Below are 242816 nucleotides of genomic sequence, written 5' to 3'. Positions count from 1 at the left end.
TCAATAACTCAACACACCAATTAGTAAGATTCAAATCAAAGCACATTTATTTACACACAGTCAAATCTACTCATGCATAAACGCTACTGTCTATGCTACTTCTACAACTAACAGGCCTATACTTAGCTTCGGACTGGTCCACCAGGTCAGGGGAACAAATGGCCTTTCGTTCGGGTTCTGAGTCTGCGGGATTCAAGAGCTGGTATGGACTGGTATCTAGGAGCGCCTATCTCGTAGTGAGCATTGACTTGAGACTTACGGTCTTTTGGCGGCAGCTTAACAGGTCACTATCAAGGGTTGGTTCGCGTTGCTGAGTGACCCGGTCAAGAAGGACGATTTGAACTTGGGGGCTTTACTTTATAGTCTCCAGGGGCTTCCCGCCTTTCGGGGCGGACCCCGTACCTGGTTTCAAGTGATTGGACTTTGTTCCAATCGCTTGTTTCGATTTCTCCAATACTGGAGCGGTTCCCTGATCGACGGGCAGTCTTGAGGTGTCCGTTAACCTCTTTTGTGTTGGCTCCTGCTGGCTTGGCCTTGTTTATCTCAAATGTTGCGATTGTTACCGGGGATCGCTCATTAGTATGTAGATGGCTGCTACATTATTGTGCAGATGGCTGCTTGTATCGATACTGTCTGAGCTTTTGCAGAGTCTAATACACAGTAACTTGCACCTGCTAATTTCTGCCTGTGTTGGCTGAATTTCCCTTCAGCCTTTGCTGTTCTCCATTTTACGTCAGGAGTTGGCCAACCCAGGTGGCTACAGAACAAATGCTGGAGTTGCTTCTGTTGTGTTTGGTCCTTTGTACTTTACGAAGGAATCCACCAAACAATTCGACTTGTCCAAACCAGAATTTTTTATTGGGTCTTAGCAATCTGATTGTGGTGAGCCACGTATGGCTGTTGTATATATTATTGTATTTCAAAATCAAAAACCAAAAGCCTGCCAAGCCCAGTCTGAGACTCACAGACCCCGCAGCGTGGCATCGTGCCTGCCCGGAGCGCCCTCTGCTGACGCGTCACTTGCCGTGTGCGATCCATGGGGGCCACCATCTTGTCTGACGTCATCGACGCCGAACGCCGCGAGCGATCCATGGGGGCCGTCATTTTGTCTGAATTTGTCGATGCCGCCATTTTGCGACCAGCACGGCACTCATCGCCATCAACCCAGCTCCATTCAACTTGACCAGCCCCGCCCTTGCCATCTTCAAAGCTCGATGATGGCCAACAGCCTCAACGGGCAGGAAACGTCCTGCCTCTTCGACTCCGGGAGCACGGATAGCTTCGTCCACCCGGACATGGTAAGGCGCTGTCCCTCCGGGTCCTCCCCGTCTTACAAGTCATATCCTTAGCCTCCGGATCACACTCTGTGCAGATCCGGGGGTACTGCACTGCCAACCTGGCAACACAGGGGGTCGAATACGCCAATTTCAAACTCTACGTCCTCCCCCATCTCTGCGCCCCTCTCCGACTGGGTTTAGACTTTCAGTGCAACCTCCGTGGTCTAACCCTGAAGTTCGGGGGAGCCCTGCCCCCTCTCACCATCTGCAGCCTCGCGATCCTGAAGGTCGCCCCTCCCTTGCTCTTCGCGAACCTCACCCCAGACTGTAAGCCCGTCGCCACCCTGAGCAGACGGTACAGTGCTCATGACAAGGCCTTCATCAGGTCAGAGGTCCAGCGATTCCTGAGGGAAGGGATCATTGAGGCCAGTAGTAGCCCCTGGAGAGAACAAGTTGTGGTCGTCAGGACCAGGGACAAACACCAGATGGTCATCGACTACAGTCAGACGATAAACCGGTACACGTAACTCGATGCGTACCCCCTCCCGCGCATATCTGACATGGTCAATCAGATTGCGCAGTATCGAGTCTTCTCTATGGTGGTCTTGAAGTCCGCATACCACCAGCTCCCTATCCGGAAGAGGACAGCCAATACACTGCCTTTGAGGCAGATGGCCATCTCTTCCATTTCCTCAGGGTCCCCTTCGGCGTCACCAACGGGGTTTTGGTCTTCCAACGAACGATGGACCGAATGGTAGACCAGTACAGGCTGCGAGCCACTTTCCCGTATTTGGATAATGTTACCATCTGCGGCCATGACCTGCAGGACCACAACACCAACCGTCAAAAATTCCTCTGACTCCTTAATTTGACATACAATAAGGAGAAATGCGTTTTCCGCACAACTCGGCTAGCCATCCTCGGCTATGTCGTGGAAAAAGGAGTCCTAGGGCCTAACCCCGAACACATGCGCCCCCTACTGCAACTCCCCCTTCCCCACAGCCCAAAGGCCCTGAAAAGGTGCTTGGGGTTTGTGGTAGTCGGTATTAGTGGTATACGGTACCCTGTAATGCTGTAAGACCATTGGTGTAGGAGGTACTGTTTTCATTAGTTAAGCCTTCCTGCTGGTTCCGCCCAGTAAGGCGGAGTATAAGAGCCCGTGTCTCCCCAGCAGCTGCCTTCTGTACCCGCACTGCTGGGGGAAACATCTAGTGTAATAAAGCCTTCAATTGTCTCCAATCTCGCTTCTGGAGTTATTGATCGAGCATCAATTTATTACACTAGATATTAAAGAATGGAGCTCGGAATCAAGCCGGAGTGTCTGCAACTCAGCCCTCACGCGGCAAACTCAGCGGCAACACTGGCTGGCGTGTTTCAATGGATATCTCAGGGCAGCCACAATTACACCCAGGGAGGATCAGAAAATGCAAGTTCTGCACTCGAGGGTGAGCCCAGAGATCTACACTCTCATCGAGGACGCGGACGATTTTGAGGCCGCAATGAATCTGCTGAAAGGACACTATATTCGCCCTGTAAACCAGGTCACCCGACATCTACTAGCGACGAGGTGACAAATCTCTGGGGAATCGCTGGAGGAGTTCTACCGTCTGCTCCTGGTGTTGGGGAGGAACTGTAACTGCCCGCAAGTTTCGGCCAGCGACCACACAGAACTTTTGATCCGGGACGCATTTGTTGCAGGTATGCTGTCCTCCCAAATCCACCAGCGATTGCTGGAGAAAGAGACACTAGGCCTCAAGGAGGCATGGGCCCTTGCTAGCTCCCTCGATTTGGCACCTGAAACGCCCACGCTTACGTCCCCGACCACGCAGCAGCCCCTTTGGCAGCGTGGAAATCCCCACAACCGACTCCGATGCATCCCCCATCCCCCCACAAGCTTGTGCTGCGAGACTGCCAGGCAACCCCGGGGGAACAGCGCTGCTATTTTTGCGGGCAAGCCAAGCACCCCCGACAGCCCTGTCCGGTCCGCTCATCCCTCTGCAAAGGATGCGGCAAAAAGGGCCACTTTGTGGCAGTATGCCAGGCCCGGGCGGTCGCTGCGGTCTCCAGAGGCAAATCGGGACCGCCACCACAACCCTCTACACGGGCCACGTGCGGCCAGCAGGCGCTGCCATCTTCCTCCTTCAGGGCCACATGTGGACTCCGGGCGCCGCCACCTTGTCTCTCGGACACCACGTGTGATGGATGGGCGCCGCCATCTTGTGCACCCCCAGCCATGTGCAACCAGTGGGCGCCGCCATCTTGGCTGCTCTCTCAGGACCCCAACTCGGATGACCACACACCGCCCGAGGCGAACATCCAACTTCTGCCACGACTAGCCTCGGTGACCCTGGACCAGTCTCGGCCCCGAACACTGTCGACTGCAACGACGACTGTGCTCATCAATGGGCATGAAACATCCTGTCAGATCGACTTTGGGAGCACGGAGAGCTTCATATCCCCCAACACGGTAGGGCGCTGTTCTCTCCCCGTTCACCCAGTTAACCAAAAATTCGCCCTGGCCTCCGGGTCTCATTCAGTGGAGATCAAGGGGTTCTGCATAGCAAACCTCACAGTCCAGCGAAGGGAGTTTAAAAATTACCGGCTCTGCGCTCCCACACGCCTAGGGTTAGATTTTCAATGCAACCTCCAAAGCTTAACCTTTAAATTCGGCAGCCCCATACCCCCCTCACTGTCAGCAGCCTCGCGACCCTCAAGGTCAATCCGCCTTCCCTGCTTGCGAACCTCACCCCGGATTGCAAACCCGTCGCCACCAGGAGCAGGCGGTACAGTGCCCAGGATCGGATCTTTATTAGGTCAGAGGTCCAGAGGCTACTGAGGGAAGGTGTCATTGAAGCCAGCAACAGCCCCTGGAGAGCTCAAGTAGTGGTTGCAAAGACCGGAGAGAAGCATAGGATGGTCATCGATTATAGCCAGAACATCAACAGGTATACGCAGCTTGACGCGTACCCTCCCCCCCCCCGCATATCCAATCTGGTCAACAGGATCACACAATACAAGGTCTTTTCCACAGTGGATCTAAAGTCCGCCTACCACCAGCTCCCAATCCACCCTAGTGACCGCAAATGCACTGCTTTCAAAGCAGATGGGCGGCTCTACCACTTCCTAAGGGTTCCCTTCGGTGTCTCGGTCTTCCATCGAGAGATGGACCGAATGGTTGACCGGTACGGTTTGCGGGCCACGTTTCCGTACCTCGATAATGTCACCATCTGCGGCCATGACCAGCAGGACCACGACACCAACCTCCGAAAATTCCTCCATACCGCAAAAATGCTTAATCTCACATATAACAAGGATAAATGCGTGTTCAGCACCGACCGTCTAGCCATCCTCGGCTACGTAGTGCGTGATGGAGTTATAGGCCCAGGCCCTGAATGCACGCGCCCCCTCAAAGAGTTCCCCCTCCCTCACTGCTCCAAGGCCCTGAAACCCTGCCTGGGATTTTTTTCATATTACGCCCAGTGGGTCCCCAACTCTGCGGACAAGGCCCGCCCGCTAATCCAATCCACGTTTTTCCCCCTGTCGACAGAGGCCCGCCAGGCCTTCAGCCGCATCAAAGCGGACATCGCAAAGGCCACGATGCACGCCATCGACGAGTCCCTCCCCTTTTAAGTCGAGACCGACGCGTCCGACGTAGCTCTGGCAGCCACCCTCAACCAAGCGGGCAGGCCCGTGGCCTCCTTCTCACGCACCCGCCATGCTTCAGAAATCCGCCATTCCTCAGTTGAAAAGGAGGCCCAGGCCATAGTAGAAGCTGTGCGGCATTGGAGGCATTTCCTGGCCGGCAGGAGATTCACTCTCTTCACTGACTAACAGTCGGTGGCCTTCATGTTCGATAATGCACAACGGGGCAAGATAAAGAACGACAAGATCTTACGGTGGAGGATCTAACTGTCCACCTCCAACTATGAGATCTTATATTGTCCCAGGAAGCTAAACAAGCCTCCTGATGCCCTATCCCGCGGCACATGTGCCAACGTACAAGTGGACCGCCTCCGAGCCCTCCACGAGGACCTCTGCCACCCGGGGGTCACTCAATTCTTCCATTTCATTAAAACCCGCAACCTGCCCTACTCCATCGAGGAGGTCAGGACAGCCCCCAGGAACTGCCAAATCTGCACAGAGTGCAAACCGCACTTCTACAGGCCAGAGAAAGCGCACCTGATAAAGGTTTCCCGTCCCTTTGAACACCTCAGTATGGACTTCAAAGGACCCCTCCCCTCCACCCACCGCAACACGTACTTCCTGAACGTGATTGACGAGTACTCCCGGTTCCCATTCGCCATCCCCTGCCCCGACATGACCGCAGCCACCGGCATAAAAGCCCTCCACAGTATCTTTGCGCTGTTCGGTTTCCCCGCCTACATAGCGATAGGGGGTCCTCCTTTATGAGCGACGAACTGTGTCAATTCCTGCTCAGCAAGGGCATCGCCTCGAGCAGGACGACCAGTTACAACCCCCGGGAAAACTGACAGGTAGAGAGGGAGAACGGAACGGTCTGGAAGACCGTCCTACTGGCCCTACGGTCCAGGAACCTCCCAGTCTCCCGCTGGCAGGAGGTCCTCCCGGATGCCCTCCACTCCATCCGGTCACTGATGTGTACCACGACCAACCAAACACCTCACGAACGTCTCGTTGTCTTCCCTAGGAAGTCCTCCTCCGGGACCTCGCTCCCAACCTGGCTGGCAGCTCCTGGACCCATCCTGCTCCGTAAACATGTGCGGGCGCACAAGTTGGACCCATTGGTCGAGAGGGTCCATCTCCTCCATGCTAGCCCTCAGTATGCCTACGTGGCGTACCCCGACGGTCGACAGGATACAGTCTCCCTACGGGACCTGGTGCCCGCTGGATCCCCACACACACCCCCACTACCAATCCCACCCGCCCTCCCACCGGCGCACCCCACAGCCGCCCTCTTCCCTGGTGGATCGGTCCTCCCACTGATCCCATCTAGGGATGATGAAGCTGCCGAAGAAGCCGAAGCCACGCTCCCGGAGCCACAGATGCCCGAGCCGGCGCCTGCATCACCACCGAAGCTACGACGATCGCAGAGGACAACCAGGGCCCACGATCGACGAATTGCTTCATTCTGAACTGTAAATAAATTTTGTAAATAGTTGTGATGTAACGAGGCATAACTACTGTACTGATGTATACTGGGTACCTCCATAACTTTAACCTCTACCACTGTGTAATGTGAGGCCACCCCCCCCCCCCCGCCGGACTCTTCTTTTAACAGGGGGTGAATATGGTAGTCGGTATTAGAGGTATTACGGTATCCTGTAATGCTGTAAGACCATTGGTGTAGGAGGTACTGTTTTCATTGGTTAAGCCTGCCTGCTGGTTCCGCCCAGTAAGGCGGAGTATAAGAGCCCGTGTCTCCCCAGCAGCTGCCTTCTGTACCTGCGCTGCTGGGAGAAACATCTAGTGTAATAAAGCCTTCAATTGTCTCCAATCTCGCTTCTGGTGTTATTGATCGAGCATTAGGGTTCTTCTCCTACTATGCCCAGTGGGTCCCCAACTACGCGGACAAAGCCCGCCCACTCACTAAGTCCACCACTTTTACCCTGACGGCTGAGGCCCTCCTGGCCTTCAATCCCATCAGATCCGAAATTGCCAAGGGCATGATGCATGCCGTGGACGAATCCATCCCATTCCAGGTTGAAAGCGATGCGTCTGACTTTGCCCTGGCAGCCACTCTTAACCAGGCAGCGAGGCCTGTCGCCTTTTTTTCCCGTACCCTCCATGCCTCCGAAATTCAACACACCTCTGTTGAAAAGGAGTCGCAAGCCATTGTGGAAGCTGTGCGGCACTGGAGGCATTACCTGGCCGGCAGGAGATTCACTCTCCTCACAGACCAACGGTCGGTTGCCTTCATGTTCAACAACACGCAGAGGGGCAAAATTAACAAGATTTTGCAGTGGAGGATCGAACTCTCCACCTATAACTACGACATCTTGTATCATCCTGGGAAGCTCAATGAGCTCCCAGATGCCCTGTCCCATGGCACCTGTGGCAACGCGCAGGGAGACCAGTTATGGGCTATCCACAACGACCTCTGTCACCCGGGGGTCACCCGGCTTCTCCACTTTGTCAAGGCCCGCAACCTGCCCTACTCCACTGAGGAGGTCAAGGCTATGACCAGGGACTGCCAAGTCTGTGCGGAGTGCAAACCGCACTTCTGTCGGCCAGTGAAGTTGTCTGCTCTCAAAGCAGGCTGCTGTTAACCCCTTGTGGGACTTCTCCGTTTCATTAAAAAGCCTCAGGCATTCTCAGTATTAATTTCATGTTTCAAAGGTCATATTCTTCCGAGTTTTCACAACAGGCCTCCAACCAGCAGGTGGACAGGGAAGAAAACAGATAGAAAAGACATTTGATAGACTTAAACTCTTAAAAGTATAAGGAAGGAAACGGTATTTCACAAATCTTTAAGCAATGAATTATTTTATTTAACAATTAAGAAAAGCAGCCAGAATCTAAAGTATAAGATAAAGAACAACTATTAAGTGTGAAAAGTATCGGACTTCCGGGTGCGGCGATGACCAGCTAAGTCGCACGTTTCGGCACCTCCCGTTTTAACGGACTTTTGGGCTCTTATCGGGAGCCCCAACGGCAATTTTCGAAGGCTAAACCCACTGTGAGGCGACATAGAAGGGAGTCCCCCCGGATGTGAATGGACAGAAGAGATAATAGTGGCCAGATTGCGGAGGATCCTCTGGAGCAGCGGCAAAGAAGGGAAGTGAGAAGCAAGATGGCGGCGGAGGGAGGCCAGTTGGTATGGGGCCTGGAACAGCAGGAGTTCCTCCGGCGATGTGTGGAGGAGCTCAAGAAGGAGGTGCTGGTGCCGATGCTGCAGGCGATTGAGGGGTTAAAGGAGGGGCAGAAGACCCAAGAGATGGAGCTCCGTGGAGTGAAGGCAAAAGCTGCCGAAAATGAGGACGAGATACAGGGCTTGGTGGTGAAGATGGAGACACACGAGGCACTGCATAAGAGGTGTATGGAGAGACTGGAAGCCCTGGAAAATAGCTCGAGGAGGAAGAACTTAAGAATCTTGGGTCTTCCCAAAGGGGCAGAGGGAGCGGACGTTGGGGCGTATGTGAGCACGATGCTCCATACCTTAATGGGAGCTGAGGCCCCAACGGGCCCCCTGGAAGTGGAGGGAGCGTATCGAGTCCTCGTGAGAAGACCAAAGGCAGGAGAAATACCTCGAGCAATAGTGGTGAGGTTCCACCGCTACAAGGACAGGGAGATGGTCCTGAGATGGGCGAAAAAGACACGGAGCAGCAGGTGGGAGAACGCGGTGATCCGCGTGTATCAGGATTGGAGTGCGGAGGTGGCGAGAAGGAGGGCGAGTTTCAATCGGGCCAAGGCGGTGCTCCACAAGAGGAAAGTGAAATTCGGAATGTTGCAGCCGGCAAGACTGTGGGTTACACACCAGGGTAAACACCACTACTTCGAGACGGCAGAAGAGGCGTGGACATTTATTGAAGAGGAGAAGTTGGACTAGATTGGAGAAAGAGTGTTTGAAATGAAGTAGTGAGGTGGTGGCAAGGGACTGTGAATCAGATGGGGGAAAATGTTCTTTCCCCTCGAAGGGGGGGGACACGAAGAAATGTGGGCGCCAATGGGGAAGGGGAGGGGGAAGGAGAGAGGGAGCTGCGCCATCAGGGGCGGGGCCGAGAGGGAAGCGCGGGCTTTGTTCCCGCGCTATGGAAATTGTGACGGGAAAAGGGGGCGCAGGAAGGAGGGGGCCTCACATAATGGGAGGCTAAGGATAAACGGGGGAAGCCGAGGTCAGCCAGAGTTTGCTGACTTCCGGAAGCAATATGGGGGGAGCAACTAAGCTGGAGAGGGATCTAGCAGGGGGAGAGGGTTAACTGGGTGGCTGCTGCTAAGGGGAAGGGGGAGCTGTTACGGGATGGGATGGTCGGGACGGGAGGGCGCCGTTGGGGGGATAAGCGGGTGCGTGGGAACCGGGTGAGGAGCTGGTCTAAAAAAGGGGATGGCTAGTCGACGATGGGGGGGGGGTAAAGAGCCCCCCAACCCGGTTGATCACGTGGAACGTGAGAGGGTTGAATGGGCCGATTAAGAGGGCAAGGGTACTTGCGCACCTAAAGAAGCTAAAGGCAGACGTGGTCATGCTTCAGGAGACGCACCTGAAACTGGCAGATCAGGTCAGATTAAGAAAAGGATGGGTGGGACAGGTATTCCACTCGGGCTTGGATGCGAAAAATAGAGGGGTGGCAATACTGGTGGGGAAACGGGTATTGTTAGAGGCGAAGACCATAGTGGCGGACAGTGGGGGTAGATACGTGATGGTGAGTGGCAGATTGCAAGGTGAGGCGGTGGTGCTGGTGAATGTATATGCCCCAAACTGGGATGACGCAAACTTTATGAAGCGTATGTTGGGTCGCATCCCAGACCTGGAGATGGGAAAGTTGGTAATGGGGGGGGGGGACTTCAACACGGTGCTGGACCCAGGGCTGGACCGGTCCAGATCTAGGACCGGGAGGAGGCCGGCAGCGGCCAAGGTGCTTAAGGGCTTTATGGAGCAGATGGGAGGAGTGGATCCCTGGAGATTTACTAGGCCAAGGAGTAAAGAGTTTTCCTTCTTCTCCCATGTCCACAAAGTGTACTCCCGGATAGACTTCTTTGACCTGGGAAGGGCGCTGATCCCGAAGGTGGCAGGAACGGAGTATTCGGCTACAGCCATTTCAGATCATGCCCCACATTGGGTAGATCTGGAAGTAGGAGAGGAAAAGGAACAGCGCCCACTCTGGAGATTAGATATGGGACTGTTGGCGGACGAGGGGGTATGTGTAAGGGTGAGGGGATGTATTGAAAGGTACCTAGAGATTAATGATGACGGAGAGGTCCAGGTGGGAGTGGTCTGGGAGGCGCTGAAGGCGGTGGTTAGAGGGGAGCTGATCTCCATAAGGGCCCATAAGGGGAAACAAGAGGGTAAAGAAAGGGAGAGATTGTTGAGGGAGATTTTGAGGGTGGATAGGCAATATGCGGAGGCTCCAGATGAAGGGCTATACAGGGAAAGACGGAGATTGCACACGGACTTTGACTTGTTGACCACGGATAAGGCGGAGGCACAATGGAGGAAGGCACAGGGAGTGCAGTATGAATATGGAGAGAAGGCGAGCCGGCTGCTGGCCCAACAACTTAGGAAGAGGGGGGCGGCGAGAGAGATCAGAGGGGTTAGAGACGAGGAGGGAAAGATGGAACGGGGAGCGGAGAGGGTGAACGGGGTGTTTAAGGTATTTTACGAGAAGCTATATAAGGCTCAACCCTCGGAAGGGAAAGAGGGAATGATGCGTTTCCTAGACAAGCTGGAGTTCCCGAAGGTTGAGGAACAGGAGATGACAAGACTGGGAGTGCAGATTGAGATGGAGGAGGTGGTAAAAGGAATTGGGAACATGCAGGCAGGGAAGGCCCCGGGACCGGATGGGTTCCCGGTGGAGTTCTATAGGAAATACGTGGACCTGCTGGCCCCATTTCTGACGAGAACCTTTAATGAGGCTAGGGAAAGGGGGACACTACCCCCGACGATGTCGGAGGCGACGATATCGCTGATCCTGAAAAGAGACAAAGACCCGCTGCAGTGCGGGTCATACAGGCCTATTTCCCTCTTGAACGTAGATGCCAAGCTTTTGGCCAAGGTGATGGCGATGAGGATAGAGGACTGTGTCCCGAGGGTGGTGCATGATGATCAAACAGGGTTTGTTAAAGGGAGGCAATTGAATGCTAATATACGGAGACTGCTGGGGGTGATGATGATGCCCCCGCCGGAGGGGGCGGCGGAGATAGCGGTGGCGATGGATGCAGAGAAAGCATTTGATAGGGTGGAGTGGGACTACCTGTGGGAAGTACTGAGGAGATTTGGATTTGGAGAGGGGTTCATTAGATGGGTTCAGCTCCTGTACAGGGCCCCGGTGGCAAGTGTGATTACAAATAGGCAACAATCTGACCACTTCCGACTATATAGGGGTACAAGACAGGGATGTCCCCTGTCCCCGTTACTGTTAGCATTGGCAATTGAGCCACTGGCCATAGCGCTGAGGGGCTCTAGGAAGTGGAGGGGGGTACTTAGAGGAGGAGAAGAGCATCGGGTGTCATTATACGCGGATGATTTGTTGTTGTATGTCGCAGACCCAGTGGCGGGGATGCCTGAGATAATGCAGACACTCAGGGAGTTTGGAGAATTTTCAGGATATAAATTGAATATGGGGAAGAGTGAACTGTTTGTGATGCACCCCGGGGAACAGGGCAGGGGAATAGATGATTTACCGTTGAGGAGGGTAACAAGGGATTTCCGGTATTTAGGGATCCAGGTGGCCAGGAACTGGGGAACCTTGCATAAGCTTAACTTGGCACGACTGGTAGAGCAAATGGAAGAGGACTTTAGGAGGTGGGACATGGCGCCCCTGTCATTGGCGGGCAGGGTGCAGGCGGTTAAAATGGTGGTCCTTCCGAGGTTTCTTTTTGTGTTCCAGTGCCTCCCTGTACTGATTACAAAGGCCTTTTTTAAGAAGGTGGACAAGAGTATTATGAGCTTTGTGTGGGCTGGAAAGACCCCAAGAGTAAAGAGGGGGTTCCTGCAGCGCAGTAGGGACAGAGGGGGACTGGCACTGCCGAGTCTAAGTGATTATTATTGGGCCGCCAACGTGTCAATGATATATAAGTGGATGAGGGAAGGGGAAGGAGCGGCGTGGAAAAGACTGGAGATGGCGTCCTATAGGGGAACCAGCCTAAAAGCACTGGCGACGGCGCCTTTACCGTTCTCCCCGAAAAGATACACCACAAACCCAGTGGTGGTGGCAACTCTGAACATTTGGGGGCAGTGGAGACGACATAAGGGAGTGACGGGTGCCTCAGTGTGGTCCCCGATAAGGAACAACCATAGGTTCGTCCCGGGAAGGATAGATGGGGGATTTAAATCTTGGCAGCGAGCAGGAATCGCGAAATTGAAGGACTTGTTCTTAGACGGGACGTTCGTGAGTCTGGGAGCACTGACAGAAAAATATGGGTTGCCACCTGGGAATGCATTTCGCTATATGCAAGTGCGGGCATTTGTGAGGCAACAGGTGAGGGAATTTCCGCAGCTCCCGGCGCAAGAGATCCAGGACAGAGTGATTTTGGGGGCATGGGTGGGTGATGGTAGGGTGTCAGATTATATATATAGGGAAATGAGAGACGAGGGGGAGACGATGGTAGAGGAGCTAAAGGGAAAATGGGAGGAGGAGCTGGGGGAAGAGATCGACGAGGGGCTGTGGGCAGATGCCCTAAGTAGGGTAAACTCTTCGTCCTCGTGTGCCAGGCTCAGCCTGATACAATTCAAGGTTCTACACAGGGCGCATATGACTGGAGCAAGGCTGAGTAGATTTTTTGGAGTGGAGGATAGGTGCGGGAGATGCGCGGGAAGCCGGCGAACCACACCCACATGTTTTGGTCATGTCCGGTATTGCATGGGTTCTGGGTGGGTGTGGCAAAAGTGATTTCAAAGGTGGTGGGGGTCCGGGTCGAACCAGGCTGGGGGTTGGCTATATTTGGGGTTGCAGATGAGCCGGGAGTGCAGGAGGCGAGAGAGGCCGATGTTTTGGCCTTTGCGTCCCTAGTAGCCCGGCGAAGGATTCTACTTATGTGGAAAGAAACTAAACCCCCGGGCGTGGAGGCCTGGATAAACAACATGGCAGGGTTCATAAAATTGGAGCGGATAAAGTACGCACTAAGAGGTTCGGCTCAAGGGTTCACCAGGCGGTGGCAATCGTTCCTCGACTATCTCGCAGAGCGATAAGGGAAAATAGGAAAGGTAGCAGCAGCAACCCAGGGGGGAAGGTGGGGGGCAGGACTCATTTGGGTCCTCAGGGGTTTTATGTGTGTGTTTATATATTAGTTATTTATATTAGATTTTACGAAGTTACTGTTTTAGTTACTATTTCTGTTGTTTCTTATTTTGTTGTTGGCAGTTGCCGTTAGTTAGCATATTATTTATTTTTAAAACGATCAATGTATATATTATTACAAAGTTGTAAAATGGGAAATTTTTGTTTTTGTTTGATCGAAAAACTTTAATAAAATATATATATTTTTTTTAAAGTGTGAAAAGTAGCTGACACTGGTAATAAAGTGAAACAACTGATTTACAAATTAAGGAAACTGGAAGATGACAAGGTTACACAATAATGAAATGAAAATCGCTTATTGTCACAAGTAGGCTTCAATGAAGTTACTGTGAAAAGCCCCTAGTCGCCACATTCCGGCGCCTGTTTGGGGAGGCTGGCACGGGAATTGAACCATGCTCCTGGCCTGCCTTGGTCTGCTTTAAAAGCCAACGATTTAGCCCAGTGAGCTAAACCAGCCCCTGGTTTATCACATTTGAAATTAAAACCTTTTAGAAGATGGCCAGAGCAGATAAAGTTAGAGTCAGGATAACCCTAACATGACATTAGCTTAACCTGAAGATGACCCGGGTCGAATCTGCGAAAACTCATTAAAAAAGACATAAATCCAAAAGAGTTCTAACTAAGACACAGACAAAGTTATTACATGTCAAGCAAAGCGAGAAAAGTCCAGTCAAGGATGGCGAGCGGGTGAGGATGAAGCTGCAATGTAGCTGTTGAAGCAGCGCCACGCTTCGAAACTTCTAAAACTTAGCTTTCGAACTGTCAAGCAGGCAGTCTGAAGGGTGCCAGGTGCAGAGGTTAAGGGGCCCCAAATGGCTATAAAAACTGGGGGAAATGAGCAGATAATCAGAGCATCTTCCTCGGTGATGGGACGAGCAGCATCTGAAGACCGAGCAGCCCAGAGAAGCGAACAGAAGACCAAAAGTTAAAGAAAACTGATTGTCAAGAGAGACTTGAAAGTCTGCAACTGGTCCGAACAAGAAAAGATCTTTTTACCTTTCTGTAAAAGTAGTTATTCACTTTTAACTTGAAAATAAAGTTAAGTTCAAATTGATAACCTGAAAGAGTGGTTATTATTATTTTCTTAAAAAAGTTTACTTTACTTCACTCAGCAAGCTGGACCCGTGTGTAAGTTACTAAGTGGGAAGTAAATAAAATTCTTCTATGAAGATACGGGTTATACCGGGGGATAACTTGAAACACTAGTTTGACCCGAATAGCGTCCGCCAAAGTCTGCGTAGGAGTCGGGGAATGAGAATCCCTGCTCACCATTTAGAGTAAATTGAACCTTTCTGGTATAGGGGGAATTCTAAGAATAGTGATGAGGTAAAAACTACAGGTCGCACACCTTCCAACTATGATATAGCCCATAGGCATATCACCCACAGCTTCCATCCCATGAAAGGATTTTTTAAAAAATATAAACGCAAAATACTGTGAGTACTGGAAATCTGAAATAAAAAGAAGTGCTGAGCGGCCTCAGCCTGTGGGGAGAACCAGGGTTAATGTCTCAGTTACAACAGAAAATGCTGGACAATCTCAGCAGGTCGGACAGCATCTGTGGAGAGAGAACGGTGCTTTGTCAGCTTTGACAAAGAGTCATCCAGACTTGAAACATTGGCTCCCTTCTCTCTCCACAGCTACTCCAGACCAGCATTTTCTGTTTTTGTTTCAGATTCCAGCATCCGCACTAATTTGCTTTTATCTTAATGTCCCGGGCGTTGCCTCAGCTGCTGACCATTTTGTGTTTTCATTGCACATTTTAACCTTAGAATCCCTACAGTGCAGGAGGCCATTCGGCCCATCGAGTCTGCATCGGCCCTTGGAAACTCCACCCTATCCCCGTAACTCCGCCTAACCTTTTTGGACACTAAGGGGCAATTTAGCACGGTCAATCCACCTAACCTGCACATCTTTGGACTGTGGGAGGAAACCAAAGCACCCGGAGGAAACCCGCGCAGACACGGGAGAAAGTGCAAACTCCATACAGATGGTCACCTGAGGCCGGAACTGAACCCAGGTCCCTGGAGCTGGAGGTTTAATTAGATGACATGCTCCACACTCCAGCCAAAAGATCCATCCTTGTGAAGTGCTGCTGTCCTACACCAATTGGTAAGCAAAAAGGCTCATTGTCCAATTGGCTGATGCTTGACAGTCAGCCAGACAGCCTTGTCTTTTTCCAATTTACTTCCCCATTTTCAATAATTTTACATCTGGTAAAGAGAAATGTTTCAAGAACATTTAAAAAAAATTTTTTTTTAAATGTCCCTCTGATTATTCCACAGGGTCGCACACAGCAGGATCCTCGAGACTCCAGGCCAATCCTGGAGGGTTGGCAACCCCCATCCCTAATGGATTCCCTAATAACTCTCTACCAAAAGCTAAGGTTCATTCCTGGCACTCTTAGTTCTGGGTTCAAATGATAGCTTAAGCACAAATCAAAACTCAAGGCTTGACACTCCAGTGCAGTACCGAGGGAGTGCCGCACGGTCAGAGGTGCCAACTTGCAGATGTGACGCTAAACCGAGGCCACATCTATCTGCTCAGGTGGATGTGTAAATTATCCCATGGTGCTATATTAAAGATGGGCTGTGTTGGACAGCCCCCCCCCCCCCCCGTATCCTGTTCAAGGGTCATCCCTCAATTATCACAAAAACAGATGACCTGGTCATCGCTGTTTGTGGCAGTGCAAATTGACTGGTGTATTCCCTACAACATTGCATCAGTGACTGGACTTCAAAAATATCTAGATTGGCTTTGAAGTGCTTTAAAAAGTGCTTGTAAATGTAAGTCCTTATTTTCTTTCTGGGTGAAGAGTCTCCTGAATTCACTAATGGGTTTATTCACGATTATATTTGTGACCTCTACTCTTGTCTCCCTCACAAGGGGAAACATCTCCAAGTCTCCCCTATCCTAATTTTAACGAGCTATATCACCCCTCAGCCTTCTCTTTTCTACAGAAAAGAGCCCCAAGAAGTTCAACCTTGAATATCCTCTAAGTTCTGGTGTCATTCTTGAATTTCATCTGTCTGTCCTCTCTATGACTCTATACCCTTTCCATAACACAGGCAAGAACTGCTTCAAAGTGCAGTCCAACCAAAACTTTGTACAAATTTAACATAAATTCCCTGCTTTTCCATTCTCTCTCTAGAAATAAATTCCGGTGTCAGATCAGCACCCTGGGGGTATGAACAAATTTAGTGGCAAATGGCCGGTGTCAGTAGCAGATTTTATTTAATCCAAACCATTAATCCTAACACAACGTCACGGAGTGTCAATAACAATATTGTGGGTTTGGGAATGCTATTTCAATAATACTGTGAACTGTATCAATGCTCACTTCGACTCAATATAGGACTCTTCTCCCTTCCTGTTCTAAACTGTTATATACTAATTAATGATTGCCAACTTCCTATAGTAAGCACTGTCAAAATAGAGAATACTGCAGATGAAAAGACACACCCATGTCTGAACATTCTTCTCTAATTTTTAAAGTACTCTTGATTGTTTTTTTTAAAAAAGCTGATGGTGTATTCATTGATCTGAATGTTACTTCATGGGGGAGTCACAAAGGGCCTTCTTCCACTAAGTACTGAGTTGTTCAAGTTTTACAGTCAGAATAAGGACTAAGGGAAGGAACATTGCCAAACGTAAGATACAATGAAGGTGTTCATACGAATAGACAAATGTGGAGCAGGATTAGGCCACTCGATCCTTTGGACCTGCTCCTCCATTCAATATGATCAATGCAGCATTTCCACATCAAAATAACTCAATCCCATAAAAAAAATTAAATCACACTTTGCTGTGGTTTCTAAAATAATCTTTAAGCATTTCTGCCAAATAACAGTAAAAACAGTGGAGAAATACCGTATTATTCTGATTATATTACAAGACTTTCAAGTATTGAAGATGGTTCAGTAGAGGGCAGCTAATTCATCTCAAAATTTGAACGAAGTCATTTAGGAGCAAACTCAGGAACAACCTTTTCCACACAAAGCATAGTGAAAATCTGGAGAACTCTCTCTTGCCCAAAAGGTCTTGAATGCTGGGTTAATTTAAACTTTTGAGAATAACATTGATGGATTTTTTGGGCTGGGGTATCATGAGATATAGGGAAAGGCAGGCAAATGAAACAGGTGCAATTCAGCAATGACGATATATAAATAGGCTGTTCCTTTCTAAACTAATAACCGGAGTTACAGTAGATTTATCAGGGCAGGTGATAGAAACTGGAAACCTTTAGACTGGAGGAGAATCAGGCATTTTATTTTAGCATGCAAAATCATTTACTGCAGAAAGGAGATAAGTATCCCAGGAAGGTGAGTTTGAATAATGGATCTCTAATGAGGGCCCAAGACGATAAGTATCTGAAGTCATCAGAAATAGATTCAGGTTGCTGATAAATGAGAATAAACAGAAATTAGTTCAAGTACAAGCATGGGTTTGGGGCGGTGGAATAGTTACATCAGGTAACGGGATGACATTACACATTAACCACAGTCAGAAGGTGCTTAAATAATCATCTCACACTTATAAAGGGTGTTCTGCAATTTAGGAACTTTATGTGGGCTTGCATAAGCCAGTGTGAACTCAAAATGACATTAATTATAGGGCTTGATGAGTCTGACGATCGTGGGTACCAGTGCTACTGATACCCTGCACACTTAGGGTTGCTGACCCTCCAGGATTGACCTCTGGCCTCTCCAGGAATTGGAGATCAATCTCAAGGGCACTACTTTATGCAACCCTGTAGGAAAACCATTGGGACATCGAGAAGGATTGTTTTTTTTCATTTACTTTGAACATTTCTACAGATACAAAAATATTGAAAATGGGAAAGACGACTATTTGGCTGACAATCAAGCATCATCCAATTGGCCGAGTCTTTTTGCTTTCCAATTGGTTTCGGACGGTAGTATGTCACAAGGCTGGATGTGTTGGCCGACTAGTGGCCGGAGCATGGGGGCAAGTCATGTGATTAATCCTTCAAAAAACATTAATCACATCTGGCATCTGTGTGCATTGCATGTAACGGGTGGTAATACATTCCTTAACTAACCATCTCTCTAACTCAAGTGTTCTTCAAACTCGGGAGAGCGAGGTGTCACGGGCGGGTGTCGGGAGGGTCACGGAGCCGTCCTTCGCGGCGCTCCCGATCACGCAAATTCCCGCGCAGCAGCCGGCTTTTAATAACGCCGGCTGCAAGCGGCCTTTAAAATGGCCGTGAACATGTAAAGAAAATTTGGCCGCATTGGCTATGCGCATGCGCAGTGCGGCCGCTATTTTTTTTAAACAGTCGGAGCTTTTTGTTTTAAAGTTCGGGGTTTTTTTTATTCATTTATTTTATTCATTTAATTTTTTTTTCATTTATTTTATTCATTTTTTTTTACAAGTTCGGGGGGGGGGGGGGGAGGGGGTTTATTTAATAAACTTTTACGGGGAAAAAATGCAGAACTTTGGACAGATGGAGACTTCATACTTTCCGACACCGGAAGGCTTCACCTTCATCCAACAGGTTCCATTGGAGGAGCGTGTACGAGGGCCAAAGGGACCCAAAACCATTTCCTCCATTTTTATCAGCAGCAAACAAGGTAAGAGAAAATGTTGGGTCGCTCAGGTCGGCCGGCGTGGGTCACGAAGGTCGGCCGGGTTGGGTCCTGAAGGTTGGCCGGTTGATAAAAATGGGTCCCCGGAAAAAAGGTTTGAAGAACACTGCTCTAACTAAAGTCAGTGTACAGAGATAAGGATTCTCCAGGAATGCAACATTTAACAGAGTAGATTTGTTTTGCCTTTTATGTACAAAACATACCTGGACATTTTCTCGCATCTATCAGGTAGATGCTAGTACAGTAGCTGTATGGCTAGATTGGTTCTGGAATGTTATTAGGGCCTGTGCGCCCATTTTACTCAGCCATTGAAGCTAGAGATTTCTGATTATGAATAATGAATATTCTTCAACCCACAACATGCATTGCTAATGAGATCAGCATCACTGATATTCATGGTGAGCATACTTCCTGTGTCCTGTAAACAACATCCTCTGAACGTTCAAGCCAGATCCAAGCTGTTTCTTGGTATCATGAGGAATGAATTGTATTGGCTGAAGACTGGCAACTGTGATGTGGAAGACGGCAGAAGACCCAGAATGATCACTGCTAATCTACTCCAGCTGATGACTATTGCAAACACTATTACCGTTTTTTGCATTTGCATTGGACTCCAGTGGGATTTTCATACTGACACACTGTGTCAGTTGCATTTTTGCCCTCCACCATTTACACCGGGTGGCAGTAAGGCTTTGATCGTATATAGGATTGTGAGCTCTGTCTGTAGCTGTAGCATTCTGTTTCATATTAACACAGTCAGTCCATAGCTTCACCAGGTTGGCACTTCATTTTCAGGTACGCCTAGTGTTACTTCCAGTGTGCCCTCCCGCATTTTGTATTGAACCAAAGTTGGCTGGCTTGGTGGGGATGGAGAGGTGAAGAATATATCAGGCCAAGTGATTTGTGATTGCATAATTCTATTGCTAGTTTTGTACTTTTAGTTGAGCCACGGTCTGGAGTTTAAGTCCCCCATCTAGAGTACATTCTATGTCCTTACTACTGTTACATTTAGCATGGATTACTGATCCATCAACTGAGAGATCAGTAGATGTTAATGAACGGGTTTCCCTGCGCATGTTTCGACTTGAAGCCATGAGCCTTCATGGGGGTCCAGAGTTATTGGTGAGGACTCCCAATTCCCCATCCTCCTTTCCCCCAACTGAGCCTTCACAGGGGTCCGGAGTGTCAATGGTGAGGACTCCCCGTGCCCCGCACCAAACCCCAATTGTAGACGGCTGAGCCCCCACCGCTGTTGGGGGCAGGACATACCCAGGGATTGTAATCGTCGAGTCTGTGAGCGTGACTGACGAGCATGACTGGCATCTGTGGGGGGAGAAACAGACAGCTCAAATTGGGATATGTCCTTGAAAGATTCAATCCCAGACTGGATTTTTAATGGTTACAGCCGAAGTCTATAACCTAACAATTTTGGAGATGAGAAAGAAACCCATCTCACTTTAAATAGATGTGTCATGTCACAATATGTATGTGCATATTTGCATGTATTTCTAAATGTACTTTCATAGAAAGTTAAGTCAGATAATGTACAGTAATTTATTTATCACACAGGTCTTGAGTGCAATTTTTGTTTTCACGCTTCCAGTTGCCTGTTGCTCACAGTTTTGTATTGGATCAACATTTCTTGTTCTGGACTGATTCGGAATTCACATGCATTCATTCACCATTTACACCACATCCTGGATTCATCTCGTTCTATGTAATTCACCCTGCACTACACTGCCTTTACCAGTTTGAAGCCAATCTCTGTGAAAGGAGTGACAGTTTAGCTGGTTTTAGCATTATCCATTATCGAAAACACATAGGCTCAGCCAAACTTTGAAGCCATGAGTGAGCAGATTATAATCGGTCACTCCAGCTGGTCTGGGGGCAACACCAGCTTGGCTAGTGCAATTTTATCACTAAAAAGAAAACATCCAGAGCCGAAGAGTCAATGTGCTATCACTAAAAATAAGTTAAAACGTATCCAACAGCATTCAGTACTAAGGCTCTGGGACTTGCTCCTTATGAACAATCAGACATCACTGCAAAGATTTTAATGTTTAGTACCGATGAGTTCTGAATTTGGAAAAAGTTGCATTCACCCTCACCACAGCCACATAAAAACTGCAGAAAACACCTCTGGTGAGTATTATTAAAAAATAACTTTATAACCAAATCACAAAAAAAGGAATGCATATTCAATTGAGAGATTGTTACATCTGTTCAGCAAATGTTACCAATAGGTAGAAAAACCTAGACAGAGCACTACTGAGCAGATTAGTAAGCAATGTCAATTATTAAAGCAATGGAGACTAGAACCATTTTCAACTTGGAGCCAAAGTTTACTTTCACCAGCCTGAAGTGGCGAACCCCCAGTCAAAAATACACAAGAAGTTCTGAACAGCCAATTTAAAATCTTGTTAAATGTTGCCACAGATTATTTTCACTATTCTCTTCCCTGCTGATTTAAAAGAAAATTGAATCAAAGTGATACTGCTGAATAAATTAAAAGTGACGTATACGTTTGATTTCAATGTTTGAGAATCCAGTCCAACAAATTAAAGCAAGTTATTGTCCTTTTACCTTTTAAATATTTAACTTTAACAATACTTGTCACTTTCTACAAATCAATGATGTGGTCAAATTTAATGTCCGAATTGAAATTTTGTTTTTAAAATCGTCCACTCTGTGCTAACCTGGATTAGTTTCAAATGCTTCAATCATTCGTTTGGGCGAATCGTGGCTTGCTAATATAATAAATGGAATGTAGAACGACAGCTCCAGCAATAGCTCTAGTCACACAGAAACAATGACATCAAGTCGCCATAAGTTAAGTCAGATTGTAAACAGTGTTCCCACTCAAAAAGAAAATTGCAAAGTAACCAGCAAAGTAAAAGCAAGCCAGTACAGGTAGTGAGGGAGAATGCTTAAATACTCTGGTCATTAGGTGAAGTTGTAAGTTGCCCTTGGCCAACTTTATCTACCATTCTGATCAGTTAACACCGCAACGGCTGGGACACTCGAAACAAATTACATAAAGTTACAAATCTGAACTGCTGCTGTCAAACAACATTATAGTTTACACTTTATCTTCTTTATTAGAGAAATACTGTTTAACTCTCATGAGCTATGACCCAGAGTTATAAATCCAGAAAGGTTGGCACTGCTGGAAATATATTCATTCTGGAGTCGGAAGCAGGGGGAAAAAAATCAATGGTGAAGTGGTTGTGCTGCAGGCAGCAGAGCTTTGAAAGATGGCTAGCAACTGGTTGCAGAGGAAGCCCCGTCTAAAATCACTCTTTATGCAGCTTCTTTGCAGTCTCTTTCTCATCGTATGATTCACCATATTCATTAATTCTGCTTTTGTCCACTGGGTAAAGCCTGCAATGAAGAATAACACAATTTCAGAACTATGGAGAGGTGTGGCAAAAATCCATCCAGTTATTCGGATTTTCCAATTTAAAGGCAATTCACCAAAGAAATTCCGAGGCAACGTTCTGCCTTTGTGGGGGGTTTTGTGCTCATCATGGTGAACTGTGGTTCTTTTAAAAACCCGTTCCTGGGATGTGGGTGTCACTGGTTAGACCACGTATATGAAAGGGTGAAAGGTTCTTCCCTTTTGTTTGCAGTGTCAATATTACCAGGCCATGGATAGGCTGTCTAATTCTCCGATAAGGTGCCTGGAGAGCAAATTGGCCTTTCCATCTCTTATAGCAGCTGTTGTTGCGGTCGGAGGGAAACGGCCAATTTAGTGCCAAGATGCAGCTTGCAGGGAAGGAACTGAGAAAACTTAAATCCATTTTAGTCAAGAATCTTGATCCCAGAAACTGTGTTAGTTTGTGCTCAATTCGAATTCAGCAAATTAAAGCACTTCACTCATTTCCTTACTGTTCTAATTCAACTTTTGCACGAAATGTAAAATGAAAAATACAGCAGTTTAAAAGTTTTATTTTCTCAAATTGCTATATTGCAACGATGTCCATTAGAAAGCCTTACCATCTCTGGTAGAGGTAAACAAGAAACACTACATCATCTCTGAAGCAAGCTAGTCTGTGTGATGTTGGCATGGTGATGATGAAAGCAAAGACATCATCAATAAAGGTGTTAAATGCCTGCAATGAAAGACAGGTAGGTTGTGACAATTAGAGAGGTACATTTTTTCGAGTCAGAAGGTGGAAAATATGAGACAATGCATACTAAATTGCTACGCGAACAGAATTAACACAATATAATACAAGCCTGTGCTTTCAGAATACAAGCCCATACTTTCAATTGACCATAATTATGTCTCTGCTATGCCATCACAAGGAAGTGAATACTAGACGTCAGATTTGCGCTGTGTTTACATTGGAGATGGGAGTGGTTGACAATAAAAGGAACTTGTTATTCTGTCCCTCGTACATAAAACTAGTTACAAAGCAAAACACTTGCTTGCTCTCGTTTGTCAAAAAATACTACATTTAAAACATTTTCACATTATACTTCTCTATTATATTAATGTAGCTTTTTCTTTACAATTGACCCAGGATTCGCTCACAATCTGCTGCACATCTAGGCATTTGGACTGACTTTCTCGATAACACCACACTCGGACACACTCAATGGAAGTGTAAACTATAAAACAGCAAGAGTAGAAAGTTTGTGCTTGGTGGCTCATGAATACACATTAATATAAATGGACAAAATGGAGCCAACCACTGGGCTGAGAAAGCAAAGTGAAACTAAAAGTAATAATAGCACCGGAAATACCTTTGTCAGTGTCACGGTGCAGAGTTTTTGAACAATTTTCAATAGAAACATTTTTTGGGGAGGTAATGTCAGCTCCATTTAAAGATTGGCTTTTAATGTTAAGTGTATTCCCGCAGGAAACCAAGGATGGCTAATGAGCCGAACCTTCATGTTGCGTCTCCGAAGACAGGAAATGGAAAATAATTTATTAGTCCTTCCCAGATTGGCAAACATCTCAGCGCCCATTATACGGAGAAGCCACTGGCAAAGCCACGCTGACTTCACCTTTTGAACAAGGAGTGATCTTTTAAAAATCGAACATAAAAACATTTTTAAAATCGTAAACAAAAATGCCGAGCTCTGGCCAGTCTCCGAGGAAGAATGCAGAAGGGATTGATGGAGCTATTTTGTTGTAATCAAGTTCGAGAACCAGCTAATTTAATTTACCAATAGCTCCTGCTGATTTAACTCTGATCAGAATGGCATGCCTTTTTTTCCATTTGCTTGGAAATGAAGCAGTTTAACAATCCGTGTATGTCCTCACCTTACCATCTCTTGGTGCACCATTGAGAAGATTAGAGAGGCACATGTAGGAAAAGTCTGAATATCCACTTCAGGTAACAAAGGCGCACTATTGCCACACCCAATTACACTACCTTATAGTTAAACGGCAAGAAACACACAGCATACTTTTTTCGAATTTTATAACAGGGGTGGCTATTTGTCCCACTGTACCGTTGCCAACTCTTTCAAAGAGCTATCCAATTAGTCTCATTCCCCTACTCATTCCCATATCCCTTAACATTTTCTCCTCTTCAAGTATCTATCTAATTCATTGTTGGAGGTTACGATTGAATGTGCTTCCATCAATCTTTGAGGAAGTGCATTCCAAACCATACAAATTCACTGTGCAAAATATCACTGTCGAACCCAAGAGACTATCTCGGGAAAGATTGGAAACATGCAACAAGCAATGAATACTTGACAGTGCTACTGAACATTTCCAGCTAAAAATATACCCGTGCCACCATAGTCTCCAACACACATTTGTTTCAGCCAATCAACTGAAAGGCAGCAACTTTTCAACCCCTATTTTAATCTCCAAAATCTATTTGTAAAGATTTGATCACAAATGGAGGTTAATATAAGCAGTGGAGTTGGAAAATGGTAGGATAAGGAGTCCACACCGATGATTACACCACCAGAAAGCTCCAACTCCCCAACTCGGCTATATTTTCACTGATAAGTGGCACCATAGCACATTTTGATAAAAGGTTAAGTCGCCATAGTCCTAGAGGACCGTAGGCTGCTTTCCCCTTTGAGTGGGAGAGCTGACTGATGGTGATTTAACCTGAAGATGATCACACCTCAGGTGAGGGGCAAGGTTGAGAAGGCTAGCCTTCATGAATGACCTCACTATTCATGACATTTCGAAACAAGAGTGCAAATTGCCTGGGACAGCAATCCTCTGAACCAGCTTCTTTTTTTATACAAGTACCCAATTCTTTCTTTTTACAATTAAGGGGCAATTTTGTGTGGTCAATTCACCTCCCTGCACATCTTTGGGTTGCGGGGTTGAGACCCAGGCAAACACGGGGAGAATGTGCAAACATCTCACGGAAAGTGAGATCGACCCAGAGTCCTCAGCGCTGTGAGGCATCAGTGCTAACCATTGCGCCGCTGTGCCATCCCAGGGAATGGTGCACAGTTGTTAACTTCAATGCTTAAAAATCAAATGAGCTAAGTTAACGTTGTAAAATCTTTATGACTAAATTATATACACTTGTTTTGAGGATAGGACATTCTCTGAATGCTCAGAACACAACTCAAATCTGAGGAAACAGCCAACCAGCTATTCACAAGCACACACGGGTGCAGTTCTAAGCTGCAGGCAGATTTGGATGTCCAGAATTACAGCTGTACAAAATTATCTTTCTCAATGTGCTTTACAAGATGGCCGAGAGCAAAAAGGCACTGCCAAAAATTCGAAATTCCCCACGGAACAGGCAACAGATCGCAGACACCACGCACGAGGAAACTGGTTAGCTCTAATTGATTTTTGCATGATGTAACATTTGAATAAGTTTGGAAATGCAAATAAAATTAACGGCTTACTTTATACATAAAAGCCTTCCATGGTAAATGTGCCACAGATTTCAGCTGCAAGTAAACAGAAAATATTAATTGGCAGATGTCTTGAGGTTTTCACGAAGGTTCCTTAGACAGCATCTTCCAAACCCATGACAGCTACCACCAAGAAGGACAACGGCAGCAAACACAAAGGAACCCCACCACCTGGAAGTTCCCCAAGTCGCTCCATCAGTGATTACAGAACTATAACCCAGTAAAGTAACAAGACAAAAAATAACAATGAGGCATCATTCTGCAAATCTATAACCTGTCTTGTGATGGGGATCCAAACAAGTAACCGTCATTAAGAGTATTGACTGGTTACAATACCAACCTTTTCTTTAAATTTAGAGTACGCAATTAATTCATTTTTTCCAATTAAGGGGCAATTTAGCGCGGCCAATCCACCTACCCTGCACATCTTTGGGTTGTGGGGGCAAAACCCACGCAAACACGGGGAGAATGTGCAAACTCCACACGGACAGTGACCCAGAGCCGGGATCGGACCTGGGACCTCGGCGCCGTGAGGCAGCAGTGCTAACCACTGCACCACCATGCTGCCCTACAATACCAACCGTGAACCATTATGTAACCCAGGGAACCTGACATTCAGAGATTAAACTGCAGAGTCTGAGCAGGGGTGGAACTTGTTGTAAACCTTGCCAGGTATGGCTATTCGTTTCACAGTAACTTCATTGAAGCCTACTTGTGGCGCGGGGAAGGGGGGGGCTCGATAAGTATATTAAGATGTATTCAGTTGAATTTCCTGCCCTTTATGGGTGTGCTCCTCGTTACACCATGGGCATGGGGCATGTGACCTTGCCGGTAAGAATCTCGCTTTACTTGTGGAAATTATGTCCGCGTCTCCAGTCTCTTCCTCCCTCTTATTTCTTTTCCCTCAGAATAGTATTGCTCATCTTTAAGGGGCAAATGTGTCAAAACAGTAACGATACCTTGCAAAAAAAAAAGAATGAGCTTAAACACTGCCCATTAGAATGCTGAATGTCTCTGATTTAACAACATTGTGTACAATGGTTACCACATGGGATTGTAACACCGTACAAAATGTTTTGCAGTTCCAAGTCTAACACGTGACTATTCACTTTTATTATATTAAGTTGTCCCAATTTTTGCACCTTAGAACATGCTCAATATTTATTTTCTAATTTCACTGATAAATTTGTGGGCTAATGTTTAAGACCATAAGACATAGGAGCGGAAGTAAGGCCATTCGGCCCATCGAGTCCACTCCACCATTCAATCATGGCTGATTCAACTCCATTTACCCGCTCTCTCTCCATAGCCCTTAATTCCTCGAGAAATCAAGAATTTATCAACTTCTGTCTTAAAGACACTCAACGTCCCGGCCTCCACCGCCCTCTGTGGCAATGAATTCCACATACCCACCACTCTCTGGTTGAAGAAATTTCTCCTCATCTCTGTTCTAAAGTGACTCCCTTTTATTCTAAGGCTGTGCCCCCGGGTCCTAGTCTCCCCTGCTAATGGAAACAACTTCCCTACATCCACCCTATCTAAGCCATTCATTATCTTGTAAGTTTCTATTAGATCTCCCCTCAACCTCCTAAACTCCAATGAATATAATCCCAGGATCCTCAGACGTTCATCGTATGTTAGGCCTACCATTCCTGGGATCATCCGTGTGAATCTCCGCTGGACCCGCTCCAGTGCCAGTATGTCCTTCCTGAGGTGTGGGTCCCAAAATTGCTCACAGTATTCTAAATGGGGCCTAACTAATGCTTTATAAAGCTTCAGAAGTACATCCCTGCTTTTATATTCCAAGCGTCTTGAGATGAGTGACAACATTGCTTTTGCTTTCTTAATTACGGACTCAACCTGCAAGTTTACCTTTAGAGAATCCTGGACTAGGACTCCCAAGTCCCTTTGGGCCCCAATGGCCCAGCATCAAATTTGTAACCAATGTACACTTCTGAATTTCTGATATAAAGGGAACTTTATCTTTACATATTGCATGTGCTGAAAGTTTCATATAATTGCTTTAGCCCTCCAGTACAGTATTTGTCCTGATCATTCCTAACAGACCTATACTGTGACCTGTAGTCAGGAGCTATACTTAAGTCAGACAGACTTTCTGAGCATCGAGAATCAGCCGAGCTCGATCAATCCCCTCCCCACTCAACCACGGCTAACCCAGTGTTTCTCCAGCTAAGACACAAGAGTTGGGAGAATGTGTGGGGCGCAGGCAATTGTCTTTTGTCCACATCGCCCTATCGAACTGGTACATTTACCAATTCAGTCTTCGGGGAGACTTCATTGGATGCGCCAAGTTTAGACGGCAGATGCATTTGTGGTTCCTTGATCTCACAGAAAGCTTTCTCACGGAATGGAAAACAAAACTGGCAAGAGGAAGGGAGGAGAAAGGCGACAATGGTAATTCAAGGCATCCCAGGCCACTGTCCCACACTTCTCGTAACCACCCTGCCTGCTCGGAAAGAAACAGCACACACCCGAAACCATCAAAATAGTCGAGAAGAATATAACACACAGTTAACGTGGCAGGGTGGGGGACAAAGACAAAGTTTTCAATACTACAAAATGGCACCTGGATCATTCCATTTCCAAGAAAGGTGCGCTGATTTCTCCTAAAATAGCTATAACAAAAGCTGGATAAACTGTCTGATCACCAACCTTATAATTAACGAACAGTTGAGGCAGCATAAACAGGAATCCAAAAGCATAAACACCTGCAACAACCACACCAACATTTTAATGGCCAGACGGGGGCAAAAAAACAAACGTACAGCAAACATCTGAATGACCGTATCGAGAAAAACTACTCAAGATGTTAAAAAAGCAATGTACGAGAGACACTTACCGTTAACTAAACTATTTATCAACCATGAGTACCAACTGAAAAGATATGAAATATTGTAAATCCAATGCATTAGATAATTTACTTTTTGAATCTTCGTGGAAAAGGTTAAGTTTAACTCAAGGGCCATTAATAGTTACCTTTTGTACTTTATATTTAATAAGGAGTACACTGCTCCACCAAAACAGAGTGGATAAAGTACATAGGACAAGTATTTCATTGCCTAAACAGAGAGGGAGGAAAATCCACAATCATCAGGACATGTTTAAAATGGACTGAGATAATCATACCCACTACAAATTATAAAAATGAACACACGTCTTAAAAACTGCATCAAACTCTTAAATATCACGCTGTTTTATTTAGATTCAGTTTGGCTTCTTCCTTATAGGAGTCAACATAAGCTCAAATTGGGATAACGCATATTATACGTACTCAAATATAGAATGTGAGACACAAACTCCAAAGCCCATAACATTTCAACGGATATTGTATTTATTTTCTAAAAAAAAAATCATACTAAGACCAAGTAGAATAGCACAAACAAGACAAATACCTGAGTATCATATTCTTCAGTTTTTTTTTCAGATTCATCAAATGTTCCGAACTGCAAAAAAAAAAAATACCGACAGTAATCTATTTTGCTGCACATCTAAATTTACATTTGTCACAGGTTAACTTGTAGGTGTACAAAGAATAGAATGCCCCAGCATTGACAGTTATCTTACTTCAGTTAAGCTAGCGGTGTCTGATAAAATTTGGCTACAGCTTCCCAGGGCTTGGGAGGAGAAATGTCAGATACTTCCTATTCAGTAGGCCTTCGCCTTGTGCAGAACTGATGACGAAAGACTTGGCTTCAGCCAAATCCTTCTCAGCTAATCACATCGCCCCCCCCCCCACACCCCCGCCCCGTCCCCAAATAACCTGGCTCTAATCCAATATCTCATTAGTTTCTCCCCCATCTCCCTACGACGCCAACCTCCTGCCTTGACGAAATTCCCATTAATCTTCCAATGAATTAGATAACCTTTTCTAGAAGATTCACTAACACCATGTCCTTACCACCAAATGCAATACCAATTGGTTCAAAACCTTAAGAGCGTCAAATTTCAGACCTCATATTTGTTCCATCGTAAAAACTGCTACTTCCACCTCCGTAATATTACCCAGCTTCAACCCTGTCAAACAATCATCCACCTTTGTCACCTCCAGACTATTCCAGTGACATTCTGGATGATGGACCACCCTTAGAAAATTTCAGGTTATCCAAATCTCTGCTGTACTAGCCTGCTCTTTGCTAATCGAGATTTATTCCCTGTTTCTCAACATTTCCAGTTTATCATCATCCATGTGTTGAGGTCCATTCATGATATTGCCCTCTCCACACCTCCAGAGCCTGCGTTAGGCCTACAAACTGCTCCCAAGTTCCCCACTTCTTTACCTCTGCCATCTTGCTCGATCCCCCTTCCCGCATCCCTTCATGATGGCCATGCCGTAGCTACCTAGACCCCAGCTCTAGAACTATCTCCTGCTCAAGCCTCTCTTCCTACATTTTACCTTGAATGATTTCACCTAAAAGTCTACTCTTCAACCAAGTTTTATGTCACCTTATTAGCTCCTTTGATTTGGGGCATATCTTTATCTAATTATGCCTCTACGAAGGGCCATAGGGCACCTTTTCTGCATTAAAAATGATTTTCATAACGCATTTCATGGATAATCCAAAGTGCTTCACACCCAATGAGGTACTTTCAAAGTGTAATCACTGTTCTAATGTAGGGAAATGCAGCTGCCAATGTGCACAGAACCACAAACAAATAAGTGGAGGGGATGGTTGAGGGATACATTTTGGGGTGTGTGACAGTGTTACCCACATCACTTCAGAAATGTTGAAATGTTCTTATTCTGTCTCAATTACCAAATATTAGTGCACACCAGACAGTGGGGGATGACTTTGTGGTGATGGTATTTCCTTTTAACAATGATGGGGTAGTGGCCACATCTACCAATTCTATTGTGGACATTCATCCGTGACTTTGTAGTTGGCAAGGATGAAAATTTGCAAATTTGTAGGTTTATTTCACAACTTTCTATGGACAGATGGGCTTGGAACCCATTGCTTTTGGGTTTCTAACTAATCTACCGTCCACTGGTGGTTAAGATACTACGCCAGCAAGTTGTAGCGTTGGCTTTAAAATAAACATCACATGGAATAATACACTATCACAACCAATGACCTCCTGCATAGAATCATTCAGGTTAAGCCTCCAACTTTCTAATGCTTGAAGGACTAAGCTGACCCCACAATTTAAAAACTAGCTCAAGCAAATCGCGGGTGAATTGAAAATCATCTCCGTGCACATGTGGGAAAACAAATCCAAGCTTTTTCCATACTTCACCTGAAATATTGGTCTTACGCCATGCCATTTAACGGTCATCTTAAAGGCTTTCTTCACTTTCCAGACCTACAGTACAAAGGAGCATACAAGTTACTCTCTATTTGCACAATCGAAAAACAAATACTGAAAATAGTTTCAAAGATAAAAAAGGACTCAAATATTGGAAGTGTTTTAAAGGTTAGTTGATATTGATCGTGTGCGTAATTTCAGAGTTTTACTTTACCTCTATGATTGCGCCAACGCCAGCTGGAATAAGGACTAATAAACTGGTCTGCTCATCCAAAAGGAAAAGAAAAACCACAATAGTACTAAAGCATCGCCAAAGCACTGCAGGAAAGAACCAGAGGGAGAGAAAAAAGTTATATTCTACCCATCATTTTCCTATACATTTTATATTATTGGCTATCATCAAAAGGTCAAATATTTAACACTGATGTATGGATCTGTTAAAAACATAAACGGGTACACAGGTAAGGACTCTTGCTCCTTCAGTTTTCCTCTCCTTAAACGGTCTTATGGTTCAGAATTTAAGCAGTCGGCAGTCTAAAAAGTGAGTGGACGCTTTTTTCTTTATTCTTCCAAGGGATTTGGGCATCACTGACAAGGCCAGCATTTGTTGCCCGTCCCTAATTGCCCTGGACGTGCTAGGTTATTTCAGAGGGTAGTTGAAAGTCAACCACATTGTTGTGGCTCTGCAGTCACATGTAGGCCAGAACAGGTACGGCTGCCAGAGTTCCTTCCCTACAGTACAATTGTGCCCTTTAGACACCAGTGAACTAGATGGGTTTTTACCAACAATCGATGATAATTTAATTACCGAAACCAGCTCTCTCTCAATTCCAGATTTTATTAATTGAATTTAAATTCCACCAGCTGCTGCAGTGGGATTTGAACCCATTTACCAATTCAGCGACATTGCCGCTACCTCACCGAATCTCTTAGAATGTGGACGTTTACAGCTATTATATACAAGTCCCCATTCACATATGCACTTGCAACCATCAAAACAGGAACTTCAGCCATTTGCCCCACCCATCCTACGAAAGCCAATACTTGACGCTGTTCCATCTGGGATTCATTAACTCAATAGAGATCAGGAATTGAATCTCACCCAGTACGCAGAACAAATATTCTATCAATATTGATACAGTCCCCACTGCTTTCAACAAGGAAATCATGTGAATGTGATTTGTCCGCTGTACATAATGGTTGACATGACGTGGTAGAGCTAAGAAAATTTAAAATCACTCTAGTTAGTTGATCTTCAGTGGCTACTGAGCAAAACTTTTATTTGAAGGAAGATGTATGTGAATTTGTACACGGAAGCATATGCATCCCACCAATTCTGGCAGTATTTTACACCATTGACCAAATGTATGTCATATCCTAAGTGAAGGTGCATCGTTGCTCAGTGTTATTGGTAAATAAACGCAAACAGAAATTTAAGAGAAATTTCATATGTTATATCAGACAGTATTGGTTGAACAGCAATGTGTTAACGGCAGTGACACGTACTAACAAACGGCCAAAGTTTCGCCTAGGTTTACAATACTACCACCCTTGTCGTCAGCATTGACTTTCTCCACCCGCCTTCCACCTCTGTTGTGGACTGAGGCGGTGCAACAATTCTCAGTGTTTTTAATCTGCATTGTAAACTGTAGAAGAAATGGAAGCCCAACGGAAGTGAAGGCTGTGAACGAGTGAGTCCACAAAGCTGTTTCTGCCAGAGGCAGAGCACTCACGACCCTGTGACCACCAACTTTGACACTGACAGTGATGTAAATGGAATTGGCTACTGCTTTTTGGCTGATACAAGAGGCTGCCATTTTTAAATGTGGACCTTTTAAATGGGACTGCACTTCAACAATGGCTAAGTAAAAATAACCTGTGCACCTATTAGCGTGCATCATATTCACTTTTAACGCACAGTTTTAATAAACTTGAAACTGGCATCCAAACAGCACATTTATAAAGAGTGGGGTAATTTTGCTTAAAAATAACAACATATTTTAACAACTTGCTTATTAAAGGAACCTCAATTAGTTTTGCTTCTGTAGCTTATCAAGATGGATTTCAGGAGCTTCAAGATTATCAGTAAACCAGCCTGTAATTGAAACTAAATCTTCCATCAACAACGCAAGCCACAATGGGATGTCTAAGGGCAATAAAGTCAAACAAATGGGTATGTACAAAGCAAGCTGATAGGTATTGCTGAGGTTGCAATGTTGCTGGGATGTCAGCACAGCGGTTTTGCTTGCCCATACAAATGCACATGCTGTTCACATAACTGCATTGAACTCTTACCTGCTTTTGTGGACATGCCAACCATGCTTTTCTTTCGCCTCCAAAATGTAATATCATTCTTAAAAGCTAAGAAATCAAACAGGAGCTACACAAAAAAGACAAATAAATATTTAATGCAGGACTGCAGTAACAATTTGCATTCAAATAACACTTTTTAAATGTATAAAAATGCCCCAAATTACTGACAGAAACAAAACAGTACAGAAACCTAGGGGGAAATCTAGGATGCATAAAATCTAGTGCTTAAGTGAAGGTATAGTTGATGGGATTCTTCAAAGCAAAATAAAATAATCCATGCTTGTGGAATCTTTGTTTTTTCTCTGTCACATTAAATGCTGGGTATCCATGTCACTGCAATGCCCCAAATTTAACTTCAGCACGTTGCCGAATGCAGTGAACATGAGCTTCACGTACAGATGTATGCCGGCGACATGCAATGGTTAGAAATCTGAACGACATTTGGGGTTGCGAAAAATTGTGAAGTTTCTGGGCGGGTGTGTTTGCAATCTTAGCCAGGGTAGTGAAGGAGGTGGAGGACCCGGACCCTTTGGTGGCGATATTTGGGGTTACAGAGAAGCCAGAGCTCATGGAGAGGAGGAAGGCCGATGTCGTGGCCTTTGCCTCTCTGGTTGCACGACGGCAAATTTTGCTGGAGTAGCGGTCGGCATCGCCACCGGGGATAGCGACATGGTTGGGTGACCTGTACGGCTGCCTGTGGTTAGAGAAGATAAAGTATGAATTAAGGGACTCAGCAGGGGAGTTTGAGAAAAGGTGGGGATGTTTGTGACTGTGTTTGAGGAGCTGTTCGTCGCAGGGGGGTGGGAGTGGTTGGTGGGGGTGAAAAAGGGTAAAAAATCTGTACAGACTGTATAGTTAATTGTTGGGAAGTACGTTTCCCGGGGTGTTTATTTGCTGTAACCTGTTTTGATACATAATTTTGTAATAAAATACGTCTTTTTTAAAAAAAGAAATCTGAATGACACCCTTTCACTGAAGCACTTTTCATAGAAAAGGCGGGAAAAATCAGCTAGCAAGGCACAGTGGCCCACCTTCTAGCAGCTGGATAAACAACAGCAATGGCAAGGGCCTGCTGAAAGGGTGCATGCCTGTCCTTAAACTGGGAATGGACATAGTACCTGTGGCACAGAGAATACTTTTAAAAGGTTAAGTACTCATTTGTTCAAGCATACATGTACCCATCAATTAAATACACATGAATTGATGCTTAGATAAATTTTGCTTTGAAAATATTAAATTGTTTAATATTAAATTGGACGGCATAGTGACACAGTGGTTAACACTGTTGCCTCATTGCACCTCGGGTGACTCTGTAGAGTTTGCACATTCTCCGTGTCTGGGTGGGTTTCCTCCGGTATCCTCCCACAGTCCAAAGATATGCAGGTTAGGTGGATTGGCCCATACTAAATTGTACCTTAATGCTCAAAGATGCGCAGAGTAGGTGGGTTACGGAGATAGGATGGGGAGTAGGCTTTAGGGAGGATGCTCTTTCAGAGGGTCGGTGCAGACTCGATGGGCCAAATGGCCTCCATCTGCACTGTAAGGTTTCTATGGATCAATTCTAATGGTTTAGATAATTCTGAATACTACCCAAGGAACATTCCATTATCTTGCAAGCAAAACAAATCAAACAAAAAGTGCGTAGATCGTTAGCGGCTGATCGTTTTCTAAATCTGACCGTCAGAATTATTGAAGAGCAGCATTAAAACAATTTATCTCCCCTGCAAAACAGTTCTCCTATATGAACTGGTTTCTTGAATCAGACAAGGAACACTACCTTCCACCAAACACCCCAATAAAACAATCTTTAGTTATGTATTTGGCTCTCTCTCACTGGGAAGTGTCCCCAAGTCTTAAGTTTGTTAAACAATGGTTGGAATGGCCCCGAAGGGAACAAAGCTTTTGATTTAGTTGTAACTTACATGGAATGCCGCGACAAAGAATGTTAAAGCTAAGAAGTAGAGGTTGGTATCTACAAAGATCCCTTTTACTTCATCAACATCTTTTTCAGTGAAACCTATGATGTGATTCGTGAAAAGAAGGGGGGGAAAAAAAAAATCAGCTTTTTTGGGCTAAAGTAAACAACATTCGTTCCTGTAATGCAACCTCTGGGTTAAGGAGTAAAAATAATCCTGGCAACTAGACAATATTTCAAAATAATTGGTACCATTATAACTCATGCAAAATAGTTCAACAGCTGGGTCTTCTGTAGATGATATGGTGCATCTGTGAACAGGGATTTCCTAAGCTGAAGGAGGAATTGTCTCCAACAGGAATTACAATTGGAATCACTACATCCAAAACAACAAAAGTCACAAGGGAATGGTGTAATTTGTAATTTTCAACTTTCAGAGTACAGACTTCAATGTCATTCACAAAACAATTAATCACAGCGTCAAGTCAACTTCCTATTAGCGAAAAATACATTAAACATCTCAGAAGAACGTCTTTGCTCAAAACGGCAAGCATTTTGGCGAAGCAAAGAGTTAGTCTCTTATTGGACTTATTTGAAAGATGATTAGTTGCTACAACCTGAGCTGATGCACAAAAAGGATGAGCTTTCGAGACAAAACCCTTTCTTATTCCAACCCTAATTTATTTCCTGAACCCACTGTGAATTGAGGGACAAGAGAGGTGATTAATGTAGCAGCAATCAAATGGACGGCGCTAACAATAATATTCCAGTTTGCGTGGTTTGCCAAACAAAACAGTAATATGTTCATTACAAGTATAATTGAAACAGTTCATATGAATTCCACTGGCCCACAAAACAACATTCTGCAATAAACTGCCAAATTACTGTTAAATGTTCATAACACACTACTGAACAGTTCAGTTATAAAATTCTCCAAGACTGAAATATCAGGTAGCTCTAACCCAGGGACCCAGTAGTGTGGCATACAATGCAACGATGCCCACAATACTGTTCTAAATCAGCAAGTGGAAAGGATGTGGCACAGGACTGTTGAGATGAGAAATGGAAATGCAGAACTGGTACAGTAAACTTTTGAGGTTGCTGCAACACATGTCTTAATACCAGGGATGAAGAACTTTGGCTGAACGAGATGCTATGCAAGTTTAATGAATATTTACATGGGTGCACAAAATGGAAGAGACTCCCTTTCCTTAATACTGACATTACCCAATTTGATAACAAAAAGAACATTTAAAAAAAAAAAGTAACTGCCCATTTTCAAGGGCACAGAGCATACCAAAACGTTGTAATGAATAGACAGCCTCTTGCATGTGGGTCCAAAATCTTAGTTTCCCAAGTGATATAGCATCATAAGAGATCGTAAGAGGTAATCTAATCGATGTAGCATTAATAATCTGCAATGTAAAGTTTCTGAATATTAGACAACAGAATGCATGTTGTTCTGAAAAGGTGAAAAGGAGTTAGAGCATTAAAAAAGTTTAATTCAAGCAAAGTTCAAATGTGGTGTTCCTCTAAAATATCCAATTTCCTTGATTGCAGAACTGCACAAAACACATTGGAACACTTCAACATCAAATATATAATTCCTTCCCTCTGTTAATTAGCAAATTACTGGGTAAGCTACCATGCTATACTGGTGATGTATGCTCCTTTATTTTGCTGTTTGCCATTCACCTATGTAGTAAGTGTAGAGATTACCATCCAGGTCAAAATACATTATTTCTTGGAAGTATCTTGGGCGACAGTTTGTAACAATGGTGCTTTATACCACAGATTGGTAAACTGGGAATTTACAGCTTTGATCTCCGACATGAAGAATTACAGATTTCAAAGAACAAAGAAAAATACAGCACAGGAACAGGCCCTTCGGCCCTCCAAGCCTGTGCCGATCATGTTGCCCTAACCAAAAACTTTCTGCCCTTACTCGGTCCGTATCCCTCTATTTCCTCCTATTCATGTACCCATCCAGATGCTTTTTAAATGTTGCTAATGTGCCTGCTTTCAAACGTTATCAGCATGGGAATGTTAGATGCTACTACATTGGGTAGGGGAGCCCAAGGAACTCTTTGGTATTTCCCAGTTGGTAGTTCGGGAGCAGTGAGCAGGCTGCCCGGCGAGGATCAGGAAGGAAGGGGGTAGTGGAAGAGCATATGTAAAAAATAAAAAAAATTCCAATGTTTGCCATACAATTTGGCAGTGACTGAACATGGATTTAAGTACATGCGAACATTTTAGTGTAGTAACAAGGGTTTCTCAAGTTAGTAAGGGGAAGCGGAATAAAAGGAACTCACCGTCAAATCTCTCACTCGGTTGCTTAGCTCATCAATGAACAATATAGGAAGATACTGCACAGTCTTTCCATGATGCAGCCTAAGATACCAAACATCACAAAAATGTTTTGAAAACCCTTTTAAAAGACCAGAATGATTCTTCTCATTTGAAGCAGATTCTTGTGCTTATAAGTAATTCAGATTTGGTTAGAAGAACATTTCAATGGGAGAAACGATTTCTGCAGTACTGGAGCACACATAAGCAGTATTTACGCAAAATGTCTCATGATTTTAGACACCTCACTCAGATCTTGTGGCCTCCTCTGCTCCAAGGAGAACAGCCCTAGCTTCTCTCGTCTATCCACACAGCTGTAATCTTTCATCCCTGGAAACTTTGTTTCAAAACTCTTCTGTACTCTCAAACCAGCTTTCATGTCATTCCTCAAAGTGTGGTTTCCAGAATTAGACAATACTCCAGCTGGGCTGGAGTTTTAGCATTACACCTGGCCTTTGTACTTCACTCCTCTATTCAGAAAGCCTGGGACTCCACGTGTTTTTTTGGTTTGTTTATAAATTCAGAGTGCCCAACTGTTTTTTCCAATTAAGGAGCATTTGGCGTGGCTAATTCACCTACCCTGCACATCTTTGGGTTGTGGGGATGAGACCCACGCAGACAGGGGGGAAAATGTGCAAACTCCACACGGACAGTGACCCCGGTTCCAGGATGGAACCCGGGGTCCTCAGCGCCGTGAGGCAGCAGTGCTAACCACTGTGACACCCCTGCTCCACATGTTTTATTAAGTGTTTTATTATTTTGTTGCCCTGCAATCTTCAAAGCTATGTGCACAAGCACCCCAGGTCTCTCCCTCTCTTCTAGCACCCTCTTTAAAAAACTATAATTTCTCCTCATTCTTCCTACCAAAGTTGTATCATCTCATACTTTAATGTACTGAATTTTGCCTGCCACGTCTTCAACTGTTCTATCAGCCTGACTTTGCCGTCTTGAGGTCTACTACCATTTTCCTCAGTGTTTAATAATCTCCCAACTTGGAAATTTTGCCCTGTAAACATAGAAAATAGGAGGCCATTCGGCCCTTCGAGCCTGCTTTGCCCTTCATTATGATCATAGCTAATCATCCAACTCAATCGTCTAATCCCACTTCCCCTCCCGCCCCATATGCTATGATCCCCTTTGCCCCCAGTTATATCTAGCTGCTTCTTGACAACATATAATGTTGTGTCCTCAACTACTTCCTGTGGTAACAAATTCCAAAGGTTCCCCAGTCTCCCGGTGAAATTTCTCCTCAGCTCTGTCATAAATGATCTAGCCGTTATCCTGAGACTGTGACCCCTAGTTTTGGGCACCCCCACCATCGGGAACATCCTGCTTGCATCTACCCTGTCACGTCCTGCTAGAATTTTATAGGTTTCTATGAGATTACCCCCTCATTCCATATGCATATCACAATAATGGTCCTCGCTCTGAAACTTGGGAAACTCTATCTTACAACTCCTTCCAGTCCAGAAATCTACCATTCACCACAGCTGTTTTCTATCCCTTAGACAGGTTTGCATCCATGGTGTTGCTGTCCCTTTTATTTTTCCAACAAGCTTAATATTTGATCAAAGACCTTGTGAGAGACCATCAATTACTGTTACCTCACCAAAAAAACTCTATCAAGTTAGTTTGTCCTTAATATACCTGTGCAAACTACTCAACCTGGTGTGCGAGGCTGGGGCTGATACAGTTAAAGGCGGTGCAAAGGGCGCACCTGATGAGGTCGAGGATAAGCCGGCTGCTTGAATGGATGTAGGGCACTTGCGAGCGATGTGGGAGAGGTCCAGCCAACCACGTACATATGTTCTGGTCCTGCCCAAAGTTGGAGAATTTTTTTTTCAGTACCATGTTGCCGATCTTGCACTTGGATTTGGAGCCCAGTCCCCTGGGGGCCATATTTGGGTTGTCGGACTTGCCGGAGCTGCAGACGGGACCAGGGGCAGATGTTTTAGCCTTCGCCTCACTGATTGCTCGAGGCAGGTCCTGTTGGGGTGGAGGTCAGTCTCTCTGCCCAGTGCCTCAGTATGGCTTGGGACCTGATGGTATTTGGTGAGGGGGGAGGCAAGCGCAATGGAGGACATCCACAAGAGAAGGGGCCTGTTTATTCTACACTTTAAAGAGTTGGTTACCGTCAGCTGCTGGGGGGTCTATCTTTTGAGTAATTGGGATACTGGTTGGTAGAGTGAGGGAGGTGGTTCTGTTGATCTTGCTGTTTTGCATTTGTTTTGTTTCATGTATAAAATGTGAAAGACCGAATACAAATATTTTTTTAAAAACATATATATCTGTGCTAACTTTCCGTTACCAATCCGCGTTTGTCCTGGTTGCAAGTCATTTTCTGCAATTTTATTGTTTCTAAACTTTCCCAACACGAACATCAAACTGACTGGTGTGGAATTGCCAGGTTTATCATTCTTGCTACTAGTGTGCAATCCTCCAATCCTTTGACACCACTTGGTATCTAAGGAGGGAAAGAAGATTGTGACAGCTTTTGCAATTTCTATTGTGACTTCTCTCAGCAATCTAGGATGCATCCCATCTGGACTAGGTGTCTCATCTGGTTCTGCCAACCATACTAGTACCTCCTCTTTGTGTATTTTCTCTCTCATCCAGTATCTCAGAAACCAGCTCATGGGTAACTTTGGGAAAATCTTTTTTTTCTTGATAAACGCCAATGGCAAGTGCTGTTATTTTATTTCTGCACTTTGTACTTTTCATATTCAACCTGACTCTCCCTTGTATTCTCACCTACCATACGCACCCTGAAAAGAAACTCTCCAATAAAAAAAATCCAAATGTTACAACATGCAGTAATTCTAACGTTTTTTGTTAAATTTTACACAAGTTGATGAATACAAATTTCTCAGCAATACCAAGGTCTGCGTAAAATATCTGCAGCTAGTTATAAACTTACAGTTTCAGATATCTGTGTACATCAGCAGGAAGTGCAGATTGATCGAAAGTGAAGTTGTCAGACATGATATTGACGGTGAGTTTTGAACGCCAGTGTGCAGTAGGCTGATCTACAACTTTAGTTTCAACGCTAGCTGCTGTTTCCTGGTTTTGTGGGGGAGAAAAATAAAAGTTAAATTGACTCTGCGAAGGAAAAAGTAGTTAACCTTGTTCAATGAGAAGCTCAAGAGCAATCAGAAATTGCAACATAAAACAAGGTAAAACGCATAGCATAAACTGGTGTGAGCACTGGGATTTGATTAATACATAACATCTGCTATTGAAATAAGTATCCAGGTATTTGGTAATACATGAACAGTTATAGCAGATCCGATACCTTACAGATCATTCTTGTGGATTAACTAGCATGCAATTATTTTACTTTCAATCTGTTGAATTTTACTGCCTTTGTAACATGCTTACTCATGACCCTTAATGAAGATTCTAAAGGTACAGCGAGTTTGTCAGTTCGCTGAAAAAAATTACCCAAATAACAAAACTGGATCTCCAGATCACTGCGTTTTTTAATAAATTGGAATCTTAATGTTGTATCTTGTCCTCAGGCAGGTCTGCACTGCTTTAAATGCTATTAACCTTTCTTTAAACTATCTTACTGTGGGAGCTAAAGACATATACTCTTCAGGAATATGGAATCCTGCCAAGTCATGTTGTTACCTAGAATTCAATCTTTCATGTGCAAAATCTGATTTTGGAACATCACCCACTGAACCAATACCCCAATAGTGGCTAGGATACTGGACCAAACTCCCAATCTTTTACTTTATTTTCTAAGACTGTGCAGAAAGAATACTTCGCTCCAGGAGTGAGTGCATGAAGAAATAGGGATTTGGTATATTAAAACAAAACTTTATTATTAACACAATATTAAACTCTTTAATATCACACCAGAAAATAGTTTAAAATTACCCCTTAAACAATACTATTCAACAGAGTCAATACTTAATTACTATCTCTATTCCCAATCAAACAACAAGAAAAAACATACAGCTCTCACTCCATCCTACATCCCAAAGGCCCAGAGTAATACTTGCTTTCCAGAACAGATTTGGCTCCTGTTAGAACCCCTGCAGACTCTGGCTGGATGTCTTCAAAAAGCTGTTTTAACTGGTTTGCTTCAGCTTCTTCCATGTCCTCAGTCAGCTCTGCACTGCTTTAAATACTATTAATCTTTTTTTAACTATTTTACTCTGGGAGCAAAATACGTTACTTGTGGTCTGAAGGGCAGCCAGATCTTAACTCAACTTTAACGCTTTCTCAAAATGTCTGAATGCCTTAGCTCGACCCAGCAATGGCATTATCCCTCCAAGCTGAAAACACATTAACTCCCCCCCCCCCCCCCCTTAGTTAAACAACAATGCATTAGCCCAGGCTTTTTACTCTGGTCAATTTCACCCCAGCTCCTAAAAGCTTTCTGGTCTTGCAAAACAACATTATTTTAAAAACACACTCTAACCCGGGCTTTTAACCCTTTAAGTTGCAAAATGTTTATAATCCAGTATTTCTAAAATCCTGTGTTCTTCACACTGCTGTAGTAATTTTATTTATATAGCGCCTTTGGCATAGCAAAACCTCTTGAGGCGAGTCATGTATCCAAGCAAGAGGAGGCAGTGACTAAAAGTTCAGCCAAAGATATGAAGGTGCTGCCAGAGAGGAGCAGGGAAGAGTCCAGTAAACCAGAAGGAGAGGACAGCAGAGGCTGAGACCTTAGATGTTATAGAAGATAACAGGTTATAGAAACACTTAATGACAAGGGAGAGAAGTTTAGAGATGTTGAGAACTGGGTGCCAATAGAGAGCAAGAAGCTGGTGATAGGTTAAGAGAAGTCTGTGCAGGGAGGCAAGGAATTTCAGAACAGTTATAGTTTGTGTAAAGCAGAGGTTGAGAAGTGGAGAGCACATAACCAGGCACGGACTGAGAGTTGCAGCGTCAGTGGGGCTAAATTAGGGAAAGTCAAGCGAAGCTTCAAAGTTGGAAGTGGGCAGTACTGGTTGATGGACTGGAAATAGGGCTCAAAGCAGTTCAAGGTTGAACAAGATACCGATCTGGAATTATTTGGGGGATTGGGGGAGGGGGAGGGGCATTGGCGAACAGGGTGGTTTTGGTCTTGATGCCATTGAGGGAAACAAGAATCACTCACTTCATGAAGAAAATACATGTGACCACCTGCTTAATAATGCACTATATGACTTCCGGGCAGTTAAAGCGATCAGTTTATAAAGCTAAAATGAAAGAAACAGCAACTGTATACGAGCGGCTGGGTTACTAACATCACCAATGATTGAAGAGGAGTAATCAAAACCATTAATACAGTGGAAGTATGAGTGCTTTTGCTGCTGAACTCATTAACAATTGAAGTGAAAAATTACCACTTTTGCAGAAGCCACATTTTCTCACATTTCCAAATACAATGTCAGTTTTCTAATGTTAGAACAAATCACCAACTGTAGCCCCATATTTTCAATCTGTTAAAATTAATAATATTCAAAATAAAGTGGAAGCTTCTTGTGGCTTCCTTGAAGCTCAGGTGATGCCAGGAGCCCGTGTCTGTCCAGGGGTCTGGGTTGAGCTTCCACCAGCTCAGAGTGCCTCCCTGCCCGCTGCGCGTTCTGTTCGGCCACTTTTTAAAAACTTTACTTTTAATGATTAATGATAACTCCGTACATCATTCTCAAAACACGTACTTGGGCCTCGGTCTCTCCTGTAATTAGGTTGATTTCCTCAGGTTTAGGAATCATGTATGTTGTAAGGTGTCCACTGGCATATACGTGATTACCATCATGCCAAGGTAGCATGCCAACATGGTGGAGAAATAAATGAGTGTACAGTGTCCCATTGCTACGGGTTTTCTTTGGTAATGAAACATTGACGACCCTTTAAAAATATAAATAAAGGTATATTAGACAGAATGATCCATAAAAGCAATGGTTATAAAATACATAAAGAGTACCCAAGCATGGTGCAATACATTAGTTCAAATGATAACATTCATGGCAAACCACATTTGAATGTTAGAAAAAATGTAGAATTCAAAATAAATTCAGGCGATTATTAAAGTGCAACTAAATCCAAATGAAAATGCATTCTACCGAATTATCTCAAATGATATTTGAGTTATTTTGAAATTATTGAGTTTTTGTTGGCATTTAATTGCAGATCCCTGGTTCTCTTTTTTTCCCCCTTTAAAAAGGGTCATTCATTTGGGCCACAAATGTTGCCAGGAAATGCTTTAATTCATTTGACCAAAATTCTCCATTTTAAGAGTTGTAGGTGTAAACGACACAATGCAGATTTCACAGTTCTTGTGTAACATGCCTTTTCCCCACACAGCATCCAATACTTTCATGTGAATGGGATTATGCAATGAAGACTAGTTTGAAAAAGGTTGCATTTACATAGAAATTACACAAACTTGCCAATTGACGCAAGTGGTCCGTGTTGCTATTTATCTTCTCCAGGAGACAAACATGAGTGTCTGTTTCTCACACAGTATTAATGATTTTTGCGTTCTGCTTTAAGGATAGTTTTGTACTACTTCCGGTTGCGGCTATATGATCTATGCGGAGCTAAGTCGCACTTTCGGCAGCTCCCGCTAGAAACGGACTTTTGGACTCTTTTTAGGTCCCCCAACGGTACTTTTTCAACGATTCCCAGTGTGGGAAGAAGACAGCAATATTCCCCGGCACTGTATGGATTGGACCAGGAGTGGAGTGGTGAAAAAAGTGGAATTGGAGAAGAGAAAGGCGAGCGGGAGGAAGACCAAGGTGGCGGCGGGTGGAGAGCAAGCAGCGTGGGCGCAGTGGTCACAGGAGCAGCAGGAGTTTTTCCAGCGCTGCTTCACGGAGCTGAAGGCAGAGCGGCTGGAGCCGATGAAGGCGTCAATTGACAAGCTGCTTGAGACTCAGACGGCCCAAGGGGCGGCGATCCGGGAGGTCCGGCAAAAGGTCTCGGAGAATGAGGAAGAGATCTTGGCTCTGGCGGTGAAGGTGGCGGCGCACCATAAGAAATGGCAGGCGAAGTTCGAGGACATGGAGAACCGGTCGAGAAGAAAGAATCTGCGGATTCTGGGTCTCCCGGAGGGGCTGGAAGGATCGGATGTCGGAACCTACGTGGTCACCATGTTGAACACGCTGATGGGCGAGGGGGCCTTCCAGGGGCCCCTGGAGCTGGAGCTGGCCCATCGAGTGCTGGCGAGGAGGCCCAAGCCCAGCAAGCCACCGCGGGCGGTGCTGTTCCACCGTTTCGTGGACAGAGAATGTGTCTTAAGATGGGACAAGAAAGAGCGGAGCAGCAGGTGGGAGAACGCAGAGGTCCGGATTTATCGGGACCTAAGCGTGGAGGTGGCTAAGAGGAGGGCCGGGTGCAATCGGGCTAAGACGGTGCTGCATCGGAGAGGGGTGAAGTTCGGCATGTTGCAGCCGGCGCGACTGTGGGTCACCTACAGAGAACGTCACCATTACTTCGAGACGCCGGAGGAGGCGTGGACCTTTATTCAGGCCGAAAAGCTGGACTCGGATTGAGGGCTGGGGACGAGGGGATGCTGAGGGGGGGATGGTTGGGACTGCTGTGTCGTGTTTTGGGGGGGGGGGGGGGGGGGGGGGGGGGGGGGGGGGGGGCGGTTGGTTGGCCAATGTTTCTTCTCTGTCTGTCAGGTGGGTCCGTTGGGGGGGGGGGGGTCAGGTAAAAGCCTGTGGCGTCGGTGGCTGGAAATGGCGATGGGGTCCCGCGGGGGGAGGGGGGGGAGAGGAGACGAGACGAGCCGGGGGAATTGGGACTGTGCCTGGATAGGGAGCTGCGCCAGAGGAGGTGGGGCCGGTGCTGGGAAGCACGGGCTTTTTCGCACGTTGAGAGTGGAAGGGGGTGGGGTCGGGGAGAGCCCGTTGACGGACAGGAGGGGGAGGGGAGACTCCCACACTGGGGGGGTCGATGGAGCGGCGGGAGTGGCCGGGGTCAGTAGGAGTCGGCTGACTCACGGGAGTGCAATAGGGGGAGCAATGCTGCTAGGGGGAGACCTAGCTTGGGGGGGACCGGGTTGCTGCTGGAATGGCCAAGGGGGAGCTGGAGTCTGTAGAGGAGGTCGGGGCGGGGGTCTGCCGCTGGGGGGAACGGGAAGTGCGGGGGACGCGGGCACGTGGCTGGCCTAGAATGGGTTATGGCTCATCTGCTTTTGGGGGGGGGGGGGCAGCCCCCTGATCCGGCTGATAACCTGGAATGTAAGAGGCCTGAACAGGTCGGTCAAATGGGCCCGTGTGTTCGCACACCTGAAGGGGCTGAAGGCAGATGTGGTCATGCTCCAGGAAACACATCTGCGAGTGCAGGATCAGGTAAGGCTAAGTAAGAGGTGGGTAGGGCAGGCGTTCCATTCGGGGTTGGATGCAAAAAATCGGGGGGTGGCGATTCTGGTGGGGAAGCGGGTGTCATTTGAGGCGTTGAGCATCGTGGCAGACAATGGAGGTAGGTGTGTGATGGTGAGTGGTAAGCTGCAGGGGGTGCGGGTGGTCTTGGTAAATGTATACACCCCGAATTGGATGATGCGGGGTTCATGCGGCGCATGTTGGGCCGGATCCCGCACTCGGAGTCAGGGGGCTTGATAATGTGTGGTGGGGGACTTCAACACGGAGCTGGATCCGGTATTGGATCACTCTAGGTCTAGGAAGGGCAGGAGGCCGGCGGCGGCCAAGGTGCTGAGGGGGTTTATGGATCAGATGGGAGAAGTGGATCCGTGGAGGTTTGCATGGGGACCAGGAAATGCTCATTCTTCTCCCATGTTCATAAGGCCTACTCTCGGATTGACTTTTTTGTAATGAGCAGGGTGCTGATTCCGAGGGTGGAGGACATGGGAGTATTCGGCAATAGCCATCTCTGACCATGCCCTGCATTGGGTGGACCTCGAGCTAGGGGAGGCGCGGGACCAGCGCTCACTGTGGCGCTTGGAGGTGGGGTTGTTGGCGGACGAGGTGGTGAGCGGGCGGATCCGGGGGTGTATAGAAAGGTACCTGGAGGCCAATGATAATGGGGAGGTGCAGGTAGGGGTGGTCTGGGAGGAGCTGAAGGCGGTGATCAGGGGTGAGTTTATCTCCATTAGGGCCCACAGAGAAGAGGAGGAGAGGAGAGAGAGGAACAGGCTAGTGGGGGAGATGGTAAGGGTGGATAGGAGGTATTCAGAGGCCCCCAAGGAGGGACTACTCAAGGAGCAACAAAGCCTCCAGGCCGAGTGCGACCTGGTGACCACCAGGAAGGCGGAGGCGCAGTGGAGGAAGGCGCAAGGGGCGGTGTACGAGTATGGCGAGAAGGCTAGCCGGATGCTGGCACACCAGCTTCGGAAGCAGGAGGCAGCGAGGGAGATCGGGGGAGTTAGGGATGGAGGGGGGAGCACGGTGCGAAGTGCGGTGGGTATTAATGGGGTCTTCAGGGACTTTTACGAGGGACTGTATCGGTCTGAGCCCCCATCGGAGGTGGGGGGGGGGGATGGGTCGCTTTCTGGACCGGCTAAGGTTTCCGAGGGTGGAGGAGGGGCAGGTGGCGAGGCTGGGGCCGCTGGTTGAGTTGGAGGAACTGGTTAAGGGCCTGGGGCGTATGCAGGCGGGGAAGGCACCGGGGCCAGATGGGTTCCCGGTGGAATTCTATAGGAAGTACATGGACCTGTTGGGACCGCTGCTGGTAAGGACTTTCAACGAGGCAAGGGGGGGGGGGGGGGGGGGGTCCTGCCCCCGAAGATGTCTAGGGCGCTGATTTCTCCAATTCTGAAGCGGGACAAGGACCCTGTACAGTGCGGATCGTATAGGCCGATTTCACTCCTTAATGTGGATGCGAAACTGCTATCAAAGATATTGGCCATGAGGATTGAGGACTGTGTTCCGGGAGTCATACACAAGGATCAGACTGGTTTTGTCAAAGGGAGGCAGTTGAATACCAACGTACGTAGGCTCCTGAATGTAATTATGATGCCGGCGGAGGGGGAGGCTGAGATAGTGGCGGATATGGACGCGGAGAAGGCCTTTGATAGGGTGGAGTGGGGGGTACCTGTAGGAGGTGTTGAGGAGGTTGGGTTCGGGGAGGGGTTCGTCAGCTGGGTGAGGTTGCTGTACGAGGCCCCAGTGGCGAGTGTGGCCACGAACAGGAGGAGGTCGGAATATTTCCGGCTATACCGAGGGATGAGGCAGGGTGTGTCCTCTAACGCTCAAACGCCCTGCTCTTTGCGCTGGCGTTTGAGCCCCTGGCCATGGCTTTGAGGGAGTCTAGGAACTGGAGGGGGGGGGGGGTGGGGGGGGGGGGGAGGAACACCGGGCATCGTTGTATGCGGACGATCTGCTATTGTATGTGGCGGACCCGGTGGGGGGAATGCCGGAGGTGATGCGGATCCTTAGGGAGTTTGGGGATTTCTCCGGGTATAAGCTCAACATGGGGAAGAGCGAGCTGTTCGTGGTGCACCCGGGAGACCAGGAAAGGGGGACTGGTGAGCCTCCATTAAAAAGGGCAGAAAGAAGTTTTAGATACCTGGGGGTTCTGGTGGCTAGAAGCTGGGGGGCCCTGCATAAGCTCAACTTAACGAGGCTGGTGGAGCAAATGGAGGAGGAGTTCAAAAGGTGGGATATGCTGCCGCTCTCCCTGGTGGTACGGTGCAGTCGGTTAAAATGACGGTGCACCCGAGGTTTTTGTTTTTGTTTCAGTGCCTTCTCATCCTGATCCCCAAGGCCTTCTTTAAGCGGGTTAACATGAGTATTATGGGGTTCATATGGGCGAAGAAGACCTCGAGGGTGAAAGAGTGTTCTTGGAGCGGAGCAGGGACAGAGAGGGGTTAGCGTTGCCAAACTTATGTGGGTACTATTGGGCTGCCAACGTGGCGATGATACGCAAGTGGGTAATGAGGGGGAGTGAGGACAGATGTTCGAGGTGTTCGGGGAGCCCAGCAAACCACACCCACATGTTCTGGGCATGCCCAGCGTTGGAGGAGTTCTGGAGGGGCATAGCGAGGACGGTGTCAAGGATAGTGAATTCCAGGGTTAGGCCTAGCTGGGGGCTCGCGTGTCAGACGAGCCGAGAGTGCAGGAGGCGAAAGGGGCCGGTATTCTGGCATTTGCGTCCCTGGTAGCCCGGCGAAGGATTCTGCTTCAGTGGAAGAATGCGAGGCCTCCAAACGTGGAATCCTGGATTAATGACATGGCAGGGTTTATTAAATTGGAGAAGGTGAAATTTGCCTTAAGGGGGTCTGTGCAAGGGTTATTCAGGCGGTGGCAGCCGTTCCTAGACTTCCTGGCGGAGTGTTAGGAGATGGTCAGCAGCAGCAGCAACCCGGGGGGGGGGGGAGGAGAGCACGGTAGCACAGTGGGTAGCACTGTTGTTTCAGAGCTCCAGGTTCAATTCCCGGCTCGGGTCACTGTCTGAGCGGAGTCTGCACATTCTCCCCGTGTCTGCGTGGGTTTCCTCCGGGTGCTCCGGGTTCCTCCCACAAGTCCCGAAAGAAGCACTGTTAGGTAATTTGGACATTCTGAATTCTCCCTCGGTTTACTCGAACAGGCGCCGGAATGTGGCGACTAGGGACTTTTCACAGTAACTTCATTGCAGTGTTAATGTAAGCCTACTTGGGACAATAAATATTATTATATTATCTTGGATGGATGGGAACCTATGGTTCAGAGATGAAAGAATAGTGCTCTTGTACACTGACTGCACCACCTTGTCCACTGCAGGATTGATGGAAATATGACAAAATGAGAATTACCCAGAAACTCAAATTAATCAAGTAAAACAGAAGAAGCATTCTGTACTCAAAACATCCAACTTTAATTGATCAACTTTCAATTAGATTTTTAAATAAAACTTTGAGACAGACAGATTTTTAATTAGTAATGGGGCTTGAGGGGCTAAATTACCTACGCCTGCTCCTAGTGCTTGTACTCGCTGAAGTAATTAATTCACACCCTGACTCATTGATTTCACTCAGCTGGTGAAGTTCCACTACTGAGCAGCTCTCTCCTAAGGTGCTGAAGCTTGATCTAATAACCAAGAAACCACGGAATGGATTGTGAAGTGAAATGCCTCAACCATACTACCCCAAATTAAACACAAAACACTAAATAAATGGCACATTCTACTCAATACACACCTGAAACCAAGAGATTATGATCCTCTTTGGAACAAGTTAATATAAATATATATTTGTAATGGCCCTGTTCACAATCTAACATTAATGTTCTGATTGACTAAGCTGTGGTTTCAGTCCCACGTCTAGTCCATTAACCTGATGTTCTCTCTATCTATCACCAGGGGCTGTTTAGCACAGGGCTAAATAGCTGGCTTTGAAAGCAGACCAAGGCAGACCAGCAGCATGGTTCGATTCCCGTAACAGCCTCCCTGAACAGGTGCCGGAATGTGGCGACTAGGGGCTTTTCACAGTAACTTCATTTGAAGCCTACTTGTGACAATAAGCGATTTTCATTCATTGCAGGGGCTGGTTTAGTTCACTGGGCTAAATCGCTGGCTTTGAAAGCAGACCAAGGCAGGCCAGCAGCACGGTTCAATTCCTGCACCAGTCTCCCCAAACAGGCGTCGGAATGTGGCGACTAGGGGCTTTTCGCAGTAACTTCATTGAAGCGTACTCGTGACAATAAGCGATTTTCATTCATTTCATTCTCCTCTCGCCAATGCAAATAAGCTGCTTCAGTTCTCAATTCACTCTATCTGCTCTCAAGATGCAGCTCCGTGCATTCAACACCTTGAGGATAAATTGCTGAAGCCCTGTCCATTCTGGCCTCCCAAACCTTTCCAATTAATGCAGAACCCCAAGGTACAAATTTTATGCACAAAGTTGGCACACACACCCCATTTTCCACAGCTCCATTGGTCCCCAAAGTAACAGTGAATCAATTTTGAGATCCTCACTTCCAACTCAGACTACAACTTGAAATGAAAATCGCTTATTGTCACAAGTAGGCTTCAAATGAAGTTACTGTGAAAAGCCCCTAGTCGCCACATTCCGGCGCCTGTTCGGGGAGGCTGGTACATGAATAACTGTACTTGGATAACCATGTGCAGTTATTCATAAAGAGAGACCAAAAAGCCAAGCCACTGGGCACAACAGAGGGGACTGTTTGTTATGGGGCAATAAACTGTTATGCCAGCTTCACCCACTGTGTTGGCACACATAGGATTAGAATTTTAAAAATTGTAGTGCCATAGTCACAAGGTGTGGAGGAGAAACAGTGAAGGAAAATGGATTAGTCAAGTATCAAGATACCGGAGAAGGGAAATGAAGCACAGCAAGCTGTGGTCGCAGTCAGAGTACACAGCTGGTGACTTTGACCAGAGATCCTCTGCCTGGTCAGAATCTAGACCTTGAGACACAATGAGTAGTAAGCACTTGGGTATGTGTTCAAGGAGGTTGGACAGAGAGTTTAGAGTTAGAACTTTAACAAGTGAGAATAGAAATGTTACAAAGGGCTAGAAAGAAAAGTTAAAAAATATATGGAAACAGTGCTGGAAGAATAAGCGAGGCTGATCATGTCAGTAAGTATGGTGCTGAGAAAGAGGAGCTGTTGAAAAACAAATATGGGCATCTTGGGAGAGAATAAATCTGATGAGTATTGTAATGGGAATTCAGAAGGAGATACAGAACATGGGAGTGAGGTTTGAAAACTGGGAGCTATAGAAGAGACAACTATGTGGAGGCTTTGATTTTGGGATCTATAAGTTGCTCACAGCATGGGCAGTCCTTGCCCTCCCTTGGAAGAGGGTGGCTTGGGTGTATAACGTTCAACGTTAGGAGGATGTTCTACAAGAAAAAACCTAGTTAGGTGGGCTAGCTGGGAATAATCATTTTATGAGCCTACTGCCAATTATTCCATCGTAAAAACGTCTGTATTAATGAGTGAGCAACTAGCCTACCCTGATCATTCAAAGTCATTTTTGCATGAAAAACGAGAATTATCCAGAAACCCAAATTAAACAAGTAAAGCAGAGGAAGCATTCTGTACACAAAACATCCAACTTGAATTAAGCAACTTTCAATTAAGAGTAGATTATATCTTTGAGCAAATATAGCTGGTTATTGGAAACAAGAACAGAGGATGCTGGAAAAACTCAGCTGGTTATTTAACATTTTAGGTTCCAATGGTTACAGAGCGCTACAGGAGCTTGCGCTCAGCATTCACAGAATATGAATCCTGGTGCTGATCACTTCAGGGATTATTTATCCTTCCTTTTCTTTAAAACAAAATTCCAATTAAGGGGCAATTTAGCATGGCCAATCCACCTACCCTGCACATCTTTGGGTTGTGGTGGTGAGACCCACGCAGACACGGGAAGAATGTGCAAACTCCACACGGACAGTGACCCGGGGCCGGGATCAAACTGTGAGGCAGCAGTGCTAACCACTGCGCTACCGTACCACCCTATTATTTATCCTTCCTTCAGATTCCGCTACTCCCTATCCCCGTTACTATCCTGGCACTCTCCAAACTCAATGGTAATATTTTGTAGGAAAGTATTGTACGTGTGTCTTTTTGGCACATCTGCAGGAAGTAGTATTTCCAATCTAGGAATCTATCGTCATTTAAAGTGACATTAATTAATTTTCCCTTTTGCTTCTATTTTCTGGAAGGACTGAAGGAATGAAATAGAGATCATCATCTTTTAGACAATGGACATACTCTTCTACCCACAGGTTAGTGTGGAAGATGCACTGTAATTCACATTATGACTTAGATTGCCCATATGATAAATAAACACACTAAAATTTATAAAACCCAAAAGTAGTTACCTCTCAAATTTAATGTTCACATCAAAGTGTTCTATCTTCAACATGAGGTTTAAATTGGCTGCGTCAGTAACACTGCTTTTTGTTGAAGTATAAATGCTCAGCTAAAATACAAATTCAAAATAAAAATCATTTATTCTGTTATTCTTACAAGGTTGCGTCCTTGAAAGCAGCATTTAATAAAAGTCAATGTTTACATCATCCATATAAGCAAACAAAGGCTCATCAAGTAACATCTCGGAGTGTGAACAACGAACACCACAACACGAAGTGGCAGAAAACTGAAAATAACGGTTTGAAAGAACAATGACGGTTGTCAGCAAAATCAATGCCACTTTAATCCTGCCTCTCACAATCTGAGAATTAAAATCAGGATGTCTCATTGCTTTTCCCATTTGGCGATGCTCTTGCTGAAAACCAACATATGGCACAAATATGGTTATTTGAAACGTCAACAGAGGATGCTGGAAAAACTCAGCTGGTTATTTAACAGTTTAGGTTCCAATGGTTCAAACAATACTTACAGAGCACTACAGAGCTTGTGTTCACAATTTGAAACACATCATGCCACCAACCTCCTGAAGCAAGGATTGGAAACATGGGTGTGTCCGTGCTAGGATGGAAAACATTCTCTAGCACCGCCCAGAAACTGGCTCTGAAGAGGAACAGACAGGGAGGGAGAGAAAGCCACACCCATCATTTGCAAGGAAACCTTAAAGGAGGCTAGACTCTTGATTAAAAAGTGCATATCCCATAGATGATTTGATCAGGTTGCAGCCGCACATCTTCGCCAAGCGACAGCCTTGACATGTGTTTAGATTTAGAGTACAGTAGTTAGCACCGTTGCTTCACAGCGCCAGGGACCCGGGTTTGATTCCCGGCTTGAGTCACTGTCTGTGCAGAGTCTGCACGTCCCCCCCCCCCCCCCCCCCCCCCCCCCCCCCGTGTCTGCGTGGGTTTACTTCGGGCGCTCCGGTTTTCTCCCACAAGTCCCGAAAGACATGCTTGTTGGGTGAATTGTACATTTTGAATTCTCCAGCAGTGTACCCGAACAGGCGCTGGAGTGCGGCGACTAGGGGATTTTCACAGTAACTTCATTGCAGTGTTAATGTAAGCCTACTTGTAACAATTAAGATTATTATTTTAAAAAGTAGTGAAACGTATTGTTCTACGTACAGTCCAGGCAAACCGTTCCATACATGAAAAACATAGGACATACGATAAATACACAATGTAAATACATGGACATAGACATGGGTGAAGTATACTGAATGTAGAACTACAACAGTAGAGAAGATGTGTAGTTCAGCCCATTGGAGGGCCATGTCACAGGAGCACATGGCGCCGTGATAGGCTCGCTGTCACACCAGCTGTTCTGAAAACAGTTAGGAATAAATGTCATGTCAGGGTTTTCCAACCCATCCCTGAATCCTGGCAATTCCACCTTTCCAGTCCAGGCAACTTGGTCCTAGCTGCAATTATATTTCTTACCTGCTGGACTGTGATAATTGAATTTTGTCGTGCTAAGTGAAGGTGTTTTTTAAGCATTATTGCTTGGAAAGAATGGTTTACAGTGCTGTTGCTGGGCCCATTCCTGCTCTAGTGAAACTGGGTACGATTTCCCAGGGCCATGCTATAGCTGATCTCAACATTATCTGACACACCACAATACATAACTGATCTTTAACGAGGCAGTGAAAAATAAAGCTGTGCCATTCACGCATTGTTTGAGCTAATGTGTACTTAAAAGCACAAGAACTGCTCAATCACTCGTTAAAAAAGCACATATTATGCCAAACAATTTGGCCTTTTCTTCAAAGGCTAGGAATCTTGCAGCAAGTAACTCACCTCCTGATCCCTCCCCCCCCTCCCCCACCAGTCAGTCCGCCATCTACAAGGCGCAGCAATTCAGGACAAAGCAGCCTGATGGATTGCTATCCCTTCCACAAACACTCAACTCGTCCACCACCGACGCACAATGTCAGCCGTGTGTACCATCCAGAAGATGCACTGCAGGAACTCACCAAGGCTCCTTAGGCAGCACCTTCCAAACCCTACTACTATCAAGAAGGACAAGAGCTGCATATACCTGGTAACACCATGACCTGGATTCTCTCCTAAGTCGCTCACCATTCTGACTTGGAAATATATCGTCATTCCTTCGCTGTTGTCGGTCAAAATCCTGCAATTCCCTCCCTAACAACACAGTGACTGCAGCAGTTCAAGAAGCAGCTCACCAGCACCTTCTGAAGGGCAGCTAGGGATGGACAATAAATACTAGCCCAGTCAGCGATGCCCACATCCTGTAAATTTAAAAATCAGCTGCATAATGTTGCGTGTCAAAATTATTTCAAGGTCAGATACAGCACTTTTCTGTTTTAGAAAGTCCGCTGATACATGGGACCCACCTGTCAGCAGCCAATTTTAACCAGTTAGATTAAAACTACACTTTCTGAAGGCCTTTGTCAGTGTCAATAACCCAATTCAAATCTGGATGGTAGATGATCCACTGGAAAATAAACCACTGCAGAATTCACAAATGCTAGAGAAAGTTGGGATACATTGGACAACGCCAGTAGTTTGCACTCTGAACACTGGCTGACATCTGAATCAAAGGATGTCGGGTTCAAATCCCCACTCCCCCAGAAACTTTGAGCTCAAGTCTACGCTGACACTCCAGTGTTGTACCTAGGGAAGGCTGCACTGTCAGAGATGCTGTCTTTTGAGGCCCCGGAAAAGGTGGAGGTAAAAGATCCTGTGACATTAATCCGAAGAGCATCCCCAGTGTCCTGCTGAATATTTACCCATCAATAACTAAAAACGGATTGTCTGGTCATCATAGCATCGCTCCTTATAGGAGATTGCTGTGTGCTGATCGGCTGCTGCATTTCCTGCAATGACTCCAGTTCAAAATTGGCTTTGAACTGCTTTGGGACACCCTAAGGTTTGAAAGTGACATTTAAATGCAAGTCTTCTTTCTTTCTTGGTCTCAATGTGTTATCCTCACACCATGTAAATCTAGGAAGCAAAATTAATTTGACCATTTCTGCTCACATTACACCAGCACAGGATTAGTAGCAGGCTGTATGTAGGTTAGCTCTACTGCATAAATGTCCAAACCTACTGTTCTCACTGGATGCAAAGAAACGTTAGGAATTAATACCCAAGTCCTCAAACTAAAAAGGTAGCATCAACACATCAAATATTATTCAGTCATTCAGATACCTCGTTCTATAAGAAATGTCATATTATAGTTAAATGTATTTCGGCCTTTAAAAGCAAGGTATGTATGGAATAACGATAAATTTATATCAGCTGCTACTATTGTCAAAGAAATTATTCCACAATTTATTTTTATTAGTTGACAGAATGTTTGCATTGCTGGCTAGGCTAGCATTTATTAACCATCCCTAATTGCCCTCGAGAAGGTGGTGGTGAGCTGCCTTCTATAACTGCTGCCCCAGTGCCAGGGGCCCGGGTTCAATTCCGGCCTCGGGTGACTGCATGGAGTTTGCATGCTCTCCCCCTGTCTGCGTGGGTTTCCTCCAGGTGCTCCTGTTTCCCCCCTCAGTTCAAAGATGGGCAGGTTAGGTGGATTGGCCATGCTAAACACTGCCCCTTAGTGACAAAAGATGTGCAGGTCAGGTGGGTTAGGGGGACAGGGTGGGGGAGTGGGCCTAGGTAGGGTGCTCTTACAGAGGGTCGGTGCAGACTCGATGCTCCTTCTGTACTGTAGGGGTTCTATGGAGCTGCTGCACTGTGGTGTCAGTACACTCACAGTGCTGTTAGGCAAGGAATTCCAGTGGCAGTGAAGGAATGCAATATAGTTCCCAGTCAAGTTGTGGTTTGAAGAGTGATTCTAAGGCTTGCAGGTCTACTGTACTTTAAGATCATAGGAGAGGAGTGGAATCTTCAGCTCCTCAAGCCTGTAATTTAGTTCATGACTGAATTCTTCAACCTTAGTTACTCACCTTTACTTCATATCCAATACCCTTACCAAATAAAACTTTAGCCAAGTCTTGAAAATTTCAGTTGAACCAACATCCACAGCACATGTTCCGGATTTCCATTGCGGTTTTTGTGAAAAACAGTACCAGGGTTTCACTCCTCTATTACCTGGATCCAGTTTTAAAATTACATTATTGAGTTTCTGCGTTCCAGCAAAGGAAATAGTTTCTCGGAATCTAACATTGAATCCCTTTATTATTATAAGCATCTCAATTAAATCAACCCTCGACATTCTAAACATGAGGGCATAATACGCCAGGTTTGTGCAACATGTCTTCATAATTTAACCCATACGTCTGGTGAATCTACACGGTCTGTTCTCACACACTATCTTTTTTGACAGTACTCTTGGTTGTGGTCTGACCAAGGCATTATACAACTGTATAACTTTCTCGCTTTTGTATTCCAACTTCCTTGGGATAAAAGCAAACATTCCATTATCTTTTTGAATACTTTTATCTCTGTTCCTCCACAGTTCATAGTCTCATACCAGTAAGCAACTATGCTGATTTACCTCAGATGTGGAGTAGATTACTTCACATTGAACATCATCTGCCTCAGTTTTGGCCACTCACATGAATATGCCCCTCTGCAACCTCTTGCTCCCATCTATACATTGTAATCTCATCTGGAAATGTGTATAAAAACTCTATTCCTTCACCCAAGTTATCAGGATATACAGTTCAAAGCTGAGTCTCCAGTACAAATCCTCGAGATATGATCAGTCACATTCCACTCAAGCTCCCTTTACCTCTACTCTGTTTTGTACTACCCAAATAATTAGTAACCATGTTACAAGTTACTCCTCTCCAATTGTATGTGCTTTCATTTTTGCTAAAAAAAATCTCTTGTCCAGAACTTTTAATAAGCCTTCTTAAAGCTCACACAAACCAACCATAGGCACTCCTCTATCCACCGTGCTAATGACGTCAACAATTCGATAAGTTAATTGAAACAACTGTGCATACATAACCATGCATGTCGAGCTGTTTTAATATCACTGGGTAATGGCATTTGACCACATCTTCAATGACCATGACAAATGCAAAAACCATGCCGTAGTTTCTGGTGAAACCTCCATCCTACTGCATCATGAAAACAAATTCCACATGAAGATACTTGTTATATTTTGTTTTCAGAGAGTACTGACCCTTGTTCGGTTATTCAATTATATCTGACTTTTATACCACTATTGGCTTAGTTGTTAACGCTATCTTCACACTCCTTTTGTCGTGTCCATGACATCTTTGTCAAATCTCTCCTGAACTCCCACCTATCCCTTTTTTTAAATAAATTTAAAGTACCCAATTCATTTCCCCCCCCCAAATACAGGGCAACTTAGGGAGCCAATCTACCTACCCTGCACATTTTGGGTTGTGGGGGCGAGACCCACGCAGACACGGGGAGAATGCGCAAACTCCACACGGGCAGTGACCTGGGGCAGGGATCAAACCTGGGTCCTCGGTGCTGAGGCAGCAGGCTAACCACTGCGCCACCATGCCACCTTTGAATGCTCACCTATCTCTGACCATTGTTCCACCCTCTCTTCAACAGTATAAAATCTATCCCATTTGTTTGCCTCACTGGTGCCCGGAGATGGATTTTGCTGGAGTGGAGGGATTCGGAGCCACCAAAACCAGGGTGTGGGTGGGTGACCTGGCAGAGTTCCTGGAGACAATCGAGTTTGCCTTAAGAGGGGTAGTTGATGGATTTGTCCAGAGATGGAAGTCGTTCATCGACTTCTTCAAGGAAAATCTAGGTGTCAGAATGAGGGGGATAAAGGGGTTAAAATGGGGAAGGCAGGACGGGAGGAAGGGAACGGCAGGGGGGTTGGGGCTTTGGGTGTTTTTTTGTTTTTTTAAAAAGAGTTTCCGGTTTCTCACTCTTGTGGTGATTTGTGCTTATTGTTCATACCTAAATGCCTTTAATAAAAACATATATTTTTAAAAATCTATCACATTTCCACTTCTCCTCAGCTCAGAAATCTTACAGACTCGAAATGTTACCTCTGTTTCCCTCTGATGCTACCAGATACATGGAGTACTTCCAGCAGGTTGTGCTTATTTTTGCTTTTATCCACAAGATAATTGTCACAGCATGTTTTTGTGCAAGGTATCCACCCCTTCAAATACTTGCCCTTTTGTGACCGCACCCCCACCCACCCCCATAAAACCTATTCCTGGGTATATTGGTTCTAGTTTCCTAGAATGCGAGTTACCCCAAAGGAAAAGTGGGTAAGCATCACAGGCCTTTTACCATCTCACAGCAACTTATCAGTAGGTCAACAAAAAAAAAATATATGCAGAAATGTAATCACGGAGAAATCTGGTGACTTCAGGGATTCGCTGGTAAACATCAACTTGATGCCATATGGTTACTACAATAAAGTGCCAGCAACAAGACGGCCTCCATTGACAAATTGTCAAAGCCAGGAGGATGGTAACCCTGTCACCAGCTGCAGTCGACAGGTTCAAAAAGGTGACATTCAGCTTCACCTGAGGCACATGTGCAAATAAATAAATGACTGCTCGCGTTAGCCCATGTTCTCACCCTCTCTACAAACCATTTTGTCAATCATGGCATGGTTCAGATTTTGCCTGCCCTTTCGAGGATGCAACCAGCTGCAGCAAAATTGTCACTGTGGTTTAAAACTGCACACATTCAGAGCTGTTTTACAATGACGCTGGGTATTCCTCCACAACATAAATGGAGTAGTTTCTACAGCAAAAGGAGTGACTGTGAATGCATGTACAGTGTGACATTCCTCGGTACAAGGGATTTAAGGATGCCCTCAAAGCATCCGTGAAGAGGTCAAACATCCCCACCGACCCATGGCAGACCTTGGATTGTGACTGACCAGCATGGAGACGGTTCATTTAGAAACATTTTGTCAGGAACAAACGGAGGCAAAGTGGAGGTGTTGGCGAGGCCACAAACCTCCTCACCTACCCGGCCCTCCAAAATCTGTAAGTGGCAGAGCCGTCTCAGAACCCATCAAACCGGAGTGGAAGCAAACCACCCTCAATCTGGAGGGACTGCCGAAGACTCAGGATAACATGGGGAAACTGACCACTGCTAAAGTTGATGCATTATCACAACATGGCACATTCAATGAAACTTCTAAACCACAGGCAAAAAAAACCTGTCATGTTGTTGACACCCTGAACTAAAATATACAATTTAGAGGAAAGGCACCTACTCAGCTAACAGCCGATGCATTGAATATTGAATAATCAACAGTAGTGTGTAAAAACCATCAGCACTGACCTGAATTTTAGGGTTAAGAGCTAGGAAAGGCTTGATGCAGTTCTTGCCCTTGGGGTTAGTACAGGGCTTGGTGTAAACTATCCCGTACATCACCCAGCAAGTGTGCAAGACATAGGCAATAAATACCCCCACAATCAGGGTGGTGAAGGAGGCCGTCTTCAACCCAAACATATTCAAAACTACAGGAACAGCAACATATCTGAATTTCTAAATAAAAATGACGGAGTCAAGCGCTAAACGTGCCGAAACGCTGGCCCTGGGAGTGGGAGCAGGGCCAGTCTGCCTCACACACTTTCTCCCTCAGCCTCCATTGCTGCCTCCACCTGTAAACCGCCAGCTCCTTCCGCCCGGAACTGACATCACCGCCACCGGAAGTGGCGCCCTGAGCGCGGGCAGCGGGGCCGTTAACATTCAAATCGACAGCGGGGTCTCGAGGGATGATTACCTTTCTGTCCCCCCCAAACCTTCTCCCAGAATCACCCCCCCCCCACCCCCCAAACCTTCTCCCAGAATCACCCCCCCCCAAACCTTCTCCCAGAATCACCCCCCCCCAAACCTTCTCCCAGAATCACCCACCCCCAAACCTTCTCCCAGAATCACCCCCCCCCAAAACCTTCTCCCAGAATCACCCCCCCCAAACCTTCTCCCAGAATCACCCCCCCCTTACCATCTCCCAGAATCATCCCCCCCCCCAAACCATCTCCCAGAATCACCCCCCCACCCCCAAACCTTCTCCCAGAATCACCCCCCCACCCCCAAACCATCTCCCAGAATCACCCCCCCCCAAACCATCTCCCAGAATCACCCCCCCACCCCCAAACCTTCTCCCAGAATCACCCCCCCCACCCCCAAACCATCTCCCAGAATCACCCCCCCCAAACCATCTCCCAGAATCACCCCCCCACCCCCAAACCATCTCCCAGAATCACCCCCCACCCCCAAACCATCTCCCAGAATCACCCCCCCCACCCCAAACCTTCTCCCAGAATCACCCCCCCCAAACCTTCTCCCAGAATCATCCCCCCCCAAACCATCTCCCAGAATCACCCCCCCACCCCCAAACCTTCTCCCAGAATCACCCCCAAACCATCTCCCAGAATCACCCCCCCACCCCCAAACCATCTCCCAGAATTACCCCCCAAACCATCTCCCAGAATCACCCCCCCACCCCAAACCTTCTCCCAGAATCACCCCCCCACCCCCAAACCTTCTCCCAGAATCACCCCCCCACCCCCAAACCTCCCAGAATCACCCCCCCACCCCCAAACCTTCTCCCAGAATCACCCCCCCCACAAACCTTATCCCAGAATCAACCCACCAACCTCCTCCCAGAATCACCCCCCCAACCTCCTCCCAGAATCACCCCCCCAACCTTCTCCCAGAATCACCCCCAACCCCCCCAACCTTCTCCCAGAATCACCCCCAACCCCCCCAACCTTCTCCCAGAATCACCCCCAAACCTCCTCCCAGAATCAACCCCCCCAACCTCCTCCCAGAATCACCCCCAAACCTTCTCCCAGAATCACCCCCACCCCCCCCCCCAACCTCCTCCCAGAATCACCCTCAAACCTTCTCCCAGAATCACCCCAAACCTTCTCCCAGAATCACCTCCCCCCCCCAAACCTCCCAGAATCACCCCACCCCCCAAAACCTCCCAGAATCACCCCCCCAAACCTTCTCCCAGAATAACCCCAAACCTCCTCCCAGAATCACCGCCACCCCCCAAACCTTCTCCCAGAATCACCCCCAAACCTCCCAAACTCACCCCCCACCCCCCCAAACCTTCTCCCAGAAGCACCCCCAAACCTCTTCCCAGAATCACCCCCAAACCTTCTCCCAGAATCACCCCCAAACCTCCTCCCAGAATCACCCCCAAACCTCCTCCCAGAATCACCCCAAACCTTCTCCCAGAATCACCCCCAAACCTCCTCCCAGAATCACCCCAAACCTTCTCCCAGAATCAGCCCCAAACCTCCTCCCAGAATCACCCCCAAACTTTCTCCCAGAATCACCCCCAAACCTCCTCCCAGAATCACCCCAAACCTCCCAGAATCACCCCAAACCTTCTCCCAGAATCACCCCAAACCTCCTCCCAGAATCACCCCCACCCCCCCAGACCTCCCAGAATCACCCCCAAACGTCCTCCCAGAATCACCCCCAACTTCCCAGAATCACCCCCAAACCTCCCAGAATCACCCCCACCCCACAGAACTTCTCCCAGACTCACCCTCACCTCCCAAACCTGCTCCCAGAATCACCCTCAAACCTGCTCCCAGAATCTCCCTCACCCCCAAAAACCTGCTCCCAGAATCACCCTCACACCCCAAACCTGCTCCCAGAATCACCCTCACGTCCCAAACCTGCTCCCAGAATCACCCTCATCTCCCAAACTTGCTCCCAGAATCACCCCCACACACCAAACCTGCTCACAGAATCACCCCCACCCCCCCAAACCTGCTCCCAGAATCACTCTCACCTCCCAAACCTGCTCCCAGAATCACCCCCCCTCCCAAACCTGCTCCCAGATTCACCCCCACCCCCCCCCAAGCCTGCTCCCAGAATCACCCCCACCCCCCCAAACCTACTCCCTGAATCCCCCCCAAACCTGCTCCCTGAATCACCCTCACCTCCTAAACCTGCTCCCAAAACTACCCTCACCTCCCAAACCTGCTCCCAGAATCACCCTCATCCCCCCCAAACCTGCTCCCAGAATCACCCTCACCTCCCAATCCTGCTCCCAGAATCACCCCCACCTCCCAAACCTGCTCCCAGAACCACCCCAAACCTGCTCCCAGAATCACCCTCACCTCCCAAACCTGCTCCAGAATCACCCCCACCCCCCAAACCTGCTCCCAGAATCACCCCCAAACCTGCTCCCAGAATCACCACCACCGCCCCCAAACCTGCTCCCTGAATCACCCCCAAACCTGCTCCCAGAATCACACCCACACCTGCTCCCTGAATCACCCCCATCCCGCTCCCAGAATCACCCCCACACCTCCCTGAACCACCCCCCCCTAACCTGCTCCCAGAATCACCCCCCACCACCCCCTAACCTGCTCCCAGAATCACCCCCACCCCCCCTAACCTGCACCCAGAATCACCTCCCCCCCAAACCTCCCAGAATCCCCCCTAAACCTCCCAGAATCACCCCCAAACCTTCACCCAGAATCACCCCACCCCCCCAAACCTTCTCCCAGAATCACCCCCACCCCCCCCCAAACATCTTCCCAGAATCACCCCCAAACCTTCTCCCAGAATCACCCCCAAACCTTCTCCCAGAATCACCCCCAAACCTCCTCCCAGAATCACCCCAAACCTTCTCTCAGAATCACCCACAAACCTCCTCCCAGAATCACCCACAAACCTCCTCCCAGAATCACCCCAAACCTTCACCCAGAATCACCCCAAACCTTCTCCCAGAATCACCCCAAACCTTCTCCCAGAATCACCCCAAACCTTCTCCCAGAATCAGCCCCAAACCTCCTCCCAGAATCACCCCAAACCTTCTCCCAGAATCACCCCCAAACCTCCTCCCAGAATCACCCCAAACCTTCTCCCAGAATCACCCCAAACCTTCTCCCAGAATCACCCCCAAACCTCGTCCCAGAATCACCTTCACACCCCAAACCTGCTCCCAGAATCACCCTCACCTCAAACCTGCTCCCAGAATCACCCTCATCTCCCAAACTTGCTCCCAGAATCACTCCCACACACCAAACCTGCTCACAGAATCACCCCCACCCCCCCCAAACCTGCTCCCAGAATCACTCTCACCTCCCAAACCTGCTCCCAGAATCACCCCCCCCCTCCCAAACCTGCTCCCAGATTCACCCCCAACCCCCCCCCCAAGCCTGCTCCCAGAATGACCCCCACCAAACCTGCTCCCAGAATCACCCCCACCCCCCAAACCTGCTCCCAGAACCACCCTCACCCCCAAACCTGCTCCCAGAATCACCACCACCCCCCCAAACCTGCTCCCTGAATCACCCCCAAACCTGCTCCCAGAATCACCCTCACCTCCTAAACCTGCTCCCAAAACCACCCTCACCTCCCAAACATGCTCCCAGAATCACCCTCACCCCCCCAAACCTGCTCCCAGAATCACCCCCATCCCCACCCCCCAAACCTGCTCCCAGAATCACCCTCAATCCCAAACCTGGTCCCAGAATCACCCTCACCTCCCAATCCTGCTCCCAGAATCACCCCCACCTCCCAAACCTGCTCCCAGAACCACCCCACCCCCCAAACCTGCTCCCAGAATCACCCTCACCTCCCAAACCTGCTCCCAGAATCACCCCCACCCTCCAAACCTGCTCCCTGAATCACCCCCAAACCTGCTCCCAGAATCACCCTCACCTCCTAAACCTGCTCCCAAAACCACCCTCACCTCCCAAACCTGCTCCCAGAATCACCCTCACCCCCCCCAAACCTGCTCCCAGAATCACCCCCATCCCCACCCCCCAAACCTGCTCCCAGAATCACCCTCAATCCCAAACCTGCTCCCAGAACCACCCCACCCCCCAAACCTGCTCCCAGAATCACCCTCACCTCCCAAACCTGCTCCCAGAATCACCCCCACCCTCCAAACCTGCTCTCAGAATCCCCCCCAAACCTCCCAGAATCACCCCCAAACCTCCACCCAGAATCACCCCACCCCCCCAAACCTTCTCCCAGAATCACCCCCACCCCCCCCAAAACCTTCTCCCAGAATCACCCCCCCCCAAACCTTCTCCCAGAATAACCCCCCAAACCTCCCAGAATCACCCCCAAACCTCCACCCAGAATCACCCCACCCCCCCAAACCTTCTCCCAGAATCACCCCCACCCCCCCCAAAACCTTCTCCCAGAATCACCCCCCCCCCAAACCTTCTCCCAGAATAACCCCAAACCTCCTCCCAGAATCACCGCCACCCCCCCAAACCTTCTCCCAGAATCACCCCCAAACCTCCCAAACTCACCCCCACCCCCCAAACCTTCTCCCAGAATCACCCCCAAACCTCTTCCCAGAATCACCCCCAAACCTTCTCCCAGAATCACCCCCAAACCTCCTCCCAGAATCACCCCCAAACCTCCTCCCAGAATCACCCCAAACCTTCTCCCAGAATCACCCCCAAACCTCCTCCCAGAATCACCCCAAACCTTCTCCCAGAATCACCCACAAACCTCCTCCCAGAATCACCCCAAACCTTCTCCCAGAATCACCCCAAACCTTCTCCCAGAATCACCCCAAACCTTCTCCCAGAATCACCCCCAAACCGTCTCCCAGAATCACCCCCAAACCTCCTCCCAGAATCACCCCAAACCTTCTCCCAGAATCACCCCAAACCTTCTCCCAGAATCACCCCCAAACCTCGTCCCAGAATCACCCCCACCCCCCCAAACCTCCCAGAAACTCCCCCAAACGTCCTCCCAGAATCACCCCCAACCTCCCAGAATCACCCCCAAACCTCCCAGAATCACCCCCACCCCACAGAACCTCTCCCAGACTCACCCTCACCTCCCAAACCTGCTCCCAGAATCACCCTCAACCCTCAAACCTGCTCCCAGAATCTCCCTCACCCCCCAAAAACCTGCTCCCAGAATCACCCTCACACCCCAAACCTGCTCCCAGAATCACCCTCACCTCCCAAACCTGCTCCCAGAATCACCCTCATCTCCCAAACTTGCTCCCAGAATCACCCCCACACACCAAACCTGCTCCCAGAATCACCCCCACCCCCCCAAACCTGCTCCCAGAATCACTCTCACCTCCCAAACCTGCTCCCAGAATCAACCCCCCTCCCAAACCTGCTCCCAGAATCACCCCCACCCCCCCCCAAGCCTGCTCCCAGAATCACCCCCACCAAACCTGCTCCCAGAATCACCCCCACCTCCCAAACCTGCTCCCAGAACCACCCTCACCCCCAAACCTGCTCCCAGAATCACCACCACCACCCCCAAACCTGCTCCCTGAATCACCCCCAAACCTGCTCCCAGAATCACCCCCACCCCCCCCCCCAAACCTACTCCCTGAATCACCCCCAAACCTGCTCCCTGAATCACCCTCACCTCCTAAACCTGCTCCCAAAACCACCCTCACCTCCCAAACCTGCTCCCAGAATCACCCTCACCCCCCCAAACCTGCTCCCAGAATCACCCCCACCCCCCAAACCTGCTCCCAGAATCACCCTCAATCCCAAACCTGGTCCCAGAATCACCCTCACCTCCCAATCCTGCTCCCAGAATCACCCCCACCTCCCAAACCTGCTCCTAGAATCACCCCCACTCCCCAAACCTGCTCCCAGAATCACCCTCAATCCCAAACCTGGTCCCAGAATCACCCTCACCTCCCAATCCTGCTCCCAGAATCACCCCCACCTCCCAAACCTGCTCCCAGAACCACCCCACCCCCCAAACCTGCTCCCAGAATCACCCTCACCTCCCAAACCTGCTCCCAGAATCACCCCCACCCCCCAAACCTGCTCCCAGAATCACCACCACCCCCCCCCCCAAACCTGCTCCCTGAATCACCCCCAAACCTGCTCCCAGAATCACACCCACACCTGCTCCCTGAATCACCCCCATCCCGCTCCCAGAATCACCCCCACACCTCCCTGAATCACCCCCCCTAACCTGCTCCCAGAATCACCCCCACCACCCCCTAACCTGCTCCCAGAATCTCCCCCACCCCCCCTAACCTGCACCCAGAATCACCTTCACCTAACCTGCTCCCAGAATCACCCCCCCCCCCCCCCCACCTCCCAACCTGCTCCCAAGAAACCACAAGAGCACGTATACTTCCTCAGGAAACTGAGGAAATTCGGCATGTCCACATTAACCCGTACCAACTTTTACAGATGCACCATAGAAAGCATTCTATCGGGCTGCATCACAGCCTGGTATGGCAACTGCTCGGTCCAGGACCGCAAGAAACTTCAGAGAGTCGTGAACACCGCCCAGTCCATCACACGAACCTGCCTCCCATCAATTGACTCCATCTACACCTCCCGCTGCCTGGGGAAAGCGGGCAGTATAATCAAAGATCTCTCCCACCCGGCTTCCTCACTCTTCCAACTTCTTCCATCGGGCAGGAGATACAGAAGTCTGAGAACACGCACGAACAGACTCAAAAACAGCTTCTTCCCCACTGTCACCAGACTCCTAAATGATCCTCTTATGGACTGACCTCATTAACACTACATCCTGTATGCTTCATCCGATGCCAGTGCTTATGTAGTTACATTGTATATGTTGTGTTGCCCTATTTTCTTTTATTTCTTGTTCATGTATTTAATGATCTGTTGAGCTGCTCGCAGAAAAATACTTTTCACTGTACCTCGGTACACGTGACAATAAACCAATCCAATTAACCCCACCCCCCAACCTGCTACCAGAATCACCCCGACCCCCCAAACCTGCTCCCAGAATCACCCCCCCCCAACTTGCTCCCAGAATAACCCACCCCTCCAAACCTGCTCTCTGAATCACTCCCAAACCTGCTCCCTGTATCACCCCCCCTCCCAAACCTGCTCCCTGAATCACACCCTCCCCCAAACCTGCTCCCAGAATCACCTCCACCCCCCCAAACCTGCTCCCAGAATCACCCCCACCCCCCCAAACCTGCTCCCAGAATCACCCCCCCAAACCTGCTCCCTGAATCACTCCCAAACCTGCTCCCTGAATCACAGCCACTCCCCCAAACCTGCTCCCAGAATCACCCCCACCCCCCCAAACCGGCTCCCAGAATCACCCCCACCTCCCCAAACCTGCTCCCAGAATCACCCCCACCCCCCAAACCTGCTCCCAGAATCACCCCCACCCCCCAAACCTGCTCCCAGAATCACCCCCACCCCCCAAACCTGCTCCCAGAATCACCCCCACCCCCCCCAAACCTGCTCCCAGAATCGCCCCCACCCACCCCCAAACCTGCTCCCAGAATCGCCCCCACCCACCCCCAAACCTGCTCCCTGAATCACACCCACCCCCCCAAACCTGCTCCCTGAATCACATCCACTCCCCCAAACCTGCTCCCAGAATCACACCCACCCCCCCAAACCTGCTCCCAGAATCACCCCACCCCCCCAAACCTGCTCCCAGAATCACCCCACCCCCCCAAACCTGCTCCCTGAATCACCCCCAGCCCCCCAAACCTGTTCCCAGAATCACCCCCCCAAACCTGCTCCCAGAATCACCCCCACCCCCCAAACCTGCTCCCAGAATCGCCCCCACCCACGCCCCAAACCTGCTCTCTGAATCACTCCCACACCTGCTCCCTGAATCACCCCCCCCAAACCTGCTCCCAAATTACACCCACCCCCCCAAACCTGCTCCCTGAATCACACCCACCCCCCCAAACCTGCTCCCTGAATCACTCCCAAACCTGCTCCCAGAATCACCCCCAGCCCCCAAACCTGCTCCCAGAATCACCCCCCCCCAAACCTGCTCCCAAAATCACACACACCCACACCTGCTCCCTGAATCACACCCATTCCCCCAAACCTGCTCCCAGAATCACCCCACCTGCTCCCTGAATCACCCCCACCCTCCCAGACCTGCTCCCAGAATCACCTCCACGCCCCCAAAACTTCCCCCAGAATCACCCCCACCCCCCCAAACCTGCTCCCAGAATCACCCCCAAACCGGCTCCCAGAATCACCCCCCCAAACCTGCTCCCTGAATATCTGTTAGACCCCCAAACCTCCCAGAATCACCCTCACACCCCAAACCTGCTCCCAGAATCACCCTCACCTCCCAAACCTGCTCCCAGAATCACCCTCATCTCCCAAACTTGCTCCCAGAATCACCCCCACACACCAAACCTGCTCCCAGAATCACCCCCACCCCCCCAAACCTGCTCCCAGAATCACTCTCACCTCCCAAACCTGCTCCCAGAATCAACCCCCCTCCCAAACCTGCTCCCAGATTCACCCCCACCCCCCCCAAGCCTGCTCCCAGAATCACCCCCACCAAACCTGCTCCCAGAATCACCCCCACCTCCCAAACCTGCTCCCAGAACCACCCTCACCCCCAAACCTGCTCCCAGAATCACCACCACCACCCCCAAACCTGCTCCCTGAATCACCCCCAAACCTGCTCCCAGAATCACCCCCACCCCCCCCCCAAACCTACTCCCTGAATCACCCCCAAACCTGCTCCCTGAATCACCCTCACCTCCTAAACCTGCTCCCAAAACCACCCTCACCTCCCAAACCTGCTCCCAGAATCACCCTCACCCCCCCAAACCTGCTCCCAGAATTACCCCCACCCCCCAAACCTGCTCCCAGAATCACCCTCAATCCCAAACCTGGTCCCAGAATCACCCTCACCTCCCAATCCTGCTCCCAGAATCACCCCCACCTCCCAAACCTGCTCCTAGAATCACCCCCACCCCCCAAACCTGCTCCCAGAATCACCCTCAATCCCAAACCTGGTCCCAGAATCACCCTCACCTCCCAATCCTGCTCCCAGAATCACCCCCACCTCCCAAACCTGCTCCCAGAACCACCCCACCCCCCAAACCTGCTCCCAGAATCACCCTCACCTCCCAAACCTGCTCCCAGAATCACCCCCACCCCCCAAACCTGCTCCCAGAATCACCACCACCCCCCCCCAAACCTGCTCCCTGAATCACCCCCAAACCTGCTCCCAGAATCACACCCACACCTGCTCCCTGAATCACCCCCATCCCGCTCCCAGAATCACCCCCACACCTCCCTGAATCACCCCCCCTAACCTGCTCCCAGAATCACCCCCACCACCCCCTAACCTGCTCCCAGAATCTCCCCCACCCCCCCTAACCTGCACCCAGAATCACCTTCACCTAACCTGCTCCCAGAATCACCCCCCCCCCCCTCCCAACCTGCTCCCAAGAAACCACAAGAGCACGTATACTTCCTCAGGAAACTGAGGAAATTCGGCATGTCCACATTAACCCGTACCAACTTTTACAGATGCACCATAGAAAGCATTCTATCGGGCTGCATCACAGCCTGGTATGGCAACTGCTCGGTCCAGGACCGCAAGAAACTTCAGAGAGTCGTGAACACCGCCCAGTCCATCACACGAACCTGCCTCCCATCAATTGACTCCATCTACACCTCCCGCTGCCTGGGGAAAGCGGGCAGTATAATCAAAGATCTCTCCCACCCGGCTTCCTCACTCTTCCAACTTCTTCCATCGGGCAGGAGATACAGAAGTCTGAGAACACGCACGAACAGACTCAAAAACAGCTTCTTCCCCACTGTCACCAGACTCCTAAATGATCCTCTTATGGACTGACCTCATTAACACTACATCCTGTATGCTTCATCCGATGTCAGTGCTTATGTAGTTACATTGTATATGTTGTGTTGCCCTATTTTCTTTTATTTCCTGTTCATGTATTTAATGATCTGTTGAGCTGCTCGCAGAAAAATACTTTTCACTGTACCTCGGTACACGTGACAATAAACCAATCCAATTACCCCCACCCCCCAACCTGCTACCAGAATCACCCCCACCCCCCAAACCTGCTCCCAGAATCACCCCCCCCCCAACTTGCTCCCAGAATAACCCACCCCTCCAAACCTGCTCTCTGAATCACTCCCAAACCTGCTCCCTGTATCACCCCCCCCCCCAAACCTGCTCCCTGAATCACACCCTCCCCCAAACCTGCTCCCAGAATCACCTCCACCCCCCCAAACCTGCTCCCAGAATCACCCCCACCCCCCCAAACCTGCTCCCAGAATCACCCCCCCAAACCTGCTCCCTGAATCACTCCCAAACCTGCTCCCTGAATCACAGCCACTCCCCCAAACCTGCTCCCAGAATCACCCCCACCCCCCCAAACCTGCTCCCAGAATCACCCCCACCTCCCCCCAGAATCACCCCCACCCCCCAAACCTGCTCCCAGAATCACCCCCACCCCCCAAACCTTCTCCCAGAATCACCCCCACCCCCCCCAAACCTGCTCCCAGAATCGCCCCCACCCACCCCCAAACCTGCTCCCAGAATCGCCCCCACCCACCCCCAAACCTGCTCCCTGAATCACACCCACCCCCCCAAACCTGCTCCCTGAATCACATCCACTCCCCCAAACCTGCTCCCAGAATCACACCCACCCCCCCAAACCTGCTCCCAGAATCACCCCACCCCCCCAAACCTGCTCCCAGAATCACCCCACCCCCCCCAAACCTGCTCCCTGAATCACCCCCAGCCCCCCAAACCTGTTCCCAGAATCACCCCCCCAAACCTGCTCCCAGAATCACCCCCACCCCCCAAACCTGCTCCCAGAATCGCCCCCACCCACGCACCAAACCTGCTCTCTGAATCACTCCCACACCTGCTCCCTGAATCACCCCCCCCAAACCTGCTCCCAAATTACACCCACCCCCCCAAACCTGCTCCCTGAATCACACCCACCCCCCCAAACCTGCTCCCTGAATCACTCCCAAACCTGCTCCCAGAATCACCCCCAGCCCCCAAACCTGCTCCCAGAATCACCCCCCCCCAAACCTGCTCCCAAAATCACACCCACCCACACCTGCTCCCTGAATCACACCCATTCCCCCAAACCTGCTCCCAGAATCACCCCACCTGCTCCCTGAATCACCCCCACCCTCCCAGACCTGCTCCCAGAATCACCTCCACGCCCCCAAAACTTCCCCCAGAATCACCCCCACCCCCCCAAACCTGCTCCCTGAATATCTGTCAGACCCCCAAACCTCCCAGAATCACCCTCACACCCCAAACCTGCTCCCAGAATCACCCTCACCTCCCAAACCTGCTCCCAGAATCACCCTCATCTCCCAAACTTGCTCCCAGAATCACCCCCACACCAAACCTGCTCCCAGAATCACCCCCACCCCCCCAAACCTGCTCCCAGAATCACCCTCACACCCCAAACCTGCTCCCAGAATCACCCTCACCTCCCAAACCTGCTCCCAGATTCACCCCCACCCCCCCCAAGCCTGCTCCCAGAATCACCCCCACACACCAAACCTGCTCCCAGAATCACCCCCACCCCCCCAAACCTGCTCCCAGAATCACTCTCACCTCCCAAACCTGCTCCCAGAATCACCCCCCCCTCCCAAACCTGCTCCCAGATTCACCCCCACCCCCCCCAAGCCTGCTCCCAGAATCACCCCCACCAAACCTGCTCCCAGAATCACCCCCACCTCCCAAACCTGCTCCCAGAACCACCCTCACCCCCAAACCTGCTCCCAGAATCACCACCACCACCCCCAAACCTGCTCCCTGAATCACCCCCAAACCTGCTCCCAGAATCACCCCCACCCCCCCCCCCAAACCTACTCCCTGAATCACCCCCAAACCTGCTCCCTGAATCACCCTCACCTCCTAAACCTGCTCCCAAAACCACCCTCACCTCCCAAACGTGCTCCCAGAATCACCCTCACCCCCCCTAACCTGCTCCCAGAATCACCCCCACCCCCCAAACCTGCTCCCAGAATCACCCTCAATCCCAAACCTGGTCCCAGAATCACCCTCACCTCCCAATCCTGCTCCCAGAATCACCCCCACCTCCCAAACCTGCTCCTAGAATCACCCCCACCCCCCAAACCTGCTCCCAGAATCACCCTCAATCCCAAACCTGGTCCCAGAATCACCCTCACCTCCCAATCCTGCTCCCAGAATCACCCCCACCTCCCAAACCTGCTCCCAGAACCACCCCACCCCCCAAACCTGCTCCCAGAATCACCCTCACCTCCCAAACCTGCTCCCAGAATCAACCCCACCCCCCAAACCTGCTCCCAGAATCACCACCACCCCCCCCCAAACCTGCTCCCTGAATCACCCCCAAACCTGCTCCCAGAATCACACCCACACCTGCTCCCTGAATCACCCCCATCCCGCTCCCAGAATCACCCCCACACCTCCCTGTATCACCCCCCCTAACCTGCTCCCAGAATCACCCCCACCACCCCCTAACCTGCTCCCAGAATCTCCCCCACCCCCCCTAACCTGCACCCAGAATCACCTTCACCTAACCTGCTCCCAGAATCACCCCCCCCCCCTCCCAACCTGCTCCCAAGAAACCACAAGAGCACGTATACTTCCTCAGGAAACTGAGGAAATTCGGCATGTCCACATTAACCCGTACCAACTTTTACAGATGCACCATAGAAAGCATTCTATCGGGCTGCATCACAGCCTGGTATGGCAACTGCTCGGTCCAGGACCGCAAGAAACTTCAGAGAGTCGTGAACACCGCCCAGTCCATCACACGAACCTGCCTCCCATCAATTGACTCCATCTACACCTCCCGCTGCCTGGGGAAAGCGGGCAGTATAATCAAAGATCTCTCCCACCCGGCTTCCTCACTCTTCCAACTTCTTCCATCGGGCAGGAGATACAGAAGTCTGAGAACACGCACGAACAGACTCAAAAACAGCTTCTTCCCCACTGTCACCAGACTCCTAAATGATCCTCTTATGGACTGACCTCATTAACACTACATCCTGTATGCTTCATCCGATGCCAGTGCTTATGTAGTTACATTGTATATGTTGTGTTGCCCTATTTTCTTTTATTTCCTGTTCATGTATTTAATGATCTGTTGAGCTGCTCGCAGAAAAATACTTTTCACTGTACCTCGGTACACGTGACAATAAACCAATCCAATTACCCCCACCCCCCAACCTGCTACCCGAATCACCCCCACCCCCCAAACCTGCTCCCAGAATCACCCCCCCCAACTTGCTCCCAGAATAACCCACCCCTCCAAACCTGCTCTCTGAATCACTCCCAAACCTGCTCCCTGTATCACCCCCCCCCCCAAACCTGCTCCCTGAATCACACCCTCCCCCAAACCTGCTCCCAGAATCACCTCCACCCCCCCAAACCTGCTCCCAGAATCACCCCCACCCCCCCAAACCTGCTCCCAGAATCACCCCCCCAAACCTGCTCCCTGAATCACTCCCAAACCTGCTCCCTGAATCACAGCCACTCCCCCAAACCTGCTCCCAGAATCACCCCCACCCCCCCAAACCTGCTCCCAGAATCACCCCCACCTCCCCAAACCTGCTCCCAGAATCACCCCCACCCCCCAAACCTGCTCCCAGAATCACCCCCACCCCCCAAACCTGCTCCCAGAATCACCCCCACCCCCCCCAAACCTGCTCCCAGAATCGCCCCCACCCACCCCCAAACCTGCTCCCAGAATCGCCCCCACCCACCCCCAAACCTGCTCCCTGAATCACACCCACCCCCCCAAACCTGCTCCCTGAATCACATCCACTCCCCCAAACCTGCTCCCAGAATCACCCCCACACCCCCAAACCTGCTCCCAGAATCACCCCACCCCCCCAAACCTGCTCCCAGAATCACCCCACCCCCCCCAAACCTGCTCCCTGAATCACCCCCAGCCCCCCAAACCTGTTCCCAGAATCACCCCCCCAAACCTGCTCCCAGAATCACCCCCACCCCCCAAACCTGCTCCCAGAATCGCCCCCACCCACGCCCCAAACCTGCTCTCTGAATCACTCCCACACCTGCTCCCTGAATCACCCCCCCCAAACCTGCTCCCAAATTACGCCCACCCCCCCAAACCTGCTCCCTGAATCACACCCACCCCCCCAAACCTGCTCCCTGAATCACTCCCAAACCTGCTCCCAGAATCACCCCCAGCCCCCAAACCTGCTCCCAGAATCACCCCCCCCCAAACCTGCTCCCAAAATCACACCCACCCACACCTGCTCCCTGAATCACACCCATTCCCCCAAACCTGCTCCCAGAATCACCCCACCTGCTCCCTGAATCACCCCCACCCTCCCAGACCTGCTCCCAGAATCACCTCCACGCCCCCAAAACTTCCCCCAGAATCACCCCCACCCCCCCAAACCTGCTCCCAGAATCACCCCCAAACCGGCTCCCAGAATCACCCCCCCAAACCTGCTCCCTGAATATCTGTCAGACCCCCAAACCTCCCAGAATCACCCCCACCCCCCTCAAACCTGCTCCCAAAATCACCCCCCCAAACCTCCCTGAATCACCCCTACCCCCCCAAACTTGCTCCCTGAATCACTCCCAAACCTGCTCCCTGAATCACACCCACCCCCCAAACCTGCTCCCTGAATCACCCCAACCCCTCCCATACCTGATCCCTGAATCACATCCACACCTGCTCCCTGAATCACCCCAACCCCCCCCCAGAATCACCCCCCCCAACCTGCGCCCAGAATCACCCCCACCCCCCGCTAACCTGCTCCCAGAAGCACCTCCACCTAACCTGCTCCCAGAATCACCCCCCCCCCCCAACCTGCTCCCAAATAACCACAACAGCGCGTATACTTCCTCAGGAAATTCGGCATGTCCACATTAACTCTTACCAACTTTTACAGATGCACCATAGAAAGCATTCTATTGGGCTGCATCATAGCCTGGTATGGCAACTGCTCGGCCCAGGACCGCAAGAAATTTCAGAGTCATGAACACCGCCCAGTCCATCACACGAACCTGCCTCCCATCCATTGACTCCATCTACGCCTCCCGTTGCCTGGGGAAAGCAGGCAGTATAATCAATGATCCCACCCACCCGGCTTACTCACTCTTCCAACTTCTTCCATCGGGCAGGAGATACAGAAGTCTGAGAACACGCACGAACAGACTCAAAAACAGCTTCTTCCCCACTGTCACCAGACTCCTAAATGATCCTCTTATGGACTGATCTCATTAACACTACACCCTGTATGCTTCATCTGATGCCAGTGCTTATGTAGTTACATTGTATATGTTGTGTTGCCCTATTATGTATTTTCTTTTATTTCCTTTTCATGTATTTAATGATCCGTTGAGCTGCTCGCAGAATCACCCCCACCCCCCCATACCTGCTCCCAGAATCAGCCCCCCAAACCTGCTCGCAGAATCACCCCAACCCCCCCTAACCTGCTTCCAGAATCACCCCCACCCCCCAACCTGCTCCCAGAATCACCCCCACCCCCCAACCTGCTCCCAGAAACACCCCCACCCCCCAACCTGCTCCCAGAATCACCCCCACCCCCCAAACCTGCTCCCAGAATCACCCCCCCCCAACCTGCTCCCAGAATCACCCCCCCCAACCTGCTCCCAGAATCACCCCCACCCTCCAAACCTGCTCCCAGTATCATCCCCATCACATTGTAAGTGTAGTGAGGCACTTCAAGTGTGTCATGTACTGTATTAGAAGATACTGGGCTGAATTCTCCGCTGTCGGGATGCTCCGTTTGCCAGCAGTCCGGGGATTTCCCGAAGGTGTGGGGCTGCCCCACAATGCGAAACCCCATTGACCAGCCGGCGAAATGGAGAATCCCGATGGCGTGCTGAACCAGAAATCTGGCGTGGCGGAGAAACCCGCCCACTCTGTTCTGCACTTCAAGCAATCAAGTTTGAACTGTTGTGTAATGTACATTTAGAAATATTATGAATGAAGTATATTTTTAGAAGAAAAAAGTGCAATGAGTATGATGATGGTGCTGAGAAGGGTGCTCCCCATCAGATTTTTCTGTATGCCTGGGTCTTCCCCCGATGCACGCCGCCCTCGGTCGCTGTGGTAAGGAAGGGAGTTTCCCATCTCCTGGAATGTTGATTTGCAAAGCAAGGCTGGAAAGAAATGCAGAGAATTTTGTCAGGATTCACCCTCAGAAGCTCAATAACGCAGGACTGGGCTCATCGACTGCTGCTGGAGGACCATCAACTTGGTGAAGACACTCCCTGGTCTCTCCCAAACCTTCAGTGCAAAGAGCTCTCCGCGACCAGATGCACGCTGTATTGCAGACTGGTACACTTTCAAAGTCCAGGTCTACGTGCTGAGGAACATAGATCCAGCTTACCACTGACTGCCAAATTTAAGAAAAATAAATTTCAGAGTCCCCAATTATTTTTTTTCCAATTAAGGGGCAATTTAACGTGACCAATCTACCTACCCTGCACATCTTTGGGTTGTGGAGGGGAGATCCATGCAGACACAGAGAGAATGTGCAAACTCCACATGGACAGTGACCCGGGGCCGGGATCGAACCCGGGTCCTCGGCGCCGTGAGGCAGCAGTGCTAACCATTGCATCACTGCTTCCCTGACTGCCAAACATTTTAATTAAAAACAAAGTCAAGGAAGAGGTTCACACATTGAACTATTTCTGCAGTTTAATCTTACACCAACTCTTATCCAGCTGTAGCTTAATGGTAGCACTCTTGTACCTGAGTCAAGGTTCTGGGTTCAAACCTATCAGTGGGACTTGAACCTAAAAAACAAGCCACACTGCAGTGCTGAGGGAGTGGTAGTATGGGATGTACTGTCTTGGATGAGACATTAAACAAGGCCCCATCTGTTGAATCATAGAATCCCTACAGTGCACTTTTGCTTGATTAATTTTGCTTGCAAGACTGATGGAATGTTTCTTGGGTAGTATTCAAAATTATATAGGCACTTTGAGACATTCGTGATTGTGCAAAACACTATGAAGTAAGTTTTCCTTTTCAACAGAAGTCAAGTGAATGGAATAAATATCGCAACATTGCTAAATAGCAACTGACTAGCAAAATGGTTCCATCAGAAATCCCATTCCATGTGTTTCAATTATAAATGTTCCTGCAGAAAGTGTTACTCAGTTTATGTAAAGGGATTATGCATCACACACACCTTTCAGGACGTTCAGGGGTAATTTGCAACAGTACACTTTTAATAGCAGAAAGGTGAAATATATACAATCTGAATCAAATTATATCATAAAATAAAACAGCAGATTATCACTGCTTTTTTTTGTTGTTTGTAAAGTTCGACACCTAACATAAGCAAAATTCAGTAAACTTCACCGAGAGTCAAAATAAAAGCGACTGAAACATAATGCATTTCAATATATGAAGGTATTACATCACCCCTTGCTTTCCCTTCTAATTCTTATTTTCGTGCTAAATATAGTACTTCTGAAAAAAAGAGCTGTAATGCGCTAATTGCTTCCTGGTCTATATTTTTCTTTTCAATATGTGGCATGCTGTCTCAGTTGATTTCAAATTTCAAAACAGTATCAGCTATATTAAGTCAAACTATAATTGCTGCATTTCTGAAAATAAAAGCAAAACTTATCTGAGACTAGAACCTCTCGATCAGTAAAACTTTCCACAACACTGATAACAATTCCAATTCGCACAATCATTCAGCCAACACAACGTGGCAATCATATACTCCAGAACAGTTCACAGCAGGAACAATGTATCTCCCAAAAAATACAATTTAGGAGAGTAAAATTTAGCTCTCACTCAAACCAGAGCTTACAAATTCTACACGGTACATGTATCCTTTCTAAGGTTGTGACTGCGGCTAGCTAAGAAACAAGACAAAGTTTTTACCTCAAATTTACGCTCGCAAAATGTAGCTGACAACGGACTTGGTACTGCAATTGTGATTAATCCCATTAATAACTACTACCATGATATATCAAAAAGCTGACTTCGACAGGCGATATTTTCTCTAACAACTTATTTCAAAAAATAATGCAAGTGGCACTGGCTGAAAATTGGTTGGTACTAACAAATACAAAAGCAAAGCCTCATCAATGTAATTTAAAGGAATCTACTTCTGCATTGGCACAACTAGACTTTCCTGAGTAGCCGACACGGCTGTTTGAGTATGAAGAAAACTCTGAAATCTCAGAATAAGTAGATAAAAAAGAAAATAATTATTTTCTCACTCGCTTTGGTTTGCTTAAAAAGCTGTTAGCGTCAGCTCTTTGAGAAATATAGATCACAAATATTGTTTCAATCCTTTCATTTAAATTATTGTTCAAATAGTACAAATGATATTCTAAAACAAACAGGCTGGCAAAAACTTTGTGAAAGCAAGTGACTAATTTGCCATGTGCACCTAAGTTGCTTGGTCAGATTTTCTCACAGTTTCAGTCATAATTTTTTTTTAATACAGCGTGATCCCCTGATTAGGCCATCAGTATTTAACATTTGAACAGAAAAACTCCGCTAAATAAACTAGCAAATAGGCTAAAGGATGTCAATCATAAGCAGGAGTGTCAAGGACAAAAACAGCTCTTTCATACAGCAATCAAAATGTCATTAATATGTAAGACTCCAGCCAGGTTTGGCAATACAATCCATCAAACCAAAGTACAGGCAAACTGCTGTGTAAAAATGCAGACTTAAATCATCAAAATATTATCCCTTTTCAAAAATAACGTGCTGCATGTAAAATAAATATTATTAGTTTGGTCAAAAATAATGGTTGGAGCCCACAAAACAGAATTTCCATTCTGAAAACATGTATCTGTGTACAACATCGATAGCAGAATGGGTGGCAAACCAAACAGTTTGGTTCCTACCAAACTTGTAGTGACTGTGGTCTTTCCTGTTATAGTTCTGGAAACCAATACACTGATAATTGTGACAGCAGCCAACACAAGGATCAGGCATTATCTCATACTTTGGCTAGGCATTTCCTAATATCTACTCGCGTTCCTGCACCGTAGCTGTCAAAAGTTGAGTGGAACCCATGTACTTTCGGTAAAGGGATTTCTGCTACAGTTCCACCAAAATTATGTTTTGCAGCATGAGCAAACACCGAGTTTCATTATTTTATGATATTTTCTCATCATGCATTAAAGTGAAAATTCCCCATTTCTTAAACAACTTCTGTTGAAAATAAAATAGAAGCTATACTTTTAAGATTCCACAGAAGTTAAATAAAATAAAAATATTTTTCCTGTGCATATTTAGTCCAGGCATTGTTCATTCTCATGTTTTAAAAAATAGTGTATCATCAATCCAATACGCCTGCCAGATTTTTATTCTCTGCCGCACTGATGGATTCAACCATATTTTCACCTACTATTGACACATTAGATCCCACCACTTCAAAGAAAAAAGGTCCACATTTTTCAGAAGGCATGACCAAAGTTATAGGGCCACTAACATTCTGCATTACTGGGCTCTCTTCAGCCTGTCTTTTGATTGCGTCCTCATATTCCTTAAAAGTCTCCATTGCACCGTTTACAGACTTCTCAAAAATCTCTGCAGATGGTCTATAGTTTCCCCTTTCAATTGCTTCATTAAGGGGACCAGTATGCTCACAGATGTTTGAATCAACCCCTCCAGAGATAGCGTGTAATTCTACAGTGCATGCTTTCTCTTCGTCCACACCCACTGTGGTGGCGCATGCAGTATCTTTCTCCATAATCTTAAATATGTTTTCTACTTCAGATGATGTGCTGCTCTGGGCAGAAGCAGTGAAGTCTTGCAAAGATTGACATTTCTTGCCAAGGTCACCAATCTGCTCTGTTCCAACATCTATATTTTCCTCTTCAGTCTGCTGAAGCTGCGACGAGCCCTCTTGGGTAGGATTCTTTTCCTCAGCATATTCAGTCTCCCAGTCTTCACGTATTGATGTGTTCTCATTTTTTTTATGTACAGATGGTTTTTCTTTAAGGTCAACTGATTTTGATTGTTCTGTGTCATATTCTGCATCCCAATCTTCTACAGTGGTCATTCTTTTTCCAGAAAAGATTGGTGTCTTCTCTTTATCTGTAGATGCAATTATTTTGGATCTGCAATTCTCTCCAAAATGTTCATTTGCCTCTTGCTTTGCAGTGCCAGTTTGTCCTCTTCTTTGCTGCCAGCTGCCTTCAATTCCTGACCAGCGCATTTGTTTGGGTGTTGAAAATGAATCCTGACTAGAAGACCAAGAGTTTTCTTCTTCATTTCTCTTCCTGGTTCTGAAGTCTGACCCAAATGTTCTTTCCCTGCTAAAACCGCCCCTTTTATAACGATCTCCTGCATCTCCCCTCTTATAATTGCTGCTTGAATCATCATTAAACTTTCTTGCAGATCTACCAAAACTCCTGTCTTGCCATTCACGATCGTCATTCCGACTACTATTCCAGTTCCCAGAGGTTGCTTGAAGTGAAGTACTTCTGAAATCATTTCCGTTGGAAGCACTCCTTGTCTGATTAAAACCACTTTTGCAACTTTCACCATATGAAGCTTCATCAAAGGTTTGCATTGGTCTGGAAGTATCATCCCATTTCTTTATGCTTGTTGCAGAGAGTGAAGAGTTCATTTGTTCCCATTTTCTATCTGAATGAAGAGCCATTTCTCTATTAGCTGTATGCTGATCAGCATAGCTATAATTCTGACTTGGCAATGAGTTTACTGGTCCAGGCTGGTATCCTGTGTTGATGCCTGGTTGGTTCGGATAAAATGCATTTGTGGAATACTGTTGCTGGGTGAAGTGTGTGGGTACTGAATGGCAGTCAACGACATTAGGAGTTCCCCCATGACAGGGACAGTATGTCAGAGGGATAGTGTTTTGATATGAGGCTATACTACATTGGTTCGCAAGGCATGGTCCTTGGGGCATTATATTGTAAGGGTTCATAACAGCATGATTTAGCAAATAGGCAAGAGCATCCAAACGCATGGGTATAGTGATAGAAGATAAGCTTCCCATTGTCTGAAGAGATTTTCCCAATATTGAAGGTTGCACATCCATGTGATTTGATCCTGCAGGGCTTTGACTGACTGATCTATGGTGCTTGACTCCATCAGAGCTCTGTACAGCCTTAGTATGACTTGTGATTGAGGACATTGGTTTTCTGATGGTGCTCAACTCCCTGCTCTTCCTTTGATGTTCCTCTTTCTTGCGGAGGTCCATCACTGCAGTTTTGTGACTTGGCACAAATTTTGAAGGAACAGTTGTCTCAATGGATGCGCTACTCATAACTACTTCCCTAGATTTTGCACTAGTCAATTCTGCCTCCATTTCACCTTGCACCTTTTGTAAATCTTGAATAGAATCAGACGGACTGCAATTAAAAAATATATAAACAGTTATGGTTGTTATGTTAGCCAGCTATTTAGAATTAATCAAGCCTATCCAGAACAGAATTTCATTACTTGAACAAATACGGTTACATTTCTTATAACTTACATTTAATATGGTTAATTTGATGGAAATTCATTACATTTTCCATGCAGTTAAGAGTTTTGTGTGATCACAAGTAAAACATGGAGTATAAATTGCAGAATGAAACTCGGCTATGCAGTGGTGAGCTAATGTTCATTTGCCTCTTGACACTGGATTCTAAGATAGATTAGATGAAACTCCACTTGCTCAATGAAGCGAAACCCTACACAAAAGGAGTTTGGAGAATGTTAACCCTATTTAAAGCCATGGAAGTCTTTTTTTTTAATGTATTCATTTATGGGATGTGGGTGTCGCTGGTTAGGCCAACATTTACTGCCCATCCCTAATTGCCCTTCAGAAGGTGGTGAGTTGCCTTCTTGAAGCTCTGCAGTCCCTGAGGTGCAGGTACACCCACTGTGCTGTTAGGGAGGGAGTTCCAGGATTTTGCCCCAATGAACAGCGATATATTTCCAAGTCAGGATGGTGAGTGACTTGGAGGGGAACGTCCAGGTGGTGGGATTCCAAGGTATCTGCTGCTCTTGTCCTTCTAGATGGTAGTGGTCGTGGGTTTGGAAGATGCTGCCTAAGGAACCTTGATGAGTTACTGCAGTACATCTTGTAGATGGTACACACGGCTGCCACTGTTTGTTGGTGGTGGAGGGTTTGAATGTTTGTGGAGGGGGGACTGCTTTGTCCTGGATGGTGTTGAGTTTCTTGAGTGTTTTTGGAGCTGCACACATCCAGGCAAGTGGAGAGTATGCCATCACACTCCTGACTTGTAGATGGGTGGACAGGCTTTTGGGGGGGGGGGGTCAGGAGGCGAGTTACTCGTCGTAGGATTCTGCACTGTAAATTCTATGATTCTAGGATTCCTAATCTTTGACCTGCCCTGGGATCCACAGTATTAATATGGCTAGTCCAGTTCACTTTCTGATCAATGGGTAGCCCCCAGGATGTTGATCTGCTGGGAACAAAATCCCAGTTTAGCAAAAATTGATAGAATATTTATCGGGAATTGCTAATAGATACTTAATATGAGAAATGCTAAATCATTAAGCTTCGCTGCCACTATCGATGCTGGATGAAGAAATTCCCTGTTCTACAATAGTCATGTATTTCACATTTTGCTGCCTCATGCTTACCTGAGTGTCCCATGATTTAAACTGCAATTAGCCTTGGTGCTTTGAGGGCTGTCTGTAGTTAGCAATTTTTGAGTATCCGTTGTATCAAGGTGCAGCTTGTACCTATTACAATGTAAAATTAGTCGAGACCGTCAATGTGGCTTTTTTTTTGTTTCTTGGGGAGGACTGTCTATTATTACTGCCTAAAATTTTAAATCTCCCCATGTTCTCACCCCTCTCTTATCTCTATAGCTTTGTCCAGCCTATGACATTCCATGTTCCTCCAATTCTGGCTTCTTATTCCATTCGCGCCACCATTAGTGGCAATGGCATCGATCATATCGACCCTAATTTCTGAACTTACCACCTAATGATTTTGCTTCCCCACCCCTCTCTTCCCCTCTCAGACCCTCTTTAGAACCTATCTTGACTACCACGCCCTTAGTCAGCTATCCTAATATCTTAATTAGCTTGATATCAATTTTTGTCAAAGAGACACCTATAATGCACCTTAAGATGGTCAAGAATATCTGCCTTGACTTGGTGATAACATCCTTACCTCTGAGTCAGTAGGTTGTGGGTTCAAGAAACTAGAGCACCTAATTTAGGCTGGCCTTTTGGTGCAGAACTGAGATAATGCGTGCATTCGGATAGCCTAACCAATAGAAAATTAAAACAAGGCCCCCGTCTGAATCATCAGATGGTCATCAAGGATCTCATAGAACTAATCAAAGAAGAGTTAGGGAGTTGTTCTGGCCAATATTTATTCCTCAACCAACATTGTTAAAAGCAAATGATCTCTTCATTGTTTCAATGCAATGCTGTGGTTAGAACTGCTGCCTCACGACTTCCGGGTGCGGCGATAACCAGCTGAGTCGCACGTTTCGGCAGCTCCCTGTGAAACGGACTTTTGGGCTCTTGATAGGAGCCCCAACGGCAATTTTGACGGCTAAAAACACTGTGCGGTAAACCAGAAGGGAATCCCCCCTGGATACGGATGGAAAAAGGAGGAGAGAGTGGCCAGATTGCAGTGGATCCTTTAGAACAGCGGCAAGGAAGGCAAGCAAAAACCAAGATGGCGTCGGAAGGTGGCAGTTTAACATGGGGCCCTGAACAACAAGAGTTCTTGAAATGCTGTGTGGAAGAGATCAAAAAGGAAATGAAGAAAGAGCTGTTGGCCCCGATACTACAGGCGATCGAAGGGCTAAAGGAGGAACAAAAGACCCAGGAGCGGGAGCTTCGGGTCGTGAAGGCAAAGGCAGCCGAGAATGAGGACGATATACAGGGCCTGGTGGTGAAGACGGAGACGCAGGAGGCACATCAGAAACGATGTGTGGAAAGGTTGGAGGCACTGGAAAACAACGCAAGGAGGAACAACCTGAGGATTCTTGGTCTTCCTGAAGGTGTGGAGGGAGCGGACGTCGGGGAATATGTGAGCACGATGCTGCACTCGTTAATGGGAGCGGAGGCCCCGGCGGGTCCGTTGGAGGTGGAGGGAGCATACCAAGTGATGGCGCGAGGACCGAGAGCAGGAGAAATTCCCAGAGCCATAGTGGTGAGATTCCTCCGTTTTAAGGATAGAGAAATGGTCCTTAGATGGGCGAAGAAAACTCGGAGCAGTAAATGGGAGAACGCGGTGATCCGCGTTTATCAAGACTGGAGTGCGGAGGTGGCGAGAAGGAGGGCGAGCTTTAATCGGGCCAAGGCGGTGCTTCATAAAAAGAAGATAAAATTTGGAATGCTGCAACCGGCAAGACTGTGGGTCACATATCGAGGGAGGCACCACTACTTTGAGACGCGGATGAAGCGTGGACTTTTATTGTGGAAGAAAAACTGGAATGAGCGGGTTATTAAAAAGAACGTTCGAACAAAGTGGTGGGGCGAATGTGGGGGGCAAAGAGGGGTTTTATGTACTAATCCTGCGATGTGGTAACTTTTCTCTCTCCCACAGGTGGTGATGGGGGGAGGAGGGGAGGTGGAGGAGATGGGGCGTTGGCCATTAGGGGCAGGGCCAAGGGAGAAGCGCGGGCTTGGTTCCCGCGCTATGATAATCATGGCGGGAATAGAGAAGCAGGAAGGAGGGGGCGTCGCACGGTGCGAGCCGAGGTCACGGGGGGAAGTCGAGGTCAGCCAGAGTTTGCTGACTTCTGGGAGCAACATGGGGGGAGTAATTACGCTAGCGGGGGATCTAGCGGGGGGGGGGCGGTGGGAGGGGGGAATTACTGGGTTGCTGCTGCTGGGGAGAGCTGGTATGGGAGAGGATGGGCGGGGGGGGCACCGCCTGGGGGAGATACAGCTGCGTGGGAACCGGGTGAGGAGCTGGAAAAAGGTAATGGCTAATCGACAAGGGGGGGGGGGTAGGAAGCCCCCCAACTCGGCTGATCACGTGGAACGTGAGAGGGCTGAACGGGCCGATAAAGAGGGCACGGGTACTCGCACACCTTAAGAAACTTAAGGCAGATGTGGTTATGTTACAGGAAACGCACCTAAAACTGATAGACCAGGTTAGGCTACGCAAAGGATGGGTGGGGCAGGTGTTCCATTCGGGGCTAGATGCGAAAAACAGGGGGGTGGCTATATTAGTGGGGAAGCGGGTAATGTTCGAGGCAAAGACTATAGTGGCGGATAACGGGGGCAGTTACGTGATGGTGAGTGGCAAACTACAGGGGGAGACGGTGGTTTTGGTAAACGTATATGCCCCGAACTGGGATGATGCCAATTTTATGAGGCGGATGCCAGGACGCATTCCGGACCTAGAGATGGGAAAGCTGATAATGGGGGGAGATTTTAATACGGTGTTGGAACCAGGGCTGGATAGGTCGAAGTCCAGGACTGGAAGGAGGCCGGCAGCAGCCAAGGTACTTAAAGATTTTATGGAGCAGATGGGAGGTGTAGACCCGTGGAGATTTAGCAGACCTAGGAGTAAGGAGTTCTCGTTTTTCTCCTATGTCCATAAAGTCTACTCGCGAATAGACTTTTTTGTGCTGGGTAGGGCATTGATCCCGAAGGTGAGGGGAACGGAGTATACGGCTATAGCCATTTCGGATCACGCTCCACACTGGGTGGACTTGGAGATAGGGGAGGAAACAGGAGGGCGCCCACCCTGGAGAATGGACATGGGACTAATGGCAGATGAGGGGGTGTGTCTAAGGGTGAGGGGGTGCATTGAAAAGTACTTGGAACTCAATGATAATGGGGAGGTCCAGGTGGGAGTGGTCTGGGAGGCGTTGAAGGTGGTGGTTAGAGGGGAGCTGATATCAATAAGGGCACATAAAGGGAAGCAGGAGAGTAAGGAACGGGAGCGGTTGCTGCAAGAACTTTTGAGGGTGGACAGACAATATGCGGAAGCACCGGAGGAGGGACTGTACAGGGAAAGGCAAAGGCTACATGTAGAATTTGACTTGCTGACTACAGGCACTGCAGAGGCACAATGGAGGAAGGCACAGGGTGTACAGTACGAATATGGGGAGAAGGCGAGCAGGTTGCTGGCACACCAATTGAGGAAAAGGGGAGCAGCGAGGGAAATAGGGGGAGTGAGGGATGAGGAAGGAGAGATGGAGCGGGGAGCGGAGAGAGTGAATGGAGTGTTCAAGACATTTTATAAAAAATTATATGAAGCTCAACCCCCGGATGGGAGGGAGAGAATGATGGGCTTCTTGGATCGGCTGGAATTTCCCAAGGTGGAAGAGCAGGAAAGGGTGGGACTGGGAGCACAGATCGAGGTAGAAGAAGTGGTGAAAGGAATTCGGAGCATGCAGGCGGGAAAGGCCCCGGGACCGGATGGATTCCCAGTCGAATTCTATAGAAAATATGTGGACTTGCTCGCCCCGGTACTGACGAGGACCTTTAATGAGGCAAAGGAAAGGGGACAACTGCCCCCGACTATGTCTGAAGCAACGATATCACTTCTCTTAAAGAAGGAAAAGGACCTGCTACAATGCGGGTCCTATAGACCTATTTCCCTCCTAAATGTAGATGCCACGGTCCTGGCAATGAGAATAGAGGAATGTGTCCCGGGGGTGGTCCACGAGGACCAAACTGGGTTTGTGAAGGGGAGACAGCTGAACACGAATATACGGAGGCTGTTAGGGGTAATGATGATGGCCCCACCAGAGGGAGAAACGGAGATAGTAGTGGCGATGGATGCCGAGAAAGCATTTGATAGAGTGGAGTGGGATTATTTGTGGGAGGTGTTGAGGAGATTTGGTTTTGGAGAGGGGTATGTTAGATGGGTGCAGCTGTTGTATAGGGCCCCAGTGGCGAGCGTGGTCACGAATGGACGGGGATCTGCATATTTTCGGCTCCATAGAGGGACAAGGCAGGGATGCCCTCTGTCCCCATTATTGTTTGCACTGGCGATTGAGCCCCTGGCGATAGCGTTGAGGGGTTCCAAGAAGTGGAGGGGAGTACTTAGGGGAGGAGAAGAGCACCGGGTATCTTTGTATGCGGACGATTTGCTACTATACGTGGCGGACCCGGCGGAGGGGATGCCAGAAATAATGCGGATACTTGGGGAGTTTGGGGATTTTTCAGGGTATAAATTGAACATGGGGAAAAGTGAGTTGTTTGTGGTGCATCCAGGGGAGCAGAGTAGAGAAATAGAGGACCTACCGTTGAGGAAGGTAACAAGGGACTTTCGTTACCTGGGGATCCAGATAGCTAAGAATTGGGGCACATTGCATAGGTTAAATTTAACGCGGTTGGTGGAACAGATGGAGGAGGATTTCAAGAGATGGGATATGGTATCCCTGTCAATGGCAGGGAGGGTGCAGGCGGTTAAGATGGTGGTCCTCCCGAGATTCCTCTTTGTGTTTCAGTGCCTCCCGGTGGTGATCACGAAGGCTTTTTTTAAAAGGATTGAAAAGAGCATCATGGGTTTTGTGTGGGCCGGGAAGACCCCGAGAGTGAGGAAGGGATTCTTACAGCGTAGCAGGGATAGGGGGGGGCTGGCACTACCGAGCCTAAGTGAGTATTATTGGGCCGCTAATATTTCAATGGTGAGTAAGTGGATGGGAGAGGAGGAGGGAGCGGCGTGGAAGAGATTAGAGAGGGTGTCCTGTAGGGGGACTAGCCTACAGGCTATGGTGACAGCCCCATTGCCGTTCTCACCGAGGAACTACACCACAAGCCCGGTGGTGGTGGCTACACTGAAGATTTGGAGACAGTGGAGACGGCATAGGGGAAAGACTGGAGCCTTGGGGGGGTCCCCGATAAGAAACAACCATAGGTTTGCCCCGGGGGGAATGGATGGGGGATATGGAATGTGGCAAAGAGCAGGAATAACGCAACTGAAAGATCTGTTTGTGGATGGGAAGTTCGCGAGTCTGGGAGCGCTGACCGAGAAATATGGGTTGCCCCAAGGGAATGCATTCAGGTATATGCAACTGAGGGCTTTTGCGAGGCAACAGGTGAGGGAATTCCCGCAGCTCCCGACACAAGAGGTGCAGGACAGAGTGATCTCAAAGACATGGGTGGGGGATGGTAAGGTGTCAGATATATATAGGGAAATGAGGGACGAAGGGGAGACTATGGTAGATGAACTAAAAGGGAAATGGGAAGAAGAGCTGGGGGAGGAGATCGAGGAGGGGCTGTGGGCAGATGCCCTAAGCAGGGTAAACTCGTCGTCCTCGTGTGCCAGGCTAAGCCTGATTCAGTTTAAGGTATTACACAGGGCACATATGACTGGAGCACGGCTCAGTAAATTTTTTGGGGTGGAGGATAGGTGTGCGAGGTGCTCGAGAAGCCCAGCGAATCATACCCATATGTTTTGGTCATGCCCGGCACTACAGGGGTTTTGGATGGGGGTGACAAAGGTGCTTTCAAAAGTAGTAGGAGTCCGGGTCAAACCAAGCTGGGGGTTGGCTATATTTGGGGTTGCACAAGAGCCGGGAGTGCAGGAGGCGAGAGAGGCCGATGTTTTGGCCTTTGCGTCCCTAGTAGCCCGGCGCAGGATATTGCTAATGTGGAAAGAAGCCAAGCCCCCGGGGGTGGAGACCTGGATAAATGACATGGCGGGGTTTATAAAGCTAGAGCGGATTAAGTTCGTCCTAAGGGGGTCGGCTCAAGGGTTCACCAGGCGGTGGCAACCGTTCGTCGAATACCTCGCAGAAAGATAGACGGAATGGGAAAAAGAAGGCAGCAGCAGCCCAGGATCCGGGGGGGGGGGGGGGGGGGGGGGAGAGGAGAGAGGAACCAGAAGGACTCTCAGGGTTGTTAATATATACTGTATAGTATGTATAGGTCGTTGCTACAGATAATTATATATTGGACTGTTAAATTATATTTTTGGAGAGTGTTACTTGTGACAAGGCAGTTGCCAATTAGGGCTAGTTTTCATTTTTGTTATTTATTATTTATTCATTTTTTGTTTATAAAATAGGTCATTGTTATTTGTGTTGTTATAATATTGTGTAAAGGATGCACAATGTACTGTGTTGGTTGACCAAAAATTTTCAATAAAATATTTAATTAAAAAAAAGAACTGCTGCCTCACAGCGCCAGGGACCCGGGTTCAATTCCAACTTTGGGTGACTGTGGAGTTTGCATGTTCTCCCTGTGTCTGCGTGGGTTTCCTCTGGGTTCTCTGGTTTCCTCCCTCAGGTTGGGTGGATTAGGCATGCTAAACTGCCCCTTAGTATTCAACGGTTAGGTGAGGTTACAGGGTAACCTAGTACAGCTGACAAGGGTGAGCCAGTCGATGTGATATATTTGGTCTTTCAGAGGCATTTGACAAAGTCCCGCACAAGAGATTATTGTGCAAGATTAAAGCGCATGGAATTGGGTGAAGTGTATTGAGGTGGATAGAAAACTGGTTGGCAGAGAGGAAACAAAGAGTAGGAATTAATGGGTCCTTTTCAAATTGGCAGGCAGTAACTTGTGGGGTGCCACAGGGATCGTTGCTGGGGCCCCAGCTATTCACAATTTATATTAATGATTTGGATGAGGGAACAAAATGTAACATCTCAAATTTTGCAGATGATACCAAGTTGGGTGGGAGGATGAACTGTGACGAGGATGCAGAGATCCTACAGCATGATCTGGATAGTTGGGCGAGTGGGCAAATCAATTGCAGATGCAGTATAATTTGGATAAGTGTGAGGTTATTCACTTTGGAGCAAAAACAGGAAGGCACATTACTACCTGAATAGTTGTAAATTGGGAGAGGGGAGTGTGCAGCAGGACTTGGGTGTCCTTGTGCACCAGTCGCTGAAGGTAAGCATGCACGTGCAACAGGCGGTAAAGAAGGCTAATGGTATGTTGGCCTTCATTGCAAGAGCTTTCGAGTACAGGAGCAGGGATGTGTTGTTGCAATTATACAGGGGCCTTGGTGAGGCCACACCTAGAATAGTGTGTGCAGATTTGGTCTCCTTTTCTGAGGAAGGATGTTCTTGCTCTCAAGGGGGTGCAGCAAAGGTTTACCAGACTAATTCCAGGGATGGCAGGACTGTCATACGAGGAGAGATTGACTAGGTTAGGATTGTTCTCGCTGGAGGTCAGAAGAGGGAGGGTCTAATAGAGACTTATAACATTCTAACAGGACCAGACAGGGTAGATGCAGGGAAGATGTTCCCGATGGTGGGTGTGTCCAGAACCAGGGGTCATAGTCTGAGGATTTCGGACAGAGATAAGACATTTCTTTACCCTAAAAGTGGGTGAGTCTGTGGAATTCATTACCACAGGAAGTAGTTGATGCTAAACCATTGAGTATATTCAAGAGGCGGCTAGATATAGCACTTGGGGCAAATGGGATCAAAGGTTATGGGAGGAGGCAGGATTAGGCTACTGAGTTGGATGATCAGCCATGATCGTAATAAATGGCGGAGCAGGCTCAAAGGGCCAAAAGGCCTCCTCCTGCTCCTAACTTCTATGTATCAATGTTACAGGGATGGGGTGGGGGGAGTGGGCCTAGGTGGGGTGCTCTTTTGGAGGGCCTGTGCAGACCTTCCCTCTGCACTGTAGGGATTCTACGAATGTGGCTTGCGGGGGCTTGTGTACTAATTGGCTGCTACGTTTTCTATATTACAACAGTGACTACATTTCGAGATTCTTAATTGGTCCTGAAGTGCTTTGGGAAGTCCTGATTTTGAAAATGTGCGCTAAGTAAACACAAGTCTTTCTTTCCTTAAAATAGATGAAGAGATAGGTCATTTCTGCCATTGTTGTTCGGGGAGTTTGCTGTGTGCAAATTGACTGCTAGTGACAGAAAGCTTGGAAATGTTGTAAACAATGAGGAGGATAGCAGCAGACTTCAGGAGGTCGAAGAAAGACTGATAAAATGGGAAGACACATGACAATTGAAAATTAATGTAGAGAAATGTGACAGGACATATTTTGGAAGGAGAAATGAAAGATTATATGAACTAAATAGTACAATTTTAAAGGGGATGCAGAAACATGATATATGGACCTGGGGATTCATATACATAAATCTTTGAAGGTGGCAGAACAAGTTAATAAGGTTGTTACAGAGGCATAGAGTATAAAAGAAGTAAAGTTATGCTAAACCTGTTCAAATCACCGATTAGTTTGGAGTTAAAAGCAGATGCTAAAAAGGCAGAAATCGTGGTTATTTTAATACAGCATTTCAATTTGGGAAAGGATAAGCGAGATAAAATACAGCTTGAGATAGAATGCAAATCCAGATGAAACAGTTTGAATTGCAAAGGGATAGAGAAAGGCGGGCGGCACGGTAGCATAGTGGTTAGCACTGTTGCTTCACAGTGCCAGGGACCCGGGTTCGATTCCCGGCTAGGGTCACTGTCTGTGCAGAGTCTGCGCGTTCTCCCCGTGTCTGCGTGGGTTTTCTCCGGGTTCTCCGGTTTCCTCCCACAGGTCCTGAAAGACATTCTGAATTCTCCCTCTGTGTACCCGAACAGGCGCCGGAATGTGGCGACTAGGGGCTTTTCACAGTAACTTCATTGCAGAATTAATGTAAGCCTACTTGTGACACAAATAAAGATTATTATTATTTGAATTAGAGGCTCAAAGAGAAACGGCAGGGAGACTGTGTGAATTACTTTGTTCACATCCTGTAATCAAAGGGCTGGTTTAGCTCAGTAGGCTAGATAGCTGGTTTGAGTTGCAGAAGGCCAGCAGCACGGGTTCAATTCCCATACCAGCTTACCCGAACAGGCGCTGGAATGTGGCGACTAGGGGCTTTTCACAGTAACTTCAAACTTGTGGCAATAAAAGGTTATTACTATCAGCAGTCATTATTACGTTCCTGTTTGTGGGGGTTTTCTATGCATGTTTCCTACATTTACAGCAGTGACTACACTGGGGCTGGTTTAGCACACTGGGCTAAATCGCTGGCTTTTAAAGCAGACCAAGGCAGGCTAGCAGCACGGTTCGATTCCCGTACCAGCCTCCCCGAACAGGCGCTGGAATGTGGCGACTAGGGGCTTTTCACAGTAACTTCATTTGAAGCCTACTTGTGACAATAAGTGATTTTCATTTCATTTCACTTCAAAAATACTTCCTCGGTTTGGACCACCATCAAAGATGTTATCTAAATGCTTCTTTGATCTCACAGGTGAGTTCGCACTCCCTGAGTTCCACTGCCTCTCTTCAGCCAGGTTGTTTGTTCAACATCAAATGTTTGACAGATTACAATTTCCTGGACATTGAGCATGGTATGTCTGAAGCCATCATCTTGTGCCACTGATTCCAATTTATCTCTGGCCATTGTTTCAGGTTGAAACAAGCAGTTTGCTATCTTAGTTTCAAATTCGATCCTGAGCTCTGTTTCCAAACCCTTATTCTCTTCATAATAAAGAACTCCAGTCATCCGCCTCCTTAATCCCACCTACCTCTCCTCCCTCTTCTTGGTCCATCTGATGCTGAAAAGTTAAGTCATGTCATTGTTATCTCTAGGCTTAACTACACCAAATGCATACCTGGCCAGCCTCCATATCCTCTCCAAGCTTCAGCTCACCTAGAACTCTACTGCCTGCAATCTATCCCCCCATCAAGTGCCTTATATCCATCATTTCAGTCCTTGCTGACTCACACCAACTCCCAGTTTACCAATACTCCCAATTTAAATCGCACATTTAAATCCCTTCATGGTCTCCCATCTTAAAATGTTTTCAACTTTTGGTCATCCCTCCTGATAGTCTGTTCTTTGATTAAGCGCCAACCTTTATCCGATTATACTTTTGTAAAACACTTTGGGGCATCTTTCTACATTAAAGACACTAGCCAATTGAAAGCTATACATTTTGGACAATAGATTTGTTTTTGTGGAGACGGAAGGATTTTTCGTTAAAGAGATTTTCAAGTAAGCGAGGCTGAAATTTGATTTTCTGCTAAAATATCGATGGAAACTGTAAACATGTGACAATTTACCGTACAATGGAGCTGTTCTGAGGTCATGAAAAAGACTATGTAAGTTCAAGATCCTTTAATTTATTTTCACTTGGTTATACAGGACATGAATCTTGCTGAAAAGAGACAGGCCACCAAAGCTTTTCATTATTTCAGGATAAACGCAAGAAGACCAAATTTCAAAAAGTTTCAGGAGAAATGGATGCTGATTGGTTGGCAATTCAACTCTGAATGGCCGAGGTGTTGCCATGGAGAAAGCAGGGGAATTATGGACGGCTATTAGAAGTGGAAACCCCACAAGTGATTTTCCTTTTTCCCAACCCTGGGAATGGTATCCAATGGTATCCAATCAGGAATGGAACCTTCCTGATTTCCATGGCTCAGCTACCCCCAATCTAAACTTTGAGACACTGGGAACACAAAATATACTTACAGTCGCTTGGTAGTACAGAGCTTGAATATTGCTGAAAAGAGAGACATGCTGGTGGCAGAGCTCGAATGATTTGTTCATCCTGCAAACCTTGAGGCAGAACTAAGAGTGCATCAAAGTTTTCCTGCAATGGCTATTCTGATCAGGTTTCTGTTTGCTGTGTATCACATAAACTTGCCATCTACTGTCAAACCTTTAAAGTGCTCATGGAAATTCCCCTGGAAAGACAAAGTATGTCAAAAAATCTGAACAGCAGGTTAAGCTGTAACTATACAGTGATGACACAAGTGGTATTTTCCACCATCAGGTTGTTGCCATCAATCCAAAAAATTATTTTGCCTATCACAGAATTATGCAACGTTGCATATAACCTCAGTGCCGGTAAGTAGAGTGCAGACCGTATGTAAACTAAATTATGTCTATATCAGATGCAAATACACAACTGGAACTTGCTGAATAATCCCAAGTGGCTAAATAGCTACACGAACAACCAATTAGTCAAGCTCATATTGTGGCTCATTTATGCTTGCTGTACACAAGGACCCAGTCTCTGTAAACTAAATGAATAAGCTCAATCCTCGTGTCTTTTGTGAATTACTCTGGGAACTTGGGGAACCTATCATTCCTTGCTGCTTCCTCTGTAGCAATGCCTCGGTCAATCAGAGTCAACTTGCCAACCAATCAGCACCTTTTATCCCGTAGTACAAATTGTTGTGTCCTTTTGAAATTTGGCATTTTTCCATTTGCCCTCCATGTGTGCAAGATGAAAAGTTTTGGCAACATGCCTCTTTTCAGCAATATTCTTTTACCGTATAAATTTCTTTACAGCTGAGTCAAATTAGGGTGCACATGCATAAATCTTCAAAAGTTAAGAGTGTAGATCAAACAAAAGCGATAAAAAGAGCCACATTGAGTTTAAGTATGTTTTTGGTTGAACCACGTGATACGTAAGCAGCAGTTCTGAGCACCCAGAATATCTCACAATGGAATGGTGTGGCAAAGGGTCACGACTGGGAAATGAGAGGTTAAAATTATAAAAGGTAAGCTTCAGAATTGGATCAGAGAAAGCTGAAAAACTCAATCTGATGACATGCTTTGAGGACCAAAATGTGAAAAGGGTTCCCAGTGGTTGAGGAATTGGCGACGAATAGTGCATCACCACAAAAGCGCAGCAACAAAATTAGAAGATATATTTTGCGCCCACAAAAAATGTGAATGGTTTAGCAATACTTTGGCATCCATGTACAAATCTACATTTCGATCCTATTTCGGTATCTTTAACACATGGATAAAGAGCCCACTCACTCCAAGATGGATTTAGTCAGGTCATCCTACATTGATCTTTATCCAGGCAGTAGACTGTAACATCATTTAAAATGGAACTGGGATAGGTCTTTGTAAAGCAATGCAAAACATTGGGTAAGGATAGAGAATTGGGATTGAAGTCGATATTTCTAGTAAAAGAATTGACATGCTGTAAGAATTCGTCAAGGCTGGTTTTCTTGCAATAAAAACATGTGAAAATCTACTAAAACTGCTCTTGGGGGGAGGGGGGCGCAGAACAGGAAATTACAGCGCAATTTATCCAATTCTTTGTGTTCACAACTTCATGTGCATCTGAATTTTTTTCATGCCAACGTTCATTCAAAATTCAGAGAATGCCTTCATTATTTTATGCCAAAAATACTTTTTCCATGTTTTCCTTTTTAACACTATTCCAGGGGGCGGCATGGTGGCACAGTGGTTAGCACTGCTGCCTCACGGCGCCGAGGATCCTGGTTCGATCTTGACCTTGGGTCACTGGCCGTGTGGAGTTTGCACTGTCCGTGTGGAGTTTGCACATTCTCCCTGTGTCTGCGTAGGTCTCACCCCCACAACAAAAAGATGTGCAGGGTAGGTAGATTGGCCACGCTAAATTGCCACTTAATTGGAAAAAAAGAATTAGGTACTCTACATTTATTTTTTTAAAACACTATATCAATGACTCAAGCCTCGAGGATGAAACCTTATGCTCAGGACCTTGCCATGGCTTAAGGCATTTCTTCTCTCTCTCCATCCCCCCAACACCACTATTTCTCCCCAAAGCTAATTATTTGCTTGTTGCCTTACATGAGGTAAAGACAATCATTCTCACTTCATGTTTGAAGATAGAGCCTTAAAAAGCAGCACAGTGATTAGCACTGCCGGCCTCCCAGCGCTGGGGACCCTGGTTCCATCCAGGACCCGGGTCACTGTCCGTGTGGAGTTTGCACATTCTCCCTGTGTCTGCGTGGGTCTCACCCCCACACCACAAAGATGTGCAGGGTCGGTAGATTGGCCACGCTAAATTGCCCCTTAATTGGAAAAAAAAATATTTGGGTACTCTAAATTAGAAAAAAGAGACATAACATGGGGGACGTGTGTCACATATTAACAGCTTCAGGCCATATTTCAGTGTAAAATCGTTTACTCTCTCCCTCTTTCTACTTGAAGAACGTTCAACAAAAACAAATCCTCAAGTTTCTCACAGAAACAGCTTTTGTAACTTTTGTCATGTAAGCATCCTAGGTAAATCTCACACATTGGTGCTGTGTTTCTAGAGCATCCATTTGGAGAAGTTGCAGTCTTTAGGCACTGCTGAAGATCTTACCATCGTCACTTTTTTTTCTTCAGAAAATGCCATCTTAAAATCGACCCGGTCCTGCCGCCCCAAAAAAGTTATTGCTTCCCAATTACCAGCACCTCGTCCACCCACAACATGAGAGACACAACTTCGATTTAAATATACTTTTTAGGACCGAAGTTTGGGACTTCCTCTCTTCCCACCTGGGATTCATTGGAGTCGAATTGTTTTTGTTTCAGAATAATTATTACCCTTGTTTAAGGTTTGCAATCTCTCCATCTTCCAGTTCCATCGCCTCCTGAATTAGGGCTGCGTTTCTCTCGCTCACTCAACCGCCTCACCTTCGTTTCCCCACCCAGCAGCTCCTCGTCAAACCCCGGGCTGGGGGGGGGGGGGGGTGAAGAGGAAGAGAGATGGAGGCACTTTGTTTGGAACAGGGTTAAAATCAGGTGAGAAAGTAGTCCCGCAGTCTGCTTCTATAATCAGCTACATCTCTTCACAAGTATGCAGGTTTTAAGGGATCACCCTCCCAGAGTTGACTAGGCGTTTGTTTGTGCCTACAGTGCTTACCTATGTTGAGAGAAACAATTTTTCACTGATACTGCTGCAGCATTTTGCCGCTTCTTTGTCGATCCAGTTCCACCGCTTAACCCCCCACCCCCACCCCCCGGGCCAAATAACTCAACTTTTTACTTCTGTTGGCTTCTTCAACTTCCAGTGCATCTGCTATCAGGCTTCCAGAATATTCCCATCTCCCTTCTATCGCAGGACCGGGCTAGTACTCCGATGAACACATGGACATTGTCTCAAACCCCAGCAAGATACCCACTCCTCTTGGAAAAGAAATACGTTAGCGTCCATTCACAAATTCTTGAATCCCTACCCTGCTTATTGTTGCCCAGGTTTGGCTGTAAGTAGAGGTACGATTTTACATTTCGACCCCATTTCGGTATCTTCAACACATGGATAAAAGAGCCCACTCACTCCAAGATGGGGTTACGCTGGCACCGTGTTTAGCACTGTTGCTTCACAGCACCAGGGTCCCAGGTTCGATTCCGGCTTGGGTCACTGTGCGGAGCCTGCACGTTCTCCCTGTGTCTGCGTGGGTTTCCTCCGGGTGCTCCAGTTTCCTCCCACAAGTCCCAAAATACGTGCTTGTTAGGTGAATTGGACATTCTGAATTCTCAGTGGACCTGAACAGGCACCAGAGTGTGGCGACTAGGGGCTTTTCACAGTAACTTCATTGCAGTGTTAATGTACATGTGGCACTAATAAAGATTATATTTTTATAGTCAGGTCATCCTTCATTGGTCTTTGCCTGGATAATATTCATTCCTGGGAACTTTTTTCCAAATTACATTCTAATCCAAACAACATGCCCCACCACTAATAAAATGTGTTTGTTGAATTGATAATATTCTTTTTGATTAATTGTTCTTTTTCCACTCAAATCCTCTATTCAGCATGTAGACTCCTAACATAATTGATCAACTGAAAGTGTGGAAGGCCACATAATCAAGATGGCAACTCAGGCTATAGCATTCTTTTGGGATGATTTACACACAAAAGGTTGAAAAAATGGGGAAAAAAACAATGCTCTTTCATCGAATTCCGAGTTTGATCCACTCAATTGGCAAGAACACAAATGAAATGCATGCTTCAGAAATTCAGTTTATTTCAAAATATTCTCAAGATGGTCTTAAGAAATCGAAGTTTCATGCAAGTAAAGATTTGACACAAAACAAAGTATTTTACTGTACACATGACACATTAGGCTCCATCTCATTTACATCCAGAGTTCTTCACAAAACATTTTCCATTTAACTCAGTCCGTAAACTTGCCGCATCAGGAAACAGGATTGTTCTTTCTAGTAGCAAATACACAACATACCTTCAGAAAATGTACTACTTCAGATTTAGATTGTAATTTTTGAGTAATTTTTAAACTCTTGCAACATTATATGCTTAATGTATTAAAAAAAATATCTGCAATGATGAAAGTGTGAATTGACTGAAAGATGATGAGAACATTGGTCAAAAGTAAGAGTGAAACTTGAGTTATTCAACTCAACACAAATTCACTATGTATTAATATATATGAATGAACAAAAGACTTCCTACCATCCCATTGTCAGCAAACAATAATGGACAGCAGATTAATTGAACTTTGTGACTGAATAAGCAACATTCAGCTTTGATTTTATAGATTGGTGTAAAGGAACATCATATCATGTATAGCATGTAAGATTTTCAACATTTTCAGTAGCAAAACTATTATCTTCCAATTAATTTAATTGGGTATTAAACACATGTTTGCCATCATCGCCATGTGATGTTAATATTTAAAAAAAAAATTAAAAGAATATCGAGATTATAAACCTTCACCAGAATTGTACAATTTAATTTTTAAAAATGCAATTTTTTTCAACATGTTAAATGGAACTAATTAAAAATGTTTTTTGTTTCAGCGTGGTAGCATGTAGTTCCACTAGTCACCTTCCAGAATCTCAGCCAGGTCGTTATTCACACATGAACTTTGACTTGTGCTGGCAGTGCACTGAGCCCACCATAACCAAGCCTGGTTGAGTTCTCGCTTAACGTCCATAGGCGCCCAACTCTGCGGGTGTTACTGGAGAGCTACCTTCGGAAGTGGAAACTCCAATGGATTTTTCCGAACCTTGGGAATGCTGCCCAGTTTTAGTTTTCTTTCCCCCGAATCAATTCCTGGGATGAAGGGCTTGTCTTATGGAGAAAGGGTGAACAGGTTTGGCCGATACTCATTGGAGTTCAGAAGAATGAAGGTCATCTCATTGAAACATATAAGATCCTGAAAGGAATTTGATAGGGTAGAAAGTGGGAGGATGTTTCCACTTGTGGGCAAGACTAGAAAGGGGGGGGGGCACAGTTTAAGAATAAGAAGTTTCCCCTTTGAGTCAGAGATGAGGAGAGTTTCTTTCTCACAGGATGGTTAGTATGGATCTCTCTTCTTCGGAGATCAGTGGAGGCTGGGTAGCTGAATTTATTCGAGTCAGCGCAGGGCAGAATTTTTAGAGACAAGAGAGGCAAGGATTATTGGAGGAAGACAGGAAAGTGGACTGAGACCACAAAGATATCAGCCATGGTGTATTGAATGGTGAGGCAGGCTGGAGGGGCCGAATGGCCATCCTCCTGCTCCAACATCCGATGTTCACTACCACATATGATGTCAGGTAACACAACACCGATCAGTGATTGAGTATAGCACCTTCCTGATCTACGTGGATCAATTACTCACTAGCTAAACCTGGAGACACTGGGGGGAAACAAAATATTTTTAGGGTAGCTATTTTACATCAGAGTTGCGATCTGCTGTCTACCCTTAGCCTCCTGATGGTTTGTACGCTCTGTACATTCAACTTCCTCAAAGTCGTGGTGGAATGCATTGCCCGAATACATATCTTTGAGAATTTTCTTCAGAGTTCTGAGTGTCAGAAAACTGAATACGGCACTCCCGCAATACAAGCAAGCAGAAATTAAACCAAATAAAGCAACAGCAGCATCTCCCCCTTGAACATCACAATTCATAAAGGTGTAACCCTGGCGGGCATATAAACGGTTTCTTAATCTACAGACCTCTGTCTTATTTACAGTAATTATAAGGTGCAGGTACAGTCCAACGCCCACGATATACCCGATACAGGCAAGAATATTAAACACAAATTCAGCCATGAGAAGTTTGGGGGGAAGGCGGTGAAGAGGTTTGGCACTGGCCACTAAAAAGAGAAGAGTAAGAGAGCCTGTCACAATGCTAAAAACCACCCCTCCGTATACCCCGGGGGTTCTCATTTGGCTAAATTGCATGTCAAGATCCCGGACCTCCTGCAGCTCCGTGCCTTGGAAAGGGCTGTAGGCCGAGTTAATGCTGAAAGCACCTGCGCCAAGTCCTCCCATGGACGTGTAGCCAGACATTGCTGCTTGCGCTGCAGCCACACAGATCAGAACCATGAGATTGGTTATAATCTCAGTGAACTGCAAGATTCCTGTGAACAAAACACAAAATATTTTAAAACCATGTAATCACACAAAAACTTTGCAATTTGTTACGGTTAAATAATTTCCTCACAATCCACTGGGTGCTGGGGGGGGGGGGGGGGGGGTGGCAACAATGGTGGATCCACGGCTGCTTTCGCATTGAAATCGTAGTGTAGTTTGGAGTTTGTGCTCAGTTTGACAGTTAGCGTTAGGATTTGTGCCCATTGTGGCTACAATACGGGGGGGGATCCTGTTTTCTCACTGATGGAGGAGAAAGGAAACTTTCATCCCAAGCATCCCAACTTGATCAGGTTACCAACCCACCGGGACAAAAACAAGAATGACCCATGAATGACTCCGGGGCTACTGGTATCAGAGTCAGCAGCTCCAAGTTGTATTGGGCGAGACTTGAATTTGGACTAGCTTACACCTGAAGCTTTACACAGTCATTTAAAGTTTTTATTCAGAAATAACATATTCCACATTTAGATAATGACTGTAACAAATGAGGGATGCTTCACATTTCTGGAGGATCAAAAAAAATCTTGTATAAATAGTCTTGAGCTGACAGTACATTTTACTGACGCTGGTTATAAGTCCTCAATTCTCCAAAACAGAAATTCTGGCCCTCGAGGAGCACAATAAATTAGAAAGGACACAGACAAGGGAAATCAAAACAGGAAACAAGATCCAGGGATGGAAGTACAAAATATTTAGCTTTGTGTTCAAGCCTGCAGGGGGAGTCTACATTTTTTTACAGCACTTTCACAACACATGATCCATAATACAGATAGCTCATTACTTTTGCATTTCCTAAGATCTATTAAACAATTTGATGAGTGTAAACAAAATGACACCCAATGATGTTTTTATATGATTGTATAGACATCCAGCTCATGGAGTTGGTTAATATTTTCCAGTGAAGTCTCCAAACTGGTTGACTAGATGATTGGCAATGTGTTTACATGGTTTGGCAGATCCTTCAAATCATTGGTTAAACAGATTCGCTAATTTAGTTTGATAAAAGGTATTTGATGACAATAAATAGATACAGTCCCAAAGTTTGTCAACTTTTCTGTAAATTGTACATGTGAAAAAAAGACAGGTTTAATAAGTGCCACTTAGTTGAAGATCTGGCGCCAAAAAAGACCCATGTTATTAATTTTGTTGTGACCTGCTACTCACAAGGGCAAACACAAGAGCGACAGATTTGAAACAAATCCCATTACCCACTGATGCTGGAGCAAATTACATGGATGCTGGATTAGATCATCAGCCTGAAAGGATAATCTTTCTCTTTCCATTTGTGCGGCCTGACCTGTTGAGCATTTCCAGCATTTTCTGCTGTTATTACCCACTAACCCAACTCCTGATCTGCAGATTTGCAAGTAACAACAATTTGCAGATTGTAGAGCTGATAAATTCAACCTGGCTCTTTAGAGATGGAAAATAGCCTGTTATTTATTTCCCACTGCTCAACACTTCTGGGAAGCCTTATTCGACAGTGGATGGATTCCTTGAGCTTCTGAGCCAGAGGTTCTCGGTCCAAATCCCACCCCATGACATGATGGTCAAAGAGCGTATGGCCTACATGTAGAGTATCAACCTGCAAACATTTCCAACATACGGCACTAGCGGGCGGTAAAGAGCCAGAGAGATTCCTGGTCCGCCATGTGATGGAAAGAACGTTGAAGTTTCTGCCATCACTATCAATAGTTCCAGGACACAACTGGCATGTGCCTGAGGCCACAGCAAGGCTTCCTGAGTGAACTGTAACCCACCCCCATTCACACTTTTCCTCTGCCTTCGACTTTTCCAGTAAATGTAAACAATTCCTGGGAAACAAAACTAGAATGTTTTTCCATTTGACGTTAGCGATAAAAACACATTTCAATCACATTTTTAGAATTCTGGAATTCAATCTCTACTTTCAATACAGTTTTGTTGTGTTGGCAACAAAATATTTGGAGGATTCGCTACCAAGCAGGCAGAATACAACCATTTTCACTCTTCTTAGCCCTTGCAATACTGTCAAAACTTTTAAGAAGGCAACAGTGTGAATTCTTCAGCACGATTTTCATACTAGATGTAATAAAGGATGCTTATAAAAAGGGAAAATAAACACAATTTATTTTCTTCTAAATTAACTACAGTACAAAGTTAAAATACAAAATATCACCCACAAATATTCAATTATTTATGATTTATCTTCTGACAATTAACATGAACCTTCAAACAAGTATATCCCCACTCTCACAATCAACCAGTTATTGCAAAAAAATTGCACCTTTGACGCCAAACCAATTCTCATGTCATATTTTACAGTTCACATTAATCGTTGGATTTTTAATTCCATTTTAAAAGTGCAAGCCATACTTCTTCGCTGCATACTATAACCTTTTCTTTTTAAATTTAGAGTACCCAATGCATTTTTTCCAATTAAAGGGCAATTTAGCGTGTTCAATCCACCTATCCTGCACATCTTTGGGTTGTGGGGGTGAAACCCACGCAAACACGGGGTGAATGTGCAAACTCCACACGGACAGTGACCCAGAGCCAGGGTCGAACCTGGGACCTCAGCGCCGTGAGACTGTAGTGCTAACCACTGCACACCGTGCTGCCCACTATAACCTTTTCTAACATTTTATTTTGTACAGACACATTTCATAGCAGTATGCATTGTTCCATTTGGAAATTGGTACAAATGTTATAAAACATTAACCAAAACATTTGAAAACAGGTTTGGAGTTAGGAGGGAAAGGTTGAGGAGTTAAACCGAGCATTTTGGGACCCAAAATGCCAAACAAAAAACAACCTAGATGTCATGTTATCTTCCTGTGACCAGGTATAAAACTGCAAAGTCTCTGAAAAAAAAAATCAATATTCGATAACTATATAGACTAATAGGCCAGATTCTTCCATTCTGACGTCTAGGTTCGGTGGAGGGTGCACAAGTGGGAGTGATTGGAGTTGGGGGACGGGACAGCTGACCACACGCAATCCTGCACTGTTCAGCTCATTACATAGGAGGAGCGCACCAATGCTTGCGACAGGGGCAGGAAGGAAGTCGCCACCCTGCCATTACCTCACGGGATGGAAGGTCCGGACGCCATATTTAAAGGGCACCCTGACAGCCTGCCCCAGCCCTTCCACCTTTGCCCAGCCACTGCTCCAGCCTTTCCCGTTTGCCCTTCCTTGGTCATCCTCCAGGCAACTTGCACAGCCAGCACCCAGTCCCAAACAGAGGCTGCCATTTACAGACACTCCCCAAAGAGAACGATGCAGCAGCAACCTACGGCTAATCATGGCAGAAGCCAACCACAACATGAACTTAATTCTGGTGAGCTGGCCTTTTAATGCGTTTGCATGGCTTGATAATGCATGCAAAAGGGCTTCCCGACATTGTTCATCAGGAAGCTCGACCTGCCTTTAAAATCCCAAGAACATAATTGCTGAGGTTCATCCTGCTGTTGGGAAACTGATTTTTGGCTTCCGCCAAATTATGTTCCCTCGCCCGCCCATAATCTACATATCTAAAAATATTTCAAAACCATACTGTAACCTAATCCAATAGTTACAATTGCACACAACAGTTTGACTTTAGAAAACATTGAGCTGTGTTTGGAGTATACATATGTCGAAACACTTACGCCCAGCGCATTCACCTGTCTGGTTACTGCTAAATGAGTAGTAAAGAAACCTCTTGATTCAGAGGTGAAATAATGAAGATGACGTTGTATTGATGTTTCTTGCACCATGAGTGTCACTGGAGTGGCTTCGAATTGTAAAATGAGAAACAGGTGCTCGCCTCCGTATGTCGTGGCCTGGGACATTAACGTTTCATACAGAGTGTGGAGTACGGAGGTTGCAGCCTCTCTTCCACTATATGATGGGACTGCTCCTCAGTTTTTAGCCACACATCAATTCCACGCTCCTGGTCTCTGACCATCAAGTGCAGTGGAGAACGACCAGTCACCCTGACGGCCTGCCTCCCTTCCATTGCTACATACCTGAAGGGGAAGGGTGCGTATAATGGCTGCCAATAATAATCTTTTATTGCCACAAATATGAAGTTACTGTGAAATGCCCCTAGTCGCCACATTCCGGCGCCTGTTCGGGTAAGCCGGTACGGGAATTGAACTCACGCTGCTGGCTTGTTCGGCATTACAAACCAGTTGTCTAGCTCACTAAGCTAAACCAGCCTTACACTCAAGCCCTATGACCTGTGGACTCTGGAAGGAAGATTGTAGTGCACAAATCTACCCAGTATCATAAAAAAAACTATCCCCGTCTTTGATCGATTCTGAGTTTTTCTTAAGTGCTCTTTTAAAAGGGAGCACGTTTGTTTATCTGAATTCTATTGGTGACGGACAATCTGGAAACAGGGGAAAGTGGTAAAAAAACACAGTATCCGGAATTTTCCGGCTCTTCCCGCCGGTGGGATTGAACCCCACCAAAGTCAACGAACATTTCCGTAGTTCACTGCAGCCATCGCCGTGGGGCCGGAAGATGTAACGAGCCGGCTAAAATTACACCGGCTTCGCTGCACGTTGGGAACCAAAGTTATCTGAAATTTATTAATTGGCTATATAGCCAAGTGGTTTATCTTCAAACAGTTCAGAACCAAAACAAAACTAAAACCTGCAGAGGCTAATTTTGTGATCGGAATGGGGATTTCTGAGATTACTAAAATTCAGTTTGGGTACAGAATGACTACTTCGCTAGTTATGCAATTATACATATGATTTAATTGTATTATTTTACATATATGGTGTAAAGCCTAGAAACTGGTCCAATGGCTCCTGATCAGTGTTCACATAAACCTCCTTCTTCACCTTCGTCCACTAGCATTTCCTAACTATCACTCACTCCTTCATTTGATTATCCTGGTTCTCCTTCAAGGCACCGTTGCTCTCCTTCTCAACTATTCATTGTGGTGGAGGCTTCCACATTCTAACCACCTCTGGGGCAAAGTTGTTTATCCTGAATTCTCTATTGGATTTACTGGTGACCATCTTATTTTTATGAGCCCTAGTTCGGCTCTCATGCACAAGTGGCCACCATCCTTGCTACATTTATCCCTAACCTTCCCATAAGCCCAAAGGACCTCTTACTGGGTCAACGCCTAGTCCTTTATTTTCTCGAGAAACAAGTCCCAGCCTGTCCATTGTTTTGTGGAAAGTTATACTCTGTCAGCTCCTCTCACTCCAGACAATTTTCTTTTATTTGACGACTCGAAGTAGGCATCACTGGCTAGACCAGCATGTATTGCCAATTCCCCAATTGCCCTAAAGAAGATGGCGGTGAGCTGCCTTCTTGAACCTCTGCAGTCCATGTGGTGCGGATACACCTACAGTGCCATTAGGGAGATTCCAGGGTTTTGATCCAGCGACAGTGAAGCAATAGAGGCATAGTTCCAAGTCAGGAAGATGTGTGGTTTAGAGAGGAACCTGCAGGTGCTGGTGTTCCCATGCACCAGCTGCCCTTCTAGGTGGTAGAGGCCGTGGGTTTGGAAGGTGATGTCAAAACATTCATGGGGAGTTGTTGCAGTCTATTTTGTAGTCGGTGCTGGAGGGAATAAATTTTAAGGTGGGAGATGGCATGCCAATCTAATGGGTTTTGCTCCGTATCTTTTTTATAATTTGGAGATCAGAATTATTTGGAGTATGCAAAGTATGGCCGGACCAAGATTTTACATAGGTTAACACAATGTCTCCACTTTTTAATTGCCTTAATAATCTGTGTTGCTTTTGAGTGATTTGCATACCTGTACTCCCAAATCCCTGTTTCTCTGCTTCATTCAAACACCTATCATCCATGCAATACATTGTTAAATGGATTCCAAGCTGAATGGAGATGTATGGAACTAGACTAAGGGGCAATTTAGCGTGGCCAATCCACCTAACCTGCTGTTAATCACAATTTATAAAGTACTGTGAAAATTAGATTAAACCTTCAAATTCCACTCCTATGCAGTACAAAATAGAATGTATTGAGTTTTCTCCTGGTAATTTGAAATCGTACTTTTAATTGATTAAGTAAACCAATTTTCCAATAGTTTCAATTATGAATAGTGCTGTAGTACAGGAAGTTTTTTTTGTTGATTCATTTCTATTTGAATGAACGTCCTTTTGAAATACCCTCTCTTTTCCTTCTTGGACAAAAATAATTGTAAACAGTCCAATGTGACAATATCATTCAACAAACGCCCTGGTTTTTAATTTACTCTTTCGTGTAATGTGGGCATCACGGGCAAGTGGTTGCCCATCCCCAATAGCCCTCGAGACGGTGGTACCACCGCAGGCAGTAAGAGCCTTACTGATGAGAAAGCTCCAAATCATTGTAGAATAGCAGTAATCCTCAAAGGTTATAGAGCGGGATAATGAAATGTTTTTCAATGTAAACCGTAGCATAATGAATGGAATTCTACTAACCCAACAGTGAAGTTTAAACACTTAAATATGCCAAGCACCATCAAGCCCGCCAAGAAAGTGTTTCATGAATGTGTTACATCCAGTAATGGATGCCCACTCATCCTTTCCCCTCCCCAGCAGCTTTACAGAATTACAGAAGTAGACATCAATCTCAAAATATCCCAAGACAGTGCTCAATGATCCAAATGAGAAGCCAAGCGGCCACTGGGTTTGATAGGCTGGACAGGTATGAGAGGTCAGAGCTACCACAAATCTGGACATCTTGCTCCTTATGGAATTGAGGACGAAAACCTGTATCCTCTCATTACATAAGAGCTGGTTTAGCTCAGTTGGCTAGGCGGCTGGTTCATGATGCAGAGCAAAGCTAACAGCGTGGGTTCAATTCCCGTACCGGCTGAGGTTATTCACGAATGCCCCACCTTCTCAACCTCACCCCTCGCCTGAGGTGTGGTGACCCTCAGGTTAAACCAGCACCAGTCAGCTCTCCCCCCTCAAAAATGCTCCGGCCATTGGGAGTCTCTTTTCCAACTGGCAGCGCACCCCTGCTCGTGGGTTTTCTGGCAGCGTAGGGTGGCTTCAATAAGAAATCCCATTGACAAGCGGCGGGAAGAGGGAATCCCGCTGCTAGCGAATGGCGCACCGCCGAGGGCCACGTGGCTGGGGGGGCCGGAGAATCCCGCCCATTATCTTCATCCTTGGGAACTTTCTGTTTTAGATTGCCCAAGATTTTCATGTAGAAATAATGGCTGATATTTATGTTATCCATTCAGGGTCACATTTATAGCCTGCACAGGTAGTAACATTTTTGTATCCTTCGGTACAGAAATTCAACTTACATAGGTAAATTCACACTGTGTTACAATTGTACAAAACACGCAAGCTACACATGAGGAAGTCAAATATTTTCATTAGAGAAACAGTAAATATTCCAAAACACTTCTCTTTGTTTAAATGTACAGCAAAATCCTGCATGAACATACAATAATATGCTTCAGAGAATAAAAAAGCAATCATAAATACAATATTTCCTTATACCTTCTGCCACCAAATCATTATTTTCTCACCTACACAAAAATAAAGCTAAAGAATGTAAACAGAATTGCTACATTGACTTTAAGGTAGTAACCTATCTGAAGATTTTGATAATATTGTTAACTGAGTTTGTTCCTGTAGTTAACCCAAATAAATGTACGCTTGAATTATCCCCTTAGTTCATTGCTAAACGCACACATTCAAAATGTCATGAATCATTTTTAAAAAAATTACACGTGCATCACCGGCAAGGCCAACATTTGGTGCCCATCCCTAATTAAACTGAGTGACTTGTTCTGCCATTTCAGGGGGCAATTAAGAGTCAACACATTGCAGTGGATATGGAGTCCCATGTGGACCAGATTGGGGTAAAGATGGCAGATTTCCTTCCCTAAAGATAATTAGTGAACCAGATGGGTTTAATGATTGTTGTATGATCACCAATTCTTTATTTTTCCAATTAAGGGACAATTTAGCGTGGCCAATCCACCTACCCTGCATAACTTTGGGTTGTGGGGCTGAGACCCACGCAGACACGGGGAGAATGTGCAAACTCCACACAGACAGTGACCCAGGGCCGGGGTCGAACCTGGGTCCTCAGCGCCGTGAGGCAGCAGTGATAACTACTGCCCCACCGTACCGCCCCATGTGGTCAGGTTAATGTGCCCCTTCAGTGGGTTAATGATCTTTACACATAGGGGGTCATTTCAGCAATCTGCACTCCGAAACAGGAATTTCACAGGAGTACAATCTCATGAACTCAGGCAAAACTATACAAAGACTGCATCAGTGTTCGGTATCTAATCTATCCAAATTGAACACTTCGCTCCTTCACAAATCCCAACTTCAATTATTTAGCAGAAATGCATCTCTTACAAAATGCATAAAACTGAGGGATTATATATACCATCCCTTCAATAACTAATTGATAGTTCTTTAGTTCCCTTCAATTACTAATAGCTTATATATGAATTTGTTCAATCATTTCCACATCAAAAAGATTTCAGCGATACTGGTATATATGTAAACATTGAGATTTGAAACAGAGGCAAGTGATTAATATGCACAAACCTATTGAATCAACAGAATATGTCTAATTGACCATTTTGTCATCTGATTATAATTCAGCATTGTGAAGAGTCCATTATATCACTACTCATTAAGTAGTATCTATGGGGTGTTATTTTTTTTAAAATTAGTTCATGTGGGTCTGGAGTCACATGTAGGCCAGACCAAGTAAGGACAGCAGATTTCCTTCGCCGAAGGACATCAGTATACCATACAATCAGCAATGGTTTCATGGTCGTCATTAGACTTTTAATTCCAGATTATTATTAAATTCAAATATCCCCATCTGCCATGGTGGGATTCGAACTTGGGTCCCCAGAGCATTACCCCCAGGTCTCAGGATTACTAGTTCAGTGACAGTACCACTATACCATCGCCTCCCCTTGGACGAATGTGTTCTGAAACCATCCTAACCTGCCTCACTGTCTCAAGAGCAGAACCTTTGAAGCACATCATGGTTAACCTCAACTTTTATTTACAAAATGGCTGAAAGTGAGTACTATATTATGATGGAGCTGCAGTTCAATGTAAAACACACAAAAAAAATTGCATTTAGAGGGAGCCTAGACATCTTAAAGCATTTTTCAGCCAATTAAGTATTTCCGACGTGTAATCACTGCAGGAAAAATGGCCGCTGATCTGTACACTGCAACTTCCCACAAACAGCAATATAACAATATGGTGATTGGTGATTGAGGGGAAAGTATTGGTTAGAACACCAGAGAACTCAGTTCTTCTTCTTCTAATGGTGCCATGAGATATTTTACACCCACCATGAAGAGGCATACTGGGCCTAGGCTTAATATCTCATCTGGAAGACGGCACCTCCACCACCTCAGTACTGCACTGCAGTTCAGCCTTGGTTTTTGTGCTTCAGTCTTGACGTGGAACTTGAACTTTCTGACTCACAGTGGAGTGTGCAACCAACTGAGCCATGGCCGACAAATTATTTACCTAAAGCACCCAACAGTGAATCACTGCAATTGTGGACAATCAGGATAATGAGGTTGTAATATTTCCAGGAGGCGCAGGGTGAAAAGCCAAACTCGTTTAAATAAAATCGCTATCCCGGCACACAAAACAAAGGTCCCAACCCAGGACTATCGGTAACTGCTGGTCCAGGTCGGAGCTACATTTAAAGGTCCCGCTAACGAGCTCCAGCTGGACGTGCCTCCGCCCGTTTACCATGGGAACCGTATTCTACGAAGCTCACGGTGAGATTAATCAGCGATCCCCTGTGGTCCTCGTGAGGGTTATCACAGAGGTTGTCAACTATTTAGACCAGGATGTCAAACATTTGACTCACAGTGTGCTGTAGCGAGTCTCCCTTTGGAAAGCTTCCAGCTCCTAACGGGGAGAGAAGTGGGTCAGGAAATTGGGTCTCGGAAAGATAATAGAATGGATGGTGGTCAGAGGAGTGTGACAGAAACTGGGGGTTGGATCCAGGGACTTGAGGAAAAGAGGAGACCAGGGAATGGCCGTCAGCAGCTTGGGGTTTTGGCAAAGGAAGAGAGGACAAACACGAGGCTAGGAGTAAGGGAGATTGGGGAGAGGGGAAAGAGAAGACTAGAGAACGGGGTAGGCATGGAACTCAGAATTCTCAGCAGAGCAAGGTGAGGAACAGTGCCGAGAGAGGAGCAGCCAGGCAGCTGGTGAATGAAACTTGGGAACTTTGCTCTGGGTAAGTAATGGAAACTATTACCACTAGAGGAACAAAGGAGAAACAATGGGTGACTGAGGATTCATTCCCCTTGCCCCTCTGGAAGCTTCACACCCTGATTACACACCACAAGGTACAACAGTTGGAGGAGATAGAACTGGGCTGGTTGTAAACTGGCAGTGGTCTGCAGTTGGTCGGAGAGGAATATTCCTCTCTGCACCTGGAATTATTACAACCCCATTTATCCTGTGGCCATTTTGAAGACGGCTGTATAAATCTGGGTGGATGCTCCACTGGAATCGGCCATGCATCCTGCTGGAGAATCCTCAAACAGGCGCCAGACCCTTCTTCACATACTGCACACAACATGGATGCCAGACCGTCGCCAGTTGACTTAATAAGCGTGCAAATTAGGATCTCGTACTCAGGAATTGGTATAAATTGAACTCACTTTTCAAAAAATAAAAAAATGTATATTAATTTTCAATTCCTGCCAGCTGTGACCAATATCAAGTGCCAGGAAATCAGACCTGACCCACTATGTAATTTGACACTCCTAGATTTCAGGAAAAGGCTACCAATTAAAGACAATTGACAGCGAATGGTCTTTAATTAGTTTGCCACCAGTTTTCATGAAATGTTAGGACAAACTATTATGAATGTGGTAGATTTCTTTCCCTTCTCTCGCATTAGCCATACATGTCCAACTTGCTCCTGTCCATATACATGTCTTAGCGGCCCATGACTTAGCGGTCCTTGCATTTCATATGCTTCAATGGTTCATGGGTATTGCTGAAAGAGACAAATGCAAGAATACCAAATTTCAAAACGATCACAACAATTTGTGCTACAGGAGGAAAGCAATGGGGATCTACAGCTCCTGAAGCTCCCAGATGGTGTTCCCCATTGCTTTCTCCATGGCAACACCGCGACTAATCACTTGCCAACCAATCAACACTCTTTTCCTCTGTAGTACAAATTGTTGGGTTGGTCTGAAATTTGGTAGTCTTGCATTAGTCCTGATGAGTGCAAAAGGAGACGTTTCAGCAACCCGTCTCTCCTCTCAGTAAGCATTCAAGTTCTGTACTACGATGAGACTGTCTGTACAGCAATAACAGATCTCCAAAGTCAAAATTAAGCCTGTAGATGAAGTTCAAGTGGATGCATTATTTATGCCTCGGGTAACACCTGCAATATTCCAGGTAGGGATTTAACTGATTTGCAGTTTCAGGATGCACAGATATGATGCTTTTCTATATTCATACGCCAAATATTATGCCACAAAATTAGCGTCATTGAGTTACAAGATTCTCTAACCCAAAGACTGACAGAATGGACAATTATTTTGTTTCTTAAGCTGATTATAGGTTGCTAAAGACCCTGGTGGTAAAATCAGGTAAATATACTGCGATTTGTATTCTTAAAATATCATCCTCACTTTCGCACCAGATTCATGTTTATATATATGAAAGGTCAGGTTTCATTGGCACCTCCTCGGGAGACGTGGCATGCCTGTGCACAGTAGAGGTCCCTGGAGATTTAGTATATTCTGGTTGCGCAGCCCGCATCTGTCGGTAAGCCAGGGTGGCAAACACCACCCCGGCAATGTAAACAACGATCAGCAGCACCGCAAAGATGGAAACTGCAACCTCTGTGCCTAGTATGGCGCATTTCACGGAGCTGTAGCCATGTCGATTGTAGAGCGACTCCCTCCTTTTGCACATGTCGGTGGCATTAATTTTATGAATGAAGTGAAGGTACAACGCCACTCCTATGATGTAAGCCACAGCTGCAAGCGCCTTCGCCACACATTCCACAATCAGGAAGCTGGAGAGCGTGCCGGGCTCCATGGAGGATCTGTTGTGCTGCATTACCCATCCACCAACAAGAAAGGCCACGGCGAAAGCAAACAGAATAACGCTCAGCCCCACTGCACAGTAGACAGTGGCCGATTTCATCTTGTTGTACTGGACGTCTAGTTCACCAATCTGCTGTATTTCGTGATTTAAAAATCCACTGTTGGCATAGCCCATGTTGTAATAATAGGCACTCCCGAAGCCTCCAATACTATCAAAGCCAGCCGAGGCACTTTGGGTTGCGGCAGCACAGATCAGCACCACCAGGTTCAGAATGATTTCAACCATCTGCAACAATCCTGCAACAAGCAGATTGAGGAAGTTTGTTAATGGAAAAGCGCAGCACACTCGGTCCAAAACCTCAACACAGCAGACCGATAGAGGATATAATGGAGCACTACTGTGTGCACAACTAGGCTGTATTTATACAGTTAAAATACTTAATTATACATGCTACACCACACAGTAACTTGAAATTACAAAAAAAGAGTAGATCCTCAATATGATTTTAAAAGGTACGCTCGTCGTTCAGGCAACAATGTCGCGTAAATGTCACACATCATTCAGAAAGCATGATTTTCTTCTATGTGTTTTGTATTTTTGACATTCTAAGATGATAACTAAAGGATTCAGATATTTTGATCGCTTTTATCATGTATATTGTTTTACTTGAACACAGCAAGTTTTGATTTACCCGACCTACAGATTCATTTTGTTTTTAATGGAACAATTTCGCTCAAGACTGGGAGACGCAATAAAAAAAAACTTCAGACGTTAGAAATCCACCAACCCGGGGAAATCATGGATTTGAGCTGGGGAGAATGGATGCGAGGTTTCGGGGATGGGGGAGAATGGATGCGAGGTTTCGGGAATGGGAAGAGAGGGAGGTGAAAGGGATGAAGGACTTATTTTTGGAGGGGCGGTTCGCAAGCTTGGAGGAGTTGAGGGGGAAGTTTTCACTTCCGCGTGAGGAGGGTTTTCGGTATATGCAGGTGCGGGACTTTGCTGGAAAAGGTTTTCCGACCTTTCCGCGAGCGCCTGCCTCCTCATTGTTGGAGGAGGGGCTGTCGGTAATGGGGCTGGAGGGTGGGGTCGTTCTGGGGGAGGATAAGGTGTCTATTGAGTTGCTTAATGTCAACTAGGAGGAGGAGTTGGGGATGGCGCTGGAGGAGGGACTGTGGTGTGAGGTGCTGTGGAGGGTGAATGGCTCAACCTCTTGCACGAGGCTGAGATTGATACAGTTGAAGGTGGTGCATTTGTCAAAGTCAAGGATGAGCCGACTGTTTGAGGGGTGTAGAGGATACTTGCGAACGGTGTGGGAGGGGCCCGGCTAATCACGTGCACATGTTCTGGTCCTGCCCGAAGTTGGGAGAAACTTTGGGGGGGCGTTTTTCAGCACCATGTCGGCGATCCTGCAAGTGGATTCGGAGCCATATTCAGGGTGTCGGACCTGCCGGATCTGCACTCTGGAGCGGGGGCAGATGTTTTAGCCTTCGCCGCGTTGATCGCTCGCAGGCGGGTTCTGTTGGGGTGGAGGTCAGCTTCTCCACCCTGTCCCTTGGAGTGGCTTGGGGAATCTAATGGAGTTCTTACATAGAATTTTTTCATAGAATTTAGTGTAGAAGGAGGCCATTCGGCCCATCGAGTCTGCACCGGCTCTTGGAAAGAGCACCCTACCCAAGCCCACCCCCCCGCCCTATCCCCATAACCTAGTAACCCCGCCCAACACGGAGGGCACTTTTGGACACTAAGGGCAAGTTAGCATGGCCAATCCACCTAACCTGCACATCTTTGGACTGTGGGAGGAAACCGGAGCACCCGGAGGAAACCCACGCACACACTTGGAGAACGTGCAGACTCCGCACAGACAGTGCCCCAAGCCGGGAATCGAACCTGGGACCCTGGAGCTGTGAAGCAATTGTGCTAACCACTATGCTACCGTGCTGCCCTAGAGAAGGTGAAATTTACCCTAAGGGGGCAGGTGAGGGGTTCCACACGAGATGGAGGTTGTTTATTTTGCATTTTGGAGAGCTAGTTACTGTCAGCTGTGGGGAGGGTTTATTGTATTTGGGAGGGTGATGTCTTTGTCTTGTTTTGTAATCTGTTAAAATGCTAAAAATTAGAGAAAAAAACTTTTTTTTAAAAAAATGTTGGAAATCCAAAACAATGAATTAAAAAATGCTGAAAAAGAGGGTCAGGAAGAATACATGGTGAGAGCGGACGAACAAACAAGTTCAACATTTTAGGCACAAACCTTCACATAAACAGTCCTGACAAACAGTCCACATTGACAACATTAACTTATTTTTCCTCTCCCCATATGCTGCCTTACCTGCCAAGCAAGCCCAGGTTTTTAACAACTGTTCAACATTGGTTATAGTCCAGTAATCCAGTTCATGAGCCTAGTTCAGGTTACACTCAAAAAATGCTCAGCATTGTCCTTGTGGAATAGCAGCTTTCATTCTTAGACATCTCGGTTGCTATGCTATCATTGTGAAGGCCCATGGTAGTGTTGTACCCTCAATAACGACGCTTAAGAGAGTAAAACGATAAAGAAGGCTTTAATAAGCTAAGAACTAGCCTGGTGCCGAGACGGGTGGTAACTGAGGTGCCGCCCACAAGGTGGGCGGAGCCGGAGGCGGAGTCCCCCAGGGTTCCAAGCCCGGTCTTAAAGGGGACATCACCTTACATGATGACAAGGGTACAGTATTACAGTAACTGTTCATCACAGTCACCCCCTGTTTTTTTTTTTTAAAAGTCCGGCGGGGGTGAAGTGCCATCATAGGTCCATTCGTCTCGGTGGCCTGATCGTCCTTATCGACCTCCTCAGCTCGGGCCGTGGTGCGGCGGACACGGACGTCTTAATTGAGGGTACGTCCGGGAGCACGGTGGTTGGAGCCTTGGTCCGGGTCGGGGTAGGGGATCGGGGCACAGGGGGACTAGGTGGGGCCGGGGGTAGCGGTGCCGGTGGGGTGTGTAGAGGGGGGGGCGCTAGGGGGCACGCGCGGTAGGTGCCCACCAATGGGGAATGGGGCTGGGAGGGGGGGGGGGTTGTTGTAGTGGGTGCGGGGTCCGTTTTATGGCTCCTCGTATGCATCCGGAGAAGAACAGGTCCCGGAGCTGTCAGCCAAGGTGGAAGCGAGATCCCGGAGGTAGACTTCCTGGGGAAGACAAACAATCGGTTGTGAGGGGTCTCATTCGTGGCCGTGCAGAGGAGCGTCCTAATGGAGTGTAGGGCGTCGGGCAGGACCTCCTGCCAGCGGGTAGTTTGGAGACTTCTCGACCGTAGGGCCAGAAGGACAGCCTTCCACACTGTCGCGTTCTCCCTCTCCACCTGCCCGTTTCCCCGCGGGTTATAACTGGTCGTTCTGCTCGAGGCGATGCCTTTGCTGAGCAGATACTGACACAGTTCAACGCTCATGAACGATATACCCCGGTCGCTGTGGATACAAGCGTGGAAACCAAACAGGGTGAAGATGCTGTGCAGTGCAGGGAATGGTGAATGGGAAGCGGGAGAACTCATCGATAACGGTGAGGAAATAGGCATTGCGGTTGGTGGACGGGAGGGGCCCCTTGAAGTCCACACTCAGTCGCTCAAAGGGCCCCGAAGCCTTCACGAGCCAAGCCTTGTCTGGCCAGAAGAAGTGCGGTTTGCACTCCGCACAGATCTGGTAGGCCCTGGTCATGGCCTTGACCTCCTTGGTTGAGTAAGGTAGGTTGCGGGACTTGATAAAGTGGACGAGCCGGGTAACCCCCGGGTGGCAGAGATCATGGTGGATGGCTTGCAGGCGGTCCTCCTGCGCGTTGGCGCACGTGCCGCAGGGCAGGGCATCTGGGGGCTCATTGAGCTCCCCTGGACGATACTTGATACTGTACGTGTAGGTGGAGAGTTCGATCCTCCACCTCAAAACTTTATCGTTTTTTATTTTGCCCCGTTGCGCGTTATCGAACATGAAGGCGACCGACCGTTGGTCGGTGACGAGGGTGAACCTCCTACCGGCTAGGTAGTGCCTCCAGTGCCGTACAGCCTCCACAATGGCTTGTGCCTCCTTCTCGACTGCAGAGTGTCGAATCTCGGGAGGCGGTGAGTGTCCGGGAGAAGAACGCTACTGGTCTGCCTGCTTGGTTGAGGGTAGCAGCCAGGGCGATGTCTGGCACATTGCTCGCTACCTGGAAGGGGATAGTTTCGTCCACCGCGCGCATAGTGGCCTTCATGATATCGGCCTTGATGCGGTCGAAGGCCAATCGAGCCTCAGCTGAGGGTGGAAATATGGTGGTCTTTGAGAGTGGGCGGGCTTTGTCCGCATATTTGGGGACCCACTGGGCATAATAGGAGAAGAGCCCCAAGCACCGTTTGAGGGCCTTGAGGCTGCGGGGAAGGGGGAGTTCCTTTAGGGGGTGCATGCGGTCGGGGTCGGGACATAGGACCCCGTTTTCCACGACATAGCCAAGGATGGCTAGCCAGGTTGTGCGGAAAGGGGCATCTTTCCTTGTTGTAGGTCAGGTTCAGGGCTCGGGCGGTCTGGAGAAACTTTGAGGTTTGCGTCATGATCCTGCTGGTCACGGCCGCAGATGGTGACATTGTCCAAGTACGGGTATGTAGCCCGCAAACCGTACTGGTCCACCATTTGGTCCATCGCCCTTTGAAAGACGGAGACCCCATTGTGACACCGAAGGGGACCCTGAGGAAGTGGAAGAGCCGGCCGGCTGCTTCGAAGGCAGTATAGGGGCGGTCGTTTGGTCGGATGGAGAGCTGGTGGTAGGCGGATTTGAGGTTGACCGTGGAAAATACTCGGTATTGGGCGATCCGATTGACCATTTCTGTTATGCGAGGAAGGAGGTACGCATCAAGCTGCGTGAATCGGTTTATGGTCTGGCTATAATCCACAACCATCCGTTTCTTCTCCCCGGACCAGACAACCACCACTTATGTTCTCCAAGGGCTGTTGCTAGCCTCGATGACCCCCTCTCCCAGTAAACGCTGGACCTCTGACTTGATAAAAGTCATGTCTTGGGCACTGTACCACCGGCTCCTGGTGGCGACGGGCTTACAGTCGGGAGTGAGGTTCGCGAATAGAGAGGGGGGTGCGACTTTCAGTGTCGCAAGGCTGCATACCATGAGGAGGGGCAAGGGTCCGCCGAACTTCAGTGTCAGGCTTCGGTGGCTGCACTGGAAATCCAGTCCGAGCAGCAGGGGGGCGCAGAGGTGGGGGAAAATATAAAATTTGAAACGGGTGCATTTGGTGCCCTGGATCGAGAGATCCACAATACAGTACCCCGTGATTTGTACCGAGTGGGACCCGGATGCGAGGGTTATGGTTTGGGACGCGGGATGGGTGCGCAAGGAGCAGCGCCTTACCGTTTCTAGATGGATAAAGCTCTCCGCGCTCCTGGAGTCGCAGAGGCATGCAGTGTCACGCCCGTTGACTTGGACTTTCATCATCGAGTTTTGCAGATGTTTTGGCCGAGTGTGATCGCTCCCACTCGCGGGTAGTCCTCAGCCTAGTCGGACTCGTAAAATGGCCGCCGTCGTCGGTTGCACGTGTCGGGTCAAGAAAATGGCTGCCGACAAGATGGCCGCTCCCATGATTCGCGAGGCGGATGACACGTCAGAAGGGGGCGTGTCGGGTCGGTGCGCAGCCGCATTGCGAGGCCTGCGGGCCTGATTTTCAGGCCAGCTGTTCTTTGTTTTTCTGGCCCCTGGGCCTGGCCAGGCAGACCCTCGCAAAATGCCTCTTCTTCCCGCAGTCGCTGCAGATCGCGGAGAGGGCTGGGCAGCGTGGGCGTGGATGCTGGCCCTGCCCGCAGAAGTACCACGGTGTGCCCCCAGGATGAGCGGGTTGCCACGCGGCGTAGGCCCGTAACGTGGCTGAGTCTGAGGAAGTCCGAGGGGGGCTCGTAGAGTCCGCGGGGTACGTACCCAAATTATGTCGGGCCACCTCCAGGGAGGAGGCGAGCGTTAGCGTGTCCTGGAGGTCTTTTACCCCGTTTTTGAGTAACCACTGCCGGATGTAGGTCGAGCGGATGCCGGACACGAAAGCGTCTCTGATGTGCAGGTTCATATGGGTTTGCCCGGTCACATCCTGATGGTCACAGTCCCTGGCAAGCGCAGTGAGTTTTTCAACGAATTCGTCTAGCGATTCCCCCGAGCGCTGCCAGCAGTTAGAGAGCAGATGCCTGGCGTGTACCTCGTTGATGGGTTTGACGAACCGCTTGCGGAGTAACTCGACCGCCTCTTCATAAGTAGTCGCATTTTCGAGCGTGGCAGAGATTCTGTGACTCACCTGGGCGTGGAGTAGGTGCAGCTTGCGTGGCCCCAGGATGGGAGTCTCTGAGGAGTCCAGGTCGGCCTCGAAACATCGGAGCCAGTATTATAAAATCTATTTTGCCTCCGTGCTTCCAGGATGAGCTTCTCTGGTTTTAGGCCTGCGTCCATCCTGATGTAGTTTAGCTTATTAAATTGTTGTCCCCTCAATAACGACGCTTAGAGAGTAAAACGGTAAAGAAGGCTTTAATTAGCTAAGAACTAGCCTGGTGCTGAGACGGGTGCTAACTGGGTGCCGCCCACAAGGCAGCCCCTTATATACGGCTCCCAGGTGGGCGGAGCCAGAGGCGGAGTCCCCCAGGGTTCCAAGCCTGGTTATAAAGAGGATATCACCTTACATGATGACAAGGGTACATACAGTATTACAGTAACCGTTCATCACAGGTAGCTTCTAATCTGACCTGTCCCTTCAACTCCCATCACATTGCAAACAGATACTAACAGCCCTCTCACCACCAGTGTTTAAAGAGAGTCCAGAGTGTAATGGTGTTATAGCCTGCCTGCTTACCATTGGCTGGGGACTAATGACAATCCCACAATCCTGTGGGAGTATGAGCTTCCCCAATGAAGGGGGCGGAGAAACCATTAGTAAACTCCAAGTATAAATAAAGCTGGCCAGTTTGGAACCAGCAGGGAGGAGTGTGCAGCAAGGGGAGTTGTTGCTGCTGTATATGTTATTGTAAATAAATGTTATTACTTTGTATCCTTAAAACTCGTGCTGGATTCTTTGTGGCCCTCACAAAACTGGCGACGAGGGTTAAAGTGAATAGCTGTCTACGCTGCTGAAGCCACCTCCCTGGATTTTTGTTGGATACAGGTTGGAAGTTGTTTTCTATTATACCATGCCTCTGTATGGACGTTTGGATGTTTTTGATGCTGCGCTGGAAAGCTGGAACCAGTACGCACAACGGATGCGTTACTATTTCCGGGCAAACAATATCACAGAAAACGAGTGCCAGGTGGTCATATTGCTCACCGCCTGCGGCCCGCATACGTTTGGAGTGATTAGGAGCCTTACGTACCCAGCTGCGCCGGACACCAAAACGTTTGATGAACTTGTGAATATAGTGGGGCAACATTTTAACCCAACCCCGTCCACGATAGTCCAGCGTTACCGGTTTAATACCGTTGAGAGGACCCCTGGAGAATCCCTTGCCGATTTTCTATCCAGGCTACGCAGGATTGTGGAGTACTGTGACTATGGTGAGACCTTGCCAGAAATGTTACGCGACCGTTTGGTTTGCGATATTAACAATGCGGCCACCCATAGAAAGTTGTTAGCTGAGCCAACATTGACTTTTCAACAGGCCATTCAAATAGTATTGTCCCGAAAGAGTGCAGAACGAGGAGTACAGGAGCTACAGGGAATGGAAGTGCATGTCTTGGGGCGCAGCCCCTTCCGTCTGAAAACACCCCCCCCCCACTCCTGCGGTACCTTGGGTGAGACGACGTCCGGAACGACGCCAGTGGCCGTCGGACATTCCTCCCCGAAGGGAGCCTTCTCCAGAACCAATGGATGAGGAGCCATGTCCGTGTCAGACTTGTAGGCACCGACCCCGTCGCGGACGCCGGTCCTGGGGGCGCCAGAGGCGCCGTCGTTCTGACTGAAACTGGGACCAGCCCAGGGGTCGTACCTTTCATGTGGATGAACCTGCGGCGATTACTCCTGAGGACGTGGAGACGGAGGACGACTGCCTGCAGCTGCATTGCAGCTCCCCGTGTGGGCCCCATTAAGGTGACAGTACGGGTCAATGGCCACCCGCTTGAGATGGAGTTGGACACTGGCGCAGCGGTCTCCGTGATCGCCCAGACGACATTCGACCGCATCAAGCAGGGTATACAGACCCTTACATTAACCGACTCACAGGCCAGGTTGGCCACTTAGACGGGGGAACCACTGGACATTGCAGGAACTACAATGACCCCTGTTGTTTATGGACGCCAGGAGGGGCGTTTCCCAATTATCGTGGTGCGCGGCCATGGGCCCAGCCTGTTGGGTCGGGACTGGTTGCGCCATTTGCGGTTGCGCTGGCAGCACATCCTCCAAACAGTTTCTGAAGGGTTGACTAAGGTGCTAGGACAATACCCAGATGTATTCCAGCCTGGTTTGGGGAAAATAAAAGGGGCCGTAGCCCGTATCCAAGTCGAACCAGGAGCCACGCCGCGCTATTTCCGGGCGGGTGTGATTGTCCCAGAAAAAGGTCAGGGGCCGATACTATCAGACTTGCACAATGGGCATCCAGGTGTGACCAAAATGAAAATGTTGGCCCGGAGTTATGTCTGGTGGCCAGGCCTCGACACCGACATTGAGAAGGTGGCCCAAAACTGCTCCATTTGCCAGGAGCATCAGAAGCTTCCGCCGGCCGCACCCCTACATCACTGGGAATGGCCAGGGCGGCCTTGGGCACGCTTACATGCAGATTTTGCAGGCCCTTTTCAAGGATCCATGTTCCTTCTATTAATTGACGCCCAGTCTAAATGGCTAGAGGTGCATAAGATGCAGGGGACAACGTCCTGCGCAACAATTGAAAAGATGCGTTTGTCTTTTAGTACGCATGGCCTCCCCGAGGTGCTGGTCACGGATAACAGCACTCCATTCACGGGTGAGGAGTTTGCGAGGTTCATGAAGATGAACGGCATACGCCATATCCGCACTGCCCCTTACCACCCGGCTTCAAATGGGTTGGCAGAGCGCGCAGTGCAGACATTCAAAAGAGGCCTAAAGAAGCAGTCTTCCGGATCAATGGACACGAGACTGGCTCGCTTTTTGTTTACGTATAGGACCACCCCCCATGCGGTGACTGGGGTAGCTCCCGCAGAACTCCTAATGGGCCGGAGACTTCGCACCCGCCTTAGTATGGTTTTCCCGGACATTGGCGCAAAAGTACGCCGCACACAAGAACGGCAGCGACAGGGATTTTCTCGGCATCGGCCGATTCGGCAGTTTGCGCCCGGTGACCCAGTGTTCGTTCGGAATTTTGCTGGTGGTGCCCAGTGGGTTCCTGGCGTAATCTTTCGCCAAACGGGCCCTATATCCTACCAGGTCCAAGCCCAGGGTCGTCTCCAGCGCAAACCTGTAGACCACGTTCGGTCCAGAAGACCATCCCCTCAAACGATTCCCCGCCCCCGGAGCTCATTTCAATAGCCGCAGAGACCAGAGAAGGTAGTCCTCACAATCTTCCACTGGTGCCTCACTCGAAGCCTGCGCAGGTCGTTACAGAACCGAATGGAGATAGAGACGCTGACATCACGGAGGCAGCAGACTCTGACTCCGAGATGGAGACACAGGACGCATCAGAGGGGGAATCCTCGGGTCCACGGGCCGTGGATGTACAACCGTTACGCCGTTCATCACGGAAGCGCCGGTCTCCGTCTCGTTACACGCCGCCTGATCCAGCTCCGCGTGCAAATGGTGTCCGGCCTGCGGCAAAACTAGTCCGACGCCCTCCTTCGCCAGGGTCTTTGGTGGATTCCTTGGACTTGGGGGGGGGGGGGGGGGGGGGGGGGGATGTTAGTGTAATCCACAATTGACACAAAATACCTACCATGTCAACTCTTTCCTTGAGAGGACCCGATAGGCAAGTATTAATCTACTTTTCTTGATGTTTATTGCTTTTACCAAGACTGGTAGGCTTTCATGCAAGAAATGTGCAGAATGTAGCGCATCATCATCTTCCTTCTCATGGTGTCCTTCTCCACTATGATTAATACAATTACTACTTTCCTTACAGGCGATGTCGTGTTTGAATATCCATTCAATGGAGGAATGAGGTGCCTCCCACAACAGATCGGAGCAGGCTTGTTGATGGGATGTGTTCCCTGGTCTGGGAATTATGGCCACGATCACACTTTGGGTCATCCCTCACCTTCCACCTGTGGAGCAGGTGACCATGTCATGCATGTCCAGTACGGATTCGGCTGAAGGCTGTCAGCTATCTTCAAGGGGTCAAAGTCAAGAGCTTCTGCTGTTGAGTCACTCTTGAGGTGTTGGTTCTTTACATTGCATGTGTATGATTAATGAGCCAGTGTTTCCAGGGACTTTGGGGTACGATGGTCATAGATGCCTATCCAGTATCTCCTCCAGGCCTTGAAACAACTTGGGAGAGGAAGCAAGGAATTCCACTGAAGCTACAGCACAGAAACAGGTCATCAGCCCAACCAGAATCAGCATTTACCCAGATCTCTTCATGGGGAGGGGGGGGCCAATGCCCTCGCCTTTACCTCGCTGATCGCCCGTCGAAGCATCCTGCTCAGCTGGCGGCCAGCAATGGAGAAAATCAAATTCGCCATCCGTGGGTCTGAAGAGGGCTTCCACAGAACTTGGGATTGAACCCGATTGCCCCAAACTCCTGCTTTTTCTCCAGGGCCCTGCAAATGTTTCCTTTTCAGGTAATTATCTAATTTCCTTTTGAAGGCCATGGTTGAATTTACCACCAGTGCACTCAGGCACAACGGGTAGCATCCCTGCCTCGGAGCCAGAAGATCCAGGTTCAAGTCCCACCCCAAGGCTAAATGGCCAAGGGACGTGTATTTACTTTGTTTAAATAAAAAGAACTTATCCAATTAAGGGGCAATTTAGTGTGGCCAATCTACCTACCCTGCACATCTTTGGGTTGTGGGGGTGAGATCCACGCAGACACGGGGAGAATGTGCAAAATCCGCAGGAACGGTGACCCAGGGCCGGAATCGAACTCGGATCCTTGGTGCCGTGAGGCAGCAGTGCATTCACAACGTGGCCAACAGGTTGAGTATCAACTTGCAAAATCCGTCAAACATACATGGCAGGAGGTAAGAGCGGGAGAGATTCCTGGTCAGTCATGCTTGGCATGGAGTGGCGCCCCCCCTCCAGGTACAAGCCTCTGGCGATAGACGGGCAACCTGGTCCAGGAAAATCCTCGCTCAGATGAAAGTCTTCCTTGTGCACCAGCTAGGTACGGGAGTGGTTAGCACGGTTGCCTCACGGCGCCGAGGTCCCAGGTTCGATCCCAGCTCTGGGTCACTGTCCATGTGGACATTCTCCCCGGGTTTGCGTGGGTTTCACCCCCACAACCCAAAAGATGTGCAGGGTAGCTGGATTGGCCACACTAAATTGCCCCTTAATTGGAAAAAATGAATTGGATACTCTAAAATTAAAAAAGAGAAAAAAAATCTTCTCTTCTCCCAGGAAAGCAACGCACAGGCTGGTTTAGCTCAGTGGGCTAGACAGCTGGTTTGTGATGCAGAACAAGGCCAGCAATGTGGGTTCAAATCCCGTACCAGCTGAGGATTCTGAATTCTCTCTGTGTGTACCCGGACAGGCACCGGAATGTGGCGACTAGGGGCTTGTCACAATAACTTCATTGCAGTGTAAATGTAAGCTTGCTTGTGACAATAAAAGCTTGTCATTATTATTATTAACTCCCAGCTCCTCATGAACACACAAATGCTCACAGTACACAGAAAACCAGCAGCTTTTGCTGTAATTGAGGTTCCAGCCACATTATTCGTGTCTGAGTCTTTCTGTTTGACAGCAAGATTGACTAGCCAACACGGAGGCAAACAATCTTAAACTTTCATGTCTCTTCATTAGTGTTCCCTGACATCTAGTTTAGGAAAACCAGTAAGCACCATTAAAAATCTTCGAAAACCCAAACTAGTGTGGAAAACCTACGTCTAGTGGGCAGTTATGACTTATTCAGCAGGGGAACTTTTCATTTGCCTTACAGACAACGCAACGTAAAAATTGGTCACGCCCTGTGCAATTGGGTTGTGCCTGTCTGCTTTCTCACATTGCACTCCAATAGTTTAAGCAAGCCCAATTCTTCACAATCAATGACTTAAGGTGCCAATTATATGTGACCACTTTTGTCGGCTACAAACGGGTCCGGTCCGAGTTAGTAAAACTTGGTTTATTGCAGAGCAATTATATTTACAATGTACATCAGATCGCAGCCGGGTCTGCTTTGTCGGTTGCATACCTGGCCGGAGGGGTGGGGGGTGCTCGTATTCGGTGAGACTCACAGCGAGGCAGATTGCGCCAACTCCGTGGCTCTGCTTCAGGTTATAACAACCAGCAGTTTGAGAGCAATAATCAGCAGGGGTCTGTAAGAATGAGAGCACAGGAGGTTCGGTCCCATTCTCACCATGTGTCAATGACAGCAACCTGATGTCTGAACTTTTTAAAATATAAATTTAGAGTACCCAATTAATCTTTTCCAATTAAGGGGTAATTTTAACGTGGCCAATCCACCTACCCTGCACATCTTTTGGGTTGTGAGGGCGAAACCCACGCAAACACGGGGCAAACATGCCAAATCCGCACGGACAGTGACCCAGAGCCGGGATCGAATCTGGGTCCTCACCGCCATGAGGCAGCAGTGTATGTCTGAACTTTTTTTTTTATAAATATATTTTCTTAAAGTTTTTCGATCAAACAAAAATTTCCCATTTTACAACTTTGTAATAATATATACATTGATCGTTTTTAAATAAATAATATGCTAACGGCAACTGCCAACAACAAAATAAAAAACAGAAATAGTAACTAAAATAGTAACTTCGTAACATCTAATATAAATAACTAATATATAAACACACACACAAAACCCCTGAGGACCCAAATGAGCCCCCCCCCCCCCCCCCCCCCCCGGTTGCTGCTGCTACCTTCTCCATTTCCCTTATCGTTCTGCGAGGTAGTCAAGGAACGGTTGCCACCGCCTGGTGAACCCTTGAGTCGAACCTCTTAGTGCGAACTTTATCCGCTCCAATTTTATAAACCCTGCCATGTCGTTTATCCAGGCCTCCACGCCTGGGGGTTTAGCTTCTTTCCACATAAGTAGAATCCTTTGCCGGGCTACTAGGGACGCAAAGGCCAAAACATCGGCCTCTCTCGCCTCCTGCACTCCCGGCTCATCTGCAACCTCAAATATAGCCAACCCCCAGCCTGGTTCGACCCGGACCCCCACCACCTTTGAAATCACTTTTGCCACACCCACCCAGAACCCATGCAATACCGGACATGACCAAAACATGTGGGTGTGGTTCGCCGGCTTCCCGCGCATCTCCCGCACCTATCCTCCACTCCAAAAAATCTACTCAGCCTTACTCCAGTCATATACGCCCTGTGTAGAACCTTGAATTGTATCAGGCTGAGCCTGGCACACGAGGACGAAGAGTTTACCCTACTTAGGGCATCTGCCCACAGCCCCTCCTCAATCTCTTCCCCCAGCTCCTCCTCCCATTTTCCCTTCAGCTCCTCTAGCATCGTCTCCCCCTCGTCTCTCATTTCCAGGGGGCCCGTCGGGGCCTCAGCTCCCATTAAGGTATGAAGCATCGTGCTCACATACGCCCCAACGTCGGCTCCCTCTGCCCCTTCGGGAAGACCCAAGATTCTCAAGTTCTTCCTCCTCGAGCTATTTTCCAGGGCTTCCGGTCTCTCCATACACCTCTTATGTAGTGCCTCGTGCGTCTCCGTCTTCACCACCAAGCCCTGTATCTCGTCCTCATTCTCGGCAGCTTTTGCCTTCACTCCACGGAGCTCCATCTCTTGGGTCTTCTGCGCCTCCTTTAACCCCTCAATCGCCTGCAGCATCGGCGCCAGCACCTCCTTCTTGAGCTCCTCCACACATCGCCGGAGGAACTCCTGCTGTTCCAGGCCCCATACCAACTGGCCTCCCTCCACCGCCATCTTGCTTCTCACTTCCCTTCTTTGCCGCTGCTCCAGAGGATCCTCCACAACCTGGCCACTATTATCTCTTCTGTCCATTCACATCCAGGGGGACTCCCTTCTATATCGCCTCACAGTGGGTTTAGCCTTCGAAAATTGCCGTTTGGGCTCCCGATAAGAGCCCAAAAGTCCGTTAAAACGGGAGGTGCCGAAACGTGCGACTTAGCTGGTCATCGCCGCACCCGGAAGTCCCCATGTCTGAACTTTTAAAGTTACTACCTGCTGCAGCTCTGGTAATGTCACGATTTATCATCTCATTTTGAGTGGGAATGAAGGATTCAGATTGGGGCAGGATAAAGCAACACTGTAGGTGAGCCAATTCTCCTCCAGCACATCAGCAAAGGCAGAGTCCGGAAGCCCTACTGTACAAGGTCAGACAACAAATGAAAGCAGAGGCTGAAAATGTCATGGGAGCAATCTGAACAAAGCAAAAACACCTCATGTAGCATCACACGATGGCAGCTAATCCATCAGGAGACTGCCATGTACAAATACAATAAACACAGTTTATAACATTGTTGAATCCTGCAAACCAAATGGAAAAGAAATTCAGGCTTCAGCAAGCAGGACCACGGAGTCACATTTTCTCTGACTTGCAAGCTGCAGAGATTTGAAAGATTGAAATACAGCAAGTCTTAATAAGCTTATTCACCTGCACTCAAACCTCAAATGGATTTAGGAGGTGGGTAGCTAATTATAAGATTAAATAGTGATACTCAAGTAACGCACAGTGCTGGTCAAATGTTACTAAGTAGTCTGTTGTTTTTTCTGCTAGATTGGCCACCTGTTCTCTAGCTCTGTGCAAGTGTAGCAGATATCATGCGCTGGTGAAATAGATAGCAGGTTGGTACTTTGAGCTTTCTCTGCTATTGTGGACACTGCCAGCACAATGCTGAGCAACAAAAACATATCCCCACTAATAGTCTGGAATGCAGTTCGGATCACACAACGGATAATCTGTCGAGTTGCAGAGCACCTCGTTACATAACAAACAGAACATTTAGTCCCTGGTTAATCCTGTCTGAACAGAAATCGCCAAATTCCAGAAAGCTAGATGTCCAACACTGTACGGGAAATAGCAAGGATGCCTCGACTTTGGGTACCTAATTCAAACGTCCCATCATGGGCCTTTCAGCAAGCACATCTGACACAATTCCTGTGGGATCAGGTGGGAGAACTGTCCTCTGCACACCACTCCCCATATGAGAATTTGCAATTCTTTCACAATTCATCATTTTCCCAAAAAGACGAAGAATAAACCTCCTGTATGCTCTCAGATAAAGTTTGCTTTGCCTGGCGGTGGTGGGGGTGGGGGAAGAGAAGAACTTCAAGTCAGCAGACATCTATGATTTGTTGTTATGACGCATGGACAGAGAAACAACATTGCACGAGTATGCTGCAACGTAATAGCTGTTGCCTAGCCCTGGGTTCTATGGTTGAAACTTACAACACTGGTTTCAGTACAGTCACAACTCATACCTGCTATGCATCTTGAAGAAAAAAATGCTTTAATGGGTGTGGCTCTTTCCTGAAACTGCTGGTTAAAACTGGTTTGGTTATTGTAGTTTCGGAAGGGCAGATATGGATACAGTCCAATAGAAACTCCAAAGTCAATTTCTGTGCAACAACAACAAAACAATGAACTGTATCCTTTCGCTGTTTGTACCATTTTACTTGTAGTTAATCCCTACAGTGCGGAAGAAGGCCATTCGGCCCATCAAGTCTACACGACCCTCTGAAAGAGCACCTACCTCGACCCACGTTCCCCCCCTATCACGTGACCTCATCCAATCCCGTAACCCCACCTAATGTTTGGACAGTAGGGGGCAATTTATCATGGCCAATCCACCAAACCTGAACAGCTTTGGACTGTGGCAGGAAACCGGAGCACCCGGAGGAAACCCACGCAGACACGGGGAGAACGTGCAGACTCCGCACAGACAGCCACCCAAGGGCAGAATTGAACCTGGTTTCCCTGGAGCGGCGAGGCAGCAGTGCTAACCACTGTGCCACCACGCTGCCCCAAATACATTTTTAACTTCTTCGAAGTCCACGGGCAGGATTTTCCACACCTCTCGCTACTGGGCAACACACATTTTTCTCGACAAGAGTTCATAAATTACAGGTCATAATCCGTGTCCCCATTTCTTCAGACAGCAGCTGTCAAATACTCTGCTATTCCCGCTTACAACGCCCCAAGATCCATCCTTTGTTCCTCATTCCATTACAACTACTTTGCATTGTATCATTATCCCATTTGTTATTTAGTCTCTCCTGCCTTCCACCCTGTCACAGAGCTTCCTTTTGTTACTTTCCCCCCCTCTGCATCGGATTACATCTCCAACATTTTCCAGTTTAAAAAAAGCCATAGCCCCGAAATATTAGGCGGGATGTTCTAGCCCCGCCTATCGTTGGGATCGTGTACTCCCGATGAAGGCGAATGAACTTTTGGCTAACCACCCCCCCCCCCCCCTCCCCCCCCCGGCGCACACAGAGGGTCTCAACACAGCGGGGCTGTAAAGTCCCAGCCATTCAGTCCGTTTCTCCTCACACATACTCGCTGACCATCTGCGCCATTTGCTTTTTTAAAAAATATTTTTATTCGCCACATTTTCAGCATGTTCCCAATACAAAAGAGAAACACAAACAACCCCAACAATATAAAAAAGGGAAACAACCTCCCGCAAACCCCCCCCCCCCCCCTTCAACAGTAACCAACTCCCGGGAGTCCATAATAAACAAACTCCAAGAATTGTCGAGCCCCTCCTCCGTTCCACCCCTCAGCTCAAACGTCACCTTGTCCAGGGTCAAAAGCTCCAGCAGCTCCCTCCGCCACAGAGGCAAAGCATGGAGAGACTGACCTCTACCCCAAAAGGACCCACCTACGAGCGATCAGTGACGTGAAGACTAAAATATCCGTCCCCGCTTCCGCCTGCAAATCGGGCCGGTCCGACACCCCGAAAATGGCTTCTAGGGGACCGGGCTCCACATCCATGTACATGACCCCCCCCCCCCCCCCGATATTGTACTGAACACCATCCTCCAAAACATTTCCAGCTTCGGGCAGGGGCAAAACATATGAGCGTGGTTTGCGGGACCCCTCCCACATCTCTCACAGTCATCATCCACTCCCCCCAAATAGCCGGCTCATATTAGATTTTTTGAGGTGCACCCGATGTACGATTTTCGGCTGTATCAGCCCCAGCCTCACACACGAGGTCAAGGCATTCACTCTCCGCCCACCACAATCCCTCCTCCATCATCACCCCCAGCTCCTCCTTTCCCTTAATCCCCTCCAGAGACACCCGGTCCTCCTCCTGGATCCTCCCGTAGATCGGCGACGCTACCTCCCTCCCCCACCCCCCCCTCCTCCTCAACCCCCCCGCTGACAGCACGACCTCCAGCAACGAAGAGGCTGCCACTATCGGGAAGGTCGGGAAAACCTTTCTTGCGAAATCCCGAACCTGCAGGTACCTAAACGCTCCCCACTGCGTCAACTCTGCAGCATTTTCTGTTCTTAAATCCATTTTCTCGACATGGCTGCATGTTCTGGTTTAAGGAAGAAATCACGAGCAACGACATGCAACTAACAGGGCTGCCAACTTTACTGAGTTAAGTTGTCAGATCCGTGACGAGGTTAACAGCATGTTTGTCTCCGAATGACAAGGTTCCGGGTTGGAGGGCAAGATTGACCTTCTGAGGAAGTGCTGCATCGTTGGAAGTGCCATCTTTCAGGTAAGACATTAAATCAAGAGCCTGCCTGCTTAGGCAGAGGTACAAGATTCATTATTCCAAAGAATAATAAGCAAAGTTATCTCTGGCCCAATATTTATCTTTCGAACCAACAGCAGAAAGCCAGGTTAGCTGGTCATTATCACATTGTGGAAGCTTGCTGTGCACAAATTGGCTGCCAAATTCCCTGCATTACCGCAGCGACTACACCTCATTGCTGTAAAGCGCTTGAAAACATTCAATGCTTGTGAAATGTTTATGTGTATGTACAAGTCTTTCTTTCCTTTAACGTAAATGCGGTACTATTTGCAAATGTCATGTGTTGTATATTTTATACATCAGAGCAATGCAGGGGTAACAATAGTTTCTAAGTGTGCAGTGGGGTGATTTACAAGAGTGTTAAAATGTCTCTGCAATCTCAAAATGCCTGCATTCATAGAATCCCCACAGTGCAGAAAGGGGGCCATTCAGCCCATCAGGTCTTCACCGGCCCTCTCAAAGAGCACGCTACCTGGGCCCAATCCCCCACCCTATCCCCGTAACCCCATCTAGGGGCAATTTATCACGGCCTAACCTGCATATCTTTGGACTGTGGGAGGAAACTGGAGCACCCGGAGGAACCCCACGCAGGCACGGGGAGAACGTTCAAACTCCACACAGACAGTGACCCGAGGTCAGAATCGAACCGGGGTCCCTGGCGCTGTGTGGCAGCAGTGCTAACCACTGTGCTGCCACACTTTCAAAAGAGCCATCAGAGCCACAATAGACTAAATAACCTCCTTCTGTGCTGTACGATTCAATGGTTGGGATCTCCCGCTGGCATGGAGCCCCCATGGGTTCCCCCGGCAGCGGAGGGGGTGAACAATGGGAAACTCCATTGACAATGGCGGGACCACTTCTGCTGCTACAACATACCCCTGGAGGGGCAAAAAACCCACCCCATGATTCTATCTTCCGTGAAGCAGGGCGTCAGTAAATCCTTTGAGAATTTGTGACCATGGCTCAAAAAAAATGATCTTCCATCTCTCTAATAACTATATCTCTACTGGTTACCTATTTTTCTCCTTTGTGCCTCCCTGCATCACCACGGGCTCATTAACATTAGCATCACCTTCTCCCCTGTATCTCCAATCCTGTCCTCGTCAGACTCTTAAAAACATGGGACAGTTTCAGGGGTTGTGGGGGTCTCTCTGCTTCTCCTCACAACTTCGATGTCTTACGCTTCTGACTTTTCTCAGCTTGCCGAGTGAGTGCCTTGCCGAGTGAGTGCCTTGCCGAGTGAGTGCCTTGCCGAGTGAGTGCCTTGCTGTGGCACATCCCCCGTTAACCTGACTGGTGATCGACCCGTGCTCCAGTTCAACACTGGAATCCACATTATAGGAGAGATGTGAAGGCACTGGAGAGGGAGCAAAGGAGATTTACCAGGATGTTGCCTGGGCTGGAGGGGTTTAGTTATGAAGAGAGATTGGACAGACTGGGGTTGTTTTCCTTGGAGCAGAGGAGACTGAGGGGGGGGGACATGATTGAGATGGATAACATTATGAGCGGTATAGATAGAGTAGACAGGAAGAAACTTTTCCCCTTGGTGGGGGGTGGGGTGGGATCAGTGACCAGGGGGCATAGACTTAAGGTAAGGGGCAGGAGGTTTAGAGGAGATGTGAGGAAAATCTTTTTCACCCAGAGGGTGGTGGGATTTGGAACTCACTGCCTGAACTGAAAGGGTGGTGGAGGCAGAGACCCTCGACATTTAAGAAATATTTAGATGTGCACTTGTCATGCCAAGGCACATTAGGCCAAGGGCCAAGTGCTGGAAAAATGGGATTCGGATAATTAGATGGTTGTTTTGGACCAGCACAGACACGATGGGCCGAAGGGCATTTTCTATGCAGTAGACCTCGATGACTCTATAACACTCTTCTGCCCCGGTAACAGATTCTTGCAGCACTACATCCATGTGTCGTATTTCTGGATAGCGCGTCGGACCAGGAAAACCCACGTCATGTATGTCAACAATAAATCACACACACGTCATGTATGTCAACAACAAATCACACACTCGTCATGTATGTCAACAACAAATCACACACACATACACACACAATTTTCCTAAAGCTAACTCCTATTAGTTTCTAAATGCAGGTGGGTTGGTTTTCAGTGTGTGTGGGTAGAAGTGGGTTGGTTTTCAGTGTGTGTGGGTAGGAGAAGTCTTCCATTCGTGGGACTGTTCTGTGAAAAACGTGGCATATCTTCCAGATGGCACGTCCATTGCAAGGTAACACTGTATGCAAATTTCTGTCTTACGATTTGTCAAATCACTGCATCGGCAAATCTGAGTGCCAGTGTTCATTCAATCTGAAATTTTTTTACACAGAATTTACAGTGCAGAAGGAGGCCATTCGGCCCATCGAGTCTGCACCAGCTCTCGGATAGAGCACCCTACCCAAGCCCACACGTCCACCCTATTCCCTTAACCCAGTAACCCCACCAAACACTAAGGGCAATTTTGGAGACTAAGGGCAATTTAGCATGGCCAATCCACCTAACCTGCACGTCTTTGGACTGTGGGAGGAAACCGGAGCACCCGGAGGAAACCCACACAGACACGGGAGAACGTGCAGACTCCTCACAGACAGTGACCCAGCAGGGAATCGAACCTGGGACCCTGGCGCTGTGAAGCCACAGTGCTAACCACCTGTGCTACCGTGTTGCCCTTAAATATGCCAATTCTACCACTTTCTTTTAGAGCCATCACTGAATGGCAATGCAAATGTTGCAGCCTCTCAGACAACACCGGGTTATTGCAGATGTGAAACCCAACATTCTATAAAGTCAAAACAGTCAAGTATCATCCAATTGGACAGTGCGTCTTTTTGCTTTCCAGTTGGTGGAGGGAGGCCGTGCGTCACAAGGGTGGACGTGTTGGCCAACGATTGGCTGGAACATGGGGGCAAGTTATATGATAGAATTTGTCACATCTAGTCACATTTGGCGCAGTTAGAGGCAGAGAGGGTAGTGACAAGGGCAGCAATGGAATCAGAGCTCAAGGAGATTTCAGTAAGCAACGAGAAATCATACACTTTTGAAGAACAGGCCATGCGATAACCCAGGCGTAACACTACCTTGAATTGGAGTATTGAGTTTTAACTGTAATACTTATCAAAACATTGGTCTGGATTCTCCGGTCCACTAGCCGCATGTTTCTCGGGAGCGTGTCGCTCGTTGGCGGCGGGATTCGATTTGATTTGATTTATTGTCACATGTACCGAAGTACAGTGAAAAGTATTTTTCTGACCGGGTGGTGAAGATCAAGGAGAAATGGGAAGCGGAGTTGGGAATGGAGATCAATTGGGGAGTATGGAGTGAGGCACTGCGAAGGGTAAACGGGACCTCCTCTTGTGCAAGGATGAGCCTGATACAGTTTAAGGTGGTGCACAGGGTGCATATGACTCGGGCGAGAATGAGTGGGTTCTTTCAGGGGGTAGCAGATGAGTGTGAGAGGTGTGGGCGGGGGCCAGCGAATCTTGCGCACATGTTTTGGGGTTGTGAAAAATTGGGAAGATTCTGGGCGGGAGTGTTTGCGGCCTTAGCCAGGATAGTGGAGGAGGGAGTGGACCAGGACCCTTTGGTGGTGATATTTGGGGTTTCAGAGAAGCCGGAGCTCACGGAGAAGAGGAAGGCCGATGTCTTGGCCTTCGCCTCTCTGATTGCACGGCGGCGAATTTTGCTGGAGTGGCGCTCGGCATCGCCACCGGGGGTAGCAGCATGGTTGGGTGACGTGTATGACTTCCTGCGGTTAGAGAAGATAAAGTATGAGTTAAGGGGCTCAGCAGGGGAGTTTGAGAAAAGGTGGGGGATGTTTGTGACCGTGTTTGAGGAGCTGTTCGTTGCAGGGGGTGTGGGTAATGGGGAAGGGGGTGAAAAAGGAGAAAAATCTGTACAAACTATAGTTGATTGTTGGGAAGAATGTTTCCCAGGGTGTTTATTTGCTGTAACCTACTTTGAAACAAGTTTGAATAAAATGCGTTTTTAAAAAAAAGTATTTTTCTGCGGCCGAGGGAACGTACACAGTACGTACATAGTAGACAAAAGAATAATCAACAGAGTACATTGACAAATGGTACATCGACAAACAGTGATTGGTTACAGTGCGGAACAAGGGGCCAAACAAAGCAAATACAGGAGCAAGAGCAGCATAGGGCGTTGTGAATAGTGTTCTCACAGGGATCAGATCAGTCCGAGGGGGAGTTGTTGAGGAGTCTAGTAGCTGTGGGGAAGAAGCTGTTCCTATGTTTGGATGTGAGGGTCTTCAGACTTCTGTACCTTCTGCCTGATGGAAGGGTCTGAAAGAAGGCAATGCCTGGGTGGGAGGGGTCTCTGATAATGCTGTCTGCCTTCCTGAGGCAGTGGGAGGTGTATACAGAATCAATGGGAGGGCGGCAAGCTTGTGTGATGTGCTGGGCTGAGTTCACCACACTCTGCAGTTTCTTGCGATCTTGGACCGAGCAGTTGCCTCAGGATCCTCTACTCCTGCCACTTGTCAATGGGATTTCCCATTGAAGCCACCTCACAATGCTGGAAACCTGTGAGCCCGGCTGCACTGCCGTTGGGAATAGAGAATCCCAAGAGCCAGAGAATTCCGGCCTATGCAATATGGAAATATCGATAGTGATCCTTTTATATTGTCAGAATATGTGGCTACGAATATGAAACCCAATATTACTGCTGTGTTACAAACATCCGCTTGCCAACATATGAATATTTAATCAACAGGAAGTACTATTTTCAGCAAACCAGTGTCACAGAAAAACGGGCATTGACAAACTGTGCGACATCACGCTTCTCTCCAATCCCAAGATAAAAGGAGGTTTGCTTATCAATTTAAAAATCACACTGCAATATTTAATTTAAGGTCAGTTACATTATGCATACCTCTTCTTGAGCACAAATACGAGCACTTTGTCCCAAAGGATTCTTTTGGAGGAGTGCTCGTTGGTGATGCCGAGGTGTAATAAGGCGGTGATGAAGATGATGGCCGGCTGTTTGGCTGTGATGGTGGCAGTCGCAAACTTGGTGGTCTGGAGTAAGATTCTCCTTGTGGATCATATCTACAGAAACAGGACATTTTAAACTCAAAGCAAATGTTCAACAGTTTTCAAAGGTTCAAAACAAATTCAACACTGATAACTGGACTATAATATCTTCAGGATTCCCTAGAAGGTTAAACAATGAAGGTTTTAATTAGGCAAATAAAAGTAAAGGCAGCAAACCCGGCATACAGCAGATAGGTCCCAGCCGGGCCTACCAATCACACCGGTCCCAATCCGGGCCAGCTTTTAACTACCTGGTTCACGAGCTCCAGCTGCTAGGCCTCCACCCCTCCGTGGGGAAGCTCATATTCTATGAGCCCCATGGGGAGATCAATTGGGTCACCCCTGTGGGTCTCGTGAGGGTATTACGTGGACTTAGATCACCTACTGTGCCTGCACTTGTGGAAGAGTCCGACTACTGTGGAAGAGTCCGATTACTGAACAGCCCAATTTGGCAAACCTTACTGGATAATTCCGTACAATATTGCGGTGCACCACTATTGTGTGTGTGGGGTTGTTACTTTTATCATTTGTTTATATGAACTCTTTCAATATACACTTTACAATTGTTTCCATCTCATCTTTCATTTGCATTTTTAAAAATTCACTCCTGCGTTTTCTTTAAAAACAAATGTCAGCTGCGGTAGACCAATCCCTTCCCCGGGATATTTTAATCCCATCTCAATTTGGAATGACACTTGAATGTATATTTTTGTGGGTCAGATGTGCCTGGTTCATCACAGGTTAGATCACTGTCTTTTAATACTCATGTGTTGTAGTGAACATGTGCATGGGTCCTGGTATACAGTTCACTTTTAAATAGACAAAACCCAAAATAACGAAAATTGCCGTCAATCTTTGAAACTACCCCAGAATAATTTTGACCATACAGCATTCGTTCCAAAAAGCCAAGCAGGAGGGGAAAGCCAATGGATGCACAGACAGTCGATGTACATTATTGTACAAAAACGTCTGGGCTTGAACGACTGCTGAAACCTTCAGTTGCCAAGATTCATTTTGCTTTAATAAATTAAAACACGTTCTCCTTACAGCTTGACAATCGTCACTTTTAGCAAAATCATCCCTAAAGTTTGGAGGACTTAATTGACAGAAAGGGAAAGGTATCGAGAGCAGATATACTGCATTAGGATCTTTCCTCAATTAAGTTTTAGTTCCAACAGAAACTCAAGTGCTCTTCCAAGAAAAGAGAACTTGCATTCATAAAATACCTTTCACATCTTCTGAACAATTAGTTGGCTTGACAAACAGTGGTTCATTTTTGAATTTCTTTTATAGAAGCAAGTTAACAATCAATTTGCACAGAGCATGTTCCACAAATAGCAAATGATGAGACAGTCTGCATTTGGCGGTGTGTAAGATTGATCCCTCTTGCTAAATCGCTGGCTTTGAAAGCAGACCAAAGCAGGCCAGCAGCACGGTTCAATTCCCGTAACAGCCTCCCCGAACAGGCCCCGGAATGTGGCGACGAGGGGCTTTTCACAGTAACTTCATTTGAAGCCTACTTGTGACAATAAGCGATTTTCATTTCATTTTTCATTTCATTTCATGTCAAGAAGTCACCAAACATTGTATGGTAGCACAGTGGTTAGCATTGTTCACAGCACCGGGGTCCCAGGTTCGATTCCCGGCTTGGGTCTATGTGGAGTCTGGACATTCTCCTCGTGTCTGCGTGGGTTTCCTCCGGGTGCTCCGGTTTCCTCCCGCAGTCCCAAAAGATGTGCTGCTAGGTATGGAGATTCTGAATTCTCCCTCCGTTTACCTGAACAGGCGCCGGAATGTAGCGACTTAGTGCATTTCACAGTCACTTCATTGCAGTGTTAATGTAAGCCTACTTGTGATTGTGTGGGTTTCGCCCCCACAATCCAAAGATGTGTAGGGTAGATCAATTAGCCACGCTAAATTGCCCCATAATTGGAAAAAATGAATTGGGTACTCTAAATTTATTTTTTTTTAAAGCCTACTTGTGACAATAAAGATTATTAAAAATTTTCTATTTATGTCCACTTCAACAGGCAGACACAACCTAAATAAAATACAGGACATATGACACGATGGGATGGAAAACAACTATAAAATGGAACATACCTCTCACTAGAAGGGTCCGGTTGCCTGGAAGGATTTGGTTTGCTTTGGTGAGACTCCCTGGGTTCTCGCCGATCTTCTCTGCTACGTCGACCTGAATGATTATTTTCAGCGCCGGGTTGATCTGGGCGTCTTCGTTCCCGATGAGGTCGATTGGAGGGTCGACTTCTGTCAGAACCTCTTGGAACTTTATTTGAATCAGACATTCTTCAGCCTCATTTGATCCCACGTCTACTCGTCAAATCTGAAGATGAAAAATACATTTGTATGAGAGAATCGTAGAATGGTTTTAACACAGGTGGCTATTTAGCCCATCGATTCAATACTGGCTCTCTGCAACAGCAATTTAGCTAACCCACGACCCCCATCCTTACTCTGCAGCCTCGCAAATATCTGCTCGACAGGTGCTTAGCCAGTTCTTTTTTTGTAAGTCGCAATTGAATCTGCGACCAACACACACTCAGGCTGTAAGTTCCAGAGCCTAACCACTCGCTGTGTGAATCTGTCCCCACCACACTCTCAAACAGTGTATTCCAGAGCCTAACCACTCGCTGTGTGAATCTGTCTCCACCACACTCTCAGGCATAATGTTCGAGAGCCTAACCACTCGCTGTGTGAATCTGTCCCCACACACTCTCAGACAGTGCGTTCCATATCCTAACCACTCGGTGTGAATCTGTCTCCACCACACTCTCAGACAGTGTGTTCCAGATCCTAACCACTCGCTGTGTGAATCTGTCTCCACCACACTCTCAGGCATAACGTTCCAGAGCCTAACCACTCACTGTGTGAATCTGTCCCCACCACACTCTCAAACAGTGTGTTCCAGATCCTAACCACTCACTCTGTCAATCTGTCCCCACACACTCTCAGAGCGTTCAAGATCCTAACCACTCGCTGTGTGAATCTGTCTCCACCAAACTCTCAGACAGTGTGTTCCAGATCCTAACCACTCGCTGTGTGAATCTGTCTCCACCACACTCTCAGGCATAACGTTCCAGAGCCTAACCACTCGCTGTGTGAATCTGTCCCCACACACTCTCAGACAGTGCGTTCCAGATCCTAACCACTCGCTGTGTGAATCTGTCTCCATCACACTCTCAGATAGTGCGTCCCAGATCCTAACCACTCGCTGTGTGAATCTGTCCCCACCGCACTCCAGACAATGTGTTCCAGATCCTAACCACTCGCTGTGTGAATCTGTCTCCACCACACTGTCAGACAATGTGTTCCAGATCCCAACCACTCGCTGTGTGAATCTGTCCCCACACACTCTCAGACAGTGCGTTCCAGATCCTAACCACTCGCTGTGTGAATCTGTCCCCAGACACTCTCAGACAGTGCGTTCAAGATCCTAACCACTCGCTGTGTGAATCTGTCCCCAGACACTCTCAGACAGAGCGTCCCAGAGCCTAACCACTCGCTGTGTGAATCTGTCTCCACCACACTGTCAGACAATGTGTTCCAGATCCTAACCACTCGGTGTGAATCTGTCTCCACCACACTCCCAGACAGTGTGTTCCAGATCCTAACCACTCGCTGTGTGAATCTGTCCCCACACACTCTCAGACAGTGCGTTCAAGATCCTAACCACTCGCTGTGTGAATCTGTCCCCAGACACTCTCAGACAGAGCGTCCCAGAGCCTAACCACTCGCTGTGTGAATCTGTCCCCACCGCACTCCAGACAATGTGTTCCAGATCCTAACCACTCGCTGTGTGAATCTGTCTCCACCACACTGTCAGACAATGTGTTCCAGATCCCAACCACTCGCTGTGTGAATCTGTCCCCACACACTCTCAGACAGTGCGTTCCAGATCCTAACCACTCGCTGTGTGAATCTGTCCCCAGACACTCTCAGACAGAGCGTCCCAGAGCCTAACCACTCGCTGTGTGAATCTGTCTCCACCACACTGTCAGACAATGTGTTCCAGATCCTAACCACTCGCTGTGTCAATCTGTCCCCCCACACTCTCAGACAATGTGTTCCAGATCCTAATCACTCGCTGTGTGAATCTGTCTCCACCACACTCTCAGACAGTGCGTTCAAGATCCTAACCACTCGCTGTGTGAATCTGTCCCCAGACACTCTCAGACAGAGCGTCCCAGAGCCTAACCACTCGCTGTGTGAATCTGTCTCCACCACACTGTCAGACAATGTGTTCCAGATCCTAACCACTCGGTGTGAATCTGTCTCCACCACACTCCCAGACAGTGTGTTCCAGATCCTAACCACTCGCTGTGTGAATCTGTCCCCACACACTCTCAGACAGTGCGTTCAAGATCCTAACCACTCGCTGTGTGAATCTGTCCCCAGACACTCTCAGACAGAGCGTCCCAGAGCCTAACCACTCGCTGTGTGAATCTGTCTCCACCACACTGTCAGACAATGTGTTCCAGATCCTAACCACTCGCTGTGTGAATCTGTCTCCACCACACTGTCAGACAGTGCGTCCCAGATCCTAACCACTCGCTGTGTGAATCTGTCCCCACCGCACTCACAGACAATGTGTTCCAGATCCTAACCACTCGCTGTGTGAATCTGTCTCCACCACACTCTCAGACAGTGCGTTCCAGATCCTAACCACTCGCTGTGTGAATCTGTCTCCACCACACTCTCAGGCAGTGCGTTCCAGATCCTAACCACTCGCTGTGTGAATCTGTCCCCACCACACTCTCAGACAATGTGTCCCAGATCCTAACCACTCACTGTGTCAATCTGTCCCCACACACTCTCAGACAGAGCGTCCCAGATCCTAACCACTCGCTGTGTGAATCTGTCTCCACCACACTCTCAGTGTGTTCCAGATCCTAACCACTCGCTGTGTGAATCTGTCCCCACACACTCTCAGACAGAACGTCCCAGATCCTAACCACTCGCTGTGTGAATCGGTCCCCACACACTCTCAGAGCGTCCCAGATCCTAACCACTCGCTGTGTGAATCTGTCCCCACACACCCTCAGACAGAGCGTCCCAGATCCTAACCACTCGCTGTGTGAATCTGTCCCCACACACTCCCAGACAGTGTGTTCCAGGAACAGCTGTTTCTTTTGATCATCTGAAGATCACTATCCTCTGATTCCTGACCCTGCACAAGCGGGTACGGTTTCTCGCTCTCTACTCTGTTCAGACCCCTCATGATTCTGAACACCCTGTATCAAATCTCCACTGCTCGAAGAACAGCTCCACTTCTCCAATCTATCCGTCTAACTGAAAGTTCCTAATGCCTGCAACCATTCTCATGAATCTTTTTGCTCCCCGTCAAAAACTGCGTGAAAACGAGTGAACCTATTTTGAAATAAGATCCTAAACCTTTTAATAATTGATGCAGGAAGATGAATACGAACCATTATCGGTAAAACTGCATCCAAACATTGTTAACTGTTCTACATTCAGGCATACAACTGGAATATTACAATATGTTAAGTACATCTCCATATTCCACATGTGGCAAAGGAACTTTGCACAGTCTGCCATAAAAATACCTTTATTACCATTTTGTTAATAAAGGCGGGGATTAACCGTTCCCTGTCACTGTGATCAGGAAACCCGATTGGGCAGAGAATGGAGCATCAGCCGAAAACGGGATCGGTGCTGGGGGCCAGACCTGTTCCCATTCTCCGCTCCCCCGTCACCAGCCATAGCGTGGCATCCGTCCCCCGCCGGCGCAAGCATGCAAACCACCTATCTGCGTACATTTTAATGTGATTAACGAGCTGGAAGCCCGATTCTCCGCCTGCCCCTCCCCCCGGATGCTCCAACCGTCCCAGCCGGGAGTCAAACAGGCATGATTTGGTGCGAGTATTTAGAAACAGGGCCCAGGCGCCTTTGCCATGAGGGGGAACAAGGAGGTCAGAAAACTTTGGACATTAAAATCAGGCTTGATGCGGGGTGTATGCCTCGAGCTCCAAGAGTAGTGGGGACCTTCTGGCAGGCAAACGTGTGGATTTGTGGTGCCCCCTTCGGGGTCAGGGTGCCCTGGATCTCCGGAGGCCCCACCGTCACCTGGCGCTGCCAGTCCTGGAGGCCCACCCTTGTCTGAACCATTGTGTCGATGCCCTCAGCCATGGAACTCTGTGACTGGGGCATGTCCCTCAGCGAGTGACCCGTATCCCTCATTGCCTTAGGCACGGTGACACAGCGTTTAGCACTGCTGCCTCACAGTACCAGGGACCCGGGTTCAATTCCAGCCTCCGGTGACTGTGTGGAATTTGAATGTTCTCCCCGTGTGTGCGTGGGTTTCCTCCGGGTGCTCCGGTTTCCTCCCACAGTCTAAAAATGTGCAGGTTAGGTGGATTGGCCATGCCAAATTGCCCCTGGATGTGCAGGTTAGGTTATTGGATGACAGGGATAGGGCAGGGTTGACACTCATAAATTGGCAGAGTGCTCATTCGAAGGGTTGGTGCAGACTTGAGGGGCCGAATGACCTCCTTCTGCACTGCAGGGATTCTATGATTCTATTCCTCTTTTTAATCAATTTCAGAGTACCCAATTCTTTTTTTCTAATTAAGGGCAATTTATCATGGCCAGTCCATCTAGCCTGCACATCTTTGGGTTGTGGGGCTGAGACCCTCGCAAAAACGGGGAGAATGTGCAAACTCCATGCGGACAGTGACCTGGGGCCGGGATAGAACCCAAGTCCTCGGCACCGTGAGGATGCAGTGCTAACCACTGTGTCACCTGCTGCTCCGATGATTCTATTCTATGGTTCGTATCCCTCTGTAACTGTGACATGTCCCTCTGTGACTGGCTAAGGTCAGTCAGAGCCCGGCCAATGCTCTTAATGCCCTCAGCCATGACCCTTTGTGAATGGGCCAAGCTCTGGAGCGCCGCAGCAACGCCCATCTGCGCCCGGGGCGTGTCCGCCTGTAGCTGGGCTCTGCTGTCATGCGCCTCAGTCATGGACAACAGTGTGCCCCAAGCTTTGGATCTCCTGACCACATTGCTCGGACCTCTGGCCCCAGGCCTCCCACCACGGACGCCACCCTTTCAGTGGTGGCCTGGGTGCCAAGCATTGTCGGCAACGTCTCCTGTGCCTGAAGACGACTGCATTTCTCCAGCTGTTCCTCCAGGTGATGGAATGTTGCTGATACCCCCTCCCTGTAGATTCTGGCACCGAATCTGCATCTGCAACATTCGTTTGATCATCTTTTCCAGAGGCACAACATCTGTCTGGGTGACAGCTGTTCCCTGGGATCAGGCAGTACTCCGACCATCCGCTCCCTGGGGAGTGCCTGCCCCCACCTGATGTGCTGCTGCATGCGTGTGTGGCGCTCGCTGGAGGGTGACCCAGGAGCCTGACCACCAGGCTCTGCGATGGTGGATGGTGCAGGTGACAGCAGTACCGAGACGTCGGTCTCTTGCCCAGAGTGGTGCCTCGGGGTGTTCTGGAGGTCTGGACGGGGATAGCGACCCAGGGTGGCCCGGCCTCGTCTGAGTGGGATCCTGAAAGACGAAAGAAATGGCTCCAGATCTTGGGAAAGACAAGGCCGTGGCAGAGGTTGGACTCATTTGAAATAGGGAGATCATAGTTGCATTGGACTCTCACTTTTTCCCCACATTCCGATCTCCATGTCAGCTGCGTCGCTCTCCTTGGCCTCCCCACGGATTCGAAGCCCTTTCCTCAAAGAAGGTGTGCACCCCAATCTCTCGGATGCCCCACCTGTTTCCTGATGCACCAAGACTGTGGCCAGCTTTATGCTAGGGGACACATAAATGACATAGTGAGATGTCGGAATGCCAGTTTTAGGGGGGGGGGGGCTGTTTCTAGCTGGTGGCATGTGTGGGCAAGGTTCCTGGCCAAAGAGGGCAGGGCATGTTTTGAGGTTTCCTGGAGGATGGGTTCTGAGGGACATTCTGGCAGTTGGGGTGTTACTGACATAGAGGATTGCAGACAGATGTGAACGGTCAAGGACAGGAGTGATGCCAGGGGCACACATGTTTACTCACCCGAGAGGTCGTTCCTCATTTTCCTGCTTTGAATGCCGGTCCTTATGGCGATGCAGCCAGCACTGACTGCCTCTGCCACCTCCTCGCAGGCTTTGTTCATTATACCCGGCTGATGTCGCCACCCACACTGGGGAAGAGGGTGTCTCTCCTCCCCTCCCCCCGACGCCTTCCAGCATCATGTAGATGTCGGCTACCAGAACCCTGGGAGTGGGTCTTTTAGCTGCCTTCCTGTTGGCTGCAATGAGAGTGTGGGCTGTGTGGAGCGCTTAAAAGCTGCTCCGGCTTTTCAGCCTCTCAATGGGCTTTCCAACCCCAGCGAATCAGACGCCTGTGGATTTGGGACTCGGGCGGGATGCATGTGGGCAGTGTGCGGGCCCATTACCACACCACAAATTGCCCCTCGCCAGCGCTCCTAGCAGTAGTATGAATTTGTCGCGATTCTCTGCTGGTGGAAGCACTTCAACTCCGGAACAGGGAATCCCGGCAAAAATGTTTGCTTTCCATGAAATAGGTCATTTGACCCGGTGACAAATTTAATACCGCAAACTGTACACAAGATCGTAATCTAAAGGGTAATCTCCATTCACAAAGAGTAGTCAACATTTAACAGATAACTATTATAAAGTATTAGAAGCAAAGTTCCGTGAAAGCTGTAGTTGTACAATATGAGTAAATGCTGCACAATAAAATATGAAGCACAAGAGAGAGAGCATTTCATTTTCAACAGTTGAACTACCTAAATGAACAGAACTTGAAATAACATTAGATACAGGTGGAATTTGAACAGGTTTTTTGACATGGCAACTGACTGGTGCTGAACTGCGATGTGGCTGACGGCTCTGAAATGATACTGAGAATGGGGAAAGGATGTTAATCCCACAAGTGTAACAGAAACACATTCTGTCAGCTCAACAACTCTCCTGCGACTTCCGAAATGTCAGAACTCTAAATGCTGTGGGAAAAAAAGCGTCAAAAGCTGGACTTCTATTTAGGTCAGAGGGGGGAAACTAGCGCAGTGGTTAGCACTGCTGCCTCACGGCGCTGAGGACCCGGGTTCCATCCCGGCCCCGGGTCACTGTCCGTGTGGAGTTTGCACATTCTTCCTGTGTCCGCATGGTTCTCACCCCCACAACCCAAAAGATGTGAAGCCTAGGTGGATTGGCCACGCTAAATTGCCCCTTAATTGGGGGGGGGGGGGAAAAAAATTGGGTTCCAAATTTATTATTTTCTTTAAAAGGTTGGGGGGAAGAATGTTTCAGTCAATGGGATAAACATATCACAACATTTATGTACCACCATTAACATCATAAAATAATCCAAGGTGCTTCAGAGAGGCTTTATAAAACAAAGTATAACACCGAGCCTCATAAGGAGTTATTACGTCAGATGGCCAAAGCATAAGTCAAAGAGGTGGGTTTTAAGGAGGGTGAGGTAAAGAGGGAGAGAGAGGCAAGGAAAGTAATCCAGACCTTAGGGCCGAGGTAACTAAAGGCAGAGTCTTCAACTGTAGTGCGGTCAAAATTGGCAGTGCTCAAAAGGCCAGAATTAGAGGAACATACATACCTAGGAAGCTTGTGGGACTGGAGAAGATTGAATGAAAATGAAAATCACTTATTGTCACAAGTAGGTTTCAAATGAAGTTACTGTGAAAAGCCCCTAGTCGCCACATTCCGGCGCCTGTTCGGAGAGGCTGGTACGGGAATTGAACCGTGCTGCTGGCCTGCCTTGGTCTGCTTTCAAAGTGTGCTAAACCAGCCCCTGATTACAGTGATAAGGAAGGACAATGTCATGGGAGTGTGCGGGGGAAGTAGGAAACAAGAACGGGAGTTTTAAAATCATTCAAATGAAGCACGGGGCAGCAGAGTGGCGCAGTGGTTAACACTGCTGCCTCACGGCGCTGAGGTCCCAGGTTCGATCCCGGCTCTGGGTCACTGTCCGTGTGGAGTTTGCATATTCTCCCCGTGTCTGCGTGGGTTTCGTCCCCACAACCCAAAGATATGCAGGCTGGGTGGATTGGCCATGCTAAATTGCCCCTTAATTGGAAAAAAGGGGTACTCAAATTTTTTTTTAAAAAGAAGCACATTGCCAAATGGTTGGAATTTATAAAAAACATGGACATTCTCCTTCAACAGCACCTTTCAAAACCACGAACATTCCCTCTTAACAAGGACAAGGCTGGCAGGCACATGGGAACACACCACCTTGGAAGTTCCCCCCACCAAGCCATTCACCATCCTGACCTGGAACTATAATCGGCCATCCCTTCAATGTCTCTGGGTCAAAATCCTGGAAGTCCCTCCCAAACAGCACTGTGGATGTACCTACACCTCATGGACTGCAACGGTTCAAGAAGGCAGCTCACCGCCACCTTCTCAAGGCCAATTAGGGATGGGCAAAAAATGTTGGCCTAACCAGCGACGTCCAAATCCCAGAAATGACAAAATAATGCAAGTACTGGAACCTACAAAGAGCTGGACAGCAGACACAATCCTGTGGTATAAAAATACTGCTGAATCAATAATTTCCTTTAAATCCCAATATAAATTTTGATACCATATTAAATATTCCTGTTGAAAGTGTGATCAAAATTCTGGACGATGACAAAGGGTCTTTAAGACAGAGATCGATAGGTTCTTGATTAATAAAGGGATTGGGGTTATGGGAAGAAGGCAGGAGAATAGGGTTGAGAAACACATCAGCCATGATCAAATGGTGGAGCAGACTCGATGGGCTGAATGGTCTAATTCTGCTCCTATGGTCTTAATGTCTTATGGTCTTAAAGGGCAATCTTCATGACTTCACACAGAATAATTGCATTTGAGTGATTGTTGGAAAATGTGAGCACAGCAAATAATGGAATTCAGAATGTGCTCTACCTTTCAAATGGCATTAAGCTTGTTATTTATAGTTCCTTACTTCAAGTTGCAAGTTTAGCAGCTGCTGGACAAGTTGAAACATGCCAAAACAAAACAAGCAATATATAAACAATTAAATCCTTTTGCAAAATACTCAAGATTTTTTTTTTTTTAGCCAGAATTGACTGGTAGATTATACTTGTTTTTCAGGAAGTGAGAGAGATGTGAGGCAGAAGTTAATTTCAGTTCAGGTAAATGTTGCGGCTACTGTATCAACGTGTTCTTAAACTCTCTGGAGATGCACGGTCTTTGGCTGGTGTTCCTTTTCGAGGGCCCAACACACAGAAGTAGCGGGTTCACATTTGGGGGCATTGGATCGTGCTCTCTGCCCCTTCCAGGTTTAAGATAGATAGCAGCCCAGCAGGAGACCATTCGGCCCCTCCTCGCTGCAGAAGACAGAGAGTTGGGGTAAAAGGTTATTTTTCGGAATGGCAACCGGTGACGAGTGGTGTCCCGCAGGGTTCAGTGTTGGGGCCACAGCTGTTCTCTTTATGTATTAACGATCTAGATGACGGGACTGGGGGCATTCTGGCTAAGTTTGCCGGTGATACAAAGATAGGTGGAGGGGCAGGTAGTATGGAGGAGGTGGGGAGGCTGCAGAAAGATTTAGACAGTTTAGGAGAGTGGTCCAAGAAATGGCTGATGAAATTCAACGTGGGCAAGTGCGAGGTCTTGCACTTTGGAAAAAAGAATAGAGGCGTGGACTATTTTCTAAACGGTGACAAAATTCATAATGCTGAAGTGCAAAGGGACTTGGGAGTCCTAGTCCAGGATTCTCTAAAGGTAAACTTGCAGGTTGAGTCCGTAATTAAGAAAGCAAATGCAATGTTGTCATTTATCTCAAGAGGCTTGGAATATAAAAGCAGGGATGTACTTCTGAAGCTTTATAAAGCATTAGTTAGGCCCCATTTAGAATACTGTGAGCAATTTTGGGCCCCACACCTCAGGAAGGACATACTGGCACTGGAGCAGGTCCAGCGGAGATTCACGCAGATGATCCCAGGAATGGTAGGCCTAACATACGATGAACGTCTGAGGATCCTGGGATTATATTCATTGGAGTTTAGGAGGTTGAGGGGAGATCTAATAGAAACTTACAAGATAATGAATGGCTTAGATAGGGTGGATGTAGGGAAGTTGTTTCCATTAGCAGGGGAGACTAGGACCCAGGGGCACAGCCTTAGAATAAAAGGGAGTCACTTTAGAACAGAGATGAGGAGAAATTTCTTCAGCCAGAGAGTGGTGGGTCTGTGGAATTCATTGCCACAGAGGGCGGTGGAGGCCGGGACGTTGAGTGTCTTTAAGACAGAAGTTGATAAATTCTTGATTTCTCGAGGAATAAAGGGCTATGGAGAGAGAGTGGGTAAATGGAGTTGAAATCAGCCATGATTGAATGGTGGCGTGGACTCGATGGGCCGAATGGCCTTACTTCCGCTCCTATGTCTTATGGTCTTATGCACTGGAGGAGGTGGTGGAAGCAAGGACGATAGTGATGTTTAAGGAGCATCTTGACAAATACATGAATAGGATGGGAATAGAGGGATACTGACCCAGGAAGTGTAGATTTTAATTGAGACTGCCTGTTCCTGTGCTGTACTTTCCTTTGTTCTTGGGGGGGGGGGGAGATTCACTAAACAATCTCAAGGCCAGATCACCCAACTGCTCACCCCGAATGAAATCTCAACTATTTATCTATGTGTGTAATACACACGAGTGTGTGCAGATAGATATATTTATAAAATAAAAATGAAGATAACTGGAGGAAAAGACAAATAAGCAAAAAAAGTTATCCAACCTCTGCTCAAACCGAGATGAAGTGCTCACCTTTCTTCAGCAGGCTCCTTGTTTGTAAATCGCAACCAGGCAGGTTAAAGAGAGAGAGCAACTGGTTATTCTGGTTACACCAGCTTCTCGCCGCCACTACACCAAACAACTGGCGGAGTCACCACAAAAGAGGAAAAATCTCTGATTAAAATGAAAAGTAATCCCCCCCCCCCCCCCACCAAAAAAAAAGACAAACTTCAAATCGACTTCACACAGAACGGAGATGCTGGCGGGCAGAGTTTGGTTTTGAGGTTAATGATTAAACCAGCAGCATACTGGAGCTGTGACAGAAACCGATTTCCAATGCTCTTTGTCCTCGCTCCGATTGGGGGAGTTGCTCACCTGAACCTCTCAGGCTGTGAGCGAAGCTGGAGAGGGCGGGAGTACCGGGAAGGGCAGGTCCGCATGTTCCCCAGGCTGTGCTTCAATCAGCAAGCTGCAATGCCTATTCCACTTCAGACAGGCTGGGTCAGAGAGTGCAACGCAGCTCACTTTAGTTAAATACTCCAGTCTAGGGCAATTGGGGTTTTCAAAACAGTTTTGGTTGAATTAAGAACCACCCCCCCCCCCCCATTTCTAGTCACCCACCCCTCATCTATATGAGAATACTCATTCAGACCCTCCAGCCTCATTACTATCCCCCCATCACAACTGACTCTCTGCCAGGGCCAAGGAGGGGGAGGTGATGGGGGTGTCGGGCCACGGGGCTGTGTCCAGGAACGGACCGCCATTGCCCCCTGGTTCTGCAGCGTGCCACCAGCCATATGGGTGCCCACACCCCATCACTCCCGCACCCACCCTCCACCATACCAACCCTCCCCCCCCCCCCCCCCGGACTGGCCAACACCCACCCGCGGGGCATCACGTGGCCCTTCCAATGACAACGCCCACAGTAGACCCTTCAGGGGGGTCCGCGGAGCGTCCTTCTGGCAAAGGCCTTGCCAGCCGATGGTACACTTGGCAGCAGGGATGGGCGCCAGGGCCAGATGCCCTCAGTCTGCCGACACCAACGGTGTCAGGGTGGGGGTGAGGGGGACATGTGGGGGGCAGGGCCCGCAGTGCAAACTGCGGCTACCATGTAGCCCGTTGGACCTGGTTGGGCACGGGGGTATGCACCACGCTAACATGTCAGTCTTTCACCCCCCTGCAGACAATTGATATTGGAATACAACCAGCAACGGTGGCCTTCCTGCTGGTCGCCACAGCCCTGGGGGATGCCCTGCGACTGTACGAGTTGGAGCTGCTTGAGGAGGAGGAAGCTATAGCAGCGGGGCCTGCCCCAGAGGAACAGGAAGCAGCCGGTGAGGATGGACACCCGACAGGCCGAGGAGGAGGAAGAGGCATGTCGTCGAAGAGTCCAGCTGAACAGGAGGACAGTGCAATATATCGGCCGAATCATGACGCACCATGAGGGAATCATGGGGGAATGGGGTAGGCCACCCGCTCCCGGTGGCCGTCAAGGTGACGGTCACCCAAAACCCTCTACTCCACCAGGTCCTCCCAGCGGTTGAGTGGGGACCTGTCCGGAATCTCACAGCGCTCGGAGCACAGGTGCATCCGTGCCATCACGGAGGCCCTATATGCCCAGGTGAGACAATACATTCATTTCAATGTGGGCCAAGCCCACCAGGATGCTCAGACAGTGCGGTTCGCCATCATCGCTGGGATGCCCCGGGTGCAGGGGATGATCAACGGGATTCAAGTCGCCCTATGAAAGCAGCAGATGACAGGCCGCTCTTCACAAACAGAAAGGGCTTCCACTCGATGACCATGTAGCTGGTGCGTGACTATCAGATGCGCATCATGCCCGTCTGCGCCCGATACCTGGGCAGTGTGCACGATGCCTTCATCCTGGCACACTTGCTGGTTTTTGGCCTCTTTGAGGCACACCCCAGCTGGGGGGGGTGGGGGAGGCTCCTGGCGAGTTATCCACTGCAGTTGTGGCTGGTGACGCCTATCTGGAGGCCACAGACTGACGCAGAACCCTGCTACAATGATACCCATACGGCGATCAGGGGTGTGATCGAGCAGTGCTACGGCCTCCTCAAAATGGGGTTTAGGTGCCTGGACCGCTCTGGAGGGGCTCCCCTGTATAGCGTTGCGAGGACCGCCTACATTGTGGTGGCCTGCTGCGTCCTCCACAACATCGCGCAATGGAGGGGGCGTCATGCTAGAGAAGGATGAACATCAGTCCTCGTCCGACAAGGAGGATGCGGGGGGAAGGCAAGGATGGGCAGGATATGGGGCCCACGCAGGCACAAGAGTCCACGCAACGTGCGCGCCAGTGGCATAGTGAACGGGAAGCTCTGGTCACCTCCAGGATCACTGACTTGGATGGGGGGGGGGGGGGGGGTAGGGACTCCGTGTTGGCAGTCACAGCGGGTCTGCTCCATGGGATAGAGGATGATGACAACCCGCCCTGCAATGAGTTCTGGTGCTTCCACATCGTTTGACAACATCTGACCCATGCCCACGGAGCACTTCCCACTGTCCACCTTGGTGATCGCTGCACACAGGCTGGCCTTTCCATCGCACAATTCCACCAAATGTCTGGGGTGGGCTGGTGGATGGGGTGGTAAGGGTGGGACACCGGAGTGGCGGGTGCGGTCCCTGGGCCAGCCGACACCCGATGTTCGACCATTCGCACCCCCGTGCCATCCCAGACCAACCCACCCCTCGCACCCTTCTGACAGGCACCGAGGCAGGTTGCAACATTGTGCACAGGTGTTTAGTGTGAAAACATATATACAGATTTGTGCCCTCGTCCCTATCGCTAAACTGTGCCAACTTAACTGGTGCCTACTTTTCTGGCCTTACGAGCCCTAATGTTCCGCCTCGGTGGATCCCCAGATGGTACATAAGGAGTGGAGGCGGCCTGCTATGGTTCCCGCTCTGCGACATGGGTCCCCTTTGGTGGCCACCTTCTGGTGCCGGCATCTGCTCGGATTTCCCAGGTCCGGGTACCTGGGCTACTCCATGGGACGGGGGTGCGAGCGGAGCTAACCCGTGAGGCTCCTCCTGCCATCTGGCATTTCCAGCCCTGGAGGCCTGCTGCCTTCTTGACCAGGGCTGCGGCCGTGAAGCACAGGGAGTGGTCCACCTCTGTCCGGGACTGCGCCACATTACACTGTGACAGTGCCGCCACCTTCTGGGCCTGTGCCGCATCAGCCAGTTACTGTGCCATCTCCCTCTGGGACTCGGACACCTCCCGCTGTGTCTATACCACATCGGCCAGCGCCTGGGCAATGCCGCCGATGCTCTCAGCCATAGCCCGCTGTGACTGGGCCACGCTGAGGAGGGCCGCTGCAATGTCCAGGTGGGCCTGGCACTTCGCTGCCTGTGAGAAGGCAGCCCTGTGCCGGCTTCAACTCGGGTGCCTGTTGGTGCCCATGTCCTGGGGCGGCCAGGCCTAGATGGAGGCCGGGTGCTCCTCGGACGTCCCGGGTGGCATGGTGCCGCCCTGTTCTGCCCGCTGCCCACCAGATGCACCAGGGACAGGAGGGGGGAGACGGGGGTCCGAGATGCTGCGGTGTTCTGGGACCTCCCCTGCAGGAGTCACCGGCACGGGCCCCAGCACCTCTTCCTCCATCGGGGTGCCCGGTGGCCCCGGGCTTCCCCATGGGATGGGGGTGCAAACGGAGCCATCCCCCGAGCCCCCGAGACACTTGTTGCTGCCAGTCCTGGATGCCCGTTCTGGTATCGACCAGGGTCTGTGTTTTAGTGGCCATGGAGCACAGGGACTGGACCACCTCCCTCTGGGACTCTGCCATCTCCCTCGGGGTCTGTGCGACGCGGGCCAGCACCTGGGCAATGGCGCAGAAGCTCTCAACCATGGCCTGCTGTGACTGGGCCACGCTGAGGAGGGCCGCTGCAATCTGCAGCTGGCTCTGGCACATAGCTACCTGTGAGTGGGCAGCCCTGTCCTAGGCCACGGACCTCGCCTGCACGCAATCCCCCAGGCCTTGCATAAGCTGACCCATGTCTGACACCATTGCCCCATTGCCTCCACCGTGGACGCCACCTGGGTGGTTTCGGCCTGGGTGGCACGCATGACCGGCACCACTCCCTGCTCCTGCAGGCGGTTGGACTCCTCCACCTGCCCCTGCAGGTGCTGGAAGCCGGCCAGCATCCCCTCCTCTAGTCCCTGGGTCTCTGCCTGCCCCTGCACGATGTGTGGGAATGGATCTTCCAGGAGCCCGGGACCCGTCTGGGCAGGGGCTGGTTGCTGGGGCTGGGCTCCGACAGTCCGGCCTCTCGGCTGCTCCTACCTCCTCCAGCTGTACCGGAACCACTGTGTGCTGCGCACCAGTGTGTGTCCCAAAAGCCTCATCACTAATTTGCTCACCGAGGTGATAGTCTCTGAGATGGTGGTGTTGGAGATAGCAGCGACGGAAAGTCAATGTCCTCATCCGAACCAAAGTCCGGGGTCTCCTGGGTCTTGGTCCACTGTGTGTCTGTCCCTGTGGGTCTGTCCCCTGTGTGTCTGTCCCTGTGTGCCTGTCCCCTGTGTGTCTGTCCCCTGTGTGTCTGTCCACTGTGTGTCTGTCCCTGTGGATCTGTCCCCTGCGTGTCTGTCCCCTGTGTGTCTGTCCCCTGTGTGTCTGTCCCCTGTTTGTCTGTCCACTGTGTGTCTGTCCCTGTGGATCTGTCCCCTGTGTGTCTGTCCCCTGTGTGTCTGTCCCCTGTGTGTCTGTCCCCTGTGTGTCTGTCCCCTGTGTGTCTGTCCCATGTGTGTCGGTCCCCAGTGTGTCTGTCCCCTGTGTGTCTGTCCCCTGTGTGTCTGTCCCCTGTTTGTCTGTCCACTGTGTGTCTGTCCCTGTGGATCTGTCCCCTGTGTGTCTGTCCCCTGTGTGTCTGTCCCCTGTGGGTCTGTCCCCTGTGTGTCTGTCCCCTGTGTGTCTGACCCCTGTGTGTCTGTCCCCTGTGTGTCTGTCCCCTGTGTGTCTGTCCCCTGTGTGTCTGTCCCCTGTTTGTCTGTCCACTGTGTGTCTGTCCCTGTGGATCTGTCCCCTGTGTGTCTGTCCCCTGTGGGTCTGTCCCCTGTGGGTCTGTCCCTGTGTATCTGTCCCCTGTGTATCTGTCCCGTGTGTCTGTCCCCTGTGTGTCTGTCCTCTGTGTATCTGTCCCTTGTGTCTCTGTCCCCTGTGTGTCTGTCCCCTGTGTGTCTGTCCCCTGTGTGTCTGTCCCTGTGTGTCTGTCCCCTGTGTGTCTGTACCCTGTGTATCTGTCCCTGTGGGTCTGTCCCTGTGGGTCTGTCCCCTGTGTCCCTGTCCCTGTGTCCCTGTACCCTGTGTGTCTGTCCCCTGTGTGTCTGTCCCCTGTGTGTCTGTCCCTGTGTGTCTGTCCCTGTGTGTCTGTCCCTGTGTGTCTGTCCCTGTGTCCCTGTCCCCTGTGTCCCTGTCCCTGTGTGTCTGTCCCTGTGTGTCTGTCCCTGTGTGTCTGTCCCCTGTGTGTCTGTCCCTGTGTGTCTGTCCCCTGTGTGTCTGTCCCTGTGTGTCTGTCCCCTGTGTGTCTGTCCCCTGTGTGTCTGTCCCCTGTGTGTCTGTCCCCTGTGTGTCTGTCCCCTGTGTGTCTGTCCCCTGTGTGTCTGTCCCTGTGTGTCTGTACCCTGTGTATCTGACCCTGTGTATCTGACCCCTGTGTGTCTGTCCCCTGTGTATCTGACCCCTGTGTGTCTGTCCCCTGCGTGTCTGTACCCTGTGTATCTGACCCTGTGTATCTGACCCCTGTGTGTCTGTACCCTGTGTGTCTGACCCCTGTGTGTCTGTCCCCTGTGTATCTGACCCCTGTGTGTCTGTACCCTGTGTGTCTGTCCCCTGTGTATCTGACCCCTGTGTATCTGACCCCTGTGTGTCTGTCCCCTGTGTGTCTGTCCCCTGTGTGTCTGTCCCCTGTGTGTCTGGCCCCTGTGTATCTGACCCCTGTGTATCTGACCCCTGTGTGTCTGTCTCCTGTGTATCTGACCCCTGTGTGTCTGTACCCTGTGTATCTGACCCCTGTGTGTCTGTACCCTGTGTATCTGACCCTGTGTATCTGACCCCTGTGTGTCTGTCCCCTGTGTGTCTGTCCCCTGTGTATCTGACCCCTGTGTGTCTGTACCCTGTGTGTCTGTCCCCTGTGTATCTGACCCCTGTGTGTCTGTACCCTGTGTATCTGACCCTGTGTATCTGACCCCTGTGTGTCTGTCCCCTGTGTGTCTGTCCCCTGTGTGTCTGTCCCCTGTGTGTCTGACCCTGTGTGTCTGTACCCTGTGCCGTGGTGCCTTGGCTCTTATCGGGCAGAGGGCTGGTGATCCGGCTGCCCACCCCATCAGTGCTTGGGGTCCTGGGGGGGACTGACCCTGGCACTGGCTGAGGGCGGGGCCCCCGGATGGGCCGTGCCCATCGCCTGCTTGTCCTGTAAGACACAAGACGGCATGTATGGTTAGACAGGCGGACGGGGGTGAGGCGTGAGGTGGTGTGGGGTGAGGGGTCAGGGGATGAGGGGTGTGGGGTCAGAGAGTGAGGTGTGTGGGGTGGAGGGTAAGATGGGAGGAGTCAAGGGGTGAGGGGTGTGGGGTCAGGACATGAGGTGTATGGGGTGTGATGTGAGGGGTGTGGGGTGAGGGGTGGAGGGGAGAGGGAGGAGGGGTGACCGGTGAGGGATGTGCACACATGTGTCGTCAGGACCTGCAACCAGGCAGGGGGTCTCACCTGGTGGCACACCTCCCACCTCCGCGTCGGCCACCTCCCACTCCTCCGGCTCACCGACGATGTCGAGTGCCCTCTGCTCGGGCAGGGTGAGGGGACGCAGGTGTCCCAGTCCCCCTCCGGTCTTCTCCCGCGCCCGGCGTTTATGAGCGGTCAAGTCCTGGGGGGGAGGGGTGGGGCAAACACAGACAGCAACAGTGTTTGAGGGTCCTACGCATGCAGCCCAGGGGTTGGGTCTCTGGTGGCATTAGTGCACAGGGCACCCGGCCATTGCGGCTGGCATGGGTGGGTGTAGCCAGATGGGTCAGGGTGGGGGTGGAACCGTCCCCCTGGGGGATTGGGGGGGGGGGGCACATGTGTGTGAGGGGTAGGGGGGTTGGTGCCAGGGGCACAGTGCTGGGTACTCACCCTGGCTGCCCGGAGGAGGTCGTGCAGCTTTTTTCTGCAGGGTGGGCCACCACCCCGACAGCGCTGAAGGCGTCTGCCACCTCCGCCCAGGCACAGCAAACGATGGCGCCTGCTGACCTGCGTCCTGGCCCAGGGTACAACACCAGCCTCCTCTCCTTTGGGTCCTTATTTAAGGAAGGATGTAAGTGTGTTGGAGGCATTCAGAGAAGCTTCACTAGATCGATACCTGGAATGAATGGGTTGTCTTATGAGGAGAGGTTGGACAGACTGTGCTTGTTTCCACTGGAGTTTGGAAGAGTGAGGGGTGACTTGATTGAAACCTTTTCGATCCTGAATGGTTTCAACAAGGTATATGAGGAAATGATGTTTCCTCTTGTGGGTGGGTACAGAACTAGGAGGTACTGTCATAAAATTAGGAATTGCCCTTATAGGGCAGAGATAAGGAAAATGTTTGTCCTCGGACTATTGTGAGATTTTGGAACTCTGCCTCAGAATACGGTGAAGACAGGAGTCATTGAATGTTTTGAAGGAGGTAGATAGATTCTCGTTGGACAAAGAAATCAACACATACAGATCGGCCATGATCTTCGTGCATGGTACAGCAGGCTCGAGGGGCAGAATGGCCTCTTCTGCTCGTATTTTGTATGTTTGTACTAGTTTGTGTCTTAGAGGAGATGGTGTTCCCATACCTCTGCTGCCCTTGTCCTTCTAGACGGTGGAGGTAGTGAGGTCATTTCACAAGCCCCTTTTAATCAAAACGATATGGAAAACACTGGATTGTTCCAATGCCATTCACAAAATGTGCTTACCTTTTTAGAGAGATACATCCAAATTAAATCATTCAGGAATCAGGAGGGATTCTCCGATAACGCCTGCAGGAAAACGGGCGCAAATCACTCTGGACTTTCCTGGAGAAAGTCCAAGGTGATTCTCCGCTTTGAAGGGGACTAGAAGGGCCCCAGAGTGGTCCTCGCAGCTCCGGCTGCCGATACGGGGCCCTGCACATCCAGCCGCGCGTGCGCGCGGTGGTCGCCTGCGGCGGCGGCCCCACACCGCGGGCCGGCCCCGACAATATAGGCCCCCCCTAAGATCGCGCGGCCGCCGATTGGTGGCCCCTGATCATGAGCCTGGCCGTCCTGGAGGCCCCGCCCCCCTGGTGACGGATGCCCCCGCCCCCCACCAGGGCGGCCGCGGACTGAGACCGCAGCCGCCACTCCGAGCTCCCGCCGGGTGGAACTATGAGTGAACTACGCAGGCGGGAACTTGGCCAGTTGTCGGCAGAGAATCGCCGGGGCCTCTTTCAATGGCCCCCGACCGGCACCGCGCCGGAGAATCGTGGGAGCAGTGTCGGACCCGATCGCGGGTCTGACGCCCATTCTCCGCGCCAAGCGCGATTGCCGCGCGGAGGCTTGGAGAATCCAGGCCCCTAAATCAAATAATATTGCCACCCCGATTGAATAGAGCCCATTCCTTGTGGTTTGTTTGGGATACATTTCTAGACAATGTTGTGTTGTGCAGCGTCCAGACATAGACACATAGGCGGGAAATGAGAGATGCGATTGGACACTATTCTCCAAATTTTCGGCCTGGAGTGCGTAACTCGATCCAGCCAATGGCACTCAGAGAGGAGGCAAACTCAACAACCTTCAAGAACTGCTTGACTCCTTGAGGTGGATGTAAATATAAGCAGGCCTTACATTTATACATTGAGTACCTTTACTTCACGTTTAGTACAATAAACCGCCCTGAGCTAGGCACAGGAAAATGATTAGCGTTCAACGCTGAGTCGCACAAGGAGATATTAGGGCAAGTAGCCAAATCCTTGAGCAAAGAGATAAGTTTTAAAGAGCATTGTAAAGGCAGAGAGAAAGGTTTTGAGGAGGAAGGGCTCAGGGAGGAACTCCCAGAGTTTAGGACAGTCGAAGACAGAGTCACTGAGGGTGGACCCGAGGTTGCATGGGGCCAAACCTGGAGGAGCACAGAGTTCTCAGAGGTTGGTAGAACTGGAGGAGGTTACAAAGATTGGGAGGGGCAAAGACATGGAGGGATTGAAAACAGGGATGAAAATGTTTAAATCGATATGTTACCAGACCAGGAGCCAAAATGGGTCAGCAAGTATAGGGGTAATGGGTGAATGAGACTTAGTGTGATTTCGTTTACTAGCAGTGTATTTTGGATGAGCTCAAGTTTATGGAAGATGGGAGGCTGGCCGGGGAGCATTGAAATAGTTCCGTTTAGGGGGAACAATTAACGGAGGAGGATTTCAGCAGCCGATCAGCTGAGACAGTGGCAGAGGCAGGCAATGTTGCGGAGGGGAAGTAGACAAATTTGGGGCAGGGTGGAATTGATACATTCTCTTCATTGTGTTCATCGACTTGACCATGACGAATGTGATATAAAATAGTTACTTTAGAGATATTAGTTAATGTAATGTAGAAATAAGCCACTTTGATTCTGGCAAGTAGAGACAAAGGATTTTAGACCGCATGGGAAAAAGCAGGAAGAGGTGTGACTATGAGAGTGATGCTGAATTGATAGGGGCCGGAGAAAGGGATTGGAAGTGAGCCAATCAGAATAGATCAAACAAGTCAGGAGGGACATAGGATGACCTATGGGTGTCGAGTATGTGAAACTTGATGCCATTTGAATGTATCAGTACTGATCTCTTTGTCTGGGACATTCACTTAGTTCCCGGGGCTGCAGAAAGCAACATGTTATCTGTATCACTGTGGACTAGGTAGCTTGCAAGCTGAATAAAATAACTTTTGTTATACTTGCAAATCCCTCTCGACTTTTATTGAGGCCAGACTGACGGATAAAGAAATTTGGGAATCAACATTTGGTGCCGAAAGCCGGGATTTCTCAGGGCGATCCTGGTCCAACTGCGAAATCAGAATTAGACTGATTATGAACAGGAGGATGGGGAACGAGGGCCCTCAATGTAGAACTGGAAAATGACCGCGCATTGATTGTTCCCCTCTTCTTATCGTCTGATTAGTCTGGTCACTCGCCGTTGGCACAGAAAGACCGCCTCGACGAAATCACAGGTCAGTCTGGGGATTAGCAATTTAATTGACGGGATTTCATATTGTTGTTTCGGCTTGGGTTAGGGTTTTGGGCTGATGTGACATCTCAAATGATGATTCAATTCCAAGTATAAGGGTTCAGAGGGTGATGGGACTTCAGTAATGAAGGTTCAGTCTATTATATGGGTTCAGGGGCTGATGGGACTTCAGTACTGAAGGTTCAGTCCAGTATAACTGTTTTTAAATCTGAAGATGGTTCAACTCTATGTGTGAGTGTTTTAAATATATAGTTGATTAAGCTAAAATTGTCTCCTTGGACTGTATTGGCGAAAAACACAGTTCCGAGGACTAGTTGAGATTGTGGGGAATGCTGCATATTGGTTGAAGCAGAAGTCTCTCAAAGGGTTAACAGCAGCAGGCAAAGTTAAAGACAGACAGTGCTTCTCACTCAGGCCTTGAGATAACAGCACCAGTCTGTAGTGTAATCGGATACCTTTCCTTTGAGTCAGTGAATACCAGCAAAGTTACGTTTTGAATTAATTAAAGGAAACCAGTGGGTTTCTCCACCTCTTTGATAAAAGTTATTATTTTCGAAAGCAATTGATTGAAATTGCCAGAATCTTAAGTTTTACTTACTTGAAATAAGGTTTATCTCATTTTATCTGGAGATTAATAGAAACTTAAAGAAGATCATGGACACCATTTTAAAAAGTGTAAATCTGGAGATGATAGTTGATTTTGCTAATACTTATGTGTATGTAAAAGGAAAAAAAACTTGTTAAAAGAAAAATTGTTAAGATAAAGAAATAATTAAGTTGTAAATGTTATACAAGTTTGTGTTAAGCAAATTGTAAATTTAGTTCTGAGTTGAGATCAGAGCTAAGCTTGCAAGTTGCAGTAATTCAATTTGAATTTTCAAACATTTTTAAGTTTTTTAAAAAAGCGCAAGTAGAGGAAAGACGCGGGTCAAACAAGAGATGAGCTACGTAGTTCAATGGCTGGCCTTGAATTGACAGAAAAAGAAAAATTCAATAATTTGGAAAAGTAAGCATATCACCTAAGTCTCTCCAAACTAAGCAGAAACCACAAGGTTCGGGAACAAAGGAAGCTGAAACAGATTCTTTTGAAGAGAAAGAACTCCCCCTAGTGACAGGGAGAGATGTTGAAGTCCTGGAACAACCAGGGGAAATAGCTAGAGTGCCCCCTGGTGACATTCGGAGACAGTTACCGATTAGGAAGATGCGAAACCCCGACACAGTGACTGTGGGAGCAAACCCCACGATAGACGTTTACTTCCCATGGACACCCAGTGAGATGGTGGCTATTATGTCTACAATCCCAGATAGAAAAAATCTCCTGCTGCCTTCATGGAGTCCTTGAGAACTACCATCTCAATTTATCAAGCTGATTTAAGGGACCTCTGGGCCCTAGTCCAGCAGATTTTAACCCCAGCAGAGTACCGCAATTATCTTAACCACCTGAATTATGCTAGTCATGCCGCACTTCAGCAGGCCTATGCGTTAGACGACGATAGAAGGACACAGATCTTGAATGCGTTGAATAGCACATTTCAAAGGCCCATAAATCTTTCTGTTATCTTAGACCTAAAACCTAAGAAGACTGAAGAGCCAGAGGAATTTCTGGAGCGTTTTAATGAAATCTACCGGGGGCAGTCAGGCGATTTGCTGTATCAAAATGGTCAGAATTCCCCTCAATACTGTGCTATGTTAATGCATTGCCTACCACCTTCTGTGGTTACTGCTGTGAAATGTAATAACATGAATTGGACAGAGAACGACCCTTCCCAGATGGCAAGGGCAGTCAGATTTTATTGGAAGGAGGGTGTAGGCCAAGAAGGAGGCTCAGTTACAAAGGTTAAGACTGAGTATGTAATGAAAAAGGATGATCTGCGACCCCAACAAGCGGCAGAAATGGTAGTTTACCAGCAGGAGCCCCAATATAGTGACTTTGGGTGGGTGGATCAGGGAAGAGGAGGATACCAAACCCACCCACAGGGACCCTCACCCCCTTTTTATGGCCCACCGAACGAATCAATAGCTCTACAACCGCAGCCCCCTCTGAGGGGCCATTGGTCTACTGGAAGAAGAGGAAGGGGCAGCCATGTCTTCTGTGCAATCAGCACTTAAATTACCATTATCTGACCACACGCAGCAATTGTCAGGGTTCCAAGGACAGGTGTGTGAGTATCCTATTTCTGAACCTGTGACAGTCACTTACGAGAATAAGTCTGCAGAGCATCAGGTTGTAGTGACTACTGGATTGGACTGTAACTTGTTGGCCCGAGATTTACTGTGTATCTTCCAGCTACAGCTAGAATGGGGAGATGAGGGGGTAACGGTTACATCATGGAGGATGAGACAACAGTGCTATATTTCTATCACCCCCCAGTGGTGGACGTTAGACGTTGAACAGTCACTGCATCACGTTACCCTGGCCTATGACAGAACTGGACGAAACAGGGAGTTGGAGGACAAATACCGGCCATTACTTGAGACCGAATGGCCAGTCAAGGTTACAGCCACAGTCACGGGAAAAGAAGGTACAGCCGATTTTGTTACAATATCACCACATTTATGGCCACAGTCAGCTTCGGTAAGCCCTCATATTACACGTCAGGTCCATGACCAGTACCATGCCAGGGATATGGGGCGAATGGTCAGGAGGGCAGTGGATCATTCGGATCCAACAGACTACGCACTTCAAGTCATGCCGGACGGCACTACCATAAAATATTTTGAGGTCCCTGAAACGATTAACACTCGACTGCAGCATCACAGGGGACATGATGTGTTGGAATATGTCAATCCACAGGTCTGGGCGGAATACCCATCACAAGTGGGAAAGACAAATGTTACACCTATTAAGGTGATGATTAAGGATCATGTAAAGCTACCTTCCATTCGACAATACCCCCTGAAATCTCAAGCTGCTCCATCAATAGATAAATTAATTCAAGAGCTGTTGAAACAGGGTATTTTGGTCCCTTGCCAATCAGAATGTAACACCCCCATACTTGCTGTGCCTAAACCAGCCAAACCAGACCAGTACCAATTAGTACAGGATTTACGTTCAATCAATGCCATCGCATAGCCGTTACATGCTCTCACCCTCCAACAGGATATTACGGTGTATAGCTCCCACTCGGTCATCGCACTACTGAGGCAACTGCAGACTCAGCATCATACCGCAGCTCGTCAGAATAGGTATGAGATATACCTTTTGAACAATCCACGTCTGACATTTAAATACTGTACCACTATCAATCCAGCCTGTTTTCTTAGTGGTCCCCCTGTCCATGAAGACGCGCCTGGCCACGACTGTTTAGCCTTGATTCAGGAAACTACCACAATAAGGGACGATTTGAGTGACATTTCGTCAGAACAACCTGACATGATTATGTGTGGTCAAATATCCCACCGGGGTTTAGTTAATGACCTACTGCAGGCCCTCCTTATGCCCGCGCAGATTTCCGTTATTAAATGCGCTGCCCACACGAATGGTACAACCCCAGTTGACGTTGGTAATGAACGAGCAGATTGTGCAGCGCAAACAGCCGCGCAAATTCAGCAAGTGATGGTGCCTAAGATGTTAAGTCAGACTAAACGATCTACTATAAATATGTCTGCTTCTGACAAGTCAATGCCAACCATCCAAGATGTCATAAGGTTACAGGAGGACGCTCCTGAGAGTGATAAACAAATGTGGAAATGGTTAGGTTGTACATATGATTCTGTTTCCTCTTTATGGACCACGCCTGCACATCAGACTTGTATGTCTGATGTGCTGGCTTTATGGGTCATTGAATGTGTACACTTTGCAACTCATTGTGGGGCCTGAGGGACTAGTGATTTGTTGCTGGACACTTGGTGGCACCCTAAAATGCAGGGGTTGGCCCAAAGTATCAGTAATCGGTGTTTGATTTGTCAGCAATATAACACCGGAAAAGGTATCCCTTGTGGGATGGGGCAAACCCCGTTGCCCAGTGGTCCCTTTGAGACGCTCCAAATGGATTACATTGAGTTGGAAAGGTGTCAATGTTACAAATATGTTTTGGTCATTGTGGATGTGTTCAGCAGATGGGTTGAGGCGTATCCGACTATCGATAATAAAGCTGCTACTGTGGTTAAAGTCTTGATGAGGGAAATCATTCCCCGGTACGGTATACCAGCTCAGTTAAGTTCTGATAATGGGCCTCATTTTATTGGACAAATTAACAAGGAGTTTTGCTCCCAGCTGGGCATACGCCAGCAGTTACACTGTGCTTATAGACCGCAGGCGGCCGGGTTGGTTGAGAGACACAATCAGACCCTCAAAACTAAATTGGCTAAATTAAGAGCAGACACGGGACTGACGTGGCTTAAGTTGCTCCCCATTGCCCTCTTCCAGCTGCGGGTTACACCTGCGGGACCGGCCCGGCTCTCTCCCGCCGAGATTCTTTATGGCAGGCCTCTTAGAACTCCCTGGAGCCTGCAGGTTCCCAGACTGGTTCAGTTTCACCAGATGACTGAAGAGATGACCACCTATGTTCTAGCCCTCACGCAAGTGCTCAAGGAACTCCATGGCCAGGTCCGCGCGGCTCACCAGCCATCGCCCCCAGTACCTAGCTCACTTTCAGTCCAGCCCGGTAGTTATGTCATGGTCAAAACTTGGACTAGGAAGGGGTCGGAGCCGCGATGGGACGGGCCCTTCCAAGTTCTCCTTACCACCCCCACAGCAGTTAAAGTGGAGGGGCGAAGTGCTTGGGTCCACCTACATCACTGTAAATTGAGTCCATCTCCACTACTGTAAAAGGTCGGATACTAACCTGCCTCCCTTCTCCAGTGCTATTTTACAGGTGTGGAGCATGATGGAATGGCTACGCATCGTCTGTATGATATTTGGCCTCACTTCGCTTGGCGTGTTATTGGCGATGGACATGGAAAAGGGGAATATTATGTATCTGTGTAGCCCCAACCAATCTACAAGGTTACATCACCTCTGCAAAGGTGATGTTCTTCGCTGCCCCCATATACGAGGACATGGTATCGACTCATGGAAGGTCATCAAAGTTAAGGAGAATGCAGGAGTCAAGAAGCAGTTGCACCGGTCCCGGCGTTGGGAAGGGAACATTATATGGACATTGCCTTGTTTTTGGAATACATGTAAATTCGATTTTGGATGTGTTAAGAGTGGTGCAATAAAGGTAATATCAGGCTGTCAGAAGAGTGTAGGAAGAGGCTATGAGGAAGTGAAAGGGACTAGAGAGAGGATGGGGCGTATGAGAAGGGAAGTACAGCTAGAACGTAGGTTACCGGGAGATACGCTTAAGTTAGTTAAAGGCCAAACTGAGGAAAACCCGGGTAGTAAACCTTGGGAGCCCTCGGGGCAATAACCAAGGAATTGTCTCAGCTACGGTTGTTTGCAATGCAGAACCGGTATGCTCTTGACTATCTTCTGGCCCGTGAGGGTGGGGTATGCGCCATAGTGCAGGGCAAGTGTATCATGGGAGTTCAGGATAACATCACTAAATTTATGGATCACATACGGGATCACCTGGACAGAATGCAGGATCCTGGCTCTTGGGGTAACTGGGGATTTGGAGGTTTGAAGGACTGGTTGATAAATATGGCCATGTATCTAGTGGTAGCTATCGGCTGCATCTTTGTGGGCCTGGCCATCCTTAAATGTGTGATGGGTAAAATTTAACCAAAAAAAAAATTTAACTGTTAGAATCCATGAGGGTGAAGCAGATGAAGGGGGGCTAAGACAGGAATTGGAAATGCAGCGACGGATCTTTTTAGATGAGGAACCGTAGCTATGGATTGGATAGTTCGGTTATCATGGAATGATAAAAGGAGGGAATGACGAATGTGATATAAAATAGTTACTTTAGAGATATTAGTTAATGTAATGTAGAAATAAGCCACTTTGATTCTGGCAAGTAGAGACAAAGGATTTTAGACCGCATGGGAAAACGCAGGAAGAGGTGTGTCTATGAGAGTGATGCTGAATTGATAGGGGCCGGAGAAAAGGATTGGAAGTGAGCCAATCAGAATAGATCAAACAAGTCAGGAGGGACATAGGATGACCTATGGGTGTCGAGTATGTGAAACTTGATGCCATTTGAATGTATCAGTACTGATCTCTTTGTCTGGGACATTCACTTAGTTCCCGGGGCTGCAGAAAGCAACATGTTATCTGTATCACTGTGGACTAGGTAGCTTGCAAGCTGAATAAAATAACTTTTGTTATACTTGCAAATCCCTCTCGACTTTTATTGAGGCCAGACTGATGGATAAAGAAATTTGGGAATCAACAACCAAAGCCTTCGGTTTAGAAAATAGTGAGGCACTTTTCCAAAGACTTAGATATCCAAGACGCTTCATCATAATGTTGCAATTCCTTTATGATAACATGACTGCAAACGTCTTGAGTGGCAGATCCGAAATGGGTGCCTTCAAAATCCAGGCCGGTGTCAAGCAAGGCTGTGTGATATCCCCCATGCTATTTACAATCTACCCGACAGTGTGTGGCGTCTGGCCTTTTAAGGCTGATAGGGTCACATGACCCAGAACACCCAATCAGGGTGGGGGTTCACCTTAGCAAGCGCAGGTTTTTGCCTCAGATCGATTCTGGACACTGACTGGCACCTACTAAGCTGCAAGACTCTGTACGATAGTATCTTATAAATAAACATTAGTTGTTTCATATCTAGCTGGTGAGCCAAAGTTATTACATTGGCGATGAGGATAAAGTAGTAATCCCAAGTTTGAGTGCAGACCTCATTGAGGTTAAAGCCAGGTTGCAAAACAAAAGTGTGTTGCAGGAAAAATGCCTCTATACGGTCGATTAAACCCCTTTGATGCCTCCATTGTGGATTGGACACAGTACATTGAACGTCCACGTTATTGTTTTATGGCCAATGGAATAGAGGAGGAGGGGAAGAAGAAGGCAATCCTTTTGGGTGCGTGTGGGACCCAGGCCTACAGTCTAATCCGCAGCCTTACACCCTCGAACGCAGCACATTCTAGTTCATTCGTGGAGATAGTGGATTTGGTGAAGGCAGACTATCATACAAAGCCCTCAGTCATCCTGCAATGGTTTTCCTCCGGGTGCTCCGGTTTCCTCCCACAAGTCACAAATTATTATTATTATTACTAAGGGAGGGTAGCCTCTACTATTTATAGAAAAATTAATAATAATCTTTATTATTGACACAAGTAGACTTACATGAACACAGCAATGCGTAGTCGCCACATTCCGGCGCCTGTTCGGGTACACTGAGGGAGAATTCAGAATGTCCAATTCACCTAACAAGCACGTCTTTCGGGACTTGTGGGAGGAAACTGGAGCACCCGGAGGAAACCTATGCAGACACGGGAGAACGTGCAGACTCCGCACAGTGACCCAAACCGGGAATCAAACCCAGGACCCTGGCGCTGTGAAGCAACAGTGCTAACCACTGTGCTACCTTGCCCCCCACATTTCAGCCATGTCTTATGTGAAGCGGGCGAGGATGAGGGCCTCCCTAGCCCTCCGTGCTTGCCGGACCCTCGCCGCTGCCGCCTGTCCTCCAGCCTGAGGCTGGTGCTCCGATTACTCCCGGAATTGTCCCCTGGCCACCGCTGGTCCTGAGCCTCCTCGTTGTCCTTGTCCTCCTCCTCGGAGGTGGCGACATGTTCCTCATCCTCCACCTCCAGCGGGTCACCCCGCTGCTGCGCCAGGTTGTGGAGGGCACAGCAGACCATCACAAAGCGGGCAACCCTCCGGGGGCTGGACTGCAGGGCACCACCTCGAGGCAGCGGAATCGCATTTTGAGCAGACCGATGCACCGCACAATGGCAGCCCGAGTGGCCACATGGGCCTCGTTGTACTGGGTCTCTGCATCAGACTCCGGCTTCTGTACCAACGTCATTAGCCAGGTCCTCAGCGGTGACCTCTCACCCCCCAAGTGTCAGCCTGGGGTGGTCCTGAAAGAGGCTGCGGATGTCTGGCAGCCCCAGGATGTTGCTGACATGCACACTCCCTGGGAAGCGCGCAGACTTGTGCATGATCCTGAGGTGGTGGTTGAACATGAGCTGGATTTTCAGGGAGCGTAACACCTTTCTGTTGACCTAATGGGACTCCCAGATGGCCTGGTGAGCACAGGGCGACATGCTTGCAGTCTATCAGCCCCTGGACCTGGGGTATCCAGCAATGGCGGAGAATCCTGCAACCTGGGCACCTTGTTGGGCTTGGTCCGTGTCAAAGTTTATATCATTTTCTGCCCGGGCAAACAGGGCATTCGTGACCTCTCGGATGGACCTGTGGGCTGTGGCCTGAGAGATGCCGCACAGGTCCCCGCTCGGGCTCTGGAATGATCCTGAGGCTTAAATGTTCAGGGCTGCGGTGACCTTGACAGTCATAGAGAGCAGGTGTCCTTCTCCATGTGGTGCCAAGTCCGCAAGGACATGGCGCAGATGGCGCACTGTCTGCTTGTTGAGGCTGAGCCTCCTGCGTCAGGCGCTGACCGTCATTTGCTCGAAAGACGAGCGATGCTTGTAAAGCGCAGGCCATCGCGGGCCTCCCCCTCTGGCTCTCACCCTGGCCTGATGGGCAGCCGGGTCCTCAGGGTCTGGGGCGGGTTCTGCACATGGGCCACTGCCTCGAGCCTCTTTCGACGTCCCTACTGCCACCAGAGGCCTTGCGGTCAGTGAGGGTTATGGGTGGTCAGTGGGGCAGACGGGCAGGGATGAGGGTTGCCACTGGAATGCATACACATGATCCAGAGGTTGGCATGGCAGAGCTATACGTGGTTGCCCCCCCCCCCCCCAGCAAAGCCCCCCCCCCCCCCCACCACCCCGGCTCTGACACCCCCATGGCGGACCATTCTGATCGAGGATGAACCACCCCCTTCAGTTGCCCCCTCCCCCCACCGCTCCGAGCACAGGGGCAGCAAGCCCCAGTGCCTCCGGGCTCATTGCGTGCCTGTGGCAAAGGTGGCTACTCACCTCCTCGGCTCCCCACAGCAGCCCTTCTGCCAGGCTCATGTTTTTCAGAAGGAGTACTAATCGGAGCCGGCGCCACCACTTGCTGGGAGGCCGCTGAATGACGGGAGGCCGTTGGATAGGAGGTGGCTCCCATTAATTGTATGCAAATAGGGATTAAGCGGTGATTATTGGGTTCTCACCACGCTATGGCGGGATCCCGATTTCACCTACGGGAGCGGGCTGGTTGCATCGCAAAGGGTTTGGCACCCGGGGCGGTTCTCATTTTTGGTCTCTCCCGCTATTCGACGGCCTCGTCGCGCTGACGTTTGAGCGCAATAAGGCCACTGAATCGTGCCCGTAGTCATTTCTTGGGTGAATCATGCCCAAATTTATGATGGACTGGTTGAATGGGTTAACTTTAAATGTACTGGGAACTATGTTGTTCAGATTTTCACAGTAACTTCATTGCAGGATTAATGTAAGCCTACTTGTGACAACAATAAAGATGATTATTAAAACTGAAAGACTTAGAGGGGGGAGGGATGTGGTGTTTGGTCCCTTTAAGGGCCGATGACCCAGAAAAAACAATCCAGGGACCAGGTTGGGTTTCACCCTAACAAGCGGGGGCTCTTGCCTCTGGTCCATTCCGGACACTGACTGGCAACCACCAAGCTGTAAGGTAGCATGTGGCAAATAAACGTTATCTGTTTCAGACCTAGCTGGTGAGCAAAGTTATTACTCAGTGACTCAGATCAACTGCCCTCTGGTGTCAGTATTAAATACTGTGTAGATTTTCTGGAAGGCTGCATTTGCTGCCAAATCTGTACACATGCATTTCAACTGTGTTGTTTCATTATGAGCAACAGAGTCGTCAGCAGCCAGGACCAAAGATGGCGCTGCTCAAATAATCACAGCTCTGTTTTAGATGTCCTTTTATCCATCTTTAAGTTGTCCTCAAAGGCTCCATGAAGTGTGTCATGATATTCAAACACACACATCATGATCACAGTACGAAGTCTTACAACACCAGGTTAAAGTCCAACAGGTTTGTTTCGATGTCACTAGCTTTCGGAGCGCTGCTCCTTCCTCAGGTGAATGAAGAGGTCTGTTCCAGAAACACATATATAGACAGATTCAAAGATGCCAAACAATGCTTGGAATGTGAGCATTAGCAGGTGATTAAATCTTTACAGATCCAGAGATGGGGTAACCCCAGGTTAAAGAGGTGTGAATTGTACCAAGCCAGGACAGTTGGTAGGATTTCGCAGGCCAGATGGTGGGGGATGAATGTAATGCGACATGAATCCCAGGTCCCGGTTGAGGCCGCACTCATGAGTGCGGAACTTGGCTATAAGTTTCTGCTCGGCGATTCTGCGTTGTCGCGCGTCCTGAAGGCCGCCTTGGAGAACGCTTACCCGGAGATCAGAGGCTGAATGCCCTTGACTGCTGAAGTGTTCCCCGACTGGAAGGGAACATTCCTGCCTGGTGATTGTTGCGCGATGTCCGTTCATTCGTTGTCGCAGCGTCTGCATGGTCTCGCCAATGTACCACGCTTCGGGACATCCTTTCCTGCAGCGTATGAGGTAGACAACGTTGGCCGAGTCGCACGAGTATGTACCGCGTACCTGGTGGGTGGTGTTCTCACGTGTAATAGTGGTATCCATGTCGATGATCCACATCACACATCATGATAGACACCAACAGACAAATCAGAACACACAACACCACAACCAATTACAGACAAGGACAGGGACAGTATAAAAGGACAAACACGACACCTGGTGGCCAGTAGAGCTGGAGACCAGGACAAGGACAGGACCTGTTACACTACACACTCAGGGAGACACCACGTGCAGAGTATCCAGACCGAATTGTATATAGCAGTTGAAATAAAATAGAGGTGTACCAAATACAACTGTGTTGGTTCATCTGTGCATCAGAGCACCCAACACCACATGGTACAGGAGTGGATCGATACCTGCCGGCATACCTCAGTGTTCAGAGACAACCACAAACATAAAAAGAAAAAAGACTCCACCTCGTTCCTGGTATGCATGGCGGATGGATTGGTGCGTAGGCGCAATTGGCGAGTCTTGCGCCGCCTTCCACGCTCGCAACTGAACCGTGCATACACGCCGGATCCTCCACTGGTTCCCAAGGATGACTTTGTGGAGCTGCCACGGATCACGCCCCTTCCATCGCCACCCGTGGCCAGGCTTGCACATCAGCCGGTGGTTCTTGACCCACCCTTGAGGCGGTCAACCCGAATTCGTCGCACACCTATTAGACTGGACTTATAACACTGTTCATGCGTTTAAACGTTAAACACTACTGCATTATAACCTGTTGTTGTTTTGTCGTTCCAGATATCGTTTGACCGGACCACTATTCAAAGTTTTTTTGCATTCATGTTTTGTTATGGTACAACCTCGTTAGCATGACGCACCCGACATCGCCCCATGTCTATAGTTACGTCGTATGCACATGCTGTAAATAACACACACACTCTTAGATGCACACACGACACGATTATATTTATAACCAAGTAGGCACATATCTTTGTTAAAAAAGGGGGATGTCATGATATTCAAACACACACATCATGATAGACACACCAACAGACAAATCAGAACACACAACACCACAACCAATCACAGACAAGGACAGGGACAGTATAAAAGGACAAACACGACACCTGGTGGCCAGTAGAGCTGGAGACCAGGACAAGGACAGGACCTGTTACACTACACACTCAGGGAGACACCACATGCAGAGTATCCAGACCGAATTGTATATAGCAGTTGAAATAAAATAGAGTTGTACCAAATACAACTGTGTTGGTTCATCTGTGCATCAGAGCACCCAACACCACAAAGTGAACACAATAATTTCAAATCTTTTAGATAGAGAAAATACCTAAAATTAACCGGATGAATATGCATTCCTGCAATTATTTAAAATCACAGCGTCAGGTTTTCAACCCCCAGCAGGACAGAAATGCATTAATTTGGAGAAAAGTCCCAAACTGTAAACCCTTAAATTAAATGCGTTACTTTCCCCCCACATGATCTTTCCCCAGTTTCAAAATGCACGTGCAGTATTTGTAGAACAATGTGGTTTCAATGTGTCTCAGAGGAGTGCCGTGAGACTCAAAGGTGTTCTGATAGCGCTGCACAAGGGCAGACGGATGGTGGCAGGCTGGGGTTGCGCACAGGGGAGTGACACCATTCGTTTCCTGCCCAGCGCACGTGCACAGATAGGTATCAGTGGCCATCTTGCACAACCATCTTGCGTTGGCAGGGGACACAGTGTTTCTGGAAAACTCTCTAACCCCAGTCGCCTCTGTCATGATATTCAAACAAACATCACAACACACACATCATGATAGACAGACCAACAGACCAATCAGCACACATAACACGACAGCCAATCACAGACAAGAGCAGACACAGTATAAGACAAGAAACACATCTGGAGACAGGACAAGGCCAGGACCTCATTAACAAGACACTCACACAGTCACCACGTGCTGAGTCCCAAGTCAGATGTGTAAATAACTAGTTGGAATAAAACTGCATTGTACCAATCGCAACCGTGTTGGTTCGTCTGTACCTCAGAGCACCCAACACCATAGCCTCCATGCCAAAACTAAACTGACCACCATAGATATACTTGATCTACAATGTGTGGATGGCTGCAGTGTTGTTGCCCTCTCGCCACTGGATTTGCAAAACACTCTCGATCAATTATGCTGACAAGAAACTCAAAATCCCAAATGGCCCATGTTCCAGGGGAGGGCAAAGAAAATGTATCAAGACGCTCTGAAATTCTCATTGAAGTGCAAAGGCATTGACCTTAATGGCTGGGAGGAGCTTGCTACCAATCATTCAGAATGATTGAATTGTCTAACCAAACTGCATCACGCTTTGAGTCCAAATGTCTTAATGATGAGGGAGAGCAGTGGCAGAGAAGGAAAGAAAGAAAATCCTGCACTCTGGATCCCACTGTCCCGTTGGATGCCCTGCCCCATGCACCCAAACGCCTGCAGGTTGAGTAACAGCCTGTTCAGTCACATGAAGACCCAACGGAGAAATTCACGCTATCTTCAAATCAAGGGACAGCCGGGGAGGGTGGACTGGATATGTGGTTGAAAGCTCATAGTGAAATGGGATGCCGTAAGACCGCAAATGATCCCTTAATCCAAACAAATATCCATTAGCCCAAGCTTTTACAATGCTTTAATTGCACTTCTGGCTCTCAAATAAACCTAGCTGTCTTGCAAATCAGGATTTTTAAAAACACTCCTGCTGCAGTCATACACACACTAACCCAGGCTTTTAACCCTTTAGTGTGCCAAATACATAATACATTCATCACAACAGATTCCAATGCGGTAAATATTGGAGCTTGATTAAGGTGAGGAGTATTAGAAGGACAGAGTTTAGTGGAGGGTTTCAATCCTCAGATTAGACAGTGGAGAAAAACAGGTGTAGAGCAAATTGACAATGATCAGGCCCCACACAAAGATGAAGCAGCGGGTTCACACTTGGGGCATGGCAGTGCTCTCTGCCACTTCCAGGTGATAGATAGAAGCACAGCAGGAGGCCACTCGGCCCTGCCTACCCATACTGGGGGAGATTCACAAAACACTGAAACTCCAAGTCAGATCACTCACCCGTTCACCCTGAAATCGTGAAGATAAATGGAGCAAAGTTCCTTTTGCCCAATCCCAGTGCTGCCTTCACTCGAACCTCCAATCCCGCACCACATTTGTGGCTCGATCAGCTCAGCATAATTTCCATTTTCGTGCAGATCGTGATGAATTGCGGACAGGTGGTCCTGCGGCTTCATGGTCACAAATAACCAGGTTGAAAGTGCTGCTGGAAAGAGACGGCAGCTCCCGGTTTGCTTTAGACAAGGAAGACACAGGTGGAAGTCATTGGCAGAAGACATACATAGTGCTGATTTTCAGCATTAACCAACTGAAATGCTAAGAGTTCCACATGGAATTTGGGCAGCTGGAAGGGTGCCACTGGGCACAGCCTATCATTAGGAATAAGAAAGGCGGGCTATCAGCCGCTCTTTATGAACCAGATTATTCCTGAAGGCCCTGCCTTCTCAACCTTGCCTCTCGCCTGAGGTGGGGTGATCCTCAGGTTAAACCACCACCAGTCTCCCCACACAATGCAGAAAGCAGCCTATGGTCATCTGGGACTATGGCAACTTTACTTTATATAAACCAGAGTACAGCATCATAGTTTTTTTTTGCAAAAATATACTTTAGTCATAACATTTCTAAAAGAACATTTCAAAATGGTCATCACACGTGACGTTCAAATTTTCTCCATGGATCACGTTGCACTCTGAGGTGCTTTCAAGTGCTCCTCCAGCGTACCTGTGACTATCACATACCGGATTCCCCTGGATCAGCCGCCCACCTGAATACGGCCCCTCCTGTTAACCAGAATCGCCCCCCCCCCCCATTGTCAAACCCTGAGTGGGAAACCTGACCTACCCAGACTTTCCGCAACCTGATCTGGTCCCGCAAACCTCACGTGGGCTTCTTGCAAAACCACCTGGGCCCCCACCCTTTGAAATAGGACAAAACCTTTGTTCTCTTCACAGCCCCACCCAGGTCCTGCACGTTCCAGGTGATCAACCTCGTTGGGGGTTGGGGGGGTCTCTCACCCCCCCTCCCCTCGAGCCAGCCATTTTAGTACTCTTTCAGAGGTTCGGTGCAGGCTCGATGGGCCGAATGGCCTCCTTCTGCGCTGTAGGAATTCTATGATTGGCACCATAGTGCAATAGTCTTACCCAAATTCCCGGGTCCTAGCCCCATCCCAGATGGTCGCCAGCCCCATCCGCAGAGTGAGATAAAGAAAAGCCCTTGGTCACTGTTATGTCACCCCCCCCTCCCCTCCCCTCCCCTACTTGTTCCCTCCTCCCCCTCCTTGTCCCATCCTCCCCCCTTGTCCCCTCCTCCCCCTCATTCCCCCTTCCTTGTCTCCTCCTCGTTCCCTCCTCTCCCCCTCCTTGTCCCCTGCTCCCACTCCTTGTCCCCCCCTCCTTGTCCCCTGCTCCCCCCTCCAGGCCCACAGACTCAACTATGTACATCCATGGTGTTGCACTCTGAGCTGCTGCAACAACACGTGTGAAATTGACCATGGCGGGGCGCAATTCAATGAGGTGGCTGTGTTAAAACCTCCAGCCAGGGGTGGGCGGGGTAGAGCACCATCCTCGTTGAAGGAGGAAGAACCTTATCCAAAAATAGCTGAACTTCGGTCAGAGTCCCTCCCACCCACACCGCACGCAGCGCCCTACCCTCCCCAAGCAGCTGATTGGATTGCATAAAGGCGGAAGCCGGACTATGCTCTGCTCTTTGTGCTGCTGTCAGTCACCCCGCAGTGAGTATGCCTGCTGTCCGCATGTACCTGCGCTGCTGGTGCGCTTTGCTCGGTGTCAGCGCAGCAACGTGCAGCGAGCAAGGGCGCTGCCCGGAGCGCTCTCATACACAGGGAGGGGAGGTTAGCCATTGCAAAGGCGGCTCCAATCATTATCTCAGCTCATCGCCACGTTAGTTAAGTTTATGTTTTGGGAAAGCGTTGGACGTGGAGGGTGACTTGATTCTAAAAGCACTTAAGTTGCTGTTAACGTACCTTATTTTTTAAAACAAAAAGAAAATGTGAGATGTCGGTGAATTTGACTAATTACAGTTTTACGACTTGATAATTTTAAAAAAAACTGAATTCGTATTCCGTGGCATCTCAGGAAGTCCCTGCCACTGGTACAGGGTGGCACAGTGGGTAGCATTGTTGCTTCACAGAGCCAAGGACTTTTGGGTTCGATTCCTGGGGCGTCATTCTCCGCCGGCGGGAGTCTCCGTTCTGCCGGCACCGGGGGGTTTCCCGACGGCGTGGGGCTGCCCCACAATGGGAAACCCCATTGACCGGCCGGCGTTACGGAGACTCCCGCCGGCCGGTCGGCGCAGAAATGTGGCGGGGCGGGTAGGAGAATTTTGCCCCAGGTTTGGGTCACTGTGCGGAGTCTGCATGTTATCCTCGTGTCTGCATGGGTTTCCTCCGGGTGCTCCGGTTTCCTCCCACAAGTCCTGAAAGATGTGCTTGTTGGGTGAATTGGACATTCTGAATTCTCGCTCGGTGTACCTGAACAGGTGCCGGAATGTGGCGACTAGGGGATTTTCACAGTAACTTCATTGCAGTGTTAACGTAAGCTTACTTGTGACAATTATAAAGATTATTATTCTTAACAGGAGTCATACTTCCCGACAATTTTCAAAGTGACCACCTTGCAGTGTGGGGTTAATGGCTTGGGTACTTAGTGCATGCAGGAAATTGAAACAATAAGTCAACCCCAGTTTCGACCATCTTTGTAGTTTTGCTTCACAATTCTGTGCAGTGGATCTAACCATTTGCTGTCACGTGTTGATTGATTTGAAAAGCAGTCCCTGATCATTTGTGGAAAGGCAGTGACTCAGTGTAAATAAAAGGTGAGGTTCCACCACCTGCTGCTGTTAAGCTGCCTTTGCCCTGGGATGTTGAGTTGGCCTGTTGGCTCTCAGCTGTTGTAGTCTTACATGGAAACAAATCCTCTTTTTCCATGTACCATTGTGATCTTTACTCTAGAGTCTGAGTAACAGTCATGTTTCACTTTTTATGACGTGGAGGTGCTGGCGTTGGACTGGGGTGGGCACAGTAAGAAGTCTTACAACACCAGGTTAAAGTCCAACAGGTTTATTTGGAATCACTAGCTTTCCGAGCTTTTTATGGTTTGCTGTAGCACAGGAATACAATGATTGCCAGCAAAACCACTTTGTGTTTGTGTGTGTGTGTGTGTGTGGTATTTGTACATTTAGCACATAAAATTCCTGTAACCTTGCCCCAAAGCGCTGAAGTGCACTAGCCATCAAGTTCTCATTCTCAAATCGACCCAAAATTATAAAATTAACCCACAGTCTTCATTCAAGAATGGGAGATGAGATGCTTGAGCTCTTCACTCGGCGGGACAGCAATTGTTTAACACACCCTTATTGACTTTGTCTTGGAGAAGCATAGTATAGACTAGTATAATTCCTAGTATAGTGACCAATGCCATAAGCTGATTTGAATATGCCACAGGGGCAAAGCAGGGGTTTCTTTGTTTTAAATGCCGTAATAATATTGCAGACATCCGTTTCAGATACTCTGTTTAAAACCTTCTCAATGAAATGATAATTTGATACCCGAGCTGTGATTGCAATGTCTCCCTGTAATAATCTTTATTGTCACAAGTAGGCTTGCATTAGCACTGCAATGAAGTTACTGTGAAAAGCCCCTAGTCGTCACAATCCGGCACCTGTTCGGGTACACGGAGGGTGAATTCAGAATGTCCAATTCGCCTAACAAGCATGTCTTTTGGGACTTGTGGGAGGAAACCGGAGCACCCGGAAGAAACCCTCGCAGGCACGGGGAGAACGTGCAGACTCCGCACAGACAGTGACCCAAGCCGGGAATCGAACCTGGGACCCTGACACTGTGAAGCAACAGTGCTAAACACCGTGCTACTGTGCCGCCCTGTATAAACTGACGACCGGATTTTAAACCACTAGTCAAAAGAATGTGCTTTGTGAATATTTGGAAGTACTAATTGTGCTGTGCATCTTTTAGTCTGCGGCACAATGAATTAAGGTACAGGAGCAGAGTTAGGCCATTTGGCCCATCGGGTCTGTTCTCCTGGCCTTAACTCCACCACCCTGCCCGTTCCCCATCACCCTCCAACCCATTACCGATTCAAAATCTCTCAAACTCCTCCTTCAATTTACTCACCGCACTCTGGGGCAGTGAATTCCACAGATTCACAACCCTTTGGGAGAAGTAGTTTCTCCTCAACTCCCTTTTAAATTCAAGTACGTGAACTCTTTGCCCTTGCGGGTCCTTTTTTGGGGGGGACGGGGGGACAGTATCTTGTATCTGGTTGGATTTCTTTGCTGTCGTGAAATGTTCCAGAGTCTTCGCAGAAGTGTAATCAAACAATCCCCAAAGATATTAAGACGGCCTGAGGTCAAAGATGTAGGCTTCCAGGAGGAGAGATTTGATGAAGGAATTTCGGAAGCTGCCATTAGCAGCAGGTGATGGAAGTGGTGGGTGGCGGGGGGAGGGGGTTGTTGGATTGGAGAAGTTTAGAGATGAGGAGGGGCGAGGTCATGAAGGGATTCTTTTTTCTAAATCCTTTCAGAGGGTGTGGCTGTTGAGGCCAACTATTGTTGCCCATCTCTAATCGCTCTGGCTCGGTGAGGATGGGGAATTTTAAAATGGAAACGTTGCTGGAACGGTAACATAAGAAATAGAAGTAGACCATTTTGTCACCTTTAGTCTGCTCTGCAGTTCAATAAGATAGAGGCTGATCTGATTGTGGCTTCAACTCTACTTTCCTGAATGTTCCCCCCCCCCCCCCCCCCCCCCCCCCCCCCCCACACACACACACACACACACACACACACAATGCCTAACCTTTGATTTCCTTGGAAATCAAACCTGTCTAACAAATATATTTAATGGCCTAGCTTCCGCAGCTTTGGGAGATAATTTTAAAGATACGGAGGGGGGGGAAGAGGAAGGTCTGAAGTTCACCGGACTTCGTGGAGGGTATCCACCCCTCACCTCCTTGCCTGAGATCCGAGGCTGTGGGAAACAGCCATGAAGTGGCCACTTAGGACCTTAATTGGGGGCAAGGGTGGACTTCCCTGTCAGAGGCCCTGCCCGCCCCCGGAGTCGCTATCTGGGTGGGCAGGAGCCTGGAGGGACACCTGTCCATGCAATTCCATGCGCCCTCCCTGTTATAACCCTACAGGAGGCCAAGGAATCTGCAACCTCAGTCCCTGGGGCCTCGCCCGAGTACGATCTACCTAGATGAGATGAGGAGGTCAGAGCTACCCCCTTAATCCAGGGACTCTGGAACATAAATACCCCGGCCCAAATGTGGGCAGGGCACAGGAGACCCATCTGGGAGTAGGAGGTGTAATGCTATAGGTATAATAAACATTTGAGTTACTTACAGTCATTGCTTCGGGAGTGGTCGCTTGCTTGGGACTTTACACTGGCGACGAGGGTGTAGTGGAGTTGCGGGAGGCGCCATTTCCTCCGGACCAGGCCCACCTGGATTCTGCCTCAGGAGGCCTACATCCAGGCTGTGGGTATGCCACTGATCAGAAAGAGGCATTCGATGCTGAGACAGGTGATTGGACCCAGTATATCGAGCGAATGTGCTATTTCCGAAACGGCATTGTCGGGGACAACAGGCAAACGATGACCCTCCTGCCGGTCTGCAGGGCAGACACCAACACCTGCCGGTTTGCGGAATTAGTCCCTCTGGTGAGTGATCATTTTTATCCAAAACCGCCGCTGATTGTCCACCGTTTTCGTTTCTATGTGGCCACCCAAAACCAGGGAGAGTTTGTGACCGACTTCCTGGCCCGTTTATGGAAGTTTGCCGAGTTCGGCCCAACATTATTCGAGCTGCTTCGAGACCGGTTGGTCTCCGGCATCCACAATGCGACGACCCAAGACGGCTTGTTGGGGGAAGCACATCTCAACATGAAGAAAGCAACCAAAATAGCAGGAGCTTGGAGGAATGGCCATACCCCAGCAAGGGCACCCAGCTGGACGTGGAGTACCCTTTCCCATGTGTTCAGGACTCCCGCCATTAGGGACACACCCCTAGTGACCAGCACCAGCGGCAACACTTTCCCGGTGAGAGACGTCGTCACTCCCCACAACGGAGACTCCTGACCTGTGGGGATGGACGTGCTGGCAACTGGAGAAACTGGGCCAGCGGGGAAGCCCTCCCACCGCCACACTCCCCAATGACCATCCCAGGGTGAGGACCCATCTCGTGGACAACCAGGCAGAGGGGCCTGATTGCCTTTTGCTGTATCTCGGGTGACGGTCCGGATCAATGGTTTCCCTATACAGATGGAGCTCGATACCGGGGCCACGATCTCTGATCAGCTGCCGCACTTACGACCGGATCTGCTCGGGAATTTGCGTTTTGGCATCACAGGACACCCAACGCTCAGCTGGCAATATGTGGGAACCTTTGGAGATCACTGGCACCTCGGAAGGTCCCGTGGAGTACGCGGCGCAGTCAGCCAACCTACCGTTGGTGGTACGGTGTGGGCCCCAGTTTGCAGGCGCGGGATTGGCTGAAAGGTCTTCAGCTGGACTGGCATCAAGTGTGCCGCATGTACCCCGACAGGCTGGGCGCGGTATTGGCGTGTTTTCTGGGGGTTTCCAAGAAGGATTTGATAACATCCGAGGAGATTTGTCCAAGATTTCTGTGGACTCTGAAGCCCAGCCATGGTATTTATGGGCCTGTCCAATACCCTACATGCTGGAAGAGGGGATCTATTAAGGTTACAAGCTGAACTGGAATGGCTTACACCCAGTAGACGACAAGGTACGAGCGATCCAGCAGGCCCTCGTGCTTCAGGATCTGCGTACTTTTTTGGGCCTTGTAAACCCTTCTGGAAAAATCCGCCCCAAAATTGGCAACGGTGTTGGCCCCACTGCACCTGTTATTAAAGAAAGATCAACGATGGTATCATAGGAGGCCATTCGGCCCATCGAGTCTGCACCTGCCCTTGGAAAGAGCACCCTATTTAATCCCACACCTCCAACCCAGTAACTCCACCTTTTTGAACACCAAGGCCAACCCATCTAATTTGCACGTCTTTGGGGTGTGGGAGGAAACCCACGCAGGCACTGGGAGACAGTGCAGACTCTGCACCACCGCCAGTGACCCAAGCCAGGAATCGAGCCTGGGACCCTGGAGCTGTGAAGTAACTGCTACCGCTTTGGGACCCGCCGCAACAGATGGTTTTAGACAAAATGAAACCGCGGCTATCATCTGCTGACAGCATTGGGCCCTGCTCCTGATGGCATATGAATGTGTAGGAACAGTGATTCCGCATGCTGACGCTCTCCACCGCCTCCCATTGCTCACCAGCCCACCAACGTCTGCCACATCAAACGAGGTCGCGCGGCCCTACATTTTAGGGACCCGTTGCTAGTTGCAGTGGCCCAGGTGAAGACATGGACACAGATGGACCCATTATTGGCTGGGGCCCATCACTGAGTGCTGTATGGGGCCCTTCATTACGCTTTCCCGGAGGATCTGCGCGCCTTCACCACGAAGGTGGCTGAACTCCGTGTCGTGGATGGCATCCTGCTGTGGGGCACCCAGGTGGTCATCCTCGCGCATGACCAGAGGTTAATCCTGCAAGACCTCCACAGTTCCGGGCCAACATTTTCATTTTGGAGACTCCCAGGTGTCCGCTATGTATGGTGGCCCGGAATTGACACCTTAGCAAACATACACAGTGCGAGGGACACCAGAAGCTCCACCCTGCAGCTCCACTCCATCCATGGGAGTGGCCAGGGTGACCATGGTCCCGCCTCCACATACATTTCAAGAATATCTCAATATCGTGGACACACATTCAAAATGGATGGATGTCCACCCAATGACCACCACAACGGGCAAACCTTTGATGTTCACTGGCTTCCCAGGGTGTTGGCGTCAGACAACGGCACCTCTTTTACGAGTTCGGAATTTGCCGACTTGGAAAACTTGAGTCCGTCAACATACGAACTGCACCGTATCACCCATCATGCACCTTTTTTTGGTCGAATGGGCAGTGCAGACGTTTACACTCCGCATGCGAAAGCAGACCTCTGGTTCCTCGGAGACCCGTCTCTCCCGTTTCCTATTCACAAGCCGCTGCCACGGCGTCCTTGGAAATGTTAATGGGATGTTGGCTGCGCACGCAGTTGAGCCTCGTCATGTCGGACAGCGGGGAAGAGATCTGAGACGAGACGGGCCAGACCCATCAGGGAATTTTTTAGCGCGTGGCGCCATTTTCGTCAGGAACTTTGCTGGCGGGATGCAGTGTAGATGTGCAAAGGGACCTGGTTGTCCTGGTCAACATCCATTGAAGGCTGACATGCAGGTGCAGCAAGTAATTGGGAAGGCCGATGGTGTGTTAACCTTTTGTTGGAAGAGAATTTGAGGTGACGTCTTGCGTCAATTGTGTAGGACCGTGATTCGAGTGCACCTTTTGGTCCCTTAACCTTGAGGGATATTATTGCCTTGGAGGGAGTGCAGTGAAGTGAAGTTTTCACTGGACTTGTTTCTGGGATAACCCGACTGTTCTATGAAGAGAGAGCGGGCAAACTGGGCTTGTATTCTCCCGAGTTTCGAAGAATGAGAGGTGACAAACCTACAAAATATTTGGGAGACCAGCAGGTCAGATGTTTCCCCTGGCTGGGGATCGAGAACCAGGGGACACAATTCACAAATAAGGGGCAAGCTACTTGGGACCGAGATGAAGAGAAATAGCTTTACTCGAGAGGGTTGTGAATCTTTGGAATTCTCCACAGAGGACTGTGGAAACTCAGTCATTGAGTATGTTTAAAGCAGAGATTGACAATGACATAAAGGGATATAATAATAATCATTTTATTGTCACAAGTAGGCTTACATTAACACAGCAATGAAGTTGGTGTGAAAAGCCCTTAGTCACCACATTCCGACACCTGTTCGGGTACACTGGGAGAATTCAGAATTCTCAGCTGGTACGGGAATTGAACCCGCGCTGCTGGCCTTGTTCTGTATCACAAACCCTAGCCCACTGAGCGGGGAAAGTGTCTTGTGGGGAGGCAGTGGCGATGGATGATCAGCCATGATCATGTTGAATGGCAAAGCAGGCTTGACTGGCTGAATGTCCTACTCCTGCGCTAAGGTGTTCCTACCCTCTTGGAATGTACCCTTCCATAAGATCACCTCTCATTCTTAACTCCAGTGACTGTAGGTCCAACCTACTCAACCTTTCCTCATAAGACCCCCCTCCGTACCAATGCAGGTCTGTGAGCTCCGGGGTGATGGGAACTTGTGCCAGTGAGGAAATGGATGACTTTTCAGGAAACTGTGACCTTGTGAAAATGGTGACACTGTTCATGCCACGGACTAATATAGCAATGGCACACGTCATCATTTTCACAGTTCTGTGGTGCTACAGTCTGGGGAGAGTCCGGGTCAATCTTTAGTCCTGAAACCTTGCTCCGTTATAAGGCAAAGTTGGAATACCAATCCTGAAAAGCTGACCAACGTTCAAAGCCATGCTATTGCTCCCTGCTGATCCTCCGTGTTCGCCAGTCTTTTGTCAGCCTGTCTATTCAGAAAGTTCAGTAACTTTCCCGACCTCCGGCTGATCCCAAAATGACTGTGGAATTTCATCAACATGACACTTGTGTGGATTGGTGTGGAGAAGAAGCAAAATGAACTACGATTCAAATATTTTTGTCTTCTCTCCTGCCCTAGGCCGATTAGGAATGGATCTCCTGAGTGCTTCAAATGGCAAGTTTGCTGTTGATCTCTTCAAACAGTTGAACAAAGATGATACAAATGGCAATATCTTTGTATCTCCATTCAGTATATCGGCTGCTCTAGCCATGGTGTACCTCGGAGCTAAAGGAAACACTGCCGCTCAGATGGCTGAGGTAGGTGTACCATGAACATTACGTTATTAATGGTATGTTTGTATTTACTGAGGACACTTGGCAAGGAACCACGCCTGTTGAGGCCACCGGCCTGATGAGTCCATGCCCATGCTTGTGCTGTGTTGTTGGGACCATCCCTTCCCCTTCAATGCATCTCTATCACTCCCTGCAGCCAAGCTGTGTGCGCTCTTTGGGTAATGAAGTTTCCTCAGAATTCCCTACTGTTTTTTAAAAATTTGTGTTGACGTCCTTCAATTATAACTCCAATGACAGCCTGTGGTTATTCACCATGAACATGGCAGCAACATTTAATCTATTTTACCTTAATAGGGCGGCACAGTGGTTAGCACTGTGGCTTCACAGCGGCAGGGTCCCATGTACGATTCCCGGCTTGAGTCACTGTCTGTGCGGAGTCTGCACGTTCTCCCCCTATCCGTGGGTTTCCTCCGGGTGCTCCGGTTCTCCCCCCCCCCCCCACAAATCCCGAAATACGTGCTGTTGGGTGAATTGGACATTCTGAATTCTCCCTCTTGTGTACCCGAACAGGCGCCAGGATGTGGCGACTAGGGGCTTTTCACAGTAACTTCATTGCAATGTAAGCCTACTTGTGACAATAAAGATTATTATTATATTGATGCTCCCCCCCCCCCCCCCCCCAAAGGTATAACATTTGGTGCTTGCACTTATCAAAACTTTTCATAAAGTGAGCTATCTCTAATCGCTCAACCCTCCGCCTTTTTTTTCTAAAGCGCAGTGACCCAGCCTGTTCATCCTTTCCTGATGGGTATACCCTCTCGTTTCTAGTGTCATCCTTGTGAATCTTCCCTGGACCCTCCTCCATTTTCTTGTGGACTTCTAAAACCATGCGAGCAAAGTGCTTAACTATATAAGGCTCATGTAAGAGATGTTTGCGATGGGAAATGTCCTACCTTTATCACGCTGCTGCACTCTAATCTGTTCACACTGCCTCCTGGTTGTTTGGCAGTACTCACAGAATCACACCACAACAATGGAGTCTGTTCTCCCCATCGTATCTGTGCCTGTTATTTTGAAAAGGTCTGGCCATTATGTCCCACTCCCCTGTGTGTTCCCAATAGTCCTATAAGAGGGCTGGTTTAGCTCAGTGGGCTAGACAGCTGGTTTGTGATGTAGAACCAGGCCAGCAGCGCGGGTTCAATTCCCGTACCAGCTGAGAAATCTGAATTCTCCCTCTTGTGTACAGGCGCCGGAATGTGGCGACGAGGAGCTTTTCACAGTAACTTCATTGCAGTGTTAATGCAAGCTTACTTGTGACAATAAAGATTATTTAATTTAAATTTAATTGTTTTCATTTCAAAATTAATGTCTAATCCTCTTTAACAATTCACCGGTGTTTTTTTTGTAAAATATGTTTTTCTTCTCTTTTCCCCTTTTTAAAAAAATTTGTTTTTATTCCGAATTTTTCAATTTTTACAAACCACTACAAAAAGAAAACATAACAATAAAACCGAGCAACTTAACCATTTACAATTTAACAAAACAAAGGTGGGGTATCTGCCCTTTACAAACAAAATCCAACCACCGCCCAAAGCCCCCCTCCTTCTGGTTTGCTGCTGCTGCTGACCTCCACCTAACGTTCCGCGAGAAAGTCAAGGAACGGTTGCCACCACCTGGAGAACCCCTGCAAGGACCCTCGCAAGGCAAACTTTATCACTCGCCAACCAGAGAAATCCCACCATGTCACTGACCCAAACCTCTACGCTTGGGGGTTTCGCTTCCCTCCACATTAACAAGAGCCTTCTCCGGGCTACCAAGGAGGCAAAGGCCAGAACTCCGGCCTCTTTCGATTCCTGCACTTCCGGATCGTCTGACACCCCAAATATTGCTATCCCCCAGCTCAGTTTTACCCGAGTATCCAAGACCTTGGACATAGCCTTTGCGAAGCCTTTCCAAAATCCTGCAAGTGCTGGGCATGCCCAGAACATATGGACATGATTTGCTGGGCTCCCTGAGCACCTCACACACCTGTCCTGCACCCCAAAGAACTTACTCATTCTCGCCACTGTCATATGCGCCCGGTGCACCACCTTAAACTGAATCAGGCTAAGCCTGGTACAAGATGAGGAGGAATTGATCCTGCCCAGGGCGTCAGCCCACAGGCCGTCATCCAGCTCCTCCACTGAGGCCTCCTCCGGCTCCTGCAGCTCCTGATATATTTCTGATATCTTGCCATCCCCTACCCACACGCCCGAGGCCACTCTGTCCTGTATCCTCCGGGCAGGCAGCAGCGGGAATTCCCCCACCTGCTTTTTCACGAACGCCCATATCGGGACCCAGACTGAAGCCCTTTCCTCCTCTCTTTCTCTCTCTCTTCCCCCCCCCCCCCCCCCCGCCTCCACTGCCCCCAGATCCTCAATGTCGCCGTCACCACCGGGCTCGTGGTATACCGCGTCAGCGGAAGCGGCAACGGCGCCGTTATCAGTGCCCCCAAGCTAGTATCTTTACAAGACGCTGTTTCCAACCATTTCCACGCCGCCCCCTCTCCCTCCATTACCCATTTCCGAATCTCTTCCCCCCTTTTTTAATAAGAAATTACGTTGAAAGTCCCGGGTCACGGGAGGTTCTATTGCAGCAAATCATTAACTCAATTAATGGTGAACCTATGCACTTTGGTTTTAATTTCATCATTTGAAGCGATGGTCAATTGTGTAGTTTGTAACTGCAAAGTGGTGAGAAGACAAATGTGAGAAATAATTTAAGGCAGACTTTAGGATTGGGGTGGGAAGACCAAAATAGGAAATAATGGGAAAATTCAAATATAATGATGCTTATAAACTAATTCTGGAGTAAGCTGTTTGCCCTGTCTGATCATAACTGTCAGCATTAGTTCAGGATTATGCTAAAAACAAGGGAGGGGGTTAGTGATTATTTAATTTAAAATGTTAACTTTTTAAAGAATCTTTCCCAGGTTAAGTCCTTCACAGACTATTCTAATCTTCTAAAGCAATATAATATATCATCAGTTAAAACAAATATATACTGGATCACTCTCTCCTTCTCTCGTGCTCGCTTGCGTTCCCTCTCCATGACCTAACCAAAATAAAACAGAGTCTGGGTGGGATTAGCGGGTCTTTTTCCAGCGTTATCTAAGGCACCCTGTTTGATTGCGTGCTCTGGCAAGGAACCCCCCCCTCAAAGCCACACTTGGTGTCATTCCCTTCACTGAGGTAGCTCTGCAATGCACCCTGATCTCTAGACCTCCTGACACCCCCCCCCCCCCTTCCCCAATGCCCCAACTCGCCTACAAGGGGGTCCTAGGAGGGGTGGGTGCCCCTCACCTCACTGGCAGCAGGGCACCCCCATGCCTGATCCCCGGCTTGGGAGAAATGCCAGTCTTGGCACCCTGGCAAAAGGCTAACCACCGGGGAAGGGCTGATCGCATGGGGGGAGCCACAGCCCCTGGTGTTCCGCCTGCTTCCTGTATGTGGGGACTAATGCTGCACAGCCCCTGGCTGGGTGATCGCCTCGGTGACGCCAAGTCACTGTTCGATCCGGCGTAGGCAGAGTTTTAAAAAACAGATTCCAAGTAAGGGGCAATTTAGTGTGGCCAATCCACCTACCCTGCGCATCTCTGGGTTGTGGGGGTGAGACCCACGCAGTCGGGTAAAATATGCAAACCCCACACTGACAGTGACCCAGGGGCGGGATCGAATCCGGTCCTCAGTGCCGTGAGGCAGCAGTGCTAACCACTGCGCCGCCCTGGCCTAGGCAGAGTTGAGCAAGTTCAAAAACCCACTTAACTTTGTGAGACCGGGTCCCGCCCATTGTGGGCGGGATCCAGATTGCGACGTTTCGTGAGATTTGGTTAGATCACGTGAGGCTCCCTGTTAAATGCCACCGTTGTGTGGATGACCTTTTATTAAAAAAAAATAATAATTTCTGCTTAAATAATTTCTACTTCATCATGCAGCTTGAGTCATATTGTAACAAAAGGTTGCTATAACTTTTTATTTTCTGTGATGTGCTCAAATGTGACGGTGATTTGTAATCCGCATTTTGATGATTTGCTGCTTTGAAACTGTAATGAGGGGTTTCTTGATCTCACGAGCACCCATTTCTCTGACTTGTGGGACTGCCTAACTGGGCTGAGTTAACAAAGAGTTTCTGTAACATCAGCTGCTGCAATCATTTGGAATAACAGCAGCTTTTAACACATGATCTAATATGGGCTTGCCACAATACATTTCCTGAATGCCAGCTCTGAATTCCAATCATTTTACAACAGCATTATCAAAGCTCGACCCAAATGTGTATTCAGCACAATAAGTCCATTATATTGTGTAACTACAATTTGAGTACATATTGTCATCTCATTTCTGTCAGTTAAATAACCTGTAAATATATAACTGTCTGGGTGACCCTCTGTTGCATTGGTAATTGTTTTTACTTTGCAAAAGAGAACACAAACAAATGAACTTTCTCGCCAGCGATGCAGTGTGACCTGTTCAGTGTTTGCGCCTAATTTTTTATTGTTGATACAAGGAAATGTATTTAGTGTCTTGGATGTTGCTAGTTTCCTCAACCAGTGTTTTTCAAAGCTTTTTTTTTTCTGGGACCCACTTTTGCCAACTTGCTTATCTTTGGGACCCACGCCGCATTCGCTTACCCAGATTGTTTATGGAATTGAGCCCCAGGAGTTTGATCCAACACCATTGGTGGACCGTCTCTAACTTCCCAATCCGGATTATACATTCCGCTGATACAAATCTGCTGGATGTGGATTCTGCACCCGCCCTCCCCTAGTCACACCCACACTCATTGCCGAGTCTTCTGTTCTTAAAAACAGTTGATTTCCCTAGTTTGAAGTTTATTTGTTGCACTTTTGATGCCATATTTGTAGATGCCAGAGTTTCATAGGATCCCTACAGCACAGTAGGAGGCCATTCCGCCCATTTTGTCTGCACCGATCCTCTGAAAGAGTGCCCTCTCCCCAATACCCCACCTAATCTTCAGGCACTAAGGGGCAATTATATCATGGCTAACCCACCTAACTGCACATTTTGAGTGTGGGAGGAAACTGGACCACCTGGAGGAAACACACAGATGCAGGGAGAAAGTGTAACCCCCCCCCCCCCCGACCGATTGCCTATGTCTCTCTCGTGTGCTACTCCGGTAACATTACAACTACCCTTTGCTACTCCGGTAACATTATAACTGCCCTACAGTCTCCCTATTTCTATTCAGTTTTCCCAAGTAATGGCATTGTACATTCAACCTCACTATTTCCGTAGATAAAAATTACAACTTAACGTTTAATATTTTACTTGTGTTCTGCGCCATCTATCGAATTTCCAGACAACAAATTGAGAAGTTTTTTTTTCCCCCCGAGTGACTGCAGCAATTAATTTCCAACACTTTTTTCCATGTCAGTTGTTGTAACTGTTGAATTGGTAAGTAGGTGCCTATTTGCTCCTTCCACGAAAATGAGAGCTGTTGTGAGAGTTACAAAATAGTCTCCTGCCTCTCCTCAATGAAATGAAAATTAATTGTTGTGGAATAACTGCAAAACTTGATGTGAACAGACATCTTGGGAGTCACTGCCCAATTCTCAACTTAAACTTGCGATGGGCATTAAATCAGCCCTTTCCACTTGCTGGAGAATTCCGTTCCGCACTTTCTGCAAAACTGAGACACGTCACTAAAGAACGATTACACTGCCTTTGTGTGCAAGCTTGAAACTTTTAATTGCTAACATCCTCCATCTCTGAGGAAAGTTTTTTTTAATCACACACAGTTTGGGCGGCCATTGCTGATTGTTACCAGGCTGGCTGCAGCAGATGTGAGAGGTTTTCCACACAATTCAACACAATGGTATTTTTTACCAAGGTTTCCAGTCAAGCTATTTTGCCGGTGATATTCTGAGCGAAGTGATTTGTTTTCCTTTGTCTTGACCATGGGCGCAAGCTCCTTTGCAGTGGTGTATTCAAACTCTTTGAGGGAAGGACATTAGTTAGATCAAAACAAGAAATGGTTTGATCGTCACCGTGCCGATGCTGGGGGAGTGGTGAGTTGTTCGATGCGCCATATTTTTGTGCAGACAAGAAACCAATGTTTCTGTCAGGAGGACGTAAATGCTTCCAAGTGCACACAAATGCTTCAATTCCACCCTACACCCTCGTCCTACCCTCCACCCCCATTCAATCACACACGATCCGTAGCTCTGCGACCCTTCTGACACCCGCCCGTGGGTCGTGGCCCACACTTTGAAACACCCTGCACCAGGCCACACCCGTAAGAAAGATTGATCTTGAGCCTCGTGCTGGGAAAGTGTGTGGGAATGTCACGAGTCCTTTTTAGATATCCTGAATATTCATGCTGCTCTTAAACTTGCAATCAACCTGGCTATTTCCATCTTTAACCTATCCTTTTTAAAATCGTGGCAGGGGTTGTCGCCTCCATCGCACCCCCACCCTCGTTCCTTGTTTACGTGCTAATCCCTTTTCTGATTAGCAGAGGAGGCAAGTGTCCGTTTCCAAATATCCTCACTGCAGTTCACCCCTCCTCACTTGTGCAACTTGGTGCTGCTGCCATATGACTCCCATGTCCATCTGACACACACTATGACTCTTCTACACGTCTCCATGTCTCTAGTCTTCTAATCATCAACCTCCCCGACTTGCCATCGGAGGTTGGGCCCTGCAATCTCTCTGACCGTGGCTTCTTTCTCCACCTCTGATCTGTCAGCAACTCTCCCATCCTGAACTGTTTTTGCCCTTTTATCTCTGTCTTTCCCTTCTCTGTCACCCGGTCAAAAAGAGTTTGAAAAACCGTTGTAGACCGAGAAAAATTCAATTCAATTTTAGAACTAGTAGAATTAGAACACCTAAAAAGGATGACACCGTTCGATATGTTTGACGTTTTTTCTGCTACAAGTGGTCCAGAATGCAGAGTTCCCAGGCACATTCCCCTCTCCTAATGTATAGCCATTCAGATAATCTGCCATCCTGATTTTTCTACCAAAGTGGGTACCCTCACACTTATCCAAATGATACTGCATCTACCGTACAACCTTCTTGTGGATCTGCTCCTGGACCTGGCAAAGGAGAACAAATGTTGGTCCCAGATGGGCCTGACCTAGTTGGGGGGCAGAGAAGGGGGGCTGAGGGACAGTGCTGCCTGTCTCCTCGTTTGTTCCTGCCCGGTTGGCCCTAGAAAGGGAGTGTGCATTGTTTTCAACGACTGATGGGCTGGCACGGCCAGACTGAGGTTTTTGAGGACTCTGCAGCTAAATGATTTCCTTTTTTTTTTTTTTTTTGTTCAACGTTATTAAATAAATGAAGATATCTCCAAGTCATTGCTGACGTGTCATGCAGTCAATTGGCTGTTTGTCATGTTGATCTTCGTCTGATTATGTACTATGAAAGGGACAGTAAAAACACAGACAAAATTGGCCGCGTGACAGGCAGCAGTAATGGTGAATGGATGTTTTCAGGCTGGGGGAAGGTTTTTGGTGATGTTCCCTGGGGGTCAGTGATGGGACTCTTGCCCTTCCTGATATATTAATGCCTTGGTGTACAGGGCACAATTTCAAAATTTGCGATGCCACAGAACTTTGAAGCGGTGCGACCTGTGAGGTCCCGGAGAGTGCAGAAATTCACGAGGAAATAGACATGATTGTGGAACTGGTGGCGGATTGGATTGGATTCTCCTTTGGATTGGGTGGCATGGTGGCGCATTCACCCCATGTCTGCGTGGGTCTCAGCCCCACAACCCAACCTCAGGGTGATGCACGATCAATTACACCAAGACCAGAGTTGGATGCAATCGAGGCTTTATTACACTAAGATGTGTGGCCTCCTACAGCAGCTGGCGAAATGGCTGCTGTACGAGGAGCACACATATTTATACTCTGCCGACTGAGCGGAGCCAGCAGGCAGGGAACTACCCCCGTACCTGTAGTACAGGGCCTTACCGTAAAGCATCTACACCGACATCCTCCATATACAATATATACATCAGTGGTGACTACCACACAGGGTAGGTGGACTGGCCACACTAAAGTGCTCCTTAATTGGGGGGGATAAAAATTCAGGAGTGGGGGTGTTTTCGAACCTGTTTGTGCATTCTCAGACTTTTGTATCTCCTGCCCTGGTTTTGCCAGGAGCAGGTTCGCTAGGACGTCCTCTTTCTCCGCACCGGTTGCCTGTAGATCAGGAGAATAGGCCTGAAGTGCAAACAAAACTTATGAAAGGTTTGTTAAAAATCGTGCAGCCTAAAATATTTAACATCACCATGGTCCACGGACTCCACAAAGCCACAAGAGGCAGGCATCTTGGGAGTCCAGGAACCAGACGGTTGCGTGGGACTGCTGCATGCAACACCCTCCACCCAGGTCCTCAAGCATTGTGGGGAGGACTCCGCTGCAGAGGGACCTCCAGTGGAAAGCTCCGCCGCTGGACGGCAACCAGGAGTGTCTGGACAACGGGAAGGAAGTGAATGGTGTGCAGCAGCATTCCATACAGGAAACCCCTCCGTGCAGTGCGACAGTGCTTGGAGGGTATTTCCGTGAGGCGGCTGGGGTTCTGGAGCTCCGCTCCCAGGGGAAGGTGCGGGGCTTGGGGCCAATGTGAAGATCCGTCCAAGCAGGGTTCCTGCATACACCTGCGTGTCCTCGAGACCACAAGTGCCGTTGGGTCCAGGCACAACCGTTTTGCAATCATGGATGGCATTGGCTGCGAGCTGGACACTATCTAGAGCTGCAGCAACACTCCAGAAGCTCGACACCATCCAGGACAAAGGAGCCCCGCTTGATTGCTCCCCCTTCCACAAACATTCACTCCCTCCACCACCCACGAACAGTGGCAGCAACCGTGTCAGCATCTACAAGATGCACTGCAGAAACTTACCATCGCTCCTTCGGCAGCACCTTCCAAACCCACAATCACTACTGTCTAGAAGGTCAAGAGCAGCGGATACCTTGTGAACACCAGCACCTGGAGGTTCCCCTCCCAAGTCACTCACCCCGCTGACTTAGAAATATATCGTCATTCCGTCACTGTCGCTGGGTCAAAATCCTGGACCTCCCTCCCTAATCGCACAGTGGGTGTACCGACACTCCAAGGACTGCAGCGGTTCAAGAAGGCAGCTCACCACCTTCTCAAGGGCAGGAAGGGATGGACAACAAATACTGTCCTAACCAGCTAAGCCCACTTGTAAAAAAGAATTTTAAAAAATGGTGACAGTAAAAATTGAAAAACCGCAGATACCCTTCACGTGGGGAGATGGGGCTGTTCACCTTTTAGGGACTGGCAGACCGAATTCCTGCTTTACATGACAAAGCATTTTTAAAATTCTGATCTAAAGAACGACAATTGCCATCCTGCTCATCGCCATAGAATTAACGGCACGAAAAAAAACGGAATGACAACAGCTAAATGAAATTTGGCCTCGAACTAAAACCATATCTGAAGATTGATCAGCAGCAGATGATGTGTGGCCTTCAGGAATTGTTTCGCGATTGCCAATCTCACAGTGCAATCTGTTTTGTAAAATGTTATCCGTTTGTATGTGCATATTAGGGAGCAGGACAATAGAAAACCATTCTCGACTGCAAAATGCAAAGTCCCAGAAAGGTCAGTAAAGCTGGCAACAGCACAAACCCAGCTTCTCTCTCTCTCTCTCTTTCTGGTCAAGACTTGTACGGTGAATGACATCACAGAATCACCATTGTGACCGTGCTGGAGGCCATTCGGCCCGCGGTGCCTGCAGCAGCTCTCTGGATGAGCAATCCACCCATCTTCTCCATGCAGTCTTCCTTTTCAGAAAAGGTCCCAGTTTCCTTTTGAATGCCTCACCACTGAAGCTGCCCCCCCCCGCCCCCCCACACGTCCGGAGAAGCGGCTGTCGTCAGGGATCCGCTGGCGGAGACGCGGGCGGCCGGGGTGATCAAGGATCGGGGGCGCGCTGGGTGGCGGAGGAAGGGGCTGGATGGCACCCCACGAATTGGCATGTCGCAAGTGGAGGTTATTCCATTACGTTCCTGACTTGAGCCTTTGTAGATGGTGGACAGGTGTTTGGGGGGGGGGGGTTTGGTCAGGAGGTGAGTTACACACTGCAGGATTCCGAGCCTCTGATCTGTTCTTGCAGCCACAATATTAATATGGCTAGTCCAGCTCTGTCTGGCTAATGCTCCCAGGATGTTGATTGTGGGGGATTCAGTGAGGCTAATGCCATTAAATGTCATGGGGCGATGGTCAGATCCTCTTGTTGGAGATGGTCATTGCCCGGTACATATGTGGTGCGAATGCAACTTGCGCAAGCCTGGATATTGTCCAGGTCTTACTGCATTTGTATGTAGACTGCTTCCGTGACATCACGAGTGATGCTGAATATTGTGCAATCATCAGCGAACATTCCCACATCTGACCTTCTGTTGGAAGTAAAGTCATTGAAGCAGCTGGAGATGGTTGGGCTGAGGACACTCCCCTGAGGAACTCCCTGAAGTGATGTCCCGGTACTGAGATGATTGACCTCCAACAACCGCAACTGTCTTCCTTTGCTGATTTCCATTGACTCCAGTTTTGCTCCGGCTCCTTGATGCCATACTTGGTCAAATGCTGCCTTGATGTCAAGGGCAGATACTCTCCCCTCACTTCTGGACTACAGCTCGTTTATCCATGTTTGAACCAAGACTGTAATGAGGTCCGGTGCTGGGGTGCCTCCCTACCCAGAATGCAAGCACCTGGGGGCCTCAATCTCCTGGGAGACCCCCACGCGTGCCGTTCTGTCTGGTGCCCGTTTGTGGAGACTAACATTGAACGACACTCGCCCGAGATCACCAAGGCAAATATGTTAAATCCCGACGCCTTGGTTAGATCGTGGGACTGCATTTTCAAGCGAGACTAAGTGCCTCGCTCTAATATGCAGATTTGCTAAAAAGTGATCCACCCACAATGAGCTGGATTCACATCACGACATCTGGTGAGATCGCATCAGAAGGGTCTCCTGGCATCTACCTACTGCGCTGTGCTGTCTTTCGGGCAATCGCGGGCAGAATGTTTAAACCGTCTCCTTGGTAAAATGGGGTATTGAATACAATTATGCAAACTTTCTGCACTGCGACAGGCCAGGTGGCCTGGTTACCATGGGGACAAAGGGGCCCAAATCGAGCATTACGAAGAGAAAGATGCAAAATGTTCACGCTGGAAACCAAGGCAGAAGTAGCTGGGGCTGATTGTGGGTTGACTTTGTCTGAGATTTTGGATAGAAAGAGAGGGGAGGTCTCCAAGATGGACAAAGGACGGGTTCTAGCATGGTCAGTAGAGAAGGGATATCCGGCAGGATTGGTGGTGGGGGGTGAGGTGGAACGAAGAGAGATGGTTTCTAGTTGAAGAGGTGCCGTCTGGAGGGTAAATGTGAACCGTGCCAGAGGGGCCCGGCCAATGTCCCAAACTTTGTAGGGTTCTGGAGGACAGCCTTCTTTGAGGCAATGCCGTGCCCGAGATTGGCAATCTTCGGGGTATCGGAGCAGCCAGAGCTACACATGGGAGGGGGCCAATGCCCTTGCTTTCACTTCCCTAATCGCACGCCGGAGAATCCTGAGGACTGGCAGACCTGGCGGTATTTCTCCACCTGGAGAAGATCAGATACACCACCCGAGGGTCGGAAGAAGACTCCCTCCAAGCATGGGGGCAATTCGCCGGCCTGCTCCAAGACCTGTTCGGAGCCAACAACGAGTTGGGAAAATGTTGGGAATAAGTGAGAGGTGGGAGAAGACAGACTGGGACACGCAACTCTGGGGGGGGTGGAAGAGAGGGGGGAACTACAGGGAGAAGCACTGGCCGGGGGGAGGAGACAGGCCCCACCAGGCCGGCAGCAGAAAATTAAGGGAAAGCGGGCGGGTGTTTGGGGTGGGGGGGGGGGGGGGGGGGGTGAAAGGGGAGAATAGGAGCTTCGGACAGAACACCCTGAACAAAAGAGCGGGATGCCAAGGAAGGATCAGGGAGGAGGGGAGGGGGGGGGGGGGGGAAGAAGAGAAAAAGACTGGCAATATGTATGGAAGAACCCACACATGCTGTAGATATTAAATGTAAAGTGTTGCCGTGTATAAATTGACAATACCAATAAAAATATTTTTTTAAAAAGAGGTGCAGCCCTTGGAAATATAAGTGTTAGGAAAACAGTGTGAGGTTTTTTTTAGTTATTGGTCTCGCTGGGGATTGTAATGTCAATTGAAGAGACCAAAGCCAATATCTTCAGTCTGGCCACTAATTCCAATCTCTGCCCAGCCACTGTTGCAGCTCTACCTTCTTGATTGTTCTTTGCCCGACTATTAGTGACAATTCCTTCAGCTATCTTGGCCCTTGCGCTCTCTAGAATTCCTTTCCTAAACCTCCGGACCTTTTTGCCTTTTAAACCTTTGTCTTCTTCTTAAAACCCATCTTTAATCAAGCTTTTAATCACCCCTCATTTTGTTTTTATTTTAAGACTGTTTAATGTTATCCGATGTGACCGCAAGAGTTTGCATTTGTATAGCACCCATCCTAATGTCCTGAGGAATGAGGTAATTCCAAAAGTTACAACAGAGAATGCTCAGCAGGCCTGGCAGCATCTGTGGAGAGAAACAGGTGTTAACTTTTCAGGTCGATGTTTTCAACCAGAATTTATTTTCGTACATTTATGTGTACAGTGAAATAAGAATTTGCAGGGAGGAAGATTTCCCTAATTGGATGGCTTCAGATCTTGTTTAGATTTATTTTTTAAAATAAATTTAGAGCATCCAATTATTTTTCTTTTCCAATTGATGGGCAATTTAGTGTGGCCAATCCACCTAACCTGCACATCTTTGGGCTGTGGGGGTGAGATCCACGCAGACACGGGGAGACTATGCAAACTCCACAGATCTGTTTTCTCAATATCAGTGGAATTAAAAAAAGGTGGGAGTTTATTTATAAAAAAAAAAAAAAGGATTCGAGAATCTCACTTTGTTTCGATGATATAGCTTCCCGGTATGGACGGCACGGTAGCACAGTGGTTAGCACTGTTGCTTCACAGCGCCAGGGACCCGGGTTCGATTCCCGGCTTGGGTCACTGTCTGTGCAGAGTCTGCACGTTCTCCCCGTGTGTGCGTGGGTTTCCTCCGGGTGCTCCGGTTTCCTCCCACAAGTCCCGAAAGACATGCTTATTAGGTGAATTGGACATTTGGAATTCTCCCTCTGTGTACCCAAACAGGCACCCGAGTGTGGCAACTAGGGGGATTTTCACAGTAACATCATTGCAGAGCTAATGTAAGCCTAATTGTGACACTAATAAAGATTATTATTACTATTATTCCCATAAAACTGTATGCAACAAATGATTGTGAGAATCTGGCAGAGACCAGAAAAGTTGGACAACCAAGGATATATACAAACTGTGATCTTAGAAAGTCTACCACAAAGTCTTTGTGACTCTGAAGTTGTTGTGCTGCCTCAAAGTGGTTGGGGGGGGGGGGGGGGGGGGGGGGGGGGAAGGAAGCAGTTAATCCCAGTTAAACGTCAGTGGCACTCGCACTAGTAATACTGACATTCCATTTTTAAGGTGAACAAGGCAGTTCAGGCAAGTATTACTGCTGCTGTTCATTCCCGCTTCTTCCCTTTTTGGGGACAAGATTTTGTTGCAAGATTGTGTTTTTAAGGAACTGAAAAGTTCAAATGAAGTATTTACTGGGTGGATAGTGATGCAACAGATTAGATTCTAACAGATTAGGTTTCTGCTCTTTGACCAAAATGAGTTAGCATGCTATTTGTCACCGTGAATGGACGATCCAACCACTTCCTTCTCTTTAATGTAACCGAGGTAACGTCTTTTTAAAAAAAAAAAACTGATGCTACTCTTTGGGTTGTTTCTTTAACTCTTGCACCCCCCTCCCCCCTTTAAACTATTTGACTATTAATGGGATAATCTTCGTGCAGATGGGCTGACAAGTGGAGAAGTGTGAAGGCATCAATTTCAAATTCTTCACATTCTCATTCCGCGAGCTGTCTTGATGTGCTGAGAACTCGGAGGGAAGATTTCGGGCATTCGGGCATTTTTTTTTTGTCCTTTTTTAAAAAAAAAAAAAAAAAAAAATTGTTCTTTTGAACATTTTTTCTTCTTTTGCCTGATATAAAATTTAATTGGCGGTGTGCATGGGGTCGGGGCTGAGGGCACATTGACAACAGCTCTGCTCCCGATGGCCCCGGGAAAATGTTCTAGGGGTCCAGTGGTGGTGGCAACGCTGATGATTTGCAACAAAATTCCGGAGCTGCAGATCTCTAATTCCTTCCCCCTGCCCCAGTCCATATTTCTCCCGCAACTCCTCCAGCCTCGCAAAAATGACTTCTCAGGAACATGTCTTTTAATATCCTACCTCCCCTCTCCTTCCATCTCCGAAACCTCCCATCCCACATCCCAGGCTCAAACCTATGGGTGGTTTTCCACCTAATCGGCATCTCTCTTGACCCCGCCCACAACTTAAAGTGCTGCCTCCAAATCATCAGCGTTGCCCCCACCACCCACCGGACTCCCAGAATATTTACCCCGGGGCTATCGGGAGTGACGCTGTTGCCAACGCCCTCGGCCCCGACCCCCTGCACAGATTCTCCTCCATTCCAACCCAGTGGGACTCTTTTTTCCTTTTCCCCCCCCCTCCTCCCCCAACCCCTCACCTTTTTCAGCATTCGCCACCCAGTAATAATACGAATAAATTCACGAGGCCCAACCCCCTGCCTGCCGTTCTCTCTGCAGTACTTTCCTGATCCTAGCTACCTCCCCCGCCCCCCAAAATAAACAAGAACTTCTCCACCTCCTTGAAAAACGCCTTTAGTAATAAGATTGGCAGGCACTGAAATATAAACACCTCCTTCATCACCACCTTCAGAGCCTCTCATACCACCGCCTGTGATATCTCTCCCATGCAATTAAACCCCACGTATTCCTCAATTACCCTCCCTATCTTTTCTCAAAAACCTCAGTTTCCACAGCCGATCTCCACCCGGCCTCTGCACTGCCCCCTTCTCCAAGACCATGTCCGCCTAATGCGACACGTGATCCGAAATTGCCAAACCCTTAACCTCGGCCAACACTGACTTCCCCACTACAACAAAACTCCATTATCGAGTAAACCTTGGGGACCGAAGAGATAAAAACGAATACTCCCGCTCTCGCGGGTGCAAAAACCTCCACGGGTCCACTCCTCCCATTTCCTCCATAAGTCCAGTCAACACCTTTGCCCCCCTCCCCTGACTGGGCAAGCGAGCGTGGCTGTGACCTACCCAGCCTTGGCTCCTGCACCAAGTTACAGTCCCCACCCACTATCAGTTCATGCGAATCTAAGTCGGGAATCGCCCCACACACCACCTTCACGGACCCTACATCATCCCAGTTGGGACCATACATACTTGTCAATGCCACCAACCCCCCTGTCACTATCACATATCTACCCCCCTGGTCCGCCACCACCTTCTCCATTTGGAACCTCAATCTCTTGCTAACCAAAACTGCTACTCCCGCACCCTGCTGTCAAACCCTGAATGAAACACTTTGCTTACCCAGCCCATCCTAAGCCACACCTGATCCTTCACCCTCAAATGAGTCTCCTGTAACATAGCCACATCGGCCTTTAAACATTTTAGGTGCGCGAGCACCCTTGGCCGCTGACTGGCCCTCCCAACCCCCTCATATCCCACCTAACTAGGGGTCTCTTATTCCTCCCCTGTCCCCACCTTCCTGTCCACCGTCATCAGAACTCCGAGCCCTGATGACTTCCGGTTGCGGTGAGGATGAGCTAGCCGCACGTTTCGGCGGCTCCAGCTCCGACGGACCTTCGGGCTCTTTTTAAGAGCCCCAACGGGAATTTTTTCGGCCGAGCAACCCGGTGTGGGGTGTGTGGGAAGGGAGTCCCCCCCCCCGAACGACGGAGGAAAAAACCGGCAGCGGCGGCTGCAGCCCGAAGAATCTTCAACTAAAAGGTCAGAGGGAGAGGAGAACAAAATGGCGGCGGAGAAATCGCAGGCGGCATGGGGGCCTGAGCAGGACGAGGTCGTGAGACGGTGCGTGGACCTGCTGAAGAAGGAGGTACTGACCCCGATGCTACAGGCAATTGAGGGGCTGAAGGAGACTTTAAAGACCCAGGAGACTGAGCTCCGCGTGGTGGAGCAGAAGGTGTCAGGTATTGAGGACGAGGTCCTGGGCCTGGCAGTTCAGACTCAGACGCACGAGGCACTTCATAAAAAGTGTGCTGAAAGGATCGAGGCCCTTGAAAACGGAGCGCGAAGGAAGAACCTTAGGATACTAGGTCTCCCTGAGGGTGTGGAAGGAGTGGACTGTGGAGCGTACGCAAGTAAGATGCTGAGCTCACTGATGGGTGCTGAGGCCCCTGCGGGCCCCATGGAGGTGGAGTGGGCAGGTCGGATCCTGGCGAGAAGACCAAAAGCGGGAGAACCACCGAGGGCGATAATCGTGCGATTCTACCGCCTCAAGGACAGAGAAGAGGTCCTGAGATGGGCCAAAAAGGTGCGGAGTAGCAGATGGGAGAATGCGGTGGTAAGGATCTACCAGGATTGGAGTGCGGAAGGTGGCGAGAAGGAGGGCGAGCTTCAACCGAGCCAAAGAGGTTTTGCACAAAACGAAGGTGAAGTTTGGGATGCTGCAGCCGGCAAGACTATGGGTCACTTATCAGGAGAGACACCATTATTTCGAGACGGCGGAGGAAGCATGGTCCTTCATCAATGAAGAGAAACTGGACCGGAACTGAGGGACTGATGCTGCAGGGAATTGTTCTTGTTAATGTTATGGTGAAAGTTAAGCGAGAAGTAAACAGGGAAGGGGGGGGGACACTGGGGAAAAGTGGACGCCGGTGAGGGGGGAAAGACGGGACATAGTCGGAGAATGGGGAAGGGGAGGGGGAGGGGAAAGGGAGCTGCGCCATAAGAGGCGGGTCAGGTAAAGGGATGTTCCCGCGCCAGAAAGAATAAGGCGGGAAAACAGGCGCAAGGGAGTTCACTCACACCGGGGGGGGGGTCAAGGAGTGAGCAGGAGTAGCCGGGGTCAGTTGAAGTCAGCTGACTTGCGGAAGTGATATGGGGGGAGCAATCAAGCTAGATAGGGATCTAGCGGGGGGGAAGGAAAAGGGGACAACTGGGTTGCTGCTGCGGAATTCCAAAAGGGAATGGCTAAAGAGTGGGTGGTCGGGGACGGTGTGCGACGCTGGGGGAGCGAGCGGGAGCGCGGAGGCGGGATATGGGACTGGCCTAGAGAAGGTAATGGCTAGTTGACACGGGAGGGGGGGCAGGTAGCCCCCTAGTGAGGCTGATCACGTGGAACGTGAGAGGCCTGAATGGACCGATTAAAAAGGGCCCGAGCGCTCGCGCATTTGAAAGGACTAAGGGCAGATGTGGCTATGCTCCAAGAGACGCACCTAAAGGTGGCAGACCAAGTTAGGCTAAAGAAAGGATGGGTGGGACAGGTGTTCCACTCAGGACTGGACGCAAAGAACAGAGGGGTGGCCATTTTGGTGGGGAAACGGGTAGCATTTGAGGCAAAGAACATTGTAGCAGATAGCGGAGGTAGATATGTAATGGTGAGTGGTAGGCTGGAGGGAATGGAGGTCGTGTTGGTTAATGTGTATGCCCCAAATTGTGACGATGCGGGATTCGTGAGATGGATGCTGGGGCGTATACCGGACCTGGAGGCAGGAAATTTGATTTTAGGAGGGGACTTCAATACAGTGCTGGACCCAGGGCTAGATAGATCCAGCTCAAGGACCGGAAGAAGGCCGGCAGCGGCCAAGGTACTTAAGGGGTTTATGGACCAAATGGGGGGAGTGGATCCATGGCGATTTCTTAGACCTAGGGCTAGGGAGTATTCCTTCTTCTCCCATGTCCATAAAGTGTACGCCCGGATAGATTTTTTTTGTTTTAGGAAGGTCGTTGATCTCTAGGGTGGAAGAAGCTGAATACTCAGCCATAGCGGTTTCGGATCGTGCCCCACATTGGGTGGACCTGGAAGTAGGAGAGGACAGGGAGCAGAGAACACTCTGGCGATTAGATGTGGGACTGATGGCGGATGAGGGAGTGTGCAAGAGTGAGGGGGTGTATTGAGAGATACCTGGAGGTCAATGACAATGGCGAGATCCCTGTGGGAGTGGTCTGGGAAGCACTAAAAGCGGTGGTCAGAGGAGAGCTGATCTCTATTGGGGCCCACAAAAGGAAAACAGAGGCCAAGGAAAGGGATGGATTACTGGGGGAAATTTTAAGGGTGGACAGGGAATTTGCAGAGACCCCGGAGGAGGAGCTGTACAGGGAGAGGAGGCGACTCCAGACCGCGTTTGACCTTCTGACCACCAGAAAGGCGGAGGTACTGTGGAGGAAGGCACAGGGGAGGAGGTACGAATATGGGGAAAAGGCTAGTCGCCTGTTGGCGCACCAACTGCGAAAGAGGGCAGCAGCGAGGGAGATAGGAGGAATTAGGGATGAAAGGGGAGACACTGTGCGAAGGCCAGGAAAGATAAATGAGGTGTTTAAGACCTTTTATGAGGAACTGTATAGGTCTCAACCCCCAGAGGGAGAGGAGGGGATGCGGAATTGAGGTTCCGAAAGTGGAGGAGCAGGAGGTGGCAGGCCTGGGGGCGCCGATTGAGGTGGACGAGGTTATTAAGGGACTGGGAAGCAGGGAAGGCTCCGGGGCCGGATGGGTTCCCGGTGGAATACTACAGAAAATATGTGACTTGTTGGCCCCGTTGATGGCGAGGATGTTCAATGAGGCCAGGGAAGGGAGGACTCTACCCCCGACTATGTCAGGGAGGACTCTACCCCCGACTATGTCGGAGGCGACGATATCGCTAATTTTGAAGAGAGACAAAGATCCGTTGCAGTGCGGGTCCTATAGACCTATTTCACTGTTGAACGTGGATGCAAGTTGCTGGCAAAGGTACTGGCATTGAGGATAGAGGACTGTGTCCCGGGGGTGGTGCACGAAGACCAGACAGGGTTCGTAAAAGGGAGACAACTGAATGCTAACGGTGCGACGACTATTAGGGGTGATAATGATGCCCCCAGTGGAGGGGGAGGCAGAGATAGTGGCGGCAATGGACGCAGAGAGGCATTTGATAGGGTGGAGTGGGAGTATTTATGGGAAGTGTTAAGGAGGTTTGGGTTTGGGAACGGGTTTATTCGCTGGGTTAGACTCCTTTATGGGGCACCAACGGCAAGCGTAGTTACAGGTCGACATAGATCGGAGTATTTCCGATTATATAGGGGAACAAGACAGGGATGCCCGCTGTCTCCATTGTTGTTCGCGTTGGCAATTGAACCTCTGGCCATGGCGTTGAGAGGTTCCAGGAAATGGAGAGGGGTGATTAGAGGGGGAGAAGAACATCGAGTCTCGTTATACGCGGATGACCTATTGTTATACGTGTCGGACCCAGCGGGGGGGATGATAGAGGTTATGCGAATTTTGAGGAGTTCGGGGAATTCTCGGGGTATAGGCTAAACATGGGGAAGAGTGAATTATTTGTGATACATCCAGGGGACCAGAGCAGAGAGATAGAAGGCTTACCGTTAAGGAAAGTGGAAAGAAACTTCCGATACCTGGGGATTCTGATCGCTAGGAGCTGGGGAACCTTGCACAGACTTAAATTGACACGGCTGGTAGAACAAATGGAGGAGGACTTCAAGAGGTGGGACATGCAGCCTTTATCGCTGGCGGGCAGGGTGCAAGCAATTAAGATGATGGTCCTCCCGAGGTTCTTATTTGTATTTCAATGTCTCCTATATTAATCACCAGGACCTTTTTTAATAAAATAGATAGGAGCATCACGAGCTTTGCTGTGGGCAGGAAAGTTCCGAGAGTAAGGAGGGGTTCCTTCAGCGTAGTAGGGATAGAGGAGGACTGGCACTACCGAACTTGGGAGATTATTATTGGGCCGCCAATGTGGCAATGATACGTAGATGGATGATGGAGGGGAGGGAGCAGCGTGGAAAAGACTGGAGAGAAAGTCCTGTAAAGGGACGAGTTTAGAGGCGCTGGTGACGGCACCGCTACCGCTCTCACCTAAAAAGTATACCACGAACCCGGTGGTGGCGGCAACACTGAACATATGGGAAGTGGACAGGAGACAGAGAGGGGTGCGGGGAGCCCTGGTGGGGTCCCCTATCAGCAACAACCATAGGTTCGCCCCAGGAAGAATGGATGGAGGATTTCAGAGCTGGTACCAGTTGGGAATTAGGAAGGTGGGAGATTTATTTATAGATGGGACTTTTGCGAGCTTGGGAGCATTGGAGGAAAAGTATAAGTTGCCCCGGGGAAATTTCTTGAGATATATGCAGGTGAGGGCGTTTACTAGACAACAGGTGAGGGAATTTCCATTGCTCCCGACACAGGGATACAGGACAGGGTGCTTTCAGGGGTGTGGGTTGGAGAGGGCAAGGTGTCAGAGATTTACAGAGAGATGAGGGAAGAGGTGGAGGAGTCGGTGGAGAACTGAAGGAAAGTGGAAGAAGAATTCGGGAAGGAGATAGAAGAGGGTATGTGGGCTGATGCCCTAAGCAGGGTAAATTCCTCCTCCTCATGCGCCAGGCTTAGCCTGATTCAATTTAAGGTGCTACAATAGAGCACACATAATGGGGGCAAGATTGAGCAGGTTCTTTGGAGTGGAGAACAGATGTGGGAGGTGTGGCGGGAGCCCGGCAAACCACGCACATATGTTTTGGGCATGCCCGGCACTGGAAGGATATTGGAAGGAGTGACTGGAGTGATCTCGCAGGTGGTGAATGCCCGGGTCAAACCAAGCTGGGGGTTAGCTCTATTTGGAGTTGCGGATGAGCCGGGAGTGCAGGAGGCGAAAGAGGCCGATGTCGTGGCCTTTGCGTCCCTGGTAAGCCCCGGCGCAGGATCCTACTTATGTGGAAAGAGGCGAAACCCCTCGGACTGGAGGCCTGGGTAAACGATATGGCGGGGTTTATTAAACTGGAGCAGATAAAGTTTGCCCTGAGAGGATCGGCTCAAGGGTTCACCAGGCGGTGGCAGCCATTTCTCGACTGCCTAAGGAACGTTAGAGGGAAGACAGATGACCAGCAGCAGCAACCCAGGGGGAGGGGGGGTTTAGTTTAGTATAGGTCAATAGATAACGGGGTTTTGTTACTTGTGTATGTTAAAAATTTCTATTTTGTTATCGTTCCGTTTGGTTTGTAAGAGGGAAAAATGTTGTTTAGAAAAAATTTTCAATAAAATATATTTAAAAAAAAAAGAACTCCGAGCCCTGCCCACTGGACCTGACTCACCCCCTCCCATTGTTACCATCAAATCCCCTCCCAGAATCCCCCATCCACTTCCTCTCTGAAATCCTCACCCAGTATCCGATCCCCTCCCCACCCCACACCCTTTCACACCTCCAAGGCCCGTTGAAACCAGCCCACCAGGCCCCGTGTCTGTAGCCCCTTCCCCCACCACACCTCCATTCACAAGCTAACTTAAGCTCCCCAGCCCAGGAAAACAATCAGAAAATACATACCCCCCGTCAACCAAACTTATCATGTGCAAACATACAAATCCCAGAAAAACAGTTGCTACAAAAAACAAAGAGAAACATTGACCCATAAAACAGCATGAAGTAAAAAATAGAACTCTATGTGCACTCTTCCAACTCTTTCTCTTCTCTCCCCCCCCCCCCCCCCCCACAATAGTCCAAGACCAGTCCTCAGTCCCATTCCTCACTCTGCCCCAATCCTTCCACCTTCACAAACGCCTCCACCGTCTCAAAGTAAAAGTCTATGGAGTTGTAGGTCACCCTCCACTTCGCTGGGTACACTAAACCGCACCCCCCAGTTATAAATGCCGTTTTCACTCGGCCGAGGCCGCCCGCCTCCTCGCTAGTTCCACCGTTAAGCCCTGGTAAATGCGAACCCTATCAGCTCCAGCCCACTGTACCTCCCGCTTCTGCTTCGCCCAACTCAGGACCTTCTCCTTCACACGGTACCTGTGGAAGCAAACAGTCGCTGCTCTTGGCGGCTCACTCGCCTCTGGTTTAGGCCTCAAGAACTGATGAGCCTGGTCCAGTTCATACCGAAAGGGATCATCTCCCTCCCCCACCAACTCTGCCAACACAACATCTTGGCAAAGTTCTCTGTCGGCCTCGGCCCTCCACCCCCTCGGGCAGGCCCACAATCTCAAATTGTGCCGCCTCGATCTATTTTCCAATTTTGCTCACGGCCCTTTTGTTGGCCTCGGCCACCCCCTGCAGCTCCTCCCCCATCAAGGTGAGCTGATCGCTGTGCTGCGACATGGCCTCCTCCACTCTCCATTTTCTCACCCTGCACCTCGACCGATGCCTTCGACACCTTCACCGGGGTAATTGCCTCCACCAACACCTTCAGCCCCCCCCCCCCCCCCCCCCCCCCCCCCCCCATGCCACCGCTGGAAGTCCACCGTGGGGCAATTTGTGATGAAACCTCCAGCAATAGTTTGCAACTCTTACTTGCTTTTTTTCTCACTGCCTTCAAACGTGGCTCTCCAGTGATGCCTTCAATTACCTGAAAACTCCTGACTGTAGTTCACCACCTTTGTCCAGCAATTAGTTAATGTTGGTTTAACTATGATCAACTTTTACTGTTATTTCATGCCTGACATTACAAAGGAACATGAACACATCGGTAACACAGTGGTTAGCACTGTTGCTTCACAGCGCCAGGGCTCCAGGTTCGATTCCCGGCTTGGGTCACTGTCTGTGCGGACTCTGCACGTTCTCCCCGTGTCTGCGTGGGTTTCCTCCGGGTGCTCCGGTTTCCTCCCACAAGTCCCGAAAGACGTGCTTGTTAGGTGAATTGGACATTCTGAATTCTCCCTCTGTGTACCCTAACAGGTGCCGGAGAGTGGCAACGAGGGGATTTTCACAGTAACTTCATTGCAGTGTTAATGTAAACCTACTTGTGACAAGACAAATGATTCTTATCAATATGCAATTTTGCAACTGGCCTGCCTGTTTGGTGTATGATGTTCTAGCCAATCTGACATGAACCGCCTTCCACATAATCTAGGGCGAGGCTGCCTCCTGCTTCCCCATTGTTGCAACTAATCTCCAACATTAGTTTATCTCAATCAGACAATGATCGCACAGGAGTGATTAGATTGTGACTTGCATCAGCAAGTCTGTGGTTTCAAAATGGTGCACTTCAAATGGTTTGCAGGATGGTCAGTATTGTTTTGCAAAAGATGTTTAATCTGCTCCTATTGCCAATATTGCAAACTTTTATATTGCATCTTTTTAATGAAATGCCTCCACGTTTCACAAGAGGCCATGTGAAGCAAGTATGGCCTGGAACCCTGTCGGGAGGCACTGGGTCAAACGATCAAAAGCTAACTCAAAGAGAGCGACTTTAAGAAATCCTTTTTGAATTTGTATCGATTGCAACCGTGGCATGTTTTTAAAAATAAAAAATATTCCCAACAATTCGTCTCCATTCCCAACCTGTGATGGGTTTGCAATCTCAGATTTTAGTTTGTGTGTGTGTGTGCTCTGCAGTTCAATCCGTGGATAATGGGACTCTCCGGTTGAACCCTACATCTTTTTTCCCCCCCCAATATTTCTGGTCAAACTACTTTTTTTTTTTTTTTTTTTTTTTTTTTTTTTGTTCAACTAAAACGTGTCCTTAAACTAAATATTACATCCAATTCTCCACCTCTGAAATGGAGATTCGTCTGAAATTCCCTCATTGTAGGGAACACTAAGTGGACCAGATACAAGCACTTTCAAATACCTTGAACTTTATTTAACCTGGACTGTATCGACTTATTCTTGATTGAAAGAGCCTTAGGTTTAGAGTTGGCCGCCTATGTCTGCTTTCCCCTGAGCCTTCTGTTCCAGCTCCAAATACTTTTCAGATTTTGCCAGATCCTTCACCGTCTCCCCGTATTTCAGCATTAATCATTTGTCAGTTGATCAACGCACTCTTTCAGCTGCTACACTCGAATAATCTTGATGGTTTCAGCAGGCTCGAGGCTACAACTGCGCATGTACAGTAGGTGCTTCCCCCTAGTGCCCGAGTGCCATGACACAAACACAGTCTTGTGTTTGCGCGAGCTTGTAACTCTGGAAAAGAGGCAGTCAATTTACAATAGTGACTGCACTTCAAGAATACTTAATTTACTGTTCGGGGGTTTCGGGCAGTGGCCCCCAACCGTTTTTATATATCCTACCCCTCTATACACTGTACTATAAAGGAAAGTTGAGGTGCAACTACTTTCTCTGCATTGTTTCCTTTCTGGGAGCTTTGCTTTTCAGAATTGTGATGACATGCATAAAGCAATTCTGTACATAATATTGTGCATGACTTCCGACCACTAGGTGGCAGTGTAAACCTACCATGTGATCCTGTGTCTGGGGAGTCTGGAGTAAGTTGTGTTGGAGGATGGATGTATTTTGCAGTAGTTCTATCGCAGTTAGTTAGTGTTAGTGGTTTATTATTTTATTTATCCTCATTATCGTTATCACGCAGTTGTTTCACAATAAATTATTTAAACTAGATGTTCTGTAGTTCATCATTCATATCGGCCAGTCTACAGAACATGACAAGAAATCACAGAAAATACACTGTGCAGAAGAGGCACTGGTCAAATTACTCCTTCCAAAATGTATCACCTCACACTTTTTTCAGTGTTAAATTCCATCTGCCACTTATTTGCCCATTTGACCACCTGGTCCATATTTTCCTGTAAGCCAACACACCCGACCTCACATAACCTGGCCACCTCCTTTCCTGTGTTTTTTCTTTACTGCTTCTCCCAGGGTTTTTGCGCCCGTTTTTGCTTTCTGCAGGCGTGTGGGACCGGTATGTGCCGTTCAAGTCCTGTTGCTGAAGCATGTGGGCCTGACCAACATTCTAAAGCATGTGTGTATGGACTTTCCCAGCCGCCGCATGTGCTGGATGCTTTGGAGATGCCAAGCACTGAGCTGAAGACTAAGGTTGCCAGCCGCAACCAAAGAGCTGAATTTTCTTTTTAAAAAAAAAAAAACATTTTATTAAGGTATTTGTAGTTTTTATAATAATAACAATAACGGAAACATAAACATGGGACAAAAAACATTTCCATCCCTATTACGCTCTTCGCACCCCCAATCCATGAAACAATAGCCTAATTCCACAGCCTAGATTTCTTTTCCCCCTCCCCCCTAGATTTCTCCAAAGAGCTGAATTTAATAAATCTAATTAATTCAACCTTTTTGAGTTTAATACAAGCAGACATTTGCTCAATTCATTACTTAACCTTCCTCAACTTGTGAGGTGGATGCAGATTGCATCAAATTCCAAAGATACACATTTATGCCAAAGGCTAGATGTACTAGGAAAGGGTTAACCTTGTGAGGAGCAGCATAAAATAAAATTATCATTTTCTCCCTCCATCTTTAATTGCAGACTGACCTTTCTAATGGGACGAGCAACTGGGATCGGCTTGGAATTTTCCAGTTGGCTTCTGGCCATAAGGCCATCATAATCCCTGAGGACCATAGGCTGCTCTTCCCTTTTTTTGAGAGAGGGAGCTGACTGGTGGTGATTTATCAGAGGGTCACCACACCTCCGGCAAGAAGGATGACCTCTGCTGGTCATTGAACCAATGCTGTTGGCGTTGCTCCGAATCTGCTGTGTAGCCCACTGAGCTTGCCTACCGGTCAGAGAAATGGCACAGGGGTGGGATGGAAAAGGAGTGTTTATGTAGGCTAACCAAAATAATATAAGGGGCCCTTTTGACCAAGGGGATTGGTCAGGCGGGGAATTCTGGTGGCGAATGGCCAGAGTGCACATGATCCAAAGATAGAAAAGCGGGGGGAAACTCCCAGGCTGCCCGAGAATAAAAGAGACAAAAGGTGTTAAAGGATATAGGACCAGAAATATGGGATAGTTGGTCATTCTGTGCCTGCCTCCACCATCCGGGCCTAAACATTCAGGCCCTGGATTTGCTGTTTTCTTCACCTAAAAAGTAAACTTCTAAACATAAGGGCGCGATTCTCCGGCCTCGTTGCGCTCTCCCTCGAGCGAAACAAGGCCGGTGAATAGCGGGAGAGGCCGGAAACGAGAACCGTGCCAGGCGCCAAACAGTTTGCGATGCACCCGGCCCGCTCCCGTAGGCGAATTCGGGATCTCGCTGTTGTGTGGCGAGAAACCAATTATCACCACTTAAGCCCTATTTCCATACAATTAACGGGAGCCACCCCATATCCAGTGGGCTCCTGTGGTTCATCAGCCTCCCCAGCAAGTGGTCACGCTGGTGCCAATTAGTACTCCTTTTGGAAAAACGTGAACCTGCCGAAGGGCTTCTGCGGGGAGTCGAGGAGGTGATTAGCCATCTTCGCTCACAGGCAAAGAACCCAGGGGCCCTGGGCTTGCCATCCCAGTGCTCAACGGGGTTGGGGGACCCTCGGCAGGGGGGGGGGGGGGGCATTCTCCAGATGGGTGAGGTGGGGGGGGGGGGGCATTCTCCAGATGGGTGGGCCACCATGGGAATAGAGGAGGGGGCAGGGGCTGGGGGGGGGGCACTGTGTCTGACACCAGCATGCCAACCCTGGATCATGTGTACCCGTTCAGGGGGCAACCCTAGTCCTTGCCTCTCTGCCCCACTTATCACCGAAGCCTCTGGCCATGCGGCAGAAGGCCATTGCTAATAGGGAATTGGTGATTGTGGTTAAGTGAGCACTTCACACGACCCAAGTGGATTCCCGTAGGTGGACCATGTGGATGTCATGGCCTAGCATCCCACTCAGACCGTGATGCCTGGACACTGTGCCTGAACACTGCGGGAGGCAACCCCACAAAACGCAGCAGCCAACATCCAAACACCCAGGGGATGGGACACAGCTCCGGGGACATGTCCACAGCCGGAGGGTGGCTGATTGCTATTGGGAGGGGGAAATGCCTGGAGAGATGGGCCAAGGGCTCAGAGGTCGGGCTGCGTTACGGAAGAAAGTGACAGCGGAGTCATATTAGTTGTGGTCTAGGATGATTATTGTGTTTTACAATTCCCCACTCCCCCAATGGTGCCCTCAGTGATCCTCCATGTGCTTTTCCTGCCTCGCTCTACCTATGTCGAGCTGTGTCCCCAGGATGTATATCTGAGGTGATGGCAGCCAGCCGCTTGCCTCCCATGGCCTTCGATGCGCCTGGCGGGCATCCTGTGGGAGCTCTGGGGAAGGCAGGCCCCGGCGCACTTGGCGGCACATGCACTGCCGTGCCGCCCTGTTCCAGGTGCTGGCTGTGAGACGCGGCCTCATCAGAGGGGTGGAACCCGGGGGAGCTGGTGGCCACCATCGCCAGTCCATGGACAGGTCCGGGTTGCCAGCCAGTGCCCCCTCCTCCTGATCGGTGTCTGTAGGGCCCTGGGATTCACCTTGCGACAGAGAGGGCAGCTGGTTCAAGCCCCGGCTGCCCCTGTATCATCTGGCTCTGCCAGCCCAGGTGGCTCCCTGATTCCTGTGCCATCGTGTCAACGCCCTCGGCGATTCACCTCCGTGATTGGGCCGCTTCTCGGCAATGCCCACCTGCGACTGGGTCAAGTTCTGCAGCGGCTCGGCCATTCGCACCTGAGAGCGTGTCTTACTCGATTGTGTCTTCCTTGGAGCTCCCCTCCGAGGTGGTCTCCTGAGAGGCTGGAGAGGAGGCCACCCGGGATGGGCAGGCTCCCGTCAGCTGGAGGACGGGCGGGAGACTGGACATGTAGTCAGTGGGAAGGATGGGTCAGTCGGTATGCCAATAACAAGTCCTGTTTGACACGTCCTCCGGGTGGAGCCTGGTGGTTCCTCACCTCTCCGACATCCGCCAACCTCTACATGGGTGACCACCCTGTCCTGGGCCACCCCAGTCACCCCCAGTCACGCTCCTCGAAGGGGGTGAGGATTCTTTTAAATCCGGCAACCCCCCCCCCAGTCAGTCTGGACCCTCTCCTGATGATTGTGGGGGAGCTTTCCTAAGGGGAGACAGAGGGCATCATTAGCCACAGTGTGGGGGTTGGGGGGGGGGGGTCTGAAGGATGGGTTGGAGGGGGGGGCTGGGAGTCGCATGGAGAGTTGGGGGTGGATGCTCACTTGTGGGCGGAAAGGTCTCTTGGTGGGGGGTGCGGGGGGGGGTTACTGAAGGCCAGTCCTCCTGTTCACACCTCCGGAGCTTACAGCCGCTGCCATCTTGTCCCAGGCAGCACTGGCTGCCCTGTTGCTGACCCTCCGGGACCCTCGGAGATCAGGACATCTCTCCTGGCCTCCACTGCATCGAGGAACGTTTCCAGGTCTGCATCCCCCAAATCGTGAGGCAGGTCTTCCTGGCACCATTGTTGCGCGCTAACTTGGTTGGCTGAGCAATTGCTGCTCGACCTCGTTAGCGGGAGGCTGGTGAGCACGGTGCCGGCGAATCGGCTGGCGAGCCGTCTTTTGCGGCGAGAAGCCCGGGGTGGGGGGTGTAGAGGGTTCCATCTCTGCTACTCCACTACTGGGCCGATATCTGGGGTTTGAGTACCTGCGTGTGTCTCTCTCCAGCTGGCACTGAAACCTCAGAGGCCAGGGGATGCCGCACTGGGACACCTCCACGGAAGAGAGCACTGAATCAAGCCTGCCGTTTATCCCTAACCGGAAGCCTGAGGCTTATATCACACAGATATCCAGACCCCCACCAATGCCCAGGTGATTCTCTCTCTTGTCGGTGGTGCAACACCCACCCGGTTCCTACTTCGCTGGAGTAGCTTTCCCAAGAGAGAGAATAGGACACTGCTGTTTATTACCTAACCAGCAGCCTGTCCTGAGTGAACGGGTTCGAATCGTTCAAGATGACTCTAGATTCTCGACCCCGGAATTAAGGTAAGGAATATCTTAACAATGACTTGGTCAGAGATTGCTGGTGAGAGATTGAAGAATTGAAACGACTCCAATTATCAGCAAATCGAGGTTTATTGCAAAACCCAGGTCAAAATCATCAAACAGAAGAAATTATAATATCTTAATCTCTAACACAAACTAAGTCTATTCAGGAAGTACTATAACGGACACAACGTAAAATCTTATTGTTACACAATTTTAGCAACGGCACAAAACGCAAATCAAGCCCCTGCCCCAAAGCCTCAACCACTATCAAAGTCAAGGGAGTTTTGCAAGCTGCTGCAGGGTACTTACGGTCACAGGCTGCAGGAGGTCAAGTCAAAGGTGGAGAGGTCAAGCCAAGGGACCCTCAATCGAAACACAGCCCCTTTTATATCCGTTTTACCTGGCTTTTTCCTGTGTTCGGCCAGCCCCTTTTGCATTGAATCCATAAGGTTTAAAGTTCCCGCTGGTCCTGCCCCCTTTGAGCCGGTCAGACCTGTCAAGATGGGAGTACCTCCCCTAGGTCCACCTCCAGTCTGCTTTTTGAGATAACGAGGTTGAGCTCCCTTGTGAAGATTTTCAAAGTCTTCCATCTGCTCCGGAGATCGCTGCTATGTTGATGGGGTGTTGATTGGATTCTGCTCTGGTGGAGGCAAAGTCATTTACGTCTGCATGGGGCTATGACCATCCCATTGTCCTGCTTGCAGGCAGGCCCCTTTGTATTACCATGCCCCTTTGTCTGTGTTTTAATCTTATCTAGTTGTCTGGCTCCTTCTTCCTTGTAGCTCCTAGGGGGGGGGTTGTAAATACCTATGCCCCTACTCAGCTCAGCGGACCAAGCCTGCTGGGAAATTTGGTTACGTTCCTTTGGCTGAAAAGTGTCCAGTTTACAGTCTCTGGGTTTTATTCCTGGGCAGTCAAAAAAGGGCCGAATTGCCCGAAAACCTTACAGGGGCCTCGTTAAGTGGGCCAATTCACATTGGGTAGCGTTGCCAGCCTCACAGGGCCGAATTCCAGTTCCTGCTCACGACCGCGCTTCAAAATCTTTCTGGAGAATTGGGCCCAGAAACTAGGGCAGGAATAGGCTTTTTGGCTCTTTGAGTCTGCTCCCCCAATCAATATGATCGTGGCTCATCCTCTATCTCAATTCCATATTCCGCTTTCACCCCATACCCCTTGATGCTATAAAATAATATCTCTCTTTCTTGATTACGTTCAGTGATTTAGCCCCCACACTTTGTGGTAGAGAATTCCCTCCCCATTGAGTGAAGAAATGTTTCCTCATCTCAGTCTTAAATGGTCTACCCGGTATCCAGAGAGCTCCTCGTTCTAGATTTCCCAACCTAGTCTGTCCAGCCCTGTTCGAAGATGTCCTCTCATACTTCTGAACTCTAGTGAATACAGGCCCAATCAAACCAATCTCTCCTCGTAGGACAGTTCCGCATTAGCACAGTGAATCTCCGCTGCACTCCCTCTTTGGCAAGTATATCCTTTCTTAGGTAGCGAGTCCAAAACTGCGCGCAATACTCCAGGTGTGGTCTCACCAAGGCTCTGTATAACTACAGTAACACATCTCTACTTCTGAACTCCAATCCTTTTGCAATAAAGGACAACGCACCATTTGCCTTCATAATTGCTTGCTGCACCATCCTCTCCATTTTCATTGACTGGTGTACAAGGACACCCACATCCCTTTGTACACTCCCTAATATAATGATACTGTGAAACCCAAAAAGGAAATGTATAACTTTACATTTAGCCATATTTTCCTGCATCTGTCAGGTGTTTACCACTCATTCAACTTGCCTGAATCACCTTGAAGATTCCTCGCAGTCAGCTTTTCTAGCTTTGTAGGTTTCTAGCTTCTGTTTAAATTAATAATAATCTTTATTGTCTCAAGTGGGCTTACATTAACACTGCAATGAAGTTACTGTGAAAATCCCCTAGTCGTCACACTGCGGCGCCTGTTCGGGCACACAGAGGGAGAATTCAGAATGTCCAATTCACCTAACTGCACGTCTTTCGGGACTTGTGGGAGGAAACTCCCGGAGCACCCGGAGGAAATCCACGCAGACACGGGGAGAACGTGCCGACTCCCCACAGACTTGTGACCCAAAGCTGGGAATCGAACCCAGGACCCTGGTGCTGCGAAGCCATAGTGCTAACCACTATGCTACCGTGCTGCCAACATTTCTGAAAACGCAGTCTGCGTCCCAGGGATGCAGGGTTCAGAAAAAGAGAGAGAGCATTGTAAGCACGGGAAACCTGTCCGGACCCAACTGAGGCAAGCCAGCTAGCCAGTCCAGACACTACTTTTGCTGTTGTCTAGTGGGGTTAAATAGTCTCCATAGTTGTTCCACACTATAGAATGGAAAATCAAATTACACTGAGATGAAACCTATACTCGCTGAGTTAGGAGGTCGGGGACTCCTGACTCCCAAAGCACCTCGGACCTGTCACAAATGCGTTGGCTGATAACTGGACGCATATGTTCAGTGCTACCTTTTATCACACTTACTTCACGCATGGCTACCCAGGTCGGGTGACCGGTGCGGAGCCCCATTTTCGAGGTGAGTGTCCAAGGGAGGGCGACGGGGAGAGGTTCCAAATTGAAGCCCCAGGTAAGGGACAAAGACGAGGGCCAAATTTGTCCTGTTAAGTTGTTGAAAGAAAAGAGAAATAGACTCCAAATTAAAGAGCTGACTGGAGCAGACTTTAAAGCAAATTGGACTTCTCTGGGGAAAATCCGAGAAGGCAGATGATGGTTGATGGCTCTGTTCTCCGGACCACGGGGACAAATGTACCCCTTTGGAGCAGTGGTGTTATGCTTGGCATGGCCGCCATTTTGAAGTTGTGCTTGAGGTGTAACGGAGTGCATTCTGAGATCCAGGGGACCGGAATCTGTACAAGGTGTGCCATTGTTGAATCTGTCCGAGTGGGAGTGATTTTAAAAAAAAATAAAATAAAAAAAAAATAAATAAAAAAAAAATTCGTAAGACTTGAGTCTTCAACGGTGGGGATTGGAAACTCGTGAGAAAGACAAAGACAATGTTTCAGTCAGATTGGTTGGATCACCATGTGACAAACGTCTGGGGTGAGAAATCCAGTGTATCATGTTTGGTTGCATGTGTCAATTGTTGTGCAGTGTGCTGTGTTTAACCACAGTTTACCTTTAATTCACAGGTACCTCCTCCTTGCCCTGAATGTCAATGTTGTAAATTGTTTTATCTTTCTGAAATTGTACAGTAAAAGTTTTTATTTCTGTCTGTTCCAAACACGTGGAATCATGTGGCTTTTTTCACTTTGTTAGCGTATTGAATCTAAACTTTTCTAATTGACGACTTTTCTCTCTTCCCCCCCCCCCCCCCCCCCCCCCCCCCCCCCTCTCTCTCAGGTGCTTGCTTTTGATAAAGTACAAGACCTTCACTCTGAATTTCAGAAATTGCAAGCGACGATCAACCAGCCCAGTGCTAACTATCTGTTGAAGCTGGCCAACCGCCTGTATGGGGCAAAGACCTACACCTTTCTTGAGGTGAGATGGGAGCTGGTTGGAGTAGAACTCTATTAGTGTGTCAAAAGTTTAATGGGGCTCAAAATTGCAAGTTTGCTCAAAGTTGTTTTTAAATAGGCTGATCAGGGAAATATTGTTAGCAGCATCAATTACAACGAGACTAGAGTAGAGTGTAATCTGTGGTGATATGCATTTACATTGATGCACGTAGGCTAGCTAGATACTAGATGGAGCACCAGTGACATCACACACACCCACTCAACCAATAGATCAGTTAGATAGGATATGACCAATGGACAGTCACGATACACACGGAGGTGACACGACCACAGGGGGGCATTACACCAACCCATATATAAAGGACACCACACACATGATCAGCCTCTTTCCAGTGGAGACAGTCAGTGAGTAGAGACACTGGGTTGATTCAATATTAGACCCACCACGTGGATTGCAGCAACTGGTTAGTCAGTCTGGGTAGCTATAATAGGATTAGCAGTAGTGTCGAACCCGAGTAATAGAAGTGTAAATAGTTTTAATAAACGTGTTGAAGTTATCTCCACGTCTGAACCTTCCTTTGTCAAGTGCACCACAAGGAAGCCGCTTGTGTTACACCTACAACATAACAAATCATGATACCAGGAGTGAACTGTTTCAATCCATATAGCCATACCTCAGCGTGCAGTGGCAACCAACAATACCCACGCAAGATGTTCGAGATCCGGGTTCCGCAGCAGCTCCAGTGCCACGGGGATCTCCGTGAAAACTGGCGGGCATTCCGGCAAAAAGTTTGAAATCTTCCTGGTGGCAGCCGAATTAGAAGAAGTGGCCGATCCTGAAAAAACAGAGCTTCTCCTCACCATCGCCGGTGCCAGAGCAGAAGAAATATTTTAAAAATTCAAGTTCTCCAAGGGGCAAAACAGGAGCGACTTCCAGGCAGTCCTGAACAAATTCTGCAAATACTGTTGAGGAAAACACACTCCAACCAGCAAGAAAAGGTAAGAGAAGCGCCAGTACTCACCTCTAGGCCGAAATCTCGGAGCAGCGAACAATTTTGGTCGGTGGCCATCTTTCTATAGGGACTGCACTTGCGCAGTTGCGCACAGAACGGGAATGTCCGTATGCGCGAGAAGCCGCACATGCGCAATCACGAAAACGGCCATCGGTAAAGGAACAGCGATCTGCGCATGCGCAATCGCTTCCTACGTGCTACGTCACGCGCGTCATGATGTCAGAGGCCCTGGACCACACCCATTTAAAGGGGAAACGTCCCAAATCAAAGAAAAATATCTTTTTAAAGCTGTAAAACAACCTTCCTTCACCTTGAATGACAGCACAAACCTCAAATTGAACTAGGACATGAAATTAACCTCCGAAGAACCCTGCAACAAGCAGTTACCTACGCCCAAACTGATGATTCCGACCTTGAATACTTCGATACCAACCTTTACATTTTCTCTGGACCTCGCAAGCCCAATGCCAGCTCCGACGCAAACAGTGATGAGATGGTCCTAGAAGACTGTGACTTGGACGAACCTTTCACCTTGGGAGACTACCCCAGTACCAAATCCGAACCGCAACTAGACGTGTTGCACATTGGCGACCCCCGTATTGACGCAGACGCGGATTCGTTCTTCGGATTTGAGGATCTTCATCCCAGCATCTACAACATCCCGACTCGTGAGTGCAGGATGATGCTGAAGCCTGAAACCAAGAGACAGAGAGCGGTACAGCACTGTGGTTAGCACAATTGCTCCAGGGTCCCAGGTTCGATTCCCGGCTTGGGTCACTGTCTGTGCGGAGTCTGCACATCCTCCCCGTGTGTGCGTGGGTTTCCTCCGGGTGCTCCGGTTTCCTCCCACAGTCCAAAGATGTGCAGGTTAGGTGGAATGGCAGTGATAAATTACCCTTGGTGTTCAAAATTGCCCTCAGTGTTGGGTGGGGTTACTGGATTATGGGGAGAGGGTGGAGCTGTGGGCTTGGGTAGGGTGCTCTTCAAAGAGCCGGTGCAGACTCGATGGGCCGAATGGCCTCCTTCTGCACTGTAAATTCTGTGAAAATCTATACATGCCCACAGAGAGTAGCCTGCTGCCCCACACAGTGTGGTCCACGCACCGCTCCGGGTTCCCGGTGCTACGAAAGAAGACACGCAAGACTCCACACTGCAGTCCTTGCACACACAAGACGTGACTCCAGTGTCACAAGCCTCCGCAGCGAGCTCGTGGACAGCCTCCACAATAGAAGCAACGCAATACTCCGACGCGCAGTCCTTGCAGGAACAAGACCACGAGGGTCTAGCAACCTCCTCTGACCAACTAGCGACAGACAAAGCAAGTCTGCCATGCTCAAGCAAACAGCAAGAAGACTATGACAGTCTACCACGCTCCAGTGCACAGCAGGATGACCATGATGGTCTATCATGCTACAGTGAAGAACAAAGCGACGATGACAGTCCAAGCCCAAATGAAAGACAACAGCAAGACAATGACAGTCCACCCACATTGGTTGCATCATCAGATGAAGACTCTGACAATTTACCCAACCCAAGTGAACAACAAGCAGCTACTGAGGCTCTACCCACGGTATGTGAGACGAGTGATGACAGCATCCCACTTCCCATGCAAGATGTGCAAAGTGATAGACCTCAGCTAGTGTGTACAGAGGCACTCGACGATCACTGTGAGACCACTGGTGACTCCGGTGACACCACGATACTTCCACCCTCATTCGCTCGAACCTCTCCACAAGTCAGTGCATTCCTGCATGTTCCGACTCCAGACGTGCAGCTTCAAGAAATCTCAGCTGACTCCAGTGAACCTGCTAAGACTCCGGACGGGGAGCATCAACAAACCAACACTGACTCAGTTAAAACACTCCAGGTGGGGAGCAATCAAACGCTGACTCTGATTCACGTAAGCCGGACTTTACACCAGACCGGGAGTGCCGCAGCCTCAGTGATGGCACGTTCCGGGTGACAGCAGATGCCACAACGACAGGAGATGGATCACTTAACAATTACACTGGGTCAGTAATAACCAGCAGCGGCTACAGTCCAAGAGGAATACACCAATATTCACCACAGCTATATCCACAAACTTTTTCCACACCACACCAGCAGTGCAGCCAATGACAGCTCATGCTGGACAAACCCAGTATTCAGGCATGCAGCAGCAAGCAGTCTATGCAGCATATTCTCAAACTGGCCAGCACTACGGATTGCCCACTAATGGAATCAAGACCGAAGGAGGACTACCGCAAGTGCAATCTGCACTACAGACTGGATGCCTTAGTTACAGCCCAGGATTTGCTGCACCCCAGCCTGGCCAGACGGCATATTCCTATCAGATGCAAGGTTCTAGTTTCACACCATCACCAGGTATTTATGCGAGCAGCAATCCTGTTTCCGCTTCAACGGTCCTCAGCGGGGTCACCCTTCCAGCACAGCACGAGGCCAGAACCAGTATGTACAGTCTTATCCAACTTCAACATCTGGCACATCCATGACCTCGAATGATACTGTTGATGGTACCTCTTCAACGTCAACACCTTATCAGCTACAAGATGCTATCCGACAGCACCATCACAAACATCGAAAAAAGAAAGGGATTCCAAATCAGACCGCAAAGTGATTTGACCACTTCTTGGTTCCTGTGGCACACGGACGTTGATGGGGTTCATAACCAAGAGAGACATTTGACCATGATGATTGGTGGTTTTTGGACTCCCACGAATGATTTGGACTTATTGTTTAATCACTGTTCCCAAACCTTAAATTTTTTGTTCAATTTTCTTAAGTGTACAGAAAATATGTAACGTATAAAAAAAGGGGGGATGTGGTCATGTGCATCAGAAAATATGTAACGTATAAAAAAAGGGGGGGATGTGGTGATGTGCATCAATGTAAATGCATGTAGGCTAGCTAGACACTAGATGGAGCACCAATGATATCTCACACACACACTCAACCAATAGATCTGTTAAATAGGATACGAGCAATGGACATTCACGATACACAAGTAGGTGATACGACCACAGGGGGGCATTACACCAACCCATATATAAAGGACACCACACACATGATCAGCCTTTTTCCAGTGGAGACAGTCAGTGAGTACAGACACAGGGTTGATTCAATATTAGACCCACCATGTGGATTGCAGCAACTGGTTAGTCAATCTGGGTAGCTATAGTAGGATTAGCAGTAGTGTCGAACTCATGTAATAGAAGTGTAAATAGTTTAATAAACGTGTTGAAGTTATCTCCACGTCTGAACCTTGCATATTGTAGTAAATTAATGTATTTGGAGTATTTCATTAGGGGTGTTGAAGAGGGCAGTATTGCGGCAGCAAGGTCAAAGGTGAGCTGATTGTCGATGTTCACCCCTGAACCGCGGGTATATTACTAACAGCTGAATGAATATAAAAATGATTCCAAGCCGCAGGCTGAATTTAAAAAAAATAAACTAGAAGAGTTTAGAACCAGAGAGCAAGTAAGGCGATTGACAAAAGATGGGGATAATTTTTAGTCCAGTGATCTTCAAGCCGCTGCCTGAGGACGTAGTGGAGGCAGGTTGAAAAGGACTATACCTGAAGAGAATTTTGAGTGATGAAGGGAAAGGTTGGGAAGTGTGAGATTAGCTGAGTTACTCCTGCAGTGGGCCAGTGTGGACATGCTGGACCAAATGACCCCCCTGAGCTGTACCCACTCCGTGATTCTATTCTATAAATGGTCTATTGGTGTTTTGAAGCTTGACTTTCATGGAATTGCTACAATGTTAGAATGATTGAATGCCCATCATTGCCGTAACCAACAGGCAAACCCGTATGTCCTAATGTATATTTTCAAAGTAAGCATCCAATTTCGTGACAAAACGAGGAGTCTCAACACTTTATTACGCTGCAAATCCTTTTTTAGGATGATATTGTCATTTTAAAATGTTGGTTATTTTTACTGATGGATGGGAACTGAAAACCTTCTGCAGAAGATTAGCTTTCCATCCTTTGCAAATGTCCATTTGACCGAGAATCTGTATCCGGAGGCTAATCATTTCCTTTTCCATTGATCTTGTGTTTGAGCTGGCGAACAGTTGGAGTTGCTGGGCAAGTCATGACCAATGTAAACTTTAGCCTTGTACAAAAGGCTGTGTAAATCCACAGGATTATAAACTTGGGAGAAAGGGTGGAAATGCATTTGCCCACCTCTTTTTCCCCCCTGTCCCACCCTCAGCAATACCACATGGTCACTCCATTCCAGTGTGAAATTAATATTCAAATGGCGGAAATGAGAAAAGTGAATTGTCTTTGACATCCTGCCTGTAACCCTTCAGGATTTCATCGTGTCTACCCTGAAATACTATCAGGCAGAGTTAGCTGCTGTTGATTTTGTCAGTGCGTCAGAAGAAGCTCGGCAACAGATCAACTCCTGGACTGAAGCACAGACTGAAGGCAAGTCTGAACTGAAACTCTTCCAACTCTATTCTCACCGCGACTCCATTCATCTCTCTGCGTCCCCCCCTCCTCTTCCCTGCGTCCCCCCTCCTCTTGCCCGCGTTCCCCCCTCCTCTTGCCCGCGTTCCCCCCTCCTCTTGCCCGCGTTCCCCCCTCCTCTTGCCCGCGTTTCCCCCCTCCTCTTGCCCGCGTTCCCCCCTCCTCTTGCCCGCGTTCCCCCCTCCTCTTGCCCGCGTTCCCCCCTCCTCTTGCCCGCGTTCCCCCCTCCTCTTGCCCGCGTGTCCCCCCTCCTCTTGCCCGCGTGTCCTGCCCCCTCTTGCCCGGGAGTCTCCCCTCCTCTTGCCCGCGCGCCCCCCCCCCTTCCTCTTGCCCGCGTCCCCCCGCCTCTTGCCTGCGTCCCTGAGATGAGTTTCCGACCACCTCTTCAAGCAATCACTCAGGCCACTTATTTTCACCGTCATATTTTTGATCCTATCTTGACTGATCTGTTCAAACCCTCATTTGTGTCTGTGCTCCCTCCCGACCTGACTATTCCATCGCACGCCTGGCTGGTCTCTCATCTGTAAACTTCAGGTCATTGAAAACTGGAATCAAGTGCCATTCCCCTGTCGCTCATTCTTCTGGCTAATCCATACTGACACTATCATATTTTCTAATGCCCCTGTGAAGAGCTTTGGGGCATATGTGTTAAAGGTGCTATATAAATGCTAGTCATTGTAGATGCCCTCAGAACAGTCAATGCTTCCCAAATGGTTCCATTTGCAATGTCATTCCAGTGGGCATCGATCTATAAATGTGTTCAGTAACTTGGTTTCAGGGACACAAGTGTCCTCTCCATAACTGAAGGATCACACACCATTGTCCCCTAATCACAGAATGGTGCAGAAGGATCCTATCCGCCCATTCCGCAGCAGTCCAAACCAGCATTGTGACTTGGTGCCTTTTCCCTTTGCACATTGTTTCTATTCAAATAAACCTCTTAATGCCCTCCTGGAATGTCTCATTTCAACCTTCCTCCACCACACTTCCGGGCTGTGCGTTCCAGACCCAAACCACCCACTGCGTGGGCGTTTTCCCGCATTGCTTTTGCAAACCCCTTTTCGACTTGTGCCGTCTCGTTCTTGATCATTGACAAGCAGGGACAGTTTCTCCATCTCCAGCCCCCTCCTGATGAAAAATGTCCACTGGCCGTTACTCTCTGATTCCTATTATGCAGTCATATTTTGTATCCACCTTGCTATTTCCCCCTTTTATTCCATGGGCTATAACATTTTTCACAAGTCTGTTGTGTGGCACTGTATCAAGTGTCTTCTGAAAGTCCATGTACACCACATCAGCATTACCCTCATCGACACTTTCTGTGGCCTCCTCGAAAACGAAACCCTCCCAAGTTAGTTAAACACGAGTTCCCCTTTAGAAATCCATGGGCTGGCTCGTCCTAATCAACCCACATTTTCCCATGGCATTACTAATTCTATCCTGAATAATTGTTTGTTTCCAGAAGCCTCCCCAAAAGCTGACTGGCCTGTAAGCGCATCCTTACTCGCCCTAATAAATACTTTAGTTCATGACATTGTGGCCTTTGTCATTGATTGATTTGGTTATGTTTTCTTTTAAATTTGTTGTTGACCTGTTCACGTTAATGTAAGTGGGCCTCTTTTTATTATCCTCCCAGGCAAGATCAAGAATTTGCTCGCTGAAGGAACTGTTGATGGCTTGACCAAACTGGTCCTTGTGAATGCCATTTATTTTAAAGGAAATTGGGAGAGGAAATTCCAAGAACAAAATACTTACGAAGGAGAATTCCGAATAAACCAGGTAACCTGCGGGGAAACTCTGGAGTGATGTTCTACCTACTGTTTGATCCACACAGACTCAAATTGGAACTCCAGCAGAATATTGCTGAGTTCCCCTCAATAATTTCCTCCCCTTCGTGGTATAAATTTATATTTGTCGTCCTTGGCTTGGTTGATAATTGGGATAATGAGACCAATGCCTTGTTAGAAAATAAGATGATGACTTCCTGTGGCGGCTATGAAGGAGTAAGTCACACATTTGGTGGCTCTCGCTCGGGTCGGACTTTTGGACCTTTTTCCCCCCCCCCCGATTTTCCTACCGGACTTGAATTGAAAAGCTGATGACTGAGGCAATTGTGTACTGAATTCCCACATCGGTGCATGGAGAGGAGGACTAGAAGTGCACGTAAAGGCAGAAACAGAAAGACAGAGAAAGCTTGGGCTGAAGCTGCAGCGGGAGACAGCATGGCGGAGGACCGGACCTCTGGTTTGTCAACCCAGCAGTCAACGGAGCCGCTGATGCAAGTTATTCAGGAAGGCTTTGCTAAGCAGAAACGGGACTGCTTGGACCCGATAAAAGATTCAATTGAGCGGCTGGAGCTTGGACTGGATGCTCCACATCGGGCGATCCAGTAGGTAGAGAAGGCGCTGGCTGAGCAGGAGGAACATCAAACTGCAGTGGAGGTGGGGGATGGTGAGAGACCAGCAGCAGAAGCTCCTGGAGAAGGTGGAGGACCTAAAGAATAGGTCCCGGAGGCAGAACTTGAGAATCGTTGAAATCCTGGAGGGGTCCGAAGGAGCGGACGCTGGGGCATACATTGCGGGCATGTTTGCGAAGCTGCTGGGGATGGGGCATACTCCCGACCCTTGGAGGTGGACAGAGCTCACGGAGCACTCGCGCAGGAAGCCGCGAATGGGAGAGACCCCCCTCTCCCCCCCCCCCCCCCCCCCCCCTCCCCCCACCCGAGGGCAATGGTGGTGAGATTCCACAGGTATCTGGATAAGGAGCGCATTCTACAGTGGGCCAAGCAGACACTGAGCTGTAAATGGGACAACAGTACCAAGACCCGAGTGTGGAGGTGGCCAGGGGAAGAGCAGGCTTCAACCAGATCAGGTCGATCCTTTTTAAGAAAAAGGTGAAGTTCAGACTGTTGTATCCGGCCCGTCTCTGGGTCACGTACGAGGTACAGCACTTTTATTTTGAATCGCCTGAGGACGCGCTGGACTTCGTGAAAAGGAAAGGACTGGTGGTGGACTGAGAACTTTTGAACTTTGCTGCAACGTTCATGTTTTTTAAAAAAAAGTTTTTGTTTTGTGCAAGCTGTCTGTAATGCCTTCTGTATTGATTTTGGGACCAGTGGCAGGGCTGAGTGAGTTAAGGTTTACATTTGCACTGTTGGGGGATGGAGGTGTGCTTGTTTAGATTTTGGATCTCTTACTTGATCATTGTTGGAGTTTTTTTTTCTCTTCCTGTTTTTCTGCCAGGCAATTGTGTGGGGATTGTTTGATGTTGGAGTATGTATGTATCAGCGTGGGGGAGGGAACAGTAGGTGGGAGACTTTTCGGCGCCAGGGATGGGGGCCACCAAGCTAGCTGGGTGAGCTAGCTCTCGGAAGTGCAGTGGGGGGTGTGCATATGTTAGGTTTATTAAAGGGGTTGAGTTACAGAGTGTTACTGGGGGGGGCAAATGTTCTGCTGACGAGGGAGGGACTTGTGCTAAGGGACAGAGAGGAGGTTGGGGGCGGAGGCTGCCTGGGGGTGGGCCGGTGGAGGCGCGGAGCATGGGCTGCAGGAGAGCCCAAAAAAGGAGATGGCTGATTGGCAAAGGGGGGGGGGGGGGGCAGGGGGCAATGAGCCCCCCAACTAGGCTGATCACCTGGATGTTCAAGGGTTAAATGGTCCAGTCAAGAGGACACGTGTGTTCGCGCATCTGAGGGGACGTGGTAATGTTGCAGGAGACGCACCTTAGAGTAACTGATTAGATTGAGGAAAGGCTGGGTCAGTCAGGTCTTTCACTCGGGACTGGAATCAAAGACTAGAGGGGTCGTGATCCTGATCAATAAGCGGGTGGTGTTTGAGGGGGGTAGAATAGTCTCGGCTGAGGGAGGTCGGTACATTATGGCCAGTGGGAAACTGGAGGGGGCGCAGGTGATATTAGTAAATGTGTATGCGCCACATTGGGATGATGTGGAGTTTATAAAGGGGATGCTGGGGAAGATACCGGTCCTGGACTCGCACAGGTTGGTCATGGGAGGGGACTTCAACACAGTTATTGACCCTGGCTTAGACCGGTCCAAGTTCGAAAACGGGCAGGGTGCCAGAAATGGCAAAGGAACTAAAAGGGTTCATGGAGCAGATGTGGGGGTGGGGGGGGGACACACGACTCCTCGAGAGTCTGCAAGCGACCTCCCCCGGGGATCCCTGGTCACCCCCCCCCCCCCCCCCCCCCCCCTTTGCCCACTTAAGTCCCCTCTGCTCTACTTCCCGGCTGCCCTCCCCTACCTCCCGAGGCCTGACCTGCCAGGCCAGACCTGTGCTTGGCCCTAGCCCGCCCCCACCTCTCCTCCTCGTTGCAATCTCCCAAAAACACCTCCAGCCCCCGCTCCCTGTTCCGGCTGAAAACAATCTTGGACAGAACATTACAGTACAGGATAATCAAACAAACCGCCGCCACAAAAGCTCTGGGAGCCCCGAGTCCTTTAGTCCTCGTCCAGCTTTTTCTTTAATAAAAGTCCAAACCTGTTCTGGTGTCTCAAAGTAGTAGTGGGGTTCCTCAAACGTAACCCACAGCTTCGCAGGATGCAGCATTCCAAACCTCACCTTTTTGTAGAGGGCCGCCTTTATCTTGATGAATCCTGCGCGTCTCTTGGCCAGCTCTGTTCTCAAGTCCTGGTAAATGTGGACCTCGCAATTCTCCCATCTGCTGCTCCTCTCCACCTTGGCCCATCGCAGCACACGTTCCCCGTCAGCCAGCCGGTGAAAGCGAACCACCAAGGCCCTCGGTCGGGTCGCACGTCCTGGGCTTCCTTCCGGGGGCTCTATGCGCCCCATCCAACCCCAGGGGTCGAGGGAAGGCCTCCGGTCCCATCAGCGCCTCAAGCATACCTTTCACGTATGCGCCCGCCTCCGATCCCTCGCAGCCCTCGGGGAGGCCAACGATCCTCAAATTCTGCCTCCTGGCCCTGTTCCCCAGTTCTTCAAGCTGCTCCTGCATCCTCCTTTGGCGGGTATTCAGCTCCTCCACCTCGTGCTCCAGCTCCGCCACCGTGTCCGTCTGGCTGGAGAGCTTCACCTCAACCTCCCTGAGCGTCTTCTCCTGGACTGCCTGCGCCTCGACCATTCGGTCCATCACCGCCCTCGTCAGGTCCAACGTGTCCCTCTTCAGTTTGGTGAATCAATTCCTGAAGAACTCCATCTGTTGCTCCCTTGGCCAGTGAGCCTCTGCTCCCTGGTCACTGCCGTCCGCCATGTTTCGCCACCCGGCCTGGGGTCCCCGCTGCTCCCACTTCGAGCCCTGCCGCTACACTCGACCACTTGTGGTCCAGCTGTTCATACCCCGGGGGAAAAGCCTCTTCCTTATCGTCTCCACCGGTTCAGGTCGCCAGGTCCCAAAAAAGTCTGTTGGAAAAGATCCGTTTGCCCATCGCGGGCGGGAGCGATCCGACCTGCTTCCTTGAGAGCGCCACCGGAAGTCGAAGTTTGGCTTGTTAATCACGGAGGGCGGTGGAGCAGCTGAGAAAGGCGAGGGGGGCGATCTATGAGCATGGAGAGAAGGCCAGCAGAATGCTTGCACAGCAGCTTATAAAGAGGGAGGCAGCTAGGGAGATAGGGAAAGTAAATGACGGAGATGGGAACCTGGTTGGAGATTCAGCACGGGTGAATAAGGTGTTTAGGGATTTTTACAGTAGGCTGTATGAGTCGGAACCCCCAACAGGGCCGGAGGGGATGAGGCACTTCTTAGGATCGCTGAATTTCCCAATGGTGGTCGGGGAGCTGGTAGAAGGGCTGGGAGCCCCGATCGGGTTGGAAGGGATAGTGGAGGGTCTGAAGGCCATGCAGTCGGGTAAAGCCCCGGGGCCAGACGGGTACTTAGTGGAGTTCTATAAAAAGTTCTCTGGGATATTGGGGCCGGTGTTGATGAGTATGTTCAATGAGGCAAGGGGAAGAGGGGTGCTGCCCCCGACAATGTCACAGGTCACGATTTCGCTGATTCTGAAGCGGGACAAGAACCCGGAGCTGTGTGGGTCGTACAGGCCGATATCCTTGTTGAATGTGGACGCCAAACTGCTGGCCAAAGTTTTGTCCTTCAGGATTGAAGATTGTGTTCCAGACGTTATTGGGGAGGACCAGACGGGGTTCGTTACGTGTAGGCAGTTGGTGGCCAACATCAGGCTCTTAAACGTGATCATGATGCCCCCGGAAGGTAGGGAGGTGGAGGTAGTGATCGCAATGGATGCAGAAAAGGCTTTTGATCGGGTAGAATGGGAATATCTGTGGGAGGTACTGAGACGGTTCGGATTTGGGCGGGGCTTTATTGACTGGGTCAGGTTACTGTATCAGGCTCCTGTGGCAAGCGTACGGACCAATAGGACACTATCGTACTACTTTAGACTGCACTGGGGGACGAGACGGGGATGCCCCCTCTCCCCACTGTTGTTCGCGCTAGCTATAGAGCTGTTGGCAATTGCTCCGAGAGTCCGGGCGGGGGGGACCTGCTTCTGTATGTATCGGACCCAATAGAGGGGATGGAAGAAATCATGAGGATTCTGGGGGAATTTGGCCGGCTTTCGGGGTAGAAGCTAAATATGGGGAAAAGTGAGATGTTTGTGGTCCAGGCGAGGGGAGAGGAAAGGCGACTGGGGGAGCTTCCATTTAGATTAGTGGGGGGAAATTTTAGGTACCTAGGCATTCAAGTGGCGCGGGAATGGGACCGGCTGCATAAATTAAATCTGGCCCGACGAGTAGACCAAATGAAAGACTATTTTCGGAGGTGGGACGCGCTTCCGTTGTCACTGGCTGGGAGGGTGCAGACGGTGAAGATGACTTCCCGAGATTTCTGTTTGTATTTCAATGTCTCCCCATTTTTGTTCCGCAGTTCTTTTTCAAAATGGGTCAACAAAGTGATCTCTGGCTTTGTTTGGGCGGCCAAGACCCCGCGAGTAAGGAAGGTAATGCTTGAGCGGAGTCGGGGGGAGGGCAGGCTGGCGCTGCCAAATTTTAGTAACTATTACTGGGTGGCAAATATAGCCATGATCAGGAAGTGGGTGGTGGGGGAGGGGTTGGCATGGGAGCGTATGGAGGCTGCTTCATACCAGTTTGGGGGTGTTCCCGCTGGCACGGTATCCACCAACCCCGTGGTGGCAACCCTGAGAGTCTTGGGGCAATGGAGGAGACATGTGGGAGCAGTGGGAGCATCGGCCTGGTCCCCAATCTGTAATAATCACCGGTTTGCCCTGGGAAGTATGGATGGGGGTTTCCGGATATGGCGGAGAGCAGGGATTGAGAGGATGGGGGATATGTTTATAGAGGGGAGCTTTCCGAGTATGAGGGCGCTGGAGGAGAAGTTTGGGTTGGCGAGGGGAAACAAATTAAGGTATCTGCAGATGCGGGACTGCCTACGTAAACATGTCTCAACCTTCCCGCTCCTACCACCAAGGGGGATTCAGGACAGGGTAGTTTCCAGAGGGTGAGTGGGAGAGGAGAGCGTCTCCGACATTTATAAGGAACTTATGGGGTCAGAGGAGACGCAGACCGAGGAGCTGAAGCGCATGGAGGGGCTGGTTTAGCTCACTGGGCTAAATCGCTGGCTATTAAAGCAGGCCAGCAGCACGGTTCAATTCCCGTACCAGCCTCCCCGAACAGGCGTCGGAATGTGGTGACTAGAGTCTTTTCACAGTAACTTCATTGAAGCCTACTTGTGACAATAAGCGATTTTCATTTTAAAGGTGCTGTTTAGCACAGGGCTAAATCGCTGGCTTTGAAAGCAGACCAAGGCAGGCCAGCAGCACAGTTCAATTCCCGTAACAGCCTCGCCGGAATGTGGCGACGAGGGGCTTTTCACAGTAACTTCATTTGAAGCCTACTTGTGACAATAAGCGATTTTCATTTCATTTCATTTTCAAGTGGGAGGAGGAGCTGGGCGGAGAGATGGAGGATGGTCTATGGGCAGACTCATTGAGTAAAGTCCACAACATGTGCCAGGCTCAGCCTAGTACAATTCAAGGTCATTCACCGGGCTCACATGACAGTGGCCCGGATGAGCAGATTCTTTGGGGTGGAAGCCAGGTGTGCAAAATGTGCGGGAGGATCAGTGAACCATGTCCACATGTTCTGGACATGTCCGAAGCTTCGGGGATTTTGGCAGGGGTCATGTCCACAGTGTTAAAAACAAGGGTGGCGCTGAGTCCAGAGGTGGAGATTTTCGGGGCATCGGAAGACCCGGGAGTCCAGGAGGAGAAAGAGGCAGACATTCTGGCCTTTGCTTCCCTGGTAGCCCAGAGACGGATACTATTGGCATGGAGGGACTCAAAGCCCCCAAAGTCGGAGGCCTGGCTATCGGACATGGCTAGCTTTCTCTGTCTGGAGAAAATCAAGTTCGCCTTGAGAGGGTCACTGTTAGGGTTCGCCCGGAGATGGCAACCGTTCGTCGACTTCTTCGTGGAAAATTAATCGTCAGCAGAAGGGGGAGGGGGGGTAGTTTAGTTTAGTGTAGGGGGTTAATAAAGGTGGGACCTGTAGGGGAGGGAGATGTCTTTTGCACTATGTTTATAGATTCATGTACATTGTTTATTTTGTTGTTGTAATACCAAAAATACCTCCATAAAATGTTTATTTAAAAAAAAAAGAAGAAAATAAGATTATAAGAAACTGTATAGGCCATTCGGCCCCTCGAGCCTGCTCTGCCATTCAATAAGATCATGGCTGATCTGATTGTGGCCTTCACTCCACTTTCCTGTCTGACCCCTGAACCCTCGACTTCTTCCTTATCCATCAAAAATCTCTCTTAAGTGAGTAGTTTCAATGACCCAACCTCTGCTTGCTGAGAATTCCAAAAGGCCTTCTGTGAGGAGAAGTTCTTCCCCATCTCCATCCCAAAGCTGTGCCCCCTAGTTCTAGATTCCCCCCCCCCCCCCCCCCACACGAGGAAAGACCCACTTGGCACCTACCCTAGGGGGCGGCACAGTAGTTAGCACTGCTGCCTCGTGGCTCCCGGCACCTGGGTCCGACGGTCTGTGTGGAGTTTGCACTTTCCCCCCCCCCCCCCCCCCATGTCTGCGTGGATTTCTTCCAAGTGCTCCAGTTTTCTCCTCCGCAGCCCAAAGATGTGCAGGTTAGGTGGATTGGCCATGCTGAAATTACTCCCCAGTGTCCAAAAGGTGTGCCGGTTAAGTGGGGTTATGGGGATGGGTTGGGGGAGTGGATCTTGGTAGGGTGCTCGTTCAGAGGGTTGGGTGCTCATTCAGACTCGATGGGCTGAATGGTCTCCGTCTGCACTGTCGAGATTCTACCCTATCGAGTCCCCTGAATCTAGTGAGTGTTTCAATAGATCGTGAAGTGCCAGTTTGCTTTGGTGTGCGAGAGAGGAGTATAAATTCCTACTCCTCCCCCAACCCCCCCCAAAAGATTCTGATCGAAATGGAGCATTTTAATGACCCGTAGATGTGCCGAGAGTTACTAGTGACAACACCCAACGTACAAGTTATGCAGCCCCTTCCTGAAATAGTGCAGGTTTGTTGCGAGAAGGAAGCCATAACAATGGCTAAACCTAGCAGTGAGCTTTAATTTTGGGAGGGCTGTGTGCTGGCCTGTAACTGTCTAGCAACTTGCACAACCCCATTTGATTATGCTCAGCATTGCTATTAGTTCCTGAAATAAACTGGGGGGGATTAACTTGAGTGGGTGTGGACTGAATCCCTTTTTATTTTGTCCTGGATTCTCATCCTCCAAGTGAAACAAAGGAGACAATATTGATCCCATTGGTCTCCAGAAACTCGTTCATGCGGTCGGGGTTGTTCCAAATAAATTGTTTAAATTTAATCGTCTGTCGGGAAGCTTGAAAGCTCAAGACTAAAATTCCTAGCATTCGCCCTGATTTTGGGAAGCTGATTTTTGATTTTGCGCCAATATGTTTCCCCCGCCCACCATGCTTCCTGTTGCTGGCGAGACTGGAAAATTCCAGCCATTGTTGATGGGTCTGAACCAGGGAGTGTCGTAATGGTGAATTCAATATCAACTCCGTTACTGAAACCCATCAAAAAGCAAGACCTGAAAGAGAAATGAAAGACATCTCCAACAATTCAAATCTGAAGGAATGAGACTCCACACTTCAGTGCCAGAGGGCGTTGTTTGGTTATAATTCCCACAGTTAAAAAGGTACTTGTACTGGAATGGAGAAAAGCTATCGAGGTCTCGGGCTGTGTTTACTGTTGCCTGTCCAGCCGCTCGAAGTCCTCCGATTTGTGGTGTAACAACTCTGTTCCATTTGATCTCCTCCATTTATTTCTACCATACAATCTGGCCCAATGGGGGCACACTCGAAGTGGAAGGAACTGACTGGTGGTGTTGCTCCAAGGCCTGTGCTATGGCATCATTTATTCGCTATTTAGTGATTAATGACTTGGATGACACAATAAGAACCCGATATCTGAGTTTGCTGATGACATAACAATTGGCATGCACGAATTGGCATGCATTAACTAATGTAAATAGGGAGCATAAAATTTCAGAGGCATTGGTCGATTTAATTGGGCAAAACTGTTGTAGATAGATTTCAGTGCAAATAAGTGAGGGCATCCACCTTGGACCGAAAAAAGAAGCTGACTACTTAGGGGTATGAAGAGATTTAGGAGACCATATACGCAGATCCTTCATGACCGAGACGAGTACAAAAATATCTAAAAGACCAATGGGAAATTGACCTTATTTAAGCCGGATCGACACATGGAAGGAAGGATGTTTTTTGTTACAGCTATAAAAAAACCCTGTTTATATCTCATCTGGAATGTTATGTAAATTCTGGCAACACATCTTTAGAAGGGACTTGTGGACCATGGGAAGGAGTGCAATATAGATTTAGAAATGAATCCAGGTTGGGTTAAATGAACCAGGCTACATTACAGCAATGACGGCACTTCTAAAGTACCTCCATGGCTGTGAAACACTCTGGGACATGTTGAGGTCATGAAAGGTATTACATGAAAGCTCTTTTACGCTTCCTTTCCTTTGAATACGGAAGGTTTAGGAGTGATTGGAAGTTTTTGAATTTTGAAAGTAAGGGTAGATTTGAGGGAAGTGTTTTTTGCTGGTGGAGTTCATTCAGGGCAAGGGTCATGACCTTTCTCAGTAAAGACTGCAAGCCGCTTCCACTAAAAGCAGTATGTCGGAGCTCAATTAATCCTTTTAACATATGGGCGATGGTTTTTTGTTTTCCAGTCAAGGGTACAATGGATATGAAGACGTGCTGGGTAGATGGGATGAGGGTACAGCTTGGCCATATTTCCATTGAAAGAGGGCTGGGCAGTTATTGTTGGTCCTATGTTAGTAATTTGGGATTTGTCCTCATTGCTGCATTCCAAAACTCCAGCTTACCCGCCAACCTGTAGGAGCCTGAATTTAATCTCATGGTATCGGCCATCAGTTGGAAGACTTACCCGTGTGCACTTCATCTTAAATATGATTGGCCATGAAGTTTCTGATGAGGGGAAAGGGGGCATCTGGGGCGGGCAACCAACAGCCTTGACATGTAAAGATCGGAAAATAAGTACAGGCTGGTGATGGGTGAATGACTGGTCAGATTCGGGATGTACTGATGTACAAGTCTTCAGTGGAATTGAAAGAAAACTGAAAAATAACACCGGCTTCCTGAATCGCATAACTACACTCCCAATTGCATGGTGATATGTCTAGTTGGCTACATAATTCACATGGAATTTGGTCCATTAAATGTTTTGAAAACTTGATCTAACTCCCGGGGGCAACGTTCCCCCTCATTTCTCTTTAGCGGGTAAGGCTGGCTTGAGATTGGCTCATGGCCGCACATCTTTATGGGAACATCGCTCGAGCTCGGTCCATTTGTTCCCCGAACTGCACATTCCCCATTGTTGCACACGCTGCAGCTTTTAGAGGAAGCATTGATTGTGAAACCCACGTACCACCGCGAACGCTGAGAAGCGAGTACCGGATAAAGCTGGCAGAGCAGATCATCGGTGGGTGGCACAAAGTGAAAGGAAGCCTTACTTTGTAACCACCTCCCCGAAATACATTAGGGCGTTCGGGTGTGTGATGCTCTCTAAACATTGCTAATAGTCTCTGTTCACTTGCAGAATGAAACTAAACCTGTGCAAATGATGCGCCAAAAAGCCAAGTTCAATATGGCTTACATTTCTGAAATCAAAGCCAAAGTCCTTGAGCTCCCCTATGTCCAGAGTGAGCTGAGTATGATCGTCCTACTGCCAGATAGGGACGACAACTCTGATGGGCTGCAAAATGTAAGTTGGAAACTTGTAAACATGAAACATTGCCTCATTCTTCAGAGGAAAACAAATCAGTTGAGGGGGGAACAAATTATTAATTCCGCTCCCATCATCCAAAAACAAATCTGCACAGTGGACTCCAATTTCGTGACCACATGGGGTGGAAAATTCAGACAAACAATCTATTGGAATGGATAATGACTCGGGCTAAGATCTGGTTGACCAAATGCGTAAAAAGGGAAGTGGCCGGAGGAACGTTTTTGGACACAGTTCGCGTATGAAATGTCTCCTCTTCTTAACAAATGGAGACTGTGCTCCAATGTTTAAAAAGGTGCAGAAAACCCTCCAGGACGGATGTTCGGAGTCCCATGTCAGCATCTTTTTTGAGGGTAAATTTACTCTGACCGTCATTGTTTAGGAGGTTGACACATTTTTCCCCAAGTAAAATTTACTTTCATTATTCGGTTAGCAACGTAGTCAAAACCCCAAGTTTATTTTTGAATCCATTGGTGAAGGTTTCATGAGGTGAATGAGCCCTGATTCAGCACTAATAACCTCCTTATTTGAAGATATGTTAACTGGATGGGAGGTATTATGTGGGGGTCCCCAGGGCCCCCAGACAAGTGGCAGAATGGATTACCAGTTGGCTTCAAGACCGAAAGCAGAGACTGAGTACAGGACGGTTATTCAGAGCCGCAGAAGGTGGGACGTGTGTCCCACCGGGATCGAGTGTTGGAATCACTGCTGTTCACTGCTGTTTCTATGAATGATTTGTTCTTAATTTTGCAGGGGCGCCAAATTGGGAGGGGCGGTCAGTACTGAGGGAGGGCTGCAGCAATTGCAGAAGGCCATTAATCATTTTCCAATTATTTGCCCATTCATTTAAGTTCAACACCCGATAAATGTGTGACTGTAATCGGGAGGTCATGTTACTTGGAAGGACCGAGTCCAGGTCGGCAGATGAACAAGGGGAACCAGAGTACAAGTACATCAGTCACTTAGTTGGCAAGACCATGAGAAAAAACAAACCAACCTCTCGCCTTAGTATCTAGGGAGGTATCAACCCCTGTTAAACCACACTTTGAACTTCTGCTTAAATATTCCATAAATTGGAAAAGGATTGAAGGACTGGGTCCTTTTTTTTTCTCTTGGCTTGAGGGGGGGTGGTCATGAGGGGGAATGGGTCATTGGAGGGGGGGGGGTCATGAGGGAGAGTGGGTCATGAGGGAGACTGGGTCATTGGGGGGGTCATGAGGGAGAGTGGGTCGTTGGGGGGGGGGGGTTGTGAGGGAGAGTGGGTCGTTGGGGGGGGTCATGAGGGAGAGTGGGTCGTTTGGGGGGTTGTGAGGGAGAGTGGGTCGTTTGGGGGGTCGTGAGGGAGAGTGGGTCGTTGGGGGGTCATGAAGGATAGTGGGTCGTTGGGGGGCATGAGGGAGAGTGGGTCATTGGGTGGGTCGTGAGGGAGAGTGGGTCAATGGGAGGTCATGAGGGAGAGTGGGTCATTGGGGGGTCATGAGGGAGAGTGGGTCGTTTGGGGGGGGGGGGCGTGAGGGAGAGTGGGTCATTGGGTGCCGTGAGGGAGAGTGGGTCATTGGGGGGGTCGTGAGGGAGAGTGGGTCAATGAGGGGGTCGTGAGGGAGAGTGGGTCAATGGGGGGGTCGTGAGGAAGAGTGGGTCAATGGGGGGGTCGTGAGGAAGAGTGGGTCATTGGGGAGGTCGTGAGGGAGAGTGGGTCGTTGGGGGGGACGGGGATGTGAGGGAGAGTGGGTTGTTGGGGGACGGGGACGTGAGGGAGAGTGGGTTGTTGGGGGGGGGGGACGTGAGGGAGAGTGGGTCGTTGGGGGGCTTGAGGGAGAGTGGGTCGTTGGGGGGGGGGGGACGTGAGGGAGAGTGGGTCGTTGGGGGGCGTGAGGGAGAGTGGGTCATTGAGGGGGGGGGGGCTGTGAGGGAGAGTGAGAGTAGGGTGTGAAGGAACCGAGGGTAGGAAGCGTGGGGAACAAGGCTGAGGGGCTGACCCAATTGTGGCCTTTTAAGATCGTGGAAGGTTCTGGACCGACTGCAACAAAACTGATAAGGTAACAGACGGGCAGCAAAAACGTGCCACTTGAAAGTGCTGTTTGTTTTAAACGCTCTGAATGAATGTTGGCTTCCAGATCGTTTTTTAACATTTTGGATTTGTTTTTATTCTTAGCTTCAAAATCGGCTCACCTTTGATAAGCTGATGGATTGGACCAACCCGGAGAAAATGGACAACATGGAGGTGAAAGTTGTTCTTCCCAAGTTCAGGCTGGAGGAGAAATACGACCTGAAATCCACCCTGACCCTTATGGGGATGGCAGACGCTTTCAGCCAATCACAAGCTAACTTCTCTGGGATGGCGGAGAAAAATGATCTGGTTCTGTCAAAAGTTGTTCATAAAGCCTTTGTCGAGGTTAATGAAGAAGGCACCGAAGCGGCTGCTGCCACCGCAGCTATCGTCATGTTGCGATGCGCAATGGTGACGCCAGAGTTTGTGGCTGATCATCCATTCCTGTTCTTCATCAGGCACAACAAGACGCGCAGCATTTTGTTTTTTGGCAAGCTCGCCTCACCTTGAATCACAGCGCCCCGAGCTTCAGCTATTGCCCCCCCCCTCACAAAGCCCTGAGCTGCAGCTATTGCCTCCCCCCCCCCCCCCCCCCCCCCACAAAGCCCGAGCTGCAGCTATTGCCACCCAAGCCTGCTTTGGTCAGTTGGGTAATATCGAAACAAGTGGTTTTCCAAGTGAGCTGAGTAGAACCGTTGACAATCTAATGGATCTCTCACATTGTCCGGTGAGGCAAAGGATGAATGATTGTGAGTGAATACAGAAGTGTGAAAAAGCACTTGTCTGGATATTATAATGGGGGGAAAGCATCTCCATTTATGCAATGTAGTAAGAGGACCAAAAACACTGATCTTTATTTTAATTGTGCCATCCTATCTGGTTTAATGATGACTTATTCCAAAACTAAAAGTGGGCGCGATTCAGTTGAACTGTGCTGAGCGGCGTCTTTAGCGGGAGGTTTCTTGTCGCCTGCAGCCGCAATTCAACGGCTTTGCCGCGAGAGCAACACCCCGTTGAGGCCACGCGCCATTTCCTCACTTCACCCAACTTGTGTCTTCTGATGTCCTTGGGCTCACCTCACCTCTTATGGGCACGGCACCCACAGCATGGGCAACCTGAGTACCGGCAGTGCCTGGGGAGCACTGGGGTGCCACCCTGCCCAGAGCCAGACCACCCCGGAGCCTCAGCACCCCTGCGAGAGACCCGATGAGGTGCCATCACCACTTTCTGACCCAGTGCCAAATGGCTCCCGGTTCAGGCCTCCCCGGCAAGGCCGGTGAATCCCAGGCCCTGGGTGAATTGGACGAGCACCTATTTAAAAGGGTCCTGCATGCACACCTGGATCTTGCCCATCAAGATCACATTGAATCTCTTGAGCGATTTCGAGAATCTCGATCCAGGCCTCTCGCGAGATTCCACAGCCCGACCCGACACCAAGTCAGGCGTGATGCGCCCGCTGAATCGCGCCCAGTATTTTAACTCATCCAGGCAGACGATACAATCCCGTCAAACCCCATTACAGCATTTAACAGTTGGATAAATTTGAGTTAATTCACTACTGCATCTGACGCTTAATTCAACCACTGCTCAATTTGTGAATAATCTCTGAAATTTACCATTATTACCAGTTTAGGTGAGATTCCATACATTATATTTTAAATAAAAATAGTATTCTCGAATTAACCTTTTTTCTATTCTCTTAACTGTCTTGTGCATGTCTAAGATGACCTGGGATTGTTCTTACCCAGATTATTTTTTTTTTTAAACTCTAAAATGTGTGAAGTTCTTTTTTTGCATTGTGAATTATCTTTGAGGTGAAGGGAAATGAGGGCTGGAAGGAGTGTTCAAACCTCTGGAGAGAAAATTGTGAAATGAATACCGCAACGGGTGTGATTTTCTTGCTGTGTGTCACCTATTATGTTGAGGGCTGCAAATTAAAAAATATATAATTGAGCTTTTGCAATTGATGCCAGAATAAATAAAACGCTTTTAATTTGCCTCATGTTTACTTTATCACTCAATTTGTGGGATCAATGAGAGGAAACAATTGGACACTTTTAAGTTTAATGTTACCCTTAAAAACCTGTCTTGTTAAAATGGTCAAGTGTTATGTTCTGTGTTATGGCCATAGTACAGATGCACACAGGCCATCGATATAAATAAAAGCAAATCACTGCGGCTGATGGAATCTGATGGTCACACAGACCATCTAGTTCTTTGACTAGTTAGATAATTTATGAACCAGATCAACACGTGGAGAGATGAGTAATGAACTATAATACAAACAGTAACTCCTGGAGCTACATCTAATGCTCTGTCCTCTAGCATGATTCACTACTGACTGCCGGATCGTTCCAGTCACATGGTAGGTCCCTATCGCCACCTGCTGGTCAGAAGTCAGTGGGTCTCTATCGCCACCTGCTGGTCAGAAGTCATACTGATAACCATGCACATTGACCGATCACTATATACATTGATTGCATATCGCCAGTCAACTTTCTTATTTAGGTATGGTGGGCGGGATTCTCTAGCCAGCGATGCCCGAAATGCAATTTTGCAGAGAATGGCGCATGAGCAGAAAATCATGGCTGACGCCAGGCGCCCGGCAGCATGCCACGCTCCCGTGCCTCGATAGCGGTGTCAATGTATTCTACTCCCCAAGTACAGAAAACACTGTTGGCATATCATCAATGGTCCTGACCCAGTATTCTCTGGGGCCTCCGAGATGCTCTACGTCGGCCAGGAGGACTGAACAACAGCAGGTTTCACTTCTAGTTTTAAAAATCTGGAAACGGGACAGGGCTTGGAGTCCATAGGGTGGGTTGGGCACAGGCATGGGGGTGGAGGGAAGGGGGCGGGGGAGACATGCAGGGGCTGCAGTGCAGGCCAGGGCCACTATGTAGCCCATTGGACCTGGATGGGCATTGGGGTATGCACCATGCTGACACCTGCCTTTCAGCCCAGGCAGACAATGGACTTGGGAATCTCACCATGAATAGTGGCCATCACCCTGGCCACCGCAGCCCTGGGGGAGGCACTGAGGCTGTGTGAGCTGGAGCTGCTCGGGGAGGCTGCCAGTGAGGATGGAGAACCCGTCGCCCAACAGGTTGAGGAGGAGGTGGGAAGGAGGCGCTGCATCAAGCCTTGTGCCTGCCGGACAGGGCATACCGTTGAAGACACCGGCTGAGCAGGGAGACAGTGCGACATATCTGCCAGATCATGGCGCACCGGGCACCGCAGGGGCATGGAGGAGGACACCTGCCCCTGGTGGCCGTCAAGGTGACGGTCGCCCTGAACATTTACGCAATGGAGTCCTTCCAGGTGCCGAGTGGGGACCGGTCTGGCATCTTGCAGACCTCCGTGCACAGATGCATTTGTGCCGTCACGGAGGCCCTATATGCCCGGTCAGCACAATATATCAACTTCAATGTGGACCGAGCCCACCAGGATGCCGGGAAAGCGGGATTCACCACCATCGCTGGGATGCCCCAGGTACAAGGCGTGATCAACGGGATGCATGTCCCCCTAAGAGCACCAGACACCCACACCCCCACCACCCGCACACCCCCTTCCCAACCTGACCCCTCCGCCACAGCCCGCCAGTCCAACCTGCAGTCCAATCATGCCTCATGCTGCGGCAATGGCGGTCCGTGCATGCATACCCTGGTCCCGTGGGAGGTCACCCCTACGGCCCATACCCTGGTGCCCCCCCATCACCCCGGGCACCAGGCGCCCGCCACGACTTTGGCTTCACGACCGATTCTCCGCCCAATCGGCTTTCCTGATTTCGTCATCGGCCCACGGAGAATCCCGGCCACTGAGCATCTATACTCAAGGAATTTCTGTAAACAGCTAACTTTCTACAGATGAGGGGCGGGATTCTCCCTTGGCTGATGCCGAATGCGATTGGGCAGAGAATAGATTCTGACGCCAAAACCATGGTGGGCGCTGGTTTGATGCCAAATTGAAATTCTCTGCCACCTCGACAGCGGCATCAATGGGTTCTGGAACGCACATGCAGTACCCGGGTACCAGAACAACGGTGCATTTTGAAATGGAGAACATTGCTGAATGCCGAGTGGGTCTTCTCCCATTGGGCGGAATTTTACCAAAAACTTGTCAGTGTCAAGCGAGGCCGCAGATAGTGAGTGCGGGTATTGGGCTGCCGAATTGGAATGTTAGGCTCTGCAGGTTGCACTGGAAGTCTAATCCCAGTAATGTGGGCGCGCAGAGTTGGGGAAGGACGTAGAGCCTGTAGTTTTTAAACTCCCTCCCTTGCACCGTTAGGGTCACTATGCAGAACCCTTTGATCTGTACGGAGTGGGACCCTGAGCTAGGGAAATATTTTGCGTACTGGGACGGATGGTCAAAAAACAGCGTCTTACCGTGTCAGGGTGGATGAAGCTTTCTGTGCTCCCGGAGTCGATCAGGCATGGTGTCTCGTGTCCGTTGATCAGCACCGTTGTTGTCGTCGTCTGGAGCGTCCGGGGCCGTGCTTGGTCCAGCGTCACCGAGGCCAGACGTGGTCGCAGTGTTTCAGCGTCTTCTTCGAACCCCGTGGAGCCGTCGATGCTGGGGTCCATTGTTGTCGTCCAAGATGGCGGCGGGGGAGAACAAAATGGCCGCCCCCATGCATCGCACATAGCTGGGGGGTCCCAAGATGGCGGCGGGGGTGGACAAACTGGCCGCCCCATGCATCGCACATGGCTGGGGGGTCACAAGATGGCGGCGCCCGTCCTCCCCTCGTGGTGGCCGGGACCCAAAATGGAGGCGCCTGCGGGTTGCACATGGGGCGCTGGGGGGTTGGGGAGCATTAGGGATGCGCTGGACTCTTTCTTCTCCGGGGACAGCGGCGACCCCCCGGGACCGGCACACAGCCGCGAAATGGCCCTTTTTGCCGCAGCTCTTGCAAATCGCTGCGCGGGCCGGGCAGCGCTGCCGGGGGTGTTTCGCCTGGCCGCAGAAATAGCAGCGGGCCCCCCCGGGATGACCTGGCGTCTGGACCGCGCAAGCCTGTGAGGGGGGGGGTTTGTTGCGACGGGGGTCCACGGAGCCCAAGGGGCTGCCGCGCGGTCGGGGCCGTGCGCGCGGGCGTTTTGCGCGGCCGCATCTAGGGAAGCTGCAAGGGCCCGTGCCTCTGAGAGTCCTAGCGACTCTTTTTCTAACAGTCTTTGGCGCATTTGGGGCGAGTTCATACCTGCCACAAACGCATCGCGAATTCACATGTCCGTGTGTTCGGCCGTGTTTACCGGCGGGCAACTGCAGGCCCGTCCCAAAATTAGCAGCGCGGCGTAGAATTCGTCTATCGATTCTCCGGGACTTTGCCGTTTCGTTGCGAGTTGGTAGCGTGCGTAGACCTGGTTCACTGGGCGAACGTAGATGCTCTTTAGTCCTGCGAACGCCGTCTGGAAATCCTCTGCGTCTTCTATGAGAGGGTAAATTTCCGGGCTTACCCTCGAATGCAGGACCTGCAGTTTCTGGTCTTCTGTGATCCGGCCGGGGGCAGTTCGGAGGTAGCCTTCGGAACAAGTCTGCCAGTGTTTAAAAATTGCTGCTGAGTTCACTGCGTGGGGGCTGATCCTCAGGCATTCCGGGACGATCCTGAGCTCCATAGTCCTTTAAGCACGCTTAATAAATTGTAGCGCACAATGGCTTACGAGAGGCGAATAGAGATGAAGTCGATGAGGCTTTATTAAGCGTGACTTGTTCCCCGCAGTTCAGCAACAGACTGGAGCTGCGGGGCGAACTCCTGGTTCTTATACTCCGCCTTCAGGGCGGAGCTAGAGATCAACAGCCAACCAGGACCCGGGATCTGTCAGCCAATGGCATCACATCTTCACAGTCCCACATGACCCCTAATGCATACTACCACACCGGGTTAGCTCAGTTGGCTGGACAGCTGGTTTGTGACAGAGAGCGAGGCCAACAGCGTGCATTCAAAACCCGTACTGGCTGAGGTTGTTCATGAAGGCCCTGCCAACCCACAGGTTAAATCACCACCAGTCAGCTCTCCCCCTCAAAGGGAAAAGCAGCCTATGGTCATCTGGGACTATGGTGGCTTTACTGTACTTATCGTATAGAATATCAAATGTTTTGTTGGATAAAGTTGGAATGGAATATTTGCATTGTGGTGTCATTTATTTCAGCTTGCTGGCCTAGAGAACACGATGATGGTCTGTGACAAGAGGGTAATAGGGTGTGGGACAAGCATTTTATGGGGATGTGGGGTTGTAATCAAACAGAGTGGAACGAGGCACTCACAGAAAGGGCAGCCAGAATTGGCATATGCCAACCACCCCCTCCCTCTTCACCCTCCCCTCCACCTCAGGTGCTCGCTGAATCTCCAGTCGCCAGGCTTGTCCCCTCGCACTAACCAGCTTGTGGAGGGTAGACCTGACCACCACACATTTGGGAACTGCCCTGGTAAATACTGGAGAGCTCCTCCAGAGACATGGAGGCAGTGACGCCATTGTTTCCGCACCCCCCGTGGTCTGCTGAAGTTCATTGTTTGTGGTAGAATGGCTCTCATTGTGCACATGCCGGCTTTGTGGATGTGGAGTGGAATCAGGAACCATGTATAGAACCGTTAGCGCTGTTCACCCACCAGCAAGAGGCCATTCAGCCAATCACATGTTTCCTGGCTCTTCGTGGAACAATCCGATCAGTTTCATTCCCTCACTCCCTTCCATAACCCTGTATTTATTTTCCTGCAGATTTATTTCCTGTAGATCTATTTCCTGCAGATTTATTCCCAGTAGATCTATTTCCTGTAGGTTTATTCCCTGTAGATCTATTTCCTGTAGATTTATTCCCTGTAGATCTATTTCCTGTAGATTTATTTCTTGTAGATTTATTCTCTGTAGATTTGTTTCCTGTAGATCTATTTCCTGTAGATTTATTCCCTGTAGATTTTTTTCTTGTAGATTTATTCCCTGTAGATTTATTTCTTGTAGATTTATTCTCTGTAGATTTATTTCCTGTAGATGTATTTCCTGTAGATTTATTCTCTGTAGATTTATTTCTTGTAGATTTATTCCCTGTAGATTTATTCTCTGTAGATTTATTTCTTGTAGATTTATTCTCTGTAGATTTATTTCTTGTAGATTTATTCCCTGTAGATTTATTTCTTGTAGATTTATTCTCTGTAGATTTATTTCCTGTAGATCTATTTCCTGTAGACTTATTTCCCTGTAGATTTATTCACAGTAGATTTATTCCCTGTAGATTTATTTCTTGTAGATTTATTCCCTGTAGATTTATTTCCCTGTAGATTTATTCCCAGTAGATTTATTCCCTGTAGATCTATTTCCTGTAGGGTTATTCCCTGTAGATTTATTTCTTGTAGATTTATTCCCTGTAGATTTATTTCTTGTAGATTTATTCCCTGTAGATTTATTTCTTGCAGATTTATTCCCTGTAGATTTATTCCCTGTAGATTTATTTCTTGTAGATTTATTTCCTGTAGATGTATTTCCTGTAGATTTATTCCCTGTAGATTTATTTCCTGTAGATTTATTCCCTGTAGATTTATTTCTTGTAGATTTATTTCCTGTAGATGTATTTCCTGTAGATTTATTCCCTGTAGATTTATTCCCTGTAGATTTATTTCTTGTAGATTTATTTCATGTAGATTTATTTCTTGCAGATTTATTCCCTGTAGATTTATTCCCTGTAGATTTATTTCTTGTAGATTTATTTCCTGTAGATGTATTTCCTGTAGATTTATTCCCTGTAGATTTATTTCCTGTAGATTTATTCCCTGTAGATTTATTTCTTGTAGATTTATTTCCTGTAGATGTATTTCCTGTAGATTTATTCCCTGTAGATTTATTTCCTGTAGATTTATTCCCTGTAGATTTATTTCCTGTAGATTTATTCCCCGTAGATTTATTTCCTGTAGATTTATTCCCTGTAGATTTATTTCTTGCAGATTTATTTCTTGCAGATTTATTCCCTGTAGATTTATTCCCTGTAGATTTATTTCCTGTAGATCTATTTCCTGTAGACTTATTTCCCTGTAGATTTATTCCCAGTAGATTTATTCCCTGTAGATTTATTTCTTGTAGATTTATTCCCTGTAGATTTATTTCCCTGTAGATTTATTCCCAGTAGATTTATTCCCTGTAGATCTATTTCCTGTAGGGTTATTCCCTGTAGATGTATTTCTTGTAGATTCATTTCCCTGTAGATTTATTTCCCTGTAGATTTATTCTCTGTAGATCTATTTCCTGTAGATTTATTCCCTGTAGATCTATTTCCTGTAGGGTTATTCCCTGTAGATTTATTTCTTGTAGATTCATTTCCCTGTAGATTTATTTCCCTGTAGATTTATTCCCTGTAGATCTATTTCCTGTAGATTTATTCCCTGTAGATCTATTTCCTGTAGGGTTATTCCCTGTAGATTTATTTCTTGTAGATTTATTCCCTGTAGATTTATTTCCCTGTAGATTTATTCCCAGTAGATTTATTCCCTGTAGATTTATTTCCTGCAGATTTATTTCCTGTAGATTTATTCCCTGTAGATCTATTTCCTGTAGATTTATTCCCTGTAGATCTATTTCCTGAAGGGTTATTCCCTGTAGATTTATTTCTTGTAATTTATTTCCCTGTAGATTTATTCCCTGTAGATCTATTTCCTGTAGGGCTATTCCCTGTAGATTTATTTCTTGTAGATCTATTTCCTGTAGGTTAATTCCCTGTAGATTTATTTCTTGTAGATTTATTCCCTGTAGATTTATTTCCTGTAGATTTATTCCCTGTAGATTTATTTCCCTGTTGATTTATTCCCTGTAGATCTATTTCCTGTAGATTTATTCCCTGTAGATCTATTTCCTGTAGGGTTATTCCCTGTAGATTTATTTCTTGTAGATTTATTCCCTGTAGATTTATTTCCCAGTAGATCTATTCCCAGTAGATTTATTCCCTGTAGATTTATTTCCCTGTAGATTTATTTCCTATAGATTTATTCCCTGTAGATCTATTTCCTGTAGATTTATTCCCTGCAGATCTATTTCCCTGTAGATTTATTCCATGTATATTTATTTCCCTGTAGATTTATTTCCCTGTAGATTTATTCCCTGTAGATCTATTTCCTGTGGATTTATTCCCCGTAGATCTATTTCCTGTAGGTTTATTCCCTGTAGATTTATTTCCTGTAGATTTATTCCCTGTAGATCTATTTCCTGTAGATTTATTCCCTGTAGATCTATTTCCCTGTAGATTTATTCCATGTATATTTATTTCCCTGTAGATTTATTTCCCTGTAGATTTATGCCCTGTAGATCTATTTCTTGTAGATTTATTCCCCGTAGATCTATTTCCTGTAGGTTTATTCCCTGTAGATTTATTTCTTGTAGATATATTCTTTGTAGATTTATTTCCTGTAGATCTATTTCCTGTAGACTTATTTCCCTGTAGATTTATTCCCAGTAGATTTATTCCCTGTAGATTTATTTCTTGTAGATTTATTCCCTGTAGATTTA

At 48.6% G+C, this 242816-nt stretch overlaps 4 protein-coding genes across 9 annotated transcripts; 1 reads left to right on the top strand and 3 right to left on the bottom strand.

Annotated features, from left to right (window-relative positions):
* Positions 1-20963: 20963 nt before the first annotated feature.
* On the bottom strand, positions 20964-59858 carry clptm1l (CLPTM1 like). Its single transcript, XM_072509945.1, has 17 exons — positions 59511-59858; positions 52239-52339; positions 43165-43354; positions 40425-40567; positions 37474-37552; positions 36459-36576; positions 35169-35263; positions 33229-33313; positions 31148-31251; positions 30925-30990; positions 29082-29132; positions 28666-28748; positions 28529-28563; positions 28342-28397; positions 25660-25704; positions 22813-22928; positions 20964-22197 (listed from the first exon to the last, which is right to left on the bottom strand). The coding sequence occupies exons 1-17, from the start codon at positions 59679-59681 to the stop codon at positions 22110-22112; spliced, it is 1626 nt and encodes a 541-aa protein (XP_072366046.1). The 5' UTR covers positions 59682-59858; the 3' UTR covers positions 20964-22109.
* Positions 59859-76795: 16937 nt separating this feature from the next.
* LOC140425536 (uncharacterized) lies at positions 76796-96222 on the bottom strand. 4 transcript variants are annotated; one of them, XM_072509941.1, is made up of 3 exons: positions 96101-96222; positions 82513-82614; positions 76797-81269 (listed from the first exon to the last, which is right to left on the bottom strand). In XM_072509941.1, exons 1-3 carry the CDS (start codon positions 96139-96141, stop codon positions 79229-79231), a joined length of 2184 nt encoding a protein of 727 aa, XP_072366042.1. In that variant the 5' UTR covers positions 96142-96222; the 3' UTR covers positions 76797-79228. The 4 variants fall into 4 exon arrangements, with proteins under 4 accessions (XP_072366043.1, XP_072366042.1, XP_072366044.1 ...); XM_072509943.1 differs by having other exon boundaries at positions 95877-96218; XM_072509942.1 differs by lacking the exon at positions 82513-82614 and having other exon boundaries at positions 76796-81269.
* Positions 96223-97507: 1285 nt separating this feature from the next.
* LOC140425535 (MARVEL domain-containing protein 3-like) lies at positions 97508-147899 on the bottom strand. 2 transcript variants are annotated; one of them, XM_072509940.1, is made up of 4 exons: positions 147551-147898; positions 136866-137106; positions 134602-134777; positions 97508-99868 (listed from the first exon to the last, which is right to left on the bottom strand). In XM_072509940.1, the coding sequence occupies exons 2-4, from the start codon at positions 137066-137068 to the stop codon at positions 99177-99179; spliced, it is 1071 nt and encodes a 356-aa protein (XP_072366041.1). In that variant the 5' UTR covers positions 137069-137106; positions 147551-147898; the 3' UTR covers positions 97508-99176. The 2 variants fall into 2 exon arrangements, with proteins under 2 accessions (XP_072366041.1, XP_072366040.1); XM_072509939.1 differs by lacking the exon at positions 97508-99868 and adding an exon at positions 101974-112209 and having other exon boundaries at positions 147551-147899.
* A 24991-nt stretch (positions 147900-172890) lies between these two features.
* LOC140425534 (leukocyte elastase inhibitor-like) lies at positions 172891-235332 on the top strand. Of its 2 annotated transcripts, none has more exons than XM_072509937.1 (7): positions 172891-173046; positions 181016-181194; positions 213417-213554; positions 218860-218977; positions 220656-220798; positions 231099-231263; positions 233440-235332. In XM_072509937.1, the coding sequence occupies exons 1-7, from the start codon at positions 173010-173012 to the stop codon at positions 233842-233844; spliced, it is 1185 nt and encodes a 394-aa protein (XP_072366038.1). In that variant the 5' UTR covers positions 172891-173009; the 3' UTR covers positions 233845-235332. The 2 variants fall into 2 exon arrangements, with proteins under 2 accessions (XP_072366038.1, XP_072366037.1); XM_072509936.1 differs by lacking the exon at positions 172891-173046 and adding an exon at positions 173053-173215.
* The last annotated feature ends 7484 nt before the right edge of the window (positions 235333-242816 follow it).

This window comes from Scyliorhinus torazame, chromosome 6 (assembly GCF_047496885.1).
Source record: "Scyliorhinus torazame isolate Kashiwa2021f chromosome 6, sScyTor2.1, whole genome shotgun sequence".
In the NCBI taxonomy this organism is placed as follows: domain Eukaryota; kingdom Metazoa; phylum Chordata; class Chondrichthyes; order Carcharhiniformes; family Scyliorhinidae; genus Scyliorhinus; species Scyliorhinus torazame.
This window is presented reverse-complemented; position numbering and strand designations above follow the sequence as displayed.

Coding starts and splice junctions, on each gene's coding strand:
- LOC140425536 (XM_072509941.1), bottom strand. CDS start 96,141: ATGGAACTGGAAGATGGAGAGATTGCAAACCTTAAACAAGG. Junction 82,615..96,100: donor ATTGCAAACCTTAAACAAGG/GTAATAATTATT, acceptor ACATTGTAATAG/GTACAAGCTGCACCTTGATA. Junction 81,270..82,512: donor TTAAATCATGGGACACTCAG/GTAAGCATGAGG, acceptor TTTTAATTGCAG/TCCGTCTGATTCTATTCAAG.
- LOC140425535 (XM_072509939.1), bottom strand. CDS start 137,068: ATGTCTGATTCAAATAAAGTTCCAAGAGGTTCTGACAGAAGTCGACCC. Junction 134,778..136,865: donor CCGGACCCTTCTAGTGAGAG/GTATGTTCCATT, acceptor CTGTTTCTGTAG/ATATGATCCACAAGGAGAAT. Junction 112,210..134,601: donor GTATTTGTGCTCAAGAAGAG/GTATGCATAATG, acceptor TGCTTGTTGCAG/GATTGTTGCAGATGGTTGAA.
- clptm1l (XM_072509945.1), bottom strand. CDS start 59,681: ATGTTTGGGTTGAAGACGGCCTCCTTCACCACCCTGATTGTGGGGGTA. Junction 40,568..43,164: donor CAGGAGAGACCGAGGCCCAA/GTACGTGTTTTG, acceptor CCACAAAACCAG/GAAACAGCAGCTAGCGTTGA. Junction 25,705..28,341: donor AACTGTTCGTTAATTATAAG/GTTGGTGATCAG, acceptor GTTTACTTGCAG/CTGAAATCTGTGGCACATTT.
- LOC140425534 (XM_072509936.1), top strand. CDS start 173,053: ATGCCTGCTGTCCGCATGTACCTGCGCTGCTGGTGCGCTTTGCTCGGT. Junction 218,978..220,655: donor GACTGAAGCACAGACTGAAG/GCAAGTCTGAAC, acceptor TTATCCTCCCAG/GCAAGATCAAGAATTTGCTC. Junction 220,799..231,098: donor GAGAATTCCGAATAAACCAG/GTAACCTGCGGG, acceptor GTTCACTTGCAG/AATGAAACTAAACCTGTGCA.